The sequence below is a fragment of the Lissotriton vulgaris genome, chromosome 11, assembly GCF_964263255.1.
Source record: "Lissotriton vulgaris chromosome 11, aLisVul1.2, whole genome shotgun sequence".
Classification (NCBI taxonomy): domain Eukaryota; kingdom Metazoa; phylum Chordata; class Amphibia; order Caudata; family Salamandridae; genus Lissotriton; species Lissotriton vulgaris.
Genome location: NC_141699.1, coordinates 1,080,355,761 through 1,080,644,118, shown reverse-complemented (window position 1 = coordinate 1,080,644,118; position 288,358 = coordinate 1,080,355,761). Strand labels below are relative to the sequence as shown.

The 288,358-nt window shown below is 45.4% G+C and overlaps 3 protein-coding genes and 1 long non-coding RNA gene across 6 annotated transcripts in view; 1 reads left to right on the top strand and 3 right to left on the bottom strand.

Moving 5' to 3' along the window:
• The window catches only part of LOC147684163 (prohibitin-2-like), a 57,635-nt gene extending 41,702 nt beyond the window's left edge, over positions 1-15,933 (bottom strand). Inside the window, exons 1-2 of the mRNA XM_086942603.1 lie at positions 15,810-15,933; positions 11,927-12,056 (exon numbers count right to left, since the gene is read on the bottom strand). Coding sequence (XP_086798729.1) covers positions 11,927-12,056; positions 15,810-15,830 — 151 coding nt within the window. The 5' untranslated portion in view covers positions 15,831-15,933. The remainder of the gene's footprint in view (positions 1-11,926; positions 12,057-15,809) is intronic.
• A 43,379-nt stretch (positions 15,934-59,312) lies between these two features.
• PDE6D (phosphodiesterase 6D) lies at positions 59,313-180,555 on the bottom strand. The gene is made up of 5 exons (XM_086944555.1): positions 179,654-180,555; positions 95,422-95,510; positions 74,756-74,881; positions 65,686-65,791; positions 59,313-61,119 (listed from the first exon to the last, which is right to left on the bottom strand). Exons 1-5 carry the CDS (start codon positions 179,701-179,703, stop codon positions 61,038-61,040), a joined length of 453 nt encoding a protein of 150 aa, XP_086800681.1. The 5' UTR covers positions 179,704-180,555; the 3' UTR covers positions 59,313-61,037.
• Positions 180,556-204,491: 23,936 nt separating this feature from the next.
• On the top strand, positions 204,492-276,252 carry COPS7B (COP9 signalosome subunit 7B). 3 transcript variants are annotated; one of them, XM_086944552.1, is made up of 7 exons: positions 204,492-204,584; positions 220,030-220,199; positions 230,670-230,745; positions 237,679-237,767; positions 251,642-251,844; positions 263,460-263,565; positions 273,920-276,252. In XM_086944552.1, the coding sequence occupies exons 2-7, from the start codon at positions 220,038-220,040 to the stop codon at positions 274,076-274,078; spliced, it is 795 nt and encodes a 264-aa protein (XP_086800678.1). In that variant the 5' UTR covers positions 204,492-204,584; positions 220,030-220,037; the 3' UTR covers positions 274,079-276,252. The 3 variants fall into 3 exon arrangements, with proteins under 3 accessions (XP_086800678.1, XP_086800680.1, XP_086800679.1); XM_086944554.1 differs by having other exon boundaries at positions 204,522-204,621; XM_086944553.1 differs by lacking the exon at positions 204,492-204,584 and adding an exon at positions 208,672-208,785 and having other exon boundaries at positions 220,034-220,199.
• On the bottom strand, positions 205,491-208,629 carry LOC147684161 (uncharacterized). Its single transcript, XR_015300984.1, has 3 exons — positions 208,514-208,629; positions 206,357-206,558; positions 205,491-205,874 (listed from the first exon to the last, which is right to left on the bottom strand). It is a non-coding gene; the product is annotated as an uncharacterized LOC147684161 (long non-coding RNA).
• Positions 276,253-288,358: the final 12,106 nt, after the last annotated feature.

Here is a 288,358-nt window from a genome sequence, read left to right as displayed (position 1 = left end):
GTGAAGGACAGCCTGGGCAGTTCAGATGAAGCCATCTAAAAGGCACACACATGTACACTCAAGAGAGCAAGTACCACGTTTCCAAATTCAGAAGTGGCTTTGGTCAATGCTAGTTTGCAAGGCGCACAACCCCGCAGTGGGTGACCAAGTGCCAGTCATTATCTGGTCCACTCCTACAGGCCCAACTTTGAAATATTTGCATCAATGCATAAACCATTAAGTTTCATGTTCCTGGTAATAGACCATAGCGCTCCCCAAGCAGTCTGCACAGAATTGACCCCTCTACACCCTCACACTGTGCAAGGTGCCTCCGAGAGCCGACTGGCTTCTTCGACTCTGCACGGGAGTGTCCACCTGGAGGTGCTTACTGGTCTGAAGTAACACAAGCCATGAGCGAGATAGCAGAAACCCAGGTAGCATCTGCCCTCGCCTAACGCTGCTAGGTTAAGTTAAACGCATCACTAATCCAACTAAGAGACTGGAGGCAGTGCTGAAACTTTTGGCGAATCGCAGCACGCTGTGATCTTGGATGAAGGGACCACCCCTAAAGTAAAAAGAATAAAGATTGACTAGGATAAGCACTGCTTAGTGGTGAGACAATATTAGTGCAAGCTGGACTGCAGGTACCGCAGGCACGATCAAAGGATATGGGGGCTCACTTAGAAACATAGACTGCTGAGCCTTCATTGACACACCCCAATAGAGGGGGTAGAAGGAATGAGATGTACATGGCAATACATTATTGTAGCTTTTAGGAGACGTTACAATACTTGAGAACAATCCCCATGATCACTGAAAGTTAGTATACACCTTGTCAAGTCCTGTGTTTGTGTGTATGAAGCTCCTATGGGTCCTCGGCAGACTCCTTACTAGTATTACATAATCTGTTGGATGTGACTGGGTGTGGTTAATAAAGTTTGTGACACAGTACGTTCAGTTAACGGTTGCATGCTGAAGAATAAAGATATACAAACCAGAGCTCCGTGTGGGGCGTGGTTCGTTACATGCTCCAGAGGCTGGGGAGGACTCTACAGATCTGTGTTCTCTATAGATGGTTTATATATGCCTGTATATCTTGCCATTTTGTTAGTCTTTTTTGAAAATTAAAAAAATATTTGCACCTTGGCGGCCTGTCTTGGGTGAAGCAGATGATCACATTTTCTGAATTATCAGAATATTGTACACTTTTGAGCCCACTCATCTTGGTCTTCGGAAAACAACCGACCATATTCCATAATCCATCTCCAATAATTGCAAGTGACGTCTTATTCTTGGTTATAAGAAGTTTGTTATCAATAAATTTCATCCTTTGGTGCTGCACCAAGAAAATATTAAAGGTTCCCCACTCTAAGACACCCAAGTCAGGCAAAAGAGGAAGAGTGTGGGTAGGCTGAAGTAAACACATTGGATTGATTGAGTGAAGATACTGGCCATTACAGACTCCATGTGCATACTTTGCAATGGACTATCTGCAGCAGGCAAACAACCAACAGAAAACTGAATATAAAATCTATAATTCTTTACAAATGAATTGATTAGGTCTCTGCTGCAGCATGAGCTCCATGAGGTCTCACACAGCAAGAGAGAACAATAAAAACACTTCTGGTGGTCCTGGTACCAGCCCGGCCAGGTCCAAAGAGAGGGGCATCCTTTGAAATCTCTGCTCACGGAGATTACAGGAGCCACAGAAAACATGAAGAAAAGTCTACTCTGCACATAAATCAATACTACCCCTTGGTACGGTTGTGTTTTTGCCTTTAGTTGGACATGGGAGGTCACATTCCAACTCTAGTCCTAAGATAATTGAGGAAAGTCTCTAGGACTATTAGAGAAAGAAAGAGTCCTAGAAAAGACTGTTGGCAGACCTCCCAAATAAAGTGTGAATAACGTAGGTCCCAACACACAGCTTTGCTACAGGCCATTTCTTATCTCCATCTTCTCTGATAAGGTGCCAGTGTGGTCCAAAACCCCCTCTAATCCAATTTTCTTTCTGAAGTTCCTTCAGCATACTTAATAAACCACTCGAAATTCCAAACTCTTCAACTACCCAAAATATCTCATTATTCACCAGATCAAAAGCTGCCCGGAAGTCAACAAAAAGAGATTCCCCTTGATGTCTAGCTCCTTCCTAGCTACTGACCACAGGCTGAAGCAATAGTCTGTTTTTGTTTGGCCTTCCTTAAATCCACCTTATTCGATGGGAATCAAACTATTTTTCTCAGTCCATTCCCTCAGCCTCTGGAGAATAAACTTTGCATAAACTTTGGACCCTTCGTTTGTTAAACGTATTAATCTATCACTTTTAGCACCTGGGGGAATGTGTCACATATGTATAGGTTTCATAACTGCCCCTTTTCAAATTTTGTGGATCGACTCTATTAAAATGATGGCTTTAAATACTGCCAGGAATATGCTAGACCATAAGTTGATATTACTCTTTATCATTACGGCTGGTAGATCATCGGGCTAGCTGCTCTTGACAAGGTATGTGCTATAATAACTTCTTGTGTGGTTCCAACACTGAAACCCTGCAGAAGTGCATTATCAAACACACACTCTTCTCAAAAAGGCACAATGTAACCATTAGTAAAATTGTCTTCCTTTTGTAGAATTTTCTTTGGGTATTTCTATAAAAGGATGTTCGATTTCTTCTAACTTGTCCATACAGGCAAAATATTCATCTAAAAATGTACTTCTGTTCATAATGTGCAATTAATATGGTTACCTCTTAGTGCTTACCTTAAAATTGGTCTTAATGAACCAAGTATTGTACCTATACCTCCTGAAAATTGTAGTCCTGGATGAATTTTATCTCTTTGTCCTTCTTTATATCCTATATTTAATTATATTGTTGAATATGTTCATGGAAATAATGTTTATTCTATGAAGTTTCTTAAGAGGCAAACTGCAATCATAGTTGTCATTGTTGTCAACGTTTTATGATTTAATAGAGGATCTTTCCTTATCCTCCCTCCCTCTTTCCCTTCCCTCCCATTATTACAAAGTATAAAGACTTCTGGTTGTCTCATTGATATCTAATATTGCAAATTCATTGTGGATTTATATTTTTATCTCTTTGTATTTTGGTTTGTAGTATATACTGAAAATAATAAAGTCTTTTGAACATTAAAAATAGGCTTGGTAAATCCTTACAATTGAGTCCATAACAGACAACGTCTCAGTTTACCTGTGGCCTTTAAGCTCAGCTCCTGGAGAAAGGGAACGTGAACCTCCAGCTGCACTTGATTGACAACAAAATCTACTTCCCGCTAGAAAACTTGTTACAAACATGGTCAGCTTCTCCACAGGCCTGGATTACTGGTGGCAATGGACGAAAGAGGTCCTTTTCAAGAACAGAGCCACAATACAGATAACTTTAGAGGAACAAAAGCAGATTCACTGCCGTTTAAAGGGCCTATTAACCTGGGAGGACTCATTCTATTATGCCGAAACATCATTCCAAGCCCTCTCTTTTTCCCTAGGTGAACGCAAATTCCAAGGTCCATGCTCTGTAAAATTGTTGCGCTCCTTCAAACTAACCATCAGGTAAAACTGACAAGGGCCCAGGCAATGGCACACTAAGATTATCAGAACCACAGCAGCCACCCGGGAACCCGCAACGGAGGTTATTAATAGGCTCCCAAAACGTCAACGCCTTGTTGTCATAGTGTGCCTTACTTTGAAGGGAAGAGCCATCTAAAGAGTGCCCTGGAAGGCCTCCACCAACTCCCAGCAGATGCAAAGACGCGTTCAATGTCCTCTGCACATCATGCAAAGGTCTACGATGGCTTCAGATCAATTCGAACTACCTGAGCTCAAACGCTCAACAACTTGTTTCATCACACAAAGTCTTCAAAAACATGACTTATGGAGGCAGGACTGAAGGTGTCTATAGCCACAGGCTATGAAATGCACTGAATCTAAAGGTGAGGACAGAACTTAGACACACACAATTCAAGGCACGCCTGAGAACCCAACTGTTCGGCCTTGCTGCTAAATGGTCCTTACCCATAGGAACACCAAAAGCTTACCTACAACTCGCCAACGGGCAAGAGCCGTGAGGGGAACGGCGGCAGGAGCAAGACGCCGGGAGGCAGCCCGGTCGAGCCGGACCACACTCCCCAGCAGCCTCTGGGGCGGCAGCGCGCCCGTGACGCGCAAAGAGCGCCCGGAGGCGCCAGTAAAAGGCTGACCCCCCGGGAGCCCAGGGGGGAACACCAAAAGCTTACCTACAACTCGCCAACGGGCAAGAGCCGTGAGGGGAACGGCGGCAGGAGCAAGATGCCGGGAGGCAGCCCGGTCGAGCCGGACCACACTCCCCAGCAGCCTCTGGGGCAGCAGCGCGCCCGTGACGCGCAAAGAACGCCCGGAGGCGCCAGTAAAAGGCTGACAACCCCACTCGCCCCGCGAGTCGCGCGCGGGAGCGACCGGGAGAAGCCCGGGACAAGGGCGGGCCGTCTGTGGCCGTCGGGGGCCAGAAGAGGCCGGGCAGGGCCACCCCCTTTGGTTCGAATTGTGAGTATCCGTAGGTGTATATCTGCGGAAATAACTTTGTTCTTTAACACTACTGTATTTGAGACCTCTGGTCGATCCCCCAAAAATGTCAGTCCAAACTACTTTACCAGATAACTATTTGCTGAAAGTAGTATCCAGAATTAATAATGACAGAAGGAAATCTCTGGGGAAAAGTACTGTTCCAGACCTCCCACTGACTCCATCTGCGAATCTTAATAATGTGGATATCATCGTCAATGAGACAGACACAGCAGTGGAGTATGATAATATCAGTGACAATGTTGATTTAACTACGGCTTCAGACAATTTGACAAGGGTGGAAGAAGATGACCCATGTGATAACTCCGGGGGTACACCTCAGCAGTCTGTTAGGGCCACTAAGTTTATGCGAGCCTGTAGGAAAACGGTACCTAAGCGGGGTAATCACTCTACTAGAAAGAACAAAAAAGACGCCATACACAAGGAGAGCGCAGAGGAAACAGGGTCTTTAGTAAATGACAATTTTGTTTCCATTAAGCCCGATCAAACTGACCTATTATGGAGTACCATCTACAGTAAATTTAATATGGTGGTAGAGCCCTTGTTAACTAAAATTGAAGATCTGCAGGCAGAAGTAGTTAGACTAAGGGCCGTGGTGGATCAGCATGCCGATAAATTGGAAAAATCTATATCAGATATTAAAATACCAGTGTGCTCAACCTCTGTCTCTACAAAAGATAGGGTGCAGTCACAGTCACGACCCATAAATAGTGCACCTCCTACTAATACCAGGAAACAACCACCCAAAGAGCTACCTGTACCATTACTTACAACGGCCCAGGAGGCAGGTAGACCTTCAAAGCAATTAAATGCCGGGTTGACAAGCACAATGTCGGGTACTTTACAGAATGATATTAGACCTACATCATCAGCTCCTAAGACAGCTTCGGTACCAGCGGTCTTAGCTTTACCGGCTGCCACAGGGGGAACTAATGGGGTACCCATACGGATATGCAGGCGTCCAGTAGATCTCCCACCTGAATGTGTACCCTACGTTGTGGTCTTAACTAATGTCCCGATCTTAACCCAGTTCCCTAATAATCAGGAGTCAGAGGAATCTTTGAAGAATAAAACAATTTCCTGGTTAAACCGCCATTGTGGTTACCCAGTTGGCTACTCTGATCAAATCATCTCTATCAGAAGAGTCAATTAGATCGGTAATACCAAAAAGTCATGTGGGGGCGATTGTGTGATCATTAATTTTAAGCATCCGCAACATGTTGCAACTGTTTTGCTTAGAGCAGCCTCAATCACGCAGTCAGAGACAGAAGTAGTTGCCAGACCACTGGGCTATTTTTACAATCATCTTAGCAGGCTGCCTTCTGTTAATTGTAGGGAGGGGGCAACGAGCAACTTTACTTATCCATCTTTTGTAAATAGACCTGCGTTGCCTAACTTCTTTCCTGGTTTACAAGATGGTACATTTACCCCACCGATGCATATGGTGAATCCTATGTCAGGCGGGAATAATTCTATAACACATACTCCCAACCCATTTGTAACCTATGGTAGTACTCCTTTGTCTGTTAGTGGGATGGTCTATCAAGTCCCAACTCAGAACAGGTATCAGTCACTGAGTTTTTTAGATCAAAATGATTGACATGAGATTGACCCTTCCCGGGATGATGCAAATAGTAATAATTATGGAGAAGTAATTATGTCTGTAGATGAACTGGACAATGATGTGATTATAGATTGTATGCCGACAGGGGGAGAAGTCTCAAATCCTACGTATAACATAGAGCTTTTTAACATAGAGAATAACATGTCCATATTTAGTGATGAACCGCCTATTGTCAGCCATGAGAGAGATAGTGCAACTTGTTATATTACCAGCTGGAATATTGCAGGTCTAGTGGCCAAGGAGGACATGCTAGGATGGAAGGATTTCGTGAACTTATTTGATATTCTTTGCCTTCAGGAAACCTGGTGTAAAAACTTTAAAGGCATTGATGGTTTTGTATCCTATGAACTCCCAGCCTTGGCCTCAACCCATGGTAGAGCTAAAGGAGGGTTGCTGGTGTTGATTTCAGTCAAATTACCTATCTCGGTGAAAAAGTATGTAAAAGTGGGGGCTCATTCACAAATTCTATGGCTAACACAAGAAGCGGGTAGAAATATACTCTTGATTAATTTCTACAATAATATATTTGATGGCACTAGACATGTTGCAATTAATGAATTAGATAGGATATTGAACAATTTTGTCAAAAATTTTAATGGTGTTTTTGAATTTATTTTTGTGGGGGATTTTAATGTTTCTGTATGCCCATTATCTTCTCAGAAGTTATGCGGTGTGTATAATCGTTTGGGGGATGCTGATGTTCATTTTCCCCATCACACCTATGGGGAGACCCTGAATAACTTTTTGATACAGTATGATATGGAAATTATGGAAAATGCCAAAAATGATGTGGGTGAAAATATCCCGACTTTTAAAGGAAGGGGCGCTAACACTATTATTGATTTTATTTGCATGTCTTCAACCCTTATTCCGTTATGCCCAGTGCCCAAGGTGATTGATGTTATGTTAAGTGATCATAACTGTTTAACTACTGAATTAATAATATGGAATAATGTCTATTTACGTGAACAGGGTAGTATCGTTAATATTGAACCCCATAGACAGAATGGGTATAGGTTGAGGTGGAAGGGAGAAAAAGCGGACATAACATCAGAGTCCATCATTTCTAGTTGTCTGATGGAAATCACGGCAATTTTAGAACAGGATGATACCTCGGCTGACAGTATTGACCACTTTGATAGAATTAATTCAACCATCAATAAGAAGTTTACCAAAGAGGTTGGGCACAAGAATAGATATAAAAGGGGATGGTTTGATCATGCCTGCTCTACTGCCCGGACGGATCTTAAAGAGGCTTTAGCAGTTAGACCAAGAGATAAGAGTCTGGTGATTCAACTTAGGCAGGATTATAATTTGATCCTTCAACGTAGAAAAGCTGAATTACAGCAGGAAGCGTGGGACAACCTCAGTCAAGCAGCAGAATTGAAGAACTGTACTTTGTTTTGGTCTACGGTGAATAGCCCATTCCTAAAAGATGAAAAGGCACCAGAACTCACATCAAATGTGAGTATGGAATCTTGGATCCAACATTTCTCCATTATTTTTGATTCTAGTAATAGAACTGTATTCAATGGAGAAGGCTGGCCCATCATAGCCTTAGATATTACCGTAAATGAGGTTATGGTTAGCTTAAGAACCAGTAAGGGAGGGAAGGCCCAGGGACCGGATGGCGTCCCCATAGACGTGTATAAGACCGCACCAGAGATTTGGGGCCATTGCTGGCCAAAATCTTCAATGCAGCCATTTGCTGTAAAATACCGTCTACTTGGGAGGAATCAATAATCGTCCCCATTTACAAGAAAGGTGACCGGGGCGATGCTAAAAATTATCGACCTATTTCCTTACTGGACTCATCTGTCAAAATTATGAGCCGGGTCCTTTTAGTAAGACTAGAGGAATGGGCAGAAACCAATGAGATCTTAACTAACTGCCAGTTTGGATTCAGAAAAGGACGTGGCACCATTGAGCAGTGTCTGAATCTAGAGCTCTTGGTAGGGAAATATACCCAGGCCAAAAAAGGGTCGCTTTATTTATGTTTTGCTGACCTAAGCAGCGCTTTTGATATGGTAGACCACGCTATATTATGGGTCAAATTATTAGAAATGGGGGCCCCTGAAGGTATAATATACTTCCTCGCCCGCCTGTACGAAAAGCTCAGCACCAGTGTTCGATATGGACCTAATGGGGAGTGTACGACCAAGTTTAGGATCGGGAGGGGAATTAGACAGGGGTGTGTTTTAGCACCCCTGCTTTTCACCCTCTTCATAAATGAGGTAGATTCTGTCCTGCAGACAGTCACTGCGGATGCCCCTAGAGTCAACAATCTTAATATACCCGTATTACTTTATGCGGATGACGCAGTGTTACTGTCCAGGACTCCCCTGGGTCTTCAACGCCTGATGGACCGCTTTGTGCGGTTCATCAAAAATAGGAAACTGGTGATCAATAAATCAAAAACATATGTGATGGAGTGTGGGCCTGGAAGAGTTAAAATGAAAGGTAAATCCCATTATTTTATTGATGGCGAACTGGTCGAAAAAGTTGAAAACTTTTGCTACTTGGGAATTACTTTTTCTAATAATGGGAGCTGGGTCACTGAACACAAAGTTGTTAAAACAAAGATGATTAGGAGTGCTAACGGGGTCTTTGCATTTGCCAAGAAGCTGGGGAGCAGACGTATTAAAGACATGTTAAAAATGTACCAATACAGATGTCTCTCTGCAGCCCTTTATGGGGCTGGTGTATGGGGTGTGTCACCAGCGGGGAGCCTTCAGGTAGAGGAGAATAACTTCCTGAAAAGGCTCCTGTGTTTACCCAAGTCTACCTCCAACTCCTTGGTCCATAAGGAAACAGGGATTCAAACCCTAAGTGATATGATCATGTTAAGACCCCTATTATTGTGGCGCTCTATTTGGCTCAGCGATGGCACCTCATTGAATAGAGCTATTATCGAGGACTGCCTTTCTTTAGACCAGCATTTAAAGATCCCTTGGATTAAATACATTATTGAATGTTCCCAAAAGATTTTTGGGATTAATGTGATTAATGATCCATACAGTGCCTCGGATATCTCTAAATCAAGTATGAAAATAACTTTCTTGAACTATTGCAATGAAAGGCATTTTCTGGAGGATTCTAAACTATCCACATGTGTACTGTACAATAGCATGAATGATTTTATTGGATTTCATCCGTATTTGTCACAGGTAACCAGAGTTCCGCACCAGTTTGTACTAACCAGAATGAGGATGGGAATAGTACATTACCTTGTTGCGTGCCCTAATATTAAAATGCGCCCTAATGGACCCTGTGTATGTGATAACAAAACGGAACAGAGCCCTAAGCACTTTCTATTATCATGCGAATTGTATAGTGAACTACGGAAATTCTACCTAAAGCCAATGTTAAAAAGATTTGGAGTGAGAACAACCACGGACGCTATGAAACTGCTTTTTAATCTGCACCATACGGACATTTGCTTTTTTACTGCTACATTTTTGCTTAAAGCTCTAAGCCAGGAAAAGTATGTGCTTTTAATTATTTTAAATATTTATTCCATCCCCCGTCTGGATAATGTATGTATCATGTGTTTTCTTTAAATGAAATGTTTAATGAAATGTTTGTATCTGTAACTATATGTGCTTTTATGGACATGCTTTTTAATGTTCCGAATAAAGCTTTATGAATTGAATTGAACATCGGCCTGGATTTTGCGTCTATTAATTGGACTCCTGCTTTCACATGTTATATATCACATTTTTCTTCAGCTCAATCACTGCACTCTGAATGACAAAAGTAGCAATTACATAAAGCTAATTTAAAATCAAGTATTAAGAAGAAATACACTCAATGTGTCCAAATAAAGTAGATATTAATGCAGATAAGATCCAAACATTAAATATGGACAGATTATTTTCTTCTCAAAAGACATCAGCTTAACTCTAAGCCACATTTTCATTGTCACTTAAGAGAAGATTGCAGTAGCAAAAATAATAATGTTCACTGTGTGTTTTAAGGAACGCCTACACTAATAGCGGACTTGAGGTTCCATTGGTTAGAAGTAGTGTTGTTAAGGTTGGTCTGAACAGGCTCTCTTCATGGGCTGCTTTTAACAAATAATATTCCTATTATGGGGCAAGAACCTGGTCAAATCCACCTGAAAAGCACTTTTACGGCTTGAATGAGCCAATAAAGGTTAACACCACAATAGTCAATCTGTACTCCGACAACTTGTATGGGTTTTCACCAATTCCGTGCGATGTCAGACAGAATAGAGTTTCCATGTACAACAACCATGATTGAATATATGACTTTACCACGAACACAAATACCCCGCATGGCATTACCACGCGAATTTTTCTTCGCAAGTGGCTGTACCACGCAGCTTTTTAGAACGCAAGTTCTTACCTCGCATTTCAAAAACGTTACGTTCACCAGCTCTTACTTCCATCCTCCATCGAAATATGCGTTAAAACACGTCCACAAAAACTAAAAAAGGACTTCAATTATGACGTACTCGCCACGTCTTCGGTGCGGCTCTTTTTTTTTTTTTTTTTATTGACACTTTAGTGCGTTTTTTTACTGTATGTAGCCTGCTCTTTTTTTTTAAATGGGGGGGAGACCCCCCCAACCCCCCAAGGCCACGCAGAACTTACATGCTGGACGACCAAAAGGAATACCACTTGCGTGGTGAAGACGGTCGTTGAAGGCTCCCTCGTTGAAGAGACGTTTGCGGGGTAAGTGGATCGTTAAAAATGTCAAGCGTGGAAAAGACATCGTTGTAAATGATGTTTCCCCCATGATTAAAGCTACATAATTAGATTTTCTGTAACAGGAGAACGAAACTATTGTGTTAAAGATGAAAAATCAAAGTAGGGCTTCCCTAGGCATTGGACGGCAGCAGGTGGAGGTAAGGAGGGGGCCGGAGTCATACTTGAAATATAAACATTGCAGTAGTGTCACAAAAAACGTTTAAATTAACTCTTTACATATTGATATCACTTGTATCGCCTACATTTCTAGACAAGATGAATGCCACCTCTGCGGATAGATCAGGATGTCTGAGAAGTGAGATATATTTTTTAATAGAATTTATTTTGTCTCCTACTTGACCTCTTTCCAAGGTACGTTACAAACTATTTGGGTAAAGTGTTGAGGTGGCCTTAGCAAATCGAGTCAATTACATGGCCATGACGGGGTTTCATCATTTTTAAGTCTCCCAAAATGGCCAGTGTTATTCCACTGCCACTAGTATCGGCTAAAAGATAGATTTAATCAATCTGGTGCATTCAATGATTTTGAATTATTTCCAAAGACATACATGCAAGCTAAAATGGGTAACTGTGGAGCGAAAATGCAGGCGAGACAAACTGAAGCTGAATCAGTGGATGATTTAGATATTTTTCCTATATATTTTACCTGACTGGTGATTTATTCTGGTCATACCAGACTGACGATTTACTGTCATTGATAGATCTCAGGTATTTCAGTAAAATGCATATAACAATCGCTAGGTGAAGGTTGCTGTAATAGGGATTTTTTGAGTGATATTGTGACAACTATTTGCATTTGTAAGTGAAGGTGCTTTGTCGATGGGAATCGTGCATCAACTAGAGCTCTCAAAGATAGACGTAGTTTCAGATGCAATGGGCTTGATCCATTTTAAGCATCGTCGTCCCAGTGTACATTGAAACGTACCATGTCACAATATCCCAAATCACCAGAATTTCTTAGAAGCTAAGATAGGTTCTCCAGGATGATGATGACTACAAACCTCCCAATAGTTACCTGTGTACAAGGACTCCTTAACTCCATAGGCGAGGGCTCCTGCTCCCAGCAAAAGCTTTACACCAGTCCCCGCACCCCTAGGGCCACCAGAAAAGCGACCAGAGAGCTCACGCAGACGCTGGAAGATCGACTGAAAAGCAAAGTAGCAGGATGTCATTACTCACGTAGTCACAAGAATTTGTTCAGCATTATTAAGCGTCAAATATCGTTAATAGCAGACTGAACTTATTTAGTTTTCGACTACTACATTTCTCAGAATACACATACTGCAGTAAGTATTACAGGTCAATTACATGAAGAGAGACTGGTTATTAGAGCACAAAATGACAATCTTCTGTAATTTTATTCATGGCATCAATCTATTTCCGCTAAAATAATTTAGACCCCATCTTAAATATCCACACTCAACACCATCCATGCTTCAGCCACACTGCAACCTGCTCAAAATAATGATGGTCCCACTGCAGAATTACCACCAAAATATTCACTTCTCTCCAATTTAACAGATAGGCCCCTGCTAAGAAACTTCACCAATGAACTATTACTGGAATTGCACTACAAGACTCCACCCTAACCACTGGGAAAAAATATCTGCAGGCCTGTACCACCAACACCTGCAAATATCAGCTAGGCAAGACCCAAGATCTACAAACATTGTACACGCTTTCATCTTCATCCGCTCCTAGCACTGTGCGAGCCACCATGCTCCAACATCTTGAAAAGCCTCTGTCATTCATGACTAATTCAATGTCTCCGCCTGCAAAAGACATCACCACAGTTCAGCTCTCTAACAATCACTGCAATCCATCAACCACTAGAAATAAGCAGAATATTCATAAATTATATATATTTTTTAAATGCTTAAGATGACTACGGCAGGAATAAAAATTATGATTCAGAAAAGGGGGTGGTGATGAACAGAGTGTCTGAATTAAGCAGACCACTCTTACCCAGTCCAAAGATCAGGGCTTTATCCATCACCGTTTTTTAGCTCACTGCACCATCCCAGCTCAGAACTTGGCTATATGCAAATTAGTCTGACCCTGGCCCAGTGCATCATGGGAACAGGGCAGACCAAACTACCAAGCCAATTCTTATACTGGGAAGGAAACAAGCTACCGGGGACCGGTTTCTGGCATTTCAGCCGTCTTCGGCCCGGCTTGCTTGAATCCTGATGGTGCAATGAGCTAGGGACTCACATCTGAGTATACCCTTCCACGCTTATGGTGGACAAAAATGATTCAGAAAAGGGGGTGTGGCCCCTGCTAAGAAACTTCACCAATGAACTATTACTGGAATTGCACTACAAGACTCCACCCTAACCACTGGGAAAAAATATCTGCAGGCCTGTACCACCAACACCTGCAAATATCAGCTAGGCAAGACCCAAGATCTACAAACATTGTACACGCTTTCATCATCATCCGCTCCTAGCACTGTGCGAGCCACCATGCTCCAACATCTTGAAAAGCCTCTGTCATTCATGACTAATTCAATGTCTCCGCCTGCAAAATACATCACCACAGTTCAGCTCTCTAACAATCACTGCAATCCATCAACCACTAGAAATAGGCAGAATATTGATAAATTATATATATATTTTTTAAATGCTTAAAATGACTACGGCACTAATAAAAATTAAACAAATATGTTCTCGATTGACTGCCAACCTCTCTTCCACACTAGCGCAAGTTGTCAACGCTAACTTAAAAAATATAACTGACCATTCTTTATTCAACTTAAAGTGACTGTGTACACCAACCACACAACTGCAGACCACTTTAGAACCTCCACAATGGCTCTTGTGCTCTCCAGCTGGATTCTGCAAAATGATGCAGCTCTGTCATTCTGGGCCTCAAACTCCAAACCTGATCCTCTACATCGGTGTCAAAACACAGCAACAATACTACCCACCAGCCTCGGTCACCATTCAAGCCCACTCACATCAAGTTACACAGACTTCTTTCAAATGCTGGATCAGTTTCAAATACTGATGTTTTAACTACTAGACCCTTCGACTTGGAAATAAGTTATTGATGAACTACGCACAGTGAGCTTAACTCTTCATACAAAGTCTTTCACAAGCACCCTTCTGTCCATCTCTAAATACAAACTCACCACGAATTGAGGCCACACGATGGAGTTGAAAGAAGTGCTCACCAGAGCCTCTGCACCCTCTTCCACTAACGTCTTACTTCTAATCAACTGAGTGGAGAACTAGTCTTCAAGAAAATACTTTACACTCACTCCTTCCGCAACGCTTTCCACCGGCTAATGTCCAGTGACAAATTCCTACCACCACAGTCCCATAGTAGAACTGCCTCCTCCTTCAAGCAATTAACTTTCAAGTCATCTGCTGGCCTCTCATCAATTCTCAACACACTACCCCCATGCCCATCCAAAAGAGTCAGATTGTTGGTACAAATAGCCCTTGTTTTGGAATGTACAGATTTACATGTCATTGCAAAAGTCTACAACTACAGGCATCACCAGAGGATTTTACCAGCTCCTACAGTCCTACTTAGTCATGGTGACACCGCCAACGCAGAATGTAGCTCTCAATATGAACAAATCAATCAGTAAATGAAAAGCAGACCAGTTAGTCTGACGTTAATAAAAATAAAATTAACAGGAGTACTGAAAAGAAACAGTCACTCCATTTGGAATGGGATTCAATTTGCAGAACTTCACAAGGAAAAATTCAAAGAAGGTTGTTCACCGGGTGGGCGCGGAAGTAGATCACGGGGAAAAAGTAAATGAGGTGCATTCAGACCTTGTGAACACTTCAAAGATGTGTGGCATCTTCACATATATTCCTTTCTTTGATAACATCCTCCGAGATGTAAATATATTCACTCAGCTCATTGGATCAATGCAGATGCTTACTCAGAATGTTGTACAGTGTGGATGAAAATATATTTCATTCGAGAGGATAGCATTGGGGCCCTTTGCACTGAATCCTGTTTATTAGCCTTGCTTCAATAAATTGGAGTTTCAACGTTAAAGTCTCCTGGGATTTGCAAAACACTACATGTTCCAGCTCAAGACTTGTGAACATGTGGAACAGTCCAGTGATGGGTGAACGGAGCTGCAAGCAAGCTGTGTGAACGACTGGACACCGGCCCTAATGAAAATCTGGTCCATTCTTAGGGTGGGGAGTAGGGGGGTGCTTCAGGCTGTAGCAAATGACGGAGAACAAGGTGAACTTCTCATAGAAATGTTTGGGAAGGGTGGTTAGAAGGAAGAGACGCAAGGAACTGTGATGGAGTTTTCATTTACAAACAAACTAAATGTAGGACTCTACTCTGAAATAGGATCGCTTGAAAGATATGGAAGCGGAGGGGGTTATATGCTATATACAGATAATGTTCTGAAGTTTTTGGTTCAATAAGTCTTGTATTTTGTTGTGCAGAAGTTTTAACCTCTGTAGGCCGTAACTTATTGCTGACTGTTAGGGGGTGACTACACGTTAGCTCATGTCAAGGCAGACGACCCAAAATGTGTGAGAAACCTACATGGGGATCAGGAGAATAAGTCTACATAAAACAAATATTTAATTTTTTTCCCCCCAAAGTCTTAAACTGAACCTATTTCACAACAACGTGCCTCATTTTTTTCAGAGCTGGATGATGAAATTATATTGCGGATTTTTGGGGGCAGAGGTACGTGGTGGCTAAATACAAATTGGGGTCTAGTTTCTGATGCTCAAGGGCCCGGTTATTCTAACCCCATTAAACTAGGACCCGTGGCCCTGGTTTTAACTTGAAGCCCCGGCTGTCACTCGGTGCTCTATGGCAGCCAGGGTCCCGCGCGGCAGCGGGCGCTGCACAGACTCCATGAGCAGCCCCCGGAGGCCCAGGCCGCCCGCCCCCGCCGTACTCACGCTGGCGTCACGGCCGGCCATGCTGTCACTGCTCCGGTACTGCGTGCCCGTGCTCTGCGTGCCGCCGACCTCTAAACACGGCGGCCAATCCGCATCCACTTCCGGGAAAACCAGCGCAGAGCCGACTGGGAATTGTAGTTAGCGGGCGGTGATGGTGCATAAACTGGGAGAGGAAGAAGGCACCATGCAGCCTGGGAGTTGTAGTTTAATAAACTGACACCTCTAGTGGAAACAAGCCCTGGCAAAGACAATAGGTCTCGCCTATACCAGAGCTATTGACTTTGGCAATGTGCTTTTGTTATGTTGTGCACCAGTGTGGCTGCTGTTCAGCATGGCTAAAAGTTAGTGGAGTAGAGTTTCATAGAGTGGGGGGGGGGGGGGGCAGAGGAATGGGAATAGAGTGAGTGTTGTAGAGAGCGGCATTTTGGGGTTTTTTTTGTTGCATATTTATATATCGCGAACTCGACCCGAAGGTATTGGAGCGCTTTACATGAGCACCGTATTTACATTACACATTAAGGCACAGGGAGATTAAGTGATTTGCCCAGAATCACAGGATGTGGACGAGACCCCGAGGCCCGAACCCTGGTTTCCAGCATCAAAGTTGGCAGTCTAACCGACGGACCACATCCTCTCCCTCTCCTCCATTAGGGCAGAGGAGCGTCTACCCGCCTGCTGCAAGCACAGCAGCTGCAACTTTGATCAAATGCTCAATGGACATGACCATGTTAGTACAGAGCGCTATATGTCTGGTCTTGGGAGTGGGGCAATTCTTGCTGCTGACTGGCAGCAGGAATGGCTTGCCCAAAGTGCACGTCAGATTAGGCGGCTGTCTTGCGACGGCCAGCCCAACATGCACACTTCAGCCCACACCAATACCAGCTGTGTAACAGCCAGGCAGACTGCAGGGACGGGCTCCTAGTGTGAAAAGGAGTGCTGTGTTAGACTGCTCCGACCAATCATGGAGTGCCTCTCATGCCGAAAACAGCATGAGAGCAGCTCCTGGATTGGTTGGGTTCGTTGGCTGTTTTGCTAGGCCTCAAGAAACCTACATCCAATGCAGGGAGCAGAAGAGCCAATGTCTGGAGATGAGGGAATTAGTTCTGAATGGCCGTATTGGAAAATGGACTGTGGTTTGTCAGTGAGTACGAGCCTGTTGTGTTTATATAGGTTAATTATCAGCCCTCGAAGAAAACCATTGCCTGCCCTGACAGCCACTGCCCTCTCCTTGCAGTCCCACCGCTTCGCCTCACAAACACCAGTCATTGAGGGACAGTGTGTCTGGAGCTCTGCTTTTGCGCTATCCTCCCTGGAGCAAGTGATGGGGGTCCTCTGGCGCCCGGTGCGTTGGGTATGACCCCACGCTACAGCATCATTGTACAATCATCTGTGCCCACCTGCCATCCACAGGCTGGGTACCATGCCCAGGATGCTGAAGTTTTTTGCCACCTGTCAAACCAGGTAGGAGCATTGGCTGGGGGCGGCAAGGCAGAGGGTGGGGGATGGGAGTCAAGGGAAAAGACGTGAAACTGAGCCTTAGGTTGAGAGTGGGAGTCTTATTGGCAGCCGGGAAAAGAGCTGAATATCTGCCCCTTATCTCTTTCTTTTGTATGCCTGGTTTTGCGTTGGGATAGCTTGCACAAATGAATGCTCAGACATTGGCATTTAGTGTTTTCTTCCATGGCCGCTAGGCTAGGTCCGCCCTACTACTTTCAGATGTCACTAGCCACCACTGAAGGCATCTAGAAGCTGAGCCTGCAGACGACAGCCAGCACCACAGCAGTGCCAAGAGCCCAAATAAATGGGGAACCCGGCAGTCTGTACTATGCAAATAACTTGTGGCTTGAGGTAAGTCCGCTTCTGTCACTGGGTGATCTACTTAGCTGGGGGGTGGGGGGGGGGGGGGGGGGGGATTGCAAACAGTTTTCAGGAATCAATAAAAGTGCCAAGATATCTCTGGTGATTAATTCAACTGCTGTAGGGACATTAGATATTTTTCTAGTGCCAGTTTTGATTCATCTAAGGTGCTGCAGGGGATAATATGCCTGCTGCAAGAGCATGTACTGTGCAGATTGCAGTACAGTATTTTATGCACATAGCTCTTTGGTTTACCGCTTTTGTCACAGAAACCTTTTTGTTACTGTGCAGTTTATAAATTACAATCGTAATCTAGATTAGAAAGTTAGGGTTCCCACCCCCCAGGCTTTCATTATCCTATGTGCTAATTCTCAAATATGCTTGAAAATGCCTCATTTGGCCACTATATTTTCAAACTTTTCTCAGGGGGAGAACTCACCCTGAACTTTCTACACCTCACCACTTTCATATCACCAGCCGCCACAGAGGCCATCAGTGGAAAGGCACTGCCCTACAAAGTTATTAGGTATTACTCTTGGTACAGGGAAACTGTTCTAGGTATCAGCACTAATAGGCATCAAGATAGAATCTCAATTAAGTCTTTTAGGGGCAAATGGTGCCTCATCCCAACTGCAGGGATTGAACATGGTCAGTCCAAGGTGCCATGGGCACTAGTTAAAGGGCTGCCTACATGCTCTATATCGTCAACATAATAAATAGAATCACAGAGTGCGCTATATGCAGCCTGGTATTGTAAGAACAGAGTTTATAGAGGATTTAAAGGCCTCAAATGTAGTGGCGGAGAGCAGATCTCTCCTTGCCCTTGATTTGTGGCTTTGTGACTATTCGTTTAGAAGCAAAGATGAGCAGCTACTTGAACATAGAGGTACATCTAGAGGCATGTCCTGGATCCAGGATAATTACTTATCTGGATACCTCAGAAGTACGAGACTGATCCAAGGAGTGCACTGATTACACGCAGTCATGGAATTACCGCATTAAAGTAGTTAATGTGCGTTCGTTTCTTTGCAATGAAATGAGATGTCGAAGAGTTGAACATGTTTACCACCTCTACTCAGAATGCTTTTCCACCTGTGTTCTTCTTGTACGAGGAGGTGGTTAGACGAGGGCCAGTCTCTAATGTAGAGTCTGTTGTGGGAGTTTCATTGGACTTTAACTTAGAGGGAAAAAAAACATTCCTTTGGATACCCCCTTGAAAGCAGAGTGTCTGGCTATAGGTATCCTGTGAAATCCTTGGAGCACTAGTTCCATATGTTACCATGGACAAAGGTTTAGGCACTGTCTTGCTGCAGTTTTGAATCCTTTGCAAGTTGCAAAGTATGTTGAGGTACGCCCTTAGGTAAACAACATTTGCATAATCAACGGTCACCATCACAATGCTTATAATGGCCTGGAGGTTTGCAGGTGTCATGGGAAGATGCAGCACTGTGTTGATGCGGATTCATTTGGGAGATCAGATATAGACTGGAGTCCATGGTCACACTGAGATTTCTTACCTCCTTTGATGTCACTGGTGGTGCATAGTTCCAGGGGTCAGATGCTTGTAGTTCGGTAGTTTAAGATCTCAGACCTGGGTTGAAGGTTAATTGATCAGCATCCATTTATCAATGGAACAAGTTGAGACAAAACCATGTCTTTAGAGTTTTCTAGTTTTAGGATAATCTATGTGTTGTCAACATAGCACTAGCAGGTTAGGTTGAAGAACTTGGTCAGATCTGGAGATGAAGTGAGGTAGAAATTATTGGCGGAGCCTTGGGGGATGCCACAGTGTGAGGCGGGAGCAGATGCAGTGAACAATGGTAGTGACACAACTTTGTCTGTGCTCAATTTCAGGAACAAACTGCAAATCTCTCCTCTTTGATATTTATTAGATGGGATGGGCTTGATTGTGATGTTATGAAATGGTGAATGTTACACAGATGTGTGATACTGCAGATTTGAGAAAGCTCTAGGGCATAGAAAGACTCAGCGAAACACGTCAGCAGGACAACATTAAACCAAGATATCTATTAACAAATAAAACCTAAAGAAAGACACACAAGACATCAAATCAGTTTATGGTTTCACTTCTGAGAAAGTATATACGGTCCTTATTTATTAAGGAGCATCAGGTATATACTTCACCTCCGGGGAGTTTGATTGTACCAGCAAAACCCCTCTTCTTGGTTTCCTAGGATCCATCTTCTCATGAAGAGTCAAAGGAGTTGCTTCTGTCCCACTGTTGTCCTCTCTGGTACTCAAGCCCACCTACAAAGGACATTCTTCTCATCCATTTTCCAGCCTGGAGGCTGAAGCAACAGGACTGAAGAAGAAGCAGTTGCTTTGGAATTTGCCTATAGCTGTGCAGTCTCCTAAATCCCAGCCTACTCTGCATAATAGGGTTTGGTTTCAAAGGTGGTACGATGTTGGGCCCATGAACCCCATACCCAGTGATGAGCATAACACACTTTTTGTTCTTGTAGAATGGTTTAGATTTGGGTTTAGATGTCACTGAAACCTTTAAATAAGCCTATATTAAGGCTTTTTAATAGTTTAGTTTTAAATAACCATAATGGCCCAGCACTGCTCTACCTGAAAAACATAGCATAATTCTATCAGATTTGCACATTTAACCAATCCATAACGTTTCTTTGAGGAGAGAAAATAATTTATAAATGCACAGTTTCTTATATAACAACATTATATAGGATTTATTTATATAGCCAGAAAAGATTATTCTAAAAATAAAACTGGATACAAAATTCCTTAAAAAAACAATTCCCTTACACAACAGTATCATCATATTGAAATCAGTATAAGCTTAGGATCTACACACATCCATTTACACAAGAGTGTTCAATCACCTGGAGATGTTACAAAATTCAAATCAGTTCTCAATAGCTTCATCATCCAGTAGATTGTGTTCAGCCATTTGTGCTCATTCTTAGAACATAAAAACATAATTATAGCCGCAGTCAGTTGAACATAATAAAGTATGTTGAGACGGTTGTGCTCCCTCCTAGGCCACTAAGACGTGATTACAGCCAACAAGTGTTTAGAGGATTAATGTGTTTCTTCTGTGCTGTGCAATAGCAAAAAATAGAACAAAAAGAGAAAATATAAACACCAAATGAATATCAACAACCTACATAATATATATTTTTTAAAAAAGTTAATTACAGCTGCTATACTAATATAACTACTCTGAGGAGCAGATTTATCATCGTGTTACATTGCCCTCGCATCACGCAAGGTAACACAAAAGCAACACTAAAGTCCGATTTACTGGGAATTGCAAGGCCACCTAGTGCGGCCCTGCGGTGCTTCATACATTTGGAGTAACGCAAGTTGCACCTTGCATTACTCCGCGCCAGTTGTGCTAAATCCAACTCGTTCCAGTGCATGAATGCAAGTTGAGGGTTGTCGGAGGATGCCTTCGGACCTTGACCTGCATTCCTCAGACTGTGAGAGTATCTACCTTAGAACATTGGAGTAAACATGCCGGGGTAGACTCTGCCAGGTTCCCTAAAGAGCACTTCCAGAAAGACTAAGAACCTTAAGGTTTGAATAGCAGGGTACCCCATCAAAAAGTGGCAGCTGTCCTAACCACCTTTATGTGCTGTGCGTTGAGGTAACGAACTTGTGATACAGCAGATGGAACACCAAACACCTTCTGCTGGGGCCTGGGGGGTCAACATGGCAAGTAGACCACAAGCAAGACCAATGTGTTCCTAGTTAGAGTCATTAGAGAGACAATGCCTGAAATACACAAAACTGCCTCTCTCAAAGAGTCTTTCAAAAGTTCTCCTTTGTGTGATAAAAAATGAAACATTCATGGTGGGTAGGGCAGGATTTGAGGGACAATGGGGACAGTAGTTCCTGGTCTTTCGTCCGATTTCCTTTCTAGCTCAAACATGACATCTCCTGTGTTTGGTCTTTCTTTTCTTTTGGAGAAAGACGTATTGAAAGTACTGAAGGAATAAGAAAAAAAAGTTTAACTGTACTGCCCTGAACCATAACCCCTTCCTAGGGGTCATGGCTTTTGGAACTCAAGAGGGGCGTGGCTTGGATGCCGAGGAGGTAGGCAGCGTGAGCCCGGAGCTCCACGCCCGATCCCGGATAAAATCCTGTTAAATTGTACGAATTCCGACAGAAACCGATAGATCTACTGGCTGAAGGCATCGCCGAGGCATCGGCACCCTGGGTTTGCAGCTACCTGCCGTTAATTACCGTGAAAACTGACTTTGGAGAGTACCGGCGGAACGGAACACCTTGATCTAAGATGGCGGCTCGAGACCTGAGCCTGTGACGCCGCGAACAAAGAAGGCTTGACGATCTGCACTTCCAGAGGCCCTGCAACAAACAGCGATCGCTGGAGAAGATGCTCAGCATCAATTTCTGAGGGGTAGCTCATGCAATCCTACTCTCCGCTTTGAAGGGACAACGACGGCCGAGTGGAAAACTTCCTCAGGGGGTACCCAAGATGGCGGCAGCCCCGAGAATCGGAAGCTGATGCCTTTGTGAACAAACCGGGGTTGCGGGGACCCCATCGACACTGCTTCGGCTGGAGAGGGCTGACTCATCCTACTGATTATCCAGAAGAGTGGCCCACGCAGTGCTCTGCGTCCTGGGACCAACCCGAACTTACAGCTTGTATCGTCCTGGGCGACTATCCGGAACAGCCGGTGCTGAAGAGCAGAAAGGTCGACCGAGAACTGGATACAAGGGGGAGAGGAGGTCAAGCGTCACGAACAATCCGATTATCGAGGCCTAGCTGTTATCGAAAACGGGCTCTGCCTTTGTCCCTGGCCTGACGAGGAACCCCCCACCCAATACCCATTGACCAAACCAAGATGGGGAAGACGAAGGGAAAGTGGGACGGGGCAGCTAGCTCTGACACGTTGGACGGAGCAGATCAAGGCCACACCGACCTCCGACAAATGCAGGAACGTATTCTAGAAGCTATCTCAGCCACGAAGGACGCCCTGCAGCAGGACATTGCCCAGGTGGCAACAGGCTTGGGGCTCCTGAGAGCCGAACACGATAAGCTTAAAGATAGGGTCAAGAGCACGGAGAGAACCCTGCAGGAGCTGGCCCCGGCACACAAAACTATGGAAGGGCGGTTGGGGGATGCTCTGGACCGAATACAGGCGCTGGAGCGGAGGACACTGAAAGCCGTAGTAGGCGTAACAACGTCCGACTGGTGGGCCTTCCAGAAAAAACGGAGGGCGACGATATGGTGGGTTATCTTGATCAATGCCTGCGAACTGAAGTAGCACCGGAGGGGCTCTCCCCCTTCTTTTCGCTAGAACGAGCACATAGAGCCCCGGCCCGGCCGCCCGCCCGCCCGCCCCTGGCCTACCTCCCCATCCTGTGGTGATCAAACTTTTACATTACAAGGACTGTTGCAGAGAGCCAGGGAGGCAGGCCCCTTTCAGGTTGGCAATAACAAGGTGACCCTGTTCCCGGACTTCACGTTTGAGACGCAGAAACTCAGAGCTAGCTTCCTGTCGATTAAACGGGAGCTGCGCGTGGAGGGCATTAAATACTCACTCCTTTTCCCAGCCAAGCTCAGAATAGTGGTGGATGATAAAACTCTTTTTCCCCACGTCGGCGGATGCCTGGGCATGGTGGGACACTTATAAGGCCGGGACGGATGGGGCCAGGTTCAGGGCGGCGGAGGAACAACGGAAACAGCCGACTAGAAAATCGCAGCGTCTCCGGAAACGCCGGCACAGGACTGGGAAACCAACAATGTCACAGACGGAGGAAGAAAGGAGGGCCGCTCTTCAAGCAGTGGTGGACTTATCAGGAACGGTACTTAGCCAGTCCGGTAAGGGCTCAGACTCTGAGGAACAGGTTACTGGATCAGAAACTGACCTTTCGGAACTTGGTAGCGGCAGAGGACCCATTGTAACACCACAAACGTCAGGAGAGATAGTAGAAGCCTGAGGAAAGAGACTTTGAGAAACGGAGTGGCACATTGACAACGAGGGGCCGTGCCCGTAGATGCCGAAAGTTAACAGGCAGAACTATGGAGACTCGTGAGTGATCATGGGGGGATTGTGGGGCGGAATAGGCGGGTCTGTACCAGTATAACAAACACCCTCGGAATCGGACCGTGCCCTACTGGCCCTTAAGGTCATCGCAGTGGAGACTGCGAACTATAGTGTGTGTATTTGAGGGGGTTCACTCAGTTGATACAGTTTGGATGGGAACTACTCTGGCTAAGATCGGGCCTATCCTGGGGGGGTGGATACCGAGAGTAGTTTGGGAGACTCGAGGTGGGGTTGGTGGGGTTTGGGGACTAGTTGTTGGGAGAGGGAGGGGGGGGCGAGAGATGTGCCAGTATATGCGCATGGACGGAGACTGTTATTGATGTGTTCATGAATGCAGGGGGCAATGGTTAATACGGGAGCTTTAAAATGTGTGACCTGGAACGTGCGGGGCCTACATACCATGGTGCGTAGACACAAGATACATGCTTACTTGGTCCGTAGAGGGGTTCACATAGCACTGCTCCAAGAAACACACCTCACAAAGCAGGAGGGCATAGCTCTGCAGAGAAGATGTTGGGGACAGCTATTCAACACGACGTACTCTGCATTTGCAGGGGGCGCTTTGATATGGATCCGGGCTGGGGTTCCCTTTCAGGTAACAAAACAGGTGATAGATCCGGAGGGTAGATTTGTGGCCGTGGAGGGGAGGCTCAGGGGCCGGGTTGTGTCACTGTGTAGCGTGTACGCTCCTAACGTAGATTTACCCGCCTTTCTAACGAAGCTTTCAGGCAAGTTGGCGGGCTATTTGACAGGCCCAATACTCATGGGAGGGGACTTTAATTCAGTAGCAGACATCACATTGGATAGGTTTCACCCACCATTGCATACATCACCAGTGCATAGACTAGCCAAACGCAGATTGGAATGGCAGGAGAGATGGGATCTGGAAGACGCTTGGAGGGCACTGCACCCCACGATGAGGGATTACTAATTTCACTCCAGTATACACGACCTACATGTCCGGCTAGATGTGTTCTTGTGCTCTTCCCCCATACTCCCGGCTGTGGTGTGCGCGGAGTACCTGGCCCGCACATTGTCTGACCATAACCCCCTATTGCTGTCCCTAAATTGGATGACTGACATTTCACGTGTTCCGACCTGGCAACTGCGACCGGATACCCTGGATGATTTATTATTCAGGGAAGCCCTGGGCGAGCGATTGACTCGCTATTTTGAGGAGAACAGTGGTACCGCGTCCTCCAGGGCAACGGAGTGGGATGCCTTCAAAGTAGTGGTCCGGGGTCATTGCATAAGGGCTACGGCGGGCGCCTGTAAGACGTTGTTGGATGATCTTGAACGAGCTGAACGAGGGCTGCGGAAATTAGAACGAGAGCGTCCAAATCATCCCGAGCTTCAGGAAGCAGTTGGTAGGACCAAGGAAGCAGTGGCGGTGGAATTGGAACGGTTGCGGAGCCTTGACCACAAGGTCTATTTGACTAAGGCGCATGCAGAGGGAGATAAGACGGGGACAATGCTGGCCTGGCTTGCCAATCCGACTAGGCGCAACCACCCGATCTTGTCCATTGGGGTGGAAGGGGGTGCTGTTTGTCACACCCAAGCAGAGATCCTGGATAGGTTTCGGACGTACTATGAAGGATTGTATGAGAGCGGGCTGGAAGGCGGAGAGGCTGAACTTGATGCCTTTCTTGGAGGGCTGCAGCTACCGCAGTTGGAACAGGAAGAGGCAGATGAACTGGGCCGAAACATCACGATAGGGGAAATAGGGAGCGCGGTGAAACAGATGGCTTGGAATAAAACCCCGGGACTGGATGGTCTACCAATAGAGTTTTATAGTAAATACCTGGAGTTCCTAGCTCCGCAATTGCAAGTGGAATATAATGAAGCGAAGTCGAGAGGGAGACTGCCCCAATCCATGCGTGAAGCTCTTATGATCCCGCTGTTGAAGCCTGGAAGGGCGAGCAGTAACCTGTCCTCGTATCGCCCACTGTCCATGTTGACAACGGATTATAAAATCCTGAGCAAAATACTAGCTAACAGGCTGCTGAGCCATATGACGGGCCTGATCCATAAGGACCAATCGGGATTTATCCCTACACGGAATACTACGAACAACATCCGTAGGCTGACTCGACTACTCGGAGACCGGTTGTCGGAGGCGCCGGTGCCCCTGGTGTTCTCTATTGATATTGAGAAAGCGTTCGACAGCCTGGAGTGGGGCTATCTCTACAGAGTGATGCAACATTTTGGGCTGGGCGAAGGCTATATCGGTTGGACCAAAGTGTTGTACACTGCGGCCACGGCGAGAGTCCGGGTGGGCTCTCTCATCTCGAGTCAGTATAAGGTGGGCCGCGGACCTAGACAGGGATGTTCGCTGTCCCCCCTGCTGTTCGCGTTGGCGATGGAACCCTTCGCGGCTGAGGCCCGGTCAGGGCGATACTATAAGGGCCTCATTTACAGAGCCAGACCACAAGCCATCTCGCTATACGCGGACGACCTTCTGCTGTTTTTAGCGAACGCGGATGAGGAAATGGAGGGAGCGAGGCGGCTCCTCAGACTCTTCGGGAGACTATCGGGCCTAAAGGTTAACTGGGCCAAATCCTGCTTATTCCCGTTGCGAAAAGGGGAGACGCAGCCTGCCAACATCCAGGCGCTCAAGTGGGAGCCTCACTGCTTACATTATTTAGGTGTCTATATATACCATACGACAGCAGACATGTTGGACGGAAATGTTACCCGCTGCATTAATGCATTGAAGGGGAGCATGGACTTTTGGGCCACTCTGCCGCTCTCGATGACGGGCCGTGTTTCATTGCTAAAGATGATAGCGCTTCCACGGCTGCTATACTACTTCCGTACGTTACCGGTGTGGATACCGAGCTCCATTTTCCGACGATTAAGATCGCTGGTGATAGCATTTCTATGGGGTACGGGCAGGCGAAGGATAGCGCTTGACACTCTATTACGGCCCAAAGATGAAGGAGGTATGGCAGTGCCTGATTTTGAGTGTTACTACTTGGCGGCACAGTTGCAGTCCTTTACTCAGGAGATAGCGAGGGTCTACCGGGGTCCGGAACCGGACAGAGACGAGGGCACTCCACGCCATGTGCTCGCGTACATTACCCTTCACCAAAGACTTCTCGTTAGAGACTTGTCTGTGGAGGAGCAGACGTTTAGACTCTGTTGGAACCGAGCACGCCGAAGAGCGGGGACTTGGCGAATGTACACACCGGAGATCCCGCTGGGAATGGTGACGGCACTACCTCACGGCGGGGACTGGCCGAGACTGCAGGGTTGGGAAGATGCAGGTCTACAGATGTTGGTTGACCTCTATGAGGACAGGGTGTTGATCCCGTTCCAGACTCTGCAGGAACGATTCGATTTGCCTAGAGGAGACTATTTGATGCACGCTGCTGTAATCGGAGCCATGCAAGAGCACTGGGGGGAGGGATTGCAGGAACCTGCCACTTCTATGGCCTGTCAATATACGATGATGGCAGCCGGAACTTACAAGGCTGTGACCTGCCTATATTCCCGAATGCTACGGGAAACCCTGCAGCCACTCACCGCCCTGAAAGCTAAATGGGAACTAGATCTCCAGATGGAGATTCCCGACACCACCTGGGGACAATTGTTGCGGCGGGCGAGGAAGAGCACGAGAAACGCCAGATTTCAACTGATACACTTTTACATTCTTCATAGGGTGTACCTCACCCCAGGGAAACTAAAGAAATACTTTGGAGTTGAGCAAGCGGCTTGCCCTAGATGCAATACAGTGGAGGCAGATCTGGGGCACATGCTATGGGATTGCCCCCCAATTGAGGGACTATTGGCAGGAGATTGGGGAGGCACTGAATAATGCTACGGACAGGGAGTTGCAATATACCAAAGCAGTAGGAGTACTGCACTGGTTTCCTCACACGCCCAAGAATAAGACGACCAGTAAGTTTATAGACATGGGGCTGATACTAGCGAAGAGGGAAATCACTAGGAATTGGAAATCCAGGAGGGGGCCCACGTACAAGCGATGGTACAATGAATGCCTAAAGTGGGCGGCGAGCGAAAGCACCCTGCGATATCAACTAGCTAGACATGCTGCAGACAAGAAGCCGTTAGAAAGGGCGACAGCATGGGAGTCACTAGTGCAGGCGCTCCGAGATGGTACTGGGGAGGAGGAGGGGGAACATACAGACACTGATATGGAAGATCCCACTAGCACACCGGGTACACACTGTTAGCGAATGATACATTCCTCCTCGCACACACCAGAACATATGTTACCTAGTAATCCAGATATAGGCGCAGGCACGGGGGGGAAGTTAGAGGGGGGTGTTTTGGGAGTTCAGGGGGGTTGCTGCTAGGGGAAGGGGGGGGCAAAAATATAAAAGCGGGCCACTTCATCCTGAAGTCCGGAACACGAGGAATGGAGGAAATACCGGAGACTGAATATATAACTGACGCCGCCCGGCCTTCGGGATGTGGGCTTACTGGGTGTGTAAATGATTTGCTCAGGCAAACTCTACATTTCATTACTGCATTGATGGCATACTTAAAACTGTAATGTATCTGCAAAGATTTGGTACTGCAATAAAAACGATGTTAAAAAAAAATGGCTTTTGGAACTCAACACCTGGCTCCTCATGTGGGTATCTTCTGCTTGTCAGAGTTGTCCTCGCAGCTGCCGCAGTCTTTCCCTTGGTTGCCATAAGTGTGGCTTGGACTTCTCCGGAAAAGCCAGTGGAACGTGTCCAAGCAGATAACCACAACTAGACAGTCATGCCTATTTACTGAGTAAAGTGAGTCTGCAGTATCAAAGCTGCACTTGGATGCATCCAATCGGTCATTACTCAGATGCACAATAGGCTTTTTTGTTTGGTCTCCTAAGTTGTTCCATGTACATTTTGCCAACTCCCATAACAGCCGATAACACAAGTTGCTTCAGCACTGCAAGGCTATCAGAAGCAAAGACTTTCAGCCCATACAATTACGTTTCTTTGACTCTCCATCGGTGAGGAATCTACAAGAAGATTATGTATCCAACAGAAATATCTTTACCAAAGTAAAAAAAAAAGAACTTTGTCTTCAGAATGATAGTTAGACTCAATAAAATTGACAAAAAGGCAAAAGTTTCCCTGACCAATCTATCAAAAAGGCATGACCCATTAAGCCTTATTTTTGTACTCTGGAGCGACATTTGGGCATTTAGCATTTCAGCATGCAGTAAATCATGGCAGGTGCATTGTTTGGACGTTTAAATTCCTCGTCCCTAGCAAGTGCCTGATCGCATGCACATCCACGGAGAGAGTCCTGGATCTTGTGCCTCCTTAGTTGTTGAGAAGGGGCACCGTTTCTGTGCTCCAACTGAATTACAATCTTTTCTGTCAATTCGCAATATCGATATCATAGAGCTGGTCCACTTCCCACCAAAGATCCTGCAGCCTTCTGCAGGAGAGTGGCCCATCCTTTCAGGGAGGCATCTGTTAAAATGGTTTGGGAAGCGAGATCCTGATGGAAAAACACTCCTGTCGCTAAATCTTCTTGCCCCTCAATACTAGAGATTGCCTCACTGCTATAGGCGAATGTTTGACGGTATTCTGCAAGCCGGAATCACACAGTGCCTTGACTGTGCAGTCATTAGAACAAATGTGTCTTTAGTACGCATTCGTTTCACACGCAAGTCATTATAATGACTTGCTTTAGGGGGTACTGGATTTTGGAATAGGTTAATTTACTATTCCAACTCCAGTATGCGCAACAGTAGGGAAGGTGTTGGACTTTAAATCCAACACCATTCCAACGATGCACCCCCCCTAAGGCAAGTCGTTATAACAACTTGCTTGCTAAACGAATTTCATACTAAAGATGTTTTTCTTCTTTTGCTGTCGCTGTAAAGGCACAGGAGGATTCCGGCTTTGGTTTGAAGGACGTTTCCCGCTATAGACAGCTGAAGTCTGATGCCGTGTTGTCTTCCAATTGCAACCGCGGATCTTTCAGCTACTGCTGAAGAAGCCCAATGTGAAGTCTTGCCTTTAGAATCAAGAAGACCTAGGATGCCAAAGAAATCAGAATGGATGACATTTGACGAGCCGTTAGGGATGGAGTCGACAAAATCCAACGGTGCTTCTGTGAAACTGTAGAAACTCTCCACTGGAGGAGACACGTTCCCTTGACTTGAGTTTAAGGTGGCACTTATGTACGTGACAACTTTTACTCTAGTCAGCTTGGATTCTGGAAGATAAATTAAGGGCAGCTGTTGAGTGAAAATCTTGGAGTCTTCTCTGCAGTGTAAGCATTCATCAACCTGTCGTCGAGGTACAGAGAGATGAAGAAAAGCTGCAATCACAGCCATGTATTTGAAAATAGAGCGGGTAGCTGATTTCAGACCAAAAGGGACAACCAAGGTGTGATAATGAGGGTTTTTTACCAAGAACCTTAGACATTGTACTTCCTCACATATGTAATACTGAAGGATGCATCTTTTAAGTCCACAGCACAGATCCAGTCCATCTTCTGGAGGTCTGGGAAAACGTGAGGAAGAGCAAGCGCATGGAACCGCCTTTTCCTTATTCATTTGTCGATAGGTTTGAGATGCATCCTAGATGTGTTGGTTCGCTAGAGTCCTTTAGCGAAAGGTTCAAAACAGTGAAATTGACGCTGCAGAATCAAAATATGCAGATGTCAATATACCATGTGATCTAAGTGAGAATGTGCCAAGTCTCAGAAGTTTTTGATTTCAGTCTTCTCGTTTAACCCAACTGTATGTAATCTCGGTCTCATTCTTACTTCTCACTGAAATAGCAGACATTCCATGCTTACCAGCTCACCTTCTTGAACACACTACAGCAACGTCCACTTCAACTGCTTCTTTGTGACCTTTTTCCAGAAAACGCGATTGCACTGGTGCAGTCAAATTCTTGTACCAAAGTCTCGATTGGTGTTGAGCAATTTGATTTGAGTTTTTATTTCTTCTGTGATTTACACGTTATTACTGTGTGTGCATTTGTATCCTACTGAATAATTACAAGAATATTTGCTTTTGAATTTTGCTCAGTACAGAGACTCTTATTTACTGTCTTGACGGGACAGAGTATTTGCATATCCTTTTTTCTTTAATAAAAAATAATCAAATTATTTATATTTTTGATGTGTGAAATGAACACCCATATCTGGTCAAATAGGCGCAATTAATCTATGGTCAATGGGGAACCCCTTTCCTCAATGCAGACTTCCTACGTCTTGTCTGGCAGTGCACACAAATATCAACATTTTGGGAGGAACTTTATTGTGAGCTGGAAAAAAAGATGCAATTTTCTGCGACTTACTCCCCATTTGTGGCACAGCTAGGATTGGTAAAGGATGTCCTGCCTAAAGCAAAACACGTTGCAATAATGGCTCTCTTATTGGCTAAAGGGAGCATCACAATACATTGGGGCATAGACCATGTTCTCAAAGTGACAAGAACCAAATCTTCTATAGTGACACTTCTGATGCACATATGCAACGTTACTCCCAGATAAGTCTAGGCCTATAGGTATATGAGCACAAGGCAATATCCACACGCTAAAAACTACTCCGGCTATACTACTGCCAGGATAATGGGGAGTGATAAACCCATGTAATGACATTCCCTGTGATGACCCTACTCAAAGCTGTCCGAATGTTGTGTCTATTAATATCACTACCATACTTCTATATGTAAAATGTGCGGTTATAATTAAATGTCAATATGTTCTGATGGCCTCCCAACTTGATTAAATATATTATGTACTTAACTTCAGAAAAACCAAAATACATTTATTAAAGTATTCCCATTCAAGGTTGCCGAAGCCTTCTCAAAGTCTATTACGAATCTTGGTCTTTTTTGATTTGAGATGCTGCAAATTGACTTGTGGTTGGATTGTCCTCATCTACAATGATTTGCGGGAGAATATAACTGTCCAGATCCAATTTTTGATTTACCTCCAGGAATCGGCTTAGGAAATCCATTTATTGGATTTGGATTCCAGATAAGTAGATCGCCTCTATTGATAGACCCTTGGCCAAGGCCAACAACCAGACCTTTTGCAACTCCAACCAATAGTGCTCGATCTTGTTCCAGCTAGCTTGTCTAGATATCGTATGGTCATTTTGTTGTCCATTTGAATAAAAATTGTGTATGTCGTCAGAGGTGGTTGGAATGCCTTGAGAGCTAGATTGACTGCCCAGAACTTCAGGTAATTGATGTAAAGTGAGCTATCATACTCTGGCCAACAGTCTTGCAGACAGCGCTCCTAGACTAGCTCCCCATCCTGAAAGAGAAGAATCTGTGACAATAGTTAGATGGAGGTTCCGGATGGTCAGGGATTCTTTGCAGTAGGTTTGCACTCTTGCACCACCGTGAAATATAGCACTGCAGTCACTGGCATGCAGAGTTTGTCATCCAACTGATCTCCTGCTGAGGCCACTGATCATACAGACACTGGTCTCACATTTATTCTCCCTTTCGAGACAATGGAAATGCAGGAAGCCATGCATCCTAGAAAGAGATTTGCCGGTCAATTGGAAATTATTAGAAGAGGATGACATCGATCACAGATTAATCACAGTCCTCCAAAACACTTCTCCTTGTACTATGTTTACAAGTACTATAAGAGTGCCCACTTCAAGACCTTGTTGGGCCAAGGGCAAAACAAACAGTAATACATTCAACAGTTTGGCTTGTAAGGTTTTTGTTTTTGCGGACTACACAACAGGCCACCAATTTGTTAGAGCACCTGGCTTAGGTGGACTTAATAGAAGGATGCCAAAATGCGAGGATGACATCCACAAGCTCAGGTGGCAGATTGTACGCAGTTGCTCCCAGTTAAGCAAAATCTGAATGGGTCATGTTATCGACTTCTGCACGTTTATATGTAGGGCTGGACTAGTAACAGCAACCTGGTTGTCAAAAGTCCTGTTCCACTTTCTATGGGATATGTGCTTTTATCAGCCACTCATCTAGAAAGGTTAATCAATCTTCCATGTTGTCGAAGCTGAGCTTTTGGTGCTGCCATGTATTTACAAAAGTTGATGAAGAGCTTACATACAAGATTTTTGCCTTTACATCAACTTGCTAGCCATGCTTGGAACCAAAATGTGTTTGAATTTTAAAATGGGCCTTTTTTGTGAACCAGAAACTCTCTCTAATACATCATGTTTCCACTGTGTGGGGCACAAACTAATTTGATTGGAAGAATTTTTAGTAGTATTCAAGTTTCTTTTCTGGGGTTAACTAATTGGAACCTGGATCTTGGCTTTGGTGGAGCAGGTGGTGCAATTGCCTTGAAACCTAGAGTAGGCATGCTGTACTACAATCAGCATCCACTCATCATTTGTTATCTTTTCCCACAGGCCACTCTTCAAGGTGTAAAGATACCACTCTCTTGACTGCAGTGGCAAAAGCAGGGGTGAGTATGGAGTCATCGCTGGTGGTTGTGGAGGGCGAGCACCTCAAATTGCTGGATGGCTGCCATTAAGCAGTCTTCTTTTCAGAGCTTCTCCACCGAGAGGGATATACCTGCTGCTCCTGCTGATACTGTAGATGCTGCTAAGGGGATTGAACACTGAGGGCAGTAAGAGTAGTTCCTATGTTTGTACTGGGAATTAAATAATGTACTCTTGTCTTGAGGCCCACATCCCTATTTTGCATCCTCACTATGCTGTCTAAACACCTTGCCTCAAAATGGAAGGTTAAGGATGCATCAGATTAGTGAGGTGAAACCAAGGTCAACACACAAAGGGACTCCATGGCAGTATCCGGGCGCTGCCAACTATGCTGAATCTATGGCTACAGAAATCACTTAATTTGACACATAAAAGCCTTCTTATAACCAACTCTTTAAAGGCCTTGGCAGGTCTTCAGCAATGGACTTGAGGACATCCCCAATATCTAGGACAAATTGACTGGGGGGAGGGGGTGCGAAGTGGTGCTGGCTATCTTTAGAACCGTGGCTGCTAATCCACCCAAATTCCAGTTAGCTGTATTCATCCTCTTACTGTCTGGAGATACAGAATTTAAGAGAGCAGCAGCTGGTCTCTAAATAGACAACGCAATAACAGAGTCTGGCTTGGGGGTCTGTTTTTAGATGTTCTGGATCTTGATGAGGGGGCATTTTTTTCATGAGCATCTTATGTGGTTGCGGCTTTAAAAATGGCCAGTGAGAGAAATTTCTCTTCCACCAGTTCTACTAAACCTGGCACCAATGGAAGGCGGGGCCCAGCTGATGCCTTTAATAGAAGGGCAGACATAATTACATACCCAATTGTTTAGAGTGGGTCCATCGGGGTATACAAATTTGAGGCTCCTCTTGTCAGAACACCTGAAATATGGTTGTGCCGGCCATGGGGGAGATTCTATTGAAGAACCTACAGGCAATGTTATGAAAGACCTTGAATCCCTATCATTCGACTATGACCCGAAGGGGATACTGAGGGCGAGCTATGTTGCTTGCACCTCCTTGGCCTGTGTAGAGACCCCAAATCTCTAAAAGGAGAATGAGTAGCTTGAGGCAGAGTCTGGCTATGTAAATATCTTCTTGGGGATATTGGCATATTTTAAAAAAAACAAGGAAGTTGACACTGATGCTGGCTGGGACAGTCTTTGGAGCCAGAGTAAGGTTAAGAGGCTGCAGTGGGAACTGCAACGCGCCCTCAGGCAGACTGACAAAACGAGGAGGCCCCAGGACTGCAGAGATGGTTCAACACGTGGCGACAGCCTCCGTCTGTCCTTAGGAAGCTCAGGAGAGAATATGATTAGATCATTCACATTGAATTTTATGGCAAACACTGATGACACCCAAACCAAAGAGAGCCTGTCATCACACAGACTAATTACCATAATTGCACAACAATAGTTGCGAAATGGATGAAGCAAAACATTTTGAATATAAACACTAATTAAACAGTAGTCTGCCTGTGGACCTTAGACAAATATGCCTAGCCTCCTGATCAACTAATGGTCTTCGGGTGCATTTATGAATCAGTCTGGGGCATCATGACCCAATCAGACACCCTACACAGAATCGTTGTGGGGGGTGTGAAAAGGTATCTTCCTACAGCACCACACGCATGGCTTGAAGTCTGTTATCCTGTAAGGAAATACTTGATCTAATGTCTGTCTTGTTCTTGTTTGACTCTTTCCTTGCTCTTGGACGTGGAGCGCGCAACTGAAGGTAACAGTGTGCAGACATTTAATCTGGGACATGTCGCAATGGCAAAAGGATGCCACTCGACTGAACAGGGAGGTGGGAGGGCAGTTAGGAATCTGTGGTTAGATAAAATATCTACCAGGAAGAATGTTACCCAAGGGAGTTATTGGGCTTGTCTGATGGATACTTCTAGCCACAGATTGCTCACCTTTGGAATAGATACCAAAGCAGTACCTCCCCCAAGGGGGAAGGTCTAAGGAATGGACTCAAACCAAAACGTCCCGAAGGACAGAACAGGTGAAATGCTTCTTCTTTCAGACCGGTCTGTCAAGACAGTAATCGAGAACATATCCACAGATGCCCCTGCCGAGGTCTGACAGATGACAATAATGGCCATGCCGCACACCAGCGTAGTGGTAGTAGCCCTGCCTCTGATGGAATGAACCCCTCAGTCTTGAGGCTGCTTCTTGGCCAGTATACAGCAGGTCTTAAAGCAGAGAACTATCCACGAGACAGAGACCTTTCCTGTACCTCCTGGTCTTTCTGTGCTCTGGAGAACCCCACAAGCAACTGATTGTACACCTGATGGTCTTCCATGCGATCGACTGGGATCCAGTCAATTGATTCTTACCTCCTTTTTAAAGGGTTGAGGTGCAGCAAATGAAGTGGGGGGGGGAGGGGGGCGGATTTCCTAAAGTGAAACAGTCACGACTTTCTGCAAAGAGACAGCCCTAGTCTGCAACACCAGCTTGTCTCGGAAAAAGGTGTAGTATGACTGCACCCATTGAGCCTAAAGCGAAAGTGATTGCAGTGAGAAAGAATGTTTTGACAGTGAGAAGGCTCAGTGAGCAGCGTTTAGGGGTCCGTGGTGCAGACATAAGGAAAGTCAGGATCAAATAAAGATTCCACTGTAGCATCAATCTCTTTGAGGGGAACATGTATCGACCCTTTAAAACAATGCATCACAACAGGTGATCTAAAAAAAGGACGTCTGGCCTGGCGAACGCAAATAGGTCAAAAGGGTGACAAATAGCTTATCAGCGTGTCCACTGCAAGACCTTTTTGAGCCACGTACAAAACAAACAGTAATACATTAGACAGTGTGGCTTGTAATGGGTCTGTGGACCAGACTACACACAGGCTGCAACTTTGTCCAGCAGCTGACATAGGTGGACTTCACAGAGGATGCCTGAATGCGAGGATGATATTCACAACCTAAGGTGGCAGATCGGTCGCAGTCAAGTGCCACTGCCCAATCTCCACGCATTGAAGTGTAGATTGTGCAGGTTGGGTGCAGACTAGTGCCAGAAGACCCTCTTGCATTGGTAGCCTGGTCGGAGGACAACTGCTCATGCCCAGTCGTTCTTGGTACCACACCCTGGCCCAATCCAGAGTCACTATGATGACTTGTGCCTGGTCGTTCTTGATTATCTTTAAAACTTGGGGCAGAAGAGACAGTGGCAGAAAGGCATCCAGGAGTCCTTGCCTCCACCCTAGCCTGAATGCGTCACCTAGAGAAGGTGCTCTTGTGAACACCAATGCATAGAAATATTGACATGGCATGTTCTCTGCAGTGACGAAAAGATCCTGCCAGGGCTCTCTCCACTACCGGAAGATGTACTGCACCCCCTCAGGATGAAACCGTCATCCGTGATCCACCAGGCATCTGCTACTGAGCTCCTCTGCCACGATGTTGAAAGATCTCCTCCCTACACTCCCCTCCCCTACAGTGGTGGTTCACTATCAGGGAAACGGCTTGACGCTGCAGCCAATTACAAAGAAGCACCGCCTCTTGGCACATGACCCACTCCGCCTTGCTTGTTGCACCTGGGGGTGTCCATTAGCATCTGATCGGGCCTTTGTATAGAAGGATGTAAGGAAAAACCTCAACACCAGGCAGGTGGCCCACAGCTCAAAAGATTTATGTAGAACCGGGTTTCTGTGTAGACAAGAGCCCTCTGATTGCCTCTCCCAGATGACATCCCCAGGTCAGCATGGACATTTATGTCATCACCATCAGCTGCATGCTGGGAAGGGAGATGTAGGTCTCTTGCCAGGCTGCAATCTAGCAACCACTGCTGCAGTTCTTGTGCAGGGTCATCGGGAACATGGATGATATCTGGCAGGTTTCCTTGTTGCTGGGGCCACTGAGACTTTATATTCCACTGCAGGGCCACATATGCCACCTGATACAGTGGACAAGCAGGATGCATAAAGCCAGCAGAAGTCTCAGCGCTGCTCTCACTGCAATCCTGAACCAAGGGCGAAACATGGGGATCGTAGCCAGAATGTCCTGGATTCATTGTGAGGGAGGAAAGGCCCTGAACTGCACTGTGTCTAGAAGAGCTCCTATAAAACGAAGCCTTTATGAAGGTGTGTCTTTGCTTATTGATAAGAATCCCAAAGATTTCAGTAGGTTCGCTGGCATCTGTAGGAGGACTATGACTGACTGTGGCGAGCCCGCCTTCGACAGCCAGTCATTGAGGTAGGGGAAAACTAGTATGCCCAACCTTCAAAGGCGTGCAGCGACCATCCCATCACTTTCGTGAACATCTGAGGGGCAAAGGTGGGCACGGCAAACTGAAAATGATTCTGGCAGACCATGAACTGCAGATAACATCTGCGGAACTGCAGGACGGGCACATGAAAGGAATTAGTTACTTACCTGTACACTATAGTTCTCCAGTATTATCTTTCATAGATTCACATGCTTGTATCTTCCCCGTCGTCATGGTGGGAGTCTCACGGTAACAGAATGACCAAGCAGTATCATAGAGAAGAAAAACTGCATAGAAAATCCCCATAGGGGCTGTACTATTTGGTAACCAGACCATTTCTTTGTTTTGGTCCAAAAGCCAGCCAATCAGAATTGCTGCCCTGCCCTCACACTCCCCAGCAGCAGCTTCCTGCCTCAGATTTCCGTCCCCGAGTGAGAGACATGGATAAATACCGAGAACAAGATCTGCCTGAGAAACGGGGAGGCGGGCGGGCGCATGTGAATCTATGAAAGATAATACTGGAGAACTATAGTGTACAGGTAAGTAACTAATTCCTTCTCCAGTATTACATCTTTCATAGATTCACATGCTTGTATCAGAGTAGTAAGCAGTGCTCACCATACTTGTAGCGTTTCCAGGACAGAACCTAGAAGGAAGCTCTGCCGCAAAGCAATGACATAATAGTAGCTAGGAAAGCATCAGCAATACGATAAATGCATGTAAGTACAAGTCAAAGTACAGTATAGCAAAAAAACAATATGCCATTAGGCCATACCTTACTGGAATAGACGCTTCAGAACAGCCTGTCCCACTGCCGTGTCCTCCTTCCACGCAGTGTCTAGACAGTAGTGTCTTGTAAATGAATGCACACTCTTCCACGTTGCTGCTCTGCAGATGTCTGGCAGTGCCACTCCTGCGAACAAGGCCATCGAGGTTGCCATCTTCCTCGTTGAATGTGCATGCACTTTAGAACATAGCGGCTTCCCCGCTTTGTCGTGACATTTCAGGATAGCTGAGGATATCCATCTAGCAATACTCAGTCTCGACAATGGAAGACCTTTTCTCTGCCCTTCAAATGCAATGAATAATTGCTTGGACTTGCGGAACGTTTTTGTCCTTTCAATGTAGAACTTTAGGCATCTAGAAATGTCTAGAGAGTGTAAGGCTCTTTCTGCTTCAGAGGAAGGCTTGCTGAAGAAAGTAGGTAAAATAATGGGTTCGTTGAGGTGAAAAGACGTCGCCACCTTGGGAATAAAGGTAGGATTTGTTCTCAATATAACCCTGTCCTGACGAAATTGTAAGAAGGGTTCCTCCACTGAAAAGGCCTGGATTTCGCTAACCCTCCTTGCAGATGTTAAGGCGAGAAGGAGGGCTGTTTTCCATGACAGGAACTGCAAGTCTGTCTTATGTATGGGCTCAAAGGGTGGCCTCATAAGCTGCGATAGAACTGTATTGAGGTGCCACGGCACAGGCGGGCGTTGGATGGGTGGGAAGACTCTAAAGAGTCCCTTGATAAATTCCTTTATTACTCTGGATGACCAGAGAGATGGTTCATTTGGCTTTCGCCTGAATCGTGCTATTGCTGCTAAGTGCACTTTGACTGAAGCATGCAACAGGCCTGACTTTGATAGTAAAAGCAGGTAAGGCAGGATACCTTCAGGCTGAACCTCAAACGGATGCAAGTTTTGTCTGTTGCACCAGTGGCAGAAACGGGTCCATTTTGCTGTATATGTTTTGTTCGTTGATACAGCTCTCGCTTGGGAGAGAATATGCCTGCACTCTTGCGAAATATCTAGATTCTGAAATTCACGCTCGTGAGGTTCCATGCGGACAACTTTAGAGAGTGTAGGTCCGGATGCAGAATCTGCCCGTTCTCCATGGAGATGAGGTCTTGAAATGTCGGGAGCTGGATCTTGTCGCCCTTCAACAATTGAAGGAGGTCTGAAAACCACGCCTGTCTTGGCCAGGCTGGTGCAATCATTATGATCCGGCACGGTTCCAATCTCATCTTGCGCAGGATGCGCGGTATCAACGGGAACGGAGGGAACGCGTATGCAAACCTTCCTGTCCAGTCCATGAGGAATGCATTTCCTATGGATCCCTGTTGACGGTACCTTGACGCAAAGTGAGCGCACTTTGAATTGCTTTGAGTCGCGAACAAATCTAATGTGGGAGTGCCCCACCTTTGAAACAGAATGCGAATCTGAGTGTCGTGTAGTTCCCACTCGTGTGTCGCATTGGGAGTGCGGCTCAGGGCGTCCGCCCGAGTGTTGAGGACTCCCTGTATATGCTGAACTTGGATCGAAATTTCGTTGGTTATGAGCCATTTCCAGATCCTTTGCGCCAGTGTCGACAGCTGTTTGGATCTCGTCCCGCCCTGTTTCAGCAGGTAAAACATGGTCGTGGTGCTGTCCGTTTGGATAAGTACTGACGAATGTCGTATTCTGGGAAGGAATGCTTGAAGCCCTAGGAACACCGCCTTGAGCTCCAACATGTTTATGTGAAGCTGAGCTTCCCAATCTGACCAAAGGCCCTGAATTTCTAGCTCTTGAAGATGCGCGCCCCATCCTTTCAGCGAAGCGTCCGTCGTCATCACGAAATCGTGATCTCGATGAATGAAGCTCAGTCCCTGGTTCAGGTTTTTTAGGATCTTCCACCATGACATGGCCACCTTCTTACGGGTTGTGATGGTAATGCGATCCTCGAAGGTTCCATTGGCCTGTACCCACTGTTCGTCGAGCTGTTCCTGCAAAGGTCTCATTCGCAGACGACAGTTTGGTACCAATGGGATGCAGGATGACATCATCCCCAACATGGACTTGTAAATCCTCACGGAAGTGGACTTTTTTGCTTGAAGAGAAGCCGTTAGCCCCCTGATCTTTCTCATCCGATCTTCGGAAGGGTAGGCTTTCCCTGCTCTGGTGCATATCCATGCCCCTAGGAACTGAATGCCTTGGGCCGGAGTCAGCGAGGACTTCTCTAAGTTGGTTCTCAGACCTAATCGCTGAAACAATTGGATGCAGCTCTGTAGAGCTTCTGCTGCGTCCCTGAAAGATGGACCTGTCACCAACCAGTCGTCCAGGTATGGGTAAATGTAATGCCCTTGCAGTCTTAAGTGGGCCGCCACCGGGGCCATGCATTTGGTGAATACCCTCGGGGCTGATTTGAGTCCGAATGGCAGGACCTTGAACTAGAAGTGGCGACTCTCCACAACAAACCTCAAATACTTCCTGTGCTTCCGATGGATGGGAATATGGAAGTACGCATCCATGAGATCCAAGGACGCCAAGTAGTCTTTGTCCTTTAACATGAGCAAGATCTCTTGCAACGACAACATTCTGAAGGGTATCTTTTTTATGTAATGATTGAGATCCCTCAGGTCCAGTACCTGTCTCCATTTCTGGGTCTGTTTCTTTTTGATGAGGAAGAAATGTGAATAGAAGCCTCTCCCTCTGAGATGCTGTGGTACCTCCTCTACGGCTCCCTTTCGTAGAAGCGAGAGAACTTCCTTCTGCATTTCTTTGCGATGATGGTTGAGCCTGAGTACTGGAGGGTGGTCCGGTGGTATCTCCACAAATTCCAGTGTGTGGCCCCTGCTTATGACATCCAGGACCCATTTGTCCGATGTTATGGACATCCAGTTGGTGTAGTATTGAGACAGATAGTGGTCGTTGTCCGGGATCTTTTGAGTGGGGAGCGCCTGCCTGAAAACATTGACGTCTATTAGACTGCTGATTTTTCCCCCTGGCGTTGGATTTACCTCTGGACTGTTGTTGGTAAGAGGAGTTAGAGGATCTGAACTGGTTGTTGGTGTTAAACTGACGATATCCCTGCTGATTGTACGGTTGATATCGGTTGGATTGAAAAGAGGATCTTTGATTAAATTGGCCTCTTGCACCCCTCTTTCGAAAGGACTGAAACTTTCCCTGCTGAAGAGATCCCAGCGCTCTAGCTGTATCCGTGTCCGACTTTATGCCTTGCAATGCCTCATCAATATGTTTCCCAAATAGGTTTTCACCATCAAAGGGCATATCGACAATCTTCGCCTGCACTTCTGGTCGAAAAGAAGTCGCCTTGAGCCAGCCCTGTCTGCGAAGCGAGACCGCCCCGGCCATTTGTCTGAAGGCCAAGGACGAAACATCCATGGCGATGTCGATAGACTCAGCAGCCGATTTTGCTCCTTCTTTGAGAAGGGCTGCCGCTTCTTCCTTTCGATCCTCTGGAAGCGCTGACAGGATGGGAGCCAGATCTGACCATATCTGCCTGTTGTAACGGCCAAGCAGAGCCATCGCATTTGCCGCTTTAATGGTAGAGGCTGCCATGACCGCAAACCTCTTACCTGCTCCATCCATTCTTCTCCCTTCCTTGTCTGGTGGCACTAGTGAAGTAGCCACCGGGTTTTTAGAATTTCTTTGCGCCGCCTGTGTCACAACCGATTCCGGCCTGGGATGTCCAAGGAGGCAGGCTGCCGTAGATTCTGGAGCTCTGTATTTCTTTTCAATTCGTGGAACTGAAACCGCTATAGAAGCTGGTGTTTTTAGAATCTTGAGGCCCTCCTCCCATATATGCGGGATAATAGGGATTGAGCGAAGTGACCTTTTGTTATCATCCTTGAAATCGTACAAGAAACAATCCGTCTCTTGCACGTCCACATCCAGACTGAATCTCTTGGCCGCCCTTTCCATGATATCATGGAAGCCTCCGATGTCTTGAGGAGGGGAGGTAGATTTGAGTGGTTCAGGTGATGCAGCCGATGGCAAGACCTATTCGTCCCATTCCTTCCCCGAGGCATCCTGAACTAGCTCTCCTTCTTCGGGCTCTTCATCGTCATCGGAGTCCGTTAGGTCGTCCCTAATAGTAACCACCTGCGGAGATTTAACCCCTTGGTCTTGAGGGGCAGGTGCTTTTTTAGGTGTCTGCGTGGGAGGCGTGTGCGTAACTGGTTGCGAGGAATTCGCCTCAGGGAAGCGACGATAGTAGTCGTTTAGCATCAATCTAAGATCAGACACAAGGGTGAGGGGTATAGAAACTGTCTCTTGACGTTCTTCCTCCCGTGAGTCCTCGTGCTGCTCTTCTTCATCTTCATAATCACCAGATTCCTGGAATGATTCATATCTGGAAGATTGTGGCCTGTCCCTGAAGGAAAAACTTTCCTCCTCATCCGTATCTTGGCTTTTTATCTGAAGTTGAGAAGGACTGTAGGCGGCACCTGAGGACTCCTCTCCCTCCGAATCCTGCTCCAGCAGCGATGATGGCGGCAAGGGAGAAATCTTTGTCCAGGAGGTGAACTCTGCGGACTTACTGATGGTAGCCGAACCTCTTGTCGACTGAAAAGAGCGGATGGAGATCATGGTCTTCGACTGAGGAGAACTGTACGCTTTAGCCGATGAAAGCAAGATTTTCGTCGACGGAACCACCGTCGACGGAACCACCGTCGACGGGACCATCGTCGACGGGACCATCGTCGACGGGACCTTCGCCGACGGGACCTTCGCCGACGGAACCTTCGCCGACGGAACCTTCGTCGACGGGGCCTTCGTCGACGGGGCCTTCGTCGACGGGGCCTTCGTCGACGGGGCCTTCGTCGACGGGGCCTTCGTCGACGGGGCCTTCGTCGACGGGGCCTTCGTCGACGGGACCTTCGTCGACGGGACCTTCGTCGACGGAACCTGCGTCGACGGGGCCCCCGTCGACATTCGCGACATCGAACCTGTCGTCGACGGAGTCGTCGACGGTCCTGACAGAGACATCTTACTCATCGATGTCGTTGCCGTAGACGTCGTGGTCGTCAACGCAGCCTTAGATCCTGTCGTCGACGAAGCTGTAGTCGACGGAACTGAAGTTTTCACCACAGACTTAGTAGCAGAAGCCATCGAATTGGTAGCAGGTGCAGATCCAGGTCCTTTAAGACTTGACTGCTTCTCCAGAGGAGTAATAGGAAGAGATGATGTCGATTTTTCCTTTGATTTACTCCTTTTAGACTCCACTTTCTCCACAGAAACAGAGGCTTTTCTTTTCTTGGGAGTGGAGTGAGAAGATTCTTCCTCAGAATCTGAGCCTGATGTGGCCTTCTTCTTCTGAAGCCATAACAGTAATCTTGCCTCTCTGTCACGCTTAGTTTTGTCAGAAATTTTTCTACAAAGCTTACAGTCCTTCACCAGGTGTTTAGGGTAGAGGCAGTAAAGGCAGTCCTCATGTGGGTCCTCAGAGAAAAGTCTGGCCTTCCCACAGGATCTGCATGGCCTGAACAGCCTCTTTTTAGAGCTTTCAGCCATCATAAGCAATATGAGTACACACAATACCTCAAAGTAGAAGGCAGGAAACAAGATTCCCAAGGGTCAAAAGTTCACACAGGAACAGAAGAAAACTGAGCAGAGCTCAGGGAGACTCCTTTCTCACACGAAGGCGGTTGGAAATCTGAGGCAGGAAGCTGCTGCTGGGGAGTGTGAGGGCAGGGCAGCAATTCTGATTGGCTGGCTTTTGGACCAAAACAAAGAAATGGTCTGGTTACCAAATAGTACAGCCCCTATGGGGATTTTCTATGCAGTTTTTCTTCTCTATGATACTGCTTGGTCATTCTGTTACCGTGAGACTCCCACCATGACGACGGGGAAGATACAAGCATGTGAATCTATGAAAGATGTAATACTGGAGAAGCACGCATCCAGCAGTACCGAGGCAATATCCAGTTGCCTGGATCCAAGGCAGAGAGAACTTGGGCCAGAGTCAGTGTTTTGAATTTTTCCTTCCCTAGGAAGGCATTCAGAGCGCAAAGATCTAAAATAGAACAATGGTGTCCGTCCTTCTTCAGCACATGCAAATAAGAGGAGTAACATCCACGAAAAGACATATCCATTAGAGGTGCCATCACGTCCCTAGAAAAGCCTGTGGATCGCACCCACAGATGGCAGTGGACTACCACAATGATGCTCGACGCACACCCCAAGAAGTCAGTAGTATCCAGTCAGCCTTAGTGACACATTTTGCTACTTCCTGGCCAACCTATAAATAATGCTTCAGCGAAAGGTCCTCAAAACTCCTTCGCAAGAGGCAACATTTCGCTGCCCGTGTCCCGGAAGGTATGCACGTAACTGCCTAACAGGCAGATCACATTGACTGAACTCAGTGTCAAACTGGCAGAGGAGAACATCCGCTTCCCGAACACTTCAATCCTTTTCAACCTCTGCTCTGGAGCGGTTGCAGGGAAGGAGTTAGGATTGACTTTGCTAGTGGAAGCTTAGACTGCGACACTCTCCGTAGTTGCGTGCTGTATAAGACAGTCCTGGTAGCCAGGCACAGGTCTACGGTGCATGGCAACTTGCCTATTCACTGGTGGGCATGACCAAGGTTTCACCCAAGTGCCCTTAAGGGTGTCAGTCAGGGCTTCAATAAATGGAACTAAGGGCCCAGATGAGGTTGTTCCAGGGTAAAAAGCATCAGTAAGAACATTCGTCTTGACTTCATCTGAAAACAGCAGTAGCTCCAGTACCTCAGCTGCGGGTCTAATCAATACAGCTAATGCTGTTTTATTTATTTAGTAATTTATAAAGCGCGCAGCTACCTCCGACGGAGGTGTCCCGGCGCTGAAGACATTAATCTCAGAAGGGGTCGGGGGGGAAGAATTAAATCTAGATCTGGGAGAAAAACCAGGTCTTTCGTTTTTTTCTAAAGAGGGGTTCTGAAGTCATGAATCTCAACTCTGTGGGTAAGTTGTTCCAGAGTTTAGAATTGACCACTGCGAGCGCCCTACCTCCTGTACGTGCAAGACGAAACCGAGGGGATACCATTAGGCGAAGATGATTGGATCTGAGGTTACGTAGTGACTGTGAGAACCTCATTCTGCGTTGGAGATATGTCGGACCTCGGTCATTAAGGGCTCTGAAAGCCAAGGTCAGGGCTTTGAACTGGATCCGTAGTTTTATTGGGAGCCAGTGGAGTTTGATAAGGTGGGGAGAGATGGAATGACGGAAAGGGATACTGTAGATTAACCTAGCAGCCGCGTTCTGAACTCTCTGTAGCTGGTTAATAAGAAACCTCGGAGCTCTTACACCCTGCCCAGTCTGGCTTCCGTGCAGCTTATAGCACTGAGTCGGCGCTGGTGGAGATTACTGAGGCCATTAGGGAGTGTCTGGACAGTGGCGGCAGAGCGGCTCTGATTTTATTAGACCTTTCTGCCGCGTTCGATACTGTCCCTCATTCACTCCTTCTTACCCGCCTAGCGGAGATTGGTGTGGTGGGCTCAGCATTGAAATGGGTAGAATCCTTTTTATCGGACAGGTCTCAGCAGGTCTGGATCCCACCTTTTTCATCCTCGGTCAGGCCCCTCACTACCGGGGTTCCTCAGGGCTCCACATTGGGTCCCCTGCTTTTTAATGTATATCTTACCCCCCTCATTGTGCTTGCCGAACAAATGGTAGCAAAAATCATAGCGTACGCAGATGATACGCAGCTTTTATTTACCTGGAAGGATGCAGCAACTAACACAGAGGTTGTCCGTTCGTGCCTTTCCGCTGTGTTTAACTGGTTAGCAGCTGCACAGCTGAAGTGCAACGAAGCCAAGACAGAAATTTTGCTGTATGGCCAATTTCCATCCAACTTCAGAGACCTCTTGTGGCCGTCTGATTTTCCCCAGCCAGGCTCAGTTACTATAGCTGCCAAGAATTTGGGAGTCTGGTTTGGAGAGGATCTGAGATTCGAGGCACACATAAAAAAACGTACTGCTGTGTGCTTCGACTCTCTAAAAGCCATGAGAAAGTTCTTCCCGTATCTGCCATCATCAGCTAGAGTCGGTTGCTAGAGCTTTAATTTTATCTAGGCTCGACTATGCCAACTCTCTTTTTAGCGGCACTCCAGCTTTCTTAGTTGCCCGACTGCAGATTATCCAAAATGCGACAGCACGGCTGCTGTATAACATTCCTAGCAGAGAAAGCGTGCGAGCACACCTAAAGGAACTTCATTGGCTGCCGATTGCTCAAAGGATAACTTTTAAAATTCTCACTTTTTTTTTTAAATTATATTTTTATTGCAGAGTTATAAACCACAGGATAAATTTAAACAGCCAGTGCACTTGTGGGCTCCCCCCGCCCAATGACAGTTCACAGTTGTACACAGCCATTCAGCCCGCATCCCGGAGGCCGGGCGGCATATCAATTCGCTCGAGAGGAACACAGCACAGTGTACGTCCCATTGGGACCCTGGCGGAAGGTCGTTGTACGTATCTGCTTTTACCCCCCCACCCGCAACAACATTCCCGTCAGCCATCTCCGTGGGAATCAACATAATTGCCCCTGTCGGGGCCTGCTCTAGGCTATTCGGGCCTCCGTGCCAGGCCGACCCACCCAATCAGTCTGCCCGCCACTCGATACCCCCTGGCCCAGCAGTTCCAAGGCCTCAACCAGCAACCCTCCAATGGCTTCCGGTCCACCCCAACCCCCCACAACTAACCCCCCCAAAGCCCCCCCCCCCCTGGCAACTGCTAAGGTGTGTGCTTCACCCTTTTGAACTGGATGGTTCCACTACAGTACATAGTTGCATACTTCTGTGTTCGCCCCGCGGTGTCCAGCAGCTTAGTCCTCGCTGTCCTCATCCTCAACCAAAGCATCACGCAGAGCCTGTACCACTAACTCCCATGCACGCGCCGCATCCAGAGCCTTCTCATTCCCCAACTTCACTGCTTGCTTCATCCGGAGCACGCTCTCGCAGTCAGACCATCGCAGCAACTCATTCTTCCATCTACGCAGTGAGGGACCTCCCCTGGCCTTCCAGTGCCACGATATTTCCCTTTGAGCCAGTATCAGACCCAGATCTATGAATTTACTTGTCACCTTGGTGTGCTTAGTATGCGGGAACCAGAGCAATAGACACGCCGCCATGTCGAATTCTACCTCCCTATCAGTCACCTCATTCAGGAGTTCCCCTACCTCCGCCCAATAGGTTCCCAGTTGTGGACACCCCCAAAACAAGTGGTCCATGTCCGCCCCGAGGGACGAACACCGGGGGCAACAGGCATCCGGCACCCGAAAGTGCCGCTGTAGTTTCTCTGGAGTTAAATAGGCCCTATGGAGCACATAGAAATGGACCTGCTGAAAGCGCGCGTTCCTGGTGCCCTTCCACGTGCGTCGCAGGATATGGCCCCATGCCGTATCCGGTATGGGCCGGCCAACGCTCCCCTCCCATTTAGCTTTGAGCCCATGGAGTGGTTCCAGCCCTTCGTTCAGCATCCTATTATGGAGGCACGTCACAGCTTTAAATGTACCAGCCGCCATCACCACATATTGGCACGCCATAGTCGTCGCGGGCTCCAGGAGCCCCTCTTTCCAGTGCTTTTGTATGGCAGTCACTACAGCCGCGTGTAGGAGGAAGCCCCCCTCAGGCAGTCCGAACTGGTCCCGGAGCACATCGAACGGCGCCAACGCCCCATCTATGTACAAGTCACCTACCACCTGCAACCCCGCTTCCTCCCAATCCAACAACGGGGACCAATCTCCTCCGTGCGGCAAAGCCGTCAACATCCCGATCGGGATCTCCGGGGCATAAGGCCGCGGTGCCCTCGCTCTCCGAAGGCTCTTCTGCCAGCACAACCGGAGCGTCCGCTCCTCCATGGTGAGGGCCCGTAACTCGAGCCGTTGCTGCATGATGATGTATGACAGCACGTGGCGCTGTATCCCCCGACCCCGGTCTTCCTCCGGCCCCCGGAACACCCTGGCTACGTTCTGCGTAAGGACCTGCAACTGCGCCGCTAAATAATACAGCTCAAGGTCGGGCACGGCCATGCCCCCCTCCAGCTTGGGGCGAAGTAGCGTGCTCAGGGCTATCCTGCGACGGCCATGCCCCCACAGAAAGCCAGTAATCATTGACCGCAGTTCCCTAAACACCCCCTGGGGAATCCAGACAGGTAGCGTTCGGAAATAATAAAGGAAGCGGGGGAGCGCCACCATTTTCAACAATGCTATCCTGCCCAAGACTGTCAGCGGGAGGGTCGACCAGAAAGACAAGCTACCCCGCAGTGACCGGACACAACGGCCAATGTTACCCTCCAAAAGGTCGGCAGCCGAGTGGTAAATGCGGACACCCAAGTAGGTGATGCAAGAGGGTTCCCATGCCACACCCAAGTCGCTGCTAGGAGCTGGCGATCCCGCTCTCAGCGGGAACACGCAGGTCTTTGCCCAGTTGACCTTGAGGCCCGACAGCCGGCCGAACTCGGACAGCAGGTCCATCGCTCCAACCAGCGCCCTCGAGGTGTCAGCTAGGTACAGGAGCAGGTCATCCGCATAGAGCGATATATAATGCCATTGCCCATCACTCACTATTCCCGCGTATCGGTCGCCTGACCTCGCATGGACCGCCAAGGGTTCCATCGCCAGGGCAAACAACAGAGGGGAGAGAGAGCATCCCTGTCGTGTTCCCCTGCCCACCGGGTACGCGGCAGATACCAGGCCGCCCAATCGAACTCTCGCCGTCGCCGAGTTATACAAGACCCTCGTCCACCTTCGAAACCCGTCGCCCATGCCAAACCGCTCCAGCACTCCATCCAAGAAAGGCCATTCCAAACTATCGAAGGCCTTCTCAATATCCACGGACAGTACCGCCGGCGCTCCCTCCCCATCCAAGATGGCGTCCATTATTCCCACCAGGCGGCGGATATTCATCGCCGTGCTCCTCGTGGGTATAAACCCGGCCTGATCCCTGTGCACCAGGCCCGTCATGTGCGGGGCCAGTCTGGTGGCTAGGATGCGACTCAGGATCTTATAGTCCACCGTCAACATGGACAGCGGGCGATAAGACCTCACGTCCGCGGCATCCCGGCCAGGCTTGAGGAGTGGTACTATCAAGGCCTCCCGCATGGAGCCAGGCAATGCCCCCTTCTCGAAGGCCTCCGTATACACCACCAGCAGCCTGGGCGCCAGAGCGTCCGCATAGTGCTGATAGAACTCGATTGGCAGTCCGTCCACCCCGGGCGTCTTGTTACGGGCCATATGTTTGATAGCCACTCGAATTTCCGTAAGTGTGATCGGGCTACCCAGGTCCTTCGCGTCGTCCTCATCCAGGACCGGAAGCTGCCTCTCCCCCAGGTACTCCACGATGTCCTGAACCCCCACTCCCAACTGGCTCCGGTACAAGTCCTCATAATATCCCCTGAAGCGGTCCAATACAGCTGCCTGGGAGTACACCATCTCTCCCTGCGCATTAGTAATGCTGAGGATCGGGCAACCCCTAAGTTCCGGGCTAGCTAGTCTGGCTAAGAGGGTACCCACCTTGTCCCTTTCTGCGTGTGCCCTGATAATGTACTGCCTATAGTCATAACATCTCAAGCGTTCCGTCTCCGCGGCTACCACTTCCTTCGCCTCCAATAACTGGGCCTGTAGACCTGGCCTGGTTGGCCTGCGGCGCTCCAAGTCCCTCAAAGTTTCCTCCGCTTTCATTAAGTCATTCAGCACAGTCGTTCGAGCGTTCGAGAACCTGCCCAAGCACACCCCTCTCACCACCACTTTCATTGCATCCCATTCAGTAGACCTACTCGTCGCCGTTCCTTCATTCACACCGAAATAACTATCAATGCCCTGCCGGACCGCATCGTCGAACACAGAATCCTCTAGCGTCTCCGGCCGAAGCCGCCATGTTGGTATTACTGAGCGCTCCCTCTGCCACTGAATATGCACCAACAGGGGGTTATGATCGGAAATAGTCCTAGCAAGGTACTCAGCATGGGTAATCAATGGGGCTAGGGAGCTCCCGCAAAGCACCGAATCGATCCTGACATGTAAATCATGGAGAGCGGAATAAAAGGAGTAATCCCTGGTTCCCCTGTGCCTCTCCCTCCAGACATCCAACAACCCCCATCGTTCTTGCCAGTCCTTCCTGTGCGCGGCCAGCCTGCGCACAGGAGAGTCTACTAGGGGGGGGATGGGACCTATCCAGAGCCACATCCGTAATCGAGTTGAAGTCCCCCCCTAGCACTATCGGACCCGCCAGGAAAGAGGCCAAGGACCCCGAGAGGCTATCAAAGTATCGGCCTTGGTCAGTGTTCGGTGCATAAACACAACAGAAAACCATATCCCGTCCATATAATCTCCCCTCCACCGCTACAAACCTGCCATCCGGATCTATTACCTGATTCAGCACTTGAAAGGGTATCCCCGCCCTCACCCAGATCAAGACCCCCCTGGCATACGCTGAGTAAGTGGTGCCAAAAACCTGGCCCCGCCATCTTTTCTGCAAGGCAGCGCACTCTTTTTTGGTGAGATGAGTCTCCTGGAGCATAGCTATCTGAACCCCCCTGCGTACCAGGTATGCATGTACTTTGTGACGTTTCACCATAGTCCGCAGCCCCCGGACATTCCACGTTAGGCATTTCAAATTAGGTAATGTCCCCATTCCAATTCCGTACAGTCCGAATCAAACAACAACGGTCCATGACCCCCCCTATGCAGTTGCCCCCCCCAAACAATCCCAAAACTGAAACATTCCCCAAACCCCACTCCCCAGGACAGAGCACACGAACCCAATGGCCGCCCCCATCCAAACCTTGATCCAACTTCTCGCACACTTACCCTGTGGTCTCCACCACAGTCGACCTTAGGGGCCTAGGGGGGTGAGTCGCCGCCGACCCCAGCCAGCGGAGCCCGCGTCCCGCCCTTCATCCCCTCCGAAACACACAGCTCCCCCACCCGGCAACCCGCCCTCCAGCGACAGGATATCACCCTACCATGAAGTCCCGGTCTAGCCCCAAGTCTATCTCAGCCGCAGAGAATATCATCCGAAGTCTGTGGGGTCACTATCGGCCCCTTCTGGCTCTCCGCCTCCGAAAGTTCCTCTCCTGTTCTGCTGCCTTCTCCTCCCGAGTCCGTTCCGGCCCGTTCACTGTTCTGTTGCGACCCTGTAATGGCCGCCGTCGCCGCGAGTGCGTCCCTCTTCTCCGCCGCCATTTGAGCCTCCCGCTTCTCCCGCTGGCGCCTGTTGCGGGACCTGATGCGTTGTGACTGCCGCACCCGGGGCTGCTTGGGCTGGTCTCGCCGACTTTGGTGCGTCCTGTCCGTCCCCGCTCTGTACGACTCAAGCCATTGCCAGACTTCGTCCGGAGTCTGGAAAAAGTGTGTGGTGCCATCCATGATAATCCGCAGCTTGGCCGGGTAGAGCAAGGAGTATTGAATGCCTTCCTCCCTGAGCTCCTTCTTCACAGCAAGGAACGATGCCCTGTCCTTCTGGACCGCCTGCGTATAATCCGGAAAGATCGTTACCTTGCTGTTCTCCACCTCATAAGGGCCCGACATCCTGGCCCGCTGGATGAGGAGGTCTCGGTCCTTGTAGTGGAGGAGCCGCACCACCATCGGTCGGGGGGGGCGGCCAAGCCCCGGCGGGCGAGCGGGCACCCGGTGAGCTCGCTCCAGAGTGAAAAATGGAGTAAGCCCCTCCGGCGCCACCACAGTGCGGAACCAGTTCTCCATGTAGGCCACCGCATCCTCCCCCTCAATCCGTTCCGGCAGGCCTACGACCCGCACGTTGTTCCGCCTATTGCGGCCTTCGGCATCCTCCGCCCTCCGCTCCAAAGTGTCCAGTCGGGCCAAAATGTCCGTGATCCTGTGCTCCGCGGTCACCACCGATGGCTTCAGGTCCAGCAACAGTTGGTCATGATCCTTGACCCGATCCGCCAGCTTCGCGTGATCCGCGCGTAGCAGCCCCAGGCCCGTGGCCACTTGGGCAATGTCATTGTGCAACGCCTCCTTAGTGGAGGTGATCGCCTCAAGGATGGCATCCAGGCGCCGGTTCAGCCGCTGTTCCTGGTCAAGCTCCGGGGCGGGACTCTCACTCAGCCGGGTCGATGTCGCCGAGTCCCCCTCGCGGCTCCCGGGCATCGGCCCTCCGATCGCCGCCATGTCAGGGCGCTGCGTCACAAGTCCGGCCACCCGTACTGCGGGTGCCCCCGTGGGTCCGTGCCGGCCACCGGGCACCGGGCAGTGCTATGTCCCCGCCAATGGTCTCAGGAGCTATAACCAAGCGGACGAGCTCCGTTCCGTCACCCCCACTGGGCCTGTGGGGGGAGGATGAGTCTTCGGGCAGTGGCCGACGAGGACCCCTGATCTCCTGGGTAAATCGGGCAACGTCCCCCGGTCTCAGGGCATCGCGCTGCCAGTCCCAGTGCGTCGGGCAGCCAGGTGCAGGGTCCCTCGCTGCTTGGCGACAGCCGGACTCAGGGCTGAAGTTCGGGACCGTCCGACCTCCTCGCCGCCATTTTCTTCACACCCCGGACTACACCTCGGCCACCTCTTCCTCGATCTCCTCGGGGCCAGCAGTCCCCCAGCGACTCTCCGATTACGTCCAGCTGTCCCCATACACTTCAGAGGGCAGGAACGTCGTCTCCGGGTCGCCTAGGGTCCCGAAAAACAGGAGAATTAGCGGGATTCCGCGCGGAGCTGCGAGCTCACGCCGCCATCCCGATCGGCGTCCAAGCCACGCCCCCTTAAAATTCTCACTTTAGCATTTAAGGCAGTCCATGACATGGGACCATCCTATCTAAGAAAAAGATTCAGCCGCTATGTCCCCACACGGCCGCTACGTTCAGCCGGCTGCAACCTCTTGAGTGTGCCCCGCTTCCAGCGAGTACGACTAGGAGGCTACTCACTTGCTGTTGTCGCATCTAGGACTTGGAACGCCCTTCCCCTCTCCCTGAGATCGACTGAAAATTTTGTTTCATTTAAGAAAGTACTAAAAACTCATCTATTTAGAACAGCCTATTAGTGTTATTTTTCCTTTAGATGGTCACTTGCTTGTTTTCCTTTTTCGCGCCAGGATACTCTGGAGTAATGGAGCGCGTTATAAAACAGCAAATAATAATAATAATAATAATAATAAGATGGGGCACCTACATATAGGCTGTTCGCATAGTCTAGGTGGGAAGTTATTAGGGCATGGACTACTGTTTTCCGAGAGTCTGGCGGTAGGTAGGGAATGATTTTTTTAGCATGCGTAACTTCCCAAAGCAAGCGGAGGTGACTTTGCTGATTTGGGATTTACAGGAGAGAGCGGTGTCAAATTGAAATCCTAGGTTTCGGGCAGTAAGGACAGGCACTGGGGGGGGGGGGGGGGGGTGAAGTTCGATGGCCACCAGATATTGGGAGGGGGGGGGGGGGAGTTTTCTGGTTAAAAAATAAGACTTCTGTCTTATCAGTGTTGAGTTTTAAGTTATTCTCAGACATCCATGGGGCGATCTTTAGCATGCAATGGCGAAAGTTGTCAAAGGTTTTTTCAGCGTGGTCTTTGAAGGAGAACACTAGCTGGGTGTCGTCGGCATAAAAAGTCACTGTGACGCCACATGATTCGACAATCTTTGCCAATGGTTTGAGATATACGTTGAAGAGAAGCGGGCTAAGGGCTGAGCCCTGTGGGACACCCCACTTCAGTGGCTTTTTAGCAGAGAGAAAGGATCCTAGCAACACTTGTTGAGTTCTGTTTTTTAGGAAAGATTTTATCCACAGGAGGGGAGGTCCGCTAATCCCTACCTCTTGCAAGCGAGAAATTAGTTTGTCGTGTGAGATGGTATTGAATGCAGCGGACAGGTCGAGGAGGACCAACATGGCCTCCTCTCCCCTATCCGTGCATTCTCTAATTGATTCGGAAACTTCAAGTAATGCTGACTCAGTACTAAAGTCCGGTCTGAAGCCAGACTGGGTGTCATGTAACAAGAAGTTGGATTCCAGGTAGCTTGATAGTTGTGATTGGACAGCTTTCTCTAGTACTTTAGCGGGTTTGGGTAGGAGGGAAATCGGGCGGTAATTACTTAGACAGAGTGGGTCTATGCCAACTTTTTTTTGAATTGGGATAAGTAATGCATGTTTCCACGCATCAGGGACGACACTGGTGGATAAGGAGGAGTTCCAGATTTCAAGTAGGGAATTGATGATTAGGGGGGCAATATCATTTAGGATTAGGGCTGGGGCAGGGTCTAGAGGCGAGCCTGATTTACAGTCTAGAAATAATTTCGTAGCTTGTTCCTTGGTAAGAGGTTGAAAGGCTGTAAAGGCAGGGTTATGGTTTGTATTGGGGACTTCATTATTGACCACACCGCTTTGAAGGATGGATGCTGTGATCTTGATAATTTTCTCTTCAAAGAAATTTGATAAATTGTTGCACAGTGTTTGAGACATGGGGATTGGGGCAGCAAGTACTTTGGGCTGCGTGAAGTCTTTCACTATGTTGAAGAGGGTCTTGGAGGAGTTCTTTGCTTTGGCAATGGTGTCAGAGAAATAGGTGCTCATGTAATGGTGTTTAAGTTTACGAAACTCTTTAAGGCCTTGTCTGTAGAGGGCCTTGGCTGCAGGGTCATAGTTCAGTCTCCAAAGTCGCTCTAACTTTTTACACTTACTTCTATGTGCCCTGAGTTCTGGTGTAAACCATGGAGGAGAAGGTTTTTGTCTGTGGGAAGTGAGAAGATGCAATGGGGCGATTTTTTCTATTGCAGAAGTAAGGTCGTTATTCAGTGTGCATACTGCTGTGTTCAGGTCGTCGGGGAGTGGGTTGAACCTGTTGAGATAGGTTTGCTCTAAGGCAGTAAGAGAGAGTTTGTGCCAGTTTCTGCCTTGTGTTCTTATGGTGGATTCTTGTTTTATGATTTGAGATAGGGAGATCTCAAAAGGTATAAAATAGTGATCCGACCATGTAAGGGGTAAAAGGGGCAGGATTTTAAGATTCTCATGATTCGAGAATATGAGGTCGAGGGTGTGCCCAGCGATATGAGTGGGGCCTGTTACCCTTTGTGATAGATTTAGGTTTTGCATAGATTCCAGGAGTTGGGCAGCGCGGTTGCAGCTGCTAACATTCACATGGTGATTAAAGTCTCCCAGTACCATAAAGTTGGGGTGTTTCAGGGATAGATCTGCTGTTACTGCCAGTAACTCTTGAGTGGCAGATTGGGGAGAGTTAGGGGGAACGTAGGTCAAGATCCCGGAGAAGACGGCAGTGTTGGCATCTAGGATAGAGAAGTATAAAGCTTCAATAGGTTTAATGTTGGTAATTTTTCTGGTGGTAATTTTGAGGTGCTTCCTTAGGACTACCCCTATTCCTCCTCCTGATTTGGAGCCTTCGCGGTTAAGGCCGGTAAATGTGTAACCAGAAGGGATAGCTAGGGCGATGTCGGGGTTGGAGGAAACTTTGATCCAGGTCTCCGTGAGGAATACTATGTCCCAGGGTGAGGAGGATAGTAGAAGCCAGATGTCATTGGCGTGGCTGGGTAGTGAGCGGCAGTTCACTAGTCCCAGGGAGTAGGTTATCGGGGGAGGGGGATTGATGTTAACGGGTTTGTGTGGGCAAGCCCAGACGGGGAGAAGCGAGAAAGAGCAGTTAGGGCATTTGTGGGAGAAGGCGATGGACAAGGGAAGGCAACTGGGCAGAGGAGACGAGCAGGAAGCCTTACCTATGTCCAGAAGTTGAGATCTGGTCCAAGTTAGTCTCTGGGCAGTAGGAGGGCTAACAGCATGGCGGGCCCTAGGCACGGAGCTGGCGCGGACGGGCGCAGACGGGCTTGCCTTAGGCGTGCAGAAGGCGCGCCCTCTGCGCCCGTCCGCTGCCCGTACGGTAAATGCACATGCTGATATGAGAGAGGAGAGGGCGGGGGGTGTGGCCTCAGAGTGGGCATGGCCTCTCGGATCGCCAGAGATGGCGGCGGGAAAAGTTTGTTTACCTGGGGTCCGCGAGCAGTGTTTAATCGGCTGTGCGGTGAGCAAGATCCTGATCAGTAAGTGCTTTTAAAATCAGCAGAGTAATTTTGTGACAAGTACATTTTTTAAAATTAAACAACAGAAAAACTCCCGGCTGCGCCTCAGGAGATAATGTGCTAGATGGGAGTCAAAGGGGAGAAACCAACCATTTCAAGGGAGTCAACAGCCCACTGACTTCCTCCAAGCCTGTGTATATACCATCATCATACTGTGGGTGTGTATCATCAGCAACATTTTCATTACCAGGTTGATCAAAATCTGAGCCAAAGAGGTGGTGAAGCCTCTGAGAAAGGCCTCGTGGAAGAGGATGTGTTTTGCTTGAATCAGATTACAGGGGCAGAGTGTGCTGGAGTAAAGTCAAGGCATGGCTTTATTTGGGGTCTAAGTGGAGTCTGCTTGAGGCCATACATCAACGCAGATGGCACTGGTGCCACATCATAACCCAAGACTGGCTCTATGAGCGCAGATGGCACAGAGCACAAACCCACCAGCAGTAACCACACTGAAGTCCCCTGTGGATCTTTGGGGCCCAAAGGTGACCAGAAGAGTGCCACAAATATGCAACACGACTTTCTTATCGTCCTCTACCTTTAGTGGCGTCGCCAATGGTCCAGAAAAGTGAAGGCGCAACGCGATCAGTTGTGAAAATGCCTCAGCAATCTGCTCCTTGACTTCTCTGTGGACAGAGTGGCAAGATGGAATAGAGTCTTGCTTCGATGATCTAGGCTTCTTCTTCCGAGATTTGGAGTTGCTGCACGACCTACACAGTGAGAAGGACTGGTCGTAGGAGAAGTCTAGACAGTGGGAACGTTAATGCGTTCTCAACTTGGAGCGGGAGCGAGACTCATGCGAGGTCTGTGATTTCCCTTGGTGTGCGGGAACATAAAGTTTCGCTTTGCGGTCCTGGATCACATTAGAGTGTATGAGAGCACATTCTTCGCATGAGTTGGAGTCGTGCCCCGATCCAAAACAACAGAGGCACATCTCATGCAAGTCTGTTACCGACATCTGTTTCCAACAGTCACATCAGGGTTTGAGACCTGCTGACTTCACTGGGGACATCGTTCCCTTGCATACTGGAAAAGATTTTGTAAGGAATTAGTCAACCGACGCATCTGAGCCTCATACGAGGTCACAGAAAGAAAGAAACTAATGTTGACATGCACGGTTGGCCCTTATATGAGGCTCTCGGAGGCCACTATCCATCACTTCTGTGGCGAAACAAAGCAAGGGTGGTGCTGCATAGCACCACCTAGGCATGCGTAATTATTACCGTGAAAACCTGTGGATTAAGTCTGGTGCTAGTATAAAATTCTAAAGGTGAGGAATCTGTAGTTATAAGTATCCATCAGAAATACTCTAATATCACGTTCGGAGATGGTGTTGTGTGGCACAACCTGGTAGGAGTCATTGGTGGGGAAAAAGATTTTCATTAACTAGTCTGAAAAGAAAAAATTCATAAGGTGCATTCATCAATAAAAAAAGATCTATTCTAGTCAGAGGAATCGGAGGGAGAGTAGTAGAAAATCGGATTGTGTATCCATTGTGCACCATACACATAGCACCCGTCCGTTTATGTAATTACCTGCCACACAGAGGTGATTGGAAATGGTCCTTCCAATGGGGCGGTGAACAGTGTGGGCAGAATAAGAGAGACATTGTTTACTCAAACTTTACCTATGGTTGAATAACACTGCTGACCAGATCGTCCTCCAGCAGGCGACGTTCGACTTTAAAAGCGACGTTGTTAATGCTGCTGAAATGAGAAGGTCAATCAATCAGAGATACCTTTGATGACACCGACTGAGGTGATGCTGGAGAAAATTCACACTAAACTGGGCAGGAGTTGGAATCTTTGTGCAAATGTGGATGTGAAAGCATGAGGCTCATGTGGCTGGGAGATGTAGATCTCTAGCGCCTTTCGCGATGAGATCTTCAGTCCAACTCAGGCTCCACAGTCTTCTTCATATACACCTGGAGAGTAGAATCCCATGATGAAGGCGGAATAGCTTTAAATATAGTAAACACTTTGCAACAAGATGAAAACCCCCCACAGAAAAACACAAGATTTGAAGAAGAAATCCTCAGAAAAGGGTATAAAAACCCATACAGTGCTACAAGACCTTTCTCAAGGGGGGGGGGAGAGAGATCTGAGCTTGGGAGACAACTTCCAGTACAAGCATGATGGGATATGGAAGACATTGTTTCAAAGGAAAAGCACACTTGTTCACAACTCTATCGTGCCGAGTGCCTATCGGGCTTTCATATCACATTTTCACAGTTTTTCATCCTAGTTTTCCTGGGCAGCAGAGGGAGGGTGATGTGTTGCAAAAATGCCTTGTGTGTTCTTTTTGGTCGAATGATAAGCACTCTTCCATGGGTAGTCCATACAGAGGTTACGTGCATTACGTAAGGTGCCAAATTTCACCTAAGTGAATTAAAGGGTTCTAGGATCGATGCAAGAAAGTATGAATTATTTTACGTGTGTGATTATAATACGATGCAGAATCTCTTCTGGGAATCGTGGATGAATAGAATAGTTCCTTCATCTCTTAGGGGCCTCTAGATTTTTTCAGGATGTACTGGAACAGATGGAATGATGCGAGGCACAGAGTTAGAGATTGTAAGACTTTAACCTAAGAAGACACCAAAGGCTGTCCAACCGCTGAAAGACAGGAGCTGAGAATCTCCACGCTGAGGCACATCTTCAGATACATAACAGCGTGGGCTATAAACAAAGATCTGTACCCAAGACACTGCCTGCTGAAGTGTCTTTCAACTTTGATGTCAAGATCCTTTTTGGTCGAGCAAAATGGAAGTGAAGGACTCGGCTGGTGCAGGACAAAGTGAGTGCTGCAGAGCTCATGGCCCTTGCGTGTGCTTATATTAGTTTAAAAATATTTTTCTTTATTTTGTAAAAAATTATTTTATCACTCAGTGATTTAAATTACTTATTTTCGGATTATGGCAGGCTACTGCTGTACCTGCATGAAAAACGTTACAGAATTGATTTATTTGAAAATCCCATTATGGAAATTGTTTATATTATCTGTCTCTCGACATTAGGTCTGCTGCAAATCAAGCTGTTAAATTACATTTATTTGTGCAAATGCATTCTTGTTTTCTTTCCAAAAGAAATGTTGTCACAAAGTGAACAGTTACTTCTATGATAAACCTCATAAGAAATGTTACCACTCAATGGGCAGAAGACATCCGTTTAGTTGCACCACACACAAGAAAGTATTTCCAATCATGCTGACAGTAACAATGTTTTAAATAATTTTATTAGATAAGGTAATAGCATACAGACTAGATATTTTTGTTCTTATAAATGATAGGGAATGCATTGTATGCAAAGAGACAAAACAATGGAATAACAAAAGAGAAGTACATGGAGATAACTAAAACTTACAGAAACATTAACATGTAGGCGAGGGAATTGGTGTGAGTGTGTACATACGTATGAGCATCCAGGGATAGCTGGAAGATGGAGCCAAGGTGTACAGGTACAAGAAGAAGGCCTCTTCCGACTTGTGGATGCAACCTCACACACATCCAGGGTTGAAGAGATAAACCATTCTCTGATCATAGGCAAATCCCGTCACTCATTTTGATTATGTAGTGGGGAAAGTAAAACAGGCCTCTATACTCCTGACACAATGGAATTACTGTTTTACTGGGGATTAAGAGAGTTCTCAATAGATGCCTCTGTGCTAAGATGCATCATCACCTGGACAAAATACATTGCAGCAAACTTTCTATTTTCGCGACAAGGTTCTCTTTTCCTCCAGAGGTGGCCCACATTTTGAATGATTGATAATATCAGTTATTGTACTAAGACATGCTGCCAAGTGCCATGGATGCCACACAGGTATCTGTCCACTTATTCTCTTATAGTTACCCCTTCAATCTTTGGTCAAATATGCAAGCACAAACTAGAGGAGAATACAAATTATAGTCCTCTTTTTACATTTTTCAACATAGGAACATCTTATTTTTTTTTAAAGTTCATGAACCTCAGAGGCACAATGAGGGACATTAAAGTCATTGACTTAGCTATTAAAAGTTATGCCTGCTCCCCATGCACACTTCGATTACTCAGCAAAGCGCAAGCTCTGGAAGACGTGTTCCTGTGAGGAGCCCTCCTCTTTCCTCAACAGACTTTTAGACAAAGTCTGCCAATTTTAAGCCTTGCCCCACAGTGGTTCTGTAAACCAGTGAGCACAAGGAGATGTTAGAAGCCAGACTAAAGCCCTACTTCAGTCTTAATTTGATAACGAGGGGCATGCTTCCACAAGCCAGTACCTGTACTTCTTGTACCATTAGACAACAGAGTTTGCATGACATGCACACTACGCTTAAACCCATTTTGTAGGTTTTCCCCGTATCACCCTGGAGATTTGGAATGCAGCGCCATAATACAAACATATAAAAATAACATAGAACTTTGTGGTAACATTTCAAGTAAACATTCTTCGAACATGTGTTCATTTAGATGATGGTTGATTTTCATGATAACCCTTCATTGATCATTCATCACTGAAGTATTTTATTATTGCCACATCCCCACAGTGTGAGCGTGTGTTTACTAAATGTGTGCATGTGTCAGAGATGCTAGCCAGCATTAAAAGCAGGGTGCCTAACTTCATATTAGTAAAAAGGGTTACGCTGCTATAATTTACACAAGTCTTTGTGGGCATGTTCCAGCCCATAGTTACAAAAAGAGCAATTTGGGGTGTTGTTCATTCTCCTCCGTTGTTCGGCCAGTGACGGCTCCTCCCGGGGTCGGCTCTTCTCTTTTGAGTTTTTGCTGGTTGGACTAGTACTCTGTATCCAATGCCAGGACTCCAGAACAGGTCTGGTAAGCTCAAAGGAAGAGTCTTTTGCTAGCGAGTCGAGGGCTTGTCTTTTTATGGAGGGAAAACTACCGCTGCAAAAATGAAAGTTGAACGAAACCGGGAAAAACAAAGTCCTTTTTCCTTCAAACATAGAAAAGTCTCACCCTGGAAGTGCTTACAAGCAAGTCGTCGTCAAAGAACTTGGTTTCTATGATAACATTACCACTATGACAGGAGAAAGAAAAAGAGAAAGGGGAATAGAGTTAGTGAATACCAACAATCTACCAGAATGTGATTGACAAATCTAGAGTGAAGGGGTCGGAGCAGGAGGTTGGCAGACACAACAATTGCCTTCAATTCTTTGGAGTCATTGATTAGTCAATAAGGGGATGGTGCTGGTCTCTCCTGTTAGGAACGGATAGTCTAACCATAGAGGAGCTGAGAAATCCTTGGAGTGCGAGTGGTGCACTATGCAGTTTGCCCTGAGTCTGGATGACTGCATAAGTGAATGCGTGCAGGTGAGCCTGTGTAACTAATGCCCATGTGTGTAGATTGCGATGCAGTAGGTGTGTGGAAGGAGGAGGAGAAGAACCTGCATTGTCTTGAATGTGGGCAATGGCATTGTGGCACTATCTGTACCTGAAAAAGTTCTCAGCCACCAAGACTCTAAGAGGGTAGACCTTTGTCTCAAAAGTAATCTTCACCACATTGCCGACACATGCAGCATCCCAAGCAAATATGAACAGCATCACTGGGACTTCTCTCTGCATCTCTTACCCATTTGAGTAGTGCCCTTTGCAGGTTGGCACATTGAGAAACACACTGGTAGCACCCTGGAATACTTGGGAGGTCACCTTGATCTTACCAGCAGAATCATGGAAAGTAGACTGACACAGGCATATATTGGTAGCCCCCTGGCGTACAATCACAACATCCTGCCATTTCATAGTAACAATTCTCTTATTTTATGGCTGATGAAGATTGATGCGCTACTACATAATGGAATAATATCTCGTTTTTTCATTATCACGGTGGGAAGCAAGGTCACTTTCGGATTAGTTAAAAACTTTCACTTATAGTTACTTAAATAAAAAGCTGTGAGTGGGAAGGAGATGGTGTTGGAGTTAAGTGAGAACTACATGTCCAACTAGACTACTTGAATAGGGGAGAATGCTGGGCACGAAGTAGGAACGCGGGATTTGTTCAAGTAGGTTTTGTTCAATGTCAGTGGCTTGAGTCGAACCACAACAACTTTACTACATAACCACTAAAGACAATATCAAAACATGAAGGAATGCCTTTTTTAAAAGATCAGTTACAGCATCTCTCTGAAGGTCAAATACTGTGCTTGGGTTTTCAGGGCTGGGTATATCGCATAACTTTGGGCATTAAATGCCCTTTCCCCGCCCCAGAGTTTGTCATCCAAACGTTTGATGTTGAATTGTTTGCAACCTGGACGACAAGAGTTGTGGCTCGGGCACAAAGAAGTGAGCTTCTGGAGGTAAAAGAGGCATCAGTTTTAGAATTATAATAAAGGTTTGTACCACAGTCAAAGCGTTCAGAGTGCCACAGTGAGCCAGCTGACCGCTTTCAACGCAGGTTTCATATGGTCTTAACTTTGAAGTTTAATACCAGTCTGGTTGCTAGGGTTTTGCATCATTTGATTCAGGGTTGTTAGGTTCTCTGAAAGGTTTGTGGAGAATATGCTACAGGGATGTATACTAGCCTGTACCTCGACCATTGGATCCCTTGCAGCAGTGGTTGAATTTACAACTTGACACATGGAAATTTGTTCTTTACCCACAGTGTTAACCTGGTTGAAGAATGTGAATGCAGGGTTTAATATTCTGAGAGCTAGGCCACTGAAAAGGGATTGTTGTGTTTCCTTACACCTGGGACGCTTAGTATAAGGATCTGATTCGCGTTATTGTTGAGGCACAGGATGACGTCACTCATTTAAGGGTAGCTGTGCCAAGATAGCTGATGAGGTTGGACTTACCCCCACCTCCTTATCTAGGTGAAGATGGATTTGTATTAATATATTTGGTGTTCCAATTCATCGGTCAGGCCATAAGGTGCATGTAAACGTTGAAAAGAAACAGGAACCTCGAGGTATAACATGAAGGGCTCTCCAAATGGACCATTTCAATAACTTCCTTCTAATCCTCAAATGTTCATGTTAACTAAGATGCAAATTGATCCATTCTAGAGTTATCCCATAAAACACATGCAAATTTTCATCCTTAGACTGAAATCTGACTGGGGCTTTGATGCCCCAAGTGTCATTAAAGGTTTCCGGTCACTTTGTTCAATACTATTTTTAATATGCAGGTTTGAAGCTAATTAGAAGCTGGGTGGGATATCAGGATCAGCAGTAAGTTTCTCAGGGAGCAGAGCAATTATTGTTGGTTTAAAGCATACTGGGTGTGCTAGGCGTCCCAGTGTACAAAGTCAGACATGTCCTGTTGGCAGATTAGAGTCTTTGATTTGACTGGCTGGTTAGCATCCCTTCCGTTGTCACAGTGAAGCCAGACCAACCTGTGGTAGGTGTTGCCTGAAGGGAATAACGCAAATCCTCACTGTTTTTTTATCTTTGCCTCAAAAAGTGTTGCGAACCATACATTGCCGTTTATTTTCTCACAATGGTAGGATTAATTATTTCCCCAAAACATGTGAAAGTATTTTTTGACACATTATTAATGCAGTATCACCCTTAGTTTTACCACATCATTTAATCTCCCTCAAGGCTAGTCCAGTTATTAGTAAATTCTTATCCATGTGATCCTTTTGGAGTCTGCGGACAGGCTTAAGTCTCAGAAATAGGATTTTTGAGGCCATTGTTTGAGGGTGTAGAGCCAGTTAAAGAACTCTACAGAAAGGAGGTTTACAAAGCCTGGTACGGAGTATATATTGGTTGTCACAGTGGATGAATTAGGACCGAGGTGACAGTGAGGCATCACACAAAATAACTACTGCTGGGGCAGGAATCTTGATGCATGGCCAGGCATCTCTAAATACATTAACCAGTTACTCTCTACTCCACTCTTTATAGCGTGCAGAGAAGAGTTGTAAAAGATATTGATGGTGCCACCTTTGAACCAAAGTTCTGTCACTCAGTCGCTTCCTTCTTTCAATAGCTGATTGGTGGAAGTTAAAGAAATGTGTATTGGCTGGGTGAGTCTTAATCAGCATGACATAAAAAAAAAAAAGGGACTGCATCGGACAGCTCAACATTGTCACGAAATATGTTGTTTGTGTGATTCAAGTAAATTCCCTGAGTAACGGATTTTGGCTCTTTGGATTTGAGGCAAGTTCATCAGTGCAGAGAATAAATCACAGTCTGAAGCATGCCCCTTTGCCTGTGTCTTACAATGTTATTCCCTCCCTTGTGTGCAATTATTACAGCTATGGACAATATGTCTGACAGTTATGGGTCGTGCATAGTTTCGTTTGTGTTGGCCTGCTCAGCATGCATCATGAACCTTTTCTGCTCTGGCTCTTAAAAGTCCCTATTCTCAGTGATGAGGAAAGGTTTCAAACCTGTAGTCCTAGTTCTGCATCAGAAGTATCTTCACTGATAGTCATAAGCGTTGAATAGAGTAGCTAGCTAAAGATACATTACTTCCATGACTGTCAGTCATGTTATAAGAAAAGGAGACAATTTTGCAGTGTAGGATACAATGTAAAATGATGGTCCGTTTCAGGAAAAGCAAAATCCACCAATCATGTAAACAAGTTTCTACGCCTTTCTTGACTAAGCCTTGCTTCAGCTTGAGAGTCTGCATCTAGACAATAGTGTCCTCTAAAGGTATGCATTGACCTCCAAGTGGCTGCTTTGCAGATATCTTGAATCAGGACATGCCTGGTCTACTCTGGGGTTGCTGCTTTACCTCAATTTGAGTGAGCCTTAAGTTTATATGGGAGAGGTTTGTTGGCAATCTGGTAACAAAGAAATACATGAAATTATTCATCTTTCTATGGTTTGTTTCGAAGCAGCTAAACCTGGTCGTAAAGAGACATTGTTTACAAAGAGTTGGTGGGATTTTCTTACATCCTTTGATTTATCTGAATAAAAATAGAGAACTAGTAAAATCTAGAGAATGTAGAGTTTTTCCGCTGCTGTACAGTGGTTAGGTAAAAAGGTAGGCGAGACGACGGTGGGGACGGTGGGTGCTGGAGTTTGTAGCTGATGCTAGGATTTGAGCTATGGAATAAAGGAGTCAAAACAACTTCACTGTGTGGAGTTTCCGAACAGTAACATTCCAACAAATTTTGGGTTGAAGGAGGAAACGATCAGAGCGGGTAGATATTCTGTTAGAGAAGAGTACCGCACCCAGGGCTAGGGCGAGTGAACTTATATGATAAAAGCCTAGTGTTCAAATTGATAGTGACGTAAGGCTTATGTTCTACCTTAGATAATGAGAACAGATGCATTACTTGGTCTTTGGATACCAGTATAAGGGTGGAGATTTATTTGACATATGTATCGTGAACCATTTGATGGGGTGAAGTAATCTATGAAGAAATGGTATACTGGATGGGATACTGGATGGGACTAGCACACGTGGAAGGTTATCGCAGTGAGGGTACATTTGAAAGACAGTTGGGTGCATGTAAATGGAAGGGCTTATGTTAAAGCTGTATTCTAAGCTGTGTCTATAAAATATGAACATTATCACATCATCTTTGTGCCAAAGACAATTACCAATGGGTGAGAACCTACAGGAGGCACTGTGACAACAGGTGGCTGCTGACCAGTAGCATATGCTGCAAGACCCCTTTAATACTTACGTTAAAACATTGGCCGGCATCATTTGAGATTCTGGTGCAGCCTCTATCAAGGACTGCCAGGTGTTCATAGAATTGGGTATTACAAAGCCAAACTCGAAGAACCACTCTGAAAAGAAAGGATAGAAATGATAAAAAACAATACGATACAAGCCAACATTTCGGAAGAGAAGAGAGAGGTCCAAAAAAGAAAATCGAGGCAAATTAATTTTTCCACCGACTTGTGTTGAAGATTTTCAAAGAGGAGGATCATTGGAATACTGTACGGAAGCCCATGAAAAAGGGTTGTCCGCTTGTTTAATTTAAACTTTTACGATCAGGAGAGACTGTGTTAGGTCAGACAACATGGCACCCAAGCGAACATTTTACCACAATACATTTTTGAAACACCGGTAACCTGGAGACACACATTGTGTTTAGAATTATATGACTTTTTGCTAGCACAGTTTGAGGGCTCAATAAGTTACACATTGTGCTTCATCCAATCTTATTCCAGTAGCAATTTTTGTTGCCAGGTGAATTTCTTTCATGGCGCTCTAAGTTTGGGAACCTACTCTGCGGTGTGCCAGTGAGAATTAGGAGCTGGGTGTTTTTGGGGATGCCCTTCCAAATCTTGCGTTATTTTGAAATTCTTGCCTCAATCCTTACCCTTGTCGCAGTACTGACAGATTTCGACCAGATTTTAAAACACAGAAATACATATATGAGGAGCTAAGAGGGAGCCACTGTCTGTCTTTGTGTCCTGAATATGCCATTCTTCCTAGTTGGACAAATGGTTCAGTGTCCTCCATTCCTCTTGGTTCTATCTATTGGCACACCCTATTGACACCATGGCTCTTGAGTGCCATATGAAGAAGTCCTAATTGTTAAGTCCAAAAGTGTCCAGTAGGCAGCTGGGCTGATCTTTCAGTGACTCCATGCTCTCAAATCTGTGGCAGACTGAGTGAGAAAATGACAGAGTTGCTTCCCCTGCCACACACCTCCATGTGCAGTAATGATGTTTTTCTGGCCAATGCTGGTTTATATGGTTCAGCTCTCCTTCCTCGTCTTTGAGACACTGCTGATGGGAGCGAAATGTGTGAAATAGAGTTGTCCTAGATATCAATCATTTTTTTCCACACGGTATTTTGAGTTACATAACAGAACAAAATGACAACTGTACATTGCGAGGGAAAAATCACACAAGGAAGGGGGGCGGGAGTTGGTATGGGGGGGTGGGGGATAATGCAGGCCAGAGAAGTTAGCTCTTCAGAAAAGGGAGTAAAAATGACACAGTACCACCTCGGTCTGGGAGTCTATAAATCGCTAATGACACTATTTCATTGAACCTCAAACGTCCTTTTACAATCTGTGACATAATTTTCAAAGGATCCAGACATTCTGTGGGACCGGCCCCGTCTCACCAGTGCGGGACATATGGCACCAGTCTCCCAATCAGAGTCTTTATACAAGTCCTAAATGGCTTTTAGATCCTTTTGAATCCAAATATTTTATCTGCCACTATCGCAGTCAATTTCTCTATTGTGTAAAAGTGACAAATATTTGTCCACCATACAGCCGTTGAAGCTATTTGCTTCCAATATTGGGCCAACGTTAATCTATTCGCTAAAAGGAACTGTGCAGTAAAAAGCCAATAGGCAAATGCATAGGATAATCCCTCCCCATTTCTGGGTGGCCCAAGAGAACCACAACTGGATGCAGTGGACTGTGTGACAGTGACTCCTGTTATATCTTTCATGAGGTTTAGCAAGGCCATCCGATGGGATTGAGCTTGTGGGAAGGACCACCAAACATCACCCTTACTGCGCCTCAGGCACATACTGCATCACTGAGCGCTGTAGGTAAAACATTTTTGGGCAACTTGTCAACTTGCTGTCACAGCAGAACCTTCGCCTCAGCCTGCATAAGGATTTGTGCTGAATTTGCTTTGAGGCACACTAATGGCATTATTTGCAAGGTGTTTAGTGTCCTTTTGACTACTTAGCTTTGTATATATATTTGATTTTCCTGGTATTGGACACCTCCTCGAAGTCAAAGTGGTTGGGATAACGGAAGGGGGATTTAAACAATTAAAAACCAGGTTTTGGACAACATTTTGTCAACTCATGCCACGTCAATCATTCTACAATTCAATGGTCTCTGTTTTATACATGTGGTTTGACATGGTGCATTGTCTAAGCCTAAATTGTGTACATCCAAATAACGGCTCTACACTTCAATCAACCTGGCTCGGATTCCACCCACACAACCAGACACACTCTGGATGCCATCTATGAACTACGGGTGTAGTTTTCACACTTGTCCGAACGACCAACATACTAGTGTTCATTACCTATTAAGAACAATGCACACATCATAATTTATTTGATGTACTCCACCCAACAGAGGAAAAACCCATATTAACTCGAGGCCACCGAACAACTAATCTTCAAAGCTACTCCCCTGAGCAGTTGACTGATTAGGTCTCTAGTATTGCGGACTCTTTACTCACATCACACCGTTTAACTGTTCGCCTCAAATCTTCGAACTCGTAACCAGCTGGGCGGACAATATAAATCGCTACCAACAGCTACAGAGGGATAAAGACTCCATCAAGAAAGTTACAAATCGTAACAAGTCCATCAAGGTTTCAAATGTTAACTTCCACTGAAAGAAACTATTTACGATCACTTCTGAATGAATGAATCTTATGGTGACTTCGATGGAGAAGGTCTAATGTCGTCACCTATGCGATTCCTAAATTCAGTTCCTTAACAAAAACGGGAAACCTGGTCTAAGGGAATCATAACAAGAATTAAGGAGCATGGAATGATCCACAACATGTTGGAATCTCTTCTCAATCCCACATATCTAAAGGATACATGTCTCCAACTGCATTCAGTGTAACCCCCAGGTGGTTATCTGATGAAATAAAGATATAGGACACAAAAATACTGCCAAAAAAGTTATCTAGAACACAAATATCGACTTTATACTTTGAACATAAAGGCCAAAAACATCAACAAAAATATAAAACGTTGGCAAAATCAGTTAAGTATATTGAATTTGAACTATTGAACACTAGATTGGCTTAAAAGTTTTAACATGCAAAATACAAAAGTTTATTTTAAAATAATTGAAAAAATATTTAGAAATATATAAACATACATAACATACTAATTGTTGAAAAACAAAAAATGATAAATACATAACTTATAATGTACATTTACCTTTTACAATGAAACTATAGTAAAACAATTTTAAGAAACAAATAAAAAAAAAAAAACTTGATTAAGTAAAATTCACTACTCCCACTCCAACCTGAGCAACAGTGCTAGACTTCAAAGTGGTCAGATTTACTATTCGAACTCCCATGTAAACAAAAGTAGGGAAAGTGTTGGACGTGGGAGGGGTCAAATTAACTATTCCTGCCACCAAAGTTATTAAATAAAAACATTGAATATGGAGCAAAAAAAAGTAAAACATTTTTTGAAGAAAACGTTGTTTATTAAATATAACATTTTATTTTAAAAATACAAATGTGAATAGGATAATACCAGAAATAGCTGACCAATCTGGTCGTACCCAGCACACTCTTCAAGGTATTGCACAGACCATAGCGATTTACTACAACCGCTTTTATGCGGCAACCCCTTATTTCCTGCACAAGGTACCCCTTCCTTGCTTGCCCCATTAAGAGGTTCAATTGTTGGACCAACCACTGTCAGTTGAAGAGGTGGGAGCAGCCATCTCAGGGGTGGCCTCTGGGGAGCCTTCCTACTGGAGATCGATATGGGCACCATTGTGGTCATGCAAAAGACACAACTGCCGCCAACCTCCTGCTCAGACTACCGTACATCTTTCTCATCAATGGTGAGGTTAAGATCTATGCCACGATACTAGCCACCTGACTCAAGAAGGTTCTCAGCACCCTCATACATCCCAAACAATTAGGTTTTATGCTGACCAAGAGCACACAGCACTGCCTCTAGCGTCTCCATTTCGCCCTAACTCACGTCACCTGCTTCCACCCGGTTTGGCCTGGCTTCTTTTTGACTTTGAAAAAGGCCTTTGATACAGTGGACTGGATCTATATAGAACGTGTGTGGTTGAGGAGGGGTTTCGGACTCCGCTTTCGAGAGTTTGTCCACGTGCTCTACTCTAATCTGAACCTGTGCAGTAAGGTTAAAGGCGTGCTCTCAGATGCCTTCCCCATCAGATGATGGACTCAGCAGGGTTATCCAGGGTCACTTCTCCTTTTCGCCTTGTCAACTGAGCTGCTCAGGTGCGGGGATGAAGATGGAATGGGTATCACGAAGATCGAATCGCACTCTATGCAGATGATGTCCTTCTCTTCCTGATGGACCCTGCGGTGAGTGGCACTGATGCCTTAAGATCCATCAACTCTTTGGTGAATTTTCAAAGCTACACATGAACCCAGCTAAGTCTGTATTGGTGCCTCTGGCCCCGACTCGGGCTGTGTAGCCTGGCAGAATGACATTCCTGTGCGCTGTCTCGGCTTCCGATATATGGGAATATGGGTAGCGCTCCACCCTGAAATCACTTGGTCTCTTAACCTTGGCTCCTGGATGCGGAAAACCTAAGAGGAACTCAATAAATGGCAATCCCTCTCGCTGAACTTGATAGGCTGAATTACACTCTATAAAATGATGATACTTCCCGGGTTCCTTTAGGTTTTTCAGAATCTTCCCATACTCTTGCCTCATTGATGGTTCCACGAACTGCATAGGCTAGCATCATCGTTGCCCTGGCATAACCCTAGGCCTTGTCTAGCCTTTATCCACTGCCAAAGCTGGATGGAGGACTGGGGATGACCAACCTTTAAATCTACTATCTCGCAACTCGCAACTCCCAACTCCTGGTGATCAATGGCAGGTTTAGTGGAGGGTAGTCTGACCGTGCCTACCAGTTGGAGCTAGTGTGGTATCCTCAGATTATGGCCATGCTGTAAGGGTCCTCGGTCCACCTTTCCTGCCGTGACCCGGGTATTTTTCTCACCTGGAGAGCTGCCCTCCGTCATACTAAATGGGACACTAAACCCACACTCCAGACCCCATTATGGCAGGGCACATGGCTGCAAGAGGTGGCAGCGCTGGAAGGCTTTGGTAGAAGGGACCTCATTGGTATACCACAATTGGTTGACATATGGTCCGTGACCTACATACACTCCTTCCAGGAGCTTCAAGAGACCTATGCACTCACCTCTTTACAATTCTATATATACCTCAAACTTCCACTCCAGAATTCAACCCTCTAGAGGCCAAACTCATCATGGGCATGGTGGGCAAGGGAGGTAAATCCCAAATCTACTATACACTAGTCATTAATACCACTGGTACACTGGATCATCCTAGGACATTTTGAGGGATGGGTGGTCCCCTTGAAGAGGACGACTAGCAGGATGCCACGATGGTCCCTCGAGTCAAACATTTCCTCCAGGTTACGTCGGATTAAGACCTACTATCTATACTGTGCCTACCTTCCCCCAGCCAGAATACACCGAAAAGGCCTTTTCCCTGACCCCACCTGCCCTCCCTGGTCTGGCGCCCCCACAGACTTCCATCACATGGTATGGTTGTGTCCGGTGAATCAGTGATACCGGACTGCGGTGACGAGGGAAGTCAGATGTGTTGGGCTGGGAGGTACAACTCTCCCCTTTGCTGCTGTTGCTGGGTGTTCTGGGGTTCTCAAGAGCAGACCGGACGTTCCTGGGCACGGCCACCATGGTGGCCAAGGGTGATACAGCAGCCCGATGGAAAAATCCTTCTCCCACAGTGATATCTCAGTGTAGGTGCAGAGTGGATTGGGGTGATCAACAGGAGTGCCCTGTATACGAAGACAGGGGGATGCCCCTCAAAGCACAAACGCATACGGGGAAAATGGTTGGGACAACTGACATGAACCTTTGACTGCAATGTGTCTTTTGCTGTTGCCTCCTTGTCTGCCTATGGCAATTCGCCTCACACTACTGTGTAATTTTGTACAATGTGTTCAATCGGATATATACCCTCTTGTGCTACCTAAGTGATGTATATTAATTGTGATTAAAAATTAAAAAAAAGGTTATAAAAAAATACAAATGTTATATTACAAAAAAACGTAGAAATCTAAACATTACAAAATAATTTAAATTAAAACACCTCCCTCCTTACTATCCTAAAAAAAGCCATTGACGACTAAAATTATTAAAAGATATTATGAACCTTGAAGAATATGAGAATGAATATAAGCATAATACTGGCTTTATGTCTGTATGCCATATAAAAATATTGTCATTGCAATACTATGAGAAATGTTCAATAAAAATTGTTTTAAAAAAATATTATGAAAATAAAAAAACACAACTATAAATAAAATTACCACATTAAGCAAATAAACTAATCAACCCATTAACCATTAACAATAAAAATATTAAAACAATGTATATAACTATCAACTAAAACAATTCTTTACACAAAAAATGAAATAAAAATTAAACAGAATTTAGATTTTTTTTAAAACTCTGCCCACACCAGTCCCCGACAAACCCAACAACCTGCTAGTAAATGAATTCCAAATAAAAACTTTCAAACTATACTAAAAGAATATGAACACGAATACTATAATACTAATACTAAGTTAATAATATTTAATAAACTAATTTAAAAAATAAGGTCAAGCTTTAACTCGGAGTAATTTCTGAAGAGTAACAGGATAAGGAACACTAGGTCTGCTCCCACCTCACAAAGTCACTAGACCCAGGTAGGTGGCAGACCTAGAGGACAACTGAAATACTGAGCAGCTTGGAAATGTAGAGAGCCAATTAACTGCAGTGCTAATGATTTCCAGACCCCATATATTTCCAAGAATGTGGCATTAACAACTGTTAAAAGCAGCTCTGAAGGACAAAAAAGGATAAAGATAGTGGTGAAATGTTGCTGAGGTACTGAGGTCATGAAGGCTAACAGATGAGTGGTCATGCAGTAGGAAGTTTAATGGAAGCCCAGGTGTAGGGGGAACTGAAGTCTGTGGCAAAACAATTAAAAAATGTTTAGAGAGAAAAGGGGGAGATAAAGGAGAAGGTGAATGGGGTGGCCATTGGATCACTTATGTTTTTTTAGCCTGTAGAGGACTATCAGCCTGATTCATGAAGCAAAATTGCACTCGCAAAGGGCAAGATTCTCAGAATCTTGCCTTTTGCGAGTGCAATTTTGGCATTTGGGATTCACAATTCCAAATGCAAAAATCGCTAATGAGGAATTAGCAAATATGCGAGGATTAGCATTTAAGGAATCTCTATTAGAGATTCCTTAAATGCTATTCATGACACTTGCAAAAATTGCGATTTAGCAAAATTGGGCCGCTATTTACCGAGAGGTCAGACCTCTCGGTAAATAGCAAAAACATAGAAAAATGCTTTTAAAAGCATTTTTCGAAGTTGCATGTTGCACACACACATGTCCTTTGGACATGTGTGTGCGCAACACCTGTTCAAATGTGCATTTTAGGGGTGCTACAGGGTGTCCTTTGGACACCCCTGGCACCCTTAAAATCGCTATCTGATTTGCGAGTAGCAAATTGCTACTCGCAAATAAGGGATACTCCCCATTCATTCCTATGGGCCGTTATTCCTTTTTTTGCGAGTAGCAAATTGCTACTCGCAAATAGAGAACATGTAGGAATCGCTATTGATTTAGCAATTCCTACATGAATGCCGTTTTGCGTGTCCTCAATAGCGAGTCGCTATGATTCGCTATTAGGGCCACGCAAAACGGCCCGTACATGAATCAGGCTGTATATCACTTTTTGAAGTGTGGGGTGAAAGGGGCTTTCAGACAATAAGAAGCAATTTTACAGGTGCGATAGTTTCCAGCATACAAGCGGGATCAAGTATTAAAGGGATCAGAGAGCTGCAGCAGAGGTTGAGTGAGTGCAGAATGAGGGAATCCTTGGCCCGAGGGGAGCAAAGCACTGTAGAGCACGAGGAGGGAGCCAGGGGAAGCTCCAGCCAGGTGACTTGGTTTTGAGGAGGATTCCTGATCATTTGTATTACTGCAAATAGGACGGTAGCATGTATTCACATATCGAGTGAGACTGAATGGTGGATTACTGGGGAAGGCATAGGAGAGAAATCACAAACCTGTACCCCTGTACCTGTAACCGAAGAGGCACAAAAGGGTCTCATGAAAGGAATATTTCATGGTCAGTAGGATAGAGTGGAAGCAGAGATCCCATGTAGAACTATACATGAAGCTTTCTGTTTTTTCACCATCCTCAGAGACAGTTACTTAATTAAGTTCATATATTCATATTGGAGGCGGTGACCCAGGGTCAAGGCTTGGCTAGAGATGTGGTAGGAAGAGTTGGAGAGTGAGTGTCGGGTTCTTCTGCATAAGTTAAAAGATTTGGTGAGCAGATCAGGGAAGAATGGAGTGATTTGGTGGCCCTGATTCTTGCAGAGACAGATTCAGGACTTCTTTTGCATTTTGCGTGCAGTTGGGTAGTATTTTATAGGTTTCACTTCAGAATACCCCACCCTAGTAAATTTTATAATCCCCTCATCTGGTACTTGCTTTTAGTAAAATGTTTAACAAAATGTAAAAAAAAAAATATGATACTTTGTTTTATAACTAACCTATATTGAACTGCACTATCATTATGCCTGTCCTCACTACACTTCAGAAGGAAGCTTTACACATGAACACAGACACCAAAAGGTCTAAAATGATTTGAGGCTTTAGAGCCTAAAAATGACAGCCAAACAATTGCTTTGTTAGCATAACAAAATAAAGTGATTCACAGAGGAAGCATTCTTCTCCTAAAAAGGCCTGCTCTCTCACCAACGCTGTGGGAACAGTAGCCAGGTGGCCTCGAATAATTGTTATTTCAGAGCGGATTTTGTGATGAGCACCAATACAGTGATGCAAGGAAAGTGCATCGTTTTCATCAAGCTAACATGCTTGTTCATCAAGATTTATAACCGAGGGGAAGGGAGAGGAAAGACATTTTCAACCAACTAGAGGGTGAAAACAAAGGACAAAAATCCATTGCAAAACTTCTGATCCACTACCAAAAGTTTTAAGAGCAGCAGTACCTTCTAGACACTGTCCCTTGAAATACACTTTCTGTTCAAGGCGGAATTTCTCCATCTGCTCCGCTGATGAGAAGTTTAACTCCCGGGACACAGCCTTGCACTTCAGAATCTTCTTAGGGACACGAGCTGGTAAGAAAGAATGAACAAAATACACCATCACCAGTCGGTACGAGACATCAACTTAGAGGACCTTCCAACCTAGGTGAGACAAACCGCTTTAGCCATCTCACAGAGTTCATAAAACCTCAAATGTTGTAGGTGCCATGCATCCCATTCACCAGACGTCTGTGGGTTGCACCGGTCACTCGTGGCATTTGAAAAAATGTTATTGCAGAAAGGCAGAAGGCGATCATTGGTGCAGTAGTAAGTAGAGTCCACATAGGGAGAGGGGAAGTTTCATTTCATTTTTAGAATGTTTTTCTTGACCTGGATGCAGTCCTAAAGTTACTCACCACTTCACTCACCTCGATTCACTCTGACTGCTAGCTTGTTTGGTAGCTGCACTGGGACGTCTGGCAACAGTGCTGGAGCGTTTCAGAATGTCAAGTCGTGACAACGGCCCAGCAGACTAGTACTAGGAGTCTCATTTAACAAAAGGTTCTCTCTAATTCAGCAGTAGTAGACAATGGGACGTGTAATTGATCGTGATTAGTTGCACTTTCATCCACTGAACACCCCATCAGAAGAACAGTGCACAAAGACCCAGGAAATCCTACTCCGGGTGAGGCAATAACGGTTCAAGGTACCCAATGATAGGTCAAATAAAACAATCTGCTTATTTTCAAACAGATTACATTATACAACACATAATCGTTGCCCTAATTTTAATTCCAACAGCTAGGTTGAAACGTAGAAAGAAAAATTGCTCAGTGGCTGCTGCCACATTAATGTGACTTTATAGGGCTGCGCAATCCTAGTATTACTACAAATACTGATGACAATCGCTTTATCCTGCTGAGATTCGAACTTATGATGCAGAACTTGAGCAAATATTTCTGGAGCAGGAATGTTAACAGATTGAGTGATCTCACCAGTTAGGAGGTCAAGTATCCATGATGAAGTAAACTTGTGGGATCAGTTTTTGGTATTTTGCATGAGAAAATGCTTGTTACCTGTAACACTGGTTCCCAGTCATAGGAATCTTTGCTGAATATTTGTAAGGTGCATGGTTGCCGCCTCTTGTGATTATGGAATACTTTTTACAAGAGAAAAAGGTTTCGGATATTTTATTTTAAAACGAACTTCAACTTATGCCTATCTAACCTCAGAGAACAGTTTTCATTTAAATAATTTCTTTTTAAAGAACAAAAAATTAATCAGCGTACTTATCCCTGTACTTATGAAAGCAAGCTATTCAATCCATGAAATTTTTTTTAAAACATTGGAGAAATAAAATATGCCTGAATAGGCCTACATTAGTTTCCCACTAAAAAAAACAGGTCATAAATTGCATTGTGTGCTAAGAAGACCGCTTTGGGGGGCAAAAAAAATCTTAAAAAGGCAAAGATTTGGAAAAAAAGTAACAAAAACATGTAAGAAAACATGGGTGTTCCTGACCCCAGCTCCTGAGTGGCTAAAAAAGATTTTTTTTAAAGGACTTAGAGGGTTGATAACCTGTTCTGATGTAAGCCTTACTCACTCTAAATAACAGGTAGTTAGTTGTCAGTGTTGCTTAGTTTCTTATATATATCTATGTTTATATATGTATAAAGTAGCCCCCCTCCCCCTCAAAAGTGACATTAGTGGTGTTCGGAAGAACCCTTCCTAAAGAAAACAGATCGTGTGTGAAAGACCAAAAAATATTAAGCTACTCAGAAATGTGAAAGGCAATGGTCGTTTGTCTTACCAAGTTTGATTGGGTGCCCACGGCCTGCTGATCGTTCTTCCAGGGCATAAGGACTCGTGTTTCTTTCTATGAAGCGGCTGAATACTGTTCTGCATTTATGGTGGTCATCGTAGGACAAAGTGTTGTATGTACTCGGAGTTCTGAGCGTGTACTTTTAGTTTATATATTCGTAAGTTGTCCAGCATTTTAAAATGGGACTAGCTGCATTGTATTCGTAATATTGTAGGAGAAATCTCATGAATTAGTCTCACGCTACATCACTAATCACACTAATAGATAATGGTGGCTTCAGCACTCTTGGGGACAGTGGCATTTTTAGGTCGAGGGACTGTAGGCTTGGCCGAAGGCCAAGACCGGAAGTCAGGAGAATTAATGCTACTTAGAGTGGCTCCTTTATCCCACCTCTCTTTTCGTCTCATCTCCCATTGGCTGGCTTCCTAAAAGGAGGCCAGCCATTGGAGGAGAGAGCCGTCCCTCCAAAGAAGCTCCGTCTTTTTCGGATTCGGGGGCGTGATTTTTTGCATTCTTTAGCCCTGTGACGTCGTCTGTCACTCAGGGCGCAAAACCACGCCCCCAAATCCGAAAAAATCTCGGGGCTTTTTTCAGCCATTTTGAAGCTCGCTTCGAGCCCTCCTGAGGTCGGTTTGGGTCGTGTGCTTCTGTTTTCCTGCGTGCCCCTTGGCCGAGCACTTTACAGTGCGCCTGGGGGCTCGCGTTATTTATCTCTTTTGTTTTTCCCTCACGTCGTGCTCTCTGGCCGAGCCTCTGCCTCTGAGGGTGCCTGGGGGCTCGGTTTGCACTTTGTCCGCCTGCGTGCCCCCTGGCCGAGCCTCTAAGGGCGCCTGGGGGCCCGCTTTTGTTTAAATGCTTCCTGCTTGGGGGGGGGGGGGGCCGAGGGTCGTCGTGCGCCCGGGGCTCCTCTTTAAAAGTGTCTCCGCGAGCTGCGTGTTGGCTCCCTCCCACAGCTGCAGCGCACCTCCGGGGCCCAGGCCGAAGTGTGATCCCAATCCGACCCTGCCTGCCATGCCCGTCATCCCCGGGAGGGCAGCTGCCCCTTCCACCGCAGTGCCCGAGGAGGAGCAGCCCCCCCGCCGAGGTGAGGCAGGCCGAGGCGGAGCAGCCCCCGCCGCAGTGCCCGAGGAGCCCCCCGCCGCCGTGCCCGAGGAGGTGCCCAAGGAGATCCCAGAGATCCTGGCGGACCCCCGCACCGGACGGCGCTACAAGCGCGGCCGCTTCCTGGGCAGGGGCAGCTTCTGCAAGTGCTTCGAGGTCTCGGACATGGAGACGGAGGAGCTGCTGGCCTGCAAGATCGTGCCCAAGAGCCGGCTGCGGAACCCGGAGCAGAAGCTGAGCACGGAGATCGCCATCCACCCCAGCCTGGATCACCCGCACGTGCTGCGCTTCTGCGGCTCCTTCGAGGACCAGCACTTCGTCTACGTGCTGCTGGAGCTGTGCCGGCACAGGGTAAGCAGAGACACTCCAGGCCGCAGGGCTGCTGCTGTGGGAGTTTATGGGGGAGCTGTGGCTGGTAACATTAGTGGGAGGCCTATAGGACTGCTATGCCGGAGGGGGAAGGCAACGGGACATCTGCTGAAACCCCGTCCGCCCTGGTGAGATGCAGAGACCGGCAGTCCTTTCACCTGTCCCCCGCCCTGGTGAGATGCGGAGACCGGCAGTCCTTGCATCCGTCCCCCGCCCTGGTGAGATGCGGAGACCGGCAGTCCTTGCATCCGTCCCCCGCCCTGGTGAGATGCGGAGACCGGCAGTCCTTGCACCAGTCCTCCGCCCTGGTGAGATGCGGAGTCCCGCAGTCCATTCACCCGTCTGCGTCAGAGGGTCCAGGGAGCAGCTTTCATTTAAGAGCATGGCCGAAAATCGGGAACCGATGGGCATACATGCCAACATTTCAGAAGAGGTAAGGGGGAGATTTGAATAAATTAACAGAATCGGGAAAATGCATCCGTCCTACTGACTTCTGTTACAGCAGTGGCAATTTCAGTCAGGAGACAGCCACCATTAGCCACTTTTCTGCTCTAGAAATCTGGAGTTTTCCGCCTGAATGAGGTCTGTTGACAAATATGGACGGTAAGACTTGGGTAAACATGTTACAGCTTTTGTTTTTCTTACCATGAACCCAGTGTTTTAAGTGGGCGGGGTCCTACTGGTACGCAGCACCGGCAGATCTAAAGAGCAGCTGCTGAGACGAGTTCCTATCGGGCTCTCCGTTTTTGCCCTCACCCTGAGGGTGAAAAAAAGAAATGTTAACTCTGCCGCAGTGCCGACCATCACTGTATATGATGTAATCTCAGAGAGACTGGTTCTCTTATCTCATCATTTCAAAACCGAAGCATTTTCAATGTTCTATACAACGGAGCCAAGGTTGTTTCATATTTATCTTACACAACTTAGAACCAATGACCAAGCCCATAGTCCTGGCTTGTTGTAGGTGTAATGTTACGTATTGTATTCTATATCTGGGGGCAATGACGGAAGCAGCAAAATACCAGGGGGGGGGGGGGGGGGGGGGGGGCACTATGCGCGTATATTTTTAAGCCACGCCCCTTTTTGCATCTGCCCAGTTTCATTCCATGTAAAGCCCTGCTGGCGCCTCCAGATGCGCGTCTAATTCAGATATTTCCGCTGAAGTACAATGCTCTTCTCACTCGGGCTGCTCTGTAGCGTCACGTGCAAGAGCATGAAGGGGGTTAGGGGGGGGGGGATCGAAAATAGTAGGGGCTGCTGTCATTATTAACTGAAAAGGAATGTTATTTTTGTGTCCCTTTTGCGCTAGTCCGAATACAACAAACCCTGATGGGCCTCTCTTTCAAGGTGTAGTTCTGGTTAAGTATTTTCTGCTGCTGTGAAATGCTGTTTTCAGCCCATTGGAGCTCTGACACTACTTCCTGCCGGAGCCTCTGATTGGGCAGTTTTGTTGTAGAACATTCTGCTCTTATCTTAGATGTGACTACTCGGGGAGTTTGGAATTAACTCTTTCTCCCAGCCTCGCAGACGGAAACATGTATGTGTGTGCGTGCCTGGGCGTGTGTGCGCATCTGTGTATGTGTGCGTGCCTATGTGTGTGTGCCTGTGTATGTGTGTGCATCTGTGTGAGCATGAGTGGGCGTATGTGCGCATCTGCATGTGTGTGCGTACCTGGGCGTATGTGCACATCTGCGTGTGTGTGCATCTGTGAGTGTGCATCTGTGAGTGTGTGCCTATGTATATGCGCATCTGTGTGGGGGTGCGTGCCTGGGTGTGTGTGCCTGTGTATGTGCGCATCTGTGTGTGTGTGTGTGCGTTTCTGGGCGTGTGTGCGCATGTGTGTGTGTGTGCGTGTATATGCGCATCTGTGTGTGTGCGTGCCTGGATGTTTGCGCATTTGTGTATGTGTGCGCGCATATGTGTGTGTGTGCCTGTGTACGTGTACACCTGTTTATGTGTGTGCATCTGTCTGTGTGTGTGCGTGCCTGGCCTTGTGTGCGCATCTGTGTGTCTGTGCATCTGTGGGAGTGCGCGTGTCCGGTTGTGTGTGCGCATTTGTGTGTGTGTGTGTTTGTGTGTGTGTGTGTGCGACTGGGCGTGAGTGTGTTTGCCTGTGTGTATGTGTAGGTGTGTGTGTGCGCGCATCGGTGTGTGTGTGTTTGCCTATGTATGTGAAAGCATTTGTGTGTGGACGTGCCTGTGTGCATGGCCGCGTGCGTGTCCAGGGCAATGCAATCCTTCCCTTCTGTCAAGATTAACATTCAAATGAATGTTATGTTTGTACCACATGTGCCGTTGTCAGAATGAAGTGACGGCTGATGTGGCCAGGCCTCGCCTCCACGTGGGGCTGTGATCAGGTCTTTCCCGTCAGCCTGGAGTCTGCTTTCAGTCAGGCGGAGCTCGGTGTCCTGGTCCCTGTGAGGGGCGAGCCTGAGCTCTGACATTTTTGTTATTCTCCTGCTCAGAAATGTGAGCGCACATGTGTTTCGAGTTAACTCCCAGATAGACAGGAGCGCAGTGCGCATGCCCCGGCGTCCTTCGGGCCGGGCCTGAGCTCGGGGGCTTTGGATATGTGCGGGGTTATCAAGGAGTCTCCCCAACTCACTTAAAATGAGTAAAGCGGGGTGCAGCAGTGTTGGGGTGCAGAGAGAGTGGAAGACGAATAGAAGAACTTTGCTAGAAGTTTTAGGTAATTCACAGAAATATTTGTCTAACCACAATCTCCCGCGCTGATTGGAGGGAGGGAAGAGACATAAAGAGAGATAAATCTGACTGTCTCAGAGTGTCTCTTGCAGGCTGTGATCTATTTTCAATGGCCTCTCTGTGGGGAGGGGTTTGGGGGGAGAGAGAGAGAGATCTGTGTCTGTCCCAGAGTGTCTCTTGGAGGCTGTGATCTGCTTTCAATGCCTCTCTGTGGGGAGGTGGGTGGGGGTGAGAGAGAGATCTGTGTCTGTCTCAGAGTTTCTCTTGTCGCTCCCTTTCTGTGTGTTGCGGGCCTCTGTCTTTTTAGGTGTTTTAGTCTGTCTCTTTCTGTGTCTGTCTCAAAGTGTCTCTTCCTACTCTCGTAGTGGAGGTTATATGGCTCTGTCTTTTTTTGTACTCTCCTCAGTCTCTCACTGCACCATCCTTTCACTGCTGCACTCTCTCCTCAGCCTCTCCCTCCACTGTCCCTTCACTGATGCACTCTCCTCAGCCTCTCCCTGCACCGTCCCTTCACTGATGCACTCTCCTCAGCCTCTCCCTGCACCGTCCCTTCACTGATGCACTCTGTTCAGCCCCCCATTGCATCGTCCCTTCACTGCTGCACTTTCCTCAGCCTCTCACTGCACCATCCCTTCACTGCTGCACTCTCCTCAACCTCTCACTGCACCATCCCTTCACTGCAGCACTCTCTCCTCAGCCTCTTCCTGCGCCATCGCTTCACTGCTGCACTCTATGCTCAGCCCCCCATCCAGGCTGCAGCCCTCACTCCTCCACTGCACCATCACTCACTGCTGCCCTCTCTCTCAGCCTCTCACGGTACTATCCCTTCACTGCTGCACTCTCTTCAGTCTCTCACTGCACCATCCCTTCACTGCTGCACTCTCTCCTCAGCCTCTCCCTGCACCGTCCCTTCCCTGCTGCACTCTCCTCAACCTCTCACTGCAGCACTCTCTCCTCAGCCTCTCCCTGCACCGTCCCTTCACTGATGCACTCTGTTCAGCCCCCCATTGCATCGTCCCTTCACTGCTGCACTTTCCTCAGCCTCTCACTGCACCATCCCTTCCCTGCTGCACTCTCCTCAACCTCTCACTGCAGCACTCTCTCCTCAGCCTCTTCCTGCACCGTCCCTTCACTGATGCACTCTCTGTTCAGCCCCCCATTGCATTGTCCCTTCACTGCTGCACTTTCCTCAGCCTCTCACTGCAACATCGCTTCACTGCAGCACGCTCTCCTCAGCCTCTCCCTGCGCCATCGCTTCACTCTCTGCTCAGCCCCCCCATCCAGGCTGCAGCCCTCACTCCTCCACTGCACCATCACTCACTGCTGCACTCTCTCTCAGCCTCTCACGGTACTGTCCCTTCACTGCTGCACTCTCCTCAGACTCTCTCTCTACCCCATACCTTCACTACTGCACTCTCTCCTCAGCCTCTCCCTGCACCGTCCCTTCACTGATGCACTCTCTCCACAGCCCCTCCCTGCACCGTCCCTTCACTGCTGCACTCTCTGCTCAGCCTCTCCCTGCACCGTCCATTCCCTGATGCACTCTCTGCTCAGCCTCCCATTGCATCGTCCCTTCACTGCTGCACTCTCTTCAGCCTCTCCCTGCACCATCCCTTTACTAATGCACTCTCTCCTTAGCCTCTCCTTGCACAGTCCCTTCACTGCTGCACTCTCCTCAGCCTCTCACTGCACGGTCACTTCACTGCTGCACTCACTCCTCCTCCCCACTGCACCGTCCCTTCACTGCTGTACTCTCCTCAGCCTCTCACTGCATTATCCCTTCACTGCTACACTCTCTCCTCAGTCCCACTGCACCGTCCCTTCACTGCTGCACTCTATGCTCAGCCCCCACTGCACCGTCCTTTTACTGCTGCACTCTCCTCAGCTTCTCCCTGCACTGTCCCTTCACTGCTGCACTCTCTGCTCAGCCTCTCCCTGCACTGTCCCTTCACTGATGCACTCTCCTCAGCCTCTCCCTGCACTGTCCCTTCACTGCTGCACTCTCCTCAGCCTCTCCTTGCACCGTCCCTTCACTGATGCACTCTGCTCAGCCCCCCATTGCATCGTCCCTTCATTGCTGCACTTTCTGCTCAGCCCCGCCCCCCATCCAGGCTGCAGCCCTCACTCCTCCACTGCACCATCACTCACTGCTGCACTTTCTCCTCAGCCTCTTATGGTACCGTCCCTTCACTGATGCACTCTCCTCAGCCTCTCACTGCACCATCCCTTCACTCTCTCCTCAGCTCCACTATACCGTCCCTACTACCTCACTCTCTCTATCACTGCCTCACTCTCTCTTTCACTAACTCACTATCTCTCACACTACTACACTATCTCTCATTAACTCTCTCTCTACCTCAATCTCTACCTCACTACTCAACTCTCTTTCTCACAGCATCACAATATCACTACCACAGGAACTATATCTCTCTAACACACTACTTCACAACGTAACTCTCTCTATCTCACTACCTCACTCTGTCTACATCACTACCTAACTCTCTATTACTATCTCACTATCTCATTCTCACTGCCTCACTATATCACGACACACTCTCTCAAAAATTCACAACTCTCACTACCTCACAACTTCACTCTCTCTAACTCATTGCTTCACTCTCTCTATCTCACTACCTCACACTCTCTCTATATACTACCTCACTATTTCTATCTCACTATCTCTCTCTCACTATATCACGACACACTCTCTGTAAAGTTCACTACATCACTCTCTCACTACCCCACAACTTCACTCTCTCTATCTCACTACCGCACTCTCTCTCTCTCTCAAATACACTAACTCACTTTTACGCTCTCATACACTACCTCACTCTAGCTCACTACTTCACAACATCGCTCTGTTTCTATCTCAATACAGCACAACAACTCTCACCCTCACTACCTCATTCTTTCACGACCTCTTTATCTCACTACCTCACAAACTCACTCACTACCTCAATCACTCTCTCTCACTACCTCACTCTTTCTATCTCACTAACTCACTTTCACTCTCTCTTTCACTACCTCTTTCTCACTACAGCACAACATCACTCTATGCTTATATCTCACTACCTCACAACATCCCTCTCCCTCACTACCTCACTCTTTACTACCTCACTCTCTCTCTCACTACCTCACTCTCTCTCACTACCTCACTCTCTCTCTATTTCAATACCTCACTCGCTCTCTCTATCTCACTCTCTCTCTGCTAATGCAATAGGTATCACATATGCAAAAAACAAAGCTAATGCCAATACAAATGACAATGCCATTTATTTAGGGATACAAAAAAGATAAAAAAATAATGAGCAATTCTAATAGCTCTACCTATAATATTGCCGAGACCATTGCATTGTAAATGCTTGTTTACTTTTACTTCTGACTTCAGGGAACTTCTTTCACCATCGAGGTTGCTGAGGGAATGCACAGTTGGATTCTCCCAAGCAGAGCCTGCCTGACCGTGCGAGCTCCAGGCTGGCCGTCTTCGGTAAGTAAATGTGTAAATGTAGTTGTACTTGGAAAGCGCATGGCTGCCTCAGCAACGGGGCGTCCCGGCGCTGCACTCATACCGCTGTGGAACCCTTCCTGGCTTTCCTGTGAGATGTCCACTCCTGGGCACCCCCAGGTGATGCCAGGCATCCCAGCGCTGCTGGGGCCGTTGTGGAGATTAAGCAAGCTATTGCCCAGAGTCACAGAGTGGGACCCATGATTAGACTAGGCACCGAGGCGAGAATGATCAGGTCCAAGGAGATTGAGTCCAAGAGCCGCCGAGGTGGGAATTGAACCCTGGTCCCGGGCTAGACCTCTGCATCAGGGTCTGCCGCTCTAACCATTGAGCCACGCTTCTCCACAATATGCAAGGTATGCAGGTATGTAACATATTAACTGCAACCTTCACAATTGCAGACCTTCCCGTGCAGATTATCAGCAAGGATTTAAGAAATTAATTCTTATAATCCAATAAATTGTCTGTCATTATATGATTTACTTGTTGATTCATAATTGACACAAGTATATTTGGTATCTGCTGGAATATGTTTGCATAGATTTGTGCACTAGGCTGTGCTTCAAATAAAGGCTCATAAAATACCAATGCAGATTTCGGGCATGGGCTCTCTTGGGAGTGAGGATGATGGGGACCCACTTAGGTACCTCGATCTCTGAGAGCTAAAGTTATATTCCTAATGCAGGCTCTCCTTCACACTCTTGTAAATTCACTGAAGATTCATGAGACACAACATGGCTCCGTCCCCCGTTCTGAATGGTAAGCTGGTGCACGCGCTGTCCAATGGAAATCGAGAGACCGAATGAGTGGTAGATGGTGAGAGAGTGAGAATGAGGTCTTCGATAGGTCTAGTGAATGCGTATCCAGTCCCTCATTACCCAGAATCCTGCATATCCCCATCCGCTTGTTGCTGGTAATGTGTATGCGGGCGTGTCTGTGTCAACCTTCACGGCATAGTAGTGTAGTTTTCCTACTGAGGGTGACATCCTACCGACTCCCTTCAGTCACAGTGCAGCCTTTGGAGATCTTAGAGCTGCGATGAAGTCCCTTCATCTAGTCAGGCTACCTCTCTGCCTAGAAGCTACATCTGAGCAAACCGTCCAGCCCAAGTGCCATGGACAGAGAGCATTTTGATCAGTCTACAAACTGCTCCGCTCCTGAAACGGATCCGCTTTCTCACTCCTTTTCTTGCTCTAATTCAGGAGGACCAAGCAAATGCCAACCTGCCCTGCTGGGATTAGAAGTTGAACTTGAATGCTCGTTTTATTTTATTTGTTTGTGCAATACGGTTTTGTGGTGACAGCCATTATGAAGCATTAGATCTTTTCTAAATTTTCACATTTTCACAACTTGTTCCACTACTTGAGCAGTTGCCAAACGTCAAAATGATCAAGCAGCTACATCGCCATTGCTAGCAGAGGTAGCACACCTTCAAACTGAAACCCGGCTTCCCATTGGTGACCTCACTTTCAGTTAAACCCTAACACTGTGGGACAAGTACTCTGCACCAGTCTGGGCTTCGAAAGGAAGCTATGCGGTGTAGTTGTTGTGAGATGTTATCATGATCCGGACTCTGCTGCTTATTCTCATCCTCCCCAGGCTGGAACGAAGCTTAGTAAAGGAGGACACAAACTAATGCCAAGCTGCATTACCTCCTCTATGGCAGAGTACGACAAGAGAAGAGGAAGTTCTGGAAACATGAGGACCACACTGCAATCCAGCTCAGAGACTTTCACGTTTACTCATCTTTGTCTTCCACTGTGTAGATGTTCAGTACATTGTTCTACCAGAAAGTGGGAGAACACATTACCCTTGTGATCGAACACAAGACTGCACTTTGAGCTGCTGGAGTATCTATATTACCAAATTCCAAGTTTGAAAGGAGCACTAGGTTGCCCCCTTTGCACTCAAATCCCCTGGGGTTTCAGCACAGAACCCTACCTATATTGAACCCTACCTATATTAAACCGTTTTCTGCAACATTTGGCTCCAGAGTTATTTCCATTTTAAAGATAGGAGTGTTACATTTGCCTACACCCCAAATTAGGGACCGCCTGTGCTTGGTCGGTGCCTTCATGTCCAGGGGTTCCCTCCAGATACCTGCATGCCATCCTAAAAGTGGAAAACTTTACACAGACAAGCTTTGTTTGAATCAAAGACCTCTCACGTTTCCAGACACCCCTAGATGCCAACTGCTGGTGCTCTCTCGCTTCCCAGCACCACTTCAACTCTGAACACTCAATTGTTGTATCTTAGTGACATCCTTAAAAATTGTGGGAGTCCACCAACATCAGGCAGTCAACTGCATCCAAGGGAAGTGGCAAGTACCGGGTGGGCACCCGAGGATGAACACTAAGGCCTTTGGGTTATTTGGCATTGTTAATATTCAACATCAGCCTTTATAAGCAATTAATCGCTGTTGCAAAAATAAGCATGTATCCTCCATAGAATGCATTGAAATACGTAGGGAGGGGTATAACTTCTTTATTTAGATATATAAAAACATATCTTTAAAAGATTCTTCCAGCACATTAATACAATCTTACAACTTAAAAGAAATGAAAAAATGAAAAAAATAGAAATAAAAACAGAGTGCAATGTGGCTTTCTTATCAGTGCTTGCTGCTACGGCAATTTAGAAATTAGCACTCCCGGACAATGCATGTGGGGTTAGATGCACATTATTCTGCACAGTGGTCCAAATTTTCTAAGAGTCTATAGGCATACTGAACAAATTTGGCCAGTTTTATGTTTAAGTCAGTGTTCTCTAAGGACAGAGCAGCAGTGATGGCGTGTCTGCAAGTCCGAACTCCCAGCCTGTTCCATTCCGGCCTGAGTAGGCGTCTGCGTTGGAAAATGAAGAAGGGACATATACAAAGCACGTGCAAAAAAGTTTCGTTTGCTGACCCACACCCTCTGCACGTTTGATCAGCCTTTTTTTGACGCCATGCTGGGAGATTTTGTAGGAAGCGCCAGTCTCCCAATCTTAGGGCGATCAGGCATCGCTTTAAATGATAGGAGAATGTTATTGACAGATAATTTGCCGGATGAAGTCGTTTATAGGAGTGGACTACTGCCCAAGCATGGCTGCGTTTCGCAAGGAGAGCTTTATCCATGATCAAGGATTTCAGTTTTGTAACTTTTTTTATTGTATTTTTGAAGACAGTCTGGCTTGGGTTGAGAGCCCAGAGATCTGCAGCAGACGTTTGTTGGATATAGTCGTTTAGAAGGCGACCATAAGTTCCTCCCGGATTGCTCACAGTGATTTCATTCCAGACCAGGAGTTCCAAGGTACCAGCTTCTGCCTTCCTTAGTTTGTGGATCAGATTAAGATATGAGCCAACATTAGAAGATTCATAGTTTGATAGGCCCAGCTCTAGTCTGACCTGTGCTGGCGAGGAGGACCTTGGCAGGTGAAGCAATTTCTTATAGAGTTTGATTGTCAGTTTGTTTAGGGAATTGTTCATTTTCCCCTTGAAGATCTCTATACCATACGAAAGAGTTGGCCCGATCTTTGCTCTAAGCACTTCCAGTAAGGGCAAAACCGTGGGGCCTGAGAGTCTCCTCGATAGCTTAGCCAGGGATATCATTAACGCTGTTGCCTTGGCTGCAATCACAGTGCTCCGTTTAGTAAAACTGCCCCTGGAGTCCAAATGGACCCCTAAGTATTTATACGATTGGCCGATTAAAATACTTTTTGTTTATTGTCCAGCCTCCACCTCTGTAGCATTTTTTGCCAAACGGGACAACCATAGTTTTTTCATGTTAATTTCTAACTGGTTGTTAGCCGTATATTGCGTTAAAGCGTCCAGAAGTCTCTGTAGCCCCACTCTGGTGAGACTGAACAATGCCAAGTCGTCGGCATATAAAAGATTGCATAATGCCGTGCCTCCTACTTTTAGTGGATGACTGATTACTTCCTCAAGGGTGCTTGGTAGGTCCGCAATGAATAGATTGAAGAGAAGGGGAGCCAGCACGCATCCCTGTTTGACTCCACGAGAGGTCCAGATTTTCCGGGAGAGATGCGTGCCAGACCCTAACTTCACTCGGACCCATGTGTTAGAGTACAGCAGGATGATGGGGTTCAAGATATTGTCTGGGATTCCCCACTGCTTCAGTTTTTGCCACAGCGCTGCCCTAGGCACCCTGTCAAATGCTGCTTTGAAGTCGACAAAGCAGCAAAAAAATCGACCTGGAGTTTGTGAGGGCTTTGTCGATGATGGTGGAGGTTGCCAGTAAGTTTGTCATTGTTCCTGATTTGGCAACAAATCCTGTTTGATTGAAAGGGATCAGATTTTTATCCTTTACCCATTGTCTCAGATCCTCCAAAATGAGGCCTGCAAAATGTTTTGCCTCTATGTCCAACAAGGCAATTAATCTATAGTTGTTTGGGTTGCCTCGTGGACCGGCTTTATAGATGGGATGGATAATAGCACCTCTCCAAGAGTCCGGGATAGTTTGGTGGGTCAGGGTGTAGTTAAAGAGGTTTAATAGCACTATGGACCAGAAAGGGACATCGGACTTGAATAGCATCTGCGGCAGGCCATTCGGGCCTGGTGCTCCATCTTGTCTTCCTTTGGTAAGAGCTTTGACTACTCTTTCTTCCGACAGTTCCTCAAATGAGGAAGGCCCCTGCATTTGATCGAGTGGAGGGTTCGGTGTTGCACCCGTGCCAGTGTCAGAATCCCATGTTAATCCAGGGCTATCAGGGTTATCTTGTGCCTGGAAATGCTCTGTTAGGTACAGGATCCAGTCTGCTTCCTGGATGTTCGCTGATCCAAATGATGTTATGTTTCGATCAATATTGTTAATAAGTGACCAAAATGACTTTGAATTTTGCTGTTTACTTTCCCATACCAGTTTGACCCAGAATTGAGATTCCTGATCCTTTCTCTCTTGGGTAACTGCCCTCCTAAATGCCTTTTGGGCATGACGATATAGGTCGAGGAGGTTGCTGTTCTCTGGGGATTTTAAGAGCAGCCTCAGTGCGTTGTTTCTCGTTCTTTTTAGAGTTTGTATCATGGCCAGTGCTGTTGCTCCTACTGGTGGAGTGCGGTTAAGGCCCTGCCTTGTCGCTGGATAAAGTCTGATCAAATGTGTACATAACTGCGACCATATTGCTGTTGGGGAGGCCATTTGGTCAAGTGCACACGTGATAAAATCCTTGCTTGTTTTTAGGATACATTGTCCGTTGGACTCATTCCATTTCAGGGAGTTATTCTCTGCAGGATGAATCCAACTAACACTAGATCGTGGGTGACAAAGGGACGGGAAATTTTGGCACTGCTCTGTTTCACACAAAAATCTATTGTATTACAGAACTATTGATGTTTTCTACAGTTTTATTGCGGAACTGTTTCCTGGTTCTTTTTACATACTACCTGGAGTATCTTTGAGCAATTTGAAGGTGGGGAGAGAGCGTTGCCATTCTGGGATGGCAGATAGATGTGAGGTGGGCAATTTTAGAGAATGTAGGACATCTTTCCAACAACAGGTAGTGATCTGATTGACATCTGTGTGCCCAGTCTGCTAGTCCTTCAACTATCCTTGCAGAGCCCCTTCAATGGTCGCTCCAAGACAACATTCCAAAATAGCTGTATAAATTGTACGTCTTGGTACACTGATTGGACTCGAACACTTTGATGATGACGAATAATTCATTTACAATCCTTTCAAATGAACTGTGTGGTCTTGAAGTTGCTCCCGTCTACCTCTCCAGTCCTTGTTTAGATCTGGCGTTTCCCCTATGTGTGGGTAATAGATCCTACCACTGCTTACTGTTCAGCTATCATTAAACAAAAATCAAGTGGAAACGTTTAGATTTTTCTCCAACTCTGGTATAACTGGAGTGTCTTTACTCACTTAGTTTAGAACAGAACACGAGCCACAACTGCTCCAGACACTGGTCTGAAACATCATAATTTCCTGAGACATTTCAGTACAACAGTTCTTAAACATATGGTATTTTCTCTGAAGGAACCCAAGCTCTCTACAAAACTGTTGAGTATCAAGTCTCGTCAGTAGGCCTAGACTCCTCTCTCCCACCACACCCTAAGTGAGGACATCCCTTGCCATCCTTTTAACAGATGAGCACTGCTTTCAGTGGGTAGGGCTTGGCAACTGTATCCGTAGCAAGGCTGTAGGGACCTCAGGTGCATAAAGAGGCAGGAGAGGATGTGCATATCGATGCCAAACTGTGTACAGAGCATAGCTGCTGGTCTCCTAGAAGGTAGACCACACCAACATATGGTCTGAAAAGAAAAATTGAACTGCAGTAATCACAACCAACCTGGAGGTATTCAATCTATTTCTGACCCTACTATCTCCACTGGACCTACTCAGGATGCCATACTTGCATCAATCAATATGTGAAATAGCAGGTTTTACTCAATTTGCCAAGTTTAAGGAGGAAAATGGCTGTTTTAAACGCACAACTCTGATTCAGACCATAATATCCAACTGGACTGACCTAAAATTTACAGTAGACAAGAACTAAGTGGTTGCCGTATTGCTTCTGGACCGATCAGCAGCATTTGATAGTCCACCACCGCACACCTACTACAAAGACATCAGTCATCTTGGAATTCTTGAAAACAAATCTAAAATGAATTGCCTCTTACCTCAGAGGCAAAGTGTAGTATGCCTACATCAGCTCCACACACGCAACACTGAGGCGTCTCCTCTAATTTGCAACTTCCACCCAACGCCCTAAACAGGGTGATCGGTCTACCTCACCCAGTACAGTTATGCATAGGATTTCCAAATCACTCTAAAAATAGATGGCCTGGAAGGCCTCTATAATTAAAAACTTGACAACTGCCTTCACCCAATAAATGCATGGATGATGACAAACCACTTCGACACCTTAGAAACAGAGATCATGACCTGTGAACAATAGCAAAAATACCAGCCCATTGACTAAATACTCAAGGAACTCTAGGGCGCTCCAGTGATATCACGCGAAGTAAAACACCTAGTATTAATCAAGGATCCGGAAATATCTTCGATACTACATGGCAACACATTAATAAAGAGCACCCTCTACACAATGAAAACATTTACACCTCTGCATCATCTTTCTATACTATGGAGACCAACAAAAGCTGCAAGCTATCTCCAGGCCCGTAATCACCATGCTTGACTAGGCTAACAGACTAGAATTTGGCACCTGCAGTTTCATTGTATGTAAAATACAAATAATCTAAAAAGCTGCCTCAAGACTCCTCAAGCTACAACCAAGAAGACCCAGGACTCCAGTCCTGAAATCACTCCAATGACTACCTGTAGCACGAAGAGCAATGTTCAAGGCACCCTGCATCATCCACAGACCCTCCCAAGGGAAGGGACCACTATACAGACTATTCAAATTCAAGCAACACAAACTAAATAGGACAATGTGCTCCAGGCCCGCTCCTCTGATCATCATACGGGCTACTATAAGAAATCCACAGGAGGAACGGCTTTCTTGGTACAAGCCACCAAACTCTGGAACTCACTAACAACCAAGATTCGAAGCATTCAGGAACATTTAAACTTCAAAAGAGGTTAAAACATGGCTATTTACAAGATCACTTTATCATCCCACAATTGTGGGGTAGAACCTGGAATAGTAATTGCTCCTTCAAGTACACACTACAGTTCAAAGATTGAAAACAGTCCAACCAGCACATAACCTTTACATACAGGTAAGTTATGAAGGACTGACCCAAGTTTTGCCTAGGGATTATATAGTAATGTCTGTAACACTCCTCATCCTCTCTAATACCAGAACACACAAAGGTCGGGAACAGACTGCAGTTCCAAAAGGCTGCAGAATTCCCTTTTACAGCTTGACTGACGCTCACGCAAGGCAGTAAACGTATGGATCATGTCCATCACCCAGGACTCTGCCACTCCACAGCAATAAGTCAACCATCACCAACTGAACTGACATGGACCAACTGAAGAGATCTGCCACATATATCGCTGGACAACGGAGGGCTCTAGATTATTCTACAAATGCAGGTCTCAACTAGCTTCGGACTAGGTGCGCTTCTTGACAGCTCCCAATAACATGAATATATGGCATGAGAGTAATGAAATCGATCCCAGGAGACCTCCCCAACCATCTCACCTTCCGACCAATGCCTGCTCAGAACAAACTTTACACTAAAAACCTCAGAATGGGCAACCCAATGCAGCAACAAACTAAACAGACATGATCACACACTTACTCTATGAAATGTTAAATACTGCAAGCAAGCCAAAGAATGTTACTGAGGCATGAGGGCATCTCCTCCACAGCGACTAACACAGGAAAGAAGGATATTCAAAAGTGCTTTTCATGACACCACAATAAATACCGATAAGAGTAAAATACTGAACACGGCAAGCAAGCCAAATATTTCAAGTAAGATAGCTAAGCACAGCAATTTTTAGCTTTCCAATAAATCCCGTAAGTGAAATTACAAATTTAATGTAAGAAAAGGAGCCTAAATGCGTGGGGGGCTTAAAATGGCAAAACTTGGTGTATAGCCTCACATTATATTTTTTCACTTTATGATAGCTAGCTGGCAACTGACTACCCCTACCTCCCCAACCCCACCCCATATCTAGTGAGACACCCTCAGCTAGTCCTGGCTTTAAGCCATAAACTCTTAGCATGCTGGGCTTTTTGAATTCATACTTTCAAAGTTTAAAGTGAAACTACAAGCCCCAAAACGCAGCATACAGTTGGCTAGAATATCTTGATTGATGGTGTTGCACAAGTAATGAGGAGACTTGGCTGCTCTAACATTTTTCAAACACCAGTTATCCTTTTTAAAAGCACACTCCTACATAATGGCCGACATGTAACTGGCAGACCAGTCGGCCAAAAAATGTATGTAGCGAGACGGTTTTTCAGACTAATGGTGGAGAGGGGCTGTGTAGGGTTTAGCCTACTCCTAGGGCAGGACACAACATGCATTCTGATGTCTTATTACAAATTGGCTCTTGGCCGTTCAGTTTTGTGTCAGTAAAATCCCAGCACTGTTTTAAGCTGAGATGTGGCTGCCTTCTCATGGTACAGATCACGTGTTCCTCTTGGCCAGAGTCTTGTTCCCCCGCTTTGGCATCCCTCTGCACCCCAAATGGGGTGCCAGCCCCACAAATTGAAGACTTGGCATAAACAAACCTGCATAGCTGTCCAAAGCTGGCAGGTATCTAAAAACAATCAACTGCCCACATCTCTCACACTTTATCCATTACAAAACTAAATGATGTGTCCTATAACACAATAACCGCACCTCGGTGGCTATCACAGGACATGGAAACACTTCCCACATAGGTTCAAAAAACAATCTGCAAATCACAAACCCTGCATGGTGTAGGATGCTACCAAAGCAGGTAGGAAATTCAGCTTCCTGCATCAGGCAATAAGCTCTATAAAAATATTATAATACAAAGGGCTTTAAGTGAGGGCGGGGCACTTCGGGCCAAGGACCCAGCAATAAATAAAAACAGGCCTTCAAACGGTCCCCATCGGGCTCTATATTCATGCCCCTCCCTTTACAGGAAAAAAAGCACTGATAGATTTCTGAACAACAACTGTAAAACCAGTTAAGGTGATGTATGTCAAGGATGCTGTTCAGCTTTACATTTCACCTCTTCTACTTAGCCTTGCCTTCCTTAAGAGTGTTGCTTTTCCCAGCATGTTTTGTTTCCATGATCTGTGCCATGCAGTACATCGCTCCGCTCTTCAACAGGGCCGTCCTTTTAAATGAGAAAGCTGGGCCATGCCCGGGGCGCCAGCTTTCAGAGGGGCGCACCATCTGCCTCCTTTGAGGGCATGTATTCAGCAGTCTTGATCTGGCTCCAAGGATTCAACTTACAACTAACCTCCTTCCTTGCCCCTCCCCTTCAATCTACCTTGCACCCCCTGCTCCACACAACCCCAACCCGCCCCCCATCAACAGCTTGGCAGCAGCATGAAGCAGCTGAGCTGTGTGTGATTCAGCTGGGGAGGGGGCAGAGATGCTTCTTGTGCCGAGTCTACTCACTGCTCTGATGTAACCAGCCAATAACTAGCCTGGTAACCCAGAGACCGACTGTTGCCTTATTTCCCCCACAATCAGCAGCGAGGGGGCCGGATTTGGTATCGCCCAGGGCGCTATCCAAGCAAAGGCCGGCCCTGCTGTTGACCAGTGCGTACTGTGAACCAGATTGCCTCTAGGTGCCATGATGGAGCGCTCTGGAGCGGAGGCTGAAGGCAGAGCAAGTTTCTCACAGAGCCTGTCCATGGGCCATAAAAGGTATTCAGAACACATGCTCATCCATTCCTTTGCCTCTCTGCACACCACTGGCTGCTTTTACATGCCATGGATGGTATGTGGAATGATGCAGTGTAAAGTATGTGTAGTGAGTGCGTGAAGCATGTATGTAGAAATATTGTTGAGAAAGCTCAGGGTGCAGCTGTGCAGAGCTTGAGGAAGGGTGGGCAGAGAAGGCTTGGCATCTGAAGAGTAGGACCCTAATGTGTGCAAACAGAATGACTGGTAAAGTGTGCACCACAGCTGCAGAGGAGCACGGCATGTGGTCAGGGTATATAGAGGACAGCGGAGTGTGTAGCGTGAGTGAATGAGTGAACAGTGGCTATAAATCAGGGTGTGAAATGCGAATTGTGGTGGATGGCTTATTTGTCTACTGCAGAACACCTTTGCTCCTTTAAATAAATGCAAGTCATTACCATAAAGAAGCTCAGGTTTATTAATAGCAAACAAAAATCCTAATTAAGCCAACAGCAGGTCTTGAGAATAACAACTAGTGCTGTACTTTGGTCACGTTGTTCGCTTCGGTCTGGTTCTGCCACGTGGCTCGAACACCTCAAAGCAGACAGCTACTGCAAGCACCCAGAGACATCATACAGACACTGTGTGTAGTTAATGTTGGGAGCAGCAGATCAGGCGGACACCGGGATGATCTCCAGCCAAGATTGTGCATCTTTAATTCTACCCAAGACATGGTTGAAGGGATTCGAGAGGTGCAGTTGAACATTAAGGACAGACGGGGATAACAGACTATTAATTTAGACACAAAAACCAAATTTCACAGCATGCATAGTGGATCTTCCATTAAACTCAAATGTATTAAGATTACAACATTCTAAACCTACCTTCGTGCTCGACTCCCGGGACGGAGAGGTCTTCTGTTCCTTGCCAGAGTATCTTCCCCGTCTCAGCATCCCGAAGGTTCATCCAGTTTCTGGTTGGAAGTGGTTAAGGATTCAAAATCTTATGCTTGGATCCCATATTATTGACAAGTTAAATATTCCATAACATTTATCTTTCTTTGAAGGAATGTAGAGGAGTTAATGAGGCAGCAGAACAAGTTACTCACCTTCGATAACACTTGATGTGGTGGATACACTAACTGCAGAATCATCACCTTGACATTCTCCTCAAGAGCTAGACTGGATTCAGAAAACCTTTTGCAATCCATCTTGCACGCCGGCAAGTGGCACATTGGTTTCAGTCACGACTCCATCAAGCCTCTCGACATGAAGAAACAAAACCACATATAAGCTCCAAGCCAGTGTGCAGAAGCCTGCTTACACCATAACATAATCTGGGCCACAAGACGGGGAGCATCACTGACAAAATGAGGCGCTCAAAATCATGCATCATCTAAATTGGACCCAGATTCCCTCTGAAAAGTCAACTCCACAGAACAGGAGGAAGGGTGGGCAATGAGGATTCTGCCTTTACATATGGTATACACCAGAAAGAATGTTACCCAAGGTAAATAACTTGTTCTTCTGATAGTTCCGCTCCCCCTCAGGAGGATCTCTGGGCCTAGATAACGCAAATGTACGCGAAGGATAATCTATCTTGATAAAGTCCACCTCTGGCCTGCTTTTACTTTCTTCGTACCAGCAAATCCAACAAAAAGCTGATCATCTAGTCCACTAGGTACTCCTTAGTAATATCAATGTAAAAACGAACTGCCCACCTAGGATACTACCAGTACAGTCTCCCCTCCTCCTAGAGGGATGAAGAGGAGAGAATAATCTAGGCAGCGTGATGGACTGGACTGTTCCACGTCAGAGGGTAAAATAATGGTCAGAAGAAAGGAAGAACGCAACCAAGGCATACATTTGTCAGGAACAAAAAGGTGACAAGATTGACAGTGCATGCAACTCTCAGGTACAACACTGAAGACCATATTTCTTATTGTCAGAGTCAAGACCTTCAGGGTACAACTGTGTGAAGTCTCGAAAGGAGGCACGCATCAGAAAAGTACCAAATTCAATTCTTACTGCAGCATAATGAAGTGTGGGCAGGGGAAAACAAGTAAAAGCCCCATCAAAAAACATGGATGACTTGAACGACGAGAGCTGAACAGCCAAACAAAGAAAATTGAAAAGAACCGATAAGTAGCATTTAGGATTGCCCACTGCAAAACCTTGTCGGTCCAACAAAAGAACAAACTGGACATTAGTCACTTAGCCTGTAGAGGGTCAACCTGCTTTTCCTCACACCAGTTTACAAATTTAGACCAAAAGCCAGAATAAACAGATTTTGGAGATGGGCATCGAGCAGCCTGACACTACTGCTGATGGAAAATCAAAATCGCTCAGTTGGCAACGCTCAATCCCTAGACTTTGGTTGTTCAGGACTGTGCCGGGCTGCTGAGACAGCAAACCCTCCGGAAGAGGCAGTAAAAGCAGAAGGCAAATGCTGAAATTCAGGAGCTCTGAGTACCAGACCATCCAAGCCCAGTTTGGGGCCATCTAAATCAAGCCTGACCCTCTTCAGGACCCATCGAATCAGCAGCAGAGTGGGAAACACGTAAAGAAGGTCTGAGCCCCACTGTTGCAGATCCCAGGGATGATCAAATAGGAAACTCCAAGGTGCAAAAGGCTGAGCATTGAACGTTCGTGGAGATATTAAACATATCTATCACAGCAATGTTCCACTGGAGGAAAGTGCCCTTTCCCACCTGTAGATGCAAGGCCACTCGTGATCGTCCAGACCCAGCAGTTTGTCAACCAATTTTGAAAGAACCTGCAATGCGACTGACCATTCAGGAGCTCACAAGGTTCCTGCCCACTTTTCAGCCTCAGGGCCTCCAGACAGAATGCTCAGGACTTCACTCCTCCCTACTTATTGCAGTACCACATGGCGGTAATGCAGACCATAAGGACCTAAACATACTTATCTCTAGTGAACAGAAAAGGAAAAAAAGCCTCACGGGCCAGCAGGATGGCATACAACTCTGAAAAGTTGATGTGATGGTGCTTTTTCACTGGATACAAGAGGCCTATGATCTCCACATCATCCAGGGGGAACCTAAGCACAGACAGAACATGTCAGACACCACCGTAAACCTGGTCTGGGTTAAGGAGAATTATCTCCTGAAAATGAGACAGGCATACACTAGCCACCACCTCAGGTTTCGAGACAACAAATTAGAAATGCTGATGTTGTAAGAGAAGCCCCCACAGAGTTGGACTTGCTGAAGCGTCCGCTAAGGGACAACATATTTCAATTCAACTGAGATGCCAGCAGAATCACAAGCCTAAGAACCGAAGCAGCCTCAGAACTAGGAAGGTCAGAACAAATGCTTGATCCTGAAGCACTGTGTTGAGCCTTAATGTCCCAGACTTGTGAGGGTGGAAAGGCCTTGATACCACCATGTCTAGGAGGGCCCCCATAAAAGGAATAGTTTGCACAGACCGAAGATGTGATTTCTGTTCACTGATCGAGAACCCCAGGGTGACAGTAACAAAACCATCACCTGCAGGTGGTCTGAAACTAGCCTAGGCACCTGCGCCTTCTGGAACCAGTAATCATGATATGGGATTACGAGTATCCCTAACCTGCACAGATGGGCTGCAACCATCGCCATGATCTTTGTGAACACTCAAGGGAACAAGGTAAGACTGAAGGGAACAACAGACAACTGAAAATGTTCTGAACTCACCACAAAAGGGAGGAACTGCCTGTGACACTGCAGGATGGGCACATGGATGCATGTACATGTCCTGCAAGTCCAAGGACGCCATCCAATCCTCAGGGTACAAATCTCACAGGACCTGAGCAAGTGTCAACATTTTGAACCAGAGGAATGCATTCAAGATTCTGAGATCCAAGATCGGTCACAGTTTCCTGTACTTTTGGGGGACTAGAAGCATCAGGAAAAACACCACATACCCTCAATTACCACATTGCTCCTACACTTGGCAGGCAAAATTTGATTATCACTGAAGAGGACATTGGCAAGATCCACCAACGTGCAAGTAAAAATTGGGGGAAGAAGCAGGATCCCGTAAGCAGGCCGCAACAGGTATAAGTGGAGGGCAGTGGACCTTGATGGTCGTGTGACTTCTGGCACAGCCTCCTGGCGGGATCGATGCTGTAAACTTGAAAAACTGCAGTTCAATTTTAAGGCAACGGAAGGATGAAACAAATAGTTTCTCGCCACTCATCGCACCTTAGCACGTAAGCACTTCCTGTACCCCAGTCTTGGAAATCTCTCATTGACTGGATCAAGCACTTTCTACACCCCTAGTCCTGACGAAAGCCAGCGTAGGGTACAGCCTGGCTGAAACATGTAGACCTATATTTAGGATACTAGAGACAAATACTCTACAAGTATCCGCCCACACATTTTTAACCCTGTCATAGGGCCCCACTATTACAGTTACTTCCACTATTTGAAGGGGACCCTATAGTTTTAATATCACTCATCACATTTATCACAACACCCCCCAAAAAAACAGCCCCTTTGTAGTTCAGGCGCTGAAGCACACCCAGGGTGCACTCAGCGACTTGGGTGGGACCCGATGATGAAGCATGCCACCAACTAGGTTGGTGGGTGAGGGTTTTCCTAAGAAACCCATTGGTTTCCCAAACACAAAATACAGGCTTCACTTTGAGCCAGTTCTTCTTGATTGTACATGTCTAAATGAGGAAATGAACGAGGTCGACTTGTTTTCCTCCCTCTCTTGTTGATAGCTGCATCAGGAATAACACCACATACCTTCAATTACCACACTGCTCCTACCCTTGGCAAGCAACATTTGATTATCACTGAAGAGGACATTGGCAAAGATCCACCAACATGCAAGTAAAAATTGGGGGAAGAAGTGGGGGAAGGGGGTAACTAAGACATAGAAGACATAGCCGAACTGAACAATTTGAAAGACCCACTGGCCCAAAGAATGTGCATGGCAGTCAAGAGGCAATTTTGAATTCTGCCTCCTAGAAGTCTTGGATGGTAGTGAGAGGAAAAACTAAAGTGGCTTGGCAATGGAGGCAGTTCAACAGAAGAAAGAAGAGGACTGGTACACCTGTTGGTCTTGCCTCATCCTGCCCACCTTAATCAGTCTTGGCAAAAGAGTAAAGAGGTTCCAGAAGACCTCCTGTGGGGTAGGCAACATCTCAGATTCCAGAGGTGATGGGCAATGTGACCAAGAAGGCCCACAACGGTTAAGGGCTAGGGTGCCAGGAGAAGTCTAAGAGAATACATTCTTGCCCACGTCATATTTCTTAGATTGCCTGTCCGGCGGTGCAGTTGGTAATTCATTCTGATTGACATTACTAGTAGAGATTGAACAATAAAGCTCCTGGGAGCTGGGTGCTCCATCAAATGGGTCACATCATTAAGTGCAGGCCTAAGTGAATGAGCAATCAGGCCACAATGGTGATGCTGAAAAGTCTGGATCAGGCCACCGTGGGGAACTCAGCTAGGGCATCGCAGAATGGAAGCAAGGTTTTGAATTTGAAAGCCCAGGCTTCAAAGCCTCCTTCAAGATTGGCTTAGTCTCTACAATGGTCAACTGCAGATTCCACCTCTACGGCTCCACGCAACACCACTGCAAAAGAGGTACTTCCTCACTTGGGGCCCTAAGGGAGAGTTTAAATTTAATTTAATGCTACTGGCATTTTGTAGGTCATGGAGTAGGTCCGCATTAGTGTAATGAGAGGGAAGATAATTAACTGGCTCCTTATCGTCGTCTTTCATAGGAGGAATCATTTGATCCTATGGACTTGGGAAGGGATCTACAACGGGCACCGGTACAGAACTAAGCGTCACTGGGAGTCAAAGCCCGGCCTAGTGCCAGAGGTGGAACAGGGTCAGTGGCTGCCTGTAAAGGATTAACTGCTGAATACCAACTCTATGTTAATCAAGTTTTTAATAAAGATAGTAATCTTCTTCCGGCAATGATTTCAAAACACACATTTCACAGGAATGTGGCCAAGCTTGTGAGCTATTTATTTTTCATTAGTGGAAACTACGCTAGCCCTGTGAATCACAGATTTCAATGAATAAGGTTGAAAGGTATCATAGTATACCAGAGCATACCGCAGGACGATGTAGTGTTTTAAATGAACATTTTCCTATTTTAAAACTATAATATGACAAATACACACCAGGTAACATGTTACAGAGTTCTGCTGACATTTGTAAACCACTCTGCCTCATGGATGATTCACATCTGATAGAAACCGTACATTGGAATTCTGAAACTAGGGTTGTGCAAATGAGAAACTTTCCTTGTGTAACACCCGGTGTAAGAGTGGGAAACTGTAAACTCTGCTCTCTCAGGGCTGGGTGACAGCAGCGAGACACAGGAGCCACCGCCCAACAGGATCCTGTCAATAGTCCTGCCCTGTGACTGCCAGCATGTGACTGGGTGTGGGGGTACACTGGTTGTCGAACCTTGTTAGAAACGACAAGCACACCGCAGGTTTCGGACCCTGCACAAAGGCAGAAATGTTTCTGCTGCTGTACAGGACCCCTTTTTGTTCCTATTTTCTTTTTTTAATCATTTGCAACCTGAAGAAGAAAGAAGATAAAAATATGCCAAGTGCTAACTTCACACCGTCACAGAAACCACTACCTACATAGAAAGACACGTGTTACATACATAGTTGCCAATGACTAATCCCATCTATATTAAAAAATTTAGATATTACTGTGGAACAATAGTGCATTAGTGCCACTACAATAGCTCATATTAAATTACCCTTTTCAAGAAGAATTCAAAATCCATTATTTCTTAATCTTAGACTAAAGATCACAAAATGCGGAGTAGTCTTCTTGGACACACGTGTAGCAAAGTATACCACTTTTCATGAACGCAGAGCAAGTTTCAAAGATGATCTTTATGAAAGCCATTTTTAAACACTATTCCAACATGGGTTTCTTCATAGATAACATATCAGTCCGATTTTACTTCCCAGAAGCGGTGTCCCAAGTGGCTTCATTGGGCCCTATTTTCTTTAGTACATCCATCGGTCCACCTGAGACCCTCAGGGAGTTTGGTCCAATTTTCTATGCATAGGTTTACAGCACACAAATGTTGGTGCTTCTGGATGACTCTTTTGGTCAAGGCCTCCAGTGGCTTCTAAGCATGTCTGACAGCAGTAGCAGACCAGATGTCAGCTAACAAATTAAAATGTAAATGAGGCAACAAAGACTCTCCTCATGGGGGAAAACATCTACCGCCCCCTTTATTTGGACCACTTGTTGATGGGCTCCAACCTCTGGGTGGTAGCCACACCAGTGAAGTTAGAAAAGTAGGCATTACTTTCGATTCAGGTTTAACTTTTGCTCCCCGGATTAGCAAACTGGCTTAAACCGGTTTTCTCATTCTGGGAATGTTGAAGAAAGGTCTTCCTTTTCTTCATATTTATAGCAAGCGCTTCATTATTCAAGTGACTTCCACAGCTAGGTTGGATTAAGGAATGACATTTTAACTGAGTTTGTCCAAATCTTTGTTCAAGATACTGTAGCTAGTCCAACCATGGTTACTCGACCATCACTGGGCCTGAGAATAAACAAATTGATATAGTCTCATCTTACAAACATACACTGGTTCCTAGTAGCAATGTACATTTAGTTTACACTGTTTTGACTGCTTAACAAGGGTAGCTATTAAAGAAGGCCAAAATAAACTTCAGAAGAAAGTTGTTCTGCATTTGAGTTGCCTCTGATGTGGCACTTCTTCTGTTACAAAGTGGTGCCATTGTGGAAATTGCGTTGCGCCTCTCAGTTCTTATATCAGGATTGGTCCGCATTTAACAGGGAACTTCTAATCCGTTTGTTCAGAATTTAAAGGCTTCAGTGTTAGATTGGGAGTCCACATGCCTGAACACACTTGGTATACTCCATCAAATTGGAATAAAATTAACTCATAATCACCTTTAAGCACACCTTTCTCAAACCTGTTTCTATCAAATTTCGCAAACCTTGACACGCACATAAGGTATTGGACTCTGGCATCTTAAAAAAGGATAACAAACTGCCTCGTTCATTTCTGAAAAAACAGTCTAAATGTATGTAAAGTGTGGCCGTTCTCAACAAAAACTAATTTATATTCAATGAGTACCTTAAAAACATTAGGTGGAAAATATTCCACAGTCCCATTTCAAATGCAAGTTCTGCAGTTCAGTTTAGTAGCTCACTGCAAACTAAAAATCAGTTGAGGCTGAAATTACCACATTACAGAAGACAATCGCTAAAAAGAGGCCTCGGGACTGTCCTAGCTGGACAATGGCAGCCTTACCAGCTACAAAGGCACCCCCCAAGCCTGCAACCCACTAGGAAAAGGCAGTCCTACCTTCACTCCATCGACAAAATGGAATTGCCTTTCTTGAAGAAACAGATAGATAAAACATCCATGTCACTAGTTGTCTGGAGCACATGAAACTGAGAATTACCAAATGCACAACTGCTCATGCACAACTGCTCTAATGGAAGAACAAGTACACAATCATGCTACTCAATGTTCATTTGAACCAACAACGTACATATGAACCTACAATTACACTAAAGAATGTATGTTTAGACCAACGGTTGTACATCCACAAAAACAAACCTACACTCCAACGTTCTGTACATAACAAACTAACACAATTCACATTAGCATGTATGAAGTGAAATGGCGATAAATATTGCATGCCCTTGCCTTCGAGTAAGCAAACATGTAAAGAACACCAGAGTGTGTGCCCTGTACCTTTACTTAATCGCATTCACTCACCTATTCATCAGGAGTTAAGGGCATTATGGGTAGACTACAACGCTTACAAAACATAAGACAAAGGTGCTAAAAAAACATAAGTGATCCACAAACATCTTAACTAAATCTGAACAAACAGCAATATTTCAGAACTTGAATCCCTTGATTAGTCAGTGATAGTTAAGAGATCTGTACGGTGCTTTTGTGTCTACCTTTTAAAAGGGCTCCTTCTCAGTGTGTTTCAGTCCTGGGAGTTGTTTTTGTGTGACGTAGCATACAGCCACTGTAACTTTAAATTCCGTGGATAAGTTTGTTGCTTTTCATTACACAAACCACACTAACTTGTGTATGTGGTGCTTGGTAAATGTACGTTCTTTTGTACTACTGTAAACGCCAAGTGTCCCAATCAGTTGCCAGAGTGATGATACCCGTGTTATCAATATCAGTACAATAGATTCCTCATGCTGAGTTCAATGGAGTGTCGTGAAGATTACAGGAGAAGGAATAATGCTGGCAATCACAGTCATGTACATATACCCGTCTACAAGCTGAGAGATTGTGTGAATTAAGTAGAAAAAATGCTAGAATGATCAGGCTTTTACTTGATGTCAGAACACAGCAGTAAGTCAGTGTACTTTTTGTCTAGACAGACTCAGCCTTTAATCCATTCTAAATGGATAAATAGAGAGCTACAAATCTGGCTAACAGTTACAGCTATTATTGTAATAACACTTGAAAATGTCAGAACTGTGAGATTATATATATATATATATACACACACATATATATATATATATATATATATATATATACACACACACACACACACACACATATATATATATATACACATATATATATATATACATACATACATACATACATATATATACACACACACACACACAAGTTCTATTTATTGAACATATTTTTAGGTCTCACCTGGCGAATGCAGAGCATGCGCTGCTCTCGCCAGAGAGGACCTTTTGCAATTGATTCTCCGACAGCCTTACATGCACGCGAGGGGATGGACAAAGATGGCTGCTCTCACCATTTGTCCAAACCTAACAGCATGCGTGTGCATGTAAGGACAGTGGACAGCCCGCCTCAATCTTGATAAACAAGCGTGCTTTTACGGCGTGCTTTCACTTTAAACACAGTTTAAAGTGAAAGCACGCCGCCATACGCGCGCTCCAGCTCGGCCGACCACCCTTGCAGCCCATCTCCTCATTTGCTTCTCCATCCTCTATCGCATCTTCTTCCTCCATCGATCAGGTTGTATTCCCTTTTGTCCCCATCTTCTTCATTCTCTCTCCTAGTTTCTTTCTTCCCCCTCAGTTTCGCTCTTTCGTTCCTTATCGCGTCGTCTCAACCCCCACAGCCTCTATCGTTCATCTCTTTGTTGTTCTCCGCCCTCTCCCATCTGTCCATGCCCCTCTACTGCATCACATGCCGTGCACCACCCTCATGTTACATACACACACACACACCATCCCCTCGCAAAGCACACACTCTGTTTCCAAATAAACTGTGGCCCCCTCGCTAAAGCAAACACTCCCTTTCCAAATAAACTGTGGCACCAGCGGGAGAGGTGAGGATTCCAGGATGGCCGAGTGAGGGACAGGGCAGGAAACAGATGTGACCTTTGCGCACCACCCTGGGAGGTAACCAAGCCCAGTCTGCAGGGATGCAATCTATCCTCGCCCCCTGCTCTTATGACGTCACCTCTGGCAGAAGTTTGAATGTTGACATGTATTTATGGTGTTTCTGTGGATATTGTACATGCACAGTACTGCCTCGCACAGCCCCCCTCCCTACCACCCAGGAACAGCATGCGCTGCTCCCCGATAGGACAAGTGACAATGGACGAGCATATTCAGAATTCAGAGTGCATTATTGACCAGAGGTGATAATTCCACAAGATACGGGTCAGTAGGACTTACTGCCACCTTTCAGCCCAAATAACTTTTTACTATTTAAAAAAATATATATATTTGCGTTAATTTTACAATTTAGAAAATAAAACCTAAGCAGAAGTAGAACATATGTTACGAGCAGCTGAAGAGCATCTTCTTAAGTAACACCGTAAAACTGTAGCATGTTGATGCATCAAAATGTTTGTTTTCTGGGCAGCTAATAATCCTCTTCTCAGTCACTGAAGTGCTCTCGAATACAGTGCCTCACCCCATTTCATGCGTTTTTCTCCATAACATTATTTCAGTGCTTCATTTGTAGAAAAAAAAGAAGAAAAAAACACAAATGCCAGGGCCCTTGTCAGGAGGTGTAGCTATTCAGACTTTTATTATACATTAACAAGCATTGAAAATGCAATAGGTCTCGCTTTTGATTAAGTTAACGCCATTTGCTTTGCTATACAATACCATTAGCAAAGCAAAAGGCTTTAAATTAATCAAAGGAGAGACCTATTGCATTTTCAATGCTTATTATTGTGCTGCAAGCCTAGAAGGGCCTCAAAGCAGGAATAAAATAAACCCAAGTATTAATTTACATACTTACTAAATGTGTGGATATTTCAATTTACTTTTGTGAATGTAAACATCCTTTCCAGAATGTTTTTGGCATGTCACTAATAATGTCAAATGTATTCAATTATAATAAAAAACATACATAACACACACACTAGGACAAAACCAAACAAATAGTTAATGTCATTAAAATACATAATCAATTTAGCTGTACAGGACTACAATCAATCCCCTATCTAATTCATTGATCTCACAGCAGTTTTTAAAAATTTGCAACATAAACAATATCCACAGAGAACATTTGTAAAAACTAAACAGCAATTCGTGCTAGTTTAAAATCTCGCACCTTAAAAAGAGTAATTAAATATGCCTTTCTCGGGATCTCAAAAAACTTACAGAACAGAGTAAAATGCACGGTATCCTGCAGCGATACCTGGTTGTAGCCGCACGGTGCTAGTGAGGATGCCTCTTGTCAGCCCTAAGGAAATGAGGGGCAATAGATTTAAAATATACCTGGTCACCAGGAATCAAGCATGTTTAGAGGCGACAACTATGAGATAGGGATCGGTGGATAAGTTGGTTTTCAACAACAGATGGCCTCGCCACAACACTTTCTGAAGGGCTGTGGATTCTCTCCCCAATGATCTAGGTCCTTAAAAAATGGTCACGATCCCAGCCACGATTTGCCAAACTAATTTTGTCATTTAAGTACCTGGAGCTTGCGGTTTCTTCATTTAAAGCAGAGGCATCTTGAACCCTGCTGTTCATTTGTGAAATCAGCAGCTTCCACTCTTGCAACAAGGCCTAGACATTACAGGATAACCTGAGAGTGGAGTAATTAGGAGAGAAAGCCGGAATCGGGCCTCTCAAGAAGCATTACTAAAAAAAGAACAATGTGCTCCAATCCACTTGTGAACTCCCTTTGGTGGGACTCAGGAGTCCTTTCGGAGGGACTGGCCAACCTGCCTTTTCTCCTCCCTTCCAACCAGGCCAGAGTTCAAGAAAAATGGAGCTCTGATATCCTGAAGTCGGAGCCTGGGCGAGTCCTCAAACTGCCCATTTATTTGTTGTCTTCTTAGTTGGCTAAACCTCAAGAGATTTGCAACATTGAACGAGTCTGAAGTGAGGGAATAGTAACAGGGGAGTAAATTAAATTCCTCAGCACTTAAAGAGCAAATCACATGTTTGACTGTCATTAGCTTTATTTTGAAAAAGCAATTTAGACCTTTCCTAAGGCGCACTTGGGCTAATACCTGGAAAGATTACCTTGGGGACTGCTGCTTAGTGCAAAGTATTTTAGAGAGTTTTTAATAGATAGTAAATTGCTATTTGTTCGGTGGGTGACAAACAAGTTTGCGATTCAATATGTTGGGTCCACCTGGACAAATGTTTGTTATTGGATTAGAAACGTTGTTCTTTGTATGTTGTTCTGTATGATTTTATTGCTTTTGTGTGTTAATAAAATACTTTTACTGAAAAGCTATAGTAAATGATTGCATTACAGTTTAACAGAAGTTGTGAGGAGTGTCCCATGTACACATATGGGAATAAGAGACTAACCTGATAGACGAGGACATAAGCAAACAAAATTCACTATACTGTGTAAAGCTATGGAACATCGTCCCCTTCCGTGATGTTGTAGTAACAAGATTACTCCAGGATATTTTAGTTCTTACATCGTTAGAAAGTGTGACATTACCCCTGGACTATCTGATGAAGGAATGGAATATATTCCTGAATATTATAAGGTAGAACGTGCATTACATTAAGTTCCATGAAGATCACCGAGAATCAAACGTCATTGAGTGCAAGAGAAATCAAATATGAAACTACTTGTGAAGAAACAAATGAGCCAACCAACAAGGGATTAAATTCCATTGTCCTTCCGTAATTCACCGACAGCAAGTGGTAACTATTCACCAAGTTCAGACTATGTACCACTTGTACATTTTCAAAGACAACAAACCTGGCCATTGCGAGCTGGTTTCATTGTTATTTTTTTTATTTGTAGGTCTCGCCTTCAGACTGTTTTTAGTTTCCTGTTGTTGAAAGACCTTGTGTGGGGAGTTTCAAAAAGTTAAGGTGGCTTCTGGCCCGCCCACTGCTTACTATTAGTTGGCTTTCTTGTCCCTCATTTGCTTACTTATTATTGGATGGCTTTCCTTCACTTCTTTGGTTTGTCCCTCCCCCGGAGCTTCGCATCTTTACAATCTTGATGGGAAGGCTAATATCCTTCCACTGCCCAAAATGAAGGGACTGCGTTATGCTTTTTTTTTTAGCACCTCACATGTGCATGTATTTTGTTGCTCTTAACCTGGGGTGCTTTAGCCCATCAGATGACCCTCTAATGAGCCCTCCTTCCCTTCCGCCTGCTCGTCCACTGCTTCCATCACCCCTTATTATTTTTTGGTTTCCAGCCTCTCACTTTTATCCGTTCTCCCACTTAGTCCCTGATGATTTCCCGAAACAAGTCAAGTTTCCATTTCTCCCATCCCACACCCCACATCACAGTCATTTTAGACAATTTTTGGGAAGTTCAGTAGCTGTCATTGGCTGCTGGGCCACTGCAATATCAGAAAGAGCTTTTGTGGCAAGTTAAAAAAATGTTTTTTTTTATTTATTTACCGCAGTAAGCGGGGTTCGTGATTTTGGATTAGTACACTTAAAATAAAGTGGCTATGTGCTGTACACAAGCATATATCTGTGGTGATGTACCCATACGGGTCATCAAGTTGCATCGCCATAATGTCATGACTCGTCATACATGCGCATGCACGTGTATACATCATTTTGTACTCTTTTGGGATGGTGTACACCAGTGTCAATTTAAGGATTGGAGGGGGGGGGGGGGCAGGTAAAACATTTTGGGGGTTACTGTATGGAACAAATTTTAATTTTATTACCCATTTCCTGATAATTCAAGACCACATGATACGCAACAATACTAAATTATATGTTACATTTTAACAGGGCCACACAAAAACTGTTGAAATATTTCTAACCCGACATACCAAATATTTGGAAGATGACAGTGGTTTAAAGAGATCGAGATCAAAGTAGTTGCTGGCAGAGAGGAAGAGATGTTTAGCTAAAGAAAGAAACTAGACATCGGTAAAAAACAGAGACAGCTCAGTTTCCTTCCCCTATTGAAGATGGGGGACATGGGCAATTGACCACTTTGCCCATGCCTTAAAACGTCCCTAATTTTTAGCAGTGCTGAACAGTATCAGCAAAAAGCAGTGGCAAAGTCAAGAGGTTTTAAATGTCACACCTAATAGCTTTTGCCAGTGCCAAAGCCTGTGACTTTTATTTATATATTGACTAAAAAGACCCAAGATTAAAATGACATTATAGTTAGGTGAAAATGTCAACCATAATATTGCGTTTTAGAACAGAAAAGCTACTGAAATGCACTAGCTAGCTTACTGAGTTAACTATAACTTACTTCTACACCTTGAAATGCTTATGATCACTTATCACGCGTTCAATAACATCACTGATAACCTCTCAAATGACATAATTAAGATATTCTAGTGACCTCCCCATTCACTGCAGGGCTTCAGTCGCACTATCTTACAATCAACAAAGGCAAACAACACGTGATGGTAAGAAAAGAAACTTATAATCAGAGGCGGTCAGTAGGGGATGTTGGCGGGGGCGGGACGGGCGGTTAGGAAATAAATACAAAATAAAGTTAACTGCTGGTCGCCGTTGCCAGCCGCCTCTCCTCTACAGGAAGCAGGAACAGGAAGCGCCCAAGCTTCCAGACTCCTCTAGCCAATTACGACGCTGCACAAAGCAGCATCGTTATAGGTCTGAGCGCCGTGGTTTGGCGCTCTGAGAGGGAGTGGGAGCCTGGGCATGTTCTCTTGCTGGAGAACATGCAAAGTGCACATAGCTGTTTGACCGGCCCGAGACGGCAGGCCAAACAGTCATGCGCACTTTAGGGGCAGCAGCAACCACTCCTCCACCCTCAGGGTCACAGGTGCCCAGCCTCACCCCGCACTAACCTGGTGGCAAATGGAACACTAAAAATCAAATTATAACATTCCGTTACGATTGAATTTTTTTATTTGCATTGCTTTAAATCAGTGGGGCGATGCTCCCCCGCCTTAGCGAAAGAGCCGCTGCTGCTTATAATGCTGTTACTGATCCAATCAGTTGTCATGTGCATCCTCTGTGCCTTACGCAATTATACATGGAACAACATTATAGCTTATTAAATCAAGCACAAGAGGTTTTCTACATCGCACAACCCAAGCTCATGTATTCCAAGGTGTCCTATGTGATATTGGGAAAAGGTGGTACTGGGATATAAAACAATTACCTAGGATCACACAATTTGGTCATGTGGGTAAGCTGGGAATGATCCCAGATTTTCTGGTTTCACAATGTGCAATATAGCCACTCCATAAGTATTGATTTTCCTCTCTCGTTTTACTTAAAGTGAATGCCTTGTCTTTACTTCGTGGTGCATTAGTTTAGAGCATGGGTGGCTGGCAGAAGGAAAGGCTCGTTTTGAGTACTTAGATCCAAGAGAACCTTGAACTGAGCCAGAGCCAGGCGTGAGACTAGCTTCGCTAGGGCCTTCAGTGACACGCACACCTTTCAAACAAAATGGAAATTAAGGACACAAAGACGTAGGAAGGATAGGATTTTACTACTAAACAATATGGTGAAGCAGGAGTGCCAACATCACAGTGCTGGACTCCATGTTTCGAGATTCATAACATTCTCACAACACCATATTTTATTGGGTGTTCGATAAGACTGGATGTTCTCTCCCCCATGAGTACCATCAAATGATTGTTGGATTACAGTCCTGTTTTATTATCACATACCTACCAAAGTTTACTTTAAGTGTTTCCTATCTCTGTAAGAAAAAAATAAAAAGGTGAGAAATATGTACAGAAAGAGACTACCCATCAACGCACATTTTGTCGCAAGTGGAGGCTGAAATAAATAAAAGAAAATTGCTTTCTTGTTCCATAGTGTCCATCTTGAACATTATACAACAACTGGGTTGTGGATGGTACTCACAGTGAGACTCAGAGCTACTCTCACACAAGATATGCCACTGTTGAGCGTGCCAGGCTTTACTTACAGAATTCCAAACCGGCATATTTTGGTAAAGCGGTATCACCAGTATCAAATGTCAAGTCTCAGTGACAAAGCTAAAACTTTTTCACTGTCACATGCAGCGATGGGGGCTGGGTGTTTGTGTCTACCTACATCATTGATATGCACACTTTATTGGGTGGGGGGGGATTCTCGTGTATTTTTATAGCACTTGCTAGCTTAGAACAGCCTGTTTCTAAGCACTTCAAATGTTTATAGATAAGAGAGTAAAGGCATAAGGAGTTTGGGAGGCCAATATTCTATTTCATTCCAGTTCAATAATCAAGATATTGCCTTTGTGCATTTGACTCACCAAAGGTAGAACAGCAAACAGAGAAGGCTTCCTTCCCTGTGGAGCGGTACTGGACAGAGATAATGAAGAGGTAGAGCAGACAGAATAGGAGGAAGTGAGTGTGGTTGTACTGCTCTGTTAAATTATGGGTCACTGTTCCCATAAGCAGACAGCCCACACACATACTCCAAAAATAAGGCCATGGTGTTAAAGTGCTGGGGGTTCAAATTATATTGTGGTTTCCTTTACAGTCCCAGTAAGTCCAAGTGACTCCCCCACATCACATTCGGCCCAGTGTAAGGAGGGGAAGCACGAGTCAGTCCTGGATGATGTGTCTTTTGTTTCCTGACCTTGTACTGAAAACGCGCCTTCGCCGGCAATAGTAGCTGTTTGCATGTCTGTAGTTTGTTTTACAATAACACAATGCTCCACTTAGAGTCTGGTCGTCCCCGGACCCCTGGGGGTCCTGAAGCCTTCTCACGGACTGCTTCAAAAATTACATTTTAAGAGATAAATACATTGTAAATAAATGAAGAAGCAAAATGTCTGAGAATTTTAAAACCTTCTGTAAATGTGAAGGAATCTGAAATTGGAGGCTAAAAATTGAGTTAACATTCTCTATAATTGATTCATGGGAGCAGAGCAAGTAAACAAACCGAATGCAGTATAGAAGAGGAGTGGCTACAGTTGAAATTAAATAAGCTCCCACAAACATATCAAAAATCAGCTTTTTCATATTTGAGAAATAAAATATTTAATCATTTTACCATTTAAGAAGTCTTTATTCGATTGTTTCATCTTAAAAGACGTACATACAAAATATACATAATAAAAACAATATACAGTTTTTTTAAGACATTAAAACGTATTAAATCAATTTAAACAGACATTCTTACAATGGGTACAGAACATTATTTTAAAAAAGCACAAGGTAAAAACCTGGAAGACCAAGGACGTACAATAGAAAATCGCATTTGAGTGAACAATGACAGACCTGGTACTAGCTATTTTTTAAATACCTAATTCTAATAATCCACGCCCATCCAAGGTATTTTGCCACACCAATTACAATGAGTGGAGTTAGGTTAGTTCTTAGGATTCTACTGGCCTCAATAGCTGAGCGGGTACCCAGGGTTCTGCAGACCGGGCTGAGCCATTTGGACCTAGGAGCAGCGTACAAAGAGCATACAAACAAAAAGTGATTTACACTTTCACCCAGGTCATGACAATGTGGATAGCACCCTGACCCACTTGAGCACCATTTGTTGGTAAACACCCTTAATGGAAGCGTACCACATCTAAGCTGGTGGAACAATTTGCGATCCATTGGTTTGGTAATCAGGTCCCAATATTTTTCGAGCTTGGGGGCATCTTTAAGGTCGATGAATCTACTAGAGAGGTTGTTTGCAGGCCATCTCTGGTGACGGTTTGAGGTCACCCAATCCCAATACAGTACTTTTAATATTTTCTTTGAGGGAAAGACTGCTGAATCAGGAGATACCCATAGTTCGCTTAACCCTAAAGCATAGAGTGATGATCTTAAATCTCTAAACCAGCTTATGTTCGATGAACCAGAGATATCTCTGACATCTAAGCATGCCCTGGCATACAGGTTGAGTTCCGGCGTCGTCCATAGGCGCCTCCAGAACGCCAGTGGGCGAAATCTAGCCTGATCCTCAACCGGTAGACACCCAAGATCATACATGAGTGGGATCCTTGGGGTTGACTGCGGCAAACCAGTGGCCACCCTGATAAATTTGTTTTGGACTAATCTCAACGGGTCCAAGTTACTAAACCCCCATAATTCCGCCCCATAGAGAATGGAGGGAAGAACCTTGGAACCGTAAATCTTAATTAGGGGAGAAATAGGCCGAGTAAAGGAGCGTTTGTGCTCTTTGATCAGCGCACCACCTATCTGCAAATGTTTCAAGGCCATAAGCTCAACCTGGGAAGTCCAGCTTAAGGTGTCACTAAATGTAACTCCTAAGTATGTAAACCGCTTCATTTGTTCCAGGGGCATACCCCCCATTGTGACCCTTGCGGTGATCTGGTTGTGGCATCTTAGGACCATAAACTTAGTCTTGGAAACATTTACCTCCAACTCATGTTCGTGACAGAATAACTCAAACCTAGACAGGGCCTGCTGAAGACCCTGTCTGGTTTTAGATATTAAAAGAGTATCGTCAGCGAACATGAGTAGAGGTATTTTCATTCCTGCTAGTGACGGGGAATCTGTGGGGTGATTGGCAAAGTAGTTGACAACCCTATTAATATATAACGAAAAAAGGGTAGGGGCTAAAACACTGCCTTGCCTAACACCTTTAGCCACAGAAAACCTATCAGTCACCTCCCCTGGTTTGCCCCAACGTACCTGGGCATAGGTATTCCTGTGTAAGCTAATTAGCAGACTAACAAGAGGGGCTGGCATGCCCATATCCAATAGGCACTTCCATAAACCAGCCCTCGGCACAAGGTCAAAGGCAGACCTGAGATCTACAAATGCTGCGTATAAGTTGCCCTTACCTAAAAAAAACGTCTTCCAGTAGAGAAGCATAAAACGATAGGCCTGATCTAAGGTGCTCACATGAGACCTGAATCCAGCCTGTAGTGGAGTTAAAATATTATGTGAATCTATCCATTCATGAATCCTGGCAAGGACAAGACGGGCTATGATTTTTTGTACCGCGTCTATAAGGCTGATAGGCCGGTAGTTGGAGGGAACCGACCCATCACCTTTCTTATATATAGGCAAGATTTCAGCCCCAGCCCAGGATTCAGGGACTCTGGCACCAGAGGCCAAGTCATTAACCAACTGAACCAGATATGGAACCCATAGATCTTGGTCCTGAAGGAATAAATCGGCTGGAATGCAATCTGGTCCAGGTGCCTTCCCTATCGGGATAGATTTCAGGACAGATTTTACTTCGGTAGATGTAAACACTAGGGGGTCAACCGATATTGGCCAGCAGATGTTCTCCTGAGAACTGTCTGGACCCTTAAATTGGTTCTCAAAATAGCTAACCCAATGTTGTTGACCCACTGATGAAGGGCTTGGCCGATCATCCTGGTACAAGCCCCATTTAAGTAGATGCCAAAACTGCTGAAAGTTCTTGGAGCTACATGCATCTGCCAGAGTAGTCCACCTTTCTTCATCCCATTTCACCCTAGCTCTATGTTTCGCAGCATTAAATGCCTTCCTACAAGCCCTTATTAGACACAGATCTTTAAGTTTAAGGGCCTTAAACAATTCGGTATGAGTCCGATGACACTCATCATCTAACCAGTTTAGCCTTTTCTTGTACCCCCTTCCACCCCTTTTAGAGAGGGATTTAATAAAAAGTTTCTTTAAGGACCTAAACAGGAAGGTGTGAGTATCGGTGATCATAGAGTTGATTGCCTCCTGGGACTCACATTTGGTAATATTAACCAGGGAATCGGAAACCAAAGATCTAATAGTTTTACAGGCTTCAGGATCAGCACAAATTTTTGGCCAGCGTACACTTCTTGTGTCATTAGTGAGAATTACATTATCCTGTACAATGTTAGAGACATAATTGTCTAGGCCTGTAAAACTTGAATCCCTTAATTCCACCACTAGGGGGTCGTGATCACTTTCTGGGCGTGATGTTACCTCCATATCCACCAACAAATGCCACAATTTAACATCCAGTAGTACATAGTCAATTCTACTAGTATGTCTACCATTACTAAAGGTGTCTTTGCCTAGCCTATCAGAGCGTGTTCTGCCGTTAAGGGCACGCAAACCTTGGTCCAAACACATACCTTTGATAAAAATTGCCACCTGGGACCACCTTTTAATCGGAGCTAAATCCAGTTGGGGGATCCCCCAGGCCAGATCTTCAGTCTCTGTAAAAGAACCCTCATCCTGGCTCAGTGGTTCAAAGCAAGAATGTAAGTCTCCCATCACCACCTTTAGCCCGGTTACCGAAGCTATGCTTAAAAAGTCGTCCAGGAGGATAAGGGATGGAGAAATCCTACCGCCCTGAATGCCCCTGGCATATATATTAATCACCAAAATATCCAGGCCACTGGTAGATTTAATACTAACCAGTAGTATGTCAGGACTATCAATTAAAACTTCTTCTACTGTAACACCCACTTGCTGCCGAACCCACACTGTCAGGCCCCCCATGGCACAACCTTTTTGTCCCCTGACAGCCAATTTACTAAAGGACAGATAGCCAGTAAGAAACAATGTATGAAGAGCCCATGTTTCTTGAAAGTACCATACATCCCCTCTGCGTATAAAACTAACCCAATCAGGTATAGACAACCTTGACTCAAGACCGGCAATATTCCAGCTACCCAAAATGATACCATGTCTACCTAATATAGCACTAGAAATGCCCTGGTCAGGTATGCACTCAACATCAATTGATAGGGCAGCATCTACTTGCGAGGGAACAACTCCTGTTTTAAAAACACTGTCCCCCATTTCAGCTGCAGCACAAGAACCAGTGAGCTCACCCAAAGTACCTAATGCTAGGAGATCAGTCTCTGTGGATGCAACAGCTGATAACACTGGTTCTAGCACCAACGTTGATTCCCCAGACCCACACAATTTAACAAAAGCATCAGTAACATTTTGAACAGGTTGACCCCTGGGGTCTAGAGCTTTACAGGAATCATTCAATTGAAAATCAGCAACCCCTGAACAATCCAGACTACCCACACCAACCCTCGTTGGGGAAGTTGGTCAATCATTGAGATTCAAATCTGATAAGGGCTCATACAAGTTCCTCAGCGGGATATTCCAATACTCATTGGGCTGGATGTATTTACCGGGGTTATTAAGATTGGGAAAGAGACTATGATGTTGACGAGAGTTAGGGAGGACGTGTGATGCAGGATAGCCCGAGTACTAGGGGTTGGAGATGGGGTTAGCCCAGGACGGTGTATAAGTAGAGCTGTTATATGCTGATTGTGAATAAGAATTATACATGGCTTCTGGGTTTATTGGTGGCCCATGGAATCTGGGGGTAAAGTTGGTCCATTTAAGGGGATAGGGATTACTTTTCGGACGTTGTTGTCCTTGTGGTTTAATCAGGGACTCCGGGTAGAAATAACTTAAATTCCGCGTGGATATTCCCCCATCATAGTTTCCCACATACCAATCGGTCAGGTGGGAAACTACCCTGTGATCCCTGAAATTAATGATCACAGTATCACCCTCAATATCTTTTGGGCGAGGACCCACCCACTTACATCTACGAACTGAAATGATATCTCCATTGAGATGGGCAGGGAGGGGTCTATTGGTTTTCAACCAAAAGATGACCTTATTCTTTAGATTAACATTACTTTCCCTATTACCATTTGAGATTGGAGGCACACCCGTTATAATGATAACATAATTAGCAGACTCGGGTGGAAGTTCTACTATATTCCTGCGATTTAAGATTGGTCTAGAAGTGGAATTGACAGACTTGGCTACCCCTTTGTTGGGAGTTGACTTGTTTCCCTCAGACGTTGACTTAGTACATGGCAGTCGGGGCTTTTCTTTGACAGTATTGGAAGCACTTTGGGGTTTGTGTGACAAATCCTGAGCCTTTGGTTTGCTGTTTACTTTAATGTTACTGTTAACTCCAGGTTGAATATTCGGAGGAGCAGCAGTGGCGCTAGGCTTAGATGGAAGAACAGACTGACTAACCAAACTCGTGGGTAGAGGTGTAACCCCAGGGAGTAAGAGTCGATCCATTTTTTCGCCTAGTAACCTTACTCGTTCCAGAAGGGGTAACATGTATGATTTCAAGAGTTTCTCAAAAATATCGTAGCACTCCTTGTTAAACCCAGTTGAGGTATCCACAGAGGGCGTTGGTAGATGGGGAGACCCAGAGGGAACCTCAATTACAGGAAGTACCGTAAGGTCAGTTAACTGAGTGATTGGGGTGGAGGGACAAGTTTGTTGGCCTATGCCTTTTCTTTTCACACCACCCTTTTTAGGTCTCGCCTGTCGATGCGCATGCGCATCGAGCAAGCGAGACTATAGGGGCTCATCCACTCTTTATCTAACTGCAAGGAATCGTGGCGATTCCTTGCAGTGCCCGTGACTTTTAAGGTCAATGCGCATGCGCATTAAGCTTATGCGCATGCGCATTGACCTTAAAAGTCACGGGCGCGTGCACGTCCGTGTTTGTTTACCCTTGCCTACTCTCTCTCTCCCCTCTCCGCCCCCGTTCCGCCCCCTCCCCTCCCGCCGTGTCGCATTTCTCCTCCCCCCTCCCCTCCGGCTTCTTTTTTTTTGGGTTTATTTTACTCGCACCTCTCCCCTCTCCGCCCCCGTTCCGCCCCCTCCCCTTCCCGCCGTGTCGCATTTCTCCTCCCCCCTCCCCTCTCTTCCCTCCGGCTTATGGCGAGTGCTCGAACACTGGAACAGCACAGTTGGTACCACTGCCACGAACTAATTGAAGCTGCTTTGAGAGAGGATAGCTTATGAATGTTTTTTCAACTACCCCTCACGCTTTTCAACTACTGCTTGTGCTATACAACTACCGCTCGCGCTTTTCACATAACCCTTGCGCTTTACAACTAACCCTCAGCTTTACAATTACCCCTCGTGCTTTTCAACTACCCCTCGTGCTCCTTTACTCTTCAACAACGCACCCCTCGTGCTTTTCAACTACCCCTCATGCTCTCACCACTTCTTGCCTACTTTGCAGGGTGACACAGTGCCCCGCCTCGGTGGCCGCCTCTTCTGAGACGTCAGGGCAGCAGGTCCTGATAACAGATAAGGCGTCCTAAGAAGGCGCACCTCCCCCAGTGCAGGCTTCAAAGGCCCGGAAGCACCATGCGCCACACGGTCCAGGTAGAAGATTGGCCTCTCATTACCAGAATGGGTAGCGCTCTCTGAGTGCTCGAACACTGGAACAGTCAGCGTGTTTTCAACATGCCTTCATCTCCAACTTTCTGTCCTCTCCCCTCTCCGCCCCCGTTCCGCCCCCTCCCCTTCCCGCCGTGTCGCATTTCTCCTCCCCCCTCCCCTCTCTTCCCTCCGGCTTATGGCGAGTGCTCGAACACTGGAACAGCACAGTTGGTACCACTGCCACGAACTAATTGAAGCTGCTTTGAGAGAGGATAGCTTATGAATGTTTTTTCAACTACCCCTCACGCTTTTCAACTACTGCTTGTGCTATACAACTACCGCTCGCGCTTTTCACATAACCCTTGCGCTTTACAACTAACCCTCAGCTTTACAATTACCCCTCGTGCTTTTCAACTACCCCTCGTGCTCCTTTACTCTTCAACAACGCACCCCTCGTGCTTTTCAACTACCCCTCATGCTCTCACCACTTCTTGCCTACTTTGCAGGGTGACACAGTGCCCCGCCTCGGTGGCCGCCTCTTCTGAGACGTCAGGGCAGCAGGTCCTGATAACAGATAAGGCGTCCTAAGAAGGCGCACCTCCCCCAGTGCAGGCTTCAAAGGCCCGGAAGCACCATGCGCCACACGGTCCAGGTAGAAGATTGGCCTCTCATTACCAGAATGGGTAGCGCTCTCTGAGTGCTCGAACACTGGAACAGTCAGCGTGTTTTCAACATGCCTTCATCTCCAACTTTCTGTTTTAAATAATGATAGTTTTCGCCTTGCCTACTCTCTCTCTCCCCTCTCCGCCCCCGTTCCGCCCCCTCCCCTCCCGCCGTGTCGCATTTCTCCTCCCCCCCTCCCCTCTCTTCCCTCCGGCTTATGGCGAGTGCTCGAACACTGGAACAGCACAGTTGGTACCACTGCCACGAACTAATTGAAGCTGCTTTGAGAGAGGATAGCTTATGAATGTTTTTTCAACTACCCCTCACGCTTTTCAACTACTGCTTGTGCTATACAACTACCGCTCGCGCTTTTCACATAACCCTTGCGCTTTACAACTAACCCTCAGCTTTACAATTACCCCTCGTGCTTTTCAACTACCCCTCGTGCTCCTTTACTCTTCAACAACGCACCCCTCGTGCTTTTCAACTACCCCTCATGCTCCTTCACTCTTCAACAACACCGAGCACCCCGCGCTCTCGAACACCAAAAAAACCAAACCTGTCTGTGATTGTTGAAACACCTCTGAGAGTTGGACGCCAAAGCCACTTTTAAAGTGACGATGAGTATGTGTTAGGCTTAGGGCATATCTTCCACAAGCTTTAGGGAGCGTTTAAGCAAGTTTACAAAATTGCAAACAATCACAGCTTCTATATATGTCTTTAATCTGTGATGAACAGGTAAAAAGTGTCCCCCATTGGTGTGGCTATTTGAGGTGTATTCATTTATTTGCTATCTTTTCTGCACCACTTCTTGCCTACTTTGCAGGGTGACACAGTGCCCCGCCTCGGTGGCCGCCTCTTCTGAGACGTCAGGGCAGCAGGTCCTGATAACAGATAAGGCGTCCTAAGAAGGCGCACCTCCCCCAGTGCAGGCTTCAAAGGCCCGGAAGCACCATGCGCCACACGCTCCAGGTAGAAGATTGGCCTCTCATTACCAGAATGGGCAGCGCTCTCTGAGTGCTCGAACACTGGAACAGTCAGCGTGTTTTCAACATGCCTTCATCTCCAACTTTCTGTTTTAAATAATGATAGTTTTCGCAGGGTTAATGCCCATTTTTAACCTAATCTCGATAAGAGACATTTTTGCCAGACACTTCTTTCATAAATTATCCCGGTGACAGACACTACTCTTGCCTACGAGGCAGGAGATGCCACCACACCTCCTTGCAATTTCCGGTTTGAGAAATCACAAGATGTCAGACCTTACTGGCACACCACTTACTGAGCAATGTACAGGCTTAGAGAGTTTACTCACACTCCATCCCCCACAGGCCCTCGGGGAAAAATAGTGCTCAATTTGTATACAACAGGAAGAGGCTGCGTAGAGAGCAGCGGAAAGAAATTACCAATTTTCCCATGCAAGGAATTTTTTAAAGAACTCTTGTGGAACTGCCAAGAATATTTGTGAAAAATTGTAAACTCTTTCTCTTTTACAGACACATCACATGACTGCTTTATTTATTGACTGCAGCCAAAATGGGTGATGCTGCAAAGAATTCGAAGCCTCTGTTTCTTTTTCCAATTCGCTCAAGATTTTGTTTTTGTTTGGTGAACTGGACACCCTGAGCTGTGTTCTTTAAATATGGTGGCCCCACTTTGCTTTGTTCACGCTGCCACTGATAGCGAGTGGAATGCCCTTAATTGGGAGGCCAGCAGTGTCCTGCCTGTGTCCGCTGCCCATGCTTTTCGGGTCATTATGAGAGGGGTAACAAGTTGCGTTCAAAGCACCATTTCGCTATCTGTCATCAAACTCAACTCATTTAGCAAACAGCGCAGTCCACCGTTGCTTCTAATCCTACTGTGCATCTCCCTGGCACGCACTTTATCTTTACCTTTATATATTGCACGGCGGCTACAGCTGCCCCTCACCCCTCTCTGACCCTTCCTCTTATTCCCTCTCTTTAAGTCCCCTTCTCACTTACTGAAAACAAACACTTTAGCTTCTCCTGCTCTGTCGCTATCAGCGCTCCCTCCCCCTCCCCCGCTCCTTGATACTCCTATTCCCTCTCCTGCCTCTGTCTCGGTCCTCCTCTGTGGTCTTAAAGTACATAGATTGGTTCAAGATCAGGTAATAAACTGCACCATTGCCGGAGGTACTATATTATAAGTGGTGCAGCCTCGGAACAGACACAAAAAAGGGTGAAAATACCAAAGGCTGCCATATTAATTGTATTCACAACCACATTCATTCGGCCCGCTTTACAGGTTTTTCCTGTGGAGCGCTACTTTCGTTTTATCGTGTTTGTTTAAACAACAATGTTCACTTCCGCTTCCCGCTAGCAGCTGCCTCCTCACCCTCTCTCTCTTTCTTCCAGTTATTCCTCTCCTATTTTGGTGACTCACAACTACACACATTAGCGCCACTTTACAGAGGTACACACACAACCCCCCACACACACAACCCCCCACACACACAACCCCCCACACACACAACCCCACACACACACAACTACACACACACACAACTACACACACACACAACTACACACACACACAACTACACACACACACAACCACACACACACACAACCACACACGCACACGACCACACGACCACACGCACACGACCACACGCACACGACCACACGCACACACACAAGCACACACACCACACGCACACAAACCACACGCACACAACCGCAAGCACACAACCACACACAACCACATTCAACCACACTCAACCACACACAACCCCAAACACAACACACAACCACACACACAACCCCAAACACAACACACACAACCCCACACACAACCCCGCACACACACAACCCCGCACACACACAACCCGGCACACACACAACCCCACACACACCCACAACCCCCCACACGCACACAACCACACATACAACCACACAACCACAACCACACACAACCACACACACAACCACCTATCGCACTCACTCTATCTATCTATCTATCTGTCTGTCTATCTATCTATCTATCGCACTCACTGTATCTATTGCCCTTACTCTATCTATCTCTCTATCTATATATCTATCTATCGCCCTCTCAATCTATATATCGCTCTATCTATCTATCGCTCTATCTATCTATCTATCTATCTATCTATCCTCACCCTCACCCTCACTCACCCTCAACACCTCACTCACCCTCAACACCTCACTCACCCTCAACACCTCACTCACCCTCAACACCTCATTCTCACTCACCCACACTCACCCTCATCCTTACTCACCCTCAACTTCTCACCCTCACTCACCCTCAATCTTTAAGCCTAACCTACTATCACTCACCCTCAACCCCTCACCCTCACTCACCCTCAACCCCTCACTCACCCTCACTCATCATCACTCACCCTCAACTCCTCACCCTCACCCTCACCCTCACCCACCCTCAACCCCTCACCCTCACTCACCCTCACTCACCCTCACTCTCACTCACCCTCAACCCCTCACTCACCCTCAACACCTCACTCACCCTCAACACCTCACTCACCCTCAACCCCTCACTCACCCTCAACACCTCACTCACCCTCAACCCCTCACTCACCCTCAACTCCTCACTCACCCTCACTCACCCTCACCCTCACTCACCCTCAACCCCTCACCCTCACACAGTACAATAGGTCTCGGAGGAATTTTAGTTAGAGCTTTTACTATTGTTTATGGCTTTTTTGATTTGTAATTCTTTAGCATTGCCTACAGGAAACAAAAATGGTAAAGATTTACAACAAAAAACCATAAACAATTCTAAAAGCACTAACTCTAATGCTGCGAGACCTATTGCATTTCCAATGCTTGTTCCTTTTCTTCCTAGGTGGAGGGCAGGCAGCTCGTACATTTCTTAAGGATTTAGATTCAGGGACAGTATTAGAATGGGTCCGAGAGTTCCCTCCCTGAACATCACTCAAACAAGATTGGTTGGTAAAAGTTGAGTGTAACTCTGGGGCAGCAATCTGATCAACACGGTCGGTAAAATCATTGGGGCTACTCGGGGCAGGATTAGGACTGTTAGTTTGACCCTCACTATTAATAAAAGAACAAACAGGGGAACAAATAGGTGCTCGAAAAATGCTAGGAATTTGGTCAGTGCTTGTCAAATCCAGTTCAATAATCGTTTTCCCTTGCACTGCCAGATCTTGGGAGTTGTTTGGTCCAGGCTGAGTGGTCAACAGAGTTTGTTTCAGGAGTTCAATAGAACGCCGACGCTCAGCCCGCCTTTCTGCTAAGAGAAGTTCTTTATCGATCTCCTTATTTACCTTTTCGAAATATTTATCAAGGGGCCCCTGAAATGAAACGCCCGCACTAGGAGGGAGAGAGCTAGTCATATCTACAATTAGACAAAGTATAACCACTAAAAACTGGACCCCCTGACAACATACACAAGAGCTATATAACAGGGGATAAATTAACACACAGTTACTGGTTAGAAGTTAGAGACCTGGCCCAGCCCGGCCTCCTTCGGCCACAGACGGCCACAGACGGTCCCGCCCTTGTCCCGGGCTTCTCCCGGCACGCTCCCGCGCAGCGGGATCACGTCAACCTTTAAATAACTATTATTGTGATTGGCGGGTGGGCGGGGCCGGCAGGGAGAGCAGCCCAGCTGGTCCAAATGGGGCGCGCAGGGACTCCTGGTCCTCGGAGTCCCCGCTGTTGCTCGCAGCCCTGCCGGTCAAAGAGAAACTGCCCCCTTAAAGATGGTGCTTTCGCGGTTTGTAGCCGCGCTGCGGGACCCGCGAAGCGGGTCCGGCGAGGCGTTGCTGTAGGCAAATACCGGCTCCAAGGGCAAAAACAGAGCAGTGTCGGCGTTCAGCGTTCACGTGGAAGACCCACTCGCTTTCAGGTAGGGCAGGCTTTTGACACTGTGAGCGGGCGGGGCCGGCAGGGAGAGCAGCCCAGCTGGTCCAAATGGGGCGCGTAGGGACTCCTGGTCCTCGGAGTCCCTGCTGTTGCTCGCAGCCCTGCCGGTCAAAGAGAAACTGCCCCCTTAAAGATGGTGCTTTTGCGGTTTGTACCGGCTCCAAGGGCAACAAGCATTAGAAATGCAATAGGTCTCGCAGCATTAGAGTTAGTGCTTTTAGAATTGTTTATGGGTTTTTTTGTAAATCTTTAGCATGAGGTTGAGGGTGAGTGAGGGTGAGTGAGGGTGAGGGGTTGAGGGTGAGTGAGGGTGAGTGAGGGTGAGGGGTTGAGGGTGAGTGAGGGTGAGTGAGGGTGAGTGAGGGTGAGGGGTTGAGGGTGAGTGAGGGTGAGGCTGAGGTGGTGAGGGTGAGTGAGGGGTTGAGGGTGAGTGAGGGTGAGGGGTTGAGGGTGGGTGAGGGGTTGAGGGTGGGTGAGGGGTTGAGGGTGAGTGAGGTGAGGGGTTGAGGGTGAGGGTGAGTGAGGGTGAGGGTGAGTGAGGGTGAGTGAGGGTGAGTGAGGGTGAGTGAGTGAGGGTGAGTGAGGGTGAGTGAGGGTGAGTGAGTGAGGGTGAGTGAGGGTGAGTGAGGGTGAGTGAGGGTGAGTGAGGGTGAGTGAGGGTGAGTGAGGGTGAGTGAGGGTGAGTGAGGGTGAGTGAGGTGAGGGGTTGAGGGTGAGTGAGGGTGAGTGAGGGTGAGTGAGGTGAGGGGTTGAGGGTGAGTGAGGGTGAGTGAGGGGTTGAGGGTGAGTGAGGGTGAGGGTGAGTGAGGGTGAGGGTGAGTGAGGGGTTGAGGGTGAGTGAGTGAGGGGTTGAGGGTGAGTGAGGGTGAGTGAGGGTGAGTGAGGGTGGGTGAGGGTGTAATGTCGTAGAAGGGGGTTTCAACCTCCGTGGATGGCAACATCAAAAAGAATTTGGGACAAAACTAGACTCTAATAACCCTGAACAGGTCTATGCCATAAACAAATCAACCACAGGAGAAACAATATGTGACAAGTTCCCTGGTGTTCACAGAAAGCTCAGGATTGCTTAAGGATTTTCAGCATAAAATCAAACCGAAACCTAATGCTGTACCAGTGGTGCATAAAACCAGTGTTACAAAGACACTTGCACACAGGAGAAGAATTGAAGAGCCTTTATTTAGAGTCTCCACTCTCCGCAATTCCAAGCTGCCTCCAAGCCTCACAGAAATACCTTTCACAACATTCTAAGGCAGGCTTCAGCTCCAACTGGTCAACTGGTGGAAAGCAGCACTTGACAGATATTGGATGGGGGTGGGTGGGGGAGAGATATACCATATAACAAAATAAGAATAACTGAAAAAGTAGCATTATTTCAGATACATCTATAGATGTGTAAGAGGAAAGATTATACCAGTAACACTAACAAAAGCGACCAGCTGAACGGCATCATGGCTGCAAGGAGGGATCTATCAATTTAATAAATGGAATAAAGCCAACAGATTAACATAACGTAGTGTTGGTACAGATTGTAGAACTCACACAGAATATAATTGCAGCACAAAAAAATAAGCTTTCTTTCCTTCCCTGCAGTGTCTGACTTAGTGGACAGGGTTTCCCATGGCAGACAACAGAATTTTGAAACCGAAAGATACTCAACTGTACAAAGCAGAGGGAAAAAAATTGAAAGTACTGGTAGAATTAGAACCAAAAACTGAATGCACATACCTCCCTTGCCAGGTAACGAGCATTTGTTCTATCTCCTTTTGCAAACTGGAGGTAAAATCATGTACAAACATTTGTATCGCCACAAGGTCGGTACACGGAAGTAAAATTAGTCGGTAAGAGGAAATGAGGAGACTGCCTGAATGAACGTGACGAGTGTAAAAACTCATAGGAAAAAGTTAACATGGAGGCGACACGGTTAGTGCACTCAATTTGACTAAAGGTGGCAACACCATTCCCGAGCAAACCGGAAACTGCCACACTTACCAGGACAGCTGCATATCTCGAGGAAAGCCATCTGCAAAAGTACTGATGAGCTGGGAAGACGCTATCTTCGAAACAAAACCAATTGCATTTCAAATTGGTGAACGAAGAGAGCTGCGTTACGCCCTGCCCAGGAAAGTCAACAAGGGAGGAGAGGAGGAGGGGGGAGGAGAGTAGGGGAGGCACAAAGGTGGCGACACCATTCCCGAGCAAACCGGAAACTGCCACACTTACCAGGACAGCTGCATATCTCGAGGAAAGCCATCTGCAAAAGTACTGATGAGCTGGGAAGACGCTATCTTCGAAACAAAACCAATTGCATTTCAAATTGGTGAACGAAGAGAGCTGCGTTACGCCCTGCCCAGGAAAGTCAACAAGGGAGGAGAGGAGGAGGGGGGAGGAGAGTAGGGGAGGCACGGCCGCTAGTAGTGGGGGGGCGGAGCTGGGGGAGGCTGTGGAAGAGAGTAGGCAAGGCGACACGGCGGGAGGGGGCGGAGCGGGTAAAAAAAAAAGACGGACATGCACGCGCCCGTGACTTTTAAGGTCAATGCGCATGCGCATAAGCTTAATGCGCATGCGCATTGACCTTAAAAGTCACGGGCACTGCAAGGAATCGCCACGATTCCTTGCAGTGTAGATAAAGAGTGGATAACTCGCAATACTCTCGCCTTGCTCGATGCGCATGCGCATCGACAGGCGAGACCTAAAAACAGAGCAGTGTCGGCGTTCAGCGTTCACGTGGAATCATTTGTGTATTTGTTTGATGAATATTTGTTCCTGTATTTTTGTAGAATTCAAATAACCAAAAATGCTTAGGTGGGGGTCTGCGGCTTTCAGTAATGAGGTAATGAGGGGGGGGGGCAGGATTCTAATAATGATGGAGTGGAAGACTCCCTGATTACACTAATGATTAATTGGGGGTCCACAGAAGTCAAAGGGTTAAGACCCACTGCTTCAAGACTAGCAGCATTTTGCAGAGACGTTGGTGTCTCGGCTCAAACACCTGTGCAGTTACTAGAAGGTACAATCACACCGTGGTTATTGAGCCGTCGTCAACGAGGGTGCTGCAAAGCCTCTTGTCGGAAAGTATTTGTGGACCCAATACAGGCACAAAACGTATCTGACCCTGTGCAGGGCTTTTCCTACGTCTCCTGCCCCTGTGAGAACGGGAGCTCGAAATAACGCACCTTTTTGAAGGGAAAAGGCCCGACTCGCCGAGCCTACGCGAGCTGCAGCCGGCTCTTAATGTGTTAATTGGCTTAAGAGTCCATTATCCCTCACTCGAGACAGTGTCACTAAAAGGAGGGTATTTTTAACTGCTCAGGAGCGTGAAGGGGAGGGCTGGGGGTTGGGCACGCAATGGCGCCGGATCAAAAGGAATTTAGGTATTTTAAGAGAGAGAGAGTGGTGGTAAAACAGAACATCACAGTGAGGGATTATATTGCATAAGTGTTACTCATGTAACAAGGACTTGGCAGAACGTGGAACGATCATGAAATAAGCATTGACAAAGCCAATAGCTCTTGCATATGAAAAATGTTGTAGCCGTGCTGGTCAGCATTGCAGCTGCGGAGCAGCACTCCCATTAAAAAAAAAAAAAAAAAAAACATGTAATTATAAACCATCCCTTTGTAGGTGCATGCATGTGTTCAAAACATGTGCACACCTACAAAACCACAGATTATTTTTTTCTCCATGTTTACTGGTCCAAAATGATTTGCAAAAAGAAATACCCCCCTAAAGCGCTATTTAAAATGTAGCACAAATGCACTTACTTTTTTTTAAAGAAACAGATGAGCAGGTTGCAGGAGAGGGCAGGGTGAAGTAACAGCATGCAGGGGAAGACGCAACACAAGAAAGAAAACATGGGGCAAAGAGAAAGCACAGGGCCAAAAGAGAAAGCGCAGGGGGGGGGGGGGGGGGGGGGGAACACGGGCTAGAGAGAGCAACATGACTGCGGCTGTGGGAAGAGAAGCACATTGATGAAAGAGTTGAAGCTGGGGTGTACGGCACACCAAGGAGACAGCTGGAAAACACATGCACTCTCATGAAATGCTTAAACAAACACAATATATCTTGCCACCAGACAGCTGTGCTCGACCAAAAAAGCACTCAAAGGGTCTGAAGCACAAGCAATAGGGTTGAGGGATAGATGTGTAAAGGAACAGGAGATGTAAGGGGTGATGGCAGCAAACTTTACCAAAAAAAACCAAACTCTCCCATCGCAACCTCCACGTAGGGTTGTTTAAACGGACAATTTTTCAACACTTGAAAGTCAACTGATAGTCCGATTCAAAGTCGCAGGTACAAAGAAAGCCGTTGGCCTCCACGAGTCATTTGTGCCTATCCCTTCACTGGTTTCAAACCTTTTCTTGTCTGTTACACAAATCAGTGTCCTCTTGGCAGCTGCACCAGAAGTGGATTATTTTCCACAAATCAGTGCTCCATTTCCCTGCTAGTGTGGCCACAAGGGCTATCCCTGTAGCTAGGGTAAGAGACACGCATCCTGCATTCAAAATACCTGGGTCCGGTGAGGACCATATTATCATCAAATAGACAGAAGAGGGGGTTACATCTTTAAAGTGGTAGCGGCCTGGCATACGGCCTCAAGGACTGGACTAGATCTGTCATCACATGACACCTGTGTTTACAAAAAGTGAACATATCCAAGTGGCCCACACGATCACACCAGGGCTCGAGAAATCATTCAAATTAGACCTGCGGGTCTAGTAACTTGAAAAATCTACTCTGCCTAACTGTAATGTACTTGACCTCTGTCTCCGAAAGCCAAGCAAATTTGACAAGATAACAAAATGTAAAGGTATCTTTATTGCTCATTCACTTTATGAGCAATAAAGATGCCTTTAAATCTTGTTATCTGGTCATATTTACTCTTTCAGAGACAGGGGTCAAAAGTCAGTTTGTCTTCCTACTCCCCAGGAAGGGCGAGTAGGCCCTAAAAATAGCTTGTACTGATTAAATCTGTCTTGCCATAGCAAGTGGGCAAGTGGATTTTTCAAGCCCTGCACATGAATGCCTCCAGTCAAAGCACATAATCCTGAGAACCACAACATGAAGCCCGATAGAGTCATTCGGCAACATCTTTCATCCAATGAAGTAAGACAAACACATTGAGGTGGAATACTCATATTTTTCCAAAGGAGTTAAAAACAAAATAAAAGACACTACGCACTTACACACAACAGCAGGTTGTTTACACCTAAAACAAACTTTGGTATTCCTAATGGTCTGGTTTGTGAGTGAAAGTACCTCTTCAGTCACTGGTGTGTTTAAGCCCTCATATAAGTATCATAGATGCACTTGTACATCTATTCATCTATCAATTGCCTCAATCTTGCATTTGTCCATTTACAACAAAACATACACACAAATTCAACAGGAATATGCAAGATAAATTAAAAGAATACGTTGAAAAAAGAAAACATACTATCACCTGAAATTGGCAGGCATATGCTTAAATATGACCCACTGTGCACAATACCAATCAAAGGTGGCCACTCAGTAAATATTGCACTTGGTGGGCATCTTCTAAACCTAAAGTCTGTGTTGTGTCACAGTTGCACAGATCCAAAACGTATGCTTCTAAACATAATGGCCATCTTCCAACAGTAAGGCAATGATACACTATGAACAATACCATTACAAGATGGCTTCACAAGCTAGAAATAGTGACCATGTAGGATGCACATACAAAAACAAACACACACAATTTGTTTTTTTTTTTAATGAGAAGGAAAGAAGTTAAAGGGGACCCACAAGAGGATAACATGGAAAACTAAAGGATTGTCCACCAACCATGAAGCACACTCATTTTCAGGAAGGAGGGTGCATAGTAATATGCAAAATGCAGTTACTCACAGGGCAATACAGCCAATAGCAGAAATGAGCTAACCATTCAATACACTTCCCAGGCCCTCCTAGACAGGTATAGCACAAATGCACACATCACGATCCTTCTACACCCAGGGTTTGTCAAAGAAAGTAGCCAGTAGCAAAAGTATTGCTTACTACAATAACCTATGAGAATTAACGTAAGAAAATGCCTCTCTATGGACATTAACAGTGTAATATCAATCCATCCCTTAAAGCCTATTGTCTTTAACAAGTAAATTTAACAATAATTAGACAAACCTACTTCATTTGTTGTATTTATCATAATAAACTTACAGGACCCATGGCAACAGACAAAACATTTCCTAACGAACCGACCAAGGCCTATACCTTTTTAGGTCTCCCCTAGGCAGCGCTTGCGCTGTGCATTTGAGACACGCTGTATTCAGGATATGGGCATAATGCTCCGTCCACTTTCAGCCTATCTTTTTAATTTGCTCCTGTCACGGTCCTTTGTAAATGGTGGCTTTACATTGGTCAATAGGCTTAGTAGTTCCTACTTACTACTGCCTATTCTCTTCATGTAACCTCCCATGAGAACGCCCTTGTTGAGTGTTGTTATTTAGTAGGCTTTAATTACAGCCACTAAGCACCATTTTCTTAAATGGTTTTCTCCTGCCTGTTCTCCCGCGATGCTTTTTTTTTTTTAATGTACGCGGTACGCCTTTTTTTTCAATAAAGTTTTATATAGCGCGACCTTGACCCAAAAGGATATCAGAGCGCTTTACATTTAGGATCGTTATGTTAAAAGTTACATCAGTTACAAGAGCATAGAAAGGTACAGTACGCAAAAATAATGTAGCAAGAATTCATAGGAGGGAGGGAGGGAAGGAAGGAGTCAGAAGCAAGCAGAGGGAGGAGGAACTGTGCCCAATGTCTGGCTGGGTAAGTGACGGACAGGGGGAAACAAGGGCTCATCTCTTCAATAGCGGTCTAGCAGCTCCACCGGATATCAGCCATGTTGCTCAGATATCAGCGAACAGGGGAACCAGTTTTGAGTATATTTGATTTGATACGTTTATATAGCGCTGGCTAGACCCAAAGGTACCAGAGCGCTTTACCAGAGAAACTTTGCGTTATAAGATACATCAGTTACCATAGCGTAGTAACGTAGTAAGGTACAATAAACAATGAGGTTGAAAGAATTTGAGGGAAAGGAGAGGAGGAAGGAGCCATAGCACGGAGACGAGGAAGAACTGTGCCCAATGTCCAGCTGGGTAGGTGAAGTCGAGGGGAAACCAGGATCAATCTCCTCATTAGCTGTCTAGCAGCTCCACCGGGCATCAACCATGTTGCTCAGGTCTCAAAATTCAGGAATAAAATAGCTTAAACCCAAAGGTATCAAAGCGCTTTACACAACATCCTTTTTGTTCCAAAATTACATCAGTTACAGATTACCTCGGTTGCAGAGAGAACATATAGAGATCTTTGAGGACAAGGTCAGAGAAAATGTAGAGGGGTAAGGGGTGGGGTAACAGGGTAGGGGCGAAGATACGACAAAGACGAAGGGAAAAATCTGCCTAAAGTATATCCCGCTTACTCTTCAATTAACGACAAATTAGCCACAACAAAAATGATGACAGGTCTTGAGGAACTGTTGGTTAAAAGGTAGGTGGGTGAGATAGCGCTGGCTAGACCCGAAGGTATCAGAGTGCTGTACAAGAGGTTCCAAAAAGTTACAAAATTACCATCAGTTAAAAAGTTACATCAGTTACGTGTAAACTGTAGGAAGGTGGATATCTGACTATATGGTTACCTCAACTTTTTGCCTAGTGTTTAGCCGGTTTTCGACTTAGTTGGCCTCGGATCCTGCTAATCAGGGCCCCAGGCTATCTGCTCTCACTGTAAAATGGACTCCATGTACTTTAGGTATATCTCCAATTGGATATTGGGTCAGCTTATGAGCCTCTGTATAGTGTACCATAGGTACCCAGGGCATAGGTGCATCCAAGACATACCAGGGGCTGCAGCATGTATTATGCCACCCCTGGCTGGCCATCCAAATTAACAAAACTGGCTGATCACTCAGCTGGGGCAAGGTCGTGTAATCACCCCTTGCTTAGATATAGTATTACAATATCCAACCTTATATATAGACACATATGCACCTATAAGTCACTCCTATGGCAGGCCTTAACAATCCTGAAGGCAGAGTGCTTGGTTTTATGTGAGATGGTGCTCTAACATGAGCTGAGCCTGTCTGCAGCTTTCGGAACCATGTCCTTATAGCTGTTCTATGATATAGCCATACCATAGACTCTTAAGTGCATTATAATCCTCGCGGTTAATGTTAACTTTGGTTTGGCTTTATACAAACATGTCATGTGAGGTGTCAAACACTTTGGAATACTACCCCCTCGCCAGTACTGGCGACGGGGGTAGCATTCCACCCTTCTAGAGGGAGAAGACATGTTGTTCCTGTTAATCCCGGTTAAAGTTAACCAGAGCCTCAGCATCACAAAATGGATGCTGCTGTCACAGACACAAGTCTGACCTCCTGCTGCTGGGAGTCCTTCCAGCGAGGGAGGTTTGGACAATAGGTTTCCTGTCTTGGGAGGTGCTAGCACCACCCCAGACAGGCCATAGTGTATTGGGACAGGGAGGGCTGAATGAAATGAGACACTGCCTGGGGCACACAAGGTGCTCCATGCATAGCCCGGCTCAAACAAGTTGCTGGGGCACTCCAGCCCCAGCTCTGGCGTGAAACTGGACAAAGGGAAAGGGGTGTAACCAACCCCTTCCCTGGTCCCACCCACAGGAAGGACCTAGCAGGTAATCCAGCCCCTTTAATCAGTATAAACCTAGGAGCTGAGTCTAGAGACTTTAGATTATCCTTAACTGAAACTTGAAACAAAACTCTGGACCTTCGACATTCTGCTGCAACTAGAAGACTGAAGAATGTCCCTTGTGGTCAAGGAGGGACCACCCTGTGCAGACAGGCACCACCAGTGATTTGCCGGTTTGCTTTGTCGACGCTCCCGCCGGAGCCCGAGCACAGAGCTAGACAGGACCTGGACTTCCAGACTTCTCTTACCCCGAGCCACATCCACAGCAAAGCTGAGACCCGTGGCAGTGACGAGAGACGTGGGACCGGACACCCTGGAAAACCTGCTTATTGCTAACGGTGCAGCTTCTGAGGCACCCTCAAAGTTGTACATTGGGGATTGAGAAGCCCCAGCCCAGAGCCACATTTGCACTGACGCACAGCCCTCCACGAGTGCTGCGTGGGGCCTGCTGTTGCTTTTGAGCTCGATGCGTCTTTCCGGTCACTTGCCCGTTGGCTAGTGGCCCCTCTGAAGGCGATCCATCGAATCTACACTGCTTGCCTGGTTGCTCCAGGCGTGCTCCTGCTTCCCTGAAAAGGAGAAGCGCCCCAGACCTTGTTGGTCTGACTCGAAGCCAATATTCGATTCCTGCATGAGTTGTATTTGCCAAGACTTGTTGGGTCCAATCCGGGGTCCCGACACCGTAGATATCTAGATCCATCGTGGGACAGCTCGATTCCAGCGCCTGGTCATCGTCGACGCCTCTTGGACCTCGTGGCTGCAGAGACAAGCTTCACGACATCACCTGATTGCTTCACGACATCGCCTGGTTCCTTCCTGGTCACTGGCTAGTGACCCAGACTCTGTCCCCTCTGCTTTCAGGTACTCTTCATCCTCGATCCACCCTTGGATCCAACCGGACACTTCTCTCCCGGTCGCCTGCAGCATCTTTTTACAGGTCTCCATAGGATTCAGCGACGAAACACGACACCAAAAGACTCCCACGCACCCCGGCTTCCCTGGGTGAGGTAATGAGTACTCCGGTGCTCCTGTGGGTAGTAACTATCCAAGTGTCCTAGTTTTAAGTGGCTTTCTCCTAGTCCATCCGGAAGTGTCCTAAATCAACTAGTTTCTAACTTTTACGTTCCCATTGTATCCCTATGGTAACTTGCGTGTGTGTTTAGACAGTGCACACGCTTCCCGTGGGACTCCTGCTTCCTAACCTTTGGTAGTCCAGTGTAGCCCCAGTGATTCCCTAGGCCTATTCCCTGTTCGTGACATGGTTCTTATACCACTATTTTAGTATATGGTTTGCAAGGCCCCTAGGGCTTGACTATATTTTGTGCAACTTATTGTATGATAATTAAGTAACTTGTTATGTGCTTTGGCCTCTGACCACAAAGAGTTCAGAGGGGTTGTGTTAGTAATAAATACATATATATTTTTTATATATAACCTGTGTGGTGTTCTTTCATTTGGTATTAAAGGGGTTACATATGGTAAAACAGCTGGCTTCACATGCTCTCTGAAGTTTTAGCCTAAGACTGCTTTGTCCATGCAACCACTAGGACAGCTGGTCTATAAGGTTGACTTTACAACCATCACCATAAGGGTTGTTTGGACTGATACAGGGTGCCCACTAGAATAGTGGACATCACATATCAGGCCAACTTCTCACATAAACCATTTAAAGAAAATAGATGAATCACATATTCAATGCCATGATGGGTGATCCGAGTGGGGGAGGATGATGGGAGAGCATCCCTAGCCTCGCTGGTGTAAGCTCGGAGAGCCAGTCCATGTAGTCCAGTGTGGTTGGAGGGGCTTCTCTCTTTGCTGCAGCCCTGTGGAACATTGGCACGAATAATTGCAGTTGTGCCTTTCTTTTTTTATTTACTGCGCTGAACGCGGCCACATGCCTTTTTTTCTGCTTATTATACTTGGGATTTTTTTTTTTTTTACACAATGGCTGCACCTGCGCTTTAGCTTTACACATCTTAATCTAAAGCGCTGGTGCCACGATTACTTAAAAAGTAAAGAAATAAAAAACAGCACCAAAAAAAAAAAAAAAGTGTTTCTATTTCTTTACTTCTGAAGCAATGCGGCACTCACGCTTTAGCTTGAGAGGTTTAAAGCTAAAGCGCAGGTGCCGCCATTGTAACAAAAGTAGATCAATAGAAAAAAAAAAACGTGTGGCCGCTATTTTTTTCCAGTTTGTCTACTTTAGTTACAATTGCGCCACCCGTGCTTTAGCTGTAAATATCTTAAGCTAAAGCATTGGTGCTGCAATTGCTTTAAAAGTAAAGTAATAGAAAAAGGTTTTTTCTATTTGTTTACTTTTTGAAGAAATCACGGCACCCACGCTTAAGATGTTTAAAGCTATCCCAAAGTGCCGCGATGGCTTTGCAATGAAATAGCTCTCGCATTAGTGACCATGTTAGCTATTGGCATTGCATTAATATTAGCAACGCCAATAGCTCAAAGTTTCACTAATGTGAGACCTATTGCACCTCAAATGTTTGTTTCTTCATTCGCTCATCAACATCAGCAACTCTAGCCCACTATATTTTCCATACATTTTACTATAAGGTAACCATCAAATAAACAGTCCTAAAATTAAAAACATGAAGCAAATTGGAGTAGGAAAAATAACATACTGCCCCTAGGGGAGAATAAATGGCATAAAGAGGATTATCAAAGCGCAAATCTATACCCAAGTTGTAGCACAGAGAATAACGAACACCAATGGCCTGGCCGACAAAGGTAATCTCTGAGATTCCCTGTACCGAAATACCTGTTAACAATCTTTAACTGAGTTTAATGGCAATCCACTGTTAAAGGCCTATTGGTTTCAACATGTGCTTTTCACAATGTCTTGGTCATAACTTTTCATAATTAATAGACCAGTACCAGGACATATGGCATAGCATTCTAAAATAAATTAATCACAACTAAAACCTTTATTGTTGGCTTGTCACCATTACCAACCCATGCCTACCATACCGAACATAAGCTTTCTCACAAGGTGAATTTTTACCTCAAGGTTTTATGGGAGGGGGAAACAACCCCTTGCTTACTAAGTTTCTGTGAGAATTCATGTAACAAAACACCAGCCTAAAGTCTTCAACACATTTTAATAACCATCCACCCTTAACCACCTATTAGCTTAAATAAAAACACTTCACAATAAGTCATGCCTACCACCACTGTCATAACTTTTCATAACAAGCACTTCAGAACTATGGCATGAGACATAACTTTTCCCAATGAATCAATCAAGCCATGCTTGTCCCCACAGTCAACGAAGGTCTCCTATACTGCACATAAACTGGAAACCATCACGCACGGTCATAAAAATACAAATATATACAAAGCTACAGTTGGCAAAACAATATACAACCCACCTGAAAAGGGTCAAACAAGGAGGACCACACTAAATCTCCAGTGACAAATGCTAGTCAAAGGGGGTAACCAACATCAAAACTCTTGAATACTACGGTAATCTGTGTTTTCTATATAACTAAAAAGCTGTTGAAATGCAATGGCAATCCACTGTTGAAAGCCTATTGACTTTAACAAACGCTTGCCAAAATAAATCAGTCAGTCTTACTGACTTTTTCTTAACTTTTCACACAAAAACACACGATTCATCGCCACAGACATATAATTTCTCACAAACCAAGCAGACTATGGCTTTTATCATTGGCTTGTTAACATAACCAAATCGGGCCTACTGAATTCTTCATAAACTTTCCCACAAGACAATCTTGACACCTACAGCCAACAAAAATATACACAAAATTGAAGTTGGTACAACAATATTCTAACCCATCTAAAATGTGTTAACAAGGGTTAACAAAGTGGAAAAATACTTGCAAGGTTTGCAAGAAGGGAAAACTAACACCCAAACCCCTGCCTATGGAAGTAATATGTGAGAACCCATTTAAAAACACCAGTCTACAATCTTTGACACAGTATAACAAAGTATAACCATCCACTGTTAAATGCCTATTGGCTCTAACATAGGATTGTAACAATAAATAAGACTTTGTTGTAACCCCCCCCCCCCCCCAAAAAAAAAAATTATATAAGCTTTCCGAAGAGGCAGCTATTGTACACAATGAAAAAATTACAAATGTGTACAAATTAGTCGGTAAAACAGATATACCTTGCAAAAATGGCGTAACATTGATTCTCAAAGTGTGAATTGTATACCACTTGGGTTTTTCACAAACGTTAACCACCACCAAAACCCTTGCCTACAATGGTAATCTGAAACATTCCCTGTAACAAAAAACCTTACTACAAATTTTAACAGTGCAATCTCAAGCCTCCCTTAAAGGCCTATTGACTAACATATGTAATTCACAATAAATGTCAGACCTACTAGCTTTATTGTTATTTTCATTAGTAAACAGATCAGTGGCAGTACTACAAACAGTGCCCTGGAGCACAACAGGCGTTTGCGCATGCTTTGTGGGCCGCCGGGGCACTTTGGCATTACAGAAGGGACGGCAGTTGCTTGTGTGGCCCCTTCTGCAATACAAGTCGCACTGGCGCACATGTAGTGCCAGTACTATTGAGAGACAGCATTTCTTCATCTGCAGGGGGGCGTAGACCCATGCAAATAAGGGATTAACTCTGCCTCTGTGCCCGTGCTGTATTACCGATGTGGGTGCAGAGGCAAACATGCCCTTAAGAGGCACACTGACCATGCACCACAAAAAGGTGACGCATGGTCAGTGAGCCCTCTAAGGAGAGCCCTCTCGAGGAGAAAGAGGGTTCCATGGACCTCCCCAGACATTCAGACAACCCCTACTGATGGGGCAGTCACTCACTGCACCTGCCTGTAAGGGGCTCTCTCATCCCTTTTGAAAGGGAGGGTGGTTTGTCGCCTGCAAGGAGAACCATGGAGCAGCTTTTTAAGAGATGCTCTGCATTTCTCTAGAAAGCGCTGCCCTCGGGGCAGTGAAAGATCACGGCTGCACTCTGCGAAGCATAGTCTTCATAATAGGGCACACTTTTCCTGTTGCACTGGGTACACCTGACGTGGCGCAAACAGGGAAAGTGTGCTGTTCCAGTAATATGGCCCAGCCCTGTTGCCTTGATCAATGGCTTGCCACCATAACCAACTCATTCCTGCTGTCCTCAGCATAAGCTTTCTCACAAGGCAAAAAGTGCAATACAGACATTCTTTTAGTGGAAGCACGCACGGTCAGCCCATTCAAAATCTGTACATAATGTAATCAACATTTGGGCGAGCCAAATCTTCTCAGTAGCACTCCTTAATGCTTTTATTCTGTTGATCACAAAAGGTAAGGTCCAACAGGTACGAGTTTTAATTCAAATCTGTAACCTGCAGGCTGCACACAGACCATGCAAGGCGTGAACCCTAGGAGGTGGTCTTCTAGAGGCTGGAGAGAGGAACTACCTGTACCTCTGCACATATTGCATTGTACAGCAATATTTATATAGCGCTTACAACGTGTATGTGGGGTGTTGAAGCGCTTGACTACACATAGGTAGTACACTACACCTTGTAGGGTGTGTGGTTAGAAGTGAGTGTTCCTAGCTTTGCTCCTGTGTGGGGAGTGTTTCTAAGTTGTGCGAGAGGACCACTGAGGTGTGGTGATCGCGTGATGGATGAAGAAGCGTAAGACAGGCGTGCTGTTTACGGTTTTCAGTGAGCTGGCAGCTTTGAGCAGTTCTGCAGGTCTCTTTATGGGGTTTCTTATGACCACAGTACTCTTCACTGGTTACTGGACTGGGTTGTCCGTTCTGAGATTTATTTATTTTTTTAAGCTTATGGTCCTGAGCAGACTCGGGTTAAAGGCAGAAGTGGCGGAGAGATATTAACAGAGCTTGGGACGCAAACTCTTTGTATAAGATCTTGGCCTTCATGGAAAGGTTTTGCTTGGCAGACAGGTCCTTGCCCCTCACTGTGGCCTGGTGGCCATCCATTGGATGGGGAGCACTTCTGAAACCTCTTCCCGCTTCATAACACCTGCAGCCCTGACACTGCAGTTGTATTAGCTGCGTGGAGCACGTGCCTACTGTTGTAAATGAAGGCCGACAATTTGAGATTTCAGTGAAACTTTCATAAACTCATTTCACAGGGATTCCCATTCATTGCTGGGTGCATCCGCGAGGTAATACACCTTTGGCAAAGTCATGCCCCTGAAGCGCATGGCCCCGGAAGTGTAAAGTTCAACATAAGAAAGCGCTGGAATTTAATCCTATTAAGTGTAGGAAAAACTATTTAAAACAAGAAAAAAAGAAGAAACTGGAAACAGTCGTCATGGGAGCGACGCCAGCTGGTCCCCAGCTCCCTCTAGGATTAATACCCTGAAGGCAGATCCGTCTCCTAGAGACGAGAGTACAGAATCACTGAAACCTTAGTGGCATCTCCGCTCCTCTTCCTGAATCCTCTCGATAAATGTAGCTCACACCCAGCTAGGCTGCCGGGGTCCCGGAACGCCAGGTGACACCGGCTGCTTTCAACCAACCAGCAGCAGCTTCAAGCCCGCCATTTTACGAGTAACTACAAATCGATCTGACCCCGAGGCAGGAAACGCTTCACTTTCCGGAATCTCAGGCAGGTCCAATTTCTGCTAAGTGCTGATGGAAGCGAAGGAAAGCCAAGGGCAGACAGCCGGCGATCGATCTCCAGGCACATAATGGGCGCAGGAAGCAGTCCAGGTGTACAACAGAAAACACACTCTGGCCTTGTGCTCTGCGCCGAACCACGCCAGCACAGGCAGAGCAGGAGGTCTCTGCTGCACGCTGAGGAAACATGACCGCCTGGCTTTTCATAGGCCATTCACAGACTCAGTGCTTAATTTGAGCCAGTGGTTCCCGGTGCTCGACACCTGAACTTAAATGTCAGTCAATACCGGTATTTATGAAGTCTGACACATAGTAGTTAAGCACCAGGTCATTGCTTACTGACAGCCTGATGAAGACCCAAGCACAGGGAGCATTGGATGACTTTAAAGGTCGGTGTTTAAGAGAGCAGTAGGTGGCATTGCTGTTTGACCAGGAGTCCTTGTGAGCATGAAGCATCCCTTGTTGCTGTGAAACATGCCTAAAAAAACATTGACAAGACCAATAGATCTCGCATAGTCAAGACCTACTGGCTTTGCCAATGCTTGTATTTTTTTTACCACGGTCAAGGCTGTTGCAGGCACTGTGAAACCTGGCGGTGGACCTCAAACTCCTACATGGATCACAAAACGGCCAGAAGGCGGCAATTGTAAGCAATAAGGGCGGGGCAAGAGGTGGGTGAGGTTGGGGTGCAATATGGTGGGAGGAGGGCAGGACAGGCAAGCAACACCAGGGGGGAGGGGGTGCAAGCAAAAACCACAGATAGTGAGAGGAGGGAGGCAACTAACAGCACAGATAGTGGGAGGATGGTGGGACGGAGCAAGCCCACCACTGACAGCGGAAGAAGGGAAACATATGCACTCTTATGGAGTGCAACAAAGAAAATTTAAAAAGTTATTTCAGGAGCACTTATCCGGTGGAAGTACACTGGCCGCAATCAGGAAACTGTACTTGGTCCATGCTTCAGGGAATGTCCAAAAACTGGAAGAGAAAGTGAGGGTAAGAGGCATTGACCTACGAGAAGCAAGGAACTGAGTGTTGTTGAAGTCAACCAAATGTGCGTACTGGGTATACTCTAAGCCCATTTAAAGCGTTTTATCTACAGGAGGCTTGCGAGTGAGAGCTCATGCGCTGTCGCAGGTGAGACTTAACAACAAAAGACAACATAATTCTTTAATGGATAGTAACAATGAAGCAACAACCAAATATGCACACCATTACAGGTCACATACAGAGCCGCCCGTCAATGCAAAAAGACTATATATATGACCGTGAACGTCCACAACCACAAACCCGAGCTACCATAGTCTTGAGCCTGATGGCAGAGCTGAGCCAAAAGTCAGAATGCTAACCTTGCTTGCAGACCGGGCTCCACCACCGATCCTGGGATAAAGAAAAACAGGATTTCAGCTAAGCTAAAAGTCACAACTGCTCCGATTTCAGTCCCCTACTTTACGCAACACTTTGGAAGGCATTTCATAATGCCAGAAGTCCGCATTACCAGCTAAGAATAGAAAGTCTTGTAATCGCACACCTAATATAATATTGAGGGACAGGACGGTGGTGGATACAGATTCCTTGTGGGCAGGAGGCAGACAGAAAACTGGAAGGAGAGATAATCCCCAAGGTTATGCAGCCTCCATAGCACTCCGGGAATACTACCCCAGCTCTACAGCACCGCTCTCCACAAAGCTATCAAAAAGGCTGGACACTAGTGCATGAGGACCAAGTAAAACAGGGAATAGAATTTGTGAGATGCGGCTAATGCCATGCTGCTGCCACAGAAGACAGGGTGTGGGCTTTTTGCACAAAGCCTAATTACAGAATCTGGTCCATTTATATTTTTAACCAAATGCTGAATTATGCACGAGGGAGTTGAGGTTTTCAGCTTGGTTACTAAGACAGATCTCCACAACCTTTCTAAAAGGACAGAAAGGCATCCACAAACTAATAGGGCCTTCATCACAAACCATTGGCCCGTCCAGCACCAAGAGGTGGATCAAGAGGTGGATCTTCGCCTTGCCAGGCTGCGGGACTTTCTAGCCTTATTGAGCCACTGGAAGGAATGGAGTTGTCCCCGGCACTCGCCCCCAACCATGCCAGAGGAAAATGGCATTTCTTGCCTCCCCCACATTTTTCAAGGGCAAAGACATACATTTTGTAGCTGCTCGCCTTGCCAAAGGCAGAGGGTATTAAGCCTGCCCAGCTTTGCCCAGGATGTACGCGTACTTGTTGCCCCTGTGCCTCAAGAGGGCTATTTAGATCTCTCTTTACCTTGCTAAAGGGCCGGGAGTGTTTAGGGCCTACACTCGCCTTGCCTGAGGATGGTGTGTTGATTTTGAAGAAAAAAATAATACTGCTGTGGCAGCCGACAGCTACACTGATCCGGTCTGCACAATTTCAAACATGGCAGCCATAGTCCACCTGTCCCACAAAGTAATGTAGAAGAGCAGGTTACTTACCTTCAGTAACGCTATTTCTGGTGGATATTCAATCTAACCACAGATTCCTCACCTTACGAATATCCCCACGGGCTAAATCAATGAGAAGAGGGAGAACAAAGGCAACAGAAAGCTGCCTCAGTGCGATGCCTGCAACTGCGAACACCTCACAAGAAGAAATGGACCAACAGCTAACCCTGTGCGGTGTTTGTAATTGTGAACAGGCAAGAAGGAATTGAACAGCTCACAGGCAACCCTGTGACATATTTGCCATTGGGAAAAGAGCACCACACCAGGGTGGCTGTCAGGTGGCCTGACATTTTTTGGACTAACTAAAAGATTGAAGGGGGGGAGAGAAAAGAATTCCCCACCCTTGCGCAAGTTGAGAATACCTGCAAATTCCTCAACTGACAATTCCCCACCTGCACCACAATGAGATTTCTTCCGCCATGACAATCACCAGTAGGCAATGTCAAAAAGAAGAAAGGCAGTGCTTAAGTTGAGGCAGTAGTTTCCGGGGCTCAGCACCGGCACTTAATTATCGGCACCCGCACTTAACTGACAACACCTGCGCTTGTGACAATCTGCCACAAGGTGGAGCTGTCTGCCTTATTTAGAGATGACCACAACAACAGGTAATTATTAATTCAATATACATAAAAAATTACTATTACCTGACGTCCAAGCCATTCTTATAGCTTTAGGGGCCCATCATATTTGTAGATGTGTGATGGTTAGTATTTGTGTTGTTACTATCATAGGCAGCATGGTGGAGCAGCATGTGGTGCAAGCTAAAGAGGCCTCCTGACAAGAGACCTGGCACTTTTTGTTTTTTTTAAACAAATTAAGCACTGGAGTAAGTTCAGGGAAACAGGTGACCTGGTCCTTTCCTGTAGACAATACTAAAGGGGGTCGGAGTACAGCAGTCGCAGAGCCCTGGATGCTTAAAGATGCATGCGTCAGTGTCTGGCAAAAAGGCAACGAGAAACAGAACCTACCAGACAATGATCTGTGGCCAAAACAGGAAACAAAAAAAGTCTTATGGAGGTTCTCCCATGAAAGAAGAAAAGCAACAAGCAAAAACAAAACAGAGTATATTGAAAAAATACAAATGCACTGACAAGCAAGGCAATGACGAAGAACTTCACTTTGGGGCTCTTCTGGGGTGGCAGAGGGAATAAAATCATTTCCACTCGAGCAGCACACAGTGGCCAGATTTACGTCCGCACAACAGCTGGCTGCAAAGGGCTAAAAATGGATTCCAGAACAGTATACAAATAGCAATACACAGACGTACATAGTTACGAGTTGCTAAATATTTAGCAAGTCCTGCTTTGCTAAGAGGAAGTTCTTGGTGCAGCGGACGTGGTCCATGGTGAGCTGTGCTTCCTGTTTGCGGTGTATACAAGGCAGAGATAAATCAGCGACTACCTCACGACAGCCAGATGAGTAGTTTTCCAATGTCAGCAGCCATCTGAAGTCTGCTAACCCATGTATGTACAAGCTGGCGCGACACCGTGGGGACACCGTGGGACCCCCCCCCCCCCCGATTAGCTACTTACAGCAGGACTGGAGCGCAGAACTGGAGATTTGAGTGATGTTAAAGTACTGATTAGCACCAACTTAAAAAGCTATATTCATGCTACGCAGGTGAAACACCTTGAAGGCAGGTAATGGATGCGCGCAGCCAGTTTCACCAATATAACGTTGAACAACACCCACCAAGCCTGCCCAAGCCCCCTCCTAGGGAATGGTTTCAATTTTTGTGGTTACATTTTAACTGATCCTAAAAGACCATAATGCTTCCTCTGCTCCACCTTGACAGGGGTGTAGCGCCACGAATGGGCTGCAATGAAGAAAATGTGGTTGTCAAAAGTACACATTTGGCTATTTGCTTGAACGCCCTAAATACAAATCAAAATCAAGGAAGAGAGAAAGACTGGTCCATGCAGGGCACTACCACTTCCAGTGGGTGAAAAAATGAAACGCATAGTGGTCTGCAAACCCCAGCCCTGCTGTGAAAAAAGAACAAACAAAAAAAAAAACAAAAAAAAAAGAGAAACATTACAACCTTAAAACGCTTCGCTATGTGAAAAGGCCCAGTGGGCGAGGCATTAATAAAGGAGCTACTGGAATATTATTATAGACGTGTTTAGTAGTAGCTAGACACTACTGACGTACAAATATTGAACTGCTGAATAAACTCACACCAAGCATTCATCACACGCCATTACCTGAAAAGGACAACGACTGTTGCTACTGGGTGTTAATTGCTGGCCTTCCTGCACCATAACACGCTAGCATCTCAAGGTAAAAACAGGATGTCCCCTGAGCATGGCCCCTGACTAGTACACAAACAACATCTCACCAGAGCTGTGCCTCGAACGAGAACTGCACTAAGCAGCAACCACCCGCCTCAAAACAGGACTACATTCTAGTTTACAACCCACTTCGCCTCTCGACAATCCTCCATTTAATGTACTCTGGTCACAACTCTCCAGCCACTAGTTGCTTTCGAAGGCCGAGAGCTCGTAAAGCAAAGTACTTGAGCAGGAATGAAACCACACAGTACAGGTGAACTGGAAACTAACCCACAATAAAACGAAGGTTAATTACCTCACAGGAACTCCTCTAGAGGACATTTAATTCCTGCAGGAGCAGAGTGCACAGACTAACATTTTACATGTATATTTCAGCAGCCATGTTTAATTTACTTGCTAAAGTTAATCACGTGTTTGAAAATCGGAGTTGTTCTCGAGACTGCTCTTTTATTATCTGAAAATGTGAAGAGAAACCCAAGAGCACGTGGAGAGTCGTATCTTCCACGCTCCTGGACAATGAAAAGAAAAAACATTTTTATAAAGTGTTAAGAGATGCATGTAGAAGTTTAAAACCATTACTGACCAGAAGTGGGTCAACATAAAGCCATTCACTTGAAGGACTTGGGGCTAGATGTAGGTAAATGGCATTTACCGATTCGTATATACCGAAGTTTACCGATAAGGTAATTACCGAATTTTAAAGATTCAGTTAATAATTCGGTAAAAATACCTACATTGCATTTACCGATTTGTAAATACCGAATCGGTAAAATTCTGTATTTACGAATCGGTAAATGCCATTTACCTACATCTAGCCCCAAGTCCTTCAAGTGAATGGCTTTATGTTGACCCACTTCTGTAACTGTAAACCAGTGCATCTATATGGCTTCAATGTTATAGTGGGTAGAGAAGTAACACAGACTATTGAACCTTGAGGGGAATATTGGTCTTCACGATGCATGGACGTCACATTGTTGCACTACATCCATGTACTCTGTGTATTAGTCGCTAAACCTGCATTAAGCGCCAAAAAACGCCCTGAAGTCTCACATGCCCTCCTACAGAAGAGTCAACGCCTTAAGAGGGGATTCTTGGCCCTTCATCTGTTTCCGCAGGTTTCAACAGCCCGGCACCACTTGCTTCAAGGACTGCCTAGCTTGCCAGAGTTAAAGAGGCTTAGTGGAAATGGCCATACACAGAGCTATCCAATTCTCGGTTTAAAGTCACCAGTCGTTAAGATCTTATGGCTAATACAGTCACGGTTAATACATTCATACTGTGATCCAGTCCCAGACACTTCTGTACCATTTCCAGGAGAGGGTATTGGCATCCTAATCATCCTTGAATTCTGCTTTGGCACATGTTATGGGACATGAATGCGGCGGCATGTGTGCGAATTTCCAGACGTGGGTGGATGGTAACAGACATGGGGTAGCGTGGGGAAATGACTTGGATTATATTGGTTAAAAGAAGGGGAAAACAAGGAAGCATGCACCAGGACTATGCAAATATGCAAGCTTGGTCTTGGGATTAGGGGATTCAAAGCATAAAACAAAGCCTCAGAAGTCCTGTGCCATCTGCTGAGATTAAACAGGATTTACATGTGAAATGCTACTGTAACGAGCACTATGTTTCACATTCCTTTTTAGGTCTCGTCTAAGAAGCGCTTGCGCTGTCTCTTTGAGACATGCTGTATTCAGGCATGGACTTTAAGCTCCACCCAATTTCCGACCATCTTTTCAACTGGCTCCTGTTACGGTCCTTTGTAAATGGTGGCTTTTGATCCGTTAACAGACTTATTAGTCCCTCCTTAGTATCTTTCTTTTTCCTGTTGTAACCTCCCATGAGGCCTGCCCTTGTTCTGTGTGTTGTTACTTTGTACGCAATTAGTCTGTGTTGCATTATTTTCTTAAATGACATTCTCCTGCCTGCTGTTGTAGGCAGGACATGCTCTCCAGCAACTGCTTTTTACTTTCCAGTCCGATGAATACCAAGCTTTATCTTATGTTTTTGGGCTTAAGCTGCAATAATGGCGACCAAGCTTTGAAACTGCACACAGCATAATATATTTTTTTTTAAAGCAGCGCAAACGCAACGCTTTATTATTTTTTTTATAGCCACACGGCCCACGGTGCTTTAATATTTTTATTTTCTTCAGCCTCGCATAATCTTAGGTTTTAATTTCAGCAGCATAGCACGCCGCGCTTCAACAATAGCGGTACAAAAGGGGGTGGTGATGGACGGAGCATCTGAATTAATCAAACACTCACACCCAGTCAAAAGATTTGGGTTTAATTCATCACCGTTCTTTAGCCCACTCTGCCACCCCAGTTCAGACATGGCTATATGCAAATCAGTCTGACCCTGTGCCTCATGGGAACAGTCCAGCCCGAACTGCCAAGCCATGTCTTCCATGGACCGGAAACAAGCTTCCGAGGACCGGTTTCTGGCATTCCAGCCGTCTTCAGCCCGGCTTGTTTGAATCCAGTGGCAACGTGAGCAAGGGACTCACGTCTGAGCATACCCTGCCACACTTATGGCGGCCAAAAGCGGTACAAAAGGGGGCGGTGATGGACGGAGCATCTGAATTAATCAAACACTCACACCCAGTCAAAAGATCTGGGTTGAATCCATCACCGTTCTTTAGCCCACCCCCTTTTGTACCGCTTTGCCACTGGATTCAAGCAAGCCGGGCTGAAGACGGCTGGGGTGCCAGAAACCGGTCCTCGGAAGCTTGTTTCCGGTCCAGGGAAGACATGGCTTGGCAGTTCGGGCTGGACTGTTCCCATGGGGCACAGGGTCAGACTGATTTGCATACAGCCATGTCTGAACTGGGGTGGCAGAGTGGGCTAAAGAACGGTGATGGATTAAACCCAGATCTTTTGACTGGGTGTGAGTGTTTGATTGATTCAGATGCTCTGTCCATCACCACCCCCCTTTTGTACCGCTTTTGGCCGCCATAAGTGTGGCAGGGTATGCTCAGACGTGAGTCCCTTGCTCACTTTGCCACTGGATTCAAGCAAGCTGGGCTGAAGACGGCTGGGGTGCCAGAAACCGGTCCTCGGAAGCTTGTTTCCGGTCCAGGGAAGACATGGCTTGGCAGTTCGGGCTGGACTGTTCCCATGGGGCACAGGGTGAGACTGATTTGCATATAGCCAAGTCTGAACTGGGGTGGCAGAGTGGGCTAAAGAACGGTGATGGATTAAACCCAGATCTTTTGACTGGGCGTGAGTGTTTGATTGATTCAGATGCTCTGTCCATCACCACCCCCTTTTGTAGCGCTTCAACAATAGACGCGCCTTTCTTCTGAGCTGCTCGCCAGACTTAATCCAAGTGTCCTTTTCCAGTGTTTACAGCAAGGAACATGTCCTGTCATTTAAAAAGCCAATAGCTCTAACTGTCACAAATGTGAGACCTTTCGCATTGCAAATGTTGGTCTAGATTATGGGCTGTGTCAGGACACTAAACTGTCAGGGCAGTTCTGGAGTGTGTGGGTGTGCGCACACAAAATCTTAAAGGGATACTGCAGCATGCACTCAGGCATCCCACGACCTAGAAATGCGTATTTGCAGATGCCTTTCACAAATCGAAACACTATCCCATTGCAACAGTGCAGCAACGCTCCCAGGAGTTACATCAGGTTTGTGACTACACATTCATGAAGGCAGATCTGTGGATTAGGGCAGGGTTGAATGATCCAGGCTCACTGCTGGAGATACTATAGAATATTCCATGCATCTCATCTCTTATTGGAGGGGGGATGCGGTCAATCAGCCAGGATGAGAAATAATGCCAGCAGCCAAACACCTTGGCTGCAGAGAGTAATCTGCATATGTGGGTGGAGCTTAAAACAGCCCTCAATGCGTGGTCTGCTAGTGTAGGGCGGACCAGGGTCAGTCCAGCATTCAGGATTTCAATACAAAGTAATGAGGGCTACACAAGTCTCTCCACAAGCTCCCCATTCACGACACAATGTAAGCCGTTTTCCTTTATTTTCAATGGCAAAATGACCTTAAATGCCTGCCCTGCTTGAGAATACCAAGCAGCATATGAACCGATGACAAAAGAAATCCTATCAGAAATAGCAACTTCCTGACAGTAGGTGTCCTTGTGAAGTACAATACACCACCATTTCAAATGTGTGTCTTTAAAAGGAATGTGTAAAAAGACCTATACACAAATAGGAACACAGCACACACAAAATAAATGTGCGATAACTACTTAAGCGGCATTCAGTACTTGGAACAAACAATAAATCAGTATATGTACCCAGTAGAATGTGGCCTCTAGATACATCATGTCAAGGTCTGTACTGACAGGGGGAGGAGGGGGCAGGGACGGATTTCTAAATTTGGCAACAGCTTCTGTGCACACATTCATCTTATACTTCTCCCATTTATTTATCTATCTAGAACGTAATTTGTTTTAATTCTTGAAAGACGTGTGTCCTTAAAACAGATCAATAATGTTATTTCAAGTGCTTGCTGGCATCAGAACGTAACTGTAATAAGGACAATAGATTTACTACTCACTTGCAATACCTTAATACAAGTGAGTAGCACTGAGAGTGTTCCCCCCCCCCTTAACAATCTCAACCACAGGATAAGGTCCATGGAACGCCGTAAGCCTTGACGCCACGTCTAAGGCTGCACCTACAAGCATCCGGTAAAAACCTAGGGACTGCTGCAAGTAAGTCTCTCAGGCTGGAGACAGCTTCCGGTGGTGCTGCAGCTTCATAGCGGAAAGGCCATCTTTGGCTGTTCCATAGACTGACAGAACGGAAGTACACAGCAATGTTGCAGTCTCAAGTTGGAGAAGCTGTGCACAGCAGAAAACATCCTGAGAGGGACCACAAACAGACTGAGGCTGTGAGCAGAGAAAGGTTAAGCACAGTGGGTCAGCAGTCTCTCTACAATGGGAACACAAAATATATGGAATGATGCACTTACAATTAGGGACATTATAGAGATAAAGCAAGTCAAGTCAGTGGGTCATGCCCTTATAAATGCACACTCAGCCTTCGGCCTGGTTTCTCTGTTTCAGAACAGAACTCCATGGTTACTTGCAATACCCTCTTAACGCACAGGTGGGACCGCATTAAACTATATTTTGAGCACTGCATTTACCTCCATCAGGTGCTATGGAGTTACTACAGCCACACCTATACATTCCGAAGTAAAGCAAGAAGATTGGGCTCTCTCTACAAATGCAGAGAGAGCACCAGAGCTTGGAGAAATGTCCACTGAAAGACCGAGCACCCCATGCTACTCTCCTAATTATCAGAACTGAGGTAATGAGCATTGAGAAAATACAGTGGAGATTGAAGGGAAACAACAGAAATCGCTGAAGAAAGGGCAATACATTACAGAGCTAGTTCCAGGGCATTGGCGAGGCTGTTGCACACAAAATTGTTTATGCACCAGATGCCAGTGTAGTTCCCCGCATATGATGCGGACAACATTTATTTTAGAATTTTAAAAAAGCAAACTGTTTTTTCACGCCAGCGATCTAGGTGAGCAAGATCATTTAGAATCCAAAAAGACTCCCAAATTCTCCGTTTCTAAAGTAGGAGGAGATCATAACCATAGATGCAGGCATACGTTCAGGGTCCCTGTTTGCGTGAGAGCGAGAGAACCCTGACTTAGAAGGATTCCACTTCAAAACGTTGACAACCATCCAGCTGTGCTTTGTGTCTGGTGCCAATGGGTGTGCAGAGCCCCGTGGGGCCTGGTCTCTGTTAATGTTGACCAGGATATTTGTATTATCTGCATACAAGAGGGAAAGCCTCAAATCCTCCAGAAGATGGACAGACGGTGCCAACTACAAGTTGCAGAAATGGGAACTTCAAGAATCCCTTAAATTTCAGCAGATGTGACTCACCCAACTGCATGGCCCATGGTCTCTCAGACCAAAACGTTTTAATGAATCCGAGGCACGGTCAGACTAATAGGAATATCAGAGAGCTATTGCAGGAAAACTCCAATGATCCATGGCGTGGAACACTGCATTCAAGTCATGGTCAACAGCATCTACAGCAGTCCACAGCTCATCCAACACGGAGACTACTATAACCTCAGTAGCCATTGCAGATCAAAATCCTGCCTGGCGTGGGTGAAAAAGAGAATGGCTTAATGTGCGTTGTACATTCAACGAACAATCTCATCACTCACCATCACCGAACCCTATGGTGCTTTAACAAGGCTGCTCCTGAGGCCATTACAAAAGGGACGGCTTTATCCATATGATGATTTGCAGAGTTAGTACTCTATTCTTAGAAAGTAATAACGATTCCTGAGCCCTCTCAGTAAGGCAGTAGAAGGTCTTTAGAAGCCCTTTGGAACAGTAGTCAATACCCAGGAAGTTTTGCTGAGAACATGATAACTAAACACAGTCTCATGAGCAGAGGTTTACATTGTAAACAGCAAAGCTAAAAATGCATTAAACATGGAGCACAAGAATGAACTAAAGCCATTTTGAAAAAGTAGCTCATGGTATTTCATCTCCGATATTTATGCTGTGTATGTAAAGTATTATATTATATTCATACCCAAGTATAACATCACTCATTTGGCTCTTTCAGTGAAGCGCTAGGCCCTGTACCCAAATCCCTCCATGGCAGCCGAACCCCACTGCTGGCCAACCAAGGACCTGCATTTTTTTCTTACGTGGCACCACAGTACTACAGCGAAATTACACTGGGGCCATGCAGAGTCCCTTGGTAGTACCTTGGCGCAGTGGTAACAAACATTTCTTTAATCCCTAGGGGGGAGTCCCCTCTGGGATCGTCCCTAAAAGACCCAAAAGCGAAAGTGTACCCCTTCCACTCTTCTTCCTTATTTGTTTTCTACAACATGGGGACAGAAGTCATCAAGTCATAAAATTGCGGCCTCAAGTTCCTCTTCATGTTGCTGTCAGCCAATCACATCACGTGTTTTGAGGTTGCAGCACCACAGTAGCACTGTAATGGCAGCACATAGCAATATATGCATATATTTGGAGCCTTCATTTCTCAAAAACAACTGAATGGATTCACACCAAATCACAAGAGGCTCACTGAGTAAAGATGTAGCTTTCTGCCAAATTTGGTGCAATTCCTTTCAGATGATTTGTCGGACGGCTGTTCAATTTTCCTACGGTACATTGTATGAGGAACATTAGTTTTGGGACCCCCCTTTTTTCTTGGAAGATTTGTCAAAACAGTGTTAAAGTCATTAGCAACCCCCCCCCCAAAAAACACGGAAACTCGGTCCTAACAAGAACTACAGTGGCGACTGTAACACACACAATGAAAAAAAGGTTAAAGCGGAGTTATATGTGAGGAAGGTAGAAAGGTTTTAACGTACACTGAGAAAAAGCACTATGGTTTAAAAAAAAACAATAACACTGACATTCGCCAATTATGCTTAACTGATCATCACAAGCAATGCCACTTTACTTAATGTTGGGAACACTCCTGGCTTGAATGTCATAAGTTTCATATATCAATATTCATTAAGTAATTACCATGCTCTCATCCTTATCTTCACCAGAATTGCTGGCGTTTTTCTCAGTAATAATAAGCAGGCTGATTAAATGCATCTCACTTCTCTCTGGTTTATAATAGGAGTACGAGTTGCCTTACATCACCCGAGGCACTCGCCGTCAGACCAAGGCATATTAAGATTACATAGCCAGTCACAGTGAGAGTAAGAGTAGGTGTTAAGAAGCTTCTCTTGCATCTAACAATGTAGTCCGTACTCGGTATCTCTCACATCTACTCCTTGTATCCCCAAGGCATTCCTTTGCATTGAATTTATTGTTGCTCAAATTTCACTTACTTAAAAAGTTAAGTTTGCTGTCCCTCTCCTATTTATGCGGTTTGAAAACTCTAGACGTCTGGGAAAAACACTAGCAATTATGATGATGATGGATGAGAGGCTTATGCTAATCGTTTAATAAATATGCATATAAAATAACCATAAAATAAGAAGTCAGCAGTGTGCCCAGCATTACGCAAAGTGACAATGCTTCTGATGAGCAGAGAAGCAAACAGGATATTATCATTGAAATAGCTGACTAATGTGCGAGATCCTCCCTTCATACTCAGTTCAATTAAGAATATGCATTAATGAACAAGCGCATGAAAAGCCATGTGTAATCATTACATTGAAAATGTTAGGACATTTTATTTTCATTAAGCATTCTCTTTTAGTTCATGTTTTTAGCAACACAAAAGGCAAACATGAACTGGTTCCAATGATTTTCTGTATGTGGTGACAACATAGTCCACGCAATTGTATGTTAACACTGCCCCGAAGAAGCGTGACGTTAAACATGTTTGCAAGTGATACTGTATAGAGCCTGTATGACACAAAACAAAGTATTGAAGGACAGACAAAATTATTAATGTTCAATGAAATGGGCAAAGGGTATTCTACATCCACTTATCAAGTTTATATAGTAATTTGATCAATAAAAATGAGATTTTAAAAGACAACAATCTGCGCATGAACCCTCCTCACTCACGTACCTTACAAAATAATAATTAAAGTCCAGGCTCAAATAATTTATATATAAAATTGAAATCTGTTTTGTGATCTTCACTGCCAAGATTATTTACAATATGGAGACTTGCTGCTAGAAGAATGATGCATATTGTGTCAAGGTAGACTTTTGTGTTACAAGACTGGAGACAGCAGTCTCTTTACAAGTGCAAGGATAGCCCTTTCCCATGTCTTCCTTTTTTGGCTCTCTTCTCTTGTTCCCCAAGAAGGGCAATTTCCAAAGGGCTTATGGCCCTTTAGGCTGAAGGATTCCCTTCCTTTGTGTGTGTGTTTTGGAACAGCACTAGTAGGAAATGGCCCCCCGTGCCCCCTTCCTGCTGACACAAGTGGACAAAATGTGCCATCAGAATCCACAAATTCCATTTGGAAAACAGATACAAGAGGGAAAATGAAACCCAAGTCAATGTTTCAGGACTTCTCGCGTACCGGCACAAGATGACCCCTTTAGGGTGTTGGAGAAACATTGGTGATCAAGAGCTGGCATCCTTGACAGCTAGCTTCCAAGACAGGCGAGTGGACAGCATTTGAGAAGTCTGTATTGCTCTGCTAGAGTTGCTCATGATCTGCCTTGCATGAGGATCCTGCCTTGCTGGTGAGGGAAGGGGAAAAAAGAGTGGACCATGGTGGAAAAGACTGCCCAGTGGAGAATCAATCAGAAGCCATCTGATGGTGGAGGGGTGGCCATAAGAGACATGAAGATCGTGGGTTTCATGAGGCGATCTGTGCCAAGAGAGAAAGTGGCAAGCCCATGTGACCCGCCCCTGTGGGGTGTTTCCTCTCCTGCCCCCGAGAAAGCCTGAAGGATGCATCAGCCCACTTCCCTGGCCAGGGAGTCCATGGGGCTGCCGCTGCGGATTGAATTTGTCCAACATCTAGACGTGCGAGGCCTGTTGCAGAGGTCACTTTATGTTCCAGAAGTTATCCACTACTTTTAAGTGTTGTACGCTACTTTGAATTGAACAGCTTCCAGCAGCCCTCCCCTATCCTGCATCATACCGTTAATGCACCTACACATTTTCATGGGACATTCAAATCACAAAAAACGTGTTAACTAGCCCCATGAAAATGCATATGTGAAAGACAATCACATAAATAAGTGAATGCCATTACAATAGTGATACTGTGCTAATACTGCACAGAAGAATAGCAGAAAACAAAACAACAAAATAGGAAATCAATGAAGTATATTATTTATTTTGAGCGTGCTCAATATGAACTCAACGATCACCCAGAAAATCTCTGAGACAGCGGTCTCAAAAGCATATGGTTTCTGCTACGGAGGATGCATTCAAAAGTAGTACATGGTGTGAATGTCAACACGCAGCAGCTTTAAAAGGCAGATTATGCAATGCAGCTCACGGGAAGGATTTGAGGGTTACTAACGATAAACCCTCAGAGTCATCACCTAATGCATGCCTGAAGCTGCAGTTGCATGCATAGTGACAAGTCCCATCCGATCTACCCCACAGGGAAAATAAACCGACCAAAATAAGGGAATTTTTTTTTATTCAGTTGGAGACTTGGAAAGGTAAAATCAAGGTAGTGTGAATAAAGATCAAGTTACTAATCGAACGCACTCATTTGTCCATGTGAGCGGTCGACTTGTTTCAGCCCCATAAATGCCCAGCCGGGTCGGGGGGGCTTTCTTCAGGACCAGTGATAGTGTGAGGTTGCAAAATTGGCAGCCTTGAAGGTAGGTCATTGACTTACCAGTCTTCTATAGTCATTATTGGTGCTTAGTACCTTAACTTCAGTTCCTATTGTGGGCGTCGTTGTGGGACCAGCAGCTTACTAACCTGCTGACTGTGCAGATTTCTGCGACTTGTGCTCGCTCTGAGAACGGTGCCCCGGGGCCTACCTTCAAGGCTGCCAATTTAGCATCCTCACACTATCACTAACTGAGTGCGTTAGATTAGTAACTTGATCTTTATACGCACTACCTTGATTTTACCTTTCCACGTCTCCAACTGAATGAAAAAAAATTGAGCTTGGAGAAGTAGGACATTTTAACTCACTTCACTTGAGCACTGTTCATCACTGATCACTACTGTACTACCAGTTGGTCTACCTCCTAGTGGAGGATAACATACCAAAAAAAACCAAACAATTATGCTATCACGTTACAAATTAGGCGGACAACCAAGATACACACCCGGCAACCTAGATCCGGGAATGAGGGTTTGAAAGACGGCTACCATTCCTGACCCTGGTTACACAGGTACAAGTGATCAATTCTCCTTTGATTATAGACTCTAGTTTGGAAGCTGAATGGATATCAGCTTCTCTCTTCCCCCTTTGATTTAATACTATTGGATTGTAAGTATACAGAAAATAAGAAGCGTTAAGTTCTTTTGTTGAGGCACAGATGTGGGAAGCAATGCGAGTGGGATCAGAAGCCAAATGGAGGGTAGGGGTGGGGTGGAGAGGCCACAGGTGAGTGCGGAATTTGTGGGTGGCTGAAGCAACATGGAGGGGGGTGGTGGGAGGGATGCACCAAGACAAAAAAATAACCAATGAGGGAGCACAAGAGGGTGTGCACAAAATGGAGGGGACAGGGAGTAGCACGCAGGCGACAGAAAGCAACAAGGAGTGGTAGGGGAGAGAAGTATAGGAGAGAGACAGCTGGAATACGCATGCACGAGTCCTTAACCTACAAAGTCATGCTTGAAAAGCAAGCAGTGGAAGCAAGAGGCTGTTGTGCATGGGCAAGGCAAACACAAGATTGACCAGAAGTTCCCTTAGGGCAGGCTCCTAGCTGTGTCATTAAAACAGCTGAAAACTGGGAGTGGATTTTGCTTTCAACAAAAAAGTTCCGTATATGGTGAAAGCACTGAGACCATTAAACATGAAAATAATGCAGTTGAGTTAATTAGCGACGGGTGGCAAGCACACAAGGGTTCTTCCTTTGAGGAATGCTTGTTGTGAAGGGACCCGAACCCAGAGGTGAGCAACACCTCCCTACGCCTCAGAATTTTCTCAATTTGTCTTTCAAATTAAATGAGTCTAGCTGCAGTTTGGTGCCTGGTCTCGGGGTGGAGGCTTGGGAGGGCTCTCGAGGTTTGAAGTCAGTTTAGGTAAATTCCAGGCTATGTCACGGAGTAAAGAGCAGAGTTCTGCTTTTGAATGCTGTTAATAATCTATGAAAGCTGTTGTAAAAAAAAACTGATATACTGTACAGAATGTTTATCATTAGACAATGATGTTAATCATTTAACAATTATGAACGTTATGAGACTAAACATATCGCGTACAAGGTAAACAAAATGGCAATGGTTTTCCCAGTACCTCTAAAGGTTAATGTTTGGGAAAACAAGTAAACTATGGGCCCCTCATAATCAAAGGGTGGTCCTGGTTTTATCTGTGTTGGCCGATACCCTTCTGCACTGACTATCCCGCACATGTAACCAGAAAAGTTACAGAAGTCTTAAGACAGTTGTGGCCCCTTAATATGGGCGCTGATGTGCCGCCCTCCCTACATGTCCTGCCGAATTTATTCCAGGGACATTAGGTCCACAAAAAAATCAAATATAAAATAAAGGTATCCTGAACACTCTGATCCCAACTTGGCACGAGAGTCAGGCAAGACACCACTGTGTGATAGTCCTCCCTTGGAGAGGAGGCAGACCAGCCGGCATGCGAACTCCGTCATAAGTGGCGCCAGGTAAAATCGTGTAAACACACACTGCGCACGCTCAAGTTCAGTAGAGCCTGCGCACTGTATATGATATCCCGCTCACTGCTTGGCCTCACTGCAACATTGGAGTCGCGACCTTGCCCCCCACACTTTAAAATTTCGTATGCCACCATTGGTGTTAGACCAACTTTAAACTTCCTAGTCTCAGACCTGCCAACTTTAAAATTACTTTTACAGGGTGAGAAGGAGGTGGGGCTTTGGGAGGATGGGTCTGGCTGGTGTGGGGAGAGGGCCTTTGAGCACACCACCGGCCAACAATGGAGAAGGGCAGAGGGTAGGGCTTAAAGCCCACGACTGTTGGAGGATACACAGCACCCCAAAAATCTAATTGCAGAGGCTTCCAAGACTGCCTGACGTCAAGGGGAGAGTAGAAGACCCCATATGAATGTTGGCAGCACGAATCCTACACAATGCGCATCAAACCTGTTCTCTGCAGACGTTTTACAGCTGCAGTTCACTGCTTTTCACCAGGAGACCTGAGGAACTATCTCCAGATTACCAAACATTCAATGAAAGATTTTTTTCTCACTATTTTGATCTCTCAAATGGCTCCAAGACTAGTGGCGCTTTTAAAGAAAACAGTTAAACAAAATGGATCTGGTTATCTAGGTTATTCAGTACATCGCTTTTAAAAAGGATTCAACACCTCGCGATTTATCCCTACTGAGACACCTGCCAACGATTCAACTCTCAGAAGATTTTGAACACGCAAATATAGCTCCGAATCTTAATTCCTCTGGGCCAAATGTGCCAACAAGCTAAACCACAGACAGCACAACTAAAACACTGAAATGTTGTCGCCTTCTGAGGCTTTAGATTAGCAACCTGACAAAGAAAAAGAAGCCAGATAAAGTTATTTGATGATCGTACGAACAACCCTGTGTTCCGTAAACTCTTCCCACCCTCTGGTCATCAGCAAAAACAACAATGCAACATAACAAGACCAACTTTGATTTGAGGATCAAATATTGGTGTAGTTTTACTTCAAAATAATAAACCTAGAGACCCAAATATCTGTACGCTTAAGAAATCATCGTAATATGGGTCGAAACCAGAATAAACTCTACTTGCTTGCTCAATTTGCAAAGTATGTGGTTTTATTTACTACCCTACTGAAGGTCAGTAAGCACAACTTAGTAGATAATTTTAAAATCTCTGTTTATTTGGCGACAGGACTTACTTACCCTAGGATGTGTTTCATGTAGATGATTAAGCTGTTATGTCAATAAGTTTAGTCAATTGCTTCGGTAATTATGTTTTTTACTTTCTGTTCCTAAGGTCATCATTTGACCATGGTCTTGTACGACTGTGTTAGGCTGTAATGGTTTTATATGATCAGCGATAAGTTCTTATGTCTATGAAGTCGTTTGTGAAACAGGCCTTTTCTTCGGTTTCTGAACTTGGGCACATAAATGGCACTGTTAAAGTATAGAACATGCAAAGAGTGTGTGCTCGGAGGGCTGGCCGGATAGTTGTTTGATCAGTGCTCAATAGATGTACACAGTGCAAAACAATACACTTGACCAATCACCACCAAAGACTAACTGGTGTGGGCATAGGGTACTGCTGTGGCAAAAACATGGGTTAAAACCTATGCGCTGCAGTAGGTCTGATCCAGACTTAGATTATTCAGCAACTCTTTCCTAACGTGCCTGAATTGGGTGAGCCCATATGTCTACTACACAGAGCTACTTGAATTAGTGAAGAAACACCAACGTGCGCAGAACCCACATTCTGGAAGGTAGCCAGAGCAGACTGCAATAACCAATCCAATGTGGCCCAAATGGATAAAGGTCTCCATGGCTTAGGCACACTTGTACCAAGCAGGTTACCATCTACTACTCAACATAGTATTCAGTTAGATTAGCTGGGTTGCAAAGGCACTCAATCTAGGCAAACTTAACCTGATGATCATCCGCCAAGCCTTTTAAAGCGGGACTACTACAATTTACAACACAGCACCAAATAGAAGAGTTTAAGAGTACTTGCTTCTTTATTGTCTTCAAAAGACTGAACTCTCTGGTAAAGTCTTTAGTCAATTTCCAGTCTAATTTAATTTCATACTTTAAATACATGGCGATTAAAAAAGGCGGGTCAGGAATAGAGCAACCCAAGAACCATAACTGCTCATTTAATTTAATTTATTTGATTTTAATTACCTCTTAATGAGCCATTCTGCATTACAAATCCACATTAGGTTGTAAATCATGTGCAATAACAAGATAACACCACCACCATAATACAGTACTGATCAAGGAAGCACAACAGCAGTTTGGAGAATGTAAAGCCAGTATTGGCCCAAGATGGCTTTAGACTCCCAAACGAAGGCAGCACATAGTGAAAGGCTTTGACTCGAGATGTAATGAGGCGGTTACCAGAACTTAATGCCATGGACGGCCTTGTTGCAGTAGCAAAGGATGAGAAGTGCCTTCCTCGACTGTGGGGAGATAAAGGTGACCACAAGGAAGAAGTAACTCTTGACTGATACTTTGTAACTGTACGAGACCTTTGTATGATCAATATATAGTGAAGGAACACTTTCAAGAAACGCTTTGCTGTACAGAAGGTCAACAGAGACAATTGCATAAGCAATGTTACACTAGGATGTGTATCTGGAGAACTGAAAAAATCAGTCACCGGTTAAGAGTGAGCAAAACATAACCTGCTCTATCTTCTAAAACCAGAAACACTGCGGACTCCTGGAAAGGGATATAATGCTGTGCTTAGGGATTGCGCTATGCTTCATTCACCTTTTACTACTAATGACATGTCAAGAAAGTTTACGAAAAGAAAAAAAAAAAAAAAAAAACACACAAGCATGGGTGAATCACCAAAGTTGCCATATTCCGGTTGCGATGGAATGTGCTTTATGCTCATTTGCCACTTCTTGGTAGAAGTCACAATCAAAAGGAGGGTACGGAGGAGACTAGATTATTTTATGTGCCTAGTGCTGAACATCAAGGCGCAACACCTGTGTGATGTCACTTACTGTAATCTCCAAAAAAAAGAGTGTTTTTTTAAAACATGGCATCTTGATTCTAAAAAATGAATACAAACAATTAAAAAAGAAGTTCTGTCCTGAGGAAGGTGTCTATACAATCAAAAACAAAGCACTGAAACGCGTCGACATAAGGACCTATGTTTATTTTATTGTAAAAATGTTTTGTAATTTTTGTAATAATTTGTAATGTGACTTTATTGAAGAATATTGAGGAGATACTCAGTGAATTGTATTCCATTGAAATGTTAGAGACAATAACCTTGTTTCTTGTTAGCAAAAATTGTTAAATGAAGTTGATAACGGAATATTTGAATGTATCATGATTCATAAAATGTGTATTGACAAAATTTTAACTAAGAGCTTTTTATAAAGAATAAAATCTTGAGAGAAATAGAAAATTACGAGTTTTTATTAATACTTAATGGTGTCATGACATAGTTTTGTAAGGTCATCTCTTAATTGTGGGCTGAATGATCAGTATCAGATTGAGCAACACAGACAGGAATCTTTTGTTCTTTACGTCACTTACTGTAATGACTTCATAGTCAATGGCCTGGTTTGTCACTAGTACCTGAATATTCATTTCATTCAAACGACACAACCAGCTGCAGCTTGTTACTCTTACATGTATTTCCAAGGCAACGCACAGAACTATTTCCCTATTGACAGCAAACGGGAGGAAAGGAGGAGATAGGCTTCAGGTAGTACATTCACCAAAATGTGTTCTATGATAATAAACAAATAAATAAAAATTAAATACACGAAAATGGCGTGGGGGCAGGGTTGGCCCATCTCCTCTGAACTAACATTGTTAGCGTGAACTGTCGCACAGTTGGAGCGGAGATCATGCCAGTATCTGGTGATGTATCCAGTCCACTCGAGGCCCCAATTGCCTCATACCAGTCCATCTGCTTAGGAGACACTTCCAGGCGTGCTGAAGGGTCCATGGACACCTCCTAGTTCTCTCCCATGCCTGAAAAGTCATGTAAATGAGCAGGAGACAGCATAGAACCCCTGGGTTCTACCGGCGCCAGAATCTGAATCAAGCGATGCCGTTCCGACTCAGTGTCGTCGGGTATGATGATGGGGCTGGGACTGCTGGTCAGCGACCGCAGCTCCGAAGGCACCGACTTCGGGTCCCATGCCAGGTAAGGTCACGTAGGCCAAACCGGCGCCGTCCTGGAATCAGATGCCTGAGGCCTCACCGGCACAGTGGCTGGAGCCAACGGCGTCAAATCTGATGCGACCCCTTCAGACTCTGCGGGGCTCGAAGGATCACCAGAAGGGTCGGCCCACTCAAATACACTGCGCATGGCCTCGTAAAACTAACTTCCGGTGGGGTAGCTACGGCTCTGCAGAACCACGCCTAGAGAGACTGTGCGCCTTACCTCGTTTGTCAACGGACGATAGTTGAAGAGCAGATGAAGTCTGCTTGGACTTCTGCTTTTTGTGCCTCTTTCTAGAGTGTCCAGAGGACCTCAAGTGGGAGGAAGAGGACTTAGGGCTCTGGGAGCAGTCCTGCGACCTCTTCTTCGAACGGGACCAGTATCTCTGCAGAGTGTCCCTGGCCGTTGTCGACTGCCGGGCCGCAAGGAGCTTTTGAAACCTGCTCCCACAAGGCCTTCGGAGTCATGGGCCGCTAGTCCGAGCATGACTGTGGTGGCGCTCGACCCAAATGCAGACATGTTGGGGGATAGGTACCCAACATGGCGCGGTGACAAGCACCACACTGTTTAAAACCAGCCTTCCTTTAAGACATCCCTCAACTCATGCAGGCAAAAGTTTGAAGCTGACAAAAAAATTTTAAAAACTTGGCAAAAAGCTACAGAGGGGTAGCTCTTCCCAGATTGGGGCTTACCTTGCATGGAAAGAAAAGAACTGATGTTGCACGCGTGGGTGGCACCTATATAGGGGACAGCGACATAATAACCAACGCAGTCATGCAGGACAGAATGGAGCCACTTGACGGCGCGCGCAAGGGGCACTGCTAAAACAAAAGTTTCCGGATCCAGCCTTACGCCTGGGAAATTCAAAGGTAAGGAATCTGCAACTAGAAGTCTCTAGCAGATGCCTTTTTTTAAATAGGAGAACTTCACTATTCTCAAGGTTTACAAATTTAAAGAAAAGGAGGCATAAGAAAGGAAGAAGACATTCAAATTTCCAATTTCAAAACTCATGTTACCAAGAGAATTTAAACAGTTTGGCTCAAACTATCTTGTTTAGCAACCAATCAACCCACTCCTCTGCATAACCACAGTCTGCGCGTTGATACTTATCCATCTCGACGGAGGCAAATCAAAATAGACCAAGTTCAACTTTCACGTAAATGACCTCTAAAACAAACAACATTTATTACTGCTGCCCTCTTCAATCACACTAACTAGTGGAATGGTTAAGCCGGCGACCAAGATGTTCATACGGCATTGAAGTTCTGGTGCAACTGGCCCAGATTGTGAAAGGAATGGGCCCAAATATGCATATATTTAAATTCTGGGCATAATCCATCTTCCCCCCAGCTGGTGGTGACCGGATGGAAGCTCTTTAGGACTGATTTTGTGAGGCTATGCCGGCAACATCGGCTGAGTGAAGAGGAAAACCGCCTTTGAAAAATCCAAACAGATGGACGCCGACAGATCCTGCACCCACGAATGAGCTGGGGGGCCACCGGGTGCTCAAACACTGAACAACTGACCTGTGCAGATGCCATATTGGAAGAGCTCAGGACGGGCTTTCGAGCCATCAATAACAGATTTGACACTCTCGCTGGATGCCTTGACTGTATGGGGGTGCGGCTGTACTGGCATAATGCTAGATAGGCCACCGCAGAAGAGAACATCTCAGGCCCTGAAGATGGGCCACAACGCCTGCTCAAGTTGGTGGTCATTCAAAATTAAGACCTTGAAGCACAAGGCCGCCGCAAAAACTATGCATTTAGGGGATAGCAGATTCCACCGACACAGGTCGCATGGACTAGTTTGTTGAACGCTTAACCGATTTGCTGGGCAGGCCAGATTTCACCTCCATCTTTTTTGTGGCACGGCCCATCGCTTCCAGACTACACAATGGCGGTTCAGGAGGCACGTCGACAGTTCAGATGCCAAATCAGCACTCGGGAAGCTGGGTTTCCACTACGGCATGCTCTACCCGGCTCGTCTCAGGGAAGAGGTCTATGGCAAGGCACCCTTCGACACCCCAACGGATGTTCAGAGTTTCTGCAAGCAACGAGCCCAGGATCATGCTTCCCCTTGGCGGTCCACACCTGATCGATCTCCACCGGATCGAAACTCCACCGCAAGCGCAGACCTGTTCCCCTCAGAATGACAGAGGACCCTTGTTTCTTACACTGTCCCTTATCTCCCTGCTGCAGAACACATTGGCATCCAGAACCCACCTTACCACAGCTGGACAACATTCCATTAAGTTCCCTCTCCTACTGGATCCATTTGCAGACTGGATCTAACCGCCGCAGCGTTGCCACTCTCCAGTGGTACATACTACCATTTTCACTTTATATTGTTTTCTTTATGGAGTTTTGGCATGGGGTCCGCTGGGCTAGTTCTTGTCTGGTGTGGGTGGAGGGGCAGTTCTTGGATTATTTGTGCTATTTATTGTTTCTCTTCACTCGAATTGCGCTGCCTGCTGCAAGTACATTTTGCTACTTTGAAATCCTTACACTACTCAACAGTGCTGCCACAATGTCATAAGATACAGGTGGAGGAATTTACGTTCCGGTCTAGAAATATCAAGGGCCGATATAATCCATGCAAGCAGGGTTTGCAGTACCTAACTCCTCATGGCATGCAAGTGTTTTTTATTTTTTTAACATGAGACTCATCTTCCGCTTGGGAAAACCACACCTTTGCGTTCACATGGGACCCACACTGCTACTATTTATGCTACGTATTAGAGCAAACAAATGATGGACGGAATGCCGAAAAGGCAAACATTCTCCCTCAGTCAAAAGATCTGGATTAAATCCATCGTTCTTTTGCCCACTACGCCAGTTTGGACCCAGCCATATGCAAACCAGTCTTTACCCTGTGCCCCATGGGAACAGTCCAGACCACACTGCCAGGCCAGGTCCTCCCTGGACCGGAAATAAGCATCCTGGGACTGGTTCAGAGTAGGTCACCCATCTTCAGCCAGGCTAGCTTGAATCAAGTGGCACAGTGAGCAAGGGGCTCATGTCTGGGCATACCCATCCCACTTAGGGCGAAAAGTGTTACGGCAAACAAATGATGGATGGAATGCTGACAATGTAAACATTCTCCCCAGTCAAAAGATCTGGGTTAAATCCATCAAGTTGGAAGGGTATGCCCAGACATGAGTCCCCTGCTCACCACACCACTGGATTCAAGCTAGCCTGGCTGATGAAGGGCGATGCCCTGAAACCGGTCTCAGGATGCTTGTTTCCGGTCCAAGGAGGACCCGGCTTGGCAGTTCTGGCTGGACTGTTCTTACAAGGAACAGGGTCAAGACTGATTAGCATATGGATGGGTCTAAACTGGGGTGGTGTGGTGAGCAAAAGAATGATAGATTTAACCTAGATCCTTGTGACTGGGGGTGAATGCTTGCATTGTCAGCAATCCGGCCATCAACTGTTTCTTTTGCACTATTTATGGTACAGCACATACTCACGTGGGGTCTGCACTCATCCATTTGATTCTCCCATTCCACCCCACTGCCTCCATATAGGACGACAATGGTAGATATGCATTGGTGACCGGGATCCTGGCATGCCATCTTGTGCTACTCAATAATGTTTATGCTCCAAACGTTGACACTCCTGAGTTTTTCCAAACACTCCTAGTTCACATTGGACCTTGATCACAGGTGGGGACTTTAATTTACTGATTGATCCCCTACTTGATCCCACAGAGGTTTCACCAGCTGGTAAGCCACGATCACCCCAGATTCTTCGTGACGTATGTAACACGTATGTGCTTCGGGACCGCGGCTGAGAAACGACACCGCTCCGGCATGCATACATTACTCAGCCCCACACAATACATGGTCTCGCACTGTCTGCTGGTTTATGTTTACGACTCTGGGCACCTGGCTGGACACCAGATCTCACTTAGCCCGCACACTCTCTGATCACTCTTTGATCCGACGGACAATGCCTATGCCCTTTGGCAGTGGCCTGGTGAGATGGTGGCATTTTCCCACTACGGCGTTCCAGGATGGGCTTTTCCACTCTGAATTATACTTGGCAATGGTAAAACACTTCCAGTTTAATGTGGGCTCAGTAACTACCCAGGCCACATTGTGGGAGGTCTTTAAGGCTTATATTTGGGCATATGCATCTCTAACCACTCCAGGGTCCTGCGCAACAGTATAGCTTGCTTGGATAGGGAGCTGGCTGAACTGGATGCTATAGACGCCCAACAGCACAGCAAACCACAACTGCACCAAGGTGCCGCATTGGGTATCGAATATCGCAGGATAGATATTAAGACATAGAGAGGTGCTTCTTCTGGGGAAATACGCCAGGGCACAGCAGAATGGAGAGGGGGTGTGAGGTGGACGTACACTGACCAGGTTTTGCGACCCCCCAAGGGATCCTCTTATATTCCTGAGCTACACTTGGCTGAGGCCTTGATAGTGACTACTAGTGGAGGTGTGCCGACCACTCTGCTTCACTATTACACACAACGTTATACCTCCTGGAGATCCGGGGACATCGCTGACCAAGCAGTGTACATCGAGGAGATAGCCATAGTATGGCTCTACCTTGCCCAACAACAATTTTTCAGTGAACCTTTTTCAGGCAAGGATATTGCGCAAGCAATAGACAAGTTGGATGAGTAGTCCAAAACTGCCGGGCTCGACGCCCGTACCAGGGTATTCTACAAACAAGTTATGCACCATTTCGCACCACACCTTCTAACCATGTATGGGGAATCCATCGAAACCATTGTCCTCCCCCCTACATTGCGTGAAGCGGCGCTCACCCTGCTCCTCAAGCCTGGTAAGGACCCACACCACTGTGGCTCTTACAGGCTCCTCTCACTTCACAACTTTGACAATAAGATTCTGGTCAAGGTCCTTTCCAATCGCCTTTTCCCTGATTGAATAAATCATATCCCCTCATACAGTTTGGATTTGTACCCCATCGCTACACTGCACTGAACATATGCACTGTATTTCTGTCCTTAATAGGATCTCTCTGACATCCCATCTGCCGTTGCCCTACGAAACATGCAGAAGGCCTCAGATTCCCTGGAATGGTCCTTTCTCTCTGTTATACTACTCAAGTTAGGCATTCCCTGTGGCTTTACTTCTTTGACCAAGCTCTTACACACTGACCCCACAGCCTGCATCAGCGCCAATGGCTCACTGACCTCCCACATTCCTGTTAAGCGATGGACGCAACAGTCTCCACTATCCCCTCTGCTCTTCATAATTGCTATGGACCCCCTAGTACGGCATCTTCAGACAAAGCACATCTACTGTGGACTGCAGTTCAAACCTGGCCCCTTACTTATCTCCATGCACCCTGACAAACGTACTGTTGTTTGTACGACATCCGCGGATAACTTGGCCCGATTCTTCGCGAGGTGGTCCGCTTTGGTGTCTTCTCCAGCCTCCACATCAACTGGTCTAAGTTGGACTTGTTCCCGCTCACAGGTGCCACTAGGCCTTGTCAATGTAAATATTCCTCTGGCCTGGTGCGACGACCCAGTCAAATATCTGGGCATACTCCTTCACCGCGACAGGGATCAGCTGATACAGCTAAACTACAGCCCAGCCATCAATAAACTGGCTATGCAAGTGGGCTGGTGGATTCGACTTCCACTGTTGATGGCTGGACCTTTTGCAATTATAAAAACTCTATTTCTTCCCCACTTCCTCTACCTCTTCTTGAATATACCCATTTCAATCATCAACTCCTGTATCGCTATTTTGCCTGGTCTACTGTTGAAACTTATCTGGGTCCGTAGATGTTCTAGCATCAGCTGGGACACCTTGGTGCTCCCTTACGAATGGAGCAGATTTGCGTACCGCACTTCCAACTGTATTACTTAGCAGCAGAATGTCACTATGGCCACCACTGGTCCCAAGCGGACACATGCCTTCTATATACCAAACCCGAAATTGAACAGGCTGCCCGAGACCTCTGGCTTCATTTCTTCCTGCAAGTTTCCCTCTAGACCCAGCGGACATTCAAACATCGTCCACCAGCATTTGGGTTTGGAGGAAGCTTCTGCGGTACTAGAGGGCACACTATACTCGCCATCGCAGGCGCCCAGGACTCCTTATTACACGGGGAAAACCTGGTCAAACGCATGTTTGCGCAGCACGCCCTACATACTTTTGGGGATCTCTTCCCAGATGGACGTCTTTGCCCACTCCACATATGCCCGCTTTGCTGCGGCCTCACGCATGGATCACCTCGTGATGCTGTGCCTTCATAGTGCATTACGGGCAACCATCCCGACATAGCCCCTAACACCTGACTAATTCACTCCCCTGACTCTAGTGATCAACAATGGTGACAGGAGACGCTTAGTCTCGAGACTACATCATAAAGTGTGGCCATGCAGTCCACACATGATGGGAAACTCGGGGGTACTGGGAGGCAGATTTGGGACACCCACTCACTGATAAGATCTGGTCTGTCTGCTGGTTTCACCTAACCAATGGCACAAACTCCTCCACAATAACTTTCTACACAAAACATACGTTACCCCCCCGCACTTTACACTGACTTCATTCCACAAGTTCTTCCGACTGCCCCAAATGCCGACAAGCAGGAGCTGACTTCATACACGTCATAGACGTTTAGGCCTATCACATCCTACTGGCACACCATATTCTCCCGCTTGGCATAGATGACGGACATGGACACTTATGCAATACAGGAAAATATACAAATGCACTCCTTCCCTTAAACATAGGTTGTCTTTAGAATATGAGACAATATTGCGTGCGAGCAGATGCTGTGAACAGTCCCCAGAATCACAGTTAATTACGTAAGTAACCAACAGGCACGTCGCTTGCGCACCCTTCTGTCGCACTGCAGGAAATTTTTCCTCACAATAGACCCCTGCTTGCTGAGTAATGCAAATGTTGCCAAAGTAAACCAATAGTTGAACTCATCCTTAATTCACAATTGATCCTTGTCATTTTAAACACTGAAGAGACAGCGTGATTCCACCATGATTCCTTTATTAAACATTTTCAAATGCTTCCTGTTAGCCCATCCAGGCTTTTAACAGCGATACGCGAGAAGAATCATTCATAGTAGTGGGCTCATGAACTTTCACCCAATGCATTTCGAGCCCAGCGGCTCTTCATCAGGGGTCGCTGAAACAAATAGAAGAGATAGCTAAACCACCTGCTCAATTCCAGCCCACTATGTACTGTAAAAAAAATCATAATATTACAAACCCCTACTGCTTCAACCCCTCATCAACCCCTAGGGGTTTAGTATTTCTCTTGGTGCATGGGTGTTTCTTACTAAGTTGAGTAGTGGAAGGGAGTGAGGTTTGATGAGGGGCTGTTCATTATTGAGGATTCCGGACTCATGGATTAAACTAAGCACTTTTTAAAGCGTAAGCAATAGACCACTCACTTCATCTACTTATTTAACTGCGGGTTACCTCCCTATTAATGAAGATACCATGCACTACACTTGAAAGTCTTGTCAAACGCTGCAATCTTTTGCAAGGCAATCTCCTGGGCTCTTACCAGGCACTGATCCATCCTTTCCAGGCCATACCTATCTAAAGGATTCACCATATTCCTTCGTTCAGCATTCCGGTATTTCTCCACTGGCCATATGCGCCCAACATTCCTAGCCTCACCCAATAATATAATAGAAAAATGAACACACCCTGTTTAACAGTCAACATTTTTGATTATTTGAATCATCTGGCACTCACAATATGTCTGTATCTCTTACTCTGCATCTTTAAATAGCTTTTCAAAACAATGCCAATAAGTCTGGCTTATTAATGACCGTGCCTCTTAATCACTGACCGGTTAGGTATTTCGTAAGTCTTCATTCAAGCACTTTATCAAATGTCCACTCAGACTCATTCTTGCACTCACCTACTTACACAACCACAAAAAAAAAAAAAAACACGAATGCAAAAGCATACACAGCTAAGGATAGTAGTCGAAAAAAATAAAGAAAACCTGCTAACACCTCTCAATAGCAGGTATAAACTTGTAATATCAAAATCAAATAAAGCAGCAGGTGGCGTCTTGAAATGGTATTTTGCATAGTGTATTTTTGCTTTAAAGTTGTAGAATAGACGCCATGTCTAGAAGCAGCATGTTGGCCATCTTGGAATGACACAACAAAGATACACTATTTACATACCATTACATGATCATTTCTTGGTTTAGATTCAGTAGCCATACGAGATGCGGTGCACTGCAGATAAAATGAGCATCAAGCCACTAGTCTGTCAGTACAATCTGGGGAACTGAAGCATGCTCTAAAAATAAAAAAACAAAGAGGAGAAGGAAAGCAATTGAGGGGCAGCGGTCTATAAAGAGGAGGAAATGTAAGGGTTAGATATCCAGTTCTGACACTGAAGCACGTTTTCAGGCTCATGAGCATGTGATCAGAAATTCCATCACTCACAAGGTAAGAGAGCCAGTGACTAAAGTCAGCTGACGTATTGCCCCATACTGTATGCTGTCACAAATCAAACTCAATGGCAGAAGAGGCCTTGCCCAAAGCATGCGCGTAGGATCTGCTTACTATGGTTACCCCCTCTTTTTCCTGGTTTTTCACTGTTTTTCAACTTTAGTCTGGCTGGGGCCCTGTTATCCAGGACCCCAGCCTAGCGGCTTCCTCTCTAAATTGATTGCATGTACTTTAGGTACACTCCAGATTGGTTACTGGGTTACCCTTGTGAGTCCCTAGTATATGGTAGCTTAGGTACTAAGGGCATAGGTACCCCAGAGGCCCACCAGGGGCTGAAGCATGTATTATGCCACCCTTGGGAAGCCTTCCAAAATGGCACCACAGGTCTGCTACTGCAGCCTGGGTAAGGTGGTGCATGCACCCCTTACCAAGATATAGGTTACCTATATCTACCTTTAATCACTGACACACATAAACCTATAAGTCACTCCTTAAGCAGGCCTTAATAATCCTGAAGGCAGAGTGCTTGGTTTTGTGTGAGAGGGTGCCCATGCATGAGCAGGACCCCTCTGCAGCTTTCGAAATAAATCTATTCTCCGATGCTGTTCTGTGATGCAGCCAGACCATATACTCCTAAGTGCATAACCTTGCGGTAAATGCTAACTTTGGAATGGCTGCATGGAAACATGTTGTGTTTGGTGTCCACCCTTCTAGAGGGAGAGACATTGCACACTGGTCTAACCGGTAATAGTTTAAAAGAGCCCTGGCATCACAAAATGGATGCCAAAGACACGGGTCCGACTTCCTGCTGCTGGACGAAACTCCGGCAGGGGAGGCCTGGACAATAGGTTTCCTGTCACAGAGAGGTGTAACCACCTCCCAGACAGGCTTTAGTGCATTAGGGCTGGGTGGGTGCATTCAGAGAATGCTTTTCAGACAGTGCTGGGGGCACACTTGGTGTCCCTGTGCATAGCCCAGTTTAAACCGGTTGCAGGGGCACTCAGCCCCTGCTCTGGCGCGAAACTGGACAAAGGGAAAGGGGTGTAACTACCCCTCTCCCTAGACCCTCCCATAGGTGGGTCCCCAGAGTATGTCCAACCCCCTAACTTAGTATATGTATGGGACCCCAGTCCTTAGAATGGTGATTGGAGTGATGCACAGCTTGTTCTAGTTCAAAATCAGTTTTTCCTTGGTTAGCCAATGTTTGTTTGTTTTGGTGGTGCTCAATGAGGAGGCGTCGAGGGCCCTACGACGTCTAATTAACTGTTTGATACGTGAGACCAGAGGAACTCTGGTACCATCCCTAATTGGCACACACTGATGTTGCGTTTCCTTAGTTTAAGAAAACCACTTCCATTCAATATTCGTTATGATTCATCATTTATTTCATGGTTTTAGTAATGATTTATATCAATGCATTTCAAATTTCTTCATGATTGTAGTCAACATGCTAAATCAGGCAATGTCATAACGTGTCCAATGCATTTCGGGCATTAAAAAATGAACGGTGGTGTGGGGAAAAAGTCAATCTCTGAACCCTGCACTTTTTAAACACATCTAGCATGTTTACAATCCCAAGCACAATTTTCCCCACACCACCGTTCATTTTTTAATCTGTACGAAACGCATGGATTGTTATGTAACCTTATAAGCACATGTCCCCTATGTGGTTTTTTGAACAGATAATGATGAAGAGTATATGATCCGCTCATACTAATGTTCACCTATGTTATTGTTTCTAGTGTCTATTCCCTGATGAAGGGCATGCCTCTAAATGCCCGAAATGCATTGGACACGTTATGACATTGCCTGATTTAGCATGTTGACTACAATCATGAAGAAATTTGAAATGCATTGATATAAATCATTACTAAAACCATAAAATAAATGATGAATCATAACGAATATTGAATGGAAGTGGTTTTCTTAAACTAAGGAAACGCAACATCAGTGTGTGCCAATTAGGGATGGTACCAGAGTTACCCCAGTCCTTAGGACATTAGATTATACCTTGGCGAAACTCTGAAGCTGAATCCTGGAACTTTGACACTCTATATCGACTAGAGGACTGAAGAATCTCCCTTGGGGGTAAGGAGTGACTCCCCTGTTCAAACAGGCACAAAAGAAGAATCTTGCCGGTCTGCTTTTCCAAAACTCAAAGTATTTATGACTCAGGACACGGACTTCCAGACTTCTCCGAGGCAGACACGAGATCCCAGCAAAGCTGAGACCCGCAGCCCTCGCGAGTGACGTGGAACCGGAACTCCTGGACACCCTGCACATTTGCAAGTGCATCAACTTCCCGAGCTTTCCAGAGGTTGTGCATTGGGCTACTTGTAGTCCAAGCCCCGAGCACCATTTGCACCGAAGATTGTGGCCCTACACTCCACGAGTGGTCCGTGGGCCCGTTTCTAGCATTTCTGCTCGAGGCTCCTTCGCGATCCCTGGTCCGTTGACTGGTGGGTCCCCACGAAGGCAACTCTTCTGTTTCTTGGGCTTTCCTGGTTGCTCCAGACGCGCCCTGACTCCCCTCCAAAGGGTGAGTGCCTCAGACCTTGCTGGTCTGCACCAAAGCCAATCTTTGCTTTCTGCGTGGGTTGCCGTTGCCAAGGCTTGTTGGGTCCAATCCAGAAACCGATACCGCAGCACTCGACATCCTTCGTGGGACAGCTCGAATCCAGCACCTGGTCGTAGTCGACGCCTCCTGGTCCTCGTGGCTGAGGGTCAAGCTTCACCTTCATCTGAAAGCACCTGACATCGGTGGGCATCGGCTCATAGCCTTCCTGGTCACTGGCTAGTGACCCAGACTCTCATTGAAGCCTTGTTATGCCCTTTTAGGAGCGATTTTTATAAAGATTGACAGCTGTACTTTTGTCCATATTTGTAATGTTATCACGGCATAGCTGATGGTTGCCTTGCGGGAAAGCCTATCCTCAGAATAGATTTGGGTAGGTTATGGTGACAAGCCACTCATAAGATATGGACATCATTGGTCCCTTGGGAAAAGTTATTTCACAAGCCATAGATCTGATCTGTTTATTATGAAAAGTTATCAGAAAGACAGTAGATTTATTAACTATGGAACTAATGTTAAAGCCATTAGGCCTTTAAGGTTGAATTGTTACTGCATCATGTCACAACAGTCGGCATATATTTGTTACATGAAACCAGACATCTTGGCTTTTTAGACAAGGTTTTTGGTGTGGATATATCTATCTAAAAATTCTATATAGATTTACTTGGTGGCAGTTGTCACTCTGTAGTTATAGTGAAGACTGAATAGGAATGTGATTTTTTTTTCTTTCAATTTTTCCTCTTCTAATAGCTTTGGCACAATTAGATGAAATTTACCCAAAACAGTTTAGTTTGTCCCTGCCCCTTTTCGACTAATTCCTGACAAAATGAAGAGAAGGTGGCAGCCACCATATTTTGACTTGGGGACTTGGTTTGCATGCTGTCAAAAACAAAAAAGAAAAAGAAGTATGGGTGCTGAGTAGTGGTGCTGACCACCTCGCGAGGGCAATTATATATATTTTTTCACGTTGCAGCAGTACCGTGAAAAAATAGGACCTTCCATTAAAATGTGTATATGTATACCCGCATTCAGCTAAAGCCAACCTAGCGTGATTTAATCAGAATGGTAGGTGGTGTTTAATAAAATGGTGTTCCTGAGCTTCTAAGCATGACAAAGTTGTTTATCGAAGACATTTAAAATTTTACAAATTTTCTTCCTGACCTCTTTGACTTGTCAAAAGAATTGTGCTCCATTTTGTATCAATATCTATCGGTTTTAAACTAGTAGTAGTGGCTAGATGATAGCCGCAAATATGACACATAATCTGCCTTGAATTGCATTTCCCATATACTTTGCCTTTACTTCCACAACATCTGTGTCACATAATTAGGTCCTGGTACTCCACTGCTACAAAAAGGAGTGGTCCTAGTTATATTTCGGCGATAGCAGTATAATACAATCTCCCGGCTAATTTATTTCGCTTTCTGTCACTTTAACAAATGCTGATTAGGAATTTACACAGGGACACGGTTGCTTCATAACATTTTTTAGAACACAATTTTAAAGCGTACAGTGGACAAGGTTAGGCAGGTGTGAGGGTTAGCAGAATACAGAAACTCTTGATCAGAGTTGAACCCGTACTGAACTACGAGGAACACACTAAGATGATGTCCATCTGCTACTGGTCACGAAACCACAGCTTGTGCTAAATGCAGCTGTTTGCTAGTCAGCTTTAGTATCTTCAAGCTTATTCTCTTTGATTTGTAGTGGATTCCTGCAGACTCCCAAAAACAATCAATATGAGGAACACATTTGGACCCCAGATTCTTCAACTAAAGAATCTCTCAGATAGCCAGATTTTACTCCCTTAAAGCATCAGGACCAGCCTACTTGCGACGTATGTATATTTGATCCCATCATTAGCCATTTCACTTTGCCAAGTGTTGGCAGGATGATCTTGAAAGCTAAACTCGGTATTTCAGTCTTCTGAGCATGCCAATTTATTTTTGTTTTACATTTACAATTTTAGAACTATAAAGGAGGCGAGCTGTTAGGAGCCGCCCGGCTTTAAGTATTGTATGTAGAATGTTTCGACAGATACATCTCAATGCGGTCATGTGAATGAAATTAAGCATTGTAATATATGGGAGGGGACAAGGGCAAATAACCTTGAAGGAAAATAAAATCTGTATTTGGTAAAGAACAAAAGAGGAAAGAAAAATAGGATGTGCAAATTAAATACTCTAGTCAGTTACAAGGTAGAGCGCAAGTACAGTATGTTGCATTAGATCCAACGCATTTGTCGAAACAGTTACCAACAAGAGCACTCAAACTGAGGAAACTGTACTACAGTGTTTACAATAAAAAGTAATACAACAGAGTATAGGGCGAAAATAAATGCACCAGCGAAGTTCATGAAAAAAAGATTACGCTGCAGATGGTGGGTAGAAGTTAGCATTAAGCTATCTATGTACCTGCATTCACAAGCCAGACTCAATACATGTATGAATTTGCCATTTCTACACCTTTCAGCAATCCCAGAAAGCCAATACCTTCTTTACCTGGCAGACGATGTGAGCCAATGTAACTTCCAGAATAAAAACAACACGTTTTGGGAAGCAGAGAATGAATGAAGCAACTGCAGCATGACTTTCTAGGCCCAGGACAGTGTGTGTAAAACTTGGTGGGTCGGATTTCTTTCGACCCGTACTATAGGTTAAATCTGGGAACAACAAAGGTTTCCCACAAAAGCATTTTTCTAGTGGTTGATACTCACATGGCAAATTGTAGTTTCTGCGTTATTGCGGCTCGTCTCCATGGTTTCACTTTGTAGTAAATATTGGCCTTCCTGTTGTTCACATGTCCATGGATTCTTCAAGGACACTTCTTGTTTGGCCTTGCTCGCAGCCATCCATCGCCCAGACTACTATAAATATTTCATATTTCCCATCACTATGCTAAGAAATCGTTCCAATTATCTTGGAAACTGCATGAGCGAACAACAACAACAACAACAAAAAGGTTCCGGCTGGGAGCAGAACTGAAAATGGTAATAAGTTTCTTTTAATTTACAGAAACCTCAACATATGAACATCCTGGCAATACCATTATACTCCACGCTTCTACCTTTCACCTGCCACATATAATGGTAAAAAAAAAAAAATCAAACTTCAATCTTTACATGTTCACAATTCATTACTCGTCACCCAAACTTATGCCAATGAGTTTTGGATTTAGTAATAGTGGACAACTGATGGTCCAGAAGTTCTGGTTTTCCTTTTGCAGATCAGCCAGTTACTGCTCTGTAGTTTATTCTAATCTACTTTGCTAAAAAGCTGGGCAGGGTACCCCACCGCAGTAGCCATCTCGGTGATGCTGAAGAAATCTGTTCAGCCATATGTACTTCCACCAGGGTTTCTCAATCTTTGCACTGACATGACTCAAGTACTGAAAAGCATTCCAAGTGTGGTGAGACGATTGCTAAATTTTCAAATGTATCAAGTTGGTCAAGATTTAATACTGCTCTATTTGGCATTGACCCACAACTGTATGAAAAACGTCTGCGGACGCCGATGGTTTTCTAGTCCACTGGCTTTCGAAATTGAAATGTAAACTAGTAACAATGTGGAATCTATCTTTTGCTAAGTAATCAAGGGTTTTGTATTTCCTCTATAACTAACAATTTCTGCCCCAAATCCTGAACGCAAAAACTCTAGCATGTTAGAAAGTAAGGAGACGTGGGCACTACTCTTCTCTTTTACAGATATTTGTCTTTTTACTGGCCTAACTGTAAATGTATCCAAGATATCTACAACAAACAAGCATTGGCAAAGCCAATAGGTCACGCCTCTGCGAGAGCATTTGGTTTACTTTAGCTGTGTTGTACAGTCCTGTGGTTGTAAAGTATGTTAAAGATATTACTCTAAATTGTTCTCAAACAGCCATTATCCTTATTTATTAATGTGAGAGGAGTGGCATGAGCTTTGACTTAAAATGGGAAATGTGAAAAGGAAGAGATGGGAAGTAGCATAATGGTATAGTGAACGCTGCACTTTTTTATGGGAGATTGGCTGTGCTTAATATATAGAATTGGAAGGGTAGTGGTAGGTAATAAGTAAGGTGGATAATCGGCAGTGTGAGAGTAAATATGCTTTGTGTTTAGTGGAACGGACTGCTTAATGTAACTTTATGAAATAATGTATTCTAAACTGATGGAAATGGTGCAAATTAATTAACGTATACATGTAAAAAGATTAATGAAATTTCCACCGTAACATTGCAAGTGAAGAGAGGTGGGAAGCACATTTTCTAACTTCAAAGGAAACGGAATGCAACAGAGTGTGTGTATAACAGGTAAGTAGTTCCCCAAATGTGATGGCATGTGCTTGAGCTAAGAATGAATGTTATTTGTTTCGAAAAACACCTCAAAAGGAGTACCCTTGAACCTTGTTTTTGGCACAGTAAAGTTTAGAATAAAACTTCCGTTGTGGGTGAGGGGCAGTCGCACATATTGTTTAAACCTGTCTAGCATGAATAAAAGGCAGCTTTGTCCAAGGTGGAATTAAGGTAAATTTAAAGTTGGATGTAAATGTTGCCCTGGTCGCTTTTTGGACACCCTTAAGCTTAAATAAGAGAAGGGTAACATTTTCCAGTATACCTTTGCCATATCTTGTGTTTTTGCAGCCACAACTATCGTTTAAAGCTGTCCAACAAAATAATTTAAAGGCAGCATTGTCAGAGGTGGAATAAAGGTAAATAAACAAGCACTCACATGCAAGGTCCCTTTTGATAAGAAAATTTGCTTCTCACACTGCTTTCACTTGCAGTGTTACGGGGGACTGGATTATTCTGTTTTTTTGCATGTTCACATTAGCTAATTTGCACCACAATCACAAGAAGTTGTGGCGCTGCTGGCACCTGACTGGGGTTACCCAGCTTCAAAGGCCACAGCTCTGCGCATTACAAAACACACAGCAATACTGGTCTCGTTATCTGCAAATCAGTGGCCTTTGAAGCTGGGGAACCCATAAAAGTCCTATAAAAAAAGATGAATGACAAATTTCCCCATAACATTGCAAGTGAAGAGCGTTGGAAGCACATTTTCTCATCTCAAACGAAATATAATGTGACAGTGTGTGTATAACAAGCAAGCAACACCCTTAATGCGATAATACGTGTGCTTGAGCTAAGAATAAACAAACACTCATGTGTAAGGTCCCCTCACAGTCGCGCCATAAACACAAACTCAGGCAAATTCAAATAAAATGTAAAAAGACAACACAGTAAGGATGTGGCCTAGGTGCAGTTGCAAACAGTACTGAAAGCTACATAAACAAGCCTGGAGGGACAGCAAAGGGAGGGTAGGAAGAGGGGGGACCAAGAAAGACAACGGAATGGAGCAGAGGACAGACCCAGCTATGAAAGATGCACTCAGTAGAGTGTCTCAACAAAAAGAAAACAAATAAGTCCCAAAAGTGCGAGCAGTGTAAGCACACAAGTACTTGGGCCATGCTCTAGGAGATTGTCACATGTAAGAACAGAGAAGTGCTGACCGCAAAACTGATCAGCAGGAAGCAAGCAATTAAGAATGGCTTTGAAGCCCCCCAATGGCAAGTAATGGGTGGGCTCCAAGCTCACTAACAGTAGACAAAAAGACTCGAAGAGACTATTCATGTGCAGTCTATGCAAGACTTACAAAGGACAAATCAGTGCCACGTGTATACTTGAATACATACCAATCACTTTCCTTCCACTTAAAAAATGAGCCATCTTTCTTGCACCAAAAGCCTGATTGGGGAAGGGGGGTGTGTGCAAGATAGCTGTAAGGCAAGAGTTTCACAGAACTGTGATTTAAGTCAAAGTGATTAATTATTCTATTTTCTTAGCAGTAGATTAAGGTATTTTAGCATGAAGACAGCAGCAAGGAGAAAGTCTGCATTTCAGGGCAGGTATATAATGGACTGCAAGTCAGCACGACTACAGACACTTTTATACTGGCTAGCATTTCAAAGGGACTGCATCTAGCATTTCCTTATAACTGGCACTAGTCTAATTTTAAATGTATTTGTTTCAGTTAATAATGCATACAAATAGAAAATGGCGTCACTATATAAAATTAGCCACTTCAATATACAAGTATTAAAAACAAGTATCATAATTTAGTTCAATACTAAAAGAGACCCTAATTTGAGTCTTATATACAAGCCGCTCTTTATTTCAGGTGTCAGTTGGTCCATAGAACACTCAATGGCACTAGAGGATTTTACTTTTTCAGATTCGATATAGTCAGTTTCCCTTTGCAGTTTGAGTTAAACTGATTCTGGTGAACAATACAGATTTTAAATTAATGTAGTACTAAAATTTTGTCATCAGTCCTGGATTATTCCAGTAGTAGGGAATGCCATCTTTTGTAATACGTTTTTGACATGATCCAGCCACTCAATTATTTGAATTCCTTTTTTTCAAAAATACCTGAAAGAGTATTTATATAAATTTGGTTTACAGGGTTTGTTCAAATTCTGGTCCAATAAAATGCAGTATTACGTCAGGTTGCTGACTCAATGCTAGTAATAGCAAGTTCTAGCCTTAAGCTTCTAATGGGTGCCTAGACCCATAATCACAATTCTACATTTTTTAGTAGCTTTGGTGCCCGCTCGTCTGTAGCCCTTCAGTATGGCTCCTTACAGGGCAGCAGCTACGGATGTCATATTATAAATTTTGAGTATAGAATTTATTGGTTTGTCTCCGAATTTGTTATTACCATGCAGAATGGCTCAGTATTTTAACACATTTCTGTACCCTTCTTCTGCAGGCTGCTGAAGCCATAACATAATAGCGTATGGCTGAAACGATTGTCTAGATAATCAAAGACAAACGTGTGCTAAATATTTTTCCTCTTTAGTGGAGCTTTCAGATTTAGGGCCAGCAATTCTTATTTCTTCATATTGCATAAAAATTAGGCAGACTGTTTACCAAGGCTCTTTTTTCAACAAAGCTTGAGCGTGAATACATTGTCACTTTCCATCCACCTGCTGAAAATGGCTCAACCAGCCCCAAAACATCACAAAGGAATTGTTGCTTTACAAACCATGGCTTTGGACACGAAATTCAAACCATGTGCCCATCTACGGTTTCCCACATACTAACCGCAAAGCAACACACTTCAGAGAAGATCATATCCATGCTTTTCATACATCAGCATCACTAAGAGATTTTGTGGGAACTACACTTCTTTAAAATACTACTTATTGCTTTGTTGATGCTTGTGTGCACTATCTTAAAGATCTAAATCTGCATAGGAACATATGAACTTGGTAGAAAAATAATGTTTATGTGACTAGTGTTTGGGCTTTAAGGATACTTTGACATAAATTCATTCATCAATGAGATGCAAATTATCATCGTCCAGTTTAAAACACTGACTCCTGCATTGAAATAGCTAATAACATTTTAATCCTGCAAAGTCACAAACTAACTAATGCATATCCCAATACTGTTGTCCATCAAACCCAATCCAAGAGTAATCCTCGTCAAACACCAACCACCTGCTCCCATATCCAAGAATGGATCACATGAAGCTATCATAATCTCTTCTGTCTGGCTCCACAACGTCCTTCACCAATAAGAAAACTTTTCAACGTGTTACGAGCGCAGCATCTAATACCATTCGACTCACTTTCCACTTTTTCTACAACCCGATTACCTTCAACCACCAGTCAACACACAGACTACTCACCTTTCACCTCTAACTATATCGGATTTAGCTCAATACCCTTCCTAAACCCATTACAACCTTTACAAAAATGTAATCCTTTTCGGACTCCATCAGTAACTTTCAAACAGTAAGCCACAGACATTTAGCTTCAATCTCAGCCCCTTTTCATTCGGCCTAGGATCTATTTCCTGTCAGCGTAAACCTCTATCTACTCTTGCACCCGTCACCTTTCAACTCTAACTGCTAGCCTTTTATTGGTTCCCCAGCATGACACTCTTTAGTCCACCAAATGATATTTTGGTTTTTATTCTCCTCAGCCCTCTCAACTTCCACTACCAGCCAAATCATGGTAGCCGGTGGCTACTACTCCCCAAAATGCCATCTTTGCAAGAGGTAAATCCCTGCACGTATTCCACACATGACCCAAACCAATTTGACGTTTCATCAACCTAAAGGTTCTACGTATCAAACTCATAGCAGCAACCCCTCACCACACCACCCCAAGGAATGTAGTACAAATACAACCAACCCCCCAGCACACCACTGGCTCACTACTCACAACATACCAGCACACCATAACAGACTCTGCTGCCATAATCCAACAAGGAGTCCCTTGGAGTCACAAACACCACGTTCCAAGCACTGCCACTCAGTGCTTTAGTCCCATTCACCACTTGCTGTATAAGACTGACAAAGACCAAGGAATGTTGGGCTTTACTTATTAAAGTATTGTCAGCTGATAATTTGGTCTTATTGTACTGCTGGCTCAAGAATAGAACTTAGTGTAAACTATGGATTAGAGAGCACTCTGTAAATCAACCAATTATATACTAAGGCTAGGACTGTTGAGATGGTGGCCCGGTGGCATGGAGTCACTCAATACCATTATTAAGATTGTAATATTTAAGAACGCTCTGCCATTCCTCGCCCCTGCCCATCCCCTCCGCCACGCAGTGCCCATCGCTCTCCATCATTCCTGGCCACTTTCACCTCCTGATTTGTGGAAAGGGATACAGTTTGAAGCCCTTCAGGATCTCCATGGCTCTCTCCTCCTTCGCAGACATTTCACCAGGGTCCCTTTCTTGTTCTTGGCTTCCAGAGGCAGGGTAGCAGCTGGCAGTAGGGTGGAAGACAGTGGAGTCCAGGGCTCACAGCCAGCTGGGACAGGTGCAGGCCTAGCAAGAAAGGCTGTTGTAACCCGGATTGTCAGTAAGAAGTAGGGAGCCTGAGAGCCACAGGCCAGCAGGAAAGAGCCGTGTGTTGCAAGCGAGGTGCAGAGGGGTGACCTCAAAGCTAGAGGTCAGCAGAGGGTCAAGGGCGACTTCCAGCACGTGGGGCGGTCAGGAGCGTGCAGTGGGAGGTGGTCAGGGTACTTCAGGGATGAATGGGCTCTACAATGTAAATATAGGGAGGGGCATGGGATGGGCTGAAAAAAGTGGTCTGTCTAGGGGGTACTGATCAATGAAGCTGCTGGTCGGTTAGGGGGCTGCAGGTGACTGGGCGGGGGGGCCTCAATTTAAAGGGTCTGCTGCCTGCAACGTGGAGAAGATTAGAGGGGGGCAATGTGTCAGGCGGTGCTGGAGAGGAGAGCTGTGTCTGCAGGAGAAGGCTTGTTTACGGCAGAGAACGAGAGGCGAGTTAGGAGGTGGATGGAGGTGACAGCTGGCAACCTCTCAATAGGGTCAGTGGGAAAGACAGCAGCAGAGGCGGTGTGAAGGAGATGGGGTGCTGCCTCTCAGCACTGGGGGCGTCAGGTCCCAATGTCAAGGGTGGCAGGCCTGGTTCTACAGACCACGGGGGGCGAAGTCTCCCTCCCGCGACAGACGGACGCACCCCACCTCCAGCTGTACACAAGTCAACGGCCGGGCTGACACTCCACACCGCGCAACCGACCCTGTGTAGAAGCAGGCCTGGGACACCCGCCTACTGGGATGGTTTAGAAACAACAACAAATCCGATTCCAGAAGATTGATGATGGAACGAGAAATGCACCAATGGCATGAGTTCATCTACTAACGAGAGTACAATAACATGCTGGAAAGAAGGGTTCTGTACTGCCAACCACCTGGGGGAATTAGTGCCAATGTCCCGCCTCTTACATGACAGGCAGATAAAGCTGACAATAAGTTCAGGGCACCGCACTGATTGACGAGTTTCACAGAGACCTGAGCCGCCGGGATGCTAAAAGACGCGTTATGTGATTGGTGTAAACCATAAGGCCCGGCAAGAAATCACAGCTAGCTTGAGTGTGATTCGTTAACGAGAGATGCTTTCACCAATAGTAGTCCTCTGCTGAACAGGCACGGACTGAATCTGTGACAGGATTGGTCAGACGTGAAAGGTTGCGCTAAAAAGATAGTTGTGTTTGGAAGCGACACTAAGGAAAACGCCTTAGCAACGTGACGTCAATTAGAAACAGCGCAGCGGCAGAATCCGATGCCTTTGGTAGTCAGGGGCTGTCTTAACTTATTTTATTTTGTTTTTATTTTATGCGATTTTCTGTAGCGCGAACATTACCAGAAGGTGCCAGAGCGCTTAACAAAAGAACCAGTTGCGATACATAAGGACTTTGGATTACATGAGTTACATAGGAGATAAACACAAAAAAAATTGCAAATGTACAAGGTTTAAAGTCACTCAAAGAAGAGATATTAACAGGAAAAAATTGCACATGTACAAGTTGTAAAGTCATTCAAGGAAAGACACAAACCGATACACTCAAATCACATAGGAATGGTAGTAAGTTCAAAGGTCTACTACATATACTAGTGGTTAGAGTTCTATATATACAAATAGTAAATTCACACAGGATTACATTTTAACAGTGATTAGACTTGGACAAATATATATATATATATATATATTTTTTTTTTTACAGCTCCTGGTGACACCTTCTATCGAGATCCCTCGTGGGTGGGTGCCTGGACGTGGCGGTGCCAGCCACGATATTTCACAGCTCCTAATTTCCTTAATTCACAAGAAGATACCAGCACTGACGGAGACGGAAACGTCTCAGTGAGTGCTGGTATCTTCTTGTGGATTAAGGAGATTAGGAAAATCATAGTGCCTTACTTTGGGATTCGCTGGTCTTTGTTCGCCACAAGTTGGAGGTTCAAGATCCTTTTCTCGAACTTATATATATATATATATATATACATATTACCTACTGGCGGTAGCCAGTAGGTATATATAGTTAGGACCTAGTTTCCATAGGAAATCCCCAACATTCTATTGGGAATAACTTTGGCGCTGGTTGATGAATCTTCGCAAATTTCTCAAAGAAGATGGCTCGCTCCGCTCCTCTCCTTCCCTGAAAGTTTGGGGGGGGATTAGTCAAGTGGGGGCTGAGAAAAAAGGGGGGTCCCAAACGTGTTTTCCCCATGCTAATTTCCATAGGACCTTTAGACACGGCTACAGCTTGAACCACTGAAGGGAATTACACCAAACTTGTCAAAATGGTAGTGTCTGGTACGCAGATCACGCTTTTGGTTAAATAGTGTAAATCCCTCCAGTAGTTCCTGAGAAAATTAAAAGAGAAATAAATTATATATCTGTAAGCGCGCACCGTGCGCGCACCCTGCGATTTTTCGGGAAAAAAAAATGGGGGGGGGGCTTGGGGGGCTTCTGTCCTTTATTTTAATGTTTTTATTTTAATTTCGAGGGTGCCCACCCCTCGTTTTACCCCCGAGATCACCGCCGCGGCCCGAGCCGCCTCAAGATGGCCGCCGCCTGGTTGTGGGCGGGGCCGAGAGGACGTGGTTTCCGCTTCCCCCTGCCTGGGGGAAGCCTTCAATGTGCCCGCCCGGTCTCCCGTGCCGAGGGGGAGACCGGGTGATGTTGCCGGCTGTCAAATACATTTTGATTTTCTTTTTATTTTAGTGCATAAACTGGGTACTCAGAGACATGAAAATCGTTTCAACATGACTTATCCGATGTCAAGTTTTGCTCGACCCTTAACCAACGTTACAGAAATACGTGAAGGCAGAGAAGTGCACTTAAAGAAGCAGGTACTAAAACGAATAAGGCAAAGGGGAGGTCTCTGCGTTATACATGGCTACATATTATCTAGTAATAGCAGCTGCACTTGTCTTAAGGCACTCGTGGATGTATACATGCAAATGATGTAGACGTATTATTATTTTTATAGAATATTTGTAGAGCGCACAGCTACCCATATACAGGATTCCCGGCGCTAGACTTCCGCAATGCACCAGTTAAATACGTTTCTGTCTCTAAAGAATAGCGTGATATCAAATGTTCTCCTCGACCTGCAGCCTGTAATTCCACAGTAAGGGCCTCTTTTAGGGTTTGATGGGACGAGAGCCCTGACGCAAATCAGGGAGGGAGGCCCCAGCCCCCACCCTGAGAAAGCCACAAACCTCCAATTTCTTTTAGAAGCGGGGAGATGCTAGTGGCGTAACGCAAAATTATGCCCCCGCAAAATGTGAGGAGAGGCCACTGAGTCATTCATATCTCACGGATATTCATTAGCTATCCCCCCCCCCCGCCCCCTCCCTCACACCAGGGAGGTTGCCTGCATTATATCCGTGGGGCATGCTATATTTCTTAATGGTGAACTTCAGCTGTCTCTGGCACTGGTAACCCTAGTCAACAGCCCATGCCTAGCAGAGCTGCTAGGTCCCAGTGGCAGTGGCAGATTCCAGCGCTATTCAGAACAGGCACCCAAACTGATTTTTTTTTACTTTCCAGGAACAACATGTGAGGCATGGTGCCCTGGCAGGAAAAAAGAGAATGCCATTGAGGCACGAAAGAAAGTTCCATGCGTGTCTGCGACATTATATTTTGTTCGTCAGAAAGAACCATGCAGTTTGGAGATTTCTTTCTGTTGAACAAAAAAGAATGCATTGTGAGCCGCAACCAGTAGCCCAGAGTTCAGTTTCACAGTAAGTACATATGGCACATCGGCAGATGCAGCTTCGGCAAAATGATGCTTGCCAGGCACGCAGAGATCTTTATATAAGACACACATTCTTCCATTGTGAGGGGCGAAGCAAGTTTCTCCCACCACTCCGGCCAACTAGTAGGCCTCGGTCAAGACCTAATTGAGGTCCTAAGTTTCTCCTCTAATTTATATACAGTAAGCACGCGCCATTAACACCTTGGTGCATGCAGTTCATTTTTCAGAACGAATGGAGTAATTCCCACAGCTACATATGGACATTACGAAGGTGCCTACAAATTGATGGGTATAATTAAGTGTCCGAGTCAAGCTTGCAGGATTTTTCCCAAAATACCAGGGACACTTGAATTCCCATTGTCATAAAGAGTGTCATAAAGTGTGGGGGTCTTTCATGATGCTGATGTCACCGCAAATGTTGGGAGAATAGTCACCTTAGATTCAGTGACTGATGTCCCAATTATTTCAAGTGGAGTCAATAACACCCTGAGATGAACTTCATACAGATGTGCGAAATTAACTGAATTTACGTTTACGTAATTACACAAAATGTTCAAAAAAAATACATGATATGCATAATTATGCAAAATGGATTTGTGACAACTTGCATTCAAAATTACACTGGAGGCACATTTGTTATTAAAACAAATATTGTGATACGTGATGCGGCATTAAGCAAGCACACAGACTTTTTGTTAACTCCTAATTTCCTAGGCCTATTCACCTCTATCCACTCAAATTCTTGAACACCGCTCCCCTTTTTCAACTTTATTTTCATATTTTGTTACTTTTTTACTGCCCCAGTGCTTTTATTTTTGGGTTTTGGTCTCCTATTTGCTATTTTGCATTCGCTTCTCTTTTAATTTAGTTATATCTATTACCAGCTATGGTAGAGGAAGGCAGTGCCACTATGCTCTCCTGGACCCTCTGTGGTCAAATGTGGCACAAGTTGTAATGCATCATCAAATTTTTTATGAGGCAGAGGTAGCAGCAATATATATATATAGCAATAGCAGAAATCCAGCAAAAAGGGAAATCAGGTGAGCCCATGCAGCAGGTGAAGTTTATTCCTGGCAGAAAAGACGGCGCGTTTCGACCACATCCGTGGTCTTGGGCACATATATATATATATTACCTACTGGCGGTTGCCAGTAGGTAGTTATAGTTAGGACCTATTTATATATATATATTCTCCATTGCTGGTTCCATTTGCCGCTCGTGCAGCGCTCAGCACGGGTGCGGCGCCCTGCAGCTGAACCACGCTGCTAATATATTCACCACTATTCCTCCAGAAAGGAACAAACCGGGTCGCACTCCACAGGGTAGTTTTGCAGTTTTTTTTAATTTTCCATTACATTCCACAAACAAGGGCAGTTATTCCGATCTACGCGTTTCGGTATTACAAATACCTTGCTCACGATCATTGATGTCAAATGAGATGTCATCAGTGATGTCATTTGAGATGTCATCAGTGATGTCATCAGTGATGTCACTGACCATGTCATGAATGATGTAATATGTGACATCATCAGCAGTGGATTGCGGGTGCGCCATATATAGTTAGTCCAACTAACTATATAGGAGGAATTTCAATGGTTTTTTATATGTTAATTCCTAACTATATAAGGCCTGAAACCTATGGTTTTTTCAGTGAATTTTCAAGGTTTTTTAAATGTTAATTCCTAACTATATAAGGCCTAAAACCTATGGTTTTTTCAGTGAATATATATATATATATATATATTTTTTTTTAAGGCAGTCCAGCAAAAAGATAAAAATTATTGAGGGTCATCAGGAGGAGTGGGGAGGGAAGAAGGAACGGAACAAAGGTCAAACAAAATGGCGGGTCCGGGTCATGGGTATAGATGGAGAACATCTTCAAAAATGGCAGGATGCACAAAAGTCACCAAAGTCAAGAATCCAGAAGAGGAACCCAGAGAGCAGGATTCAGTTGAGTAGAGTCAGAGGGGGGATGCAGCCACAAAACCAAAGGCGAACGGAAGGTTGTAAAATGCGTGCACAGGCTCTAGACCACGGGGGTATCAGTGTCGACGATCCACAAGAAGGAGGTCCGGGGAAGTGAGCATGGGAGTTAGGGAGTAGTCTTGGCGAAAAGGGAGGCAGCAACGAGGTTGGGGGGAAGGGGGCGGGTGCGCCTCCCAGGCTCAGAATGGTACGGAAAAGCCTGTGAGCGTCGCACCACATGCAGCGCCGAATAGATTCACCACCACTGCACCCCCATACCTGGAGAGGACTCACGGGTCCCAGATGTCCGATCGAGGTTGCTCAAGATAAACATGGTGGCTCTGGAAGAGTTGCGCAAAATGAAGTGCTCGGCGCTTGTGCATCTACTGCAGCGGGAGGATCCTCGCTCTTACCCGGCAGTGCTGCTGCTCGATTGCAACAGCATCATGAGGCGGAGATCGTGAGGCCGTCTGAGCCTGCAGCAGATCCTGACTCATGGCCCTCAATAGCAAAACAATTAAGCCCTGGATGGTGATTCCCCTAAGTAACATGACTGCCCGAAAGAAGATAGTTAGGGTTGAAACTAGAAAGGGAAATTTCAGCACACACCGCCCCAAGAGAGCAAAAAAGAAAAACACTTACATTTTTTTTTTTTAATTATTAATGCAAATACCATTTTGTTCTGAAACAGTTCGTCTATTGTTCTGTACCTTTTACACACAACGCCAACATTCAGGAAGAATCAAGACGACTATCTAGAGAACAAAGTCGTAGAAATTGTATTTTCCAACTACCCTCTCGCCATACTCTCACAAAGAAATGTCATCCTAAAAAATAACTCCACCCATATGAACCTTCCCCTTAAAACGCCCCTTCCACACTCACAGAACTTTCTGATATTTGTTCATGTTTTAGGACTCTGGAGGTAATTAAATAAGAATGTGCGCAAAAATATTACTTTTTAAGGTCTTGCCCACACAGTGCAGAGAGACATATTGTTTACAGTTCAGTGGGCGTCCCCGCCCACAGCATACCATTGGCTGTTTTTGTTGTCACTCTCCTTTGCAATCTTTAAATTGCTTAGCTCCTGTAGGCTTTCCTTTCTTTCTTGTGTCAGCTCCTCCCTGGAATTTGGAAGAAGTACTTGTGCTCTTCCTTGTCTTTTTGAAACACACAATTGTTTATATAAGCGTTTCTGTATTCTGTGACCTGCAAATGTGCTTTCCATGTTGCTTTCACCCAGTATGATGCCTCTACTGACACTTTAGTTACTTTCCCCCACAACTGTACTACTGTATGCCACTGCAAGCTACACTACACCACTCTATGCCGCTCCATTCCACTCTACGCCATTTTACACCATTTCATTCTATGCCACTCTACGCCACTCCACTCTGCACCACTCTAAGCTACATCATTTCACTCTACGTCACTCTAATCTATGCCACTCTGCGCCATACACTGTATGCTACTCTACACCACTCCATCCCATGCCACTCTACTCTATCTCAATCAATTCCACTCTACAAACCTCTATTCTCTGCCAGTCTCACCTACAGCACTCAACTCTATGGCACTCTACACTATGTCACTCCATTCTACGCCACTCCACTCAATGCCACTTTACCTTAGGTCCCTCTACTGTACGCCATTCTACTCTATGCCACTCCACTCCATGCCACTCTACTGTACACCACTCACCACTACGGCATTCCACTCTACACCTCTCTACGCCACACCACTTCACCCCACGCCACTCTACTCTACAACAATCTACCTCATTCCACTCCATTTAACACAATAGCCTTCTACGGCACTCTAGACCACTCCACTCTATGCCACTCCACTCTATTGTACACCACTCTACTTGATGCCACTCCATTCCACCCTATTTATTTATTTTATTTTGAAAGTTTTATATAGCGCGGACAAGATCCTTGCAGATATCAGAGCGCTTTACAAAGAGAAGTACATGAGGGAGCATAGTTAGACAGATAAATCAATAGGTCAAATAATACAAATTGGTGGCAACAAAGCCATACATGAGTACAAAATAGTACAAATAGGTGGCTACCAAGCCAAACATGTGAGTAATACGACAGTTAATACAAATAATCAAAAGGGTCAAACATGTAGTATAGATCGGTGCAGAGTATTAACAGTGTTCGAGATAGTAGTTCAGGTGTATTTAGCCATGAGGATAGCTTTTACTTCATTTTTAAAGAGTGTGGTTGAAGAGATAAGCCTGGTTTCGGGCGGGAGAGAGTTCCAGATCCTAGGCGCCATTCCTGAGAAGGAGCGCTTATATGTTTTTTCCTTCCGGAATCTTCGAGGTTTCAACAGAAGATTGTTTGTGCCTCTGGTGTTTGTAGCTCCTCCAGAGATTGTCAGTTTCTGAGCGAGGTATCCGGGTGAGTTTAGATGTACCGCCTTGTGTGTCATGCAGGCCATTTTCAGATGTATTCTAGCTTCAAAAGGCAGCCAGTTCAGGGATTTCAAGTCAGGGGTAATATGGGAGTGTTTTTTTGACCCAGTGATGAGTCTCGCTGCAGCGTTTAGAGAAGCTCTTAGGGGTGCGGTTGTAGTTAGGGGGAGTCCACAGAGGGCGATGCTGCCGTATTCAATTTGTGGGATGACTAGTGCTTGCACTGCGGTTTGGAAGTCTTTGGCTGGGAGGTAGGGTTTAAGTTTCCTCAGGGTGTTCATCTGGAAGTTTGCTCCCTTTGTTGCCTTGCTGATATGTTGCTGCATGTTCAGATTGGTGTCCAGTGTTATGCCTAGGGATTTTGCGGAGTCCACGATGGTGGGTTGGACATTGAGTGCGGTTAGGTCTTTAAGCCAAATTTGAGTGGTGGAGACCTTCGCTGGAGGTGAGATAAGAAGGAACTCTGTTTTCAGGGCATTGAGTTTGAGATGATTATCGGCAAGCCAGGATTGGGTGCATCTGATCGTTGAGTTCAGGAGCATGATGTCCTTGGGGGACTGTAATTTGAGATAAAGTTGTGTGTCATCTGCGTACATATGAAAGTGTACATTGGATGCTTGTAGCAAAGTGGTGAGAGGTTCCATGACTAGGTTGAACAGAGTTGGGGATAGAGAGGATCCTTGGGGGACACCTAGCGTTACGGGTATTGGCGAGGACATCAGGTTGTTGCTCTTGAATTTCTGCGACCTGTTGTGAAGAAAGGAGGTGAACCACTTGAGAACAGATCCAGATAAACCCATTCTTGTGTTTAGAAGCTCTAGTAAATTCTCATGTTTAACGGTATCGAATGCTGAAGATAGATCAAGGAGGATGAGGAGGCAGGTGTCGTTTTGGTCTAGCATTTGCAGTGCGTCGTCAATTATGTGAGTCATAGCAGTTTCTGTACTGTGCCCTGCTCAGAAGCCTGACTGGTGAGGATTGAGGAGATCAAATTGTTCAATGTGTTTAGTCAATTGTAGTTGTGCGCATTTTTCCAGCAGTTTGGCGAGAGTGGGAATATTGGTAATGGGACGGTAATTGTTGAGATCAGAGGGTTGCACGAAGTGGCAAAGCAGCACAATGTGCACTGTGCATCCGAGGAATCAATAGATGCCTTTGGCTCTTAGAGCCCCATATCGAGCTTCACAATTCAGTAATGTTTTTCATCTGTCACTACACCAAGGATATATACTCTGCAAGATTTTCAAGTATTTATAAAACTGAGTTGAAAGCATGTCTTTAAAACTCCAATGCACCAAAGGTATTAGAGTAAGAAAACATTTAATTAACAAATGTTAATTAAATGTCCCTATGTCGCTCTACGCCACTCTACACCACTCTAAGCCACTATGCTCTGAGCCACTTCTCTGTATGCCACTTGGGTGCAATAAACAGGCCGTAAATTTGCACGGGTCCCCCTTACGTCTTCACTTTGTTCGTCCTACTACCCGGACTTTTTCCTGTTTTACTAGCCTTTCACTGTACACTACTTCTCACCACTCCACTCTTAGCCATTCTACTCTACACTACTCTACTGCACTCCATGCCACTATACTCTGCGCCAGCCCACTTTGCGCCACTCCACTCCACACAATGCCACTCTATGGCACTCCTCTCTATAGCATTCTTCCTAAGCTACTCCTCTCTGCCCTTCGCTCTCATCTCTGTGCCGCTCCAGTTCTCAGCACTCTACTCTATTCTACTCTCCTCTATGCCACTCCACTCTACACCACTCTAGTCTATGCCATTACACTCCATTCCACACAATGCCTCTCTATGGCACTCTACACCACTCCACGCCACTCTACTTTATGTCACTCTACAGCACTTCACTCTACACCACTCTACGCTTCTATGCTCTACATCACTCCACTCTATGCCACTTCACTCTACGTCACTCTGGTCTACACCACTCCATTACACTCTGCACCACTCTATTCTGTGCCATTCCACTGCACGTAACTCCACTCAGTGCTAGTCTACACTACTCTACTATACTCTTTGCCACTTTTCTCTATACCACTCTACTGTAGGCCACTCTACTGTCCACAACTCCACCTCATGCCACGCCACTCTACGATACTCCATTCTGAGCCATTCTATGTTTCTTTACTCTACCTCATGCCACTCTACTCTACCCTTCTCTACTATATGTCATGTCACTAACGTTTAGCCTTACAAAACAGCAGCCACACTGCTGTACAACATGGCAAAAAGACGTTTGCAAAGCCAATATTTCTCACATAGGCGACATCTATTGGTTTTTCCAATGTTTGTTACCGGGGCAAAGCTACTTCTGTTTGTTTTAAGATTCGTCACAAATACTTTATATAGCTTGCCAATACTTTTCAAATCATGTCTACATTCACAAGAAAAAAAATACAGGCTTTTACATATCCCCCCATCATTGACTTAAAAATGTAACCAGGTGGCAACACTAATTATGAAAGATTCATGTGTAGAAAACGGCTGCAAACATTTACCCTTCCACAAAACGCTTGCCACCTTTCCCAGACCAAAATACTGTCTTATTTCCCACATTTTAAGTTTCTGCCAAGCCTGGACATGATGCTTATATAGAACCTTATAGAAAATCATCTGCATGAATTTTCAACATGGCCTTTCTCTTTATTTACTTGAATTATCAGCTAGGGATCAAAAAGCAACAGTAGACCACATTTTAAAGTGCTTTCTTATTATATTTACTATTTAAAGTATGTATTGAAAGTACAAAAATACCAACTTTAAATGACTTTCTTAATTTTTGGAGCAGCTGGGACATTAACATACTGGTTGTGGCAGTAAAAAACAGCCAGTTGCCACTCTTATTCATCATAGCAATTCAAAGTAATTGCATCATGTTCAGTTTAGTTAAAAAACACGTAACTCTTGCAACTCTGGAGGGTTGGGTCACGGGCGGTACTGAGAGTCTCTGCGCCAGTGTTGGAGGGGGTACAGGTTCTTTTCCACCCAGGTAGACACCTCTCCTTGGCTTTCCCATTTCCTTGTCTCATTTTAGATGAGCTCTGACTTGCTAGGTTTAAAAGACCTAAAGTCTCACTTGTTGCGATTGAGGCTCACACATTGGGAGGTCACGCTGTGCTTTCACTCACAACAGGCTAAATGTCACATAAGATGAGAATGGCTAGAACATGAACTCTAAACGTGACTCTATACAGATCCCTGGTGTGCCCAATCAGATCCAAGAAGCTGTGCTCCTTTTATTGATTGCTTCATGAAACACATGAGGAGCCCTCCTGCAGATTTCTTCCCTGGATTGAAGGGTCACTTGGACGCATTAGGATCCCGCTCCACCACTTTTGTAAGATAGGTCTATTTTAAATAATTTTCTGAGTTATTTTACATTTATTTAGATTTTTGTTTTTTCATTTCACTGATGTCACTTCTCATTTGACATCGTGTGTGACAGAACTTTCTTTGGTGCATGGGTTTCCAACCTTTTGAGTAGCAAGAGCTACTTCTGAATCATAAGATTGATCTTGAGCTCCACAGCAGGGGATGTCCCCAAAAATTCCACAGGATCTGGGACCGATGGAGAAGATACTTTGGGTTGGACACTGGGGAGGACCCACAACAGTCCGTATCGAATACAACACAAGGGACTCCCATAACTGGGCCAAGCTGAGGCCTGATGGAGGCAATATCTTGAATGGCCATATAAGGTAGTTTTCAGATCTCATTTGCACCCACATGACGGTCAAATGGGAACGACAGTGGTGCTTGTAATCATATATGTATGTATCAGAAGAGGAAAGGAAACATGGCTCTGTTAGCGAAGAAATGTTTTTTAAATTTTTTTTTAATTAAACATTTTATTGTTGTTGCGTTTTCATACACTTCCATATGATCAATGAACAATAATCATCTCCCTCTGCAGTAAAATTGTACATAGTACATCCCATGGCATACACGATAAATACATCACAGCGTAGAAACTACACTACAACAGATAACATTACTTTCTTAGCATCCCTCCCATAACCAACATCATCACTTATTCATAACCATAGATCAGTCTATTCAGCACGTCCTATAATCATGGGCTAGCTTCAGGGGTTGAGGCCGTTTGCGGAGGCTCACATGTATTCCCCCGGAATTCGTTCCATTTTCCCCATATTCTGGACCATTTTTTGGGACATCCCCTGTGGGTGCAGACCGCCCTCTCAGCCACCATTGGGACATCCATGTCCCTTTCCCACTGTTGATGCGTAGGTAACACTCCAGAGCCCCAGTTCCTGGCTATATTTCGCTTGGCGATTGTCGTCCCGAGCGCGGCCCAGTTCTGTAGTGCCAAATTTAAATCAGTAGGTTGCCAGACATTTAGGAGGCAGCATCTGGGATCTCGCGGGACATCTGCCCCCCCTCCCCTCCCCACCTCCGAGATCTCACTCATCACCCGTTCCCAGTAGGATTGTATACTTAGACAGTCGAAGAAATTGTTTCTTATCGTCGACGTTCAATCATTGTAGATATATCATGCAATGACTGTATTGTGCTAATTGTTCAGTTGGAAAATAAAAATAAATAAAAGAAAAAAAGAATGATCTTGAACTATTGCTTTATATATGGAATCGATAACAGCACAAAAAATGGTAAGCAAGTTAAACACTTCCCTTAAAGCACCCAGTCTTGTCGTAGTCCACACACACCGCTAATGTCGGAAGAGCTGTATTGAGAAAGATTTTCACTGTGTAGTCCCCAAGGAGCAGTTATGTCTCTTAACTTCTTTATGAAACCTGTCAAATTTGAGTGTCTCGCTCAGGCGTGTGGCTTCTTAATTTTGCAAAGCATGGGATGACATTACTCTCATTATGAGAGCTAGGTCTGAAATACTTTGATTAAATGACCAACTACCTTAAAGACCATTGGCAGATGTCCAGAAAGTAGCCATGTCTTAATGATGAAGATTAAGAATAGGCATATGGAGACGTCATAGTGCTTTCCAAGTAAACATATACTTCAGCCATCAAAATACTGGTGAGGGAAGGAAGGAAAGAAGGAGGGAGGGAGGGAAGGAAGGAAAGAAGGAGGGAGGGAGGGAAGGAAGGAAGGAAGGAAAGGGAAGGAAGGGAGGTAGGGAGAAAAGAGGGAACAGAAAGCAGAATTGGAGGAAGGAAAAGGAGGGGAGGAAAGGAGAGGGGAAGAAAAAGAAGAACACATGAAAAGTGAAGAAAAAAATGAGAGGATGGAAGGAGAAAGAAAGGAAAGAAGGAAGGAGAACAAAGGAATGAAGAAAGGAAACAATAGAAAAATTATGTGGGAGAGAAGAAAAGGGAAAGAGGGAACAAAGCAGTGAAGGGGCAGGAAGCAAAAGGAACAACCAAAGAAGACAAAGAGAGGAAAGAATGAACAAAGGTGAGATGGACACAAAAGGGGCAGAGTAAGCATAAGAGAAAGTGAAAGGAAGAAACAGAATGAGAATATGAAAAAGATTTTGAAAGAAAAAGATAGAAAAAAGTATGGAGGGAGAAAAGGAGATAAAAGAGAAAATGTAAGTGTTTCATTTTCCCAAAGGCTGAACACTTTTGTCCTTTGGCTGAGCATTCTCCTGTGTGTGGCCTAGAGGCTTGCTGCATCTTTCTTCGCATGGCATGAGGCAGCGGCACCAACTTGGTTGACAAACTTGGCTTTAATGACCTGTTGGAGCCTGGCTTCTATGTGGGCCGCACTTGATTTCGACAACTCTTTTGACCTATCCATGGTGAGAATCTCATCCATTGTCATGCGGGGTACCAGCAGGATGGGTCTGCTCAGTTTCCCTAATGCACAAACTCAAATAAATGATGCCATGATTTCATCTTGTTCATCAGGGAGGATGCAAATGATTGCCAGCTCACAGAGTCTTGCATTGAATTTGTCTACAGATTCTTCGGGTGCCTGTTGCGCTTGCCTGAGTAAGAATTGCTCATAGTATGGATTGGCCAGGGGAGCGAAATGAGCTGAGAGAGACGCTCTCAATGTGGCGTAGGTGTGCGGAGGGCATGCTTCTCATGCCTTTTTGGACAGTTTGTGGAAAGCAGCACCTTCAAGGTGCAGGAGCGTGGGTCGCTGTCTTTCTTCTTTGAGTGCCACTGCGGCAAAGTAAGTCTCTAAACGGTCCACCCACGTGGCAGCTTGAGATGATCATGCCCATGCGACTACAAAAGTTTCAATAGTAGGTATAGACTTCATGTGTGCAGACATTTTGCATTTGTCCTGCCTTCCGCAGTGATGACCTTGTGGTGTTTCCCTTAGTCTTATTCGGGCATGGTGGTGCAGGGCACAGGCTACGTGCAGGATTGGGATGCCGCTTGGCTATCTTGCTTGCTGGGCATGCTTATCGTTGACTCCTAGTGAGCTAGCCCCCTGTTTTTAATTGCAGCTAGGGACCCCCAGAATAAAGTTAATTCCGGTACCCTCAGCTACATTTTAAATATCCCTTTTCACTATCACATACCACCCTGCCCACACACCCACACCTCACCATAAGGCTGTTGGAAAAAAGATCTCCGTCAAAGAGCCCCTCTTTGAGGTGAGCCCGTCGGGGATTGCACCGCCTCCCCGACGAGGAGCAACCGCCGATGATGAAGCATGACATCCTTCGGGGTGTGTGAGGCAAATCCATCCAACAAAATGGATGCCCTTGGGTGTTACACTTACACCTTTGGTCACGCCAGTTAGTTCTTCCCTTAGTCACGCTTAGGAACAGTCCAGCAACCCCTCCTTGTTGTAAACATGCTTATCGCCTCTCTTCCGCATTGAATTTACCATGGACAGTGTCTTTCTGCTGTTTTCTGCCTTGTGAGGTTATGTGTGTGATGCTGGTTGGATGCTGCCTTGTGGATGCCAGGTTCACGGAAGCAGAGGCTTTAGGTTTTCTTATTTCTTACTTCAGTCTTCTGCTGCTTTCCAAAAATTTGGAGCTCACCAAGCACGTGTTTTTAGGCAGACGTACGGATGCAGTGTGAGCGATATGCTATGAGCGACAGGGCCACTAAACTGTCGCCAAGGCTTACTGGAATGAACTGTGTTCGCTGAGTGGAGCCATGCCGGTACCAGCGGCACTGTTTCCTGCTGCTGAGAGTGCTGGCGGGCCGAGCTTACCCTGCAATGTGTACCATGTGGTGAATCCTGTCCTTGACGCCACTTGTCGTGTTCCCGGTGCCCATAGGCTGCAGGGAGTGGGATTTGCACTGCGCAGCGCCACATTAAAAATGACACACATTGGGCGTGGCCAAGATGGAGGTAGAGCAACAGCAAACCGAAGGAGTTCCGCTGGCCGTGGCCGGAAAATAGCGTCTGTACCGCTGGTTGGTGACCCCGGAGGCTTAGTAAGAGTCACGTAGGCTCTGCTCGAGAATGGTGCCCCGGAAGCTCCCTGGGGCTGCGGATCTAGTGTGCCTTAGTGGAGGCCCGCCGAGACGTGGCATCCAGGGGGAGGTTGCCGGAGGAGAGGCAGCGCTGTGGTCGGTGCTGGGCCTTGGCCTGTGGTGAAGAGACACTGCTGGGACGTAACTGCCCCTGCACAAGTGAGATTAACGCCGAAGGAGCGGGGTGAGGTTTCTAGCATTGGTGCGGTGGTGCTCTCAGGCCGTCGCTCCCGATGGTGCGACATTCACGCAGAGGCCCTGCCTCGTTGAAGTGGATCTGCGGGCCAGGCCTGCACAGTGCAAAGGTGGAAAGTTGGGGTGCCTAAGCTCCCCTGAAGTGGATCACAGTGAGCCTGCACCCTTGAGGAGGCCCGAAATCGAGGAACAGCAGACGCTGCCTGCAGAAGAGCAGACTCAGTGTCTGCTGTGCGATGTGAGCGCGAAAAGCTGCAGACCCCCCCCCCCCCCCCCCTGTGCATTTGCCCACTGATAGTGCGGTGACAAGCGGAGCCGGCGGCTGCCCAGGTGCATTATGTTAAGCGGAGTGGGCTGGCACCATTGACTGTCTGGTTGGGACTTATTGGCTTCAGGCGTGGACCCGAAGGTGGTAGGCGGAGACTGGCTTCGCCCTGTAGCGCATTGGACCTTGGGAAAGAGGATGTGTCCAGAAGGCACAGGCACAGCGTTGAAGGTGGAGGAGTCCCCCCGCGGTGTGTGGAGGCCTAGCACACGAGGACAGCGCTGTTGTTTGCTGGGTATCATCGGAGTTCCCCCCGGATCGAGGTGCGCGAACAAGGCCTGCAGCCTAGCTACAAAAGGGGGTTTTTGAGCCTGGGAAATGGTCACTTGACAGGACTGCCGAGCATTTGATATCGGCCTACCATGAAACGCGGAGGAGGCCAAGGCGACACGTTGGGACATCAGTCAGTCCAGGGGCTAGGAAGAGGCAGGAGGCGAGAGGAATGGGGCGTGGGGTGCACAGACATTGACCTGCACTAGCCATAAAGAGGGAGCAGAATTCGGCCCTGCCCTTGTGCCTCGCCCTCTGTCATAATCAGCCTCCGAGATGTCCACCCTTAGATCAAAGAAGGACTCCACAATCAAAGACCTCCTACAAAAGTCAAATTCCAAAAAGGCAGAGTCGCACGTGCCTGACTAGCTGAACTCAGAGAAGGGGATGGAGTCTGCGAACGATGTGACGGTGGAACCCATAACAAGGGACTTCTTGGAACAACTCTTTGGCTCCCGCAGAGAGGACTTTGCGGCCCTCTGCCTGGACATGGCCTCAGACGTTAAACAGCTCAAGGCTGATGTCCAGGAGATTGGGGATCAGGTCGACTCCCTTGAGCGAGCGGGAGACCGCAGAGACAAGGAGATTACAGAACAAGTCCGGGCGCTATTGGATCTCAGAGATCATAATGAAGAGCTGCATCCCCGCCTGGAAGACCTGGAGAATCCTTCCGGGAGATCTAACATACACATCAAAGGGGTACCATTGCAGGCAGATGGAGGGAAGCTGGAAGAGTGGGTGATGCTCTTCTTCCGGCCTGTAGCCCCGGAGCTCGGAGAAGGGAAAATCATCCTTGATCGCAGGCATCGGGCGGGACGGCCGACGGCAAGTCTGAGTCAGCATCAAGATATCCTCACCTGTCTCCACTCATACAGAAACAATCAACTCATCAGGAACGCAACCAGGGACAAGGCAACCATTACTCTTGAAGGTCTCCAAATTGACGTGTACCAGGACCTCTCACCTCTCACCCTCCAGCGACGAAAGGCTCTGAGGCCAGTCACTTCTCTCTTGAAGAAAAGAGGAATAGGGTGTACTTTGGGCCAACCATTTAGCCTGTCCTTCACGTGGGAAAGTGAGCTGCGAATAGTGAGAACCCTGAAAGATGCGTAGGGAATACTGGGTGTCACCCTGGGTGAGGAAGAGGTTGAAGGCAGCCAACGCTCGACAGCGATGTCCCTGAGGTAGACCAACACGAGAAGACACCGGAGGACTGGGAGGGGGAAGCAACAAAACCCACAGAGCTCGAAAGACAGCAGGAGAGAGAGTCCCTACTCTGCCAGCTACAGGACAGGGATGACACTGGAGACCCCAAGAGCGATTGACCAAAAGATGCCCCACAGATAACTCAGCTATGACTCTGTTAACCTCCGGTACGGAGGCCACTGTCGATGCCCGGGCCCGTCACGGGTTTCGAGCCACCCCGTAGTCCTTATGCCGATACTTAAAGTAAGCGTCTTGAGCTTCAATGTCAGAGGCCTTAACTCCTCGGTGAAAAGACGGGCGCTACTCACACTCTTGAGAGAGCCTGGATGTGATGTCTGCCTCTTACAGGAAACCCGCTTACTGAGAGCAGACTGGAAATGCCTTTGTTCCAGATGGTTTGATAGGCAATATTTCTCTTTATCCGGGGACAAGAAGGCTAGAGTAGTGGTCTTGTTTGCTACACATTTTCTGGGCAGGGTGATAGGTATACACACAGAAGTGCCGGGCAGAGCTCTGGCCGTGAGGGTCGTAGTTGGGAGCCACGCATACACCATTGCATCCATATATGGTCCGAATGAACGCTAGGAGGTGTTTCTCAATAACACACTGAATGCTATTCTGGAGTCACCAGATGAAGACCTCGTCATAGGGGAGAATTTTAATATAGTACCCAACGCGCAGTTAGATCGATCTGTATAAAGACAGGGACACACAGAATCGCTATCAGACACTATGTAGCAAAAACTGAAAGACTTGGGTTTGACGGTTGTGTGGAGAATGAGATATCCAACAGCTAGGGAGTACACATGCTTCTCAGCAGCTCATCAAACGTATGCCTGCATCGACTGTTTTTTAACCTTTCCGAGCGTCACAAGAGCCATTGGGGGGGGGGGGGGGGGGGGGGTCTCGATAGGGTCCGCAGCCCTTGCAGACCACTCTCCAATCAGTCTAGAACTGCACATCCAAGGGGACTCCCGGGGCCACAAACAGTGGAGGCTTAGTTACAAACTGCTTGTTTATGACGCTAATATTAAGGAAATACGGGCGACAATCAAGTCGTACTTTGAGATTATTGATGACGGAGCGTCCTCGGTTGCCCTTCTGTGGGACGCTTTGAAAGCCGTCATTCGAGGGTGATTTATCGTGATAGCAGCAGGGGTCAATAAAGATTGAAGGGAAATAAGGGAACACATCGAATCATAAGTGAAAGAATTAGAGGGGATACATCGTTGGACGGGAGCAGTACAGGTTAGGAGACAACGTTCGGCGGCTAGACAGCAGCTGAAAGCCCTGGACTTTGATTGGGCGGAATACTCCCTCCTGCGGACCAAACAGCGTTATTATGCTGGAGGTAACAAAGCCAGGAAACTCTTTGCAAATTTACTCCGGCACAGACGACCACTCGGCATATGGGGGAAATTAGAAGCGCCCATGGCGAAGTTATGCGCACAGACTGGGACATAGCGGGCAGGTTTGAGTCCTTTTATACTGAGCTCTATAGGGCTGACCATTTAGACCCAGAGGCGGCCGAGTATTATGTACCAGTGGCGTCCCTCCCCCAACTGGAGGTGACAAACCTGGATGCGGACGTCCATATAGAAGAGGTCTTTAAGGCCATAAGTGGCTTCACGTGGGGGAAGGCTCCTGGTTAGGACGTATTCGACTGATTTTTATAAGTCCTTTGCCAAGGAATTGGCCTTTGTGCTGGTACGCTAATTTAATTCTTTTAGCGACAGTGGTAGACTGACCCCGACTATGACCATAGCTGAGGTTGTTGTGATTCCTAAGCCGGGTAAAGATCCACTGGACTGTGCATCATACCACCCTATCTCTTAATTGAACGTTGACCTTAAGATCTTTACTAGCATCCTGGCCGCCCGGCTGGTGCCACACATGCAAGGTCTGATTGACCCCGATCAGTCGGGATTCATCCCGGAACGCAACTGCAGTGATGGGACTCATCGGGTGAGTCATCTGTTGGATAAAACCCAACGTACTCAGTGACCCGCTGTGCTTCTTTTGATCGATGCCGAGAAGGCATTTGACCGGGTTCACTGGCCGTATTTGCAACGGGTCTTGCGTAGATTCTGAGTGAGTGACCGATTTTGAGATGGGTGGACTCCATATATACGGACCCACAGGCATGGATTTGAGTCAATGGAGTGACCTCCTGACCATTTCATATTCGAAGATGTACGTGACAGGGCTGCCTGATATCTTCTCTGCTCTTTGCGTTGTATATAGAGCCGTTCGCAGAAAAGATACGCCAATACCTGATTATCTCTGGGGTCAAAGTGGGCGATAGGGAGCATACAATTTCACTCTATGCAGACGACGTGCTCTTCTTTTGAACTCAGCCGGCAACTTCATTACCTCCCTTAATGGGGGAACTGGATTGCTTCAGTCGAGCCTCGTGATTCAAAGTCAACATCTACAAAACAAGGGCACTGAGTTTGACCCTCCCTAAAGCAGAACAACAGACCCTGACAGCACAGTTCCAATTCACGTGGGCGGCGGAGAGCGTCTAGTACCTGGGTCTGCAGCTGTACCCTACTCTGGACAGGATAGCCCAAGTGAACTACTCTACTCTCCTATCGGGGGTGAGGAGCAAACTCTCGAATGGGAAGAGGCACATTATGTCTTGGCTGGGAAGGCTGGCCGCCATTAAAATGACTATCTTCCCGCGCATCCTATATGTGATGCAGATGCTGCCACTAAGACCGCCACCCACTATGCTGACACAGCTGCAACGCCTTATTGGTAACTTTTTTTGGGGGGGTAAGAAAGCGAGAATGGCCCGTCACCTGACATATTTGAAGCTGGAAGACGGGGGACTGGGTGTCTCCTATTTGGAGAGCTACTACCAGGCGGCACAACTTAGATATCTGCTCAAGTGGTACAAATTGGAGTCAGAGAAGCACTGGTGTTTTATTGCCCGCTCGATAGTGGGCATGCACATCTGGAAAGTCTCATGGCTCCCCTGAAAGCACCTACCCAGCGGGGTATATGTGTCACTGGTCTTGAGAACCACTCTGGGAGTATGGGAGAGGGTATAGGTGTAGTGCGGCCTCTAGACCCCTGTGTCTCCCCTGACCCCCTTTATAGGCAACCCGGACTTCCCCCCAGCAAGCACAGGGAATGGTTCTCTCAATTGGCAAGAGGTCAATTGCAAGCACATTGGTGATCTCTTTGATGAAAATTATGTGATGGAGTTTGCTAACCTCACCGCAGGCTTCGGGATCCCTCAGAATGCATACTGGCAATATATGGCCCTCCACCACTGGGTGACCCAGCCACAGGTGTGCCCCTATGCAGGTCGCCCCCTGACCAAGTTTGAGAAGTGGTACATCACAAGAACATCAGACAAGCGGTTGTTTTTTTTTTGTAAACTATATTTTTATTGCAGATTCATGGGGTATACCGGCAATCATTTCGGTACATTGGTCTCTGGCAGCTACTGTCAACAGATCATACTTGGAACATTACACAGCCATTCAGCCCACAACCCGGAGGTCGGGCAGCGTCAGCTATAAGATGCCAGGGACAGAAGAAAGATAGGAGAAAGAAACCATGCAAGAAAGTCATTGTTGTCAGGTAATTGAATGATCCATTATCTGCTTTTCTGTATCCCACAGTCATCCGTCTCCGCAATTACACCTCTAAAAGAATCCCGATTTCCCCTCCCACCCCCCTCCCTCTGTATCGCTGTTGGTGTGGGCCTCATCTTAAGCATAGCTATCTACATTCAGAAGAGATCCGGGGGTCAATATTCCCAATTGTGCCTCACGGAACTTTATAATGATCCCTCATCCCTTTCTACACCCGCCAGCAGATAATCTTTCAGCGCTTGCACTAGCCCCTCCCACGCCCTTGCCATCTCCATACTCTTCTCATTGGCCGTCCGAGTGGCCTGCTGAAACCTAATCGTACTTTCACTAAAGGCCCATTTCTGTAGTTCACATGTCCACCTCCTGCTGGACAGGCCCTCCCTCGATTTCCAGTGCCAAGTGATTTCCCTCTATGCTAAAATGAGGCCCAGATCAATAAATTTACTAGTGATTTTCGTTTTCGCTGTGTGGGGAAACCAAAGCAACAAACAGGTCGCCATGTCATATTCCACTTGTCGGTCAGTGACTACCTTAAGGAGCTCCCCCACCTCCGACCAGTAGGTCCCCAATATCGGACAGTTCCACAACATGTGGTCTAGCTCCACAGCAGGTGCCAGGCATCTAGGGCATGCCGCCCCTTGAACCTGGAAGTGCCTCTTAATCTTCCCTGGGGTAGGGTAGGCTCTATGCACTACAAAAAAGTGTACCAGCTGAAACCGAGCATTTCTGCTCCCCTTCCAAGTTCTTCTTAGTATGTGGCCCCAGGTTGCATCCGGTATGGGTTTTCCGATGCTCTCCTCCCACTTCAGCTTCAATACTGTAAGTGGTTCTAAGCCCTCATTCAACATTCGGGAGTGGAGGCAGGTGACCGCCTTGAATGTGCCCGCCGCCATTACCACGTATTGGCAGGCCATGGTCGTGCTAGGCTCTGCCGGTCCAGTTTTCCAGTGTTTGCGTATTGCCGTTGTCACGGCCGCATGCAGGAGGAAACCACCATCCGGGAGGCCAAAAAGTTCTTGCACCGTCCGGAATGGTAGTAATTCACCATCAGCAAATAGGTCGCCCACCACATGGAGTCCCAGATCCTCCCAATCCATGAGCGGGGACCAGTGCCCACCATGCGGCAGCGCCGTCAACATTCCTAGTGGGATTTCGGGAGCATATGGGTGAGCTACCCCTGCCCGCTTCTGTTCCAACACAAACGCAGGGTCCGTTCTTCTAACGTTAAACCGCGTAACTCGAGTTTCTGCTGCATGATAATATAAGACAGGATATGTCTCTGTATGCCCCCCCCCCCCCTCTGGTCTGGACAGGGCCCCTAAACTCCTTCGCTACATTCTGTGTGAGGATCTGTAGTTGCGCCGCCAGATAATACAGTTCGAAATTAGGAACCGCTATTCCCCCCTCTGCCTTTGGCCTCTGCAGCGTATCTAGGGCTACCCAGCGCCTCCCGTGGTCCCACAGAAAATCCGTCGTTAGGGTGCGTAACTCTTTGAAGAACCTCTGTGGAATCCACAGTGGCAGCGTGCGAAAATAGTAGAGCAGTCGAGGCAAAGCCACCATTTTTAGCAGCGCCGCCCTGCTCTGTACCGAAAGGGGAAGGGTTGCCCAAAGTGCCATGCAGCCCCTCAGGGCCCGTATGCAGCGCCCTATGTTCCCTTCTAGCATGTTATCAGACCAGTGGAAGATGCGGACCCCTAAATAGGTGAAGCATGAGGGCTCCCAGATGATGTCCCCGGTCAGCTGCGGCCTGGGCATGGCCTCCCGCAACGGGAAAAGGCAGGTCTTACTCCAATTCACCCTAAGGCCTGACAACCTCCCAAAGAGCAACAGCATCGCAATTGCCCCATCCAGGGCTTCAGCCGTGTCCTCCAAAAATCAGAGAAGCGGTTGTTGTCGGACATTTATTCTTTCCTAAACACCCCCAGGCAGCATACTAAATCTCCTGCGCAGTGAAGGTGGGAAGCAGAAATGGAGCGCAAGTTCTCCCCCAAAGAATGGCAGGATATTATACATAGAGCTAGAGCCTCCTCCTGCAGTACAGCTGGTAAAGAGATGTTTTTAAAAATTGCACATTATTGGTACTATACGCTGGCAAGGATAATCAGATGGAAACCGGGAGGGAACGGGCAATGCTGGCGCCAATGTGGCCAACTGGGCACGCTCACTCACATTCTTTGGTCATGTACGAAGGTACAGGATTACTGGGCTGCAATCCTTTCGAGAGATAGACAGCATATACCTACACTGATCTACCTAAAATCCCCTCCTACATATTGCTAGGGCTCCCCAATGCTTTGATGTACCCTCTTGGATCTTGCTGTGGCAGAGCAAACACTCTGGCTCTGGGAGCAGCCAAGCAGGCACTGCTGTCTCGGTGGGGAACGGTGGAGATACCTCTCGACTAGACTGGCTATACAAGCTATGGGAAACACGGGGGATGGAGAAGATTACAGCGGGCCTCACACGTTCTCTCCCTAAATTTGATAAAACATTGGGCACCACCATAGAATTTTTTTCTACCGAATTCACAGAGCTCACATGCCTGAGATATCTCTGAGTGCTCCGCCTCACTAAGGCCCCCCCAAAGTATCAACAAAAGTAGCTGACCTCATCCACCATACACACTCATAGAAAATAGGCCTATCTACCTCACCTCCTCTCTTCTATTTCTTTCTTCTCTATACTCTTAAGTTCCAGTGAAAACGAATGATCCCCACTGGCCGGTGGATGTGTAGGTGGCGACTATTGTTATACTCATCATTTCGAAAATAAAAGATTTAAACCATAAAAATGACACACATACTGGTTTGTGATCTAGTGCGGTACTGCCTCTACGCAGCCTTGCCTGTTTATTTATAGAGGCGGGCACATGACCACGGGCACAACCAAACACCCCTGCGTGGATGACACCATTACATCCACTATTCTCAGTTAAAACTCACTCCTACCCTTCACTAATCCACTTTCATTTGTCTATCCCTACTCAAAAGACTACTAAACGCATGAGAACTCAAGAGCACAAACTTTACAAATTTACCATAAAATCCACAAGGGTCAAAAAAAGAAATTACAAGTCTACTATTTAACTCTAATCTTAGGTTCCAGAGTAGTGTTCTAATCACTGCAAAACGCTTCAACGCTTCGTCAGTGGTAGTAAGCACTAAATACAAACAATTCACAACTGCACAAGTCATGTGCACAATTTGATTGAATCAGACACGTTAAATTATAAATCAAAAATGTGTACTTTTCATGTTATATCTCACTCGTATATGCTTCAACTTTGCCAAATAAGGTAGTCATCGTGTTTTTTACAATGTAATTATTTACATTAAGAGAGATCCCGACCGTTGACAGAGAGCTTATCACCGGTACTCTGGTTGCCTGGTAATACTCTTGTTGTCTGAGCGTCCATCATGTCTATTTAAATATGGCCGCCCCCATTCCCGGCGTAAAGACGGGGCTTTGTCTCTTCGCCACTTCCCATTGGCTGCGTCCCACGTGCGCTGCCTGCGCGCTGATAGGCCTGGAACGTTTGTCTTCCGGCCACGGTTTCCGGGCGGACGAAAGAGGGCGGCCCTCCTGCGCCGCTCATGGCTCCTTGACAACCAGCCCTGGAGAGTGAGAGAGGGGGTGGGAAGCCGCGACACGTGGGCAGGTGTGGGGGTGGCCCCGGGGGCCTGGAATGCGGGACATTGGTTGGCAGGTGGGAGGGACAGGGGGGGGGGGGGGGGGTCTGAAATGACTGGTGTTGGGTTTTGAAATAGGGACCATTGTGGTTCTTGAAGCCATGCACATCTGGGTGGATGGTGATAGAAGAAAGTCAGTGGAGGTCCCACCATTGTCACATTTGGGGGTCTTTAATTAGGGGAGTTAGCTCTAATGTGTGGTCAGAAGTGGAGGAACTTTGGCATTTGAAATGCATAACACTGAGGTGAGGGATGAGGGTCAGCCTTGTGGGTCTGAGTGTGGCTGGAGGGGGTGTCTACCCATGTCAAAAAGGAAGATCATCCTGGAGTCATTCTGGACTCATCTGATGATTACAGTCAGGCTATTCCTGCAATTATCTGGGGAAGTCATCCCAAGCCATCCTGAAGTATGCCTGTAGGACAAAAAATGTAAATGTGATGACGAACCTAGACGCATCACAAAAACTACAGTAGGATGGTGTTCTGATGACTTCTACTGGCAGGGAGTGATTACCTTTTACAACTCCACGAATACTAATTGACAACTTGCGGATGAGTGAGAATTATTCCAGGATGGGTTCTAGCTAATTTAAGGATGACTGTCAATTATTCCAGGATGATCCTATAACCACTCCAGGATGGAAGTGGATTACTCTGGAATGATCCCATGACAGCTTCAGGATGGCTATTGATTACATCAGAATGGCCCCATTGTATTTTCAGTGTTGATTACTCTAGGATGACGTGGTGAAAGGGGGGCATGTTTTTGTCCTTGATATTTGGATTTAAGCGGGGACTCCAAGACAAGTTCATTTTCACGGTCTGATGCGTCATTTTTAGTTGTGGATTTTTGATGAAGGACACTAGCCACCCCTGCTAAAAGGGCCAGGTTTTCAAGTTTCTGCAAATTCATCCGCGAACTTGCATCACCAGGCTGAGAAGTTGTGCTTTCAGCATGAGCTTTGTTACCAACTCTTATATAATCCAGTCCACTGCTTGGCTTTTTTGTCCTTGCATCTTTTCTCTGCAATTTCTTCCCCTTGTAGTTCGCGTAACACCCTCTTAAGTCTACCAGCGCTTCCCCGATTGCCACAGTCCATTAACATCTGCTTTTTCTCCAGTGCCCTTTGAAGTAACACCTGTTTTAGACCCTCTGTTGTGCCAGAAAAGCTTGCAATTATCTCTTGAAAAATATCCTGATTCATTAGACACTGTTTCTTCACTAAAAAAAAGCAAGAGAAAAAAAATATATTTACATATAAACTTCAAAACAGAAAAGAACACATTGACCACTTGCAATATATCTTCACGCTCTAGCCATAATATATAAATAAAGAGGTATTGATAATAAAGGACAAATGTACAATCTATCCATAACCAAGTAAGTAAGTTTTCCTTAATAGACAGTACACATTGTAAGCCTGAACTTGAACCTCCTGAAAAAAAGTTGCCTAAATAAAAATAGTTTATCCAAAAATGGCTGCCTTATAGTAGTGCCACAAGCTAAACGTTTCAGTCCTTTTCATAAGTGTTACATTTGTCTCTGGAGAGCAATCCAAGGCATATGTGGGGACATGCATGTTCATTTTTACTGTCCATTATTGGATTAATCACAAATGTAGGTTTTTACTGAAACAGGTTGGTAATTTGTACCGTTATCCTGCAGTTGCAAACTTATTACAAAGGTTTACTTATTGTGCTTACCAGATGATTGGAACAGAATCGTAGCTTTAAAATCTCTCTCTTCGGTGATTGGCCGGCCAGCTTCATCTACATTTTCGACCAGCCATTTACAAAGAACTTCCCCGGGATTGTCCAAAAGCAGGAAGTCACCATCTTTTCGAACACACACAGAATGATCGCAAGTGAAAAACAGGACGTTGAATGAAGCCATGATTATGTCCTGCTAGATATAAAAATCAAGAATTAGTTTGTGTGTGGTTTAAGTTTCAGAGGTAAAATACAAAGCATATCAAACTGATTAACAGATTTAATTGGAGAAAAGCACCCCAAAAAGTACACTGACCTGGTGCAATTTCTATCTAATATGCCTAGATTTTGGACTACAAAGAAGTGTTTGGGCATGCACTGAAGGCCTTTGAAGAAATTACCTAATAATCAACTTTATTTTCGGAGAGCCAGAGTGTATGCTTAGGTATTGCTGCTCAGGACAAATAGTAATAGCAAAGTAGAGGCAGTATGAGAGAAATAGAAGAACTATCAATAAGTGAACTTTCACACTGGGGTTTGTGACGGGAAATCAAGTTACCTATCCCCACAGATGCATAGAGAGTCAGATGCCTGCTACCCTCTGCCCACCGGCACCCCCAACATGAAAGGACAAGCGTTAAAAATGCAATAGGTTTCACCTTTTATTAAGCTAAAGATATTAGCTTTGCTAGTAGTATTGTACGTTAATTGTGCAATATGTAATGGCTTTATAAATGAAACAAAAGGCATTACAATGGCAAATACATAAAGCAAAAGCATTGGCATAGCCAATAGATCACCCCTCTGGGACCTTATAAGTGTTTTGCCAGAGGTGTTTGGAAGTTTGGTAAGAGATGCAATTTAACATAAAGGGATCCCATACCTCGTTGACACATGCAGTACCCGCAGTTCAAACGAGAAGAGGGCATAGGGAAACCTCTTATAAGATCTCAATCAATGGGGAAGGCACGCGTTACTGCAACTTGTGCGTGCTTTCACCTTAATGCTAGAAGCAAGAGAGCGCGCAAGGAGACAGAGAGAGAGAAAAATGTGATTTATCTCAGGGCTCGATCCCTCTGCACTTTAGCAGTAGGTCAGGTTGTAACTGGATAATATATGGCTGGGATCGATAGTGGCAGATGTAACAAGACCTGCTTCATTTTTACGGAGATCTTAGCGGTCAAGGTAAATTAGCGCAAACAGGGAATACGTAATTGGCCCTGTCTCAATAATATATACAAACGAGTTAAAAACATTGCATGCACATGGAACGAAACCAGAATGATAGCCTGTTTTGCGAAAGTAGATATTGCAAGATGTTGGAATGCGTCGGACTACGTTTCCTAAATAGGGCGTAAACCTCAATCGCCACAGGCAACCAGGCCTTTCAATTACACAAATAGCAAACAAAATAAGGAACCAGCATTACAACGGCTAAGTTATTTGAAGCATTTATCCTTATGCTTTGAAACGCATCCATGAAAACTGCCAGTGTTTTAAATGTGCTGCTCTGCACACTACACAGCTTGGGGAACGTGACCAGGATTCAACAATAGAGCACACATTCATTTAGTAATAAAAGTTCACTACAAGTTGCAAGGACACAAGTAATGCTCAACAATATACAATATTCACATGAATAAATGTGTTTAGCCTTCTTTAATTGACAACTTTTCAGTAGATCGAAAACTGTTCCATTTGGTCGAGAATCTTGAATACACGCAGGTACACTTGGAACCAACATGGGACCTACAATACACGGGCAGTAATTTATTTTTCCTTACGGCGAAGAACTTGCTGTAAAACACATTTTTTAGGCTTTTTGCAATTTTCCACAACTTACAAAGGCACGCACTACGTCACACATACACAAAAATACACATGCTCAAACACAAAAGGTGCATATTAAACAAGCAGGCTGGCTGATACAGACAAACATCAAACACACATAATACACACACATTGCAACGCAGGCATTAATTATAACACGTACGAAGCACACACATGCAGGGAGCTGCGTCTGAATTTGCCCCCTTAATGAAAACTCGTGCTTTCCGAAAAACGAGGAAGCTGGTCTGGGACGGAAATTGAGCAGCTGGGACCGAGAGCGGAGGATCGATGCTGCTCTTTTTTAACAGCTGCAGCACTTACCTGAGTATACGCTGGAATCGATGAAGGAAGTGGAGTTGGAAAAATAAAGAGACCGATGCCAATCCACCTGTCCCTTTAATGGCCATTGCACTCACGCTAGTCTTCGTTCTTGCCGCAGAACAATGACGTCACTTCCGGCGCTCCGCATGTGCGTAGGCTTTTGCTAGAGGAATCCACCGGCTTCCGGTATTTGAAAAGGTGCGAGAGCTGCTCTCCATTGAGGACTTGCGGGTCGAGTTCCAGCCAGCCGGCAGATTGTTGGTTTACAGTAGGTGATTTTGGCATTGTGTCGAGGCAGCTGTGCTTTTTTAAAATGTATTTTAGTATTGTGATGGAGTGAATTCAGCAGTCACCATGACGACAAAGCTTGTTTTCCTTTGCAAGACTCTATTCCTCGGGCCATGAGCAGGTCTGTCCGCAGTTGTTTAAAGAGTCTAACAATCGGATTCCACTAAACTATGTGTTTATGGAAATACTCTATGAAGGAAGTGCAGCCTGGTGGTACAGAAAGTATCATATCACAGCAGCGCCTCCCGGCATTCCGCATTCATAAAAAGTTTGGGGGTTTGTAGGGCTTTTGGATTTTAGGGCGTACATGGTCATTTTAGGGTTGAGGGTGGGTTTGTGTTTTGGGGGGTCAGGTGTAATTTAAGGGTTTAGAGCATTTTTGGGGTGCGAGGGTTAATTTTAGGGTGTGTTTGGGTTTTAGGGTACAAGGGTTAATATTAGGGTTTAGGGTGTGTTTGTGTTTGGTGTGCAAGGGTTAATTTGGGGGTTCAGGGTGTGTTTGGGTTTGGGGTGCAAGGGTTAATTTGGGGGTTCAGGGTGTGTTTGGGTTTTGGGGTGTCAGGGTTAATTTTAGGGTTTAGGGTATGTTTGGGTTTTGGGGTGCCAGGGTTAATTTTAGGGTTTAGGGTGTGTTTGGGTTTTGGGGTGCAAGGGTTAATTTGGGGGTTCAGGGTGTGTTTGTGTTTTGGGGTGCCAGGGTTAATATTGGGGTTCAGGGTGTGTTTGGGTTTTGGGGTGCAATGGTTAATATTGGGGTTCAGGGTGTGTTTGTGTTTTGGGGTGCAAGTGTTAATTTGGGGGTTCAGGGTGTGTTTGGGTTTTGGGGCTCCCAGCTGCAGGAGGTCAGACGTTTATCTGCAATTCATTGTGCAATCATCCAACAGTTTGCATTTTTCTGGAAAGCTGAAACCAAAGTGGTGGACGTGCTCTTTAACCTCTGCCATGCTCGTGACGGAACCGTTTCGTCACGAACCACGGATGGGCTGTGCTGGTGACGGAACGTTTCCGTCACTGCCCTGCCGCCGCGCCTGCGCAGCGCGAATTCCGCGCCTGCGCTGACGTTCTAAAGAACGGGCGGGGCCGTGACGGAGCGGTTCCGTCACAAGCACGGAACCGGCTCGCGGCCGCCTCACCCCCTTAGCGCTGCGGCGGAATAGCCGCCGCAGCGACGGGGTTAAATAGACAAACAATTCCTGTTAAAATCACCAGACCCAAAAACGTCTTATTGAAAACACAATAGTACCTTTGAAGTATTCAGATGCTTATTTTCAAATCACCCCAAAGTCATCAGGAACAATGTAATCTTGTAAAGTTATCGGAGAGTCATTTACAAGTCATCCTCAGATCATCAGGAATAATGACACCTTCTGAAGTCAGCAGATACTAATTTTCAAGTCCTCCTTAACACCTTGGCTGCTAAGGCAATTCCCCTCCTGTGCTGGAAATTGCTCTAGTCCATGCATCATGACGAGCTCAGCTCGTCATAAGCACAGCTCCAGTGTGCCTCATGACGAGCTGAGCTCGTCATGAGCAGCGAAGGGGTTAAATCATCACGAATAATGACGCCTACTAGAGTCATCAGGTACTCCTTTTCAAGTCATCCTTTAATCATCACGAATAATGACACATTTTCAAGTCATCCTCAAATCATCAGGCTGAGCTTCTGCAGCTTGCTGATGACTTCAAGAGCTTCATGATGTCTGATGACGTGTAAATGACTTCTAAGGTAGTTGGATGATCATGCAATGACTCTGGGATGGCTTCTAAAGTAATCCTGTTTGACCTGGGTAAAGTGAAACAGAGTGACTCTGCAGTGTGGGTAGTGACTGGTGGCATGAGCACTGGGGTGTCTAAAAGGAGGAGGGATTGGGGTTGGTAGTTGGAACTATGTAAAATGCAAATTGATACTTGTATTGCGCACTACTCACCCGCAAGGGTCTCAAGGCGCTTGTACGAATACCGCTGTGGAACCCATCCTGGCTTTCCCTGTGAGGTGTCCACTCCTGGGCACCCCCAAGGTGGAGGCCAGGCATCCTTAGCGTTGTGGAGATTAAGCAAGCTATTGGCCAGAGTTGCAGAGTGGGACTCCATGATTGGAATAGGCACCGAGGCGAGAATTATCAGGCGTGGAATTTTGAGCTCAAGACCCGCCGAGGCGGGGAATTGAACCCTGGTCCCGGGCTAGACCTCTGCATCAGGGTCTGCCGCTCTAACCTATAAGATGATTCAAAAGGACATGTAGGGTGTGGAGTTTGAAAAAGTAGGGTTCTGAATAACCCTGGGCGTAGGACTACGCTACGCTCGCGTAGTTTGCGCAACTACACGATACGCGAATTGCACGAAGCACAGTGCGAAAACGCGTAGCGAAGCAGGCCTTTTTTGCTTGCTCGCGCCCCTCAACGTCAAGTTGGCGACCGCGAGCGAGCAAAATAACATCCCAGGGAGACTTTATCCTCGTTCGCGATCAGCAACATCAATTGCCGATCGCGAGCGTGGAAAATAAACCTCCCAGGGAGATTCTCAACGCGGGGAGGTCAGGTTTCTCATTGCCAGTGGTCGCGTATGAAAAACTACCAGTCCTTGTTGAGAAAGCTGCCGCTCGATTACAAATCTACTCGAGCAGCAGAAATTGACCGCCTGCACTGTGCAAGATGCGGTTTGCAATGATTGCACAGGGCGGACAAGCATCCAGCACTGTGCAATCAGTGCGAACAGCATTTTGCACAGTGCACTAAGCAGTTCGCGTAGCGATACTACGCGAACTACGCCCAGGGTTAGTTCTGAAAGATGGGGCACATTGACTAAGAATAATGAATTTGTGCCAAACATAGAAGGCGGTGGGTCTGAAACAAAAAGCAATACTATGACAAAATAGGATGGGGATTGGAACTCTGCAAAAAGTGGCATTGATATTTGAAAGCAGGTGATTGGTCAATTGAATGGATTCTGAAACCAGGATTTTAAATAAGGGTTATTTTAGGATCTAAATAGAATGTTAATCGTTCGTTGAACCTATGGTATCTGAACACCGTTTTCATGTCATTGGTATTCCTTTAACAAATCCTAGGTATTGGCTGTATTGGTGCATTTTTGACTTAATCCAATAACCTCAAGATCACAACGACATAAAAATCACTAATTTGTCAAACAGCTGTCCACACTGGAAACAGCGCGTGTCCCAATGAAATGGAGCTGTATGCCAGTCTGGGAAAGGAATTGCATTTGGGTTCTCAAGGGAAAACCTATGGACCTCTTATGAACGAATTTGGGACCAGAAATGAGGAACTGTTATAAACTGAAAGGGAAACCATGAGATGAGTGGACTTCTTAAAGGCTGCTACCTAACTGAATAAAGTAAGGGCAATTGAGTTGCAAACTAAGGACATTTTGGAGCACATTGCAGTGTGGGCCTTCAAGTAGGGACACTGGGGAGAATAAACAAATGTGTCAGGATACTAACTGAACACATTAACGTACTGACAAAAGGTATTTTCATTATTTAAACTGAAGGATCTGAGAGTCTGGTGATAAAAGATTTGAGTACAGATGTCTTACCTGTAGTTGCCGTTTTCAAAACCGTTTTGGTGTACAGCCTTTCCATCTTCCCCACAATACCACCATTATGTTTTGGAAGGATGGATATTAATTGTTAGGTGTGGTAGTTTATAAGTGGATGCCCGCGTACCCAAGAAAGGCCCTTATATGAGTTGAGTTGTGAAGGAAATTATTATTTTGAATCTCACAATGGCCTTTATGTGTTGAGACCACACTGGTAAACGTAGTGCATATTGCTTTTACCTTTTAACTATTGCCTGGCCTTTATCGGTTCTCTTCTGATGAACTGCTTTTTTCGGATGTTAATAGTGCCTAGGAAAACGTTGAGTGATGGCCCTCCATTGTTCCCCAACCAGATCTCGGGAACCGAATACAACTACTTGGGCTGGTCATGCATCTATTATGGTCCACAATGTTTCTTTATGTAATCTTTTATTTTTTATATAGTGTGGGTGAGGCCCAGCGTTTGCCAGACTTCATAGCACAAGTAGAGGCAAAAGTATTGTACGTTGACAGTTTACAGTATACAACTTTTATTGGGGTCAAAGAGATGCATTGCAACTTTTTTTTTATACACTGGATAATTACCTGGTTATTGAACCAGATAATTATCGAGTGTATAAAAAAAAAAGTGGTGAGGTGCAAAGTATAAAGAAGACATGAGCTAGAGTAGACCGTGTTCGAATCAGGTAGTATTCTATCATCACATCGAGATACATTACAGAAACAGTGGAGTTGATTACACACAGAATCCTTACATGAGGCAGAATAGTTATTTCTACTGTCCGCCCGGGCTATAGCACCGAGACCGCGCTTGTAGCAGTGTGTGAACATCTACGTACCATCCTGGATGAGGGACAGACTGCGGCTCTCATCCTCCTCGACCTCAGCGCAGCGTTCGACACGGTCTCCCATTAGATCCTCTTGCGCCGCTTGGAGGAGGTGGGGGTGGTAGGTCCGGCCCTGGAGTGGTTCCGTTCTTTTCTATCTGACAGATCATTTCAGGTTGTGGCCCCCCCTTCCTCTCCCATGCTCATGCCATCAAGCAGGGGGTTCCTCAGGGCTCGGCATTAAGCCCGGTCCTGTTTAACCTCTATGTTCAACCACTGACGGCGGTAGCAAGAGACCATGGTCTGACCATGATTTCGTACACCGATAATACGCAGCTGGTGGTGGCCCTCTCTGAAGACCATACTCAGGTTGCCGCGCATTTTCAGGCTCGCCTTGCAGCGGTCGCGCAGTGGATGACCACCAACTGCCTGCAACTCAATGCCAACAAGTCAGAGGTGCTACTGGTGGGGAAAGACAAGGGACTCTGGGGCAAACATTGGTGGCCGGATTCTATGGGTAGTGCCCCCACCCCTAAATCGGCTGCAAAAAATTAGGGGTCTGGTTCGACGCCAAACTGGATTTCCAAGAGTATACCAAGAAGATCGCTGGCACCTGCTTCGGTCTCCTCCGGGGTCTGCGACCTATGCTTTGCTTCTTTGACCCTCCCACCCGCCAGCTGATAGTCCAAGCAACTATTCTGTCTAGGTTGGACTACGCTAATTCACTTCTATTGGGAGTCAATAAGGCGGAAGTCACGCGCCTTTTAAGGGTCCAGAATGCAGTTGCCCGAGTCCTTCTGCGGCTCCCTAGAACGTGCTCTGCGACGGGCGCTTTGCGGCATCTGCACTGGCTGCCTGTGCCTCAAAGGATTCAATTTAAGGCACTCTGTCTGACCTTCAAAATTCTTAAATGGTCCTCTCCTGAGATTTTGTCTAATCTGCTGATCCCCTATGTACCTACACGTCAGCTGCGCTAGGCCGAGCATTTCCTTGCCACGGTCCCCCGGGTGAAGCGTCTTAGAGCAGGGGGTCGGTCCTTTCGGTACCTTGCTGCTAAACTATGGAATTCCCTCCCTGTGCAGATCCGCCGTCTAGACTGCCTTCTGTCCTTCCGTAAAGCAATTAAAACTCTTATTTCCTAGGGCCTAGCTTCCACTCCTAGGGTCTAGCTTCTGCACTCTGTTGGCATGGCTATAAGCGCCGGGACGCCTCTTTGCTGAAGCATCTGTCGCGCTGTACAAAACTTCCAAATAAATGGGATTCTTGTATAGAAGAGGTACCCCGAAGGAGGGGCCTGGAAAGTTACTTATAGAGTAGGATGATGGTACTATATATAAGATAGCCTTCCTGATGACTGTACTGAGAATGTACATTGCGGTGTACATTAGATCAGAGTCTGACTTGTGTTGTGATAGAAGAGCTAAGAGCCCTGGACCTGTACAGCAAAGAAGCGCAGGAGCCCTCACTTTTAATGTATGTGGTAGGACTGATGCCTAGGTTCACTCGGCTGTAAGGGTTTATGGTCATTTGACTTGTACCCCTACGAAAGCAGGGTGCGTTGTCAGCAACAAATACTGGTGATGGGAACTAAAGGAGTTTGAATCCCAGGTTGGGCATTGATCCATTGCTCATGGCATACCAATCCATATCCATATCCATCCATCCATACTAATATAATAAAGAGAGAGCCCAAACCTTTGAGGCGGGTAAAATCGGGAACCACAGCACCAATCACAACACCCAATACAACGTTGGAAAGGGCAGTTGCAGCAGAAGAACATAGACTATGCAGATGCCCACCATATACATTTAAAAGGTAAAAGAACCGTGCCAGCAAAGTAGTCCCTTGTGGGCGTGTCTGCGTTGTGCTGTGGGCGTGTGCTGGGGGCATGACAAACGCTGGGGGCGTGTGGTACATTCCGCCCTTCATGCCATGTCTCATATCGTGTGCTAATCCCACCCTGCTCCCTTTAAATACCCCTGCACCCCATAATCATAACCCACCCTTACGCCTTAAAATACCCCAACACCCTTAAACACTAACCCATCTTAACCCTATAAATATACCCTGTACCCCAAAACCCAAACCTATCCCTATAGCCTAAAAATACCCCTGTAACCCAAACCTAGCCCTGAACCCTATAAATACCCCTGTACCTCAAAACCCAAACCTACCCCTGAACCCTAAAAAAATAGCCCTGTACCCCAAAATACCCCTGTACCCCAAAACCCAAACCTAGCTCTGAACCCTTAAAATACCCCTGTGCCCCAAAACCCAAACCTACCCCTGAACCCTAAAAATACCCCTGTACCCCAAAACCTAGCCCTGAACCCTAAAAATAACCCTGTACCCCGAAACCCAAACCTACCCATGAACCCTAAAATACCCCTGTACCCCAAAAGCCAAACCTAGCCCTGAACCCTAAAAATACCCCAAAACCCAAACCTAGCCCTGAACCCTAAAAATACCCCTGTACCCCAAAACCCATACCTATCCCTAAACCCTAAAACTACCCCTGTACCCCATAACCCAAAATTATATCTGAACCCTTAAAATACCCAAACACCCCAAAACATATACCTCAGTACCCCAAAACATGTACCCCTATACCCATACTTACCTTATCCAAACATAAAAAAAAACATGCTTTTACCATTCATGCATTTACAACGAATTTCGTTGTAAATGTATGCGCGGTAAAAGCATATAAAATGTAATGCCATGCGTTATAATGGCATTGGGGAGTCATGGTACTTTAGTAATGAAAGTATGCGGAGTGATGGTATGCGGAAAGAAAGTTGCAGAATAATGGATGTTTCCCTCCCCCGGTAAGTACATTGGTGGCACGGCGGCCCACATCTCCAGCAACATACTCATATTTTTTCACCACCCATTTGAAAAATGCACAGGTCTCTCTCATTGATGGCCAGCACCGACATACACTTTTAGACACCCCTCCCGCCACAAGTTCTAAAATTGCGAACTTTAGAGCTGGGGAGCTACGTTCGAATCTCGGCATCAGCTCAACATTCTGTGATTCCAGGCAAATCGCTTTGTCTCCCCCTGCCTACCACAAATGAATGTGTTCTTCTGTAATGTAAATTGTGCTCATGCCATATTGTCGAGTTTGCGCTATATAATATTGCAAGGAAAAATAAAGTAGGGAAACTCGAGTTCACACACTACTGAACACGCACTCTTAAGTGCATCAGCAGTGCACTGTGAATCGGAGCGTTTCACAGGCCTGTCACAGATCAGAAAGGCTATCAAAACGAACTCCTACAAAACAATATACTACTGGCCGGCAGCAATTCATACCCGGACAACGTCGGGACGGGCTGCTAGTATTATATAAAGAGCAAGCAAATGATCTGCAGCTCAACTGGGCTGACTGATAAAGGGGGTGATTGATTTTATTGTAGGTGGTTGGAGGAGTTTAATGTGCTTTGTAGATGTAGGACAGTCTGGCCAGTTTCAGGCTGCTGATCTAGGAAAAGTGTGGCTAGTTGTTCTGAAGCAAATAGCTCCTTCAACTTGTTAAGCCGGTGGTCTTCAAAGTGGAGGGTGGGCCCCCCTATGGTAGGGCATCAAGTCATCCCTGGGGGTGCCAAGCTCTGTCCAAAAGAAGCATTATGATGATAAAAGTGCTTTGTTTGCAGCAGAAAAGAATGAGCATTAGTAAGCCACTCTGTAATGGGCAATCACAAACCTCTTTTGTCATTTATATCCTGACTGAGAGAAGGTGTTGAAAGGGAAGAGACTCTAAATATTCTTCAGAACACCCCCCCCCCCCCCATTTCTAATAACACACTGGGGATACTTTGACACGTTGATAAAGCCTGCCTGACCAGATAGTATGTGTGCCAATTATGTATTTAATTGTAATTTTAAAACGGTAACAGAACTTAACTGCAGTGTTTAAATAAGTGTAGACATTCCAGTTCAATAGAATAATTGTGAAAAGGTTTTTTTTTTGGGGGGGGGCGATTACTTTTTTATTTACACGGGGAGGGGGCACAGATTATAAAGTTTGAAGACTGTGCTGGGCATTAACCAAATAGATGCCTCCTTCATCTATCTTATATAGTGGCTGGAGAAGGTCAACAAGCCAGGGTAGGGGTTCTTCCAGTGTAGTTGACTGTGGCAACCTAGTTCACAAGGGAATGATCATTTCTAGTCTTCCAGCAGATCTAGCCAGTTCTCTTTTGTGAGCTCTGTGGTTTTTGTAAGGAATGTCTTTAGCTTTTTACACAATTTAATGCGCTAAGAGTTTCAAGCAGAGCTCAGCAGGCAGTGTGTTCCATGTTTGTTGGGCACAGTCCGAGTAGTGGGTTTGAAGTTTGGATATTCCATTCACAGCTTTTTCCCTCTGTGCAGGATAGGGAGTGCTCCTGATATACGTTTGTTAACTAGGTTTTAGGGTTTGGGGTTTTGTACTGTCTTGTACATAATACTGCCAGATTTAAAGATATATCAACCTTCTGTGGGGAGCCAAAAGCCTTGCTGTCAAATAATGCAGGTTTTGCCTTCCTTTTAATTTTTTCTGGTTTAGTAAATGTTTCACTTTTCCTCTTCCTAAATACTTGGTTCCACCCTGAAATATCTGTTTGATTCGTCAGTAACAATCTACAGCAGTGCAAACTGTGTCAACCTGTTATTCTGATTCTTTAATTCTTTTGGCTGCCAACCCTGCCTCGCCTTCCGTTACTGAAATTCCAAATGTCATGTGAAACTAGCATCATTTGTACAGATTGGGGATAGTGGTCAGCATGTAAAGAAAATTGCTACCTTGACAATAAAATTCCTAGACTATGCTGGAATTGGGGGTCTAGTACACACGTTACTGCTTTAATGCATATGAAGAGAGTATTGGAGTTTAGCTTCTGGGCAGGGCATAGTGTACTGCTGTTGCCATCTCTTTTGTCTACGCATGCTTTCTGTAGTTTGTAGGAAATGACAGCTGAACCTGAATTTGGCAAACATGAGGCATAGATCTCCGCCTTATCTGCTACATTTGCTCCAAGTTGTGGCCTTTTATTTTCTACCATCTACTCCACTCCAGTAAACATCTGATATTCTGGCTTTTCCATGGTCCTTGCTGAGTCACACGACGAGGACGGAATACCCAAATTGAGATCCAGCGTTGCATGTCTGCTGGGCTATTCCCTTTGGGTCTGCTGGAACTACTACCATCACTCTGAAATTGAACTTGCTTTAGTACGTCAGGGCTCGAACAATCCAAAAAATTGTACTAGTCTTGCAGGACTAGTACCTTTAAAAAATGTCCTCGACCTAACTGCAACCTACTTGACCTCCGTCTCTGAAAGCGGAGCAAATGTGACAAGATAACAACATTTAAAGGCATCTTTATTGCTCATTAATTTTGTGAGCAGTAAAAATGACTTTAAATCTTATCTTGTCACATTTGCTCCGTTTTCACAGACAGAGGACAAAAGTTGGTTTGTTTTCCTACTCGCCAGAAAGGGCGAGTAGGACCTAAAAATAGCTCGACCTTGTTAAATTTAGCTCCTATGCGAGCTGCCGAGAGGAATTTTCGAGCCCTGTCCGTTTTTAATAACAAACGTTTGTTTGTGCTTGTAACTGGCTTCTGCTAACTTAGTATTTACTGGATCGACAAGCTTGACGTTCTTGTAGGCTCGCAAAGGACATATGTCTTTCTGAGACAATTCTCTTCATATCACTTTTGCTTGGTCTCGTTTGGTTTGTGATCCTAAACAAAGTTAATCAAAGTTGCAGAACTCTGCCTTATACCACTGCTGCATCAGTTCTGGACCTTTCTTTAACCATTTAGCCCACTCTGGGAATAGCCTGACCTAAGGCACTTGCCATATTACATGTTATGTGATGAGCAAGCAAATGCAACCCAAGATCAGAAAATGCTTCCATCCTTTATACAGGTCCCAACCTAGTTAACTAGGGTTATAAGAATTTGCGAGATTCCAAAACCTGTGTCTGCCTAATAACATTAGTTAAAAAATATAGCCCCTGCTTCAATTGCACTTCAGCTTAATCTTTATGGAAAAAGTTAATTGGTATGCTCGTATATGGTTGTTCATCCATGCTTGCTCAGTGTTACGAACCAGATTTTTTGTGCATGACCTTCTCAGCTGTCACAATCTTGGTGGCCTGTTGTGTGATCTTGGCTTGGAGATTCCACCAGCTCTTATATTGTTTGCACCGTTCCCCAGGGTACAGCATCGCCATCTGGCTAAAGCTATAACAGTTGGTGGTAGTATTACTATAATTTCCCTCCACTTCTTCGGCTGTCTATTGTGTCCTTTCTTAACTAAGTGTACACATAGATTCTTGGGATCATTTCCACCATGTGGCCCTACAACCTCTCTCCTGTTCATTGACTGTCCTCTCCTTGGTGTTAACCCTGCCTCAAGCGGCCATGCTTGGCAGCTGTTTATTATTTTTTTGAATTAATAAACTCAGGTGCTTCAAGTCGGCTTACAAAACAGATTCGTAACTTCCAGGGAAGTATCTATGTTATGGTTTATGTTAATCCACGTACAAGGTAAAGGTTCTGCAGTTTCTTCCCACAACCCCTAGTTAAAGAAATAGTACACCAGAAATCCCCTAATGGTATCCTATCCATCTTTTCCACTTTGCACTTAATCTATAGCATCAGAACCGAGAATCCTTGCAGTCCTAATCTCTGGTATATTCCTTTGGTATCCCTAGACCCTTGCGTTTCAAGAAAAGTGCGCCAGAGCAGTTGATCTGAAGGGAACAAACAGCTGAAATTCCACATGAATAATTGGAGAGTTTCTTCTGCATTTGTTGTCCTTTGAAATTATTTTCTGTGTTTTGCACAGGTAGGAGAATGGCCGGAGAACAAAAATCCTCATCGAACATGTTGGAACAATTTGTCATACTAGCCCGTTCCACCAAAGGGTCTGCACTTCCAGCTTTGGTTAGCCAAGTACTTGAAGCTCCAGGAGTTTACGTGTTTGGTGATCTGCTGGAAATACCCTGCGTGCAAGAGGTAGGATCGAATTCCCAAGTTAAAAATATGTGCATTTGTCAGTGGGTTTTTTGTGTGCTCAAGATCTGTTTATTGAATTTTTGACACATTAAGGGCAAGTATTGGTCACATGATGGGGTTTACAGGTAATTCGCATAAGGAGTTTATGTAGACGGGCCACAGTACAGCACAAGCAAATTAGAAAATAAGGACACAAAGAAAGTGGCCAGCAGGAGAGATCAAGGGCAGAGAGTCAAATACGATCCATACATGACATTTAAGCAAAATCATTGTAAAGCATGAGGTAAGCCACACTAAAGTCTCATCATATGTCGACATTAATAAAACAAAAATAATGCAGAATGTTATTTCCCCACGAGGTGCACATCTGGAAACAGAGATGTCTGGTTTAAAGTATGTCTAGCAAGCATTCCTTAATAAACTGCGCATGTGCAAGTAACTGTGTCCATTTTAGATCTACAGTGATGCTCCAGATCGGTACTGTTCTAAAAAAATGAAATGACTACAAACCCAACAAAGAACAGGGAGGGGGGAAATGATCCTCTGCTGCTGAACCTAGGGGAAGGACCTCACTGCCAGTTGTAAAAGAATCAGCGGCAAAGCTAGGTGAGGGGAGGGGCTGTAACATGGGAACATTAGGGACGACAATGGAGGTCCCCATCAGTAGGGAGAGCGGAGGGCAACAAGTAAGAGCAGCTGGTGGACCAGAGGATCAGTCAAACAGTTGAAGAGCGCACAGCTTAGGTGGTTGAACACAAAGGTGTTCTAATCTTGTGAAGTAGTCAGGAAGAGGTTGCCTTAGTCGCAGGAATTTCTTATCTGTGAAGGAGAACTTAAGCAATAAGTGCTTCAGTGCAATAATTTGCCACAGCCTAGTGAACCAGAAATCAGAGGACTTCCAAGCCAGGGCAAACAATTGTTTGGTTGCACCCGTCATATGACGGATTAAGTTCCAATTGGCGTAAATTAATGCCTCGAGCATGGTTGGACCTAGAACCAAGAAAATTGTGCAGTAGTCTGCAGGAATAGGGAGCCCCAGGAGGCCTTTAATATGGCTCAAGACTTCTTTTCAGAAAAGAGTAAGTAGACAAAAAGAATGGTGGATTTGCTATTTTGATTCACACATCAACCTTAGTTCTCAGTAATCATAAACCAATACAATATCACACACACTGAGCAATATGGAGTGCTGCTTGGCGTTGGATGCACATCCACCTCGGGCATCAAACCAGCGACCCCCTTCCCAAAAGTCCGTTCGGAATGGAGGTCCCCACAATATGAAAAGAAACACCAGTGCACTTCCAAAACAGTCTCTTTGATCCCTTCGCTATTTTAGCGTTTCATCAATAATCCATGTCCTTGGTCAAACAGTCAATTTCACAAAACCAGACGCTGTAGAAATTTCAAGCCTTTATTTTTTCCACTTTATGGTCCACAGCCGACGCGCGTTTCGCCCCCTTCGGGCTTTCTCAAGGCTTTGTATGGTGTAAAGATAAGTCTCAGTTCCAGTATCTATGTACAATTTTTGAGATGAAATTCATGTAACCTTGTCCAACCAATCTAGAATATAAACTTAGTCTGAAAATTAATTAGTGTTGGTGCAGGATCCTAGTATTTTCTCAAATCGTAGTGTCAGTTTTCCCACATACAGTCTTGATGTGGAGCCATGCTACGTTCCACAATCTCAGCACGAGTCGTGATCCACTATGTACGCCGTCCCTGCAACCCGGCGGCATCCTGACACCGCAGGATACTAGTCAGGGTTGCCCCTTGTCCCCTCTTCTCTTTGCCCTGGTTGTGAAACCCCTGTGATTCACCTTACACAGACTTCTAGATTGGTTGGACAAGGTTACATGAATTTCATCTCAAAAATTGTACACAGATACTGGAACTGAGACTTATCTTTACACCATACAAAGCCTTGAGAAAGCCCGAAGGGGGCGAAACGCGCGTCAGCTGTGGACCATAAAGTGGAAAAAATAAAGGCTTGAAATTTCTACAGCGTCTGGTTTTGTGAAATTGACTGTTTGACCAAGGACATGGATTATTGATGAAACGCTAAAATAGCGAAGGGATCAAAGAGACTGTTTTGGAAGTGCACTGGTGTTTCTTTTCAGAAAAGAGTAAGTAGTGTGCTCACCCACCAAATGTGTTTTAAGGTACCATCTTGTGCCCTTCATCTCCAGCAAGTAGTAGGAGCTGTGCGGTAGATTGAATGCAAGCGACTGGAGTGTAATACCACTGGAGCATTAGCTTGTAGGCTGATTCCTGGTGTAGGATCCTACGATGTATCTTGGGGATTTCCTGCCATAAAAGCTCCCACTGTTTCTGTGTGATGTTGCTCTCTATTTCCCACCTCATCTGATATGGGTACCTCAGCAGAAAGTGGGATTGTTGGACGACACTGTTGGTCCTAGAAACTAAGTCCCTAGAGCCTCAAAGTGGAGGACCATGTTCTCACAGCTTGTGAATGGGCGCATCAGTATCCTCCACATTAGGAGGATGAAGTGCCTAGTGGCGGAGTTGGAAATATTGAATTCAGATTTGCATTGTTCAAATGATTTAATTTTTGTGGATCCTGGAATAGGTCCAGCAGCATCCTACAGTCGGCGTTCTCCCAGACAGGAAGGGAACCCCGGAGCAATCCTGGCGTGAACGCCGGGTTGCGTGCAATAGGGGTGTTTGGAGAGGGGAATAAGGTAAGGGCATAAGTAAGTGCAATTCTATCCCAGATCTTCAGCACTGTTCTAGAAGAGGTTGCGAAAGGCCTGGATGTCACTGCAGGATCCATATGGAGCCAATGTTTTTTCTCTCTCTAACAGCCCATTCAGAAATATATCTTAGATATGCTGCTCGGTAGTAGTCAAAGTTGTGGCAAGCTAAGCCTCCCCAGTTTCTAGGCAGCATAAGTATGTTATTGGAAATGCGGGGCTGTTTCCCATTCCATATGAAGGCACGAACGTCCTTCTGTAGCCTACGAATATCCTTTGCTGGGATAGAGATCGGGACAGCTTGGAAAAGATAAGAGTATGCGAGGTAAAATGTTTATTTTTGACTAGATTCATGCGGCCCAACCACGATATATGCAGTTGTTTCCATCTGCGCAAGTCCTCTAAAATAGCCTTACGAAAATGGGGCTAGTCAGCGTGGGTCCAGGTCAACAGGGAGTTTGTGATGTTAAACCCCAAGTAGCAAATAGACTTCATGGCCCACTGAAAAGGAGCTAAGGGCCATATGTATCAAGGTACCAATTAGCGATTCTGTAACAGCGATTTTTAAGAAATTGCTATTTCAGAATCGCTAATTGGTATGTATCAAGAAAATTGCTATTTTTGAGCGATTTCTTGATATTCCTTAATTGCGAATTCGCAAAGTGCGAATTCGCAATTAAGGAATACTTTCCTGTTCATTTCTATGTGCCAGGAGGCCCATAGGAATGAATGAGAAGTTATTCTCAATTTGCGATTTGCAATTTGCTAATCGCAAATTGAGAATAATTTCAAGGGTGCAGGGGTGTCCGAAGGACACCCTGTTGCACTCCTGAAATATGTATGGGTGCACATGTGGCGCACATACATGCCCTAAGGGCATGTATGGGCGTCACATGGCACTTTGAAAAATGCAAAAATGTGCATTTTTCAAGGAATTCGCAACTTACCACCAACTAGTAGTTGGTGGTAATTTGCGATTCCTTAAGGACATTTAGCAATTTTTTTTGGCTTCTTACACTGCATTTAAGGAATTGCAAAATTGCGATTCCTTAAATGCAATCGCAAAATAAGGAATTGCAAATTTTGCGATTCCTTATTTTGCATGCAGATTTGGGTGATACATACCATTTTGCGAAAATGCATTCGCAAACGCCGAAATTCGCAGAATTTCGGCGTTTGCGAACGCATTTGGGCATGATACATATGGCCCTTTATCCTGTAAGGCCAGGAGGAGCTGTGGTGGTAAAGTCAGGTTTAGGGCCTGTGATATGGACACGTAGATTTTATATCATGAGGATAGTTCAAACTGTTGCAGTTTCTGCACGACGACAGGGAGGGCCGACAGGGGTTAGTCAGTCAGTAAAAGATCATCTGCATAAATCATAACTTTATGGTCTTGGGCTCCGAAGGGAATGCTCATGATGTCCGAAGTCTGTGTAAGGTGAATCAAGTTCAAGTTCAGAAATTTGTATAGCGCACTACTCACCCAGAGGGTCTCAAGGCGCTTGAGGGAGGGGGGGGTGCTTTACTTATCGAATATCCACGCTTTAAGTTGCTTTCTGAAGGAGAGGTGGTTTTGTGTAAGGCGGAGGTGAGTGGGTAGAGAATTCCAGGTTTTGGCAGCTAAGTAGGAGAAGGATCTTCCCCCCCATGGTGGATTTATGGATGCGCGTAATATCGGCGAGGGCTTGATTGGACGATCGTAGATGGCGGGTGGGGGTGTAGAAGGACAGTCGCGTGTTGAGGCATTCGGGTCCTAGGTCGTAGAGGGCTTTGTGTGCGTGGGTAAGGAGACGGAATGTTATTCTCTTGTTGACGGGGAGCCAGTGGAGGTCTTTCAGGTGACCGGAAATGTGAGCTTGACGGGGGATGTCCAGTATGAGTCTGGCCGAGGCATTTTGGATGCGTTGGAGTTTTTTCTGTAGTTTGGCTGTGGTTCCGGCGTAAAGGGTATTTCCGTAGTCCAGGCGGCTTGTGACCAGTGCGTGGGTGACCGTCTTTCTTGTTTCGGTGGGGATCCAGCGGCAGATTTTTTTGAGCATGCGTAGGATGTTGAAACATGATGATGAGACGGCGTTGACTTGTCTGGTCATCGAGAGGGAGGAGTCCAGGATGAAGCCCAGGTTACGTGCGTGATCCGTAGGTATGGGTGCGGTTCCCAGGGCCGGTGGCCACTATGAGTCGTCCTAGGCCGAGGGGGATGAACCTAGGATGAGGACTTCCGTCTTGTCTGAGTTTAGTTTTAAACGGCTGTTCTTCATCCACTCGGCTACTTCTTTCATTCCTTCGTGTAAGTTGGTTTTGGCGGTGTTTGGGTCTTTGGTGAGTGAGAGGATAAGCTGGGTGTCGTCTGCGTAGGAGATGATGTTGAGTTTGTGTTGGCGCGCGATGGATGCGAGGGGACTCGTGTATACGTTGAAGAGGGTGAGACTGAGTGATGATCCTTGTGGTACGCTGCAGATGACTTCGGTGGCCTCTGATTTGAAAGGGGGGAGGCGGACTCTTTGTGTTCTTCCGGCGAGGAACGAGATGATCCAGTCTAATGCTTTTCCTTGTATTCCGACGTTGTTGAGGCGTTGTATGAGGGTGCTATGACAGACTGTGTCAAAGGCTGCGGAGAGGTCAAGTAGGATAAGGGCGGCAGTTTCTCCGTTGTCCAGTAGAGTTCGAATGTCGTCTGTTGCTGCGATGAGGGCGGTTTCAGTGCTGTGTTTGGCTCGGAAGCCGGACTGTGAGGGGTCGAGGGATTTGTTGGATTCTAGGAAGGCGGCGAGCTGATTATTGACGGCTTTCTCAATGACTTTGGCTGGAAATGGGAGGAGCGAGATTGGGCGGTAGTTCTTAAGTTCAGTGGGGTCTGCTGTGGGTTTCTTCAGAAGGGCGCTGAGTTCGGCATGTTTCCAGCTTTCGGGGAAGGTGGCGGAGTTGAAGGAGCAGTTGATGACGTCTCGGAGATGGGGTGCGATAATGGAGTCTGCTTTGTTGAAAATGTGGTGGGGACATGGGTCGGTTGGCGATCCTGAATGGATGGAGTTCATCAGGTGGATGGTGTCTTCAGTGGTGATTGGGTTCCAGGCGCTAAGGTTGTTAGAGTGTGGTTTTGGTTCGGAGGTGGGTGGAGTGGGCTGGTCTTCGGACTGGTTTTCAAAGCTGTTATGTATGTCGACGATTTTGTTGTAGAAGAATGAGGATAGAGAGTCGCAGAGGTGTTGGGAGGGAGTGATGTCGTTGGTGCCGGCGGTGGGGTTGGTGAATTCTTTGACGATGTTGAATAGTTCCTTGCTGTTTTGGGCGTTGTTATCTAGCTGATCCTTGAATGCTGATTTCTTGGTGGATCGGATCAGTTGGTGGTGTTTGCGGGTGGCGTTCTTGAAGGTGGCCAGGTTGTCTGTGGTTGAGTTTTTTCTCCAGGCTTTCTCGAGGGTACGGCAGAACTTCTTGGATTTCTTAAGGTCATCGTTGAACCAGGGGGCTTTTTTGCTACCTTGCTTGGTTTGATGGTTTTTCAAGGGTGCTAGTTCGTCGGCGCTGTGGGTGATCCATTGTGTGAGGTTGGTGGCTGCTTGGTTTGGGTCCGATGATTTGGCAGGAGGGTTTTGGTGAAGCGATGCGAAGAGGTGGTCGGTGGTAATTTTGTTCCAGGTTCTCCGGGGAATATGTTGTGGGGGGTTGTGGGTCGTGGTTTTTTTGTAGTTGAAGTGATCGCAGCTGTGGTCCGTCCAATGGAGAGCTGTGGTGTGATCGAAGGAGATGTGCTTGCTGGAGGTGAAGATTGGGTCGAGCGTGTGTCCGGCATAGTGGGTGGGGGTATTGACAAGTTGTTCGAGTCCGAGGTTGGCCAAGTTGTCCTCCCAGTAGAATGTAGTTCTCTGAGGGGAGGGCATGTGGGCTGATGAATTCAGCGATGTCTTTGCTGAATTGTGTGCGGGGTCCTGGTGGTCTGTAGATGAGGGTGCCTCTGAGTGTGGTCTTGGGGTCGGTGTGGAAATGAAGGTGTTCGGCGGTAGTGAGGTTGTCGTCGGAACTGGCCGAGACGCGGATGGTGTTCTTATGGACAATGGCGATTCCTCCTCCTGTTTGGTTGGTGCGGTCCTTTCGGATGATTTTGTAGCCGTCCGGGATGGCTATGGCGATGTCGGGAGCTGATGAGGCGTTCATCCAGGTTTCTGTAAGGAAGGCGACGTCCGGCGATGTAGTGTCGAGTAGGTTCCAGAGTTCGATGGAGTGTCTGTGGACCGAGCGGGTGTTGAGTAGGATGCACTTCAGGTGGTTAGTGTCGGAGCTCTGTTTGGAGATTGTGGATTTGGTGTAGGTCCTGGTGCTGTCGAAGTTGCAGGAGTGGCAGCCGAAGGGTCCATGGGTGTGTCCTGGGGCTGCTTGGTAGCAGATAGGTGGGCGACCGGGGTTAAGGGCTGAGAGGGTTGCGGCGTCGTACGATATGCGGGCAGGGAGTATATTGCGGGGGACAGGGGGTCTGGCGCTGGGCGCGGTCCAGGCGCGGACGGGCTTACCTTTGGCGCACCTTCGGCGCGCATGGGGTGCGACCGCTGCGCGCGAATGCATCTGTCATAAGTGGCTAGTGGAGGGGGGCGGAGCGAGGGAGGAGCAGCTGGGAGGCGGGAGCGGGGTGGAGAGGCTGGCTACGAGGCACAACAAACAAAATGGCAGCAAAAACAAAACAGAAACAGAACGAGATTGGGGCAGACGCTATGGGCAGTGGTAACAGCACAATCAGGCAATAATTATTAATTATAAAGTCCAGCAATGCGAGCGCCACAAATTAAATGCGAGCAAAGGACAATAGCAGGCACAATAGCAGGCACAAAGATCTTTGCGAGTAATGCTAACAAGCGCTACGATACCCAAGCAGCAATATTTTTACAGGCAAGCAGTCAGGATCGAGGCAGTAGAATGGAAGTTTACTCTGATAGTAGCAGTCGGGACGGTATAAGAAGCCATCATTTTGTTGATCATGACAGCACTCGACCCAATTTTTATGAGGACAGGGTGCAAGAAGTCCCAGTTGACCCTGTCAAATGCAGAGGAGGCAAATGTCTTGAACAGAAGATAGTTTTGACGCTACCTTAAATAATTCTTTTGAGTAATTTTGGGCAGATTAAATATTTTGTGTGAAATAAGCTGATTTTTCTTTAGACAGTAAGGACTTGTAATCATGAATACCTTGTTCATATTTTTCTTTTTCATCCCTGCTCTACTACTTTCTCCATTTCAGATTCTTGTCTTCTGCAGCATTGTTTCTGCATTCTATGACTGATTGTGTACCAAGGCGCAGAAGGTTTCCCTCGGTGTGAATGGGATATCCTGACGAGAGCGGAGAGGGAAATGACTGAGCTCACCCAATTAGAGTAGTTTAATGTGGCTAAATCCAAGTCCCTTGAATGGTCTGCTGAGAGTGAGCTATCATTGGATTGAATTGATCCGCATGAATTGTGTTCCAGGCGCGAGACCTGTGAAGGATGTGCGTAAACTTTCCCAGATGTGTGCTCTTCAGTAGGGTAATATCAAACATAACAGCGTGATGATCTGTCCATATCAAAGGCAGATAATCTTTTGCTTTCAACAGGGTATTGTTGGTAAAAATCCCATCCAGCGTATGGCCGGCAAGATGTGCAGGGTAGACTACTGTTTGGGACCGGTCGAAATGAGCCATAATCTCGAAAAGGGCCTCCATGTCTGTATCAATTGAGACTTCTGAATAAAAGTTAAAATCGCCTAAGACAGTGAGATCTTTGGCACTTAAACCGGCATCCAGCACGGAGTCCAACATCTGTGTGGAGCCCACCATCTGTGTAAAGGTATTCTAGGGCCCGGAAGGCAATAAATTAACAATCCTTTAAAGGACTGCGTTTTGGAAAGTTCTGTATTGAAAGTAAGTGACTCACATTCTGGCATTGAGGATGGTCCCAAAATGGCCAGCATGGTATCCTGATAAATAAGAGCTGGTCCTCTGTCCTCTGTCTTAATGTACTTTTTGCTGCTGAACTTATTTGAACGGACCCTCTAGAGCGGCGGACCTTCACACTGCATTTCTTTGGTGGTGCTCTAAACATTCTTTCGAATCGATACATAGAATCTTTCTCCTGTTGAAAACCTTTTCTGCAGAACCAAAAAACCTTTGTGGAACATGCTCAACACAAGTCAAATGTCACTTGAACACAGAATTACTCTTGAATGCAAAGTCTTCTAATCTGTTCAATATCTCTATACAGCTACGGTGCATTACGAGCACATGCATTTTATAAATACTTACACCCATTAGCTACACCCAAACTGTACAAAATTAAGTGGAAAAGTAATATAGTAGTTAAACCTCACAGAGTAAACTATAAAAAAAAAACTAGCACACTCATTGGATAATATCGTCATTGATGTTATCAATGATGTCAATTGAGATCTCCGTGATGTCATCAATGTCAGAGCAAGTCGTGTGATGTCATATGTGAGGTCTTAAGCAGTGCATGGCAGGGGCGCAAGTTATAGTTGGCGCTGCTAACTATAACTGGTTAATGTTTGTGTGTTTTATTAGTTCCAAACTTTAATGTTCACACTGACCAATTCACCTAACTAGAACGGTATATCTTCTGAAATCCATTAGATGCTATTCCTGCAATGTTATGGTTCTTTCCAACTATGATTCGCTTGAGATTTAAGATGGGTGGGATGGGTTGTTCCGATGCTGCAGTTGCTGACAGTTGGCTTTTTGCTTTGACTTAATGCAGTGGGCCTTCAACTGCAAAATGAAATACCCATGATCAACAAAAGTGAATGCAAGTTAGTTACACTCACGTGCTGTGTAATCGGTTTAGGTGCCCATGGCGTTCATGACATACCAACCTTTAAGAGTAGGTTATCCTACCCCTAGGCTCATGCTTGACTCTGAGTCAAAAAGCCATACCGAACCAGTTGAAAAATGCTGATCAGGTCTCAGATTTTACCTTGTGGGCCTTGCTTTGGTATACACAGAACAGAAATTATATATCATTAAACCACTCAGACGTAAATCAGTGGTAAAAGAGCTCTCTGGGGCTCACTAAATGCACATCTACTGAAAAGCAAACCACTGTGAAGTCGTCTTATCAGTTGCTCTACACGCTGATGAGCCCTATTCTTGTACACTTACCTTTGCTAAATTAGCCTACTTTCTTATATATCCTTAAACCACTCGGACTTAATCAGCAGTAAAAGAGCAGCTCTCTGGGACTCACTAAATGCTCTTCTACTGAAAAGCAAACCACCATGAAGCCGTCTTACCAGCTGCTCTACACGCTCATGGGCCCTTTTCTTGTACACTTACCTTTGCTAAATTAGCCTACTTTCTTATATATCCTTACAGTGTTGTGAGTGTATTAGTTTACTGCATTTCTGCCAGTTCTTGCTGTGCTGATTATGAACGTGCCTGTTTTCTGGCCACCAACGAACCTTAATCAGCTAACAACGTTGGTAAATATTTTGTACGTCACTCTTTCAAGTCCTCCACTGTGATGTTAACCCTCATGATATATTAACTCCTAAATGTTACTTTGACTATCTGTATATACGCCATATTTAGTTCTCAAAGGTATAATCATGGTAGAAATGTAAGATGGTCTACTGTTTCATAGTTATCAAATATGGACCATGTAGGGATGTTGAATGTACAGTCACTTGGCCACAAAGTAAAAGTATTGTGGTTAGAGGCTTTGGCAAACAAAAACATTTTCATTTTTTCCCCCCTTTATTTACTTTTTCTCCACACCAGCTTGCTGAGGGTCCCAATGCTGCCTACTTACAGTTTCTGAACTTGTTTGCCTATGGAACCTATAAAGATTATGTAGGTAAGACCAGGCTTGAGTGTTTAACGCTTGTGATGTGTGAGGTGGTGGGATGCTCCCTTGTCAAATATGTGGCTATGTTAAGAGCTTTGAATGAGAGATGGACCATTTGGTCGCAACAGACATAGTTTGTATTTATTCTCATCTCCAAAAATGTTGGATAATAAAAGCCCCCTTAGCAGTACTAATTGAATACTTTATACTTGAGTTCTTCAAGTGATTTTATTTACATTTTGTAGTGAAAATGGAAAAACATATGTGGTCAATTTCACAACACTGACCCAGAGCAAAGAAATATAACAATTGTGCAAGGTATGCACCGCCTTTAATTGGAAAACATCACCCTTCTGAACCAACTCCCCACAGCCCCACTGCAGAAGACTCCTAGTAGTAGCTTCATCGACCCTGGGAAGTCATCTCCATACTACCAGGAAGGCCCTAAACATGCCTCCTGTTTGATGAAAAAAAGCCTTCCTCCCCCAGTCCCTTCTGAAATATTAGAAGTCTGTTATCCAAAGCAGCACAGAATGTGCTTAAACTGGACCTAGCCTGACCTCGCTGGACCTACGGACTAGGAAAACTCCAAGCATCGTCTGCATCAGAAACCCTTGCATGTTACAGGATAATGTGTACTGGAAATGAATAGCCATAACACCCCAGTCTCACCTATGAGCCATTACTAGTAAATCTCCCTGTCTATTTGTAAAGTGAACAACATCTGTGAGTCTCCAGTTTCAGAAATTTCCTCAAATACAGTGAAGAGCTTGAACCTTTTAGATCTGCTCTAAAAGAACTTACGCCCCAATGGCAAGACTTTTTTGTATTTTTAGATTTTATGTTAAGTTATGTACCAACAGTACAGAGCAGTCCTCATATGCAAACAGTACAAGCGGTCACGTGATGTAAAAACACATATCAAAATTTCGACAGAAAGCGAACATCGTAACTCCTCCCTGGGTGTATGAGTTCGTAGCCATGGAGATCTACACTGTAATAGGGGCAGGAGTGCAGTGGTCACAAGCAAAGCTCCGGAAAAAGGGCACGGATTGCGCATCAGCAAAAAATGCATATTCGCGATCTGTGTACCCCAAAGGGTGGCATTGTCATTCAGCCTCTGCCACAGAGGTGGCAGACTGACTGTCTGGGCTGGTAGAAAGTAGATAAGATCGATATGGGCCCCAGATATCTCGGGCCAGGATGCAGGGGGTTGGAGCATAGTGTACATTTCAATCTGATCGCGGCAGGTCACCATATCTCGCAGCCACTCGAAGAGCTATGCCCTTCACATGTCCCAGCAACATGACCCGTGGATCAGGCTCAATGGCAGTTTGTATTATGTCTTCCACTAGCACCTTGTGCCAAAATCTGGAGATGGGAGGGCAGCTCCATGCAAGACAGAGAAAGACTGATCAATCCTATATTGCAGTCGAGGAGTACTGTAAGCACTATGCAAGTACTTGTAATGTAGGAATTTTGTGCCAATAGTTCCTTGGGATCGTGCTGGTTTGCACACAGCAATAAGCACAAAGTGCCTCAGGCAAGGGCTCACCCAGTTTCGCCTCCCGGGAACACCCAAACTGCGTCCGTCCAACCCTCCTAAGTTGCGACACAATGGCTTAAAGTCTTGCAACTCACACCATAGTCAGGCGAGGTTATGAGCTGTGGAAGTGATGGGAAGTCATCAGGTTCCATTGTCCATTGGAAAGTTGGGTAAGGCGGATCTAACGGAGTTGCGCAATCTAGCGTAAATAAAAATATCCTACAAAACTGCTTCAGTGATAGAACTCTCCCCTCCACCTATAGGTGGCCCATCGTCATCATGGCTTCTTTCGACAGGGTAGTTTGCCACAATCAATTGTGAGTGGTAGCAAATAATTGGACATTTGTGAAGTGGCCTGGAAATACAGACAAAACGTTCCAGCCTTCAGACAGAGGGACCTTTGTTCCCAGATTTCCTGCAAGTGGTGGCTCTGTTAGTTTATTTTGTTTTCACTTAGCGCACTAGTCACCGGAGTGGATGACTACCATTTGGATATATTACTGCCATCCTGGAAGACCCAGAGGGAGCAGAGAGGGCTATGGTACCCTATGGGTCTGATCTTATTTGGGAATTAGATGTGGAATGTGAGCATCCAGACTATACCAAAACTTAGCAAAGTGGCACTAGGTAGCCAGATAGTAGAGTTCAAGGTCTGCACCTCAAAGCCACCATCAGCATATGGAAGAATCAAGAAGACCCAAGCGATCCTAGCCGGCTTACATGCCTAGATCAGTTTAATTAAGAGAGACCTTAACGTTACAAAAAACAGTTTCTTAAAAGGGATCATAATATTGGTAAAGAAATATAATAGTTTAGAGAGGACAATCATTTTGATGAGAGCAACTCTACCCGCCGGAGCTAATGGGAGTTTAAGCAATGCGTTCATCCGTCTTGAGAGGGAGGATGGGCGGGGGCAATGACTAAACCATAATTTAGCAGAATAACCTGCTCAGGCCTATGATGGAGGAATGTACCCAGATATCCGATGTAATCTCTAGTCCATCTACTGTCGTATTCCAGCTCAACTGGCACATTACATGCTGAGAGCGGAAAGAGGCCCGGTTTAGACCAACTGATGGAATGTCAAAGTATATCCCAAACGTATTGATCTCCCGCACCAGGGGGGTAAGGTTGGTGTCTGGTTCTCAAATAAAAAGCAGCATATCGTCGATTGCGTGTGTAACGCCCTGATGTTCCCGGGATCGGGGACAGCCCGCAAATACTCAGGACAACAGACAACAAGTAAGCGCTTTACCGATTTAATGATCAAGGGTAAAGAACACTGCTTATTATAGTTACACACTGTACAAACAGTAGCAATGAATGTTAACGATACCCAATCACAGCTCCTGGATGGTCTCACCGTCCTTCGCATGAACACCAGTCCCGGTGTTCCCCCAACGAAGGACACCGTGCTAAGTAGCGGCCGACAATGCCGCTCGACAGCTGTGATGGGTGCGATACTCTGGGCCCTGTTCCTGGTCTTCGGTGGGGCTCTTATGGAAACACCAAACGAGGGAATGCTCAGCCGGGCACTCTACCTTCCGTTCGTGTATCGGCAGGGAACAGCCGCTCGACCCGCACTAATTCTTAAGCCCTTTCCTTGCTGCTACTCAGGAACCAAAACAGGACGGGCACGGACAGAGGGCAGCCGCTCTTCTCGTCCAGTATCGCTAAAGGCGAATTACACCAATGCGCTGAGACGCGGCAAACACCTCCGCCGTGTCCGTCTCAGCGGCGGCGTGTTAATGGTTTCCGGTGGGAGCAGAGAACGCCCGTTCCTGCACCCGGGTTCTGTGGATGTTCAATTCACATCCGTGCTTCTCTGGCTTCAGTATCGCAGACCCGGCAAACACCTCCGCGGTGTGCGTCACGGATACAGCACGAAGCCGGTACCAAGATGCGCCAGAGAGCGTCCGCTCTATCTGACTTCAGAGTCCTTTGGTCGATGTCAGTTACTGTTTACAGGGGAGCGTATCACCTAGGCAGGATACGGCGCCAACAACGGTTCGAATATCCGACGCTGCGTCCTCGAGTCTGCCTGCTTAAGTAGGCGTGTTAGTTCCGCGCTGCCTCCCCTCTAAGCATGCTGGTTGTTGTAGTTCCCGCGGCGCCGCTCTGTGCCGCGGGACCCCCCATTCGTCAGTTGTCATCCGTGGGTCAGGGCGATCATGACAGCGTGCATGGATAATAATAGGCGTATATGGCAAAAAAAAATAAGGACTCTATGTAAAATGTCTGTCCTGGAGCAATTAAGCCAAAGGCTCCATGTCGAGAATAAACCCAAGGGTTAACAGGGGGCAGCCCTGCCACGTTCCATGCTCCACAGGCAAGGCATGTGAGGCGAGTCTGTTAGCAGAGCCTACGGCCACAGGACCTTTAAAAAACAGTCCGAGAAGAGCAAGAAGGTTGTTTTGGATACCATATCATTGGAGAACCTCAAACAATAATGGCCATTCTAAGGAGTCAAACGCTTTTTCGACTTCCAATAGTTCGATTGTCACTCTGACCACAGGACTGATTTGGTTATTCATGGAGCATACCATTCAGAGGTTAAATGATGTGGATCTATGTGGGACAAAAACAGACTGTGCAGGGGCAACTATGCATTCTAGTAATGGAACAAGTCTGGTGGCAATGATTTTATCTAAGATCGTATTATCGCAGTTAATTAATGAGGGGTTGATAAGAGGCACATTTGATATGGTCTTTACTGGGATTAAAGAGAAATGAAATAAAGCTACTTGCATCCAAGGGGCAGCTATCCATCTCTGAGCGCTTCGGCATAGAATTCAATAAGGAGGGAGGCAAGGATATGCTTGTATGCTGTATAAAAATCATTAAGTCTGTCTGTACCTGGGGGCTTGAAGCCTTCTGGAGAGTCAGTAGCAGCGGCTGACATAGTTGTCTATGACAGTGATCAAGCCACACCTGGGCCACATCGTTGAGATAGTCGACCATATAAGTTAAAGAACATTTGTTCCTGGTGATGTACAGGCGGGAGTAATAGCATACAAGGGTAGATGGTATATCCTCAGTGTAAGTAAGTACCTCCTTATCCTCTATATTAACAATATGAGATCTGGCCTGCTTCCCCTTAAACAACCAAGCCAGTGTCCTGCTCGGTCTCTTCCTGTGTCTATATTGCCCAGCTAGAGCAGCTTTCCCCAGCGGATGTACTTCTCTGACTGCCAGTTACTAAAACTGCAGCAGAAGAAAAATCTGGTCTTGCAAACAGGTTTTTTGAGGTTTGGTTTCAATTGAGGCTTCTCGTTTTTTGCCGTCAGAGTCCATATGGTCTAGATGCTTTTGAATGTCTTTCAAGTCGCCGGCATGCTTGGTGATAACCTGTCCACGGATAAAGGCTTTAAAGGCCTCCCGTATTGTGGTATACTGCGGTGCGGATCCCACATTGAACTGAAAATATTCTACAATTTCAGGCAGAGTCTTGTCTTTCAAGACTGGATCCAAAAGAGAGGAAGCCGGAAAGCTCCAGCCTGGCCCTGGAAATTGGAGCCAGGAGGAGTGAAGGCAAGCAGAACTGGCGGGTGGTCAGAAAGCATGCAGGGTAAGTTCTGAATCCCCGACACTGAGGTGGCTATTTCAGGCGAGTCAAGCCAGTAGTCGAGGCTTAAAGATGATTTCACTGAGCAACTGGTACCTTATCTGTCCTAAAGCGGGTCGAGTACTACATTCCTTCCCATACGACGGAGTCATCTCCAACAGCGCACACCTAGTAAAAATCCCAGGGAAACACTTGGGGTCATAAACGTTGATTTCATATGTGTTGACCAATGCTAGATGTATATTATCAAGCAATCTAACAACAAGTCATCTACCCGTAATGTCTGCATAGGTCACATGTTTTAAAAGCCAAACGAGGGCGCATCAGAAGCACACACCCATAGAGCAGAAACTGTACGAAGAAAAATATTGGGGAGGCAACAATTTTTAAGCAAAGGAGTGAGAGTGCATGGGTGCAAAATGTGTCTTCTGTAAAAAGGCTATGTCAGTCACTTGGCGGTCTTAGTAAGACAAAACCCTTCTTACCTTACGGGGGTCATTGAGACCTATGACGTTTTAGGTGAGTCACTTAAGTGCATACCTGCGAAGGGTCTGGGAACAAGAAGAAAGATACTACTTGAAGGGCAGCAGTAATGACGCCAAACACCTGGTTGACTTTCACTTACATTGTACTACTGGCAATGTTTTGTGGCAGAGTAAGAGTTATTCTGAATATACGTTTGTGTCATGTTTACAAGCACGAACAGTAACACTGACCATCATTTTAAAATTAATCAATATTAATAGCTGAATTTTCCTTGTCACGTGATAAAATGTCCAAATGGATCATTTAAGAACTTAAATGAAGTGTTAGAAAGGGAAAATAAATGCAATGCATTCAGTTAATTCACCTATTAGTCACTTGACGCAACTGGATTAATCACAGCTACTTTGCAGTTGCGAACTTAACTCGCTGCTCTGGGAACACTGTGTACATTCACATTCTATAAACCAAAAGATCATTTTAATACAGGAAAACCTAGCAAACCCATACGATTTATTAGGTGAAACTGTGCAAAGTTTGCTAAAGTTGCTTTAGGGTACAGAGGGTGCCCTAGGATTCAGATTTTCTGAATAATTTAACGTAAACCCATCCTAACAAGTCTAAGTAGTTTACAATGGTTATGACCTACATATCTTTCTTCCTGTTCTGCAGGTACCTTTATAGATAGGTACTTTCATCCATGGTTCAAAATATTCAAAGGTATCTATCAGTACAATTGTTCTATTTCGGCGATGCTGACTTCCTGGCAGCTCCCAAGATTATCAAGATGTATTTTTGTGAGCGTGCTGATGTGTTGATGGAGGTATTTATTTGTTCCTGGTGCTGTCAGTGTCCTTTGGCTATGTATTGTTGCTTGTTTAATAATACCACTTGTGAGGAAGTGTAGACTCTGTAGTACTTGTTCTGCAAGCATTTTAAGGTATTTTTGCCATGTGCCTGGGCAATGGCTAAGCATTTCAGGATTGCTGCACCTTTTCCGATTTACATGCCCCTCGTACTTACTGCTACATGATGGTGTATCTTCTCTGTTGGCTATTTCATCCTTTTCCTCAGCACCTAGTAAAAGTTTTGTTTACTACATAAACTGTAGTGAGCTGCTATCATTTCAAGGCATTGGAGAAGACCATTTTGGTTCGGTGCTTGCCAACTTTGTAGCCACCTAGCCCCTCAAGTGGATCTTTTAGTGATGATTTGCCCTGTAGGACTTTGTGAACTGCACTGTAGCACTTAGTATCCTGCAATGTAGGAACTAGTGGCCAGCACAGTGTGCATAATTGATATGCACTATTACAAGGAAATAAGTTGTGGTTTTGTATTCCCCATGCAGCTTTGAAAAGCAGCCTGCCAGAGCTTTCGACAGTCCAGAAGAACAAGCTGAGACACTTGACGATTGTTAGCCTCGCCGCCCGCATGAAGGTATTGGACATGACCGTAAATACCTCCGGCACATATTCTGTTCTGCTGCAAGTTTAAAATAATATTCATGTCTTGTGTGTGTATCGTATGTGCTTGCAGCCAGTTTATTTTTAATCTTCAGCACAGATTTAGAAAGGGGTATCATACTTACTTTTACCCCCACATTGTTAAATTACTGCTAACACTTGTTAAAGCCCCTCTTACAATGAACTGGTTCGGAGATTTCTCTAAGAGATGATGTCGCCTTACTACTTATTTGTTGATTCTGGATCTAATGGTAATGTCTTCTTTCCCACTGACCTATTTCCCTTTCCGAAAAGAGCTAGATTTGCTGATTTTTGTACCCTACACATCCAAGTTCTTTTAGGTAACAACTGTTAAAAGTGCACTGGTGTTCTGCTTTATTTACTGTTAGGTCAGGTATTTGCATTTAGCAAGTTTAGAATGAAATATATCTCCACCAGTAGTCTGCTGTTTTTTTGTACCAGTGAGGAATTTGTATTATTTTAAGGAGCCCATATTAAAAAGGTATTTAAAAAAATCCCTGAGACCAAATCTATACTTTTTATCGGACAGCTAAACCTTAGTCACTCAGAAGTCCATGTCTCACACTCTTCACTTTATTAGCCATGTTCTGCACCCTCAGCCACATGTTGCCTCTCCAGAGCTAAGCCGGGTACTCCCACGTCCTGCATACATTAGCCTCTGCTGATATTGGAACATTTCAACAAGAACATTATCTGAGCAGAGTTAATTTAAACTTTAGGTGATGTTTAGAGGACCGTGTCATGTGTTTAGGGCTGGTTTATCTCTGACTACAAAAAACAGGATGGAAGGCAACAGGTATGCAGGACATTAGGCTGTACTACATTGTTGCGGATATGCGTATTACACAAGAACACTTGTATTTACAGTTTTAAGCGCATAGTAATGAAGTGACAGGCACTATTCTTACTTTCTGCCATACTCTATATGAAATCTATTGGGATTTTTTGGGTACAGCCACTGGGAATATTCTAAAAGTCATATAGAAATTATTCTGCGAAAATCCTCAGATAAGTGTATGCTGTTTCCTCTCAGACACTACAGAAAGATACTGAATAAACATGAGACACCAGCATTTATTTTCCTAGGGTACATTCATGGAGATTATCCCAGTACTCAAGTTGCATAAACCCCTTTACCCATCATATCTTCGGCCTTCCAATAGATTACTTTCCTGCTCCTTGTCAAACACAATTTACTCAGCCCGGTTCAGTCTGCTTTTAAGGTGCTCCGCTAAAAAAACTAAACATATTGCAGTTCCGTAATATGAGAAAAGAAATCCGTAGGTCTGAACCGTCAAAATGAGCATGTTGTACAATGCACATGCTCGTGTTAGTGAGGACTACACTCCAGTTTTTGTAGCTGCTCACGCGTGTAACCGCGTTGAGTGCGAAGGGGCCAAGGATCATGAGGTCGTAATTAAAAGCTATGCGAATCTATGAAAAAATGGATCAAATTCTGTACTAATAGTTTCAAGCTTCTGTTTGAAACTGAGGCAAAATCTGTGAAGCAACAATGAATAATAATAGTAATTTTTCTTAGACATTATGAAAAGATAATGAGAAAAGTACACTTTACTCCCCATGTTTTTTTTGATTGTTCGTGACTGTTCAGAGAACAGGCTAGTTAAAATGCTTCCATGTGCTAATAATGGGACCATTAATTACTGTGGAATTAATTGAGGGTTGATTAATTTCTGATTTCTGCAGTCTTAACTGTTTTTGCATTATCAAATTAATTATATTGTTTTCATGTTAATTTCTATTTTGGTCTTTATAATGACGGTCTGTTCTGTGGTGTACAGCACTGCTTTTCCTTTTATTTAATTGCGGTGGGAATTGCCCTTAACCACACGTTTTACTTTCTTGTCCTTATTTTAATTTTAACGTAACTTTTCTCTTTATTATGTCTCAGTTCTTTTCTTTTTACCTTTCCGTTCCCAATTTTTTTCTGGTAATTTATAATATGGTTTTGGACTATTTTTTCCCGCATGTCACCAACTTAAATATGTAGTTCCCCCTTTGTCTCGGTCCCTGTCTCTGATGTCAGGTTCTCATCTTGCTCACATATGTTTACCCAATGCACACATTTCTCAGTGGTAGTTCTGGTCCCAATGAGTTTACCTCAGGCCTTCCTTTGCCTCATTTGACCCTGACAATGCACTTTCATCAGTTATATTGGAAAAAAATTGCTAAGTATCAGAATGACTCGGGTTTGGTGTCTTTCCTGCTCCGATCTGTTATTATGAAGGTGACTGTTGCTCAGCACAACCTGCAACCCAGCTGACCTATCAAAAAAATTAGTACCTAAATTGATGCTGGTAGTTTTGTTTGTCTCTGTCAATAACTACCATTGTGGCGCCACATCCTCACTTATTGTCTACAGTCATTGCTTTTTTAATATTTCTGTTCAAGTCCTCTCTAAATGGAACTATAAAGAAATTATGTGGTTAATTTTACCAAATTTAGGGGGGAAAAACTGCTAATGTGCAGTTTAAAAATCCAGAATCTTCCCGGAGAACTCAACCATTAGCTGAGCCTGTGATCATTGTGATGCTCACTGTTTGTATGCGTATGGTTTTTTTCTTGTTTTTTTTTTTTAACCCTTCTCAAGTCTTGACGTAAAAAACACATCCTCTTGAGAACTAGTCAATTTTGCACACGATTTGTACTTGGATGTAGAAAAACAGACTTTGTACTAGATCTTCATGCTTGCCTTCTGTCTCTCTCACTTGGAAGGATAGATATGAACCTATGGATATAAAGAAAAAACATTCAAATTAACTAGTTGAAAAAGCGTACCTGCAACCACTTCCTCTTGAAAACACCCTTTTTAAGAAATTGGGTTATTAGATGATGGAGTTAAGTACCCACCTCAAGTAATAATCAATAATGACTAAAGTCACTAAACGAGCCTGAGCTCAACCCCCTGGTAGCTCTAGCTAAGAGCAGACTGGCTTAACGTAGAGGCAATGTGTAAAGTAAGTATGCGGTACTAAACCAGTAATAAAGTTAAGAAAGTTAAAAGGCAACACAATAAAACTCGCCAAACGAATTAGAAAAATAGAGTGAACCTTAATATACCTGACACTAAAATGACAAAACTCCAAAAGGGGAAGGGGAACCAGAAATATGATTGTTTTACATTTTTAAGTAGACATGGAGCCAAGACACCCAAAGTGGTAATAATAGTCAATGATTGTGGTAGAACAGGATCTAGGCTCATTTTGTCTTTGACCTTGATGTAGTGTGGGTCAGATACACTAAACCGGTTCATTCTGGTAAAAGATTTGAGATTTTCACTTCAGTCCCTTAAGTCCTAATCCATCGCAGCAATTCATTTCTAAAATCGCTTAGGGCCTCAATGGAGGGGGTCAGTGTTGTGACCCTGAGAGTGCGCTTCCTTGTCCAGGGTACAAAAGAGGGAGCAGGTTCAGTCCTCCTGTGCTCTTCTCAGGTTGCAGACAGCAGGTTCAATCCTCTTCTCATCTTCCTTGGGTCCAGAAGTGTGTGACTGGAGGTGTCACATTTATGTTTGCCTCAAGCTAGCGGGTGGGAATGAACCCTGGGGATACCCAAACCAGTTGAGTCACGGTTTCCAGAGAGAACCCTACCCACTTAGGGCATTTTCAAGGTGGCAAGTTCTCCGACTGCACAAAACTTTGGCTCCGAGGGCTGAGGATGTGTGGGGGAGTGTACTATGGTAATTCTGGTGTCCTCCCACTGACAGTAAAGTCCAGTTTTTGGCTGTCTGGTAAAATCAAAGCTGAGCTTTCAGCAACCAGACAGTGGGTACACACAAAGTGTCTAGTCATTCAATTTCTCTTCTTTGAAGTGCACCCAAATGTCATATGTAAACTCAGCAGACCTTCCAAACAGGAAGAGAGGCCCACTGTGATTGGAACCGGACAGGCTGAGAAGACAACAGATGGGCCCTCCCCTTAACGTCTGCTAACATTTGCCTGTGACAGGGGAGGCCTCTTTAAAGTGTGCCCCAAGTGTCATGAAAAACTGCAGTAGACCTGTCAAGCAGGATGTGACATTTAAGGAGGACTTGACACTTAAATGTCAAAAAAGATCCTACCAGCCTCCCATTTATATTCTATTAGGTTTAGATGCATCATCTCTGCCCATTCAGTCAAACGTTTCTTTGCTCCTGTTAGCAGTTCACTCCTCACCTCAGGGAAGCCCTCAAGCTACCAGGTGACAGGTGAATACTTACAGTATGAGCTCCCGAGGTGTTAGGCACCTTTTCTGTAGTAGTTAGACGCAATTCTACTTTACCATTTTTGGATTTTGTTTCACTAGTAAAACGAGTACTTGAACTATTTCTCTACCTGGGTCCTAGGCAGAGATAGCATTTATTAAACTTAATAATGTATCCCAGTGCTTTCCTATGGAACAGCCAACCATGCTACTGTGAAAATAGCTGTGAGGTGCTAGTCACTGTAAAGACATGTTATAACATTAACCTCTACATTTCCTATTTTTAAATGTCCTTCACCCTTCCTTAAGGCTTACTTAGGGTGGCATAGATATATTTAAAGTGATGATTTTAGAACTGTCAAATGTGTTTTCTTAGCAGGTCGAATTTGCAGTTTAAATCTTCAGTCAGGTTGCTAGTGGCAAGCCTGAAGTCATGTTTGAATTGTCACAGCAGTGGGTGGCACCATGAGTGCTGCAGTCATCTGGTATCATTTTAGCTTGAAGCCCTGGGTACTCTCTGGGTACCATATACTAGGGACTTGCGGATAAGATATGACCGTCGGGTATGCCAATTTCACCTTGTTGTAAGGAGGAGCACAAGCAGGTTCAGCAAAAAGGTCAAAAGAAATTCGGGATGACGTTACAGAAAGGGCAAATTTCCAGCACCCTTATTTCTGGTTTGTGTATTCATTAGAGTTATTCAAAGAAACACAATTTTCCCACACAGAGCAGTCTTTCCTTGACAACTCTTGACTGGAGAGCAAATGAGTGTAAGCCTGAAGACATTGCGGAAATACATTAAAATTGGAGCCACCACTAAATGCTGATGGCTTATGTGTAGTTACAAGCCTCTCCTGCAGGGAGATGGATTACCTTGCAGCACTGAAGCACACCTCTCATCCCTGGAATTTCCTGAGGTGGATCTTTACTTCAGATTGCTGTAATAAACTTCAGATAGAATCTCAGCCTCATTAAAGGATTCCTTCCTGTTCCTTTTATGCACAGATTGGTTGAAAGAATTGTTGCTCAATTATGAATTTACCTTGAAAAAATAAAAGACAAGAGGCATTTGGCAAAACAGGAACAGTTTTTTTAATTAAACACTTTGTCCGGGAGTGCATCTTGCAGAAATTGGTCTGAGAACTGTCTCAAAGTACAGTCCATCTGAGTGATATGTTTTTAGGTTTCGACCTGGCGAGGGGCACGCAGTGCCCCTCCCAGATCGAAAACTTTTGTTTTCAGTAGGGATGTTTGGACCGCCTCTGTTTCCAATTGGCTAGCTCCATAAATGGACGCTAGCCATTGGGAGACAGAGGCTGTCAATCACGCTTTCTTGCGAAAACGCGATTCGGGGGCGTTTCTCGTTCTTTTTTTAAGCCCCGCCCCTTTGTCCTGGGCCGCGCTGTGATTGGCTGCCGGCCCGGGACACCCCCGTGACGTCATTCCCGGGCCGCGCTGTGATTGGCTGGCCGGCCCGGGACCTGACTTGTTTTATTTTTTTCTACACTCTCATGCGAAAGCACCTCGAAATGCGCGACGTCAGAATACCAGCTGTACACAACCCTTTTGTATGATTTAATACATAGTAGTAATGTTCGAACTGTAAGAATCCGGGTCACATACAGGGTTAAATCACATGACCCCTAACTTGCCTCATATTTCACTAATGACACTGTCGCCAGGGTGGGGCAGGAACTGTTCTAAGCTCACTTTTAATAAGTACTCCGCAGTGCTGTAATGTGACCTATTCATATCAAAGCTTCCATATGTTGAATACCTTTTTTTTTTTTTTTCATTTTATTTATTTTTTCATTTTGAAGAGACTTGCATACTTTACATATGGGGAACATGTTTATGGCTTGAGGCGTGCGCGGGTTCTAAGAGCCAAGCCTGAGCCTTCACTCGACTCGCCCTTTGATGTGTCGGCTCTCCCACCTCTAATTCCTAGCTGTACTATTAAACCTGTTCAGTTCTACGTAACTCAACAATTCCGTATATTACTAGCGGGTATTTAAACCGTAGCCAGGGCGGGATCTGTAGCCTTTGTAGCGCGTGGCTTACATCTATGTTCAAAGTAAATCTAAAACCAGTGTGTGAAGGAGCCAGTTAGCAAACATAACGTAGTCGTAAAAGGAGATAACCTCAAAGGGAGTCGACATCCCACATTGCCTCCCTCATCAGTTTGATTCTGAACAAACCAACTCTTGTCTCTCGGTGACAAAGTTCCTTTATAAAGTGACGCAACACGGCATTACGCGTCCTACAGATGGGCGGCATGTTAACCGGCATGTCCATTATCACACTGACGGCCGCTTTCTCTTTTAGCACCTCGAGCAGATCTTGTAGCGGGGCCCATAAACCTGCAGAGGTCTGGGTGGTCTTTGCTTGTAACCTTGAATTTGTTTAAAAACACTGGTCACTTCAAAAGGTGTAAAGCTCCTGGCTCACACTGTTAATTTCAAACTGCGGTGGTTGGCATGTTAGTCTTAACAGGATGACCCGTGATGTAACAGGGCAGATGTTTCTGTTGGAAAGGCTGCGTGCTCCCCGCCTCTCCCTTCTGGCATGCCGCTGCACGCTTCTTATGTAAACTGCTGAGTCACTCGCTCTTGTGCAACCAAACTTTGGAATTGTTGAACTGTGCTACTACTAAATGTGAACTTGAACCGTGGCAATTCCCCCCCCCCCTCTTGTGCTCGTATTATCTGAGTTAGGGCGTGTGCAGTTTCTTTGTTTATCTGTGTGCTCGTGCCCTCTGTGGGTGCGTCTGTCTTTTATGTGCCCACCTGTGTGCCAGCTGTCTCCCGCACCCACGTTGTGAATCAGCATCTTTAATGCCATTGTGTGCTGCAGGCATGATGCCTGCTCTCTCTGTGTGTGTGTGTGTGTGTGTACTGTCACAGGCTGGCCTGTGTGCTCTGGGCTGTTTGCTTGTTGTGTTTGCAGGCGTGCATGCCCGGCGCCCTCGGCTCACCCCGGCTAATCTGTGTTTGTAGGACTGTTTGTTTAATAATGTTAGCAGTGCTTTCCCGATGTAGGGCTGTGTCGTGTGTGCAAGCGCATGCATGCAGTTTTGTTTGGAGATATTTGTTGCGTGTGTGCGAGGACACGCGATGTTTGTCTCATGTGTAGGCGTGTCCTATGGCGCCGTCTTCTGTGCCAGTTTGCACACTCCGTGCTTCCGCCCGTATGAAGTGTTTGCCATCGCCTGTACCCTGCATATAATGCATCTCACTATTCCGTTTCCAATCCCGTGTTTGCGGGGCCTGCGTTCGCCTCGGCCCCTCTCTTCACAGGTGTCGGGTAGTTTGTGGTAGGGCTGAGCCCTGACACAGGAATGTGAGGTGCAGGCCGGGCTGGCCGTTGGAGGACGAAAGGGCCCCCCTCCCCCCACACGGCTGTGGTAAAACTGAAGTTTTGGGAAGGCAGCAAGGGCCGCTGACAAAGTGTGTTTTAGTTTATTTTTGAAGCTTTGTAAAGCGTGGAACAGGCCGACGTTGCAAAGTTCTGACAAATGTGTTTGCAGATCGCACCGGTGTTCAGTCGGTGCATTGTACTGCGTCCGCCCGGATCCTGGGTTTGGCGCTATAATTGGTGCGGATGTGAGATCTGTCTAGTGAGCAAGGGACCCATGTCTGGGCATACCCTGCCAATTTAGGGCGAACAAAGCAAAACCAAAGGGGATGAAGGACGGGGCGCTGAAACTTTTCAGACACTCGCCCCCAGTCACAGATTTGGGTTGAATCCATCATCATTCTTTAGCTCACTTCACCACCCCAGTTCAGACCCAGCTATTTGCAAATCGAACAGTCCAGCCCAAACTGCCAGGCCAGGTTCTCCCTGGACCAGAAACAAGCCTCCTGGAGCCGGTTTCGGGGTAACTCCCTCATCAGCCAGGCTAGCTAGCTCAAAAACTGGAATGTCGTGGCGAGAAAAGTAATGATGGATTACACCCAGATCTGTGACTGAGGGTGAATGTCTGATAATGTTCAACATTCCGTCCAGCATCTTTTTGTGTTGCATAATTGTACTAATAGCCATGCATATGCCACTTACGAATGCATGCTTAACACTACCTAAAGGAACCTTTAAGTAACCTTGCAATAACGAAAGTCCAAGAATAAATACACGCTGTAAAAGTACGCTTTGCAGTTTGAATGCAGCCCTTCAATGACCTATCAAAAGTGGATTATTATAACTTTGGACCAGCAACTAATACAAGCATCTCTTCAGCTAGCACAGTAAACCCCCTCCCGCTGTCCGTGCCTTTTCCAGCTCGTATTGTGTATCCCGTCTTATGTGTCCTGCCCGCCCCCCTCCCGCTGTCTGTATGCACGCCCTCACCCCCTCCCGCTGTCCGTGTGCCTGCCCGATTTCTCCCCCCCCCCCCCCGCTGTCCGTGTGCCTGCCCACCCCTGAATAATTGTAGCTACATGAGCGCCTTCATTAATTAATTGATGTTCGCAAACAACTGGAGTTAGGTCATTGGACTGGATATTTTGAACTTCTTTTTGAATTAGGAAGAAGCTCTTAGCTGGTTTACGTGCAGGTGAATTGTCTCCATACAATCCTGGAATTTTTGCGCCTTAGAAGGAATCCGCACATCTGTTACACAGCTCATTTATGAGTATAGGGTCTGGACCAGCCTTATGTCCTCAAGCAGTTTCCCATTTTCTGTTCTCTGTGCCTCACCCAAAGTGTTATCTACTTGGAAGGTGGTCTGGTTTGGTTGATCAGTGTTGCCAGACCAGTTGTTAATTTGCAGGCAGGTCCTTGATTTCCAAAGAAAGTCGAGTATGCTTCATAAGGCTTGAGGAAATATCTCTGGCTAGCTGACAGTTTTATGTATACAATATATTATTGGTCAGATGCCAGTATATTTGCTCCAAATTTCTCCAGGCCCTTCTTGCTTCGCTCTCTTTTCTACTTTGTAAAAGAAAGCATGGATAATAAATTCACTTTTTTAAAAAAAAAATGAAAGGAAAAAAACAAGCGGTGTCTTTGGACAAGACTTGGTGCGGTGCTTAATCTCAGTTTACCACTTTTTCTGTCTGCTTTCTCTCCATGGCGACCACTTTTCAGAGTATTAGTTCTGTAGTTATCTCTTTCAACAAGAGCAACTATTTTCCGAGTGGCTCCTGGGAAGAGTCCAGTTAATATTGCAGGCCTTTAGTCCTGAGGGGTCCATATTTCCCGGGACAGTCTTCTATCACAGCTTGGCCTCACTACGCCGGCTGATGTGCTTGGAACGTTGAAGTCGCATTTGCGAGAGATTAAGCTATTGCCATTGTAAATGACAATGCCATTTATTTATCTGTTTTCAAAACCAACACATAAATAAAAAGTTTGTCATTCACAATGCCAATAGCTCAAACTTTTCCAAGGGCGAAACCGTTGCATTGTAAATGCTTGTTTAATATAGTTTTTGGTGCCATAATATTACATCTGGTGATCCTTGTTTGGTACAAGAATGCAGGCCTTGTCTTTGGATTTGTACATAAAAGGTCCGTGGTAGCAAATGCATGTGGGCCTCGACCGTGCGTTGACACATTGTGGGCCTGCGGGTAATGTGTCCATGAGGGGTGCATGATCGCTGCGTGTACTGTGTGTTGTGTCCTGATTGGCATGTTCCTAACTCCATGTGACGTCTGATTTTATGATGTTTTGGGATTGCCTGCACATCCCTCTGCCATTTGAGCATTATTGGGGCCAATTTGTCTGGAGCATTGAGGTGTCGTTGGGCTTATTTGGGGGATGGACCTGAGTTTCGTCTGCCGGCTACGTGCCGCTCCATCTGTGACCTGTCAATCAGTTATTGCGTGCCTAGGTTGCACAGCCTGCCCGATCACATATTTTTGAGTCGGGTTGATGGAGAGTTCATGACGGACGAATTAGATCATAGTGATACTATTCCGTTCTTGTATGCAAGTGTACCATAATAAGCATTAGCATTGTTTTTATCAAGAATTGTACATCAGGGCAATGGGAGTCATTTTAACAGCCCAGCTTGAACCATTTATCTGTAGTTCAGATTGCACTAATGATGTTTAAGGTTCTTCCATTCACCATTTTTGGGGCGGATGTTTAGGAGGACAAAGTCATCATTCTGTCTTATTTTTAAACTTGGTGTACAGAAGGGGCTATGATAAGGTTATGTGTTGTGTGAACCACCTGAGATTTTCCCTTTGTCTGCGAAGAAAGAGTTTATTTGCAAAGAAAATATGCAGCTATCCTTCCTTAGACCTTTGAGTCTAGCTGCTGAGTATGAATTGCTATTTGGTGATAGGCGGTGAGCTGGATGCTAGAATGCAGTGTTTCCTGTTAGGAGAAGACCATTGCATTTATCAAGTTTGTTTCCACAAGATGCATCTGGATTCTGGGCATTAGTGAGAGTACTTTTGTTAGCAGTGCTATCTGTTCTTGGGGAAACCCAATTGCTCTTACTCGTTTTTTTTTGTTCCTTTCTGTACAATGTGGTGGCTGGGGATACTTGGGCTGATATCTGATTTCAGCAGCCCAATAATTTAAGACACTAGTTGAGCTTTTTCATTAAGTTATTGGAACATTATGGTGATCTTTTGAGTCCTTTTTAGGTCTCGCCTTGGCAGCGCATGCACTGCTTGCGATGTCTCAGCGAGACATAAAGTAATCTGTATGTTGGCTGAAACTTCCTCTAATTTGTTTTTCCGCTTGTGATTGGTTTATTTGAGCCATTGCTGCTGTTTTCGTGCTTTCTGTTGGCTGTTGATTGTATAGTTACTTCCGTGTAGTCCCGAAGCAGCGGCGCCTAAGTACAGTTTCCATGCGCTCTGCTCGCACTTGTTTTAATTGATTGCAGTGTGCCATCTGTTTCTCACGCTCCGTTTGTATATTACTTTGAAGCTCACTCCCTGCGTCTGTAACTGGAGACTCTCCTCCTCCTCTTCTGAATGTTTGAAGCGAGAACGCATTCCCTGTTTACATTCTCGACGGGCTCAACAGCAGCTATTGTAAACAGGCTTGTGGCATCCTTGGCAGGACATGCACCACCACATGCCGCTGCTTCTTTGGGAATAAAACACGATCGCACCTACCTACTCATAAAGAACACTTTCTGCAGGGGTGTGTGGATTTACAGGCCTAAAAGGTGTCGACCATAGTTCTAAGAGGGTTGTGTATCATGAGCCTGCAGCTTACAGGGGTCTCCAGTGAGAGGTCGTTAAAAAAGAGCGGGTGCAAGCTCGAATAGTTCGCATCCCAGAGATGAGTGAGCGCGCGCCGGTCCTACAGTGCTGGCGGTTAGTTACAAACGTGTACACAAGCGCAGTCATAGCAGCGCTCTCTGGCGCAGACATATGCAAGATTTGATTGCGATGGGACTTATTTTAATTTTGGGTTGCATTTAACCAAGCCAACACGACTCATCTGTGCTGTCATTTCAGCTACATTGTGCTTGGAAGTTGGAACTTCTATAGGACGTCAAAACATGGGCTCCTGCGATAACGACTTGTGGAAAGGGGGAGGGGCACACCAAAACAATTTTCTAGGGCCGAAATAGATTTGTAAAACCATCTACTGATCACAGAGAGCAGACAGACATGCCTCAATCACAAATCTTTCTGACAAGAGGTATACCTCAAAGTCAATGCTTAATTTAGGGTCGGACAGGGACAGAAAATAGACGTCAAAATAAGAGTCACCATTCGAGAACTAGAAAGTTAAACAAGCATTTGCAATGCAATAGGTCTCGCATTTAAGCACGTTTAAGCTATTTGTATTGTAAATGGCAATGCGTTTTATTTATGTTTCAAAAACCAAAACATAAATAAAAGACATTGTCGTTTACAATGCCAATAGCTCAAACTAGGGTAAATGCGAGACCTGTTGTATTGCAAATGCTTGTTATTTATTATATTGTGGCGCTTATGAAAGTCTCTCCTTTGGCAATTTTGTATGATCACCTTGTAGGTCGCATGCATGGCAATAGATTCAATTGAGCCAGTAGACTCTCGATTTATTAAGCTAAAAATGGCTTCAATTCAGTTGTCTCCTTCCTAAAATTGCCCTGCTTCAATATAAGTCAATGAGCAAAATACATTCTCCTACATTTTTTCTTTTCAAAATCTCCCACGCTTCTGCTCTAAAAGGTTTGCATGTTTAAGTTTGCCAACAAGTTACTCTAATCTGTACAAGCAGGCCTAAAAAAATTCATTAGAATGTTACTGCAGGGTCGATTAACTTGAATAGTGTACTTGACCTTCCTGTAATGTACTTGACCAATACACTGGTCTCTAATTGTGTGATCATTCGCAAATATTTTATTTTACAGAGTCGTCTTTTTCTTCAGTCTCACAAAAGAGTAAACCTTCAAACATGCGAGTTCAACATTTCTGCTGCACAAAACAAGACTCTTTTGTTTGATTAAATAGACTAAACAGTTGCTACTTTTGTGATAAGAATCTAGCCCACATATAGGGTACACATGATCCCTGAGTTGACTCAGTTTACTAATAGCATTTCCATCATGGCCCAGGGGCAGGAGTGTTTCTCAGTTCATGTTTAAACACTCTCTTTTAATAAATGTATTACTAAAGCCTGATGTGGTAGTGCACCGTCATTTACATAAAGTACATTTCCAAGAAGACCTACCCACTACATTGCAGCTTTACTGATAAAACTATATAGTGTATTAACAATAATCTGTGACAGTTGGGTTTCAGAAAAAATATTTATCATTTGCACATCACCAAGTAAACTGTTCTGATTTGTTTTTCATCCTATTAAAATATGTTTTTCATCACCCAGAAGTACAAAAAATGGGCTTTTACAACTACTGAAAACTATTTTGAAATGTTTCTATAGTTGAATTATTAGCTGTTTAAAATGTGTTTTAGGAAAAATCTGACACCCTACAGGCTTTCATTTCACACTTTGTACTGCAGATCAGACAGTTCACTTTACAAAATCCTGGAACTCTGCAGTCAATGAAGGAAAATAATTGTAAAATGACTTCTGATCTCTGTCTCTGAGCACAGAGCAAATGTGAAAAGATAAAAACAAGAGCTAAAGGCCTCTTTATTGTGCCTTCGCTTTCTGACTGAACAGAGCACCTGATCTTTGTCAACTTGCCAGGATGGGCAAGAAGGTCCTAAATATAGCTCGACCTAAAAAAATCTGACTCACAATAGCGAGTCGGCAGGTAGATTTTTCAAGGCCTGACAGGGCTTGGTCTGATTCTGAAATTCGACAAGGCATCTTGAGTGGAATTACACTTCAAATAGCAGTCTTGATTCAATGGTAATACAGTGAAACAATTATCCTTTTATTGCTACCCTGTGAGGTGGTACATATTTATTTCAGCAACAAAAGTAAAATGATGTCCTCTCTCCTGAATTAGATTAGTTTGGTGAACAGTAATTCCTTGGTTAACATTAAGGTTTTTTTATTTTTAGAAACATTTTGTTAATTTGCTTGGTTGTATTGCCTTTTGGACTGTAAGACTTAAAAAAATATGTTTTTTGTGGTTATTTGTGGATGAAACTCACACATTTGTATAAACCGACAAGGGGAAATGACAGTCACCTTCTGTGATTTATTATTGCTGCCTTACAATGATCATTAGGTGTCCTGTTTTTTCTGTTTCAGTGCATTCCCTATGCTGTTCTGCTGAAAGACTTGGATATGCAAAACCTGCGGGAGCTGGAGGATTTGATCATTGAAGCAGTTTACACAGACATCATTCAGGGGAAATTGGATCAGTGTAAGCAGCTGCTGGAGGTGGACTTCTGCATCGGCAGAGACATCCCAAAGAAAGACATCAGCAGCATTGTAAAAACACTGCAGGAATGGTGAGGGCAGCGACGCTGAACTATCAACCGGTATTTCTAAGGACTTGTTTTGCACCCACAAAATTGTTCTCCCTGCAGTGCAACCCTGTCTCAAAATGCTTTAATGAAAGAATTGAAGATCTACATACACCCTTTAGTACACCCCTGTGCTAAGCTATGATGCTCGTATGAGACAGTGGGTGCGGTCGTTCACGGTGTGACTTGTTGACTACAAAACTGAGGAAGTATCGACAGTTTTTAATACTTTGGGTAGATCAGTTTGTAAAGTATTATTTACAATCCAAGTGATAGGTGTTTTCTATCCTGAAGCTAAGCAGGTAAACAAGGAGGCTGAATTTACTGTGGTCAAATGGGTGCAGATCTCTAAATGTAGAATAGGCAGTGATGCCAGGACTGCTTAAAGAACACAGGTTTGATGTAGGAGTGCGATCGAGCACAATATTGCACTTTATTTCAATTTATTTTATTTTGCAACTTTCTATCATACTCTTTCATCATTAGGCACTAGGATACTTTACAGTAGAACAATAGGAAAAAATAAATCAGAATAAGGAAAACTAGATAGAAAATGGAGCGAGATAAAAATAATCCGCTTTGAAAAAATGGAAAGTTATTTCAGTCAGCTAGTTGGCCATCGTTTGGGTGTATGTGAAATAGGTATGTTTTTACGTTTTCCTGAATCTCTAACGGGTGGCAGCAGTTTCTATATCAGTAGGAAGGGGGCTCCAGATAGATAGTGCAGTACCAGAGAAGGTTTGGCGGAACGTTTAATGTGAGTGTAGGCGTTTCAAGCAGTAGTGTGGTTCTGCCTCTCAGACCACATAGGCCTCTTTAAATGCATAGGATATTAGCTATATAGGTTGGTCAGTGTAAATTAATTGCTTTGAAATGGAGGCAACCAGTCTCAGACTTTATTCTATCTTGATTGACGAGCCCCTGAAGTTATTTGAAGGCAGTTTTGATGTGAACGTATTCCCTCTTGGAGAGCGAGGAGATGGACATTAGAGGGATTTGCTGGTCAGTGGTGATTTCTTGATGTCAGCCAGTGCTGCATTTCCGCAATCTAGATGGTAGAAGAGGAGTACATATACTGAATTTTTGTTAGGGGTTTGAGAGCAATCTTTTTAACCTCCTGTGATGGAGCAGATGGGGATTGGCTATTTGGCTATTCTGTTAATGCGAGGGATGAACAACAGACTTGAAGGGCGATTGCAATGATTTCACAGACAAAGCCACTGTTGGGCCAAATCCATTCTCTTTGGGCTCACTAATCAAGTTTAGGTTAAATTTGTTTGAGTACAAATTCCATTTGGATGGCTTGAGCTGCGGACAACTGTCACACATATAGTGATTGCATTTTGAGAGGGTGAGATAAGAGGAATAGAAGTATGTACAACATTCAGCAGCTATGCTGCAGGGTTTTGGAGAATGTAGATTCTTCAATAGGTTGTGTTGGGAGAATCTGGATTTTATTAAAGACAGGGAGAGAGCATTCTCCAGTATTAGGGGTGTCTTTTATAGACTCACATGCCTGAATCATTCCCCGTCGTCGGATTGGGAGTCCCACGGTACATAAAAATAGCAATAATATGCCATAAATATGCAGTAAATACCATTAGAATAAACCAGGGAGTAAAGTAGCCCAGCTACAGTAGGAAAAAAACTTCCACATCTATGACTATCATAGTCATTTTGTATAGTCCAAACTACAGCCAATCAGGTGCCAGCACCCACCAGAATGTTCTCCCCAGAGGCTCAGGCTTTCAGATTTTCTACCGCACGTCGTGTGAAGGGAGTCTCCCTGAGCTCTGCTCAGTTTTTCAGCTTATTTCTTTCTTGTTGGATTTAAGATGTCTTCAAAGAAGTCTCTGTTCAGAGCCTGTGAATCTTGTGGTAAGCTCCGGCTTTTTGAAGAGGACCCTCACAAGAAATGTATATATTGCCTCTACCCAGATCATCAAGTTAAAGACTGTAAGATCTGTAGAACCTTTCCTCAAAAGACTCTCAGAGACAGAGGGTCGGTTGCTTTAGTGGCTACAAAGGCTAAAGGATTCGGATAATCCTGTGTCTGAAGTTGGCAGTATTGCCTCGGGTTCCACTTCAGCGTCTAAAAAGAGGCCTGCGTCTGAGGCTTTACCATCTTCTGGGGCTAAGGTTGCTAAGAAGAATCAACCTGCGAAAGGTTCTGACAAGCCTTCCTCTTCAAAGGCTGCCCCTTCAGGCAAGGACTTAGAGGTTTCTTCTCAGAAACGGTCCACCAAGAGTTTGCCTCAGAAGACTGTTAAGAGTTCTTCACAGGAATCTTCTGTCGCATCAAAGACGCCTTCCACTGTCTATTCGTCGACGAAGACCTCCGCCGACGCCTCTTCCACGTCGACGATGACCTTCTCATCTCCTAAATCGTCGATGATTATGACGACGGCAGCGTCTTCTCCAACCATGGTCTATGTCACGGTAAGACCTATTTTGTCGTCGACGGCCGTCATCGACGCCTCGTCGTCGTCGAGTCTGAAAGCTTTGCCGTCGTCGAAGAGATCGGCATCGACAGCATCGTCGACGACGAACATCCCGTCGACGAAGACCACTTCGTCGACGACGGACATCTCGTTGACGAAGACCACTCCGTCGACGACGTCCATCCTGTCGACGACGTCCATCCCGTCGTCGAAGGCAGATCCGTCGACGAAGGGCATACCGTCGACGAAGGGCATACCGTCGACGAAGGGCATACCGTCGACGAAGGGCATACCGTCGACGAAATCCGCCCCGTCGGCGAGGACCGCCCCGTCGACGACTGTTTCAAAGGAGCCTCTGATATCGGCTACTGACACAATGGAAAATGCACCATCAACGCCACAATTTTCATCTTGCACCGCGTTGCAAGTATGGTCTCCGTCTACGGTGTTTTTGACACCAAAACCATCCACACAAGTTCCTGACCGTCTTTTAGACTCGAATAGTGAGGAAGAAGAAATAGATCATACATTCGGAGCGGCTACAAGTCCTTCTGAATTAAATATCAAGTTACAAGAGGACGAACAGGAGGATGATCATCCAACTGTACAGATGCCGTCCCAAGTGGATACTTTGCCTCTCATACAAGTACCTGTGGCTTTACTGTCCAATCTTCAATTCATGTTGGACGATTATTATAGAAGGTTTCCACCTTCAGAAGCTGCGTGCTCAGAACCAACTACTCCTGCCACTGTGGTTCCGATACCAATCTTGCAGCCAATAATTCCAGCATCACCTGCTTCACGAGAACAGGCGGAAGAAGGCGAGCCTCTGTCTTCTGAAGAAGAGGAACGAAGGGAAGAAGGTGAGGTTCAAGATGAGTCGGAGTGGGATGATGATCAGGAGCACACACCTTCCCCTTCGCACCAAGCGGTCTCGATTTCTCCGCCAGTGGATGTGGTTAGCTTCCATCTTTTGATGGAACGCGCCACTAAGCGTTTTCATATAGCCATGGAGCATAAGGAGCAAGATTGTTTTCTTTATGACTTTAAAGATCAACCAAGGAAACAGATTAAGTCTATTCCTATCATTGATTTCATCTGGCAGGAAGGGATGAAAGTCACGGCAACACCGGCGTCCATTCCTCCAGTCCTGCCACGTTTAGAAAAGAAGTACAGAGCACCAGACAAGTCTCCAGCGTGCCTTATTGGACAGCCAAGACTGGACTCTGTAATAATTCAGGCAGCGCAAAAGAGGGCTCGGAATCCCTTATCCCCGCTAACAGTCCCGCCAGACAGGGATGGCAAACGCTTGGATTCAATAGGCAAACGCGTCTCTACAATGGCGGCTACGACAGTTCGAGCGGCGAATTCATTAGCCATCTTAGGAAGATATGACCGACAGATGTGGTCTGACATCGCACCATATCTTGATCTTCTACCTGAACCTTCTAAGGCTGAAGCGCTCAAGATACTTCATGAAGGCCAAAGAATCTCGGAGGAGATTATTGACTCGGCTGTGGATGTGGCCTCAACGGGGTTTCGGCAGCTGGCAGGAGCTGCAGTTCTTCGCAGGCAGGGTTGGCTGCGATCTACTTCTTTTAGGCAAGAAGTTCAACATAAGGTGCTGGATTTGCCATATGATGGTGAATATCTGTTTGGCCCTCAGGTGGAGGACGCCTTACAAACTATAAAGAAGGATTCTGAAACTGCGAAATCCTTAGGGTCTCTTCAATTTCGGAAGCCGCCCTTTCGAGGAGCGAGAGGACGAGGAATGTCCTCTACCAGAGGCGGATATAAACAGCAATCCTCTTACAGACAGAACAATCAAAGATACCAGACTCAACGCTATCAGTCTTACAACCAAAGAAAGCCCTCTTATCCCCAAAACAGGGGTAGAGCAAATTACCGCGGAAAGGATAAACAACAATGAGACTTTTTACCTGCCGCCACCGCTGCCCTATTCAAAAGAGAAAATTGGAGGACAAATATCCAAATTTTACTCCAGTTGGCAGTCAATAACATCAGACAAATGGGTCCTGGACATAGTGTCCAGGGGTCATGCCCTAGAATTCGAAAAATTTCCTCCAAATGTTTCTCCAAAAGGACCCCCCCCCCAGCTCACCTGAAAGAATTATTTGCTCAAATCAGATTGATGATGCAAAAGGGAGCGATCGAGAGCGTGCCTCAAAGGATGAGAGGAATGGGGTTCTACTCCAGATTCTTTCTAATAAGGAAAAAGAACGGAGAGTGGCGCCCGATTCTAGATCTTCGCGCTCTGAACAAGTACTTAAGAAAATTAACATTCAGAATGCTATCGCTCCAGGAAATATTGCATCTTTTGGCAGCAGGGGATTACATGGTCACCTTAGATCTCCAAGATGCATACTTCCATATTCCCATTCTACCTCGCCACAGAAAATTCCTGCGCTTCAGGGTGGCTGGCAGGGATTACCAATTCAAAGTTCTTCCATTTGGACTACGATCAGCGCCGAGAGTTTTTACCAAGGTTCTAGCTCCGGTAGCGGCGCATCTCCGGCTGAAGGGAATCCAAATCTTCCCATACTTAGACGACTGCCTTATAAAGGCCAGTTCTCGAGCAGTCGTTCATTCTCATCTACAACAGTGTCTACACCTGTTCAAATCCCTGGGTCTTTCCATCAACCACGAAAAATCCAGATTGGAACCGTCTCAAAGACAAGCTTTCTTGGGAGCAACTTTGGACACCCAGAAACTCCGAGCCTTTGTCTCGGAAGAGAGACAAATCAAGATAAAGGACATGGCACAGAAACTGCTGTCAAAAAAGTCAGTTTCTGTTCGGATATACAAGTCCTTTCTGGGGATGATATCTTCTTGCATCCCATTGCTACCGAACTGTCGCCTTAGAATGAGACCCCTCCAGGAAGAGCTGACCCAGCAGTGGTTACAGGTCTCCGGAACGTTCGAGGACATTATCAGGATCACACCGATAATGCAGAACTCACTAAGATGGTGGACGCAAAGACGACATCTTCAAAAAGGGTGTGCGTTTCTTCAGGAGTCACCAAGCCTCACCATCACGACGGATGCATCTCTCGAAGGCTGGGGGGCTCACCTTCAAGGCCTCACAATCAGTGGCAAGTGGTCTGCCCTACAACAGCGTTGGCACATAAACCGTCTGGAACTAAGAGCCATTTTTCTGGCACTCAAGGCGTTTCATGCAGTCATTCAGGGTTCCAATGTGTTGATAAAAACGGACAACACAACAAGCATGCACTACGTCAACAAGCAGGGAGGAACTCGATCTCTTCTCCTCTCCCAGGAAGCCCAGGAGTTGTGGGCGTGGGCCTTGGAGCACGATGTAAATCTTCAAGCGGTGCACGTTCCAGGAATAGAGAATGTCTTGGCAGACACACTCAGCAGGACAAAGGTCTCCACCCACGAGTGGGAACTTCATCAGCAGACGGTGGATCGCATCTTTCGACTATGGGGTCGCCCAGACCTGGATCTGTTTGCAACAAGGGCCAACAGCAAATGCAAGTTCTTTGCGAGCTGGCATCCCCAAAAAGATTCTCAGGGGAATGCGTTCTCGATGGACTGGTCTCTGATTTATGCGTACGCATTTCCGCCGATCCCACTTGTCCCCAGGGTTCTGCGGAAAATGAAGAAGGAACCGTGCAGACTGATCCTGATTGCCCCCAGATGGCCGCGCCAGTATTGGTTCACAGAACTTCTTCTACTGTCAGAGTGCGAACCAATTCAGTTGGATCCAATCCCGAACTTACTCAGTATGCAGAACGATCAGGTCTATCATCCAGATCCAGCATCTCTGAAATTAGCGGCCTGGCGCCTGAATACCGTGAGTTCGCCCACTTAAACATCCCAGAGGAATGCAAAGAGGTACTGGCCAAGGCAAGGGCACCGGCAACAATAAAAACGTACAGTCTAAAATGGAAACGTTTCTGCATCTGGTGTCAGACGAACGGGATTCACCCGTTTTCAGCAACGCCGGAAGAGATTTTACCGTTCTTCCTACATTTGGCAAAATCAGGTCTATCTCACGCAACTCTAAAGGTGTTCCTGGCAGCGATTTCCAGATATCGGCAGGATGGTACTAATTCCTTGTACTCGGCTAGGATTGTACAGCAATTCTTCAAGGGACTCTTTAGGATGTTCCCTCCAATACGACGACCACCTCCGATGTGGCATCTCAACGTGGTCCTGGCACAACTTATGCGTCATCCTTTCGAACCCATTCACGAGGCTGACCTCAAATATCTCTCGTGGAAGATGGCATTGTTACTAGCGTTGACATCCGCCAGAAGAGTCAGTGATCTCCAGGCCTTTACAGTTCAACAACCTTTTCTGCAATTTACAAATGACTCTGTAGTACTCCGCACTAATCCAAAGTATATCCCCAAGGTACCTTCGGACTTCCATCTTAATGAACCTATAGTTCTGAAAACATATTTTCCTAATCCGCAATCACGGGCGGAAAAGGCATTGCATACTTTAGATGTCAAGAGATGTCTTAAATTCTATCTGCAGAGGACATCCGCCTTACGTTCTTCTGATCAGCTGTTCATCACCTACGGTGCTATTCGAAAGGGGCAGGCAGTTTCCAAACAAACAATTGCAAGATGGATTTCTTCTGCCATTGCCTTTTGCCATATGCAAGCGGGACGACCGTTGCAAACAGCTCCTAGGGCTCATTCCACAAGAGCAGTATCTTCATCAACGGCTTTGTTTGCTGGAGTTCCAATTCAGCAGATTTGCAGAGCGGCTACTTGGGCTAGTCGCCATACATTTACCAAGCATTACTGTCTGGAGACAGCCAGCAAAGCTGATACGTCTGTGGGTCGTGCAGTCCTACGAAATCTTTTCAAATAAGGTGAGCCTCTGTTTCCCACCTCCTTTATTACTGTCAGGCGCTGTTTATGCTATGTTTGTTACATTTGCTTGCATGATTACATTCTACTATGCGTAAATGATATGTGTATAATCAGTTTACACTGTCTTATATACTATATGCTGACATGATTAACAAACATGGTCGCCTGCCTGACAAGGAGGTACTGCTAACTACTCTGATTCAGGCATGTGAATCTATGAAAGACACCCCTAATACTGGAGAAGAACAATAGTTACTTCCCTGTAATCTGTGGTTCTCCAGTATTGGTGTCTTTCATAGATTCACATGCAACCCGCCCACCTCCCCTCAGAGGCTCTGTTAGGCTAATTTGGGTTACCTTCACTCCTTGCGAGAAAATCTGAGAAAGAAATAAGCTGAAAAACTGAGCAGAGCTCAGGGAGACTCCCTTCACACGACGTGCGGTAGAAAATCTGAAAGCCTGAGCCTCTGGGGAGAACATTCTGGTGGGTGCTGGCGCCTGATTGGCTGTAGTTTGGACTATACAAAATGACTATGATAGTCATAGATGTGGAAGTTTTTTTCCTACTGTAGCTGGGCTACTTTACTTCCTGGTTTATTCTAATGGTATTTACTGCATATTTATGGCATATTATTGCTATTTTTATGTACCGTGGGACTCCCACTCCGACGACGGGGAATGATTCAGGCATGTGAATCTATGAAAGATACCAATACTGGAGAACCACAGATTACAGGTAAGTAACTATTGTTCTTATCCTTAATTCTGGTATTGCTTACTCTCTGCAGGTTTTAAGAGAAACTCATAGCAAAGCTCAGAATTCCAGAACCAGGACACCACAGTCCTTATAAGTTCAGACACAGCTGCCATCTTCCTCTTTACATCAGCTCCGAGATATTCAACAGCTATCCAGATAATAAAAAAAAAGAAAAGTTGTTAACACAAAAGAACAATATTTCTTCAGTGACTAATAAACCTCACAAGATTTCTGTCAAAGAAAATTGAAACAAAATAAATATAATAAACGAAAATCATCTAAGCGACAATAAACATACTCCATCTTTATACAACATATTGTTTTTAACAGTTAACCCATTACTCTGAACATTAATTTCCAGCGACTTTAGTAAGGTGAAGCTGGGACGGATAATGCTAGTCTCTGTGCCTTTAGTGAAATCTAGATTCTCCTCTTCCAACCTCTTGGAGAATCTGCATTTCATGTCAAGGCCAGTGGCTAGCATTATGCATGTTCATCGCTTCTCAAAACCACTAAAGACACATGTTGCACCGTGTAAACACCCCTGCATTTGGACAATTGGCAGCCTTCAAGAGATATTTACAAAGTTCACCTGACAAACACTTTACTGGCCATGATCCCTTGTACCAAAAAGACTCTTGTACATCCCTGCTTCTTTCATTGCCACTTTCACCCATCTGGCTAGAGTTGCTTTGGAAACGGACCCTAAAGGCTTAACATAAAACAACCACAACAGTCACACACCGACCTGCGAAATGTATTGATCCTTCTTTCATATTCTTTCAAATATTGCACTACACACAAGTGAGGATGTGCGTTGAATTTCTGATAAAAGACAGAAGACCTAGATTCAGTCCTTTGTGTTATATGAAACATTGTGATTGGAAAAACGATTACTTACCACCAATGCCTTTACATATGCAACTATACTGAAAAGTGTTGACAATTGGATATTTCTGTCGCAGAAGCTTCCAGAGGATCTAAAGCCCACTCCATGCCACAGCATACCCAGGTCCTCTTTGTTACAACCTATCTCTTTGTCATCCTTGGACCCCAGCAATACTTGAGCAGTTTGTGAGTCTCCTTTGAAATACCTGCAAATGGGGCTCGACCTCTGAAATTCTGCAAGAAGGTTCAGAGTTCTCTTGGCCACCAGAGGATGTTTTCGCCATCTGGGTTCATCAGCAAACCTCCTCTTCTGCTAACTAAATCACCCCTGGAAATGAGGATTGTTTCACTCAGAAGAGAATCGGTAGCACAGGCTAACGCCGCTCCTTCCTCACTAGTGGGAGAACCCTTGGAATCCTAGCAAATGGAGGAACTGCATAGGTATTTTCCCCCCTCCAATCCTGTTTTAGTGCATCCACCAATTCCGAAATGTGCCTCAAATTATAGAACCTCTTCAACAACCTCGTTAATGGAGAAGCAAAAAGATCCATCTCCAAAGAAATCCAGTGCTCTTGCAGCATCCCACAAAAATGCCGTGATTGAGACTCCGATAGCGGTGGTCCCTTAAATATTAATGTCCATTCCGGACACGCTTCCACGGGTTCTTTCCTTAACCTGTGGGAGCACAACACATTTTTAACTTTCTTTGCCCTCAAGTAAAATGGCTGACAGACAGACATGTGACACTTTCCATCGCGCCGCTCTCGAAGCTTTCCACGTCTCCTTTCCTCCTGCTCTTTAAGAGAAAGCAGGAGCGTTGCACGACCTCCAGACAGTGCAAGTGTCAGTTGCGTTGTTGCAGGTGTGTTCCTCTGAAGTAAATTAAATGCTGTGCTCGGGCTCTTGTATCCAATAAGTTTCAGACAAAAATAAAATATTCATGGAATATAAATGATATAATTTACAGTTAATCACAAAAACAATTACATTCTCCCTAGTACTGCTCCATTCCCTTTTTTTCTTTCTTTTTAACAAACCACAAGTCCTACCAAAAACAAGTTCTGTTAAATTGGGAAAATAAAGAAACCAACTAAACCTCAAACTTAGCAAAACAACAAGATTATATTAATGGAACTCATTATTTCTACAACCTATTAATGTATATATCAAACCGATATTTCACTGGCAAGGAGCAGCAGTGAAAAGAGGTAGATGGCTGCTGGGTTTGGGTCAATTGGGACTAAGCTATTCTTGTTCTGGAATGTTGAATGGCTACATGGAGTAAGCAATAAAAGATTTATGGAAAATGCTAGCCTCTGGACTTGACAGTAAATATGCTCTTGACATGTGAGACTCGAACGTTTGTCCAGGGATGCTGTGCCCCATCATAGACTGTTTTACAATCACTGACCCACTTAGTCTGAATAGTTACTTCAAATACACAAGGAAAGTATCAGTTGTTCAATTACAGCCTCCAAGTGGGTTTAGTTTGCAAGTTGTTACACATACATACATATGGTCTTTTGCTTTTAAACATGCATTGTCACCTGTATTTATTTGTACAAGGCATGTTTTGTACATGTACTATAACAGGTTTTGAAGCAAACCTCCCCATGTATCTGCAGTTGCAAAACCTTCTACGTACATTGACATTTAAGAGCACAATCCTGTGTGACAGATTTTAAGCACCAACTAGTCGAATTGGTTGAAATAACTAAGTTTGTTTTTGCTCAGAAATGAAAGCAGCCTGTAGATCTACCTAGAGAGGCCTGTGGTTCCAGAGCTGTTGCTAATTCAGAATCCTGTGCAATCATAAATGTTTTCAAAAAAACGTATTGTATGTACTTTTGACAACCGAAAACAAACCTTATTTTTAATTGTTTTTCATGCTGCTGTGCAAAGATGAGGACCTGAAAATGAAATTAAGATTATTCTCCGTGTTACTAACCAGAATGTAGTCTGCTGTGCTCTGGCATACTGTGAAGGTATCCGTTAATTTAGCGAGTCGAGGCGGTAAGGTCAATGATAGAGCTTTCTATCTCAAACACTGTAGCAGCCATCACACAAAGATTCTACTTTCCATGACCTAATGCTGAGTCAAGGGCCAAGAAGCCACATGTAATATCATTAGGGAGACTCCCCACTTCACCCACAGTCAAATGCAGCTCATGAAATGAGTTCACATACTAAAGCAGTTCCACCACCACCACCAACAACAACACTCTCCAGCATGCTGGCTGGATACATCCCTGCTCAATGGCAAACTCCAGTCCAGGGGAATGTGCCCCACAGGATGTTGGGCATATTGGCAAAGTGCAATAGCATAGTGCCCATGAAGGCGACCCTGGACGTGCAAGAAGTAAATACTTTTAACCTAACACGACTGTTGTCCATGTGCCAGATCAACATGGCCATCATGACTGCCTGTGGGCAAGAAATACATCCTAATATACATTTGTGGACTGCTCTATTAACCTCTGGGGAAATTAACAGCACATCCTTCCGGTGCAAGTAGGCCATTCTCACCTGTACTAAAATCTGGCAATATTTTGTATTTGTTGTCCCCGTTAGTACATTACCTGTAGTAAAGTTAATACTGTAATTTAACCCATGGTGCCAAACAGTAAAAACTTTGCTCCATTGCAGGTGTGACGGGTGTGAAGCAGTGCTCTCTGGGATCGAGCAGCAAGTTATGAGGGCTAACCAGTTTAAGGAGTCCCATCTACGCACACAGCAGCACGTTGAGACAGAGGTGGGTGCACATTTCTGTCTGTATGTGTCTACAAACTAATTTGAAAATGCTTAGTAATACAATTTGTAATTTATTTTTAGATAATGTAAATTAAAATGGCTGCAAGTCCTTAGAAGGAACTTTAGTGTTTGTCCTGTTCATCCTTCCACATAATAGGATGCTGTCCTAGATGTTTTCTGGACCCACAGTATAACCTAATGCCTGGTATTTAATCATTTTATTTGGAAGTAGCCCACGTTTCGGTGCCCAAAATGAATCCTGATGAAACTCCGCATCATTGACAACCAAAAGGAAAAGCTTACAAGAAATGCGAACATGGACATAGCTCATAGTGCATTAGTATGTTCTAGCGTAAGAATTGTAACCCCAAATGATAAAAGAATGAAAGTATAGTGTGCAATTCATACAGTAATTTAGGTAGACAAGAAATTAATTAAATGTTCAACATAGAGTGTTTAAGTGGAGGTAGGTCCTCAAATTGCTGCAAATTATAACTTCTTTTTCATGCTGGAGAAAAGTCTTTCTGCCGCCCATGGCCATATACTGTGATGTACTTTTGTCACATACTGATCTGATAGTGCCCCTCTAAACCACTACCATAAAAGTGACTTTGATCCAGTTTTTTTCAAAGAATAAAAAAATTCTTCTACACATTATTGATTACGTGGGACAGAGAAGTATGTCCTGCCGCAGATATATAGTATTTGATGTGTAGGCAACCACACTCAGGAACCTGTTCTCCCTTTACTTAAAGGCACTTTCTTGAATGATCAAGCAGACGGCGTTATTGGGTATAGCTCAGGCTAATAAGTATGGCAGAGATGTTTGTGAGCTTAAAACTTTAACTACAGGGCAAAATATTGTGTTTTTTCAGTTTCGATAGCTCTTGGGTCTTTTATGTTTTGATGGCCATTTTCCATTTTACCAAACTTTCAGCATCCAGTATTTCTACTGCTGATTTGAATGGCATGTCACCACCAAGGGCGGCATTCGAAGAGCAGTTTGAACGTTTTGTTAATGAATAGCGCTCACAAAGAGTCGAAGGCACTATTCAGTACTAAACTTTGGCTGCATAGGCTGGTGAGGAGGACTTGATGTATCATGTGGTGTAAGACACAGACTCTGCATTGTCAGTCATATGCGTGCTCCCTCTAAACCTTTTTACACTTATAATGTCAGGGTAGCGGAACTCCCTTCTGATCCTTGCAAGATGTCTCAGTTGCTTAGTATTTGAAATCCTGTTTGCTGCCATCTGTTGTCATCTACAGGGCGCACGTTTACATTGAAGCATGGCCTTTAAATTGAGTACTATTAAATTAGGGTACAGTACCACCTTTTATTTCCAGAATTTGGAAACTGTAAAAATGCTTAATAAAACACAACATAAAAAGGAAACTATATGATACATCATTAGGTAAATAAAACATTTTCAGCTTCCCATGTGTTTTTGGTGAGGCTGAAAGGCAAACTTTTAGATTCCCGACCATGGAGATTTTGCTTGAATTGATAAACAATACAATATCTTCTCCCTTGAGCAGGATTACAGAGCACATTTTAAAGCTTTTAAGGTCCATTTTTGAAAAAACTTTAAAAAAGAAATATTTTTTTAAGCCATGTAGTTTGACCCTCTAGTCACTCAACCCAGCCCAGCTATCTGCTGGTCCACAGTGGAGTTTCTAGGGTCACCCGCCTGTCCCATATTGTCCATCGCAGGGCAGCCCTCCAAATCAGCAAGATGACTTTGGTGATCGCCAGTAGCTTGAGGGAGATTGTTGCACTATTGTGCATGCCCATAAGATTGTCAAAGCCGATCAGTGTGACGCTAATCTATATAACGGGTCTGCCCACCCTCTGTTCATCCAGTCGTTCACTGCAACGGTACGTGCTGCCTATTAGTAGTGGGTAGATGTCGGCCGTCGCCAGACCAACCACTTTGTAGAGAGGACACATTTGTCAAATGAGATCCCGGGGGTGTTTATGGTACCAAAGGAATCTCCGTGCTCGGGATTTCATGACCGCAAACCACAGGTTTGGCACATGGAAGGGGAAATTCTGAATGTAGATCATTTTGTACAGAGCCAAGCTCATTAAGCCGCAGCTTGGTCCATCTCTCGAGGTCAGCTTGGACAGCCCCGGTAAGGGGGCTAAGGTTGACGCTCCAGCCAAGTCCGGCTCTCACGTACTATAAATCCCCAAGTAGCGAAAGCTTAGACACAGGATCGACCGGGTTGGGAGCCAGGTCTCATCGGCTGCGTTCCACATAAGAGGGATCAGCAAGGACTTAGCCAACAAGGGTGCAATTTTAAGTTGTGTTAAGAGTTTCATATAGTGCTCATACACCAGATGGTCTCTAGGTCCTGTGGTTTGGAAGCTAACATGGGCAATTTCACTGACAAGAAGTGAATTTTGAGCCTGTTTCTGAAGTTGTTTCAGGTCATAGACATTGTTGATACAAACAGACAGTACAACAAAGGCAATCTGTTACTTTAACAAATGGTGAGGAACAGTAATCAGAATTCTGATGATGGGTTCTGAAAATCTGGAACTGGTCACCGTCTTGCAACATTAGCATGGCCGTGTTTGATCATCCAGGTCTGAAGAATACCAAGGGAAACCAGCTGAGCAGATTTGTGCTGGACGTGCATGAACGGCTAATATGTGACGAGCTGCTGGAGACGTTTTCATCAAATGAGAAACACCAGAGATTGGGCTGTCTGTAATAGCAGGGAAAGCAACATACCATTACCACATCTCCGGAGCCCATATCTACTTAATAGACACTGGAAAAGTATAGAGCTATTTCCATGATCAGATGACTCTTCTGGCGGCCTTAATATCGAGCAGAAAGCTGAGTCAAATGCAGGTTCTGTGTATCCATGAACCATACGTGATCTTCTACACTCATAAGGTTTCTCATTGGACATATCCCCTCTTCTAACCTAAAATCATTTCCATTTGCATGTGACTATTTCACTGCTTCTGTTCTTTCCAAATGTTCTTCTCTTATTGCGAGGTTTCAACATACCTTACATGTAAGTGTGATCTCGAACAAAATGAAGAACTATGCATCTTTACCCGTAGGCAAGACATCTTTGAAGCATTGTGTCGCAAGGGGGTTGGTGGCCTACCACGATTCCCCCAAACAGTTAGCAGTCCCGCAGAAGTCCATGGCAACTGCCAGTGTGGGAAGGTAGCCACAATTGTTCCCTTATGAAGTATTTACTTTTCTCAGAGGTGTGCAAAGTTGCACCCTGCAGTTTAATCCATACTTTTGGCAGGCACTTAGGCGCACCTTTGGCAGGCACTCGGATGCACCTTTGGCAGGCAGTCTGACGCACCTTTGGCAGGCACTCATTCAGACCTTTTGGCCTGGCACTCGGGCGGACCTTTTGGCCTGGCACTCGGGCGGACCTTTTGGCCTGGCACTCGGGCAGACCTTTTGGCCTGGCACTCGGGCGGACCTTTTGGGCTAGCACACGAGCGGACCTTTTGGGCTGGCACACGAGCGGACCTTTTGGGCAGGCACTCGAGCTGATCTTTGGGCAGGCATCTGTTCTCACCTTTGGTAGACTTTCATGTATTGACGCCAGAACAAATGCTGTAGTAGCCCAAACCTTTTTACATAATCTGTTTGCGAAAAAACTCTTGAAGTTCTTCTCTACTCTTGGTTTCCCAACACATTTCCCCGGGTTGGGCTTGCCCTACTCTTCCTTTGTTTAGAAATAATAAAATAAACAAAACCTTCCCATTAGAGAAGCAAAAATTACTTGCTTTTAACTGTAGTTCTCCGTTTAGGCTATGTTCTTAGCGTTGACAAATATCCCATCTTTATCTCTATAAACCTGGAAAGTAGATTAAGCGCAAGAAGAAATATCCTTTGAGTCCGTCACATAAAATTGGCTTGGCTAACTGACTCTGCAAGACAGATTGGGACAGTGCAGCGTCTGGAATCCTTAACCGGGCAGTGTCAACATTTTAGTGATAGATAGCTGTTGGATCCACCTTGGCGAAGAGTCACGCTCAGTGACTTTCTCCGACTTACCCACTGCTGGTTATGCGTGAGAGCTGTGCTAGCCTCCTCATCAGTTTAGGCTCCCCTTACCTTGGATGAAAACATTTCAGTGCCTATTGGCTCCATTGCCTGCTTGATATTTCTCGCTCGGAGATTTGACAAATTGGAATGTTCTTTAAAATAATCCCAAAATATAGGCGTGCTTTCTTTATCAAAAAGAGAACATTTCGCAATTTAAAAAGTATTTTGGCGTCGCTACCATGGGTGAAATGTTCCTCCGTGTATACATTCAACAAAAGTAATGAAAAGGATTACTAGTTGGTACATTTTTATTTTGAAGTTTTGAGAATTGTTTTTATCTTCAATGTGATCAGCAGCATGTAGTGGCGTTTGGAGGGCATCCAGGGCTCTTGCAAATACCACAGAGTCCTCCACAACACAACATTGGGACCATGAACCCATCAAAGGCTAGCACATCCTGAGCAGTCTTCTGGACGCCCTTTTGCACATGATAAATATATTAAAGCAGAATTCTATTGAGGGCACCAGACACTCTTGTTATTTTAAAAGGATGGTTTAGGTTTTCATTTGGTGAAACCCTCACCTCTACTACGTAAACAAGAGAACACATTCCTAGTACCAGCAGCTCATGTGGCTCGACGTTGCCTCCAGTTTGCACACTGGGGGCACTGCTTGAAAAGGAATCCTCTCTTGAAGGGTTCTTGCTTCCATCAGACACCAGAGGTCATATGAATAGAAGAGTACCCATTTCCAAACAAACCGAGTCCATCCATCAGCTACTGCACATGTCACTCTCAACGTGCGACTGACAACATGTCTGGGTGACCGTACCAGAAAGGGTTGGAAGAAGCGAAAACTGCATCCGTACCAACAGCTTTTTAGATCTGCTGGTAGCCATGGAGATTTAAAAAGTGTGCAGTTTTTATTCAGCGTTGCCCAGAAATCCCATTCATTGGTATAGATTAAAGAACTAGATAAAAGTGAGGTGGTTTGATTTGATGGGTGCACTCCAGCTGTCTCAACCCATAATGCCCCTCAGTCTGTTAAATATTAAGAGGAATCATTTCCTTATTAACTTAGTACGAAGTGCCAAAATTGTGTGTCAACAGAAAAGGTTTTATCATCTGACATTATAACATTTAGATGTGGAATGGCAAACTGCATTCTATAGGAAAAGCCTAATCACTAGAGCTGGTCATTTGCCTTTGAAGGCTTTTATTTTTTTATTAAATTTTTTAAAAAAAAGTGAAGTGTGGCTACTTTGATGCCTACATGTTTATGACTCGGGGTTTGTCTGTGGACAGGGTTGAATTCTCTCAGTGCTGGGTCACCCCAATCTCCAAACAATGTAGCATCAAGCTTGAAACACTAAAGCCATGTCTTTGATAAGAATTGATCAGTTTATTTATTAAAGTCAGTTAAATTGCTTGTGGTTTTTGCCCCTTCTTCTCCAAATGATATTTTTACACGTTCATGTGGTATTTTCTTTCATAGGTTGTTGTAATGCATTATCTCATGCTATTTGCTTTATTATTTCCTCAAAATCTTTTAGTTATTGTGCTTGTCCAGAAAAAAAACTAGTTGTGCAAACTCCCTCTTGCAAACCCCTTGAAAGCCTCGTGGCATTATGGACCTTCAAAAATTCGAGGTGGCACACATTTAGCCTTTTTCTGAACTTTCTTGGGTACAAATCAAAATTGCATCACTTTGTTTGGTGACCATTTTCTCTCTATGGATTAGTTGTTGGCTTTGCATATAGCATATTTTTGAACAAAGTTATATATCTAGGAAACTTGAAGCGTTTGTGTAGAATGTATTCATACCTTCAGTACAAATGGTTACAAATGTAAGTTTGGTTAACAAGTTTGTCTTTTTCTCACATTTACATTCACTATTTTTTTAAATTCAACGATTGTCTTCTTTGTGAAAACCTTCACAAATGGCTCCTTTCTAGCTTCAGATTTTTGTTTTTGTTTTCAGGAATGTATTGCTATTTGGGTTTCTCAGCTATTTAACTCACTGAATGCTGTCCATGTAGATTCTACAAAATAATCAAACATTGCCCACCCTCTTATAAAAATGTATAAACAATGCTAAAATAAATAATGCCTGTTTCAAAATGCTACAAAAGGAGGGCATTTGCTCTTTCTAAACGTTTGTTAATCCAATTTTCTGCAAAACTCTTTCTTGCATAGCACTTTACATTTTCTGGAAAGTTGAAATTTTACTATTTTGGCTGTTTTCCCAGTCACCTGCAGAGTAAACCTCCAACCCGGTGTATCTTTACATTACCAGCATTTGAGTCAAATGTACACACATTTGGCCTGGATTTCATTTGCTGAAAAGTGTTATGAAGGCCTAAGGTTCAATCTCCCAAATGTCAAAAGATGGGCTCAGCTGTGTATTGAATACCCTTAGCTCTCAATGGCACATAGGCCTCCTGACATTTACTTTATTATCCACATCATATACACCTATCTGCCTCAAAGACTTTACATGTGCCTCGAGGACTATTAACATATAGTAGAATCACCACTCGAGGTTTTAAACTTCAGCTGTGTGTGTAAGTACTTAGGAAACTGTGTATCCCTATAGGGACCTCCAATCTGGTAGCTATTTGAAGACTTCAAGAGAGCTCTGGTGCTTTTCCATCTACGGATGCCTCTGAGAGTAGACCGTTCAAAGTCAATTGTTTACACCACTATGTCTTAGCTGTGACTATTCTTGGCCAACGAGCTGGAGGTTTCAGAAGATAAGAGCTCAGCGCGAGCTTATTATTTCTAAAGATCAGGAAAAAGGCAATTTTCGGCATTTTGCATTTTTTCAGTCTGAGCTACTGCACTCCTATTGACCATAACATCTGTTCTTGTTATTCTAGAAATGTCTCGCTCCATAGAAATGTTTCTGTCCAATTTATTTTGAAAGCTTGGGTATAAACTGTTGATTTAGCCGTGATAACATAGAAATGCCTTCCTTAGATTACTCCATGCTATGTATGTTTTGAAGGTTAAGTCATTGGCACAGTTGCGGAAACCGGGAATTTAATACCTCTCCATTATATTTGGGTGTGAATGTAATATTAGAGATGCAAGTAAGTGCTGTTTTGTTGCCGGTGAATCCTGTATTCTAACCTACAGTTTACTGTGAATTGTCTCGATTGTGTTACTTTTACCACTGTCTCCATGGTAGACAGTGCATCCCTTCTTTGAGTTGGCAAACTCAGTGCTTCCTTGGATTCAGAACTATTTATTTTTAAACCCCATTGCACCAGTCACTACTACAGATTGCAACTAGAAACCCAGAGTATTGTGGCAATCCACACCTTACTCTAGCTTTCAGTCTCAAATCCAAAACCTTCTGAACAACCCAGAGGTCATGCTTCCTTTACATCGAGGATTTGCATTGAGAGTTATTACTTTGCAGCAAAGTTTTTTTTGTTTTATAAAATAAGTAAACTTTTTAAGAAAACCAAACAAGGCCTGGAAAGGTGATATCACAGGCCAAACAGTGCATATAATTTATCAATCATTCCAGTTCATAGTATGTCCACCATCGGCCCCAGACCTTCTTGTGCCTCTGGGGCTATCCTCTGGCTACGTACACCAGTTCCTCGAGTTTAGAGCACCAGTTTGTTTCTTTACGCCAGATTGGTATCGCGGGTGAGTCTTCGGCACTTCATGTTCAGGCAAAATCATGTATAGCTATGTGAGTACCCAGTGCCACCAGTGACCTTTCCACTTTGGTTCCCTCCACTTCTTCGAGCAGACCTAGAAATGCTATGCACTGGGATAGGTCTATGGTGTTCTCCAGGACCCTCACCAGTGTGCAGAATACCTCTGCCCAGTTAACGGCTATCACTAGGCACGGCCATACCATATGGAAGAAGCCCACTTTCTTCTCCGTGCACCTAATAGGTACAAAGGAGGAGCATATGTGGGCCCTCCACAAATGCTTCGGTGACAGAATTTTATTAGTCGTAGCTTGGGGGATATTGCCAACTCTCTTTGGACCATTAACGCAGCCCTTCATTCATCATCTTAAAGTGTTCCCACCCATCCTTCCAACTTTACTTTCAAAGAAATTAAGAGATTCGATGAGTTAATTGCTAAAAATCTGTAAATGTGGGATAAACTCCCCTCTCCCTAGTACACTTCTCAACGGGTGCACCTCAAGCTTCCTGATACATTGTTCTGATGCTATTTTCTTTCAAACCAAGCAAGTGCACTCCTCTGAGTAAAGTTTTACTTTCATGCAGAGTTTTCTGTCAATCCATCCAAGTTTCTTCTGTAGTGGAAAGCAAACATACCTATGGGAGTTAAAATGACACCTGCTGCTTTTTTTTTTTTACCACAGCATGAATTGTCCCCCCAAATCAGGATACATTTTCATGATATCTCAAAATATCATGAAGAAGCGAAACCTCTGTCTCTGCCAAGTGTTGTGCTGATCATAAAAAGTTTTCAAAAGTCATTAGCAAAAAAACAAACCGTTTGATATTGTTAAACTTTGCTCCCTATTCCCCTGGACCCCATCATCCCCTTTCTCGGATGTGCATGAAACCTGGGATTCCTACTGTAACCTGTTCCTACTATTACCTGCTGACATCGTGCTAAATTTCATGCAGACGCATTAAAGAACACCAAAGGTGTTAGCACATGAAATTGTTTTGCCCCTCATTAAAACTTTGTCCAACCCGTTGATGGATGTGAATGAATCGCGGCATAGTCACAGAAGACGCGGCATGCTAACGGTCTGCCATATTTCATGTAGATTCATAAATGAAACGATCACAAAGGAGGCAAGGGAGGATTTGGGATGGCCCAGTACTTACCTCCCATATGTTACTAAAGTATTTATAGGGTGTGCAGTTCAGAAGACAAGAGGGTCCTAGCTGTCTCTTATGACTAATGGGCCTTATGTTAGGGTAGTATCAGCTTAGCTGTTTAGAAGCAAATGCCTCGCACACTACTTTGGTGCATGCTTCATCATCAGACATATGCTCCTCTGCAATGCCTAATCAGCCCCTTTAACCCCTTGTATGCTGATGACGAACCCCAGCCGTCATGCACTACGGTGCTCGTGTGCTGATGACGGCTGGGGTTCGTCATGGCCCGCCCCTGTTCTTTTGTTTACCGCACAGCGGCGGAAACGGGCCAGCAGCGAAGGGGTTAAGGTGGGTTTGTGGGGGGAGAGGCGGGGGAGTCTATCTAAGTAGACCCTGTATAGAGTGTAGACTGGCTTCAAATATTGGTGATAAAAATTATAATTCATCAAGTGATGCCATAGTAGCAAATTAACACTTTTTACCCCCCTCATTTAAATGTGACCCCTTTTAGACGAATTTGCACACATTCAGAAATACCAAGATTTAGCTAAATCTGCCAAATTTCGTGCTAAAGTTATAGTCAAATCAAAAATACCCCTTCCAGCTTTCAAGATCTAACTAAAATATAACCTCTTCAGGACGAGCCAAGAACACTTTTTCAACCCTAACTTCTCATAGATGAAATGCCTTACATTAAACCAAGCAAAGGCACTTCCTTGAACAGAGTTCTGCTGAAGTCCCAAGTTTGGTGTTATTCAGTTAAGTTTTTTTCTGTATCGAGCTACAACTTATTGATTCATCTGGACACACTCTGTTGCCGCACTAATACCCTTCTCTTGACTCCAGTTGAAACCAAGCCTCCAGGTTTGAAAATCCCTGTCCTACAAGGAATTCCACAAGGTTAAGTTGGTGCTTCAAAAGCACAAATAATTTCTGCAAACTTTTTTATCAGATTACCACATAAATCATACATTTGCCATCCTAATTTCTTTTTGTACATTTTCATTTGAGCTATACCGGACCCTCCTTTAATTTAATTTAGAAGAGCCTTTACATGTTGTCTGTATCAAGCGTTAGTGGTTTTGGCTCCTAAAACATGTTTGTACTGCAAGAAAGCTTCAAAACCATTTCTGGAGTAAGTCTGTTGTCTCTTGTGCTATTGAGGCCTAATTGGCTCACTCTAATCTGCCACCAAACATATTTCTTAACCATACTCATAGTGCCAGGGCAGCTGTTGTGGCCTTCTAAATGATGCCAAAGCCACGTCAAACATGCCCAAACCACATTATCTTTATAGCAGCCCCCTCGTATTGGGCCAGGAATTTTTGTAAACAGCCTGCTTTATTTTATTTCACATGACTGTTATTACTTACACCAAAAAGAAATGTATTTTTATGTTGTCTTACATTGATTTACATTTTTTTGTGTTTTCTTCATAATGGAATTTCATCATAAAGGTATCTTCATCCCAATGCATGTTTTTATTTTCATTACAGGTCACAAACATAAGGAAAACATTGAAAGCCACAACCTCTGCAACCGCTCAGGATTTGGACCAACATCTCGCAGATCGGGACGGCCCTTCCCTCAGCGAGCAAAGGCAGCCCACCAAGAAAATGTCCAAGGTTAAGGGACTTGGGGCCAGTCGCCACTGATGCCTTGAGCATTGGCACTTTTCAGGAAAAAAACCACCTGTTTACAGACTCTCACATCACAGACAGGAGATCCTGCTTACAGTTTTCAGGTGGGCGCTACTAAGCCATGCGCCAGCCTGCAGGCAAAGCCGGTGACGCAACCAATAAATTTCACGTTGGTTTTTTAAGTGGAATAAAGCAGTTTCATTGTTTAGCTTGTTCTGTTAAGCAAGTTCCCAAAGCAGTATTGAATTTGTAGACCCCCCCACTCCATTGCACAGGAGTCTCCCCTTGCTCCATTGCACAGGAGTATGTGAAAAGAGTACACTTAGGTAGATGGATTGTTTGGTGTGTGGATGACTTCTTGTGAAGATTATCTGATGGATGCATTTTTAATTTTTCTGTTGCCCCTTAAAACTTGAAGCTAATTTCATCTGTACTGGTGTGTAGACCATTTCCGTACCTCAATTGATGCTGATTTTCCACTGGTTTTCGGATAACTGTCCTGACCAGCCAAATGTCCCTAATGTTAATTTTTAAATTACACAGACCCTAGTTGGTCTGTAACTAAAAAAAAAAAAGTGAAAAAAGCAAACCTTTTTTTCACAAGTCTATTTGGTAGAATTTGGTTTTTCTTCATTTTTGGTAGGTGGTAGCCGCCTGACGAATGAGACAACTGATGTAAGTATTCTGAAACTTTGTCTCCTGGTTACCTTTCTGTAACCCTGCATGCTAATCCCATCAGCGTTACATGGAATACTTTGGTTCAGGCAGGTATGCATTAAATTGAAAGATACAAACCCACCTTCAGAAGGGATGAAACCCCTAGTAGGTAATTTTGGGACATTACATTATTCCACTGCCCCCCCCAGTCAATCTTGTAATATTTAGTTGAACTTGAAATGCTGACTCTGTTTCTATGTGGGAATATTGTGATATCACCTCATATGTCCCGAGCTTCTGTTTACAAAATAATATTCCTTCAGTAACACTGTCAGAGCAGTGAATTGACTCAGTCACCCTGTTCGATTTTGTTGTTTTGGATGCTTGTATGTTTCTTTTTCAATCACTTTTTATAGAACAAGAGTACAAGATTCAGTGCAGGACTGGAAACTTTGTGCCACCCGAGGAAAGGCCACGGTCCCAGCTAGCTTGATCCATGCTGCCCCTTCATGTACTGCGGTAAAGAAGCATATTTTATATTTGTTATTGTTCCTCAGGTGTATGTTAATATAGAATGCAGGGAGAGAGGCATTGCAGAACACACGTATGCCAGTACGTGTAACCTGCCTCCAGCTTCCTTCCTTTTAGTATTCGTTTTCAGCGTGGTTCTGCAGCCATGTGCTAAGAAAGCTCAGGGCGAGAGTCCTTCGTGCCATTCTGCTGGTTTTGATTCTACAGTTTCTTTTCTTTCTTCTGCTCGGTAGCACTTGGGAGCTGTGATGCCCAATAATGCCTTTCACCATTCATAACACTTTCAATGGAATTCTGGAGGCTGCTACTCATGTGACATGTTGCCCAGAATGGGTAAGCTCCTTCCTACAGCTGCCATCTCTGGAATCCTATGTGAATATGTACATTCCTTGTTTGCTTGCCAGTAGCTCTCCACACACTCCTCTCTGGCCTATGTGCACCTTCGCCTTAACTCCTATCACTCTGTTTACAAAGCGATGAGATGTTCCTTGACATATTGCCTCATTTGCACCCCAATCTAATTTTACAGATTTGAAAATAAAATCATTTTCTATGGGGCTTTCTATGTTTTAAACAGTAAACTGTGGGTTCTTATTTCCACTTAAACTCTTCTGTGAAAAACAGATCACCAAAGTTGCCCCTGGTTTGGCAAAGGAATCTAAGCTGTGTTTTTAATCAGCTATGGATGGGGTCATTGGACCAATTCAACCTGGAGCTTAATGTGCACTGCAGAGGATCACACACCCAACTCTGAAAATAAGTAGGAATTTGTAAAAACTTTTTGGAATATGTCTGCCTTGTTACTCGTGTACTAAAGTTGCCTTTTTTATCCCATCACGGTTCCTGCGTTGTTGATATTTTGTGGCATCTTTTGTACAGTACATTTCCTGTTTTTTGAACAATGTGAAGCGAGGATTGATACACTCTTGTAACTGACTTGAAGATACCTTTCTGGTTACAAAGCACATTTGAAAACATTAAAAGCATCAATTTTGTTGTAATTTTGTGTTGAAACTTTTTTTTGTTTGTTAAATTATATGGACTTGTCCTGTATCTACAATACAAGATCATTGAAGCACAAGGAATACCAAATGGCCTTGCAGAACCACGCTTTAACAGTACTTACAAATTCTCTAGCGTGTGCATCTTTATAAACCTAAAAACCTTTATTTTATTGGTAAATAATAATTCTGCATTCATATTCCTGCTCTTAAACGGCTTCAGTGTGGAAGACCACTTCCAGAAAACAAGTATTTACAGAAATTGCTATTACTTTAGATGCGAAGTGTGTGGTAAGTCAAATAATTCTGCCCTGATTTTAGTATCGATGTGGAGTGTGTGGCAAGTCAAGTAATCGAGCCCTTCCTCGGTAAGCTCGACCTTGGCTGTATGAGTGAGATTTTTCCTTCTCCTTTTACCTCTTCTAGTTCTATGACAATTAATGTTGATATAATTTGCCTAAGTGTGACTATTTGAGCCAAGAAACTCTTGTATCAGGTCTTTGACACACTGGGCCGTGTAACCTTTGGGTATATCCTCCTCAATCAGTGGATCTTTTTAGATGTTTTTGTGCGTCGGTCAAGGGGCAGCTGGCTACTATTGCATAAGGGGTACCTAGATTAGCATTGCTGTGGAACCAGCTCTGTGTGGTTGGCAAGTGATTTCATGGGCACAGGTTACAATGTGATGTTGGTAAACAGTTGGAATAATGCGAACAGTGTGTGCCAAAAATTAACTTTACTAGATTTTTGTCGAAAATGGAGTTTACTAACTATACTCTTCTTTAAGTTAGTCCCAAACTATTGCAAAATCCAGTGTCATATTTGAAAAACATCTAATTAATATGAGAGGTTTTTGACACAACCGGTCATGATGTGTCCAAGAAGTTTTCTTTTGAAGCGTCAAACTCTTTGTCTGCCTTCTCACTTACTATATTTGCTCAATTTCTTTAGCTTCACTTTTGGAGCTTTTAATTCAGTCTTTTAACCTTTGTTCACTTCCTATGAAAACGGATGTTATTTTTTTCCAGCCACGTCGTATAGTCAGGCAAAACTTAAGGACACTTTACGGAAAATGTTATTTTGAAGCAGAAGAATCTTGACTGTGAGGTCCCACACTTAGAACAAAAAGACATACAGGGCGTGGTTAATAACTCATCAGAAATTAAGCATCGATTATAATGTGATGGGGACATGTGACTCGGAGAGTTCTAGACCACGTACTAGAGAGCAGGGTTGTACATATTTGCGTTACACATATTTGAAGCTTGAGGCACGATGCGGTAAAGTAATTTTAATAGAACTACTTTTATTTTATGTTGAATACTAATGCAGAGTTGAGAGACCACAACCCAGTGTTCCAGCGTCTGTTATTAAGCCACTAAATCACATCTTCTCCCTGTTGCTGATGGGCATGTCAAACGGGTTGCATTAACAAGTAAGCAATATGAGCATTTGTATTGATTTATTTCTAAGGTGCATGTATGTATAAATTATTATTAATGTGTGATATTTGAAATACTAGGATGGTTTTGTGAATATAATAAGATAACCAATGTTGAGCTTGGATGATGAGAACTGTCTCCATGGTTTTTATAAAGACGGTCTCGCTATTTGTCAGACCTTGTCTCTGGGTCCTTGGGTGGTCCATGACCACTTGGCACTGTGCCTGCTGGCTACTAACATTTATCTTTGGTGTTTTAGAGCAAGGACACAGTTGTTCTGCAGCCAGAAAGCCCTGGCCTGCCACTCCAGTGTAGCTTGGTTGAATTACTAGGGCTTACTCTGTGATGTGCTGTAGGGTGGACTCTTAGTGCAGTACGATACCGTAATCCCACACAATAAATCTGTCAAACTGTTCCTGCTTGTTGGGAGCAGAGTTTTCATCTGTTTACCTGCCCGCACACATTTGGGCAGGGAAAGAGATGAAAGTATTGCTCCCGCACACAGGGAGCTGCATTTCCAGCAGCTCCCTACGTGCAGGACCTATGTCTGCTCCGCAGCAGGCGGGGAGCTGACTGGGACATCGGCAGCCTTGAGTCTCCCCCCGCAATACCCAACATGCGCACTGTGTGCAGCCAGGGTATCCACGGAGATGTGGCCGTGCCCTGATGGATGGGGTCCCCGCTCGGAAGGGGGCCGCTCGGCCCACCTCTCCTTCTAGTAATTGGCCATACCTCCCCGATCACCTTAGTAGTATGCAAAGGTCTTTCTGCCTTTTGCCAGGATGTTGGACAGCTTAACCAAAGGCCACCTATCGCATTTCCCGACTATTTTGGTGACGCGTTCTTCTTGCTGAGGAATGTGAGGACATCTCCACCAAATAAAGAACCACTTACTTGATATAGCTAAGAGGAAGTACCCTTGTTTGGTTGAGCTTTACCTCGTTGTCGTCTTGTGGCCCTCTGTATAGGAGGATTCATGTTATAACAGATTTCTGGATAAAGACAAATAAAGAACGATCACATTGCCAAAATGCACATGAGATCACTGGAGACATTTCCTCATGGCCCATTGCACAGATGTTAGTTTAGAATACGCTGTTGACTAGATATGTTAGTTTAGAATACTCTCTTGACTAGATAGCAGTTTCTAGTTAACCAGGAGAAAGTGCTCCACTTGAGTAGATATTTTGTGGAAACCTGTGCACTGTTGTTAGCTAAAGGGGCAAGTGCGGTTCCGTGGCTGCCCAGTCACTCACACAGCTTCTGATGCACCCACACAAATACTTGAACACCCACTCACAGACCTACTCAGACACACTCTCACTCACACACTCATAGACCAACTCAGACACTCATGCATCTATTCAAAGACCCACTCACTCTCACACCCACTCAGACATTCACACTCTCTCACAGAACCAATCAGACACTCATGCACCCACTTACATAACCACTCCTACTCTGTCACACCCAATCACAGACCTAGTCAGAGAATCACTCACAGATCCATACAGCCACTCACACACCCACTGACAGCCCCATACACCCACTCACTGACCTATACTGCCACTCACACACAAACTCTTGAAGGTTACAGTTTAGTTAGGAAATAATATAGAAAAAAACCTACAACATTCACTTTAAAAAATCCAAAGTTTACAGGAACATTATAGCTAGGAATTAACAATAAAAAAAGTAGAAACTCACTGAAAAAATCAAAGGTTACAGGGACATTGTAGTTAGGAAATAACATAAACTCATAGACCTACTCAGACACTCTCTCACTCACTCACACACTCCTAGACCAACTCAGACACTCATGCATCTAGTCAAAGACCCACTCACACACTCACACCCACTCCGGGACTCATACGCCCACTCACAGACCCACTCACACTCATGCACTCACTTACATAACCACTCTGTCACACCCAATCACAGACCTAGTCAGAGAATCACCCACAGACTCATAGCCCCACTCACAGACCCACTCTGACTCGCGCACCCACTCCCAGACTCAGAGACTCACACACCCACTCACATTCAGACACTCATGCACTTACTCATAGAGTGATAAACATGGAGGCACTTGCAAACCCACTTGGATACACACCCACTCACAGACCCACTCAGACACTCACTCACTCGTGCACCTACTCAGACACCCACTCAGACACTTACGCACTCACTCTGACACGCATCAACTCACAGATCCACTCATGCACCAACTCAGACCCATACAGTCACTCACACACCCACTCACAGCCCCATACACCCACTCACTGACCTATACAGCCACTCACACACAAACTCTTGAAGGTTACAGTTTACAGGTTAGGGAATTAAATTTATAAACACCTACAAAATTCACTTTAAAAAATCCAAAGTTTACAGGGACATTATAGCTAGGAATTAACAATAAAAAAGTAGATACTCACTGAAAAAATCAAAGGTTACAGTGACATTGTAGTTGTGAAATAACATAAAAAGAGAGAAATTTACAGAAAAAAACAAAGGTTACAGGGATGTTATAGTTGGGCTCAGATTTCCCTTGTACAAAACCATACACATTTAGCAGTTATAGTTACCTGAGCTAACTATAACTTATGCCCCCGCAACGCACTGCTTATAACCTCTCATATTACATCACTCAAGACATGGTCAGTGACATCACTGATTACATCATCCACAGAACTACTCACAAACCAAGTCAGTCACCCACACAACCACTCATACTCATATAACCACTCACATACATATTCACAGACCCATACAACCAATCATCCATATAGACACTAACACACCCACTCACCCATACAGCTGCTAAAAGAGCTACTCACCAATACAGCCACTCACACACCCACACAACTACTTACATACCCATTCACACACCCACAAGCTCCCGCCCACTCACTCACATATACAGCCCCTCCCTTACTGTGCAACACAGCCATTCCCAAACCCCTTCTCCTATTCAAACAGGCACTCACTCACCCATACACCCACTTACACACCCAGTCACTCACCCGTACAGTCATTCATACAGCCGATCAGTCACCCATATAGGCACTCATACACCCTCTTACCCAACCATAAAGCCACTCAGAGTCACTCACCCACCCATACAGCTACTCAAACAGCCACTCAGCCATGCAGACACTCACTCGCCTATACACCACTCATGCACCTACTCACTCACCTACACAGCCACTTAGTCACCAGTACAGCCACTCAGTCTGCCATACAGCTACTCACGCACCACTTATTCACCTATACAGACACTCACCCACCCATACAGTCACTCAAACACAGATTCAGACAGTCACACAGCCACTCGAATGCCATATAATACAAATAGTATCACTCAGTAGTACAGACACAATAGTAATTTAACTTTTGCAGTAGCTTAGTATATATCTTTTAGGCTCCAACGTTTATGTAACACACACACTGGATTATCTCATGGGTGATGACATTTGAGATGTCATCAGCGATGCCACTGACAAGTGTCATGAGAAATGTAAAATGTGAGGTCATAAGCAGTACATTACAGGGGCATAAGCTATAGTTAGCCCAGGTAACTAGAACTACTGAATTTCTGTGGTTTTGTATAAGTGAAATCTGAGCCTAACTATAACATATTATATATGTAAATTTATATATATATATATATATATATATATATATATATATATATATATACACACATACCAAACCCCTGCAATTACAAAAGGTAGAGGCCACACAGGGGAAGCGTTTAAACACAGCAAATGGCATGATGCATTTTGGCTGCCTTTAGCCTTCTTTGGATGCCGCTGTAAATCAAAGTGCTGCCCCACCTGCGTCCTTACATAGTCCTGCACCCTCCCATTGGCGGGAGCTTCTGCAATCCCCCATCACCTGACCAGCAATCAGCGGGAGTGCTGTAAATACTGCCACTCCCAGGTAACACCTGGCTGGAACAGATGCTGTGAGGGAATGGACTCATTGGTATCAGTCCAGATAGATACTTGCTGGGCAGGATTTAGACGCAGAGTGTCCGGTTTTGGAAATGTCCTTGATGGTAAAACAAACACCTCCTCGAGTCTTCATTACATCCCAGCCTCAGAAATAAGTTTCCACCGGGCCATGAACAGGAAAGCAAAGTGACCTGCTCCTCTTGCAGTCGTGAGCTGTAAACACAGAAGCTCTTGCTTAGCTCACTTGTAGGGGCGGGCTGAGGTAAATCCAATCCCTTGGAAAAGAAAACACTGCTGCCGCAGACCCCAGTATTACCCCAGCCAACTTGTAGGATGGGGCCTCTAAACATGCCTCTGGCCGGCGTGACAATATGCACCAAACTGCAGAACCCCTTCACACGTGTGGAGCACTTCAGGTGCTCTGGAGCCGGCATTTGTAGAGACAGATAGACTGAAAGCAGTGCTTCCGATAACAGAGTGCCAGAGCCTTGTGATCCTGGGGACATGATGCCACCACCAGAAGGCGTGGGCCCATTTCATGTGGCTGCTGTCCTCTTCTGGACTGTAGATTATAATATTGACTCTGTACACAGTGCACATCATAAACTGAATCATTTTGTGAGGGAGTAAAGGCATTCAAAATGATGACAGGCCAATTCAGCATGCACTTAGCTATCTTAGAATCTGCGCCCCATGTACAAGACTTGTTCAGCATGGTTCGATGCAGGGACGTGACTGTGAATAGTGCTGTGGGTGCAGTGGCACCAAGGCCAATGTATAGTGCCAATATCTGCAACACTTCCCCACCCCTCCCACAGCAATATCCTGGAGCAATAATCAGACGAGACACATTCTTTGTGGAGAAAATTGCTGCAGGTTTATTTGCATAATAAATATGCCAACATGGTAGGTTATCTTACCGGCGATCCCAGGGCAGGCCGCCCCTCGCCGCCTGCCCACCTGATTAGCCAAACTACACCGTGGCCTTAGCCAACAGGTGCTTGTCAGAATTGATAGCCCCTCCCACCGGTGGACCGCCAGTCCACCCCCTTCCGCCCCCAGAAAGGGGGCCGAGCATTGCAGGCAACCCTTGGTTTCTCCGGTCCACAACCGCCCATAGGACTAACGGGGCCTGTCGCTCGTCCAGGGTCCAACAGGAGGACCTCCCTGGGGATATTTAGCCTTTGCACTCTTGTGGTGCCTTTGCTCTGTACCTTACAGCCTCTGGATCGCCCTGTAACTCCGCCACAGCTCTGGGTGTGTCCACCATCACCCCAGGGCCCCACACCAAGATAGGCCTAGTTACCTGCCCCCTGCTGATTCCCAGGCCTCTCCCAGATCAAGCAAGAACAGGTCCATTCCCACTCTGGACAGGTGTATCTATCTTCATCAAAACACCCTATGGACTTAGCGTGCAGCAATTCATGCCGGATAAAGCCAAACCACATTTGCTCGGTGAATTTGCACATGGCACTGTTAACCCTCCTGGGCAAGGTCTCCATGACTTTCCCTGATTGCCCTCATACCCAGGAAAGTCAAGTCCATGCCTCCCAGGTGTATGTCAAAAATTGTTGGAAGGGGAGACCCCCCCCCCCCCCTTAGTCTGTGTCGCTGCCTTAGTTCCAGCACATGCCTAGGACCCCCACTCACAAGATGCCCGAAAGGCCCATGATCATTGGTCCTGGCAACTCAAAGAAATGCTAGGTTGCAAAACCCCCCTTTCTTGAGCACTGCGCACCATTCTATACAACTAATCCTCTTTTCCAACAATATTAGGGCACCCGCACCCTATTGGGAATGGCAAACTCACAACCCAGCTGACAGGATAGTCTATTCATCCTCGATCTAACCGACACCTCAAACCCTGACAAGAGGAGGCCTGCTAACATTCCCCTAATCGCCAACTTAAGGAACCCCATTATTCCACACCTCTCTGCTAATGCTCAAGTTAGTATACAGAGTGCGTACGTGTCTCTCGAAAACCAAAAGACCCTATATACATTGGTGACAGACCCCGTTTGGATCAGTGCAAGTGGCCAGGAGTAATGGATGTCTATGGTCATGAAAACATAATAAGCCACGCAATGAACCATAGACCTACCTAAATGTTTCTGAGGTGAAGCCATTGGATGACCCCGGAGAGGCAAAATGCCTGAGACATCGGATGTCACAAGCAGCCCTCGAGTTTAAAAAGGTCCATCAGCTCCGAAAACTGCACCTTAGAGGCAAACCACGCTGACCCCAAAATCTGCTTCCATCTGATCCTGAACTGAAACGTCTGCATCCCCTTTAGGATTACGATATATGTGCTTCATATTTGCCGCTTATCTCCGAGTGTGCTCAGTTCATACACTGCTACTTCTTTACAGTTTCTTTTCTTTCTCCAACTGCAAAATGTCCAGAGATTGGAAGCACCAATCCCGGAAGCACCAATCGCATTGTTAAAACTAAAATGCAAGCAGAACTTATCCGGGGACATAGCCTCACATTCAAACCCCTGTCTTAGAAGCGCAGAAAGTCAAATATAGAGTTAAAAGCCGTCCCTTTACATTGGTTCCGAATAGCCCTGCCACTTTCTGATAATCAGTGGTCATCTCTGTCTCTGAACCTAACCTACGTTGCACTGGCTAGGTTGCGGGCCTTCAAGATCACTTCCATGGCCCTAAACCACTTCTCACTCTAAGCGCAAACCCTGGCGGCAAAAACAAGGCACTGGTGGGTGCCGCCTACCTGTTCTAAACAGGAGGTCGAACACAAGCCCCTTACATTTCTGCCGCTCCACAGGCCTGTGAAATTGTATCCCAGGGTCGACTTCTGCCACCTAAACCCTTACTTGGACATGCCTGAGCTAGAAACCCACATTTAGAAGGCCTGCCAACCGGCTGACCACCTCCAACACCGGAGTGTCACGCCGCCACTCTGTAGCCAGGAACTAAACCAGGTATAGGTGTTTTGAAAGACCCATCTCTTGGCACATGCCTGCCACACATTTCACTGCGTATCCTAGTCTGTTAAAACCAGGGTGCAAGGTAGCCTGCAGAGCTAAGCCCACAAAGAAATCACCTGCCGCGCGTGCAGACCAAGCATCCCTTACTCGCCCCGCCAAAAGTGACTTACATGTAGCTGTTATGCACTAGCCCCACCCTGACGTGGTCCAAATTCCAGTCACAGAATAATAGACAATTGCATGACCGCACTGGGCCCCTTCTAATAAGAAATTCTATATCCTAACCCTAAACTTGCGGGAAGCTGGAATACCCGTGCCAGGGTGCGACTACGGGGGTTGCTGTGTCCCTGCTGACAAGAAGGTGGTACATCTAGTCTAACCGAGGCCCCTTGCATCAGATATCAACCATACCCCATCTGGCTGAAAGCTGCTCAGGGCTTCTGATGCATCAGCACTCCCTGACCCCCAGCCAGCTCACCCTGATAACATCAACTTGTGACTGGGACTTAACAGTGCGATGAAAGCACAAGACACACTTGCCTGACGTTAACTCTTCAACCAGGCTCCACCACAAGAACCCTTCACAAGCTATGTGGCCTAAAACATTCGCCCCGTGGGGCGGTTGCAAATGGACTGCAAACAACTCCTAGGCATTCTCTACCAATGTTATAAGTGGAGTTTCTGGTTGGCTAAAGTCTGCACCTGAGCCTGGCCGAACCCACCACTAGTCAAGAGAAGGGAGTAAACACTACAGCTAACGCCTACTCACCCCCTAGGTAGCTAGGCAGAGCCTTAGGGCTGATCCCAGAGGCAGTGTATGTTTAATGTGCAAACCGCATACCCACAGTAGCAAACTAGACACACCACAGAGGAGACTGCATACACCTCTCACCTAGTTACCAGCATGCAGGTGACAATGAATGTCCGCAGAATTCCATTTGCACGATCATCCGTACTCTACAATTTTACTATTGTTAGGAAAATAACTTTATAGTCCTGGTAATTGGACGGTATGTCAAACACGCAGCCAATCTCTTTTGCCCTACTGTGGTGATTCAAAAGATTGTATGCCACGTTGTATGGATTTGATGAAAACAGGGTCACCTAAAGGGGGCGTGACCAATGATAATGAGGGCGTGACTTAACCCACGTAGCTCAGGATCTGTGCTTTGCTAGTGTGCCGCCCGAAGTGTAGATGGCTGTTTCCCTCCTTGTATCCAGATATGTGATGTAACAAGTAACATCATACCTCCAACATCAGGACTGTTGGCCGTGTCAATGGTTGTGGTTGCATATGAAATTAAAAGCACTCTGGATTGGATGGGCCGCGACCCTTACTCCTGTTAGAGCAGATCACGGCTGAGACATGGGTCGGAACCCACAGGCCTACTGGGTGAGGGGCTAGTCACCCATGCAACCACCCAGCCTGTACCCACGGTTCCCCCTTCCATACAACGACATCAAAAGCATTAATAATAAATGCTCCCCTGTGCAATCTGACTAGGCTTGTGCTGCCCCTGCGACCCCCATGGAGCCCCGGTGCTCATGGGGCGTCTAGCCAGGTAGGGGCACTGGCACGCCTGGGCCGCGCTCTTATGCACCCCCCACCCGCCGCCGGAGAACGCAGTGTCATGGGTAGAGGCTGCTCTAGACTGTGCTGTCCTGCATAAGCACAGTACCTGACCTCAAACCGCAGCGAGGTTCACACCACACACATCCCGCTGGTGGCACCAGGATCGGTCTGCAGCCAAATCAATCTGCTACCCCCCTCGGCCCCAACATCTTTTAAGAAAGAAGAGGGTGGGCGGCCAGCGGTGAGCCCCCATGCACCTTACAGGAAAAAACCCCACGCGCCAAGAAGCCGTCCAACCTGACCGACTGCATCATGCCAAACATGCTTTATTGCCCTTCCAGCAGAGAGGGTTGGAATACTTGACCTGGTGTGTTAGGGCTGATATGGGGAGAAGGTATCAGAGGGCAACTGCTGCCACGAGTAGGAAAATTCAGGTATTGGGTTTCTGGAAGCAATCAAACACATGAGGGGCTGAGTGGCTCGGTGAGCTGAACTCAAAAAGGTTGCCAGGGCTCCCTCACAACAGCCCGGACCCCCTTCAATCCTTAACACAAAGGCCGCTTAAGCCCTGTGGCCACCCAGACCACTCCATCATGCCTGCCGGCATACCCGCGCCCCAACAAAAATTCCGTCTCGCTGTGGAGACCCCAAACTGACTTTACAGCCCCCTAAGGGGGAGCCTGGGATCCTACGTTTCACCAAAGCCTTCATCCTGGGCGCTCGGGAACGCACACCCTCCACATGCAGTGACCTTGACACATCTTCCTCGAATAGACACAGTTGTGCGTGCCCACCTCCCACACAGGGCTCTGACCTAGCAACGCCGGCTGCTACGTCCTGCCTGGGGAGGCCTCCAAGGGTAATAGTCACATCAGGTCAACAGAACCCCCGCCCGCAACATACCCAACATCCCGCAAATAACCTACAGACACCAGTGCTAGATTGGGAAAAGTTGCTGCCGGTTTATTACATACAACACGTTATGTAATCACGGTGGGTTATCTTACGGACGATCCAAGGGCAGGCCGCATTCTCGCCACCTGCAGGGTAATTACCATGTGGACATCATTGGGCGCAGGGCGGGGCTTTGTGCCCCCTGATGCCCTACATTCCCGCCCCTGACACGCAGCGGCTCCCTGACACCCGCCCGCCTCATCACACCCGATGTCCACTGATGGACTCGAAACCAGGGCCACGAGGCTGCACACAGCAGGGAGACCATTTAGGATCTCAAAGTAACCCGCGAGGGCCACTGTGGAGTGTGTCCCCCTATGACGATAGCATATATCAGAAATCACTGTGTCTGTTTTCACTCTTGCCATAAGAGATTCATAGTATTATGAGACAGGCCATGAGCGTTGGGCTGAAATGCCGTTTAATAATTCAAATATATATTCCCATCCCACCATAGCAAATTATATTTCTGTAGCTAGGACTAGAGCCACACATTCTTCCGCCTCTGGGTGGAAAAAGGGTTGAATGGGGGCACCAGAGTGCCTGGCCTCAAGATGGCCGCAACTTGTTGAGGCTCCTTGCGCCAAGCAGTCTATCTGTCCAACATCAGGGGCCCAGGACGCCTTCGACAATATTTTGCCTTAAAGCAGCAAGCTGTGCTGTCTCGTGGCCCCAATGGTGCGATTGGCGGCCACTAAAACTCACCTCAGCCCCGGAGCGATGCTTCCTTGTCCTGGCCGAGACAGAGCTGACATGTTGTAAGATGGTGACGTGGCCCGCCAGTTGGCTCTGACATTCCATGGCATTTTCGTAACCTGTGACCAACCCTGCAGCCGGATGGTCAGGCGGAAAGATAGGCAGAAGGTGAGAGTCCATTATGAGAACTCTGCTAAAGAATCCCTCCATGGACCCGGGGGTAGCAGAGAACTACAAGCCAATATCCCTTCTTCCTGGCATTAGTGCTTTTTTGGAGAAATGTATTAATAAACATTTCTGGATACAAGGAAGCCCACAACCGACAGCACCTTACTCAACATGCATCTGGGCCTGGATGCAGCACGGAAACAGCTCTCCTAATGGTCTCCCAATGATTAAAAGGGATCCTCTATCGAGGGGGAACAGCTATGATCATTTTACTGGACTTGAGTGCAGCATTTGATACGGTCTCCCATCCAATTCCGTCTAACTGAAGTTGCAGTTTGGAAGGCGGGCAGTTCCCTAAAACATGACG

What these genes read in the sequence shown, in the direction of transcription:
- COPS7B (XM_086944552.1), top strand. Translation starts at nt 220,038, where the DNA reads ATGGCCGGAGAACAAAAATCCTCATCGAACATGTTGGAACAATTTGTC. An exon ending in AAATACCCTGCGTGCAAGAG is followed by an intron (nt 220,200 to 230,669) that starts GTAGGATCGAAT and finishes TCTCCACACCAG; the next exon opens with CTTGCTGAGGGTCCCAATGC. An exon ending in GTAAAAACACTGCAGGAATG is followed by an intron (nt 251,845 to 263,459) that starts GTGAGGGCAGCG and finishes GCTCCATTGCAG; the next exon opens with GTGTGACGGGTGTGAAGCAG.
- PDE6D (XM_086944555.1), bottom strand. Translation starts at nt 179,703, where the DNA reads ATGTCTGCGAAGGAGGAGAGAGCCATGGAGATCCTGAAGGGCTTCAAA. An exon ending in CCCGGGAGTCGAGCACGAAG is followed by an intron (nt 74,882 to 95,421) that starts GTAGGTTTAGAA and finishes CTTTCTTACCAG; the next exon opens with CTCGTGTCCCTAAGAAGATT. An exon ending in CAAGGGACAGTGTCTAGAAG is followed by an intron (nt 65,792 to 74,755) that starts GTACTGCTGCTC and finishes CTTTCTTTTCAG; the next exon opens with AGTGGTTCTTCGAGTTTGGC.